The 288,358-nt window shown below is 41.0% G+C and overlaps 3 protein-coding genes and 2 long non-coding RNA genes across 5 annotated transcripts; 2 read left to right on the top strand and 3 right to left on the bottom strand.

The window, feature by feature from the left end:
* The first annotated feature begins 64,845 nt into the window (after window positions 1–64,845).
* On the top strand, window positions 64,846–69,191 carry LOC137156539 (cyclin-dependent kinase 4 inhibitor B-like). The gene is made up of 2 exons (XM_067553442.1): window positions 64,846–65,468; window positions 68,375–69,191. Exons 1-2 carry the CDS (start codon window positions 65,340–65,342, stop codon window positions 68,654–68,656), a joined length of 411 nt encoding a protein of 136 aa, XP_067409543.1. The 5' UTR covers window positions 64,846–65,339; the 3' UTR covers window positions 68,657–69,191.
* Window positions 69,192–85,664: 16,473 nt separating this feature from the next.
* Window positions 85,665–91,887, top strand: LOC137156387 (cyclin-dependent kinase 4 inhibitor B-like). Its single transcript, XM_067553153.1, has 2 exons — window positions 85,665–85,811; window positions 88,806–91,887. The coding sequence occupies exons 1-2, from the start codon at window positions 85,665–85,667 to the stop codon at window positions 89,085–89,087; spliced, it is 429 nt and encodes a 142-aa protein (XP_067409254.1). The 3' UTR covers window positions 89,088–91,887.
* Window positions 91,888–92,248: 361 nt separating this feature from the next.
* On the bottom strand, window positions 92,249–101,756 carry LOC137156388 (uncharacterized). The gene is made up of 2 exons (XR_010920750.1): window positions 101,564–101,756; window positions 92,249–92,496 (listed from the first exon to the last, which is right to left on the bottom strand). It is a non-coding gene; the product is annotated as an uncharacterized lncRNA (long non-coding RNA).
* A 13,243-nt stretch (window positions 101,757–114,999) lies between these two features.
* On the bottom strand, window positions 115,000–172,110 carry MTAP (methylthioadenosine phosphorylase). Its single transcript, XM_067553152.1, has 8 exons — window positions 171,630–172,110; window positions 162,324–162,410; window positions 152,487–152,545; window positions 147,173–147,340; window positions 131,247–131,349; window positions 122,707–122,946; window positions 120,030–120,152; window positions 115,000–116,368 (listed from the first exon to the last, which is right to left on the bottom strand). The coding sequence occupies exons 1-8, from the start codon at window positions 171,660–171,662 to the stop codon at window positions 116,330–116,332; spliced, it is 852 nt and encodes a 283-aa protein (XP_067409253.1). The 5' UTR covers window positions 171,663–172,110; the 3' UTR covers window positions 115,000–116,329.
* A 300-nt stretch (window positions 172,111–172,410) lies between these two features.
* Window positions 172,411–258,847, bottom strand: LOC137156385 (uncharacterized). The gene is made up of 5 exons (XR_010920749.1): window positions 258,755–258,847; window positions 246,501–246,601; window positions 182,298–182,392; window positions 175,407–175,540; window positions 172,411–172,744 (listed from the first exon to the last, which is right to left on the bottom strand). It is a non-coding gene; the product is annotated as an uncharacterized lncRNA (long non-coding RNA).
* Window positions 258,848–288,358: the final 29,511 nt, after the last annotated feature.

Below are 288,358 nucleotides of genomic sequence, written 5' to 3'. Positions count from 1 at the left end.
CTCACACTCCTTGCTTTACTGTGCCTTTTCTACGTGGATATTTATCCAATATTTCTCTCTCATTTGACCTATCTGTTAACACTCTGACTAGAAAGGAACATTTTTTGCAGTAACCTCTAATAAAATATTGTAAAACTGTCTCTAAATTTTGCATGGAAATTTGTTGTACCCAATCTGTATTTTAAGTGCTAGCTATTACACTGTAATAAACAACAGGATAGTCAGAGTAGACCAAAACCTGCAGCCATTACTTGACAACATGATTTTCCAAGTCTCTTTGAGCATCTGCATAATTTAAAAGCTCTGTAAAAGTGTAAAAGAGCTTTTAGATTTTAAAAAAATGCATCTAAAAAACAAATAGAAATATTCTAATGGGTATACTCCAGTCAGTACAATTGGAAACCTAACTAAAAATTACTCTGCTTATTCAAACTTCACTTGTTTTGTGTTTGACAAATACAATAGAGCAAAGTTTGATATTTCAGCTGTTTTTGGAGTCGTGTGTGTAAAATTTGTTAAAAGAACATATATATATATATATATATCTTTCACTCTCTTGCAATGCCAAATATGATTCAACTGATTTTGCTTTTTAAAAACTCTGCAAATAGCCTTTGGGAACTTAGAGAAATATATGAACTGGAAAAGGGAGTTTAGAAAGTGAACTGGAACTCAATCTTTGCCTGGTCATGATCCCTGTAATAATCACATATGATCATAGTCATAAAATATTAGGGTTGGAAGGGAGCTCAGGAGCTCATCTAGTCCAACCCCGTGCTCAAAGGAGGACCAACCCCAATTAAATCATCCCAGCCAGGGCTTTGTCAAGTCAGGAGTTAAAAACCTCTAAGGATGGAGATTCCACCACTTCGCTAAGTAACCCATGCTAGTGCTTCACCACCCTCCTAGTGAAAAAGCTTTTCCTAATGTCCAACTTAGACCTCCCCCACTACAACTTGAGACCATTGCTCCTTGTTCTGTCACCTGCCCTCACTGAGAACACTCTAGCTCCATCCTCTTGGGAAGCCCCCTGATCTTCCAACAACTTCTTGAGTGGAGTATTTACTATCTTGAGCAGTCTCACTGAAATCTCAGTAGTAAGCTCTATCCCCAGTAATATGTGCATTCACAAGATCAAACCCTTTGTGAGAAGCGTTCATCTTTAAGCTATATTTTTCTCTTTTATTTCCATTAAGTTCCTTTGAAACTGATATGGGTGGCTGGGTTATTTTGTTGAAAGGAAGCTTTTGTAGGACTAGGTTTTGATCTTAGGCACAGCCTTGAGCAAGTTGTGATGTATAAGCAGCTCCGCCCCAGGAGTAGCTGCAGAAGGCATTTTTGACACCCCTTTGAGGCACAATTCCATTTCTAACTGTTCTCCGCTCTCCAGGAGAGTAGTGACTTCCTGCTGTCCTACACCAGTAGTAAATTAATATCACATCACACACTGGCTTAGCTGCATTGGCCAGCAAGTGAAGGGAGATGGAGCAAAGGGCTGTGCCTAAAGCCGGAGTGGACACCCTCTCCAGGGAAGGAGTAAACAGGTGTACAGCCCCACTTATTCCTGCAAGCCTGGACCCATAGGAGTATAAAGGGTGTTCTTATTTCTGCATGCAGTCACTTCTTCTAAGTCTCAGTCTAGCTCTGAATGGAAGTTTCAAAAAATGCACCCGAGTTTTTTCAATACAATAAAATTAAAGTTCACAGATACGAACGAACTCCTCCCTGGATTCATTACATTATCAGTCTGAAATCAGCTGATAAATAAAGAGAAAGTAAATCTTGTGATTATTTTATTGAACCAGAAAAAATGTTGGGAAAAGGACTTATCAGTTGACATAACCTGCAGAGGTATTTTAATTCCAGTGCTTATCTTTATGACAGACAGCTGATTGCCTGCTATACATTTTTAATGGTTTAGCTGAGAAAAGGTCTTGCAGTTGTTTATTGCAAGGGACGTTGTTTTGTTTTAAACTGTACTCCTATGGAACACGACTTGTGAAGTAAGACAAACTACTCTTGAGTCATCCACATTGAGGGGGGTGTTTTTTAAATCAGCAGATTACTTAAACTTGAAACTAAACGTTGCCTTTGAAGCTTTTACTAATTGTGTGAGTTAATTTTCTCCTATTTTCTGTTTTTATCATTATTTGGGATGCAGTTTTTTATTTTATTATGGTAGCACTAAAGGCCCCAACTGAGAGAGGAGACCCGTTGTGCTAGGTGCTATACAAGCACACATCAAAAGACAGTGCTTACTCTGAAGACTTGATAGGATGGATACCTACTAAATGACTGACTTTATATAAAGACACCAGCAAGATGAACCTTGACTGATTATGCAGTATAATGTCATGAAACATGGGCTTCGCACATTGACAGCTTAGTGAAAAACTCTGACAAGTAGGTTTGGATGACTCAAGGAGTTAGAAGTGGGATGCAGAACCTTTCACTTCCAGGGATCTGTCTGACTCGATTCTAGGAGTCATTACCATCAGATGGCTGCTTGCAAAAATTGACGTAATGCTCCATCTCTTATTCCTAGTAGACAGACTAGCCACATAATAAGACAACCACCATCATAACTGGTACCTTTGTGCACAGAATCAGAACTTGAAGGGGCCTATTTCCACAGCTAGATTCAGGAGAGAAATCACTATGAAAAATACTATTACAGTATTTTCTGCTTGCCCACACCCTGACTCCAGGATCTCTCTCTTTCTCATCTCCAGCCAGTCACATATACAGCTCTTTCCAATACCCATTTTCCTTCCCCACACTACCTCCTGAGGGCCCAACAATTCCTACCCAAATTGTATCAACTATCTTAAGTGTGTAAGGATAATATTTATATGCTTATAAGCATTGCTGTCCCTTTTGAGAATATAGTTAGCTTATATTCAGGACCTGTTAGGAGGATAAATTGTGATACAAGTTAGGTGTATTCTTTGGTGTAATGCTGTTTATTTACAAAGAAAGTGCACAGAATCCTGTTTCCCTGCACACAGTAGAAACACACAAGAGGAGGCAGTTTCCTTCCTTGCAATTTCCAAGTCTACCTGCTTATTCAGTTCTGTGCCCAAGGAGCTCTGTCTCTCTGCTCCCTCTCAGAGCCACACTCATCACCGCTTCTCTCATTGTCTGCTGATTTTCTCTCACTAACATACAGAGCCCTTGAGTCTGCATCTAGTCCCAGAGTAACCCTTCAGACCACACCGCTTAAATCTGCTCAGATTTTGCCATGCGGCCAATTGTCTCCAGCTGTCTCTCTCTCCAAAAGGGCTTAATTTCTCCTTCCATTCAGCCTGAAAAAAAAAGAGTGGTTAGCACACTCATCAGCTTTACCAAGGTATGTGATGTCCATAGAGCAAAAACCCTCTTGATGGCATCCATTAACACCTTCCAGCACTATAAAACTAAGAGTTTATCATTGAGAAAGAAGGTGGAGGAAAGTTTTCTAGAAAGCTCACAAGTATTGCAAATGGTTAGACCTTGTTTCCCGCTTTCTCTCTGCTCTTAGTCACTTTTGTTTTCAAGTAGACCTGTGATAGTAACAGACTAGTTCAAGTTTAACATAACAGTACCATAAACAAACGAACAAAAATTCTCCCTTGACCTACCACTGCATTTTTCAGCTCTGAATCTATTCTCATTGTAAGAACAGACAGAATGACTCATCTTGTCAAGTAAAATCTGATGCATACCACAAAAAGCAGACTTCTCCCAGACCTGTAATGACTACATTTTGAAGAAAAAAAAATTATGGCTTAATTTCAATTCAGAACCACAGCCCCACACACATTTTAAATACTTTTATTCCTACCTCTATCCATCCCTACACAACGCAACATTTTTTCATGTCTCCAGGAGTCTGACTACAATGAACAAGAGAGCTGAACAAAATGGGGTAGGAGGAGAGAAAGAATCTCTTGTAGAATTACAGTTCCCTATTAATAGCACTGCATTTAAGTCCTCTGTTTCAGAAGGCTTTGATGCTCAAAAAGTAGCAACAGATGGATTTTTAAATAGATAATGAAGTTTCTGCCCATTTCAAGCCAAATTATAATGTTAAGTCCCTTATGCAAAGATTGTCCAGTAATAGATCATCTGAGTTTTCAAGATTAACACAGAACCCTAGCCATTCCCAGTAAATTCACAGTTTGCAACACCTGGGGAAGAAAGGGAGCAAAGATCGGACCTTAAAAAAATATTGTTGGCATACCTACTTTATTTGTGTTCCGTATTCTCGCCTATAACTTGTTTCTTGATTTTACTGGAGCAGCCAAGACAGCAGTTTTAGTACTAAAATAATAATGTGAAACAGGAGTAAGAATTGTCCTGGTACACCTGCCCAGTTCCAACACACTAGAGGAAGGGGAGGTCCTTAAATCAAGTTGGAGGCAATGGAGAATGATATAATATTTTAATCCCAACTACAGGTTTCCTCTATCTCAAGAGATCCCAACATAGATGTAGGCCTGCTCTATCATATAAAATGCCTTTCCTTCATCCTAGAAGATGGTTGTTCACTAGGACTCTAATAACTTGCTATCTATATTATGCTGAGGATTTCTTTGGTATTGTCCTCAAGCAAACACTCCTTTGGTCTGCTCAGAACAAAGGTGGGAGGAGCTATTGAAATCTGTTGGCCAAAATCTTGGCCTGGACTTTGCAATTATTCTGGGATGGCAGGAAAAAGCTGGCACATTTACTGGATCTTTCTCTGGTTTGTGCTTTATTCAATGTGGGTGCAAATTTGGTGAGATGTTAGCCATGTGTTTACATTAGCATAGTCACAGACTTCAAGCCATATCTCTCATCTCTCCCAAAGACATACCTTTTTGTAATTCTCTAATTAATGACCTACTGCTTCAGCTGTGATTAAAACATCTCTGCTTACTCAAGTGTAAGCAGTGAAATATAATAGGTCTGTCATCTCTCTCTTTTGGGTAACTTTTGGAGTCCACAGTGGATAGTTTCAAGGGGCCACGTTCATCCTTTTGAGAAGACCAATCTTATTTAAATGGGACCAATCTTATTTAACCTTTTTATTACTGATCTTGGCACAAAAAGTGGGAATGTACTAATAAAGTTTGCAATAAAGTATTGCCAATACACAGAAGGATAGGGATATCATATAGGAAGATCTGGATGACCTTGTAAACTGGAGTAATAGAAATATGGTGAAATTTAATAGTGGAAAGGGCAAGGTTGTATTGGTTGATCACAGGATGACTGAACTGCCAATGTGATGTGATGTGGCTGTGAAAAAAGCTAATGCAGTCCTTGGATTCATCAGGCGAGGTATTTCCAATAGAGATAGGGAGGTGTTAGTACCGTTCTACAAGGCACTGGTGAGACCTCATCTGGAATACTGTGTGCAATTCTGGTTCCCCATGTTTAAAAAAGATTAATTCAAACTGGAACAGGTGCAGAGGAGGGCTACTAGGATGATCCATGGAATGGAAAACCTGCCTTATGAGAGGAGACTTAAAGAGCTTGGCTTGTTTAGCCTAACCAATAGAAGGTTCGGGGGCGATATGATTGCTCTCTATAAATGCATCAGAGGGATAAATACCAGGAAGGGAGAGGAATTATTTAAGTTCAGTGCTCATGTGGACACAAGAATTAATGGATATAAACTGTCCATCAGGAAGTTTAGACTTGAAATTAGATGCAGGTTTCTAACCATCAGAGGAGTGAAGTTCTGGAACTGCCTTCCAAGGGGAGCAGTGGGGGCAAAAAACCTACCTGGCTTCAAAATTAAGCTTGATAAATTTATGGAGGGGATGGTATGATGGGACAGTCTAGTTTGACAATTGACTCATCTTTGACTACTGGTAGTAGATATGCCAATGGCCTGTGATGGGATGTTTGATGCAGTGGGTTCTGAATTATTACAGAGAATTCTTTCCTGGGTGTCTAGCTGGTGAGTCTTGCCCACATGCTCAGGGTTTAACTGATTGCCATATTTGGGGTCGGGAAGGAATTTTCCCCCAGGGCAGACTGGCAAAGGCTCTGGGAGTTTTTGTTGGTGGATTCTCTGTACCTTAAAGTCTTTAAACCACGAATTGAGGGCTTTAATAACTCAGTGATAGGCTAGAAGTTTATTACAGGAGTGGATGGGTGAGGTTTTTGTGGCCTGCGTTGTGCAGAAGGTCAAACTAGATGATCTTACTGGTCCCTTCTGACCTTAGAGTCTATAAAGGAGTTACACAGTTCCAAACCATTGAGCCAAACCTCTACAGCCACACAAAGTAAGCTTGGACTCTGCAGCTCCTGCACACTGTTGAGATGAGCTCACTGCCAGCTCCAAATAAGTCAACATCAAGGAACGTTCAACTGGATTTACATCCAAATAGGCTGGAAATCCCCATGGAAGGGCAACAGCTGCTACTCCAGCCCCTAAACTGGAATAGCAATCCTGGAAGGGCTGTGCTGGACCCCTGGAGCATTCATAACCCTGTTCATTCCATCCCCATCATTTCTTTGACCTTTGTATGGGTACAAGTAATTTTCATCCATACAGAAGGCTGTAAAGGTCATATTCATTTGCACAGTGACTGAAGTTAGTGTACTCTTCCCCATTTCATGGAGCAACTGACTAATTTTCAATATGGTTGTTTCACCTACTGAGCCAGTTGCCAGGCCACCTCTTCCCCAGTTTAGAGAGATGGACATAGTCTAATTAGCTGAACACAGGACCAGGAGTTGAGAATTCTTGGATACAAATTCTGATACTGATTCCTGCTGTAGCCTTAGACATGTCATTGACTTCTCTGCCTTGGCTTTCCCATCTGCAGAGGCATTGTAATAATAAACTAAATACATGTGGATAGCATTTCAGACACATTAGTCTTCATCACTTCTCTCTGAGATAGGCATGTCTCTCTAACTTAAGTGGTTATATGGCCCTGATTATTGAACTATCTGAGCACCTCACAATCTTCTCATGGATTTATCCTCACAACACCCTTGTGATTTAGGGTATGTCTACACTGACGACAGCAAAGTCACCGCCGTCAGATCGACCTATCTGGATCAATTGAGTGGTCAGTGAAGACCCGTTCAATTGATCCAGAAGTCAATGCTGGTAAACCACCCCCTCAAGTGGCGTAGCGCTGCGTCGACGGGAACACGGTTCCCGTCGATGCAGTGCAGTGAAGACGCCGCGCAGAAGGGAAACACAGCAGTCGACGGGAGTTACGCAAACTCCTCTGCATAGCTTGTGAAACTCCTGTCAACTGCCGCCAAATCACCAGGTAAGTGTGGACCAGGGCTTAGGGAAGTGCTATTATCCCCATTTACAGATGAGGAATGAGGCACAGATAAACTAAAGTGACTTGCCCAAAATCAGACAATAAGTCTATGGCAGAGCAGGGAACTCAGCTTGGGGTAAGGCCCAGTCTACTGCCATAACAACTAGACCATCCTTCCTCATCTTATTATCATCATTCAAATTCAAACACAGTGAGAGGTTAAGTGACACATGACCCAGCATTAATACTCAAGAGTTCCTGGCTCTCAGTCCCATGCTTTAACCACCATAAAGTGTTGTTTCTGTTATAAGGATTAATGAATGCTGTTAATTGCAATGTAAGTGATGTATAATATTAACATAGTAGCATTTCCCTGAGTTTTCAGGGAAGGCCATGGTCAGCTGGATGCCAATGTTATCTCCTGCTGTAAACAGGATTATATATTTAACCCTGGTGATTCTTGCTTATATTCACAGTGATGGTGAACTGTCATATCTGAAGTTAGGAAGGATTTTTCCTTCCTAGGCAATATGAGAAAGAGATCCCAGGGTTTCTTCCCTGGAACAATGAACAGGAATGATCTGTTAGGATCACAAAGGTGGTTGCCGCATGATCTATGTTTTATAATTACAGGGGTTGGGCACTGGTGGACCTTGATCATTCCTGTTTTCTGTTTGTTGTTTCCTTCATACTTTCACTCAAGTCTCCAGTGACCCCTGCAAAGTACCTGCTGTGCTGCTATTTTCATGTCGTAGCCCCAAAATGTCCAGATCTACTAAATTATTAATTATAGTTTTCTTTTTCTTAACAGAGGACTCTTGTCCCCCCCATTCTCAGGACTGTCCATAATGAACCCCAGGTCTCACAGACCTCTATAGATTCTGCATGTATCTCCATATATTTTAATATCTCACCCCCTCATTACCTTTATGGAGCATGAGTCCTGTATTTGTAGTGAATCAAACCACTGCATAATTTTCCTAGCATCTTTGCCAAAAGCCCAGAAGAATTTGGCATAGCTAAATGTATGTTGATGATCTAATTACCACAGTTTGTCTAGTTTCAGGGACTGTGAAGAACTCTACTCATGAATAATTTTGATGCACTAGAATATGGAACACAAATCCCTTGGGATGACATAACAGGCATTCTTCAAATTATTACTGTTACTAGCATTACACTCAAGAAAAATCAGATCTTTTATTGCATAAAAAACATATAAACACTGTTGAGGTTTCTGCCTGATTTCCATAGTTTCTCTGTATAGGACACGCAAAATGCTGGGTAATCTTCTCTAGGAGTATACCTACACACATCCTAAAATTCCACAATAGTGATGTTTGAGTTTACTTGACAGTAAGACCTACCATTTGTCTCGAAGATCAGTTTTTCAGCAGAAGGGGAAATTATTAGCAGGGGTGGGAGAGAAGCATCTTTTGTTAATGCAATTATCACCACCTATCCCCTTAACTTCCTGTTATGGGCATAAGCAACCAACTGATCAACCCACCTGTTGTGTATTTTGTGTCTTGCCTAATTGCCTAGGTTGCCATAGGAACAGAGCTTAGCTTGTTGCCATAGCAATAGAGTTGACTATTAGGGGATAGCTCATCCAATCCTAGCTGGTTATAGTGTTAGTTCAATAAAGCTGTTCTCTGTGTTGCATCTCTCTGTGATCCTGTGCTGATTTCTGTCTCTGAATACAAGCAATTAAAAGGAATTCAACATAACACCACCCATTGGCACCCCAGCCTTGCTACCTCAAGAAAAACCCAGAAGAGTCTCCTGGATGTCTGCAGTATCACAGTGCTCTCTTTGGGTCCTGAATGATTTGGAAACCCTCACTATGGCTGCTGCTTCCTCCTGCTAACACTACACCTCAGCACAGAGCTCCTGGGGCAGTGAGCAATCCCAGCAGAGATTATTTCTATTTATCCTGCCATTAGTGACAAAGAAATACTGACATTCAGTTCTTGTGCAATAGCTATACTTCCCAAATCGAAGTAGCTCACCAACCGTGTCCTCAGAAAGCCATGAAACAATGATTTACTTAGAAATAACAGACGCCCACTGTTTGTTAACTGACATCCAGAACTGTATTATGACTCTCTCTGAAGTGCCCTTTCCCCTATTAGATTAAAGGGTTAACCAAAAAAGAAACTCCCGGAAATTTCTCCACAACAGCCTGTCTTTCAATAGACTTACAGAAAGCTTTGGGATGAAGCCCACCACCCTTGCTCTAATATTGAACTGCCCAGTAGTGTTATTTGTGTTTCAGACGGAATCTTATTTTCATGTGATCTGTGAAAAATCTGGGCCATTCATTATAACTGAAGCAGGGTAGAATGGGTAGAATTTTCAAAAGTGCCAAAGTGGTTTAGGAGCCTGGGGCCAGATTTTTAAAGATATTTGGGTGCTCAAAAGTGCACATAGTGGGATTTCCAAAAGCACCTATCTCCCAATGAGATTTTGAAAATCCCACTAAACATCTACCTGCATTTTTAAGCACCTAAATACCTCTAAAACTGCCCATGTCATATTATGGCACTTAGATGCCTATGGGTAGATCCACTAATGAGGCACCTGCCTCATTAGATGCCTATGTCCAACATTTAGGCACCATTGGGATCTTCAAAAATCCCTATTCAGCTGTCAATGAACTCCCGCTGGCAGGCATGTGCAAAGCCACGCAAGTCCTGACACCACCAACCTGCGTGGCACCTAAGCCCCCAGTGTGATTCACAGATTAGGCATTCTTCTGCCTATTTTATCTGACCTTAAAAATCTGTGAACCTATCTGCCTTGTCTATCTTGATTCATATGTGTACTCATCTTCTGTAGTTTCTATCGCTCCTTATTGCCAGAAACCGACATTGACTGATTATATGACTGAAATATTTGAGACAAATATTGCAAACAGTAAAAGAATCCAGGAAATTTTCACCATGGTGGAAGGAAAAACCAGTGGGGTTTTGTCTCAGCTCCACAGTCTGAAAAAATGACTGGATAATGGGGTGCAATATGTGGGTGCTGTCTGTCCTGTTTCTGATCCCCAGCATTTGTGATACCATTTACTATGTGATATAAACATCAGAACACAAACAGTGTTGCATGTTGTGGTTTGGCAGATGGAGTTTGCCTGGCAGACTCTCACGTGGCCAGTTCAGGAAGGTTCTTTTACCACCAGTTGGTTGCCCAGCCCAGATTCCCCCTTTGCCTGACTGACTGGGGGACACATAAAATATATTATAACACTGAAAGAGGTTAACAAATGAGAAGCAAGAAAAAATACAGTGGGCCAAATCCTCAACTCATGCAAATTAGCTAAGTGCCATTGAAATCAATAGCGCTATACTGGTTTACTCCGATTATACGGGAGGGAGACGGGGGGGGGGGGATTCTAATGGCAATTTGGGGCAAGAAAGTAATAGCACAAAGGTGAAAACCTAACTCCACTGTAGTCACAAGGAGCTTTGCTATTGAATTCAGTGAGGCCACAATTTCATCCAAAGGGTCTAAGGTTCTTTTTCCCCTGACCAGAGTCTTGCCATACAGATGAAGGGAAGGAAAATTCAACTCATGTAAATGGATCATTGATGCAGAGGCAACCTGCAACTTCAATATGGTTTACCATCAACCTGAGAGGTAAAGTGTACATTTTGGGGAGATACCATAAGTCAAATATCAAAACAAAGACATCCAGGGACTTTTGTTAATACTTGGTTCAAAGAAGACGTTGAATTTTTATTCCCAGGTTGTATCTAATAAGGACACAGTTATTTTCTGGCCACCTTTCTGAATTTTCCACAACAGAAGTCAGATGCCTCGTTTTTAAAGTAAGATATTTGGCATTGTTAATGGACCCTGAGGGTGATGTTATAAATCCGACTAGAGTTATGTGCCATGTCCATTTTCATTTGGGTTTATACTTCTCTCTCATTTAGTGGCAGGCATATGAGACCACATGAAGGGAGATGCTTCTGAAATGAAACATTCCTCCCTCCAATCCTACCCTTGACGACTGAGGGACAGAGTTAGAAAGACTTGTTAGCTATTTGGGACTTACTGATTATGCAGCTATTTGGGACTTACTGATTATGCCTGTTGCGGAACATCCCAGGGTACTTGATGCAAACCAAACCCAGGGTGATGCTTCACTTACTCGATCCCATAATCACCAACAGTTAACACTGTGTGATATCTGAGATATTATAGCTATTTTCCACAATCATAAGGAACAGCAGAAGTAGCCAGGGAAAGAGCAACAGTGCTTCAAAGAATGTTGGTATCATCTCACAAGAGTTACAGCAGCAGTCAACAGGAAAGAGGTGAAGCATTATTCTGTGACAGAGAGCGGGGGGATCTGTGAATTCACTTATTCTGCAAAAAGTGCAGATGATGTAAAAATTGTTTGTTGCAGAGTGTAATATTCCTATGCTATTCTCTTCCTCTGTGAAGTTCTACATTGCACCTACCTGCAAAACATTCATGAACCTTATAGGGATTGCAGAGAAAATGTGTGCACAATAATGTTTCAATGTTTATCATTTGTATTGCAGTAGTGCCTTGGGGCCTCAGTAATTGGCCGGGACCCTATTGTGCTAGGTGCTGTACAAACAGTGAACAAAGGGGGCCCCTCTCCCAAAGAGTTCCAGTCAAAGTATACATGTAAAATCACACATTACACAATAGACACACAGAGCATATTGTGTGTGTGTGTGTGTGTGTGTGTGTGTGTGTGTGTGTGTACACTCCTCTCAAGCCTTCATTTGGCTGGCAGACTCAAACTGAAGAGTTTAAGGGGGAAACAATCAAAAAATATTTGGAGTGAAAAAATAAGTCCTTTGTTTCCCATTTATGGTGTTCTAGCCCTTGTGATCTTCATCTATATGAAGAAATTCAACTATAAAGTTACAGGATTTTTTTTGTTAACAGAACATGTTTTCCTGTGACCAGCTGATTGGATAACAGGACTCGTATGATTGCCTTTTGTCTGCTGACTCACCAGAGGGCAGCAGCCTTCCAGATATTATATCAGCGTATAAGAATGCAAGACATGCTTGTTCTTTGAAAAACAGGTCCCCAAACAAACAGTCTCCTGGCATGTTGTGTACTGATGTCAGCAGTACTTTTTTCTGTTTGATTGGCAGTCTGACTACTATAATATTTAGGAGGGCAATAAGCCAAGGGAAACTGTGTCCAACACGGGAGGGAGGGACCTCTTACAGCTAAATATTTACTATACTGCTACTGAAACTAACCTGTGCTGATACAGATGGTATAGTTTCAGTATCAGTAGAATGCATTATCACCAGCTCCCTCCCACACAGCCAATTTTCCATGTCCCACTTGAGAGAGGAGTTAAGCTGAAAAGATTTTAAGAAAGAAGTTCTCTTTTGCAGTTAGACCTTTTGACAGCAGGATTACTGGATTTAAATGGATGCATTTACTACCCATCAACTTTCCCTACTTAGAAACACTGGAGGGCAAATCTAAACCTCTGAGTTTGGGAGGGGAACATTCCCTTCTGCTGATAATAAAACAAATGGAGCTAACTCTCCATATAGGATAACAGGAGGAATGGCCTGAAAGATGGGAGACTGCTGTAGAGATCAGCAAACTGAATATATATTTCACTGGCTACTGTTATATTCAGCTTTCTGAAGTCAACCAAATACTCACTTCACACACCCTGACTGTGGCTAGCAGCAACAGCCCAGATCCAGCAGTGCGAATCAGCGCTCAAAGTTCTGTCCAGTCTCACCCAACCAACAGCACTTCCCATCCCCCCAACCACAACAGGAGAAAAGCAGAGAGAAAGCCGTCCTGAACCCCAAATTCCCTCTGCTGTCCTCTCCCTAAATCCATTTACTCTTCCCAGAGTTATCAGTATTTAATGTCTGAGAGTTAAAAATTTCCTCACTGCAGAGAAAGAAATTCCTGGCTCTGTCCCTGGCTTCCTGTGTGACTTTCAGTCAGTGCCTCAGATGGTGTAAAAAGATGGAGCTCCATTTAGGATCAGATCCTAAGGCCTTGTCTACACTAGCACTTATGTCAGCAAAAGTTTTGTTGCTCAGGGTGGTGAAAAACCACACCCCTGAGTGATATAAGTTTTGCCAGCATGTGTGTTCATGTAGTTGTGTTATGCTGATGAGAGAGAACTCTCCTGTCAACATAATAAAACCAGTTCAACAAGCAGTGGCAGCTATGTCAGCAGGAGAGCATCTCCCATCGACATAGCGCTGTGCACACAAGCGCTTGTGCCGACAAAACTTATGTCGCTTTGTGGTGTGGTTTTTTTCCCACACTCCTGAGTGACAAAACTTTTGCCAATGTAAGTGCTAGTGTAGACAAGGTCTCAATCTCTCTCTGACTCCATTCCCTATCTGTAAAATTGGGATAATACTTCCCTGCACTCCACAGCACTACTCACAGGGATGTTGTGAGGATACACACATTAAGATACTGTATAGGAGTCAGTCATGTTATGGTTATGGTTATGGATGCCATAAAAGATCACAGATAGATAGGAAAACTTCACTGTACTATTCTGCCTACTAGATTTTGGAGTGGTCTAGTGTAAATCCAAGTTAAAAAAATTTCAGCATAGATTTATGTAGCATTATTTGTTATTGAACCTGGAGATAATCTGAACATGGATTTAAGGTCTGATCCCATTTTCACTTTCAGCCAATGGAAATTTTGCCATTGTTTACTGATAGAAGAGGACTGGGCCTAGAGTTTATCTTCAACCTCGATTCTAAACAGTCAGTGAAGACAGGCACAAGGGACCTCATTGGAGAGATGAGACCATTCCTTCAGTGAACATTGTCAACACATCTATGCCTTTTATTCTTTTCTAATATATATTATACACACACACACTGCAGGATGTTTTAAAAATATTTGCCTATGTCATAGTTCTTGGGAAAGGGAAGGGAAATCATCAAGAATATGAGGGGAATGCAAGGCCTTAACAGAAACTATCATCAAGAGACTAGAAGAATTTTGTAAGCATTCAAGAAGTGTGGCATGCATGCGAGAGACCACAGGTCTACTTCATATGCAACTTCATATCAATGTTTTCAGAGTGCAAGAAGGCTTGCACTCACCAGCAGCCTTCCTCACACTTTAGATTAAAGGTCACATTCTTCTCTAATAACGTAAATGCTTGGTTTTCATTGTTCGATTTCTAAAGAAAAAATGTGATGCCTGCTTAGATATGTTTGTGTACACAAAGGGATATTTTTGCTTTTTGACTGTATATCAATGGTGGATTAATTATTTGGGTTGATTAATCTTCTTTCCATATTACAGTAACATCTAGAGGCCTCATCTGAAATCATGGCCCTATTGTGCTGGGCATTATATGCACACACACGAGACAGCCCATGTCCTAATGATCTTACAATCTAAGCCGACTAGGTAGACAAAGGATGGGAGGGAAATGGCACTGCGAGGTGAAGAGACTTACCCAAAGTCACACAACAGATCAGTGGCAGAGCTGGGAATAGAACCCACATCTTTAAAATCCCAGGCCAGCGCCCAATCCACTTATTCATGTTGCCTTGGGCATAAGGATCTTTGCTACTCTTTTTATTTACTTTATCCCTAGGGTTTTACCTATTTTGGCGTTGTCAACCTCATCATTTCTGGAAAGAGACCATCCCACTAAATGGCATTATTGAGCAAGAAATGCCAAATGAAGAAAGATGCAGCTTTGATGGCACACACAGATCAACACAGCATCTCTGAGAAAAAGTTCAAGGCTACAAAGTACATCAAAGTTGCAAGCATATTTACCCCCGAGACCAATGTCAGTGACCCAGTGCAGCTTATATAGCTACTTAGGGCCTCACAGTTTCACATCACATGCATACGCCCAACCCACTAGCTACAGCACCATGCCCAGACCATGATCCCAAGTGACTTCAGCACCAGTGCACTACAGAAGAGACCGTATAACTGTCATCCCAAGCTCCTCAAGTGGCGCACAAGCATGCAAGGTGTTCAGGGTGTAGCCTATAGGACTAGCCTATTTGCTTGTACATATATACCTTTCCTTATAGATTTAAGTATTGTTCTTTTATTATAATAGAGTCATAGATTCATGTTAAAGTATTATAGGTGTAGTGCAAGAGACCTACAGGTCACATCCTGTATGAAAAGCTAAGGCCACTAGCACACTTACGTTCAGGACCTTTGGCCCAGATAAGTAATTAAAGGATATATAGATAAAGACATATATGATTATAACCTTTATCCTAGATAAGTCAGGAGACATCCAGACAAGGGGGACTGCCTCAGTTTATGCCCCCAAGAAAACTTCACAGGTATGCCACTAAACCCACAGAAAGGACCAGGAATAACAAAGGTGAGATGAGCGAACCATCTGAAAGGGATATGGATATGTCATTAATATGCACGAACCTGCCAGCCTATAGAATAAGTGTACCCTAGTAATTTGGGGGTGAAGAAGCCAAGTATGGACTTCGGAGGAGGACCCATATTGTTCATCAGCTACTCCTTCTTGAAGCTTCTTTTAGTTAGTGTTTGTTAAAATCTTTGTTCTTCATTTATACTTAGTATTATTTGTAGTTTTAGTCTTAGCCTTATAGCTCTTAGCTCTCAAGCACTGCCTAGTTCTCCACCCCTCTACTCAAAAGTTGAGGAACCAGACATCTCTCTCAACCAGGTCATCAGGAAGGGTGTGAGTATATTAATCCAAAGCATACCGTATAAATATATATAAAATATATAAATATATAAAATATATATAAATATATATCACGTGTCTTTAAAGTAAGACTGTAATCCTATCCATTACCCATTTGATTATTCATTTTCTTTTAATCAGTCATTTGTCTATCTGTTTATGTTTTCTTAATAAAAGCTTATAAAATTATACAGATTCAGTTATCAGTGTGAGCATTCCTGTTGTGCATCCCGGGGGTCTCTGTAAAACTATTCTGGAGCCTAATTCTAGGACTAGAACCTCATTATCTTCTGATCAAATCAATTGGCGAGCCTATAACCCCATTCAAATTACTAAACACCCAGAAATCAGGCAACAAGGGCCTACATGACATTTTCTAACTGGAGAACACGCTTCTTTTTTTAAGAAGGCTGTCTCAACTCACAAAAGGCTTGGCTGATTAACTTCACTTCTGTGGGGTGGAAGAAGGAATCTCTCTCCACAGACAAGCCCCTTCGTTCAGGTCACATATGAAATCTAGTCCCACAAGAACAGAGGTAGAAATGTGTTTTTTTTCATGACTGCTTAGGTCTCTCATTTAGCACCCTGTTTTGTACCCATCAGGGATGACATGCCATTTTGAAGTGATCATCCAAAATGTTATTTTTTTAAGTGGAGGTACATCCACTTCGATCCCATTCACTAGCTATCAACCAAATGTGCCCATTAAATTAGGTTCTCTCTCTCCATGTTCAGCTACAAAGTGATGGTGGTGGCGGTGGTGGTGGCGGAAGGAGGGAGTTAGACATTTTGGACACCAATGAACATCTTTGGTTTTGATGTATTACAAGAGAACACCTTGTATAATTCATTTCAGATTTTATAGAAATATTCTTTTATCTCTGGCCTAAAATTTTAAGCTTATTAAAGATCTGGAAAGGGGAGTGAACAGCAAGGACACAAAATTTGCATTCAACACAAAATTATTGCAGTTAATCATAGACTACAAGGTCAGAAGGACCATTATGATCATCTAGTCTGACCTCCTGCACAACGCAGGCCACAAAACCTCACCCATCCACTCCTGTAATAGACCCCTAACCTAGGACTGAGTTATTGAAGTCCTCAAATAATGATTTAAAGACTTCAAGGTACAGAGAATCCATCAGCAAGTGACCCGTGCTCCATGCTATAGAGGAAGGGGAAAAACCCCCAGGGCCTATGCCAATCTGCCTGGGGGAAAATTCCTTCCCGACCCCAAATATGGTGATCAGTTAAACCCTGTGCATGTGGGCAAGACTCACCAGCCAGACACCCAAGAAAGAATTCTTTGTAGTAACTCAGAACCCACCACATCTTACATCCCTTCACAGGACATTGGGCATAAACGATGGAGAACTTCACGGAGACCTAACCAAAGGCCTATGTTGTGGCACCCTTGTTCCCTTTGAGTAGTACCTTACTACACTACACTACTGCCATGAGGGAGGGTGACACAATTGGACTCAAAGCTACACCTACAGGTAGCACAACAGCAGATGAAATTCAGGGTTAACAAATGCAAGGTAATGCACATTGGAAGGAATAATATGAACTGCCCATACATGTTGCTGGGTTCTAACTTAACTATAGCCACTAAGGAAAGAATTTTCCACTAGCGACATTACTGGACAACACTGTAGACAGCTCAGTGAAAACCTCTGCTCAATAGGCAGCAGCAGCCAAGAAAGCAAACACAATGCTAGCATGTATAAAGAAAAGGGAAGATAATAATACTGAAGTTATTAGAATTCCTTCCTCACTGGGAATACTGTGTTCAGATCTAGGACATCTATCTCAAAAAAAGAGATATAGCTAGTGACTCTGTAATAATTTTAACATCCATCAAATTAAGTTTGTGTTTAAATGGCTTTGTTCTAATGGCTTTGTTTTAGAAACTGGAAACACTGTGAAGTGCACTCCCTTGATCGCCATAATGATTGAGATAATTCTTCAGTGTTGATATCATCTAATTATTTCCAGAGGATGGCACTGTGTACTGAACATCAAGAACCTGCTGAACAAGTTAGGCTTTCTGAAAAACAAGCAGAGTCCTTGTTAATCAGGCCCCATCAGATCCAGATTGCCATAGATCATTCAAGAAAACCACCCTGTGTAACTTCATTGTAGGTCTCTAAAGCTATGCTAGCTTTGAACATTTTGCTAAATTTGTGATTTTAAACACAGCTAGGCAGTACCTGGTGATTTAGTTCTGTCTGATACAAATTTGGTACCAGTGAAACCTACAGAACTACGAGCTTAACTAAAAGTTCCTCATTCCTAACTCTTTTCCACATCAGCTTTCTGCTTGGTCATCTCCTTCCTCTCCACTCCTAATACACTAGCACCCAGCCTGCATTCAACTCTTGTTGGTTATGTCATATGTTTTTCATCAGATGTTTTATCTCCCCTGCCTTCCTTATCTTGGGCCAATCACAGCGCTGCTTCTGCTGCTTTCAAATTGCTGTAACGTGTAAGGTAAAGCACATTAGAAGTAGTACAGTCGGTCCAAAGAGTTCTACTTCAATAGCTCTTTGGCATCATTTTAGATCACTTTATTAGCAAAGCACATACTTCAGTGTCCCTGGCAGCTTAGTTTGTGTTATCATTTTGACACAAAAGTTTACTCTAAAATTCTTACGTAGAATGAACATCTTTCAAATGCACTTATCTTTCATTTTTAAGTATTGATTTTCAAAGCCACAATGGTTTCTTACAGTAAAAATCCAATTTATGATCAGTATGGCACACAGTGTAAGATTAATTTACAGCCAGTGATGAACTATATATATGGCATCAAATATTTACCTTCTGATACATAAACAATAGATCGTGTTGGAACCTTCTCTTTCATGTCTTGAATTTATCCCATAATACTACTGAAATCTTGAACAAACACATTACCGAAAATTAAACATTCTATAAACTGCGTATATTTACCCATCCTGTTCATCTTATACCACAAGTTAAAAATAGCCAGTCATCAACAGAACTTAATTTTATTTGGAACCTGCCCTATGATCTGGGTAGCAAAGATTCTTCACAAATATACGAGAGTTCTCATAGGTTACTACAGCTCACTTTCCTAGTAGTTCTAATCCTGTAAATGTTTCTGCTTTTTAAGAATGCCACTAAGCACTTTTATCATTTCTTCCATGCAAGGATCCATAGGCATTTTACCTCCATTCACTATTTAAGCATCATAAACACCCTCTGAGGAAGGCATAATTCTATTTATTTTGCCAAGTGGCTAAACCAAGGCACAGAGAGGCAGCTGATGTTGAAGCTCCATTGAAACTAATGACAATTTATACCAGCTGAAGATTTCTCCAATAACAAAGTAAATCAGTAACAGAAAACACAGGAGTTCTAGTTCCAATTCCCTGCTCTCACCAGTAACCTAAATTGTCTCCTTATGTTTTCCCCAGAGAAGACTGCAAAGCCTTTGGAAAAAGTTTGATATCCATGATATATTCAAAGAAAGGTTTCAAAAGAGGGTTTGTTTTTTTTTAAATAAATGAATATGATACCACATCGTCCTAAGTAATAGCTCCGGACATTCTTTATACATTCTCTTTAACTAAAATAATAATAAAAAGGTCTCACACTCCCAAAAATTAAGTAGAAAAAATGTTTATTTACAAAACTGCTGGCTCACTATACCCCCCACACTGAAATTCCTATGAGAATAATAATATAAACAGTAATCTGAATGCCTAGCCCAGATAGCTAAAGGAGAGGGATGAAATCATGGCTCCACTGAAGACAATGGCAAAAGTCCCACTGAGTTCAGTAGCGTCAGGAATTCATCTAAGTTATTTACTTGAATTCCCATAGGAATATAGCAAATTACATTCATTGTAAAACTGACAGTTTCTGTCCCTTTTATAGTTTGAAGATATCCAGCCACTTATTTAACTGATTTTCAGCTGTCTTTTTTAAGCCTGGTAAGGTTTTCACCCATGAATATTAAAATCCACTCAAGTGTACCAACCAATACTTTAATTGGATCTATAACTTTCTTGGTGCTGCATCCTACGAAAGCTGTTTATCAAATACTATTGTTAAAAAGATTCCACATTATATCAGGTACAATTCAATTCAAAAATCCCAGGGAAACCTAGTTAACATGAGCTGGACACTCCTTTGGTGATAACTTTGTATCTAAATTTCATAAAATATGCAACAACTAAAGAAACTAACAGCCACTGATAAATGAGCCAAATAGTTATAGCAACAAAGGGTTCCTTTCTGCCTGTTTCATTCAGCATTGCAGGAAAACTTATCTTTCTTGATAGCAAACAAAATTGTCTAAACTATCATAATCTAACAACATTTCTTCCTCCTTTAACAAGCTATGAATTCTGACCTAGTCCTGCAAACCATGACTAGACTTCACTGCAGTAGTCCCACTTAAGTCACTGGGGCTACTTATGAAGTTAAGGCTATCGTGATATGAACCTGCAGTGTGGAAACTGAATAGTCACTTCCAAGCTGACCTCTTATGGATCTCAGTTACATGGTTCTAGCTATTGTACTGCTGTGTTGTTTAAGATAGAAAACTTGCATTGCTGCTGCTTATACATGTAGATCAATTTAATACCCAGACAGAGTTTTACTGAAGAGGAATGCTGACTGGATTCCAGTCTTCAGAGTTATTTAGATCAGAAGCATTCTTGTTGTCATGGGTTATCTAAATTACTATTGTACATTTAAAGACTTGTATTTTAAGATAAATGTAAGTCATTCTTCATTGGCAGTTCAGTTTCCTGGGCTGACCTGTGCTCTCATTACTATGTGGGTGAAACCAGACAATCATTACGCTCTCAAATGAACTCACATAAGAAAAAACACCACGTAACCTGTGGGTGAAGCACTTTTCACAAAGCAGTCACTCTATGTCTGACCTCTCAGTCCTTGTCCTTAGAGAAAACCTGCACAACAGCTTCAAAAGATGAGCCTGGGAGCTTAAATTCATAACTTTGCTCGACACTGCAAATCACGGTCTTAATAAAGACACTGGGATTTATGGCTTGTTACAACCCACTAACCTCCCTTTTCAGTCCTATGCCTGCAAACATGTTCACAGGCCACCTCACCTCACATGGTCTCATACAGTATGTTAACTTCTTATGCTAAACAATCTGTTCCCCTTGTATTTAGCTGTGACACTGAGTACCATTCCCAGACCTGAAGAAGAGCTCTGTGTAGCTCAAAAGCTTGTCTCTTTCACCAAGAGAAGTTGGTCCAATAAAAGATAAAACCTCGCCCACCTTGTCTCTCATTACACTGCAAGTCCAACGCAACTGTATTTATTTCAAGGGAGTTACAATTTATCCCCAGTAATTTACTAGAGAAAAATCACACTGGTCTGACACTGGGACAGCCCACCTACACTGGGGATTTGCATCAATGTAGCTACAGTAGTACCAAAAAAAGGACACCCCTCACCCCCACAGGACTTAAACAAAATATTGACAATCCAAGAAATTAGGGAGGGTTGATGTTTCTCTCTTGAGCAAGCAGGTATTTTCTACTTCAGAATTGGTCCTGAGTCCACAAGATTTCAGACTGTTTGGTCAACCAACCTGTTTCCAGATCTTTTGTTTATCTTATCAGACAAACCAATGTTAGCTCCACCCTGGCTATGCAGCCTGTGGGCCAGCAGAGAGTGGGTGTATTTCATAGTATTTTAGAGTTTGCACAGCCTTTTTTCCTGGAAGATATTTGCTTTCCTTTTGAAAGTAAGGCCTCTGCACGGCCTGCAGATTTTCTTTATACAGAGATAGACTTTTATTCCTGAGGTTTCTTGGGAAGAGATAATGGGATATCCTTTATCTATACCATCCCTTCAGGTATACTGAGGTATGTACCTTTCACAATTGCAATTTATACCCACTGATTTAAAGTTATGCTTTTTTTAAAAAATCTTTAGAAAACCATTTAATATTGTAACAATAAATGAGGTCCATACTACAGCGACATTCCATTGCTACATCACAAATATTCCACTGTAATGTCCTAGCATGAACTGAGTCAGAAGCAGTGAAGCATGGGAAGAATGGCTATCACAGACCTAAAAGAAGGTATTAATTTAATAATGTGCTAAATGAACCTCTTGGCTCTGAGATCTAAAAATCTCTGGGAAAATCAGCTTTAAGATAATTTTTTTTTCTTTTATTTAAGTCATTTTAAAGGTGCCCTGCAAAGGAAAATTAGACCTGGTCAGAATTTTCCATCAAAATCTCTTTTCAGTGGAAAATTTCATTTCTGGAAAATTCCATGAGGAAAATTATGATTTTGTCTAATTTTTTTTTATTGGGAAAATAGAAGTTAATTTTTTTTCCAGTTTGATTCAACCCAAAGCAAAACATCTATGGTCAGTTCATCCTGAACTGAAATGTCAAACAAAATCAAAGTGTTTGATTCACCAGTTGAACATTAATCTACATCGTCCTAAGCTGCCACAGAACTTCATGGGAGTTCCATGACCACAGTGCATCATAAGAAATGTAGTCTGAGCAGGGAGCATGGGGGCATAGGACACCCAAACTACAACACCCATGAGTCACCATGGCAGCTCAGCGGACCCAGTTTAAAGACAAACTGACTCCAAATTAAATGTTTTCATTCAGTTCAACAAATAATCATGAAATATTTCAGTCTGAGAATGTTGAAAGGTTTAGACATTTCTGGAACTTTTAATTCTGAAAAAAAAAAAGTTTCAATATTCAGATTTTACATCCAGATTCAGGATGAAAAGATCAAAACATTGGAATTTATCATGAGATGGAAATTTGATTTTTTTTTTTAAATCAGCTCTTATGAAAGTCAAATCTCATTCACGTCATCAGCTCAGCATGCACTGAATAAGAGAACTCAGTACATAAACTGAATATAAAACAGATTAAGCTGAATCCTGACCTCAGGTCACACTGCTGTCAGTCTGAAATAACTCAGATGAAGTCAGTTGTATTTGTGCAGATTTTTACCAGTGTAACTCAGAACAGAAGCTAGGCTAGTTTTTGCCCAAAATCATGAAATAGCAAATAGGATAGGTGCTGCATCCATTTAAATAATTGTATATATCTAGTGGCATTAACCCTAAAAACCTTTATGGAAACCTGAAAAAGGCCAGGTAGATAGGGATTTTTTTTTTTTTTTTTTTTTGGTTAGTAGTAATGTATGACTCAGTTTTCAACATTTATTTCAAAATGCTAAATAATAGTAGTAATGATAATACTTCATGTACAGTATCTCTCAGGCCTGACTCTGATCTCACACTAATACATACCTGGAGTAACTCCACTAAAAAAAAAAAAAAAAAGATATTATACTGTGTTTGCACCAGCGTAAGTGAAATCAGAATCAGGTCTATCATCTGTCACACCCCTTGTACTAGCTCTATCCTTCAGCAGGATTTCTGGAGTTTAAATAGTTGGCAATGTATACCAGAGAAATAATTAAGGCTGAAGTTCTCCACACACAGAGGCCCAGCACAAGGCCCACGTACCACTTAAACCGTCTGAATAGGGCTCACATGGGATTTGCTGAGCTTCCGTACGGGGTGAATTTCTCCCTTTAGTCCTGAAGGAAACCTGCACCAAAAAAATTAAAATTCTGCATGTTATTTTAAAATTCCACACATTTTCTCAGTGAATCAATGTGGAGGCTCCAGCATTGCCGAGGGGCACACAGACTACTGGCTGCACAGAGGTGGAAGATCATCCTACAGCACATCCCCTCAGGACACAGATTTGTTGGGAAGGCTGCATCAGACCCCGACACAGTGCAAGGGCCAGGTCTGCCCCAAAAGCATCAGACACACCAAGTGTGGGCAGACAGGTTCAGCCCAGCAGGACCCAAGTGTGGAGGGGCATAGTGTGGGGGGATCCAGGTGTGGGGTGAGAGAGTGCCATGTGGGGCAATCTAGTGGGGGGCCTGGGTGCCAGGGGGCCTGGGTGCCAGGGGGCCTGGGTGCACAGGGGCTCACTGGGGGGTTCCAGGTGCAGGGACAATGAGACTCTGCAGGGGAGTCCAGATAAAAGTGTTTGGGGCTCAGCAGGGGGGTCTGCATGTGGTGATCTCAGTGGGGGGAGGTCTGGGTGCTGGGGTAGTGGGGCTTGGTGGGGTGGGGGTATGGATGCAGAAGGTTGAGGCTCAGTGCGGAGGGGGGTCCAAGTGCGGGGGATTCATTGGGGTGGTGCAAGTGCAGGGGTGGGAAGGGGGGTGGGGTCCAGATGTAATGGGGTTCTGGATGCAGGGGGTGAAGCTCAGCATGGCTAGGGGTCGGGTGTGGGAGGCTCGTGGAGGTTCTAGGTGTGCGGGGGGGGGGGGGGGTAAGGCTCAGCAAGGGGGATCTGGATAGGGGAGGATCTGGATGCATGGAGGTTAGATGAACAGCTCCCTGTACGGTGACCCTTCCCCCATGGTTGAGGAGCAATGTAGACAGGAAGCAGGGGGGTGCGGAGCTGCCTGCAGCTGGGGAAGGTTTCTGGGGTTGGGTTTGACCCAGCCCCAAATACTCCTTGAAGGGGAAGAGGAAGTTCTATCCTCCCCCAGCCTCGGCCCAGCTGGGACTAGCAGCTGAGCCCAGCGCAAGGTAGCAGCCTCTGGCCAGGGCGTCCTCAGTCCCACAATGCTTTACCTCTCTGCTGGCTGCTCCGGGTACCTGAAGTGACTCGCCCATGCTGCCAGGGAGGGGCACATGACCACCCTTACAGCTTCTCTTTGCTTCCCCATCAGAAAGTCATTTTTTGCAGGGAAGCAAAGAAATCTGCGGGAGATGTGAATTCTGCACACATGCAGTGGCACAAAACCCCCCCAGGAGTATTCTTTGTATGGTAGATAAGTCTCATATCTTCTCTTAAACAGCTACCAGGACTTTACTAGCAGCTGAGTAGGACTTACTCAACTATGCAGTTCTCAAGAGCAGGAATTCATATGGCAGCAAAAGTCAATACCAATAATTTTATCCGTTTTATTATTTTAAAAGTGTGTAGATTGAGGACTTCAGTTTTCTCAAAGAGTCATTTTGTCCCTAGCATCAGCAGAAGCTAAATCCCTTTTTGCACACATCTGATCTTTCAGAAGACGTCTTGTGAATGCCTGAATTTGGAGCATTCTGAGCGTACAGAGTTGTTCCTCTCTATCCGAAGGCCCTTCACCTTTTTGGCCTTAGAACAGGATATTTGGTATGTTTGCAGATTAATGCTGATCACACTTGGCAGGAGTGAAATCTGAGTTTGTGTCCTGACTAATGAACTTTGACTATCAAAGACTATTGAGAACTCCAGTTAAAGCTAGAATGATCTTTCTTCATCAGTCCCCTTCCACCTACATTTCTCCTTGGCTAGACAAAGGTCTCAAATACTCATGGAGTTTCTGCTGTGTGTTGTTCTGATGGACTGGGTTTGGTCTCTATCTATGGCCTGTACCACTTTACCAGAGTAAGATGCTACTGGGCTCAGAGCTCTGAAATGGAGGGAGTCCCAGCACAACGAGACAGGTTGAGGTAAGCCTAGCTCCTTTTTCTCCTCCTGCATGTAAAGACCATATTTTAATGTCCTGTATTTTGAGGGTGTGACATTCTCTACCTCAGAGTAGCACCCTGGAACTCCCATATTCATCACTATCATATAATCATATGTGTTGTACAAAGTATGCCTTGTGAGGTATCATTTTAAAAGTCTTGATCTGTTGAATATTAATAGGCTGTTGGAGTGTATGTGTGATCATTCTATGTGAAGTTATGAAGTATTGATATATTGCTGAAATATGTTGTGTGGTTGGAAACACCCACAACCAGCCTTTCGGGTACAACAATGGAGTAGCCAGACTGCTGTTAATGACTCATCAACATCCATCAAGGAAAGAATCCACTATCCAGCGACTATGTATAATGGAGACTGCTTAGCCAAGCGGGACTAACTACTCCCCATGCCACAGCAAAAGCTCTTTCCAGCAAACTGGAAGAAACTATAAAAGAAGGGGAGTGACATCATCATTTGGCCTTCTCCCCACCCCCACTCAACAGCTGGAAACATATCTGGAGGACAAAGACTTTGAACTGGGGAAGGGAGGTCCAAGGCTGGAAAAGAGTCTCAGCCTGTGTATTAAGGAACTCTGCCATCTGTCAGGGCGAGACACTGCTTGATTCAAATCTTTTTTAGTTTATAGAACTTAGACCACAACTTTATCACTCCACTTGCTGTTTAAAAATCTATCTTGCTATAGCTAGTAAATCTGTTTTATATTTTACCTAAAACAGTGTGTTTTGCTTGAAGTGCTTGGGAAATCTCAGCTCAGTTTATGAAGGCTAGTGTGTGTCCTCTCCACACTGAGGGAGGGGTGAACTGGCCAGGCTTCTGATCAATGCAAGACGGTACAGTTCTGGGGTGCAAGGCTGGGGGGAATTGACTGGAGCCTCCCTCAGGGTGGTTCATGAGTGGCTGGGAGAGCGTTCATGTGGATGGCCATGTAAGTGCAGTACCTGCCAGAGGTTTGTGGCTTGACATAGCATGAGAGGGTTACCCCAGGTTGGTGGGACAGAAGGCTCAGTGGTCCCACAGTCCAGGTTGCACCCAGAGACCTCATCACAGAGAGCTATGGTTGTTTGGATTAGCTCTTAAAGAGGATACTGCATTAGTTTATTAGTTCATTGTAATTAACTACTGCTTGAGTTGTCTTGCCTAGTGTTAGCTTTTATTCCCATCACTTCAGTATCTAAAGGGAAGACTAGATGGAATTCCCTTCAAAGCCCATCAGCCCTAAGATGATTTTTGTGATTGTGTGTTCCATCTACCAGGAGCTGCCACGACTGTGGTTCTGGCCCTTGTCTCTGCCAGTCCGGGGAGCAAGAAACCAGACCTAGGAACTGAACACTAGTCTCTGTTATAGCAGCACGCAGCACACATTTTGACCCTAAAAAACTTTTCCCACTGAAACATGGGTTCCATCAAAATTGAAGTGTGTTGGGAATAAAGGTAAACATTGGCCTATATTCTAGTTTTTGGACAGCAAAATTTCTAAATAAAACTTTTAATTTCAAATAGACATTTAAAATGTATTGAAACGTTTTGCTTCCATCAGAACAGAAACACTTGGTTTCAACCAAAAATGTCAAAACATTTTATTTCAGCTTTTCCGAATTGAAATTTTTCTGAACTTTTCTTCCCAAAAAGCGTTCCCTATTTTGACTTCTCATTTTTGGACAAAACACATATATTGAAAGATCAGAGGTTTCCATAGAATGGAAATTCCCTTTTCCAACCAGCTCTACCGAGCACGAACAAGAGGGCCACCAGACTGTCCCTTGTCTAAAATGTAGTTGGACTTCTGTCAACCTCATTCCGCAATGCACCCACCCCTCTTTCCAGCCACCCACCAGCCTCTGCATTGGATTGCCTTCCCCCAATTCTTTTTCTGTGTGTTCCCATTAGGAAATAACACCAGCAGCTTGTTCTGTTTCTCCACACTCCCAGATAATCCACTCCATGCCTGTCTACTCAGCTCCTCTCCATTTTTGAGCATTCTGTTTGCCAAACCCTCACTGCTCTGCACCTGCACCTTTTAAATACTGTACAAATATTTACCCTCACAACTCCCTAGTCTCTATCTCGCTATCTAACTACGTTTCTTGTTCAGTGACTGGTACAATGGAAACCAATCCTGATTGGGGACTCTAAATGCTAATAGAATGTTAATATTTTTCTGAAAAAGAAACATAAGTAGTATCCCCATTTTACATACGGAGAATCTGAAGCACAGGGAGGTTAAACGACTTGCCTGAAGTCACAAAGCAAGTCAGTGTCAGAGCTAAGATTAGGATGCTAATCCCCCACCCTCAGACCATTAGACTCTGCTGCAATAGAGACCTGCAAGGGACCTCTGCAAGAGTGAATACAAAGAATAAAGAAGCTTTCCTCTGAACTTTAGAATTTGTTTTATCTCCCAACTGTGTTTCTTACTCATTCAGATGGGAATATTTCCCCACATTTTACAAAGCAAATGACACCACTCACAGACACAGTTAAATATGGCCAAAATTCAAAAACAAAAGAGGCTGCAGTTAGTGCTGGCTAGAGAAACCTTGACAAAATCATATTCCTTCAGAATATGCAGTTCCATCAAAATGCAAATGTTTTGCAAAATCAAGTTGATTTCTCCAGAATTTCATTTTGGAAGAAAACAAAAGAAATGAGATGTTTAGACATTTTGCAATGAAATGGTTTGATTTTTCATTTAGATATGACTGTTTCAAAATTCTTTTTATTTTTATTATAATATATAGCATTGCATCACATCATATAATATAAAATAAAAAGTCAAAGTTGACCAAAATTAAACATTTCAAATAACCCAGGGAAAAAAACAAAAACAAAAAATATTCAGAATATTCTTTCCTCGAAATTTTCATTTTCTCCAATTGGAAATGAAGCCAAATTTCATAATCTCAAAATCCTTTGCAAAATATAACTTCTATCCTCTGCACAGGTTTGGCCACAATAGGAAGACTGCAAAAATCTTGCATTTGGATATTACATATACGGTTATCCAATTTACAGCAATTTAAAGCAAAGGAGCATCATATAGCAGCAATCCCACAAGACTTCCACTAAAATCAAAGTGAGTCACACACATTTAAAACCCCTTGCTCTGAACAGTTACACATCAGGATATTACAGAGTGTATCAGACAATGTCTAGCTTGCTTTTTGCACTCCATTTATGTAAACTACAAAACAGCTGAAACTGTGTTTATTTTTAAAAAGTTGCCCAATAGCTGAATGCTTCAATGCCAAGTTTCAGTCCGGAGCCAAGTGTGGAGACCAATTTATAAGCATGGGGGGTGGAGGGCAAGAAAGAGAACAACATTATGAAAGTAATAAACTAATGCTCTAATATTTATGGGGGAAAAGAACAAAAATCAAAACAGCACAAAATGGTGACTGAGGTTTACAGACATTAAGGAACAAATGTGTTATTTTTTCCACAAATAGTTCTTCCTAAGTTAATACCACTTCACACGAAGAAAATAAAAAGATACCTCTTATTATTAGTAATAAAATCACTATAAATGTCATCATTATACCACCATTGAAATGTAGCCATTTGAGCCATACAACATGACAACAGATTTTTAGGAAGGAGTTGAATAAATTACTCTTTAAAGGTCCAGTGCGGGATTTATATTAAATTATTCCAATTGGAATCTGTTAGCACCCTCAGATTTGACCTGCATAAGGTCTTTAATGAGCATGTGTAGTTAGGTCCTCACTTTTACATCTCCTTGCAGCAGTAACAGTCTCCCAAGCATTTCATGAGGTCACTGGTTCAGGAGAAAAAACAACCAGACAGTTTCCTTTAGCCCTTTGAATCAGACAAGGAAAGAAGGGAAATGGATGTTCAAAACAAAGTTTTATCTGCACTACACGTTACAAACATTAAAAAGTTCTAGAAGGAATTTGGTAATATTGATGTTTATAGAACTGAAGAGCCCCACAGGTTTAATTGAGGCACCACATTGCACAGTGATAGCTGTGCTTGTCAGTGATAATAGAAATGTTGTTATGGAGCCCTCCTCCTTAACTGATGGGCCCATTGATCAGATTCTGTACTGATTATACCCACACCATCTTTTTGACATCAGTGGGGTTATGCAGGGTACAAATCAGCACAAAATTTGGCCCTGTAACTTTAAGTAGCCATGAAGAAGCAATGGTCTGCTTAAGTCAAAAAAACAACTCTGAAGGAAAACTGAAGGCCAATCTCCTGTTATATTAGCCTATCATAAATGGAAATATTTCACCTACTTGTGCAGCGTTATCAGTGTCTGAAATCAGCTTTCAATAATGGTACTTGAACTGGTGCCCTTTGTATTTCTATGGCACCTTTCACTTTACAAACGTCATTGACTTAAAATGTATTCCAATCCAAATTCACATTTGTCATGCTTCTTTGCCTTGAGTCAAATCCTGAGGTCCTGAGCACCTGAATCTCCCACTGAAGTCAATGGGGTTTACAGGTTCTAGGCCAAATCCTGAGATTTGCCAATCTCATGCTGCAAATCTGCACTGTTGCTCACCCCATATATTTGAGTGACTAAAATATCATGCACACCCAACAGCTCAATATGATTAATAATGAGGAAGAAGGCACTGGAGACAAGTATATATTATTACCCCCATTTTACAGATGGGGAAAAAGAGACATTAAAGTTAAATGACTGGCCTAAGACTAGTTCATCTCTGGAGAACACCTGCAAGTCCGGACTTCTAGTCCCCGGATATAAGCAATGAACCAGTGCCTCTCATAGAGTACAAGGAAATGTAGCAGAAGCTCAGCTCAGAAGAGTTGATAACAAGGAAGGAATGGTAAAAGACGTGCAGAGGCTTTTTTAATTGATGAGCAAGTTCTGCCCCTAGGCTCTACTCTGTCTCATTCACAACCCTTCAGACTCACCCACTTTACACTTCTGGGCTCTGGCTCTTTTAGGAGGATTAAGGGCTTCTCTTTTCAGCTTCTACTATGAAATGTACCTTTGTTGCAACTTGAGGGGAAGCACTAGCTATGGGTTGCAGTATGGGACTGAGTCAAGAGTTATGGGTTCTCTTTCTGGCTGTGTCATGCAGCAAAGCCTGTGGCACTCTCTCTCCAGCCTATAAAGAGAGAGAGAGAATACCCACTCCCCAGGAACAATCTGAGGCTTAAATCAGTCACTTTTTTAAAATGCTTTCAGATTGGAATTGACATGACAAAAAAGCAAGGTATTATTAGTTGCTCAGGGGCAGGCTGACGTTCTACAGGAGGACATTGAAGGAAAAAGTGCAGCCCATGAACATGCCCTCAATTTAACATGCGTGTTAGCAGCTCTGTGAAAACCACACTGGCTTCTAAATCTATTTGGAAAGATATGTAAAAGGTGTGAAATCACCAGTTATCCAAGAATGTTTTCAAAGCTAAACCAAATACCTCCAGGTAGGAGAAACAAGTTACAAATGCAGCTTTTGGATGCCAAATTTCCAGCTCACAAAACTGTGGCTTTTTTATTCTATTTCCTTTGCTTTTGTTCAAATTTACTTGTAGTAAACAGTTTTTTCAAAAGTCTAACTAGTACGGGGAATTTAACCAGCTGCAGAATCGAAACGGCTTTATAAGATACTACTAAGAAGTACAGCAATTCCTGGAACTCATTCACAGTGTTACTGAAAAGTCATTTGCTATCTATTGCTTAGTAATACAGTATTTATTGAGGTTTCCGGTAAGAATATTTGGCTAAGTGCCAGAGCTTAAAAATCTAAAACAAGGTTTTGCAAGTTTTATAGATGTGAACTTACATTGGCTCAGTTTTCAGCAAGCGATGAATATTGGGCATGTTTGAAGGGGGATCTGAGAATGATGCTGCCCAAAAAAGGTTTGCATTATTCTTAATTTTTAAGAAGTTGTTGGAAACAGGTCAGAACTACCTCTGACAGTATGAACAAAGAAGTGTATGGAGAGCTGGACTCTACTATGCTTCATTCTCCTGTGATTTCAAATGGACTATGGACACCTAACATCAAAATTGTATATTGCTTCTTCCTTTTGTTGCTTTCAACCCCAAACGGCCTCTAGGCTGTTACTCCATGTAGGCCCCCTGAGCATCCCAGACTCTCTAACCATGGAGACGCCTTCTTATTCCCCCACCCTGTAGGGATCCAAGTGAAGCCCATATCTGACTTTACACAGTCATGTAAGTGTATCTCCTTTCCAGGGAAAGAGTACAACTCCATCCTTCCTGACTGCCAGAGAGGCAGGGTAATAGTTTCAAAAGTGCCTAAGTTACTTAGGAACCTAGAGTCCCACTGACTTTCAAACACTTTTTTTCCCCCCATTGGGAGTGGAAAGGAGTTTCAAACTCCTAAGTGACTTTTGGAAATAGGATTTAGACACTTTTGACTTTTTAACCCATAGTCATTACAGTGTCCATCTTTCCCCAGTTACCATTCAATGGTTCCTGAGATAATTACAATGGGAAATGCAGGGCATCAGGAAGTATGCTGCAATATCTGTGAATAAGTATCAACATTTTAACAGTATTGCAGTCAGACTCCAGGGGGAGACAATAATGGAGGCACTGAACAATTAGCTAGATATTTCACATAAGTGCATGGCCCCCAGAAAGGGGTTTGCTAAGATAGTGTCCCCTTCCATGCTCAATTAAAGAAGTGTTGGCAAGTAACATATGTTTAAAATTTAGCCTACATTACTAAGGTGTCAGAAACTATTGTATACTGTATACTTTTTCACACCTCCATTATTCACATATTCATAGATTCCAAGGCTAGAAGGGACCATTGTGATCATCTAGTCTGACCTCTCGGCCAACACAAGCTAGAGAACTTCCCCAAAATAATTCCTAAAGCCTGTCTTTTAGAAAAAAAACCCATCTAATCTTGATTTTAAAAAGTGCCTGTGATGGATAATTCACAACCCATTGGAACAAATTATGAAGGTTAATTAACCTGACTGGTATAAATGTATATCTTATTTCCAGTCTGAATATGTCTAGTTTCAAAATCCAGCCATTGGATCATGTTATATCTTTCTCTGATAAAGAACACCCATTATCAAATATTTGTTCCCCGTGAAACTATTTTTAAACAGTAATCAAATCACTCTTTAACGTTCTCTTTGTTAAGATAACTAGATTGAGCTCCTTGAGTCTATCACCATAAGCCAGGTTTTCTAATCCTTTAATCACACTCATGTGTTTTCTCTGAATCCTCTCCAATTTACTAACATCCTTCTTGAATTGTGGACACCAGAATTGAATAAAGTAAAGTAGTCACACCAGTGCCAAATACAGAGGTAAAAAACCTCAACTCCTACTTGAGATTCCCCTGCTTATGCATTCAAGAATCTCCTTAGCTCTTTTGGCCACAGTGTGCCACTAAGAACTCATGTTCATTTGATTATCTATCATGGCCCCCAAATCTTTTTCAGAGCTTTTGCTTCCCAGGATAGAGTCCTCCATCCTGTATGTATGGACTACATTCTTTGTTCTTAGATGTATACATTTACATTTAGCTGTATAAAAACCCATAGTTTGCTTGCCTCCACTTTACCAAACAATCAAGATCACTCTGTATTAATGACTTGTCTTCTTTGTTATTTTCCACTCCCACAATTTCTGTCACCTGCAAACTTTATCGGTAATGATTTTATGCTTTCTTCTAGGTCATTGATAAAAAGTATTAAATGGTGCAGGGCCAAGAATTGATCCCTGGACTCCGCTAGAAACGCACCTGCATTCCTGATTTACAAAATTACTGAATAGAGATCAGCCACTATTTTTGTAAAAACCTACACAGGAATGTTCTGGAGAGATCAGTGTTCCACATACTGCCACTAGAGTAGCATTTAATTTAATTGGTTTTCCATCAGAAAATGCAGTTTTGTCAAAAATCTAAACATTTTGCAGGAACATGTGGATTTTGACAAAATTTTCTAACAGAAAAGAGTAAACAAATCATCTCAACTTTGTCTCAGTTCATTTTGTTTTTACTTATAGTAAAATATTTATATATAACATTATACATAATCTTTTATTATATTAATGTGGCAACATTATCAAAATGAAACATTTCAATGGTACCGAATCTATAATTTCAGAATTTTCATTCGGCAGGAAATTTCAGCTTTTTGTTCTGATTCGAAACAAAAACAGATTCTGAAGTGTCAGAACTTCCCATGGAAAGGAAATTCTGTTTTCTGACCAGCTCCACTTCAAGGGCCACTCACGTAATTTTAGGCCCCAAATCTCTGGGGGGTTTTAGAAGGGTTCTGAAAATTAATGAGATGGGCCTGAATCGAAACTATGCATCTGAATATTCTTGTACATTGTAGGGTGAGGGAATGAAATCCAAACTCAGAAGCAAATTTTACAAGTGTCCTTTGTCTTCACAATGGGCCAAATCAAAGCCTTAAATTGGATCTGCACCACAGAGCACTATTCACTTCCTGGGATTTTCAATCTGCCCCACCTCCAGCTGCCAGAAAGATTCTTTGACACAGAGCCCCTTCACAGGCTGGCTCAAATGCCAGGAACCTGGCTGTTTTTCAAGGTTTTAAACAGCTGGAACTGCCAGTGTTTTAGGAGTTAACAAATAAATGCTGTTCCTAGTATGATGTATTTTGTCCATCCCCAGCTGCTAATGACTCCACTGATGATGCCAGTACACAAACCAGGAAGGAAGTGATTCAGAGCCATGGGACCCCAACGCTCCATTAGCGACTGAGGAGAAAGAGAAGTGTTGCCAAATGAGTAAGAGCAAGCCTTCGGGGGAGATGTAAGCGGGCAGATCCGGCCAGCAGGGTTGTCATGGCTCTTCCTCAGGCCCAGGCTCCGAGGAAGGCCACACCGCCATGCTACAAGGGGAAAATTAGCGGGTTTGGTCACATCCCAAGCCTGCGCCCAGTACCCCAGGAAAGGCAGGGCTGGCAAGGGGTAGCCCGGGCCCTCAGTCAGGCAGTCTCTGGCCCCAGGCTGTAGAAACCAATGTTTCGTGACCTTCATGACTGCCGGCTAAGAGGGGATCAGCACTCCAAAAGTGGCTAGGAAAGGGGGAGGGGGACACAGGCCTACCCAACTCCACTGCGTCCCAACTCAGGGTCCTTCCAGTGGCAAAGCGTTCTGCCACTGGGTCAATGGGGCTCCAGTCACAATGCACTGATGCTGGTTCCAGTGCACGCCCAGCCAGACCTAAGTCAGCTGCCCCTGGGCTACTTCCTCCCAGCCTGAACCTGGGTACCTGGAGCCAGGGGTTGTCCTCAGATTCCCCGGGATAGGTGGCTAGCGGGAGTCCCACCAGTCCCTCACTGTCGGTAGGTCTGGGAACTCTTTGGGGCTGTTAGCGGATGGCAGCTCTTCCAGGTCACAGAGCCCCAGTGGGGAGGGTCCTTCCCAGTCAACAGTCTCTGATAGCTCTTCCCAGTCTCTGGGGCCCAGTAGCCCTGGCAGGCCCTTGATACTCCAGCCACTGGAGGGCTTGCGCTGCCCTGCAGCGGGGCCTAGGTCATGCTCAGGTCGCAGCCCCAGGGAAGGAGTGTCCTTCTCCAGCAGCAGCTTCTCCAGGACTGAACTGCTAGGCTGGCCTTTTATACTTCCCCTCTGTAAGCTGGCCCCACCCTTCTGCTTCCGGGGTCTGAGCCCTGCAGTTCCTGGATCAGTCCGGCTGGGGTGTCGCGGCCCTTCCTTGGGCCCAGGCTCCGAGGAAGGCCACACTTCCTTGCTACAGGAGACAAATGCTATCTTCTAGCTTGTCACAATGGAGACTAAGAGTTTGTCTACACTTACAATGCTGCATCAATGCAGCTGCTCCACAGCAGTGCTTCAGTGAAGACGCTACTCTCATCGGCATAGGTACTGCCCTTCCCCAAGAGACGCCCTCTCATCGACATAGTTCAGTCGGTGTAACTGTGACGCGCCAGGGTGTGGATTTTCCACACCTTGGAGCTACGTAGTAATTCCGACATAAGTTTGTACTGTAGACCAGTGCTAAATCATTTCAAAACTATTCAAGTATTTGACAGAATCCCCACCTGGCCAAAGCTTAGAGGATAAGGTCAGCATAGAGGTCAATGAAGGTCTCTACTCCTCAGAAGCCACACGTGCTGTCGGTCTCAGAGCCAAAGCAGGATTCCCAACCCAAAGGGAAGAGATATGGGCAATACTCACATATTTTTACTGGAAAAAAACATTAATTTTCCCATGCAAAAATTACAGTGAACAAGATTCACTCTTGCTTCTCCAGGGAGGTGTACTTCATACTGTTGAAGCCACCTATGTATTCCTGCTGTTGTCTTTCACAAATATTCCATGGAGGGCTGCAGAATGTACATAATTTTGTTTGGCAGCATAGGCGATACCTGTGCTGTGCCCAGATGTACCTGCACTTCTGAGCAGTTATTGCTTACTAATATTTGCACATCTCCTTATAATCGTTTTTATGTCATGCTTGTTTTCTCTGAGCCCATTCCAGAAAGTAAATAAGAAAGGAAAGCACTTAAATTATTTTTAATCCAGATTTCTAGGGCTTCAGCATTGTATCCTGTGAAAAGTAATAATGTTAATGTGACTGTACAGTAAGGAAGTAAGATATTACAATGTGTTTTTAACATCTTTACTTACATACGTAATACCCACATAAGCATAAAGTGATAGATTGATTAGCTCCACAGAACCAAATCACAACTTTTAAGTGTTTGTTACAGCATAATTCTGTTCCCAGAAAACAAATCTATCCCAATGTGGATCCTCTAAAGATAGCAGAAGTAGGATAAGAAGGTAAGTGTTAATGTCATGAAGGATTATTATTAAGTCAGTCTTGGGTGCTAACACAAAATATGTTAGGGAATTTCCAAGCACAGAAGAAAGCAGTCCCTGCCACAAAGAGTGCAGCACAAATAGACACACACAAAAAGACTGGGAGGTGGAAGTGCTACAACAGACAAGCAAAGCGATCATGGTGCCAGTAGGCACATTGTTTGTCAGTTACATTTTGAGTGATAGTCTGAATTCCCCTACAATTCCCCAGTTTCAATTCCTAACACCCTTCCTTCCCAATGCTAGCCTTTTCCACCTGCACAAGTATACTTCACTCATGAGACTATATAAATGAAATAAAGGAGGGTTGGTCTGCTAGTATCATGTAAGGTCACAAAAGAAGTGGGGCTACAAGAAGGATTTAAATGAGGAGAAAGTAGTGTTTCTGTAGACTGGCTCAGGAAGGATGTTCTGAGTTTAGGGGGCATTACAGAAAGAGATGAACTGTTATCTGGGCACAGTTTGTGCAGTAAATAGAGCTATGCCAGTTTACATCAGCTGAGGATATTGCCTAATAAGACTACCAAGATAAACTACTAATATTCCCACTTTGTACCTCTGCATCAAGTGCCATACTGTGCAAACATACAGGCTCCTTTTATGTGCACCACTATGTAAGAAAAAGATGGAAATGTACTATATAGGTGCAGATACATAGATCAGTTTAATAGTTTTAAACATCTGTGTTTGTCAGTATAGCTGACCATCTGTGCAAAATCCCAGAGATAATAAATCATTCTCAGGTTCTGAAAAAGAACACACTGTAGGAGACATGCCCAGAAAGCAAACAAACTGAACAATTCCTCTGGTCTTGTTCTTGCAAAGAAAAGAAGGCAAACAAGAGCTCTACACCACATATTGTTTTCAGAGCTTGCCTGTCTTTAAGGGCAACATAGTCCAGTGCTCCAGGCATACAAATACAATACAAAACTTGGGCGTTCCTGTTAGCACCAGAAACCAGATGAGCTCTTCCTCTGTAGTCTTGGGCAAGTCTTTTTGGGCAAAAGTTTCAAAAGTGGCCACTGATTTTGGGGGTGCAAAGTTTTTGTGCACCTTATTTGAGACATCCTGGCTTGATTTTCAGGTTCTGAGCACCTACACATCCTAGTGACTTTGGCTGGAGCAGTCAACAGGTCTGAAAAAAAAAATAATCAGACTTTAGGTGTCTCAAAAATAACACACCAAAACTGGGTTAATTATAACCACCTACTTCGAAGGGATGCCTTAAGGATTAATGTTTTGAAAGTTCTTTGAAGATGTAAAATACTGTATAAGCAACAAGTATTAGTATGAAGACAGCTGTCTTTTGCTGCAGTGGCAGCTTTTTATGTCATTTGAGGATATTTCAAGAAAAATGTCCCAAATTACACAGAGAAAATGGCACAAAAGTATAAGGTAAGCTTTATCTTTATACCAAAAGCAATGCTACAGGAAGCAGACAAACAGCAGCTGCTTGTGCCAGAAAATAAGACCACAGCTTAAATTAAATATTAGTCTTTATTATTCAGCGTTTTGTGTTTACGTCAATGACCAAGGAAGAGCAAAGAATGAAACTAACCAGCATTTTACAGCCTCTGTATTTGTGATTTTCCCTGAGGAAACACAATGAATGACAACTCTTTTGCAGTGTAAGGTTTGTAATTAATGTCCATTGCGATATTTTCTTTCTTGAGGTAAGTGCTACAGATAATAGACTATTTTCCAAGTCCAGAACACCGTAAGGCTTATTAAATAAACAGTTTACACAACAATTTTCTGTCAAATTCCAGGCTCTATAAGGCAACAGGAGCAGAAATATTCGGAACAACATGTTCTTGTTTTTTCTTTTATATAAAACACAGCCAAGTAAAGGACCCAGCAGCAAAAATAATACAAGAATCGTTGGTGGAATGCAGTGATGGTGCAGGAATGACACAAAGAAGAAGAAGAATTCCTTTGCTGTGAGGAGGCCAGACTAGATGATCATAGGTTATCCCTTCCATACTTCACAGCTATGAATATGAAACCATGACTAGTTCACAGAGATGTAACACAGCCTGAAACCAAAGAAATTCACCCAAATTTTGGGTTTCATTACAAACCAGATACTCAGAACAGGTTTAATTGAAAGTTGCACCATATTTCAGCGAATCTGTCAGCATGTGAAGTTAAGATGCAAAACTTGGTCATTTCATATTGTTTCAAACCCAACGGCAAATTTTAACTGTTCCAGCTGACTTTCAGCACTTGTTCAAAGTGAAACTCAGGGAATAACAATGCACATAAACAGAAGGCAAGAAAAAGACTCATTTGAACATCTGCAAAACAAAACTGCTGAGTTAGTAGAATGGTACCAAACTTAGTATTTAATAGACACTAGTGTAGTAATGAGACAACGAGAATCATACCATAAATGACTTCATAAATGTGAAAGAACCAGTGTATGAATTATATAGAGATGTGCTCCAGCTGCAAACATTTAATTTAATTACTAGACTTCAACTCCCACCCTCCAAATTTTGGAAGGAGTGATCAGATCTACCATTTTGCTTCAGTCTATTACAGATAAAGAAGGATGGCTATTAAATTCTGGTCCCTTTCAGGTTTATATTCCAAGTTTGGCTCCAAAGTTTTGCTTCACATCCCCCTCTAGAGCTAACATTAGTGGAAGGGACTTTCAGGCACCGACGTGTGAGTATAAAGGGCAAACTTAAAGGGACAGATCCTCAGCTAGTGTCAATGGAGCTGCACTCATTAATTCCAGCTGAAGATCTTGCCCAAAACGATGCAGACCCTCAGAGATATAATAAAGAATTCTGAGCTGTGTGTATCCAGGTCTGAGGCGTGTTAGAAGTGTAGCTAGGAGAGGATTCCAAGGTTAGGGAGTAGAACTACGTGAATTTTTTGGGCAAATAATTTATCCACCAAAACAAACAAAAAAAACAAAAACAAAAACACAAAAAAAACCCACCTCCACAGTTTTGGATCAATCAAAACCAGTCATGAATTTGACATGAATATTCACCAATTAGATTGGAGGTTGGAATGGACCTACATTTACAAGGTGACTCAGACTCCATTCAAGAAACAACTAAGGGAGGAAGTGGTGGCACTCACCTGGGATGCAAGAGACCCAGGTTCAAATCCCCCCTCTGGAGCAGGGACTCACACCAAGGTCTCCAATACCCCCATTAAGTGCCCTAACCATTGTACTATGGGGTACGAAGGGGCCACCACCTCCTCTGCCTCCAGTTTTGCAGATCTAGTCCTTCATTCCTTTGCTTTTATTTTTTTTTAATCAATTTTTAAAAAGGGTAAAAAAAAATGCAGAGAAACAAAACATTTTGTTCCACCCAAAACTAAATTTGTTGACATTTTGGATTCACCACAAATTCTGAAAAATCTGGTTTTGGTTTGAGGTGAGCTGATTTTAGTAGTAGTATTTTCAGAACTGTCAGTGAACCAAAAAAGTCCGTTATTTGCCCCGCTCTATCAGGGAGCCCTCTGACTCACCCAGCACTGAACTGCTCATGTGCAGTCTTCAAGAACAGTAGAGGGGGTAAAAAAGCAAACAGAAAAAAGATTTTCTCTATTTTCTAAAACAAACTTAGCAATAGATCAGAGAGAGAAGGTGGAATACCAAGTGAGGGGGATGGAGGGGAAAGTATATTTATTTTAATACAATATATATTTTAATAAATACAAATAGTGGTGGGGCAGATATTACAACAGAGGGAAACTCAATTTGTTATTTAAGCTGATCTGTATTCATCAATACACCAAGTTGGCTGAGATCAAACATCTCATTTCATACAATTCTGGTGCACTACATCGGCTCTAATGCTGTTGATCCTGTCTCTCCAGCTGAGACAACAGAGGGGCAGGAAGAGCTCTCTGGTTATAGCACTGAGTGCGTTATTCATGAAGGAGGAGGTGCACACACACACACAGGGATCCTTGGCTCCTAGCACTTGGCTCCCAGAGAAGAGAAGAAGTAATGTACATGTGCAAAACACCAGGTAGTCCTGTGACCAGTCACTCCCTTAGCTTACCCTCCCTCTTCCTTCCTCCACTTTGTAGTATGGTTTAGATAGGACATCCCCCTGATAACCTGGCAATCTAATTATGGTATAAAACAGATGGCGCTACCTATTAAAATCAATACAATACAGGAAACTGCTCAGACACTGGGAAGTTGTTTATGCTGCATCTTTCAGTACAATTTGGGGACTTTCCAGAAGCTAACAGAACTGTGGCAGGTTGTGGTTTTCTTGTTGACCAATCAAGGCCTACTGAAATCCTTTGTCAGAAAGGGCTCATCTTATCCCTAGCAGAAAAGAGTTCTTTCTATGTAACATTTCATAACATGGATCAAAGTATTTTTAGAGTCACTAATTAATCCTCACAATATCTCCTGTGAAGTAGATAATTATCCTTATTCCCACGACTTGCACAAAGCCTCAGAACAAGTAACCTCCTGAACTACAATTAGAATACAATAATTCCTAGCTTTCAATCTTATACTCACACAATATCAAATTTTCCACATCTTCTGAACTAATCATCACATTTCAAGTTCAGAGAAAGTGGGTGGAAAGTTTATTACATAGGAACTGCTTGTGAAGTGTTATCTTTATTACCAAAATAGAGGAAATCCACAATATGCATCTCCCCAACCTCCTCCACAGTGCAGACAGATGCAGATAAATAATCTAACTTCTCTGCAAACACCTTATCCTCCTTAATTGTTCCCCATACTCCTTGGTAATCCAGCAGACCCATCAACTCTCTTTCTCTTTCATACACATTTCCTGCTTCTGATAAAGTATTTCCTGTTACCTGGTCTTATGACATTATGCACTTACTCTTCAGAATTCCCTGTAGCCCTCCTAATTTCCATTTTAAAATTTTATCCTCCTTACTTTCTGTTCCTTTCTATTGGCTTCATTGGGGCAGGATTTCCATTTTATAAACATATATTTTTGATTCAGATACTCCCTTGAGACTTGCCATTGAGCAACAGTGCTTTAGTTCTTCCTTTTCCATTGAGGGGTATACACACCTTCTGTGACTCTGTTAAGGTTACTTAAAATTCTTTAGACTCAGCATAGAGGCTAGTTATGTCCTCACATTTGACATCAGGATCCTATTTGTGCTCACCATCTCTCATTGTTTCATTTTATAAAATGCACCTAACCACAGCTTGAGATGGATAAGAGTCCTTAAAACATCTACAAATAATAGAACTTGCTCTAATGTCCACAGAAACACACTCGCCTCTCAAAAAAGCAAGCCTACCTTCTCTGACACCCCAACCTATCTGACGCAGCCTAGGTAAGTTGCTGTTCAGAGCCTTTTTCACTTTTGGTATTTCCAAGTGCCATCTGACTGATGTGAAACTTAGAAACGAAAAACACAGTGTAACTCCTGCTTTTGTCTTTATCACTGTCTCCTTTCCCTTAAATGGGTTATTTACCAAACCAATAGAAGCTTGCAAACCCATGTACCATAGTAAATGCCCTTGACACTGACCAAAATGCTCTATAGAAACAAAAGAACAATGATTAACAACACATATCTGTTTTCAACCAACTAGTCATTCATCTAAAGCCTAACATTTCTAAGACGCATGGAGGTTTTCATGAGTACTGGCCACTGGCCTTTTTATTGTTGCTGATGCTGCAAAACAAACAACATGACCTCCTGAGTAACAGTGAACCAAGCTCGGTGTCTGTCTTCACAAGTCACTTTTTCTCTGCTGTAGCTATGGAGATGAGCAGACTACACTCTGAAAATGAGCATTTTGATGAAGTTGTGCCACTGAGGTTTTTCAATTCATCCTTTAATATATAATACCGCCTTTATTTCGGGGTGCAAGGGCCAAGTCTTCAGCTGGTGTAAATCAGCATATCTCCTTTGACTTCACTGACGCTATGCTGATTTACACCAGCTGAGGATCTACCCCACTGTCTCCTGCACTTTCAGGGATATGGACTAAAACCTAGCAGCTCTTTTCCATCTCCAATTACAATTTATTTTCAAAATAAAGATAAGAATATCAAGACAGGCAGAAAAAGAAATCTATTCCCCTCCCAAAGCAGGAGAATTAGTAAGCTGCCAGACTTCTTCAATTCTCAGCCTTAACCAATCTGTAAGGCCAAATGTATCATCTTAGCCTAAATACAGTAATGGAGTCCAAATATTATCTTTAAAACTATTTAAATGGAAAACCTCCCCCTTCTCAAAAGGCTCATTATAAACAGCTACAATAATGAACTGCCAAAAAAAAAAAAAAAAAAGCAATACCCTTCAATCAGTTCCAATGCCACAGTTGCTTCAAATTCATTTTGAAATGTAAATTACAGTAGAACCTCAGAGTACAAACCCCAGAGTTACGAACTGACCAGTCAACCACATGCCTCATTTGGAACCGGAAGTGTGCAATCAAGCAGCAGCAGAGACCAAAAAAAAAAAAAAAAACCCACACAGATATACAATACAGTACTGTGTTAAATATAAACTACTAAAAAAAATTAAGGGAAAGCAGCATTTTTCTTCTGCATACTGAAATTACAAGGCTGTACTAAGTCAATGTTCAGTTGTAAACTTTTGAAAGAACAATCATAACGTTTGTTCAGTTACAAACGTTTCAGAGTTACAAACAACCTCCATCCCTGAGATGTTCGCAATTCTGAGGTTCTACTGTACAGAGGATTTAGTAGAGCCTTGTAAAATTTTTTCACCCACTCAGAGTAAGTAATTTCTCTCAACAGGCAAATACAGTATAGTCAGTCATTTGGGGCTGCACTGTCATTGTCATTTACTCAGCCATAGAGAGGAGTAAGTCATGCTCTGCTGAGATTCAGTTCCAGCTGTTGGAGGAGACAGCAGGGATCTGTGAAGGGACTTGGGTGTTGCAAGGTTGAGTGTCACGGAGCCTAACTTTTAAGTGTCTAGAAAATTGTAGGAAAAAAACACTGTGATCCACAAAGCCAAGTTTGGAGCCTCAGCTCCCTATACACTGCATGGGGAGCAATAAGCACCTTAGAACATGTTCCACAAAGCCAGCATGCTAGCCAAGGAGCTGCCTAAGCTAGTCAATGGGTGATGCTGATGAGAAGCATATGTGCTATGCCCCACCCCTCTCTCAAGGATAGGTACCTATGTCCAGGTGAAAGGGAGGTGCCTATCTCTTCTTAGCAATCCATGGGTACATCTTCACTGACGGAGGCAAATTCACCATTGTCAGATTAATTAATTTATCCAGATCGATTGAGCGGACTAACCTAGGACTCCCAACTTCCAGGGCGCGCTCTAGCCACTGAGCTATGGGATAGTCTGATGTGGATCTCTCTCAGTCTCTCCTGTTGAAGCCCTTCCACTGTGGATAAATAATGAAAGTGTGATTGGGGGAAGGGGCAGACCCAGAGTATTCCCAGGTACATGCCCTAATCACTGGACTACAGAATCACACTCTCTTTTTGGCAAATGACTATTTAAGTATTTCTCCATCATAAAACAGTCATTGGGCCTTAGAGAGAGAAGGATCACCTCCTCCTTCCGCTGGATTTTGAATGGGACCTCAATCCAGCAGGCATCCTCTGAGCATGCCTACCAGATCAGGGCCCATGCATCAGTTAGGTGGCCGAATACCTATCTTCCCCCAGTTCATGGATCGCTCTGTGACTTAGGCGGGACTCGAGAGACAGGTGTCAGGATGCCTAGAGAGAGACAGCAGTGGGCATGCCCAGCAGCAGCAACAACAACATAGGTCCCAAGGAACTTCTGCCCTGAAAATTTGGGTGCCGAGTGGGTTTAGGTGCCTACTGGATTCAGCAGGAGTTTGATGGATCACAAGGGAGCCAAAACTGGGATGTAGACACCTAAATCTGTGGCTTAGGTACCTGGATCTGGGCCTACATGCCTTATGCTTCCTTCTGTGAGCAAATGGATGGGAAGAAGGCAAAGAAGAGAGGGAGGAATCCCAACTCCACCCCTTTTGCTCAGAAGCCAAGATAGCTACCTATGGGAGAATAAGCAGCTACACAGTAAGGGGGTGAATTAATTTACTCCCCCCTCCAGAAAAACAGAGGGGTAGAGGAACCAGGGAAGAAATTGTGACTGTAGCACAATTCATTCTCTATCATGTTCCTGGGATGGGGCAGCTCCAAATTGCTCTTTACTCGAAACGGCTTGTAAAGTTGCAGTCTGGCCCTTCATTATCCCTAATGATCCTGGAAAAGGTAAACGAACGCATTTTGTGCCTGGGCTAGAAAATTCTCATGACAATCATGCAAGACGTCTTTCAGAGCATTCAGCCAAGACCTCTTGCCCACTGTCTACGATTTGATTATGTCCCTAGAGGACGGAAGGCTAAGTTGACCTACAATCCAATTTATGTTTTGTAAAGTGTCTTCCATACAAACTACATCCCAAAACGCTTTGCAGAATTAAGTGACAATAGTAGAGGGAGAGAGAAATTAAGGGGTCTAAGACTAGAGAAAAATGTAGGTTTTCAGAGAGATTGAACGAGCGAGACAGAGAACTGGAAAGGAAAATGAACCTGCTACAGCACTAGGGAGGGCGTGTTCTCTTGTGGTCAGAGCATGCAATGAGAGATTAAGTTTCCAGCATTCTCTGCTGAGTTCTTCCCTCGCTCCCTATGGGCCAGATTCTGTGGGGCTATCTGCAGAGTATGGTACCACTCAGGGTGAGGAAAAGTGGCAGACATTCACCCTGTTTGACTGTGAGCAAGTCTTTATGGACCCAAGTTTTCAGAAGCATCCACAGATCTTGGGTGCTTCCATTTTTCGGTGCCCAATTTGAGACCCATAAGGCCTAATTTTCAGGAATACTATGCAATTCCAACTCAGATTGTAAATCAGGAAATGAAGTAATGGTGTATCCACTTATAGAAAGGTGAACAACTGACTTTTCCCCCATGCTGAGAGATTATTTAACAAACGATAGCTCTTTAGTTCCAGGGTGGAACACGCCACCTATTTTTGCATTGTGTTTAGCCAATCTCAACATCTTGAATACATTTGTATGCATATTTCAACACATGCAGTGATAGATTCAGGCTGAACTTGATTATGTTCTTACTACTTGAACTCACTAAATCACATCACCTCTAGTGCCCTAAATTAAAAAGGTGTTTGTTACGGATTCCAACCTCCCTACAGTCAAATCCTTTGCTCCTCCTGCATCTGAACCCCACCAAGTGCTAAATCCTAGAACTACTATTGAATGAAGCTATTTTCTGAGCATACAAAGAGTATTTTGTTGAACCACTTACGACATATTTTACAATAAATCTTTTCATTATCAGAGGCATTTTAAAAATGTTTCCCCTTTAGTCACAGTTTGCAAATTCACTACGTACAGTATTGTTTGGTATTAGGTGCACAATACAGTCATTTTCTATATTTAACCATTTAAAAACTTGTTCTTCACTGCTGGAGAGGTCCAGTGAGACTATGTAAACATCATTACCCATAGCAGATCTTTTCATAGTTGAGTTTGTTTTAGTATGTAAAAGGTTCTCTCTCTCAGAAAGGAAAATCATGTGAACAAATATTACAGCATAAGTACAGCTTCATCATACAAGTGCTTCTCTGCACAGATTCCAAGATATTGAAAAAATTAAGGGGACAGCTCTTCAGCTGTGTAATTGTGAAGTCAATGGGGCTATGACAATTTACATCAACTGAGGAGGTGCCCTTGGGAGTTCATTCATCAGACACATGTGCAATGGCAGAACATACATTTAAGAAAACCACAGACCTACAGTAAAACTTACTTAAGGCCCTGATCCTGAAAACAGATAGCACAACACAGATTCTTACATCCACACAGTCCCATTAACTCTGCACAGACATGAGAGAGTTCAGCCAAATACATCTGTTTGAAGAACTGGAGTTTACAAACACTATGTGGAAGCATGTAGCATTCAATCCCTGCTCTGAAGAGAAAATACAAAATTAACATAGTCCCCACTTACCCCTTTGCTGGGCTTTACCTCTATTGTTATCTTAAGGAACAAAAACTTCAACCTGCACTTTCTCCCCAAATTTACCTGTTCCTAAGAGTTTCTCTGCACAACTTTCTCTAGTCTATCCCAGAGTTATTCCAACTCCCTCACAGCTTGATTAGAGTTAATAAGATCCACCTGCTAGTATGCCTCATCCAAAATCCCTCTCTCTCTCTCTCTCTCTCTAAACAGAGCTCAAGCATCAAGATAACAGAAGAGTCATGTATTGTCAGGCACAGTCTTGCAATACACCAGCTGGTGAAAATAATGAATGCTCTGTGGGGAACCTGAGCATTTATGGAAATCCATAAAAAAGGCTATTGGAATTTTACATTGGGCATTCAGCCTTCCTAAATTCCCCCTGCAGGTTGAATTAAAAACAGTACAGCCAGTGCAGAAGGCACAGGAGTGGTAGTAAGGATTCCTGTATTTTAACTTTGGCATTTCATTGCTGTAAAATGCTGAACAAGATTCTGAATTTCCCAAAGCCCCACTCTCCCCATGTTATGGATGGGGAAGCTATCTACCCACCTTTGGAAAGTACTGAGCTCGACAGATGGAAGAGCTCCATAAAAATGTTATTTATTATTCATCTTCACTTTCTGCCCTAGATGGTTCTCTGGTGCTGTTTTACATTGCTCAGTAGCTGCCAGCTTTCAGCCTGGCTATTATTCCATTTTCGTGTTGGGTGAAGGGATCCCTTCAGAGCATGAAAAATGTAACCAGACACCTACTCATGAAAGGACTAAACTTACTAGCCAGAGACTGATCCAAGATAAAACAGCATTGCACCAGCCACCTTCTTACCTCTCCCATTCAGAGGGAACTCCTCATTGCTGTGTTACTAGGACAGTGCCCCTGAATGCTACTTATCCTTTTTCCCCCTCATCTTTTGTATCAGAGTTGACTCATGGGTGCCTCAGATTTGACACTTCCCTCCTCCATCTCCAGTTGCTGTGAAGGAGGGGGAGTTTTGCAGTCTCCGGCTTCCCTTTCACTAACTCTTCTCTTCAGGGTTTCATAACTCTACTGCTTCAGAACAAAAGTGTCTCTTTTCTTCCCCTCTTACTGGGGATCCTCTATTTCTCTTGTCCCCAGTAATGGAAAGCCTAATTCTCTCTCATGCCTCACCTGCACTACCTAAGGCTTATGAGTTTCTCTGCTCCAGAACACTAGCAAACTCACATGCCTAGCTCTAGAGAAATGGCAAGAATGTCTTGGCTGCTGCTGAGTGTTTCAGAGCAGCTACTGCTACTTAGTGGAATATATCAGATTTTGATCATTTTCGTAGCTACTTAGAACATTACTGGCAAAAGCAGCAGCAGAGCTGATTTGTCTCACAAATTTCACTCTGTTAGCACTCGTGTACAAGTCAAAGTGTTTCCTACTTGCCAACTCATTTTTTTATTATTATTATTCCTTGCTTGTCCATCAGTTCATTACGTTTGTAAAGCACCTTGAGATCCTTTGGGATAAAACAGTTAACAGCCAGAGCATAACAGAGTCTACTCTAAAGTGTGGCTGATGTCACTAACCATTTTAAAAAGTGAAGTCAGTGAATAAAGCCAGGCCATTTATACTCTGATCATGGTTTAATCATCCTCTAAACTTAGTTAATAAGTAGAAGAATCATCAAAGATTCTGAGATTAGTAGCTCGTGTTTAAGGAGAACACTTCTCATCATTTTTATTCCAAACTGTTTCATGGGCAAAATGAGGGTGAGCTTTTAGGAAAATGTGTGCTTTTTATAGGTAACAATCATAGCTTTTATTTCGTAAACTGTAGCTGAGACTCATGAAACATTCTTTTAGTGCAACAAAATCAGGAGGAAGTTAGCAAATGTGACATTTTGGCTGAATTGCAAGGTTTGTAATATTTATTTTGAAGCAACAATAGTGGGGTATATTTCAACTGTGCTTTAGCTGTTTGGATGTAACATTTCTGCAGGGGCCAGATGGCTCAATAGCCACCTTCACCTCTAAACTGTTAGTTTGAATCCACCCCAGATGGTAGTGACCAAATGTTGCTCCCTATTGGGAACCTCAGAAGTGAATTCATGGTCTGTGGTTAGTAAATAGGAGTCAACAGCACTATGGTGAAACCAAGGACTGAAGGTCCAATCCTGCAAATTTTTCAGTGCCTCTTTCCTGCAAGGTGCTGAGTGCACCTGATTTCATTGGGAATGGAGGGCGTGCAGCTCCTCACAGAATCAGGCCCTGAATGCACATGTAGTATTGGATCTATTGTGTGGGTAACACCGTGCCTAGTGACTTTCTATTTAGATCCACCAGCATTAAGCCACTCCACTCAGCTTCACTTCTCCACCCATTCACTTTAAAGTAAACATTCCTTTTAGGTGACTCTCACCAGCTACTATGTCTCTCAGCATCATGACCAGGGGACAAATGACAAAAGGTGGACAAAGTGTCCAAAACTTATTACACCATTTTTTCAAATTCCAGAAAGTATAGCTGGTGAAGTAAAGCATTATCAATGCAAATGATAACTACTTCATGTTCAAAATAAATAGATGTATAATATTACCAGCCTCCAGGTTTTTTTAAATTTATTCTTCTTATTCTTTTCTTCTATCGATTTACATCAGTATATTTTTCCTAAAACCATTTTACCTTGTTTTCTTTTCTACCTCCATACTTCCCATCTTTAATATATTCTGACAGGCATCATCAGGTGGCACTGCTACAGAGTCTTCCATTTTCTTTTTCTTAACATGAGAAAGCAAATGTTCACTCTCAGAGAGGGTGTTTTGCAAGCATTAGGAGAATTTGCTCCCTATGTTGATCTCTGCTTGCAGTCAATTTTTGATGTAGAGTTGCTCTCTGAGAACCAGGCATTAGCGTATGGGCTGAGATTTCTGGTGGAAAAGACTGTCTGGATGTTTGTGACCACTCCTGGTCCAAGACTGGTTATGTGTGTAAACAAAACAAGATACACTAAGAATATACTTAGATGCCAGGTCACTGATTTCTGCTCTTCTGAGAAGCTGACCTGCAAGGCCTTGGACATCTGCCACTCAATGGAGAATTGACACTGGTATTAGAATGAGACAATGGTGTCAGAAGAAAGGGCAACGATATTTTCTCAAGTTAATTCCTTTTCTTTCACTTTCTTTTTCAGTGTCTTCCCTTTAGCTCTTCTAATTTGCATTTATTTTCCTATTTTTCCTATACTCTTATCCGTTTACATTACCAACTTTCTTCTTTTTTTAACTGTTCCTGTCCCTACTACATTGGCTTAAATTTCTCCAGCATCTTCAGAACCCCAGTGAGTGATTTTGACTGACATTCACCCAGAGAAGACAAGCATTGGTCTCCATGAGACTCTGCTCTCCCTCCAGGGGTACAGGCAGCTCATTGTGAATCTGAACAGCCATGAAAAGTCTTCACAGCAAGCCAAAGTTTGATTCTAGCTACCTGGAGGCAGCCCTGATTAACCAGGCCATGCACCATATGCAATATTACTATTGTGCAAGAGTCTGCAAATACTATATTGAAAGTGAAGAAATCTTTTTCTATCTCCTACAGTAGACAGTATAAACTTTAAAAACTCACAGGTGCTTCAGTGTGGATGCAAGGACTACTGTGATGGCCGCAGGGAGAACTTCTCTCATGATAGATCCAGAGGGGAGTGTCACTCAAAGAATCCAGATTTATTTTTAAAAAGTCCTTTATCTTTTGCTCTCTGTTCTATGTTGCCCTATTCATCATGAAAAGTCACCAGGGTTCCTAGAAGAATATGGTGGTCCCAGTTTCATCTTGAATGTGTGATCTTTTGGACCTGCTATAAATAGGTCTACATTTGGGTGTCAGCAAGCCCTGCCACATTGCTTAACTCATGCAAAATTTGAAAGAGTAAGCGTAAAAATAAATAAATAAATAAATAAATAAACCCCTAGTCAATAATAGTTAAAGGGAAGGGGGAAATCCATGTTTGCAAAGATGAATCTGTTTCTTTTCAAGCAACATAAACTAGACAACCCTGTTAAATGTCAGTACCATTAACACAGAGAAGGAACTATGCTGTAAGCAAACAGAGCAGTTATCTATGTTTTCAGATGAATACTAAAACAAAACACTTTGCACTTATAGTCCCTTTCCAAGCATATCCAAGCACTGCACAAAGCTTAATGAACTCAGCCTCACACCACAGAGGGGTTTAACAAGTGTTCCAAGGTCTCACAGCTTGTCAATAGACTCAAGGTCAGGATGTCTGGATTCTTTCTGTTGTAATCACCAGTTTTCAAATTTATTCAAAGTTTTTGGTGCCCTGGAAAGGATTCTTACATTCTTTGCATTCACCAGAAGGGACAGCAGGCACGAAGTAATTCGACAACTTCTCAGTGAGCCATTGTGCTATGTGTCAATTTTCACTAAATCAATCGCACCAAATGAAAGTATTTAACAGCCAGCAAAAACGTACCATTAATGAACTATGTTGTATGCAAACGGAGGAGTTATCTGTGTTATCAGATGAATAATAAAACAAAACACTTTACACTTATAGCCCCTTTCCAAGGACGTCCCAGCACTGTACAAACCTTAATGAACTCAGCCTTTCGTCACAGAGGGGTTTAACAAGTCTTCCAAGGTCTCCCAGCTGGTTAATAGACTGAAGGTCAGGATGTCTGGATTCTTTCTGTTGTAATCATCAGTCTTAAAATTTATTCAAAGTTTTTGGTGTCCTGGAAAGGATTCTTACATAATTGGTATTCACCAGAAAGGACAGCAAGCACTAAGTAATTCAACAACTTCTCAGGAGTCCGTTGTGCCAGATGTTAACTTTCACTAAACCAGTTCCACCAAATGGAAAGTATTTGTCAGCAAAAAAGTACCGTTATCTCCTCTAGGTGGTGCACTCACCCCTCTTAAAATTTAGAGGCCATCTAAAAGCCCCTGCAAGACTTCCGTTGCTGAGCTTACAATTTGCAGATTCTGTCCAGAGAATTTGCAATAGAAATAAAATGTGCAAAGAACTGATTTCAACAGATATATAGCTGTATTTGTTTGTTCTGTTGCCAGAATAGTGTGAGGAACACTGCCGGGCACTGTAGGACATTCTAGTTTTAGTCCCAGGTAAGGCCTTGTTAAAAGAGAGAAGATCATCAATCACCTATGCAGAACAAACTTTTAAAGACACATGAACTCTTCAGAAACCTACTTCAGGAAGTCAGGAAGTGAGTACGGTATGGTCTGACTTTTTAAAAAGAAATCTTGAAACGTAAGAGCAACAGTTGTGCTAGTTATGATAGCACAGCAACTCTTAACCCTGCCCCATCACCCTCTAGCAGAATCAGAGATCATATGTATCCACATATCAGCACTGAGACTACTAGTCACCTATTCTGCTATGCTGAGCATACTGGACATGGTAATTCATGCAAAATGTACCTATTACATCTCTGCAAGGTGCACAGTCACAGGGTAATTCAGCCCTTTTAATTCAACCTCTGTTCACAAGGCACTGGCATCTCAGCACTTGCACTTGTGATACTCAGCAAAGATTGAGTCATCACTAGAGCTGGGCAAAACTTTTCAGATGTATAGTTTATTTGAGGAAAAATGCAGTTTTGGTCAGCCCAAAACTATTCAGAAATTTGACACAAATAGTTTTGGCTGTTCACAAAACGGCCAGAGGCGGTGGAGGCAGTGGTGGTAGTTCTGCTGTACCACTACCTTCTTTTCCCATAACCTTTAGTTCAGTGGTTAGGGCTCTCTCCTAGGTTGTGAGAGAGCCAGCTTTGAATTCTGTCTCTGTAACAGACGACCCAAAATGGATTTGTTTCAATTCACCAAAAATTCAAAAAGATTCAATTTGACCAGAACCTAAATGCTTTTTCCAATTTTTCAGAACCACCACCAATCAAAAAATCATTTAGTAGCCCAGCTCTATTCATCATACGTCCCACCTTTCCAATACAGCTGTCTCACAGCAGCCATGTTAAACATTTTAATCTTTTCTTAGTCACCCTGTTCATTGCTGTGTATTTCTGGACTTCGTTTATAACTTTTATTCTTGTCATTAACGTGGAAGCTGTTATAGATGTGGAGAGGAGAGGGGAGTATAGGCAAACTGCCAAACTACATTTGGTGTAAGGGGTCCCTGTCTCCCTCGGTTATGGATTTGTACAGTACCTAGCACAAAGGGACCCAACCTGGATGTGGCCTTTAGGCACCACCACAATGTTAATATTAAATAGTAATACACAGGGTTCATAATATCCAGGAGCTGTGTTACAGTAATACTTGTCCAAGATGTATGCCTTACATGCAATGAACAGTGGGGATACAGGGGCAGGATTAAGGTTAGATGGGATAACTTTCTGTGGTCATCCATATATTCCAAGATTTCTTGTTTTAAAATTTCTGACCATAACTCACCATTTCCTGACCTTTCAAAGTTTGGTTTTTGAAAATTCAGTAGAATTGTGCTAGTTAGAAACATTGTCCATTCTTCCAAGTGCACAGAAAATGTTACAATCATCATAACAAGTGGAGGAAACCATGAACCGCTCTATTGTACCTTAGAAATCTGAAACCTCCCTTGGCCAACTATACCCAGTCTCCTGAAGGCCACAACACCAGTCAGCAGCAACATCCTGGAAGCAGCAATACGCACAATTTCCTGCCTATGAAATAGGTAGCTAGGTCTATGTAGGAGAGATGTTATGATTCTGTCGTCTTCCTGCCTGTCTGGTAGCAGCAGTGCTGGGAGTCAACGATTGGTACAAGATAAAAATATGCTGCACAGTGTGATGCAGGGGGAATTAAGAGCTATATTAGTCTTTAATATTGCTGGCACGTTACTGAAGATAAGAAGCTTTCTTGGGTGCAAGTGTACCAAACTCTGGCTACAGAAACACACACAGTCATTAATGGGGAACAAACCGGGGACCTTTGCCACTCACAACACAGCTCTGTCTCTGGAACTATAGGAGAGCTCCTTGGCTGTGAAATAGTAGGTTTTATAATTGTTGGGACCAGTCACTAGAGGGAGACATGATCAGACAGAAGCAGTAGGCAGTGTATTACACACAATAACTATATACAGTTTGGTAGTTGTACTGAACAATGCAGCAATTATCAACTTTTTAAATCCAAGCTTGATTTAAGGGACTTAACTTTTTAATTCATTTGGAATAATCATGATAATACTTTGCCTATCGATCCAGAGATTTCAAAGCATTTTATAATCATTAACATATTCAGTTTTGCGATAAGGAATAAAAAAAGATCTCTTTACCCACAAGTTAAATGAAGACTGCAGCCAACTGTGGGCTGGAACATGGGGAGTTTAACAGTGTGCTGCAACACTACAAAACAATTTATGACAGGAAATGATTACAAATATTGTATTCAATTGAACCTGAAGGGAAATTTAAAGACACATAATGTAACTAGCTGAGTTAGAATTTGGCCTGCTCACATAAAAAGTGACATGAGATTTCCAAAAGCCACAAGCAGTAAGACGCTTGTTTTATGTATCACTCAGTAAATAGCTCTTCCAGCATCACAGTACTTTTAACTTTTCCCAGTATCTTAGGAAACTGATTCTGTTCTGACTCAGAGAGGAAGAGTGTCATCTCTTGACTCACCAACACCTTTTCCTGCCACACTTACATGGTCCTCGGAGGTCTCCTACCCAAAAACTGGCCCATCCCAACCTGGGTTATCTTGCTGTAGATGATGGCATTACAGCACATGCTGATTTACCTCAGGCCATAACTGACAATCTGAAACAATTACCAGAATAAGCCTGGTGTCTCATCTTGTAATATTGTGTAGTTGACTAATTGTATTTGTGTTCTGTGTGGTTATTGTAATTTAATTGTGTTATTTTTATTGTGAAACTCATTTGTTTGTATTCCTTCTGACATTTATTAAGTTTCACATTGACACAAACTCGGAGAGTTAAAAATGTTTGCATATTAAACTACATTTTATTGCATAGTTAGGTTGGATTTATTTCAGGCTGCTCTAGCCTCTAGAAACAACCAGGTTCGGGGGACCTGCCTACAACACAATGGTCCCTTGACACCATTAAAACACACAACTGTCTTGCAATGACACTTGTTTAAACTGTGTCCCAGAACTGTGCTAAGGCCTTGGTCTTGGTCGTCAAGCAGGAGTCAGGGACACAACAAAAATAAATTAAAGTTCAGTCCCATCCAAACTAGGATTCAATTATGTTTTGAACATGTAAGTACTGCTGTACTGGGGCTGAGTCATCCAACACAGCTGTTCCTATAATGAAGATGGGCCCTTCGCAGTACTTTGCAGGTAACTATTCTAGTGAACAAGTTTACTAACTAGTAGGTTTTGTCAAAACAGTGCCTTTTAAGTGAATACTGCAGAATATTTGTGGAAAGCTAATTTCAAGCTCTAACTTTTGATTAATCTCACCAGAAACCTGATTCAAAGGCCTTGTCCACACACAAATCTTAACTGGTCTAACTGATTTAAAAGCACATACTTACTTAACAGGTGCAAGTTTGTTTGCAGACAAGGCCTTAGAGTTGCACTCATCCAATCGGGGAACAGAAACATGACATTGAACTGCAAACAACATATGTTTGCAGTTCAAAATGCCATTTTGAACTGCAAATATTGAATACTCAAAGCATAGACTATTGACTATACTAAGCAACACTCCCCATGAATTGTGGGAGCAATCCACAGGTTTTGTGTTGGCATAAAACACTTGAAAGATTTTGAACAAACAAAAACCCGTGGAAAACGTGAACTGTTCACAGACAATTCACAAACAGTAAAAATGGGCAACGGTTTTTTGTCTGTGGTGCCACAGTTGCAATTGTAATGGAATTGTAGTGCTCTTGGAAGGATGTGGATGTTGTGCATGTTTGGAGCACACCAAAGAAGGAACAAACCAGAGACAATTGTTCAAAGGGAAAGTTTGTTTTTCTGTCTCCATCAGTTAAATGTGGACAGCAGCACATACATTTTAAACAAGCAGTCCTTGAATAATCAGGATCAAAACTAGTGAGTGGTTCAGAGGTCAAACTCAGATACTCACTGGGCTCCAAGCAGAACTGAAACTAAAACTCCACACGCAGCAACACCTTCTCTTCTATAGCACAGAGTTCTACACATAGACCTGCCTATCCTCTGGCCTTTGGCTGAAGACTCAGGCCTCTGCCAAGTTCCTTCAGCCATACTCCTCTCTTATATCTGCCTTTCAGCTACACCAAAGAAGCTTTAAAGATGAAGAACAAATAGAAAAATATTGTGTTTGTGCCTATTTTTGCTTCTTCCTAATGTCTAAAAAGCAGCCTGAAGAGTGTTGTGTCTCAGCCTCTACCCCACAAAACAGTGCTTTAAAAAAGTTATAAATTCACGTCTTGTTTATCTAGAAAGGCTCTATGGCTAGGGTGGCCAAACTAACTGACCCCCAAAACCTCACTCCCCGCAGGGAAGAATCCTCTAGCCCACCTCCTTGCCAGAGGGCAGAAGCTCTGAGCTATTCACCCCAGTCTGGTAGGCAGAGAATGGGGGAGGGGGATATAGAGGGCTCTGTGAACCTCACTTTAACTGTAAAAGAGCTGCATGGGGCTCACGAGCCATGGTTTGGCACGCCCGCCCCCCTTCCCCTCCAGCTCTATGGTGTTTGGAAAACTAGTAAAATTATGTCTTGCCAGGAGGCAAAGAACATACGTTCAGCAATTGGCAGAGGAAGGGAGTTTTAGTCAGAGTGTTTGTAACTTCTGTTTTTTACTAGCATTTATTTAACTCCAAAGTCCAATGAATACATGGGAGAAAGGATGTCTTTGTTAAAGTTTAAACATTCCCCCCCACACACACACCCCACTCTCTCAGTTAATGGGTGAGAACTTGTGTTGCCAACTTTTGAAAAAAAAGTCTCACAATAACTGGTGTTTTCCTTAAAGCTCTTGATCCATCTGATTAGAATCTCAGCTTTCATTTTTAAAGTAGATTTCTAGACCTCCCAGTTACGGAGACCCTAAAGGCTACAAATATCAGAAGAGAAATTAAGGACTCCCAAAGTTATTGGTGGGGTTTAAAAAAAAAAAAGAGATGATTTAAGACAATCTCATGATTTTGAGGCCTAAATCATTATTTTTCAACACTTGGGTTTGACTATCCCTGAACTCACATGCTACATCTCCTAAAATCCTCCAGGAGCCCTCCAGCAAGCCGTGGAAAACCAGATTTTACATTCCTGATTATTGACTTCCAAAGTAATCAATAAGTGGGAAGGGGGAGGGATCTTTCTGGTGCTTTCCTCCTTCCCACAGATCATCATCAAGAAGCAGTAATGGGCACAAAACTAATCTAATCAAATCCTTTTCACAATAGCTAAAGTCTTGGCTTCCCCACTGACACTGGGGGTACTCAAAAATGTAGTGGGCTCCTAACTCCTCTCCTCAGCCAGTAGCTCAATGAGCTAAGGGCAAAAATCCAAGACACTCACTTCTTTGTGCAATGCTCTCTTTGTAGTCAATGAAAAATTTGCCTGAACAAGGACAGAAGAAGTGGACTCCATGTACTCAGCCCATGATAATGGTGGAATCACGGGCTAAACTTCCATTGAGTTCAGTGGGGCCAAGATTCCACTCCCAATGTTTTTGAAGTGTAGGGATATAGTTTTAAACTTTGTTCATTTTAGTCATAGGAGTAATTCTTACTCATGTGAACATGATTGGACCCAACACCTTTTTGAAAACCCTCTCTTTTTCCCCCCTACATAATTTTATTAATTATGAGAGTTAAACTGAAAGATAAAATGGGTCTAAAAATTCATAGTAGTTCTGTATACACATCTAACCTCTAGTTATAAAGTCAATAGCCTTTTAGAGTTTGGTTGAATACAACACAGCTGTGCAATTACACTATAACTTGTTTATCAGAAGTAGTGTAATCAGTCACCATATGGTTGAACACTCAATACAATCATAGAATCATAGGGTTAGAAGGGACCACAAGGATCATCTAGTCTAACCCCCTGCCAAGATGCAAGATTTGTTATCAGACTCTTAAGCTCTCCTTTACAGTAAGCAGAACTATAGCAGAAGGTTGATCTGGAATCAAATCTGTGTTTAATTTACATTCTATTTGGCCATACAGAATATCATGTAAAATAAATTTTTAAAATCAGAAGTGTCCTGATTACTTAAAAGGGATAACTTCAAACAGAAAAAAATTTTTAACTGTCCAAAGTAATTAAGATTCAGAATCAACTTGTAGTCTAATTTAGATAATGTTCCAAATCATGCGACACATTAATTACAATCTAAATGGAAGAGCATTGCAATGCTGTTACCAGCACACATATGTGTGTAGAATGAATTCTGCACTAACTAAAAGACCTGTTCTTAGGAGTAAGCCTTTTCTGATGAGAAAATATGAAGACTGTGACATATCTGGTGGCCATAGTTGACAAATATGCAGTGCCATTTGGCTACCCAGATTGAGTGCAATCTGGTTCATCCAACTAGTTTAGAAACTCAAAAGGTAAAGATCCAGTGGCCTAGAAATGCAAACTTGGAAATCACAAGCACAAAAATCCACATTTAGGTAGGACCATGCACAAAATACTTCCTAGATTAGCTAATTAGTCTTCCCCAATAGCTCTGTGAAATAGATGGGTAAGTATTAGCACTTTCCAGATGGAGAAAGTGAGGCAGAAAGACAAAGTGACTTACCCAATGCCACACGACAAGTCATTAGCAGGACCCAGGATTAGAATTTTAAAAGCTCATGACTCCCAACCTTGCATTTATTCTTCCAGACCACTCTGACACACAGATGTCACGAAAACAAACAGAGCATTAATTCAGAAAAGACACCAATGAGTCTTTTCAAATTGGAGAACTTCTTCTTCTTCCAAGTTCTGAATCCATCTCCTCTTCTGGAGTTAACTAAACCTTGGGATTTGAAGGCATCCAAAAAACTGCACCTGTCACTGAAAAGTGATTATACTACAAATTATATAGGTAGTTCCTTATACAGTGGTTCACCAAAATGTCCATCCTACAAATCACATGGAAGAGAAAGATCATCTTACTGGACCACCTGTGGTCCATGAAGACCTTCCTAGTGCTCAACACAACTAAATATTTTGAGATCCAAGAAGTAGCAAGTTAGCGTAGTTTAGGGGAAGGTGATCTGTTGTCCACAGTTGGAGAATCACTATCCTAATATGATTGCCTGTTTTATAACTATCTGACATATGAAAGGCACTGGTTACTTGTATGAATGCCCCTTTCTGAATGTTCCCTATATTTCCTGCTGTAGCCCACGCAGTGAGTATATTGCCATGTTAAACTCTTCTGGGAGAAGGTTTAGCTCAAAAATGTAAAGAAAATTAATTCAGCCTCTGACACAGCAACCATACTTGGGGCCAAATTTTCAGCAGGTCTCCTTAATTACACATTCATGTGCAAAATAGGTAATTGTGCCCACAGATAGTCCATTTACACCTGCAGCTTAGACAATGCCCATAAAGTTACTAGAGCTGCCTGTGCAAATGCAAGGTTTCTTATGTGCATGTAGTTAACAATGTCAGTTGAAAATTTAGCCTTTCATTTCCATAGTTATATAAAAACCATTTAACAATGGCCATGGCTAATGTAGCTGGAGTTTCTGCTTATATTTCCAGGCAAAAACAGGAAATTTATGGCCTTATCCTTATGCTCCTCAATTGACTGTTCATATATTTATTTTGGACCAGGATAAAGAAAGTTTACTCACCAGTAATCCAGTGTGTCATGTTCTTTCCTTCTCCCATATACTCCAACAGCCTTGACTATCAGTGGTATGGTACCAATCAGGAAACAGGAGTCAAAATTTGTCAATCAGCATTTAGACCCCAGTCTTTCCCCTTTCCTTTTTCCAGCGAAAGAGAGTAGAATAAGTAAAGAGAACAGACAACATACTCCAAGCAAAACCCACTCTGGGATTTAGGTTGGAAGAAGAGAGAGCTGTGACAAACAGGAATCACAGTGATTAATCTTCCCCGATGTACAGCTTTTCTACCTAGCAACAGCCTTGACTGTCAGTGCAAACAGCAAAAGCTCCAGGAGGATTGCCTTACAGTGGAGCTTAGAGGACTTCTTTTCCAAATTCAGAACCTGCTATAGATGTCAAGTCCAGCTGACACTGGCAGATGAATAAGAGGGGAGCACCAGGTGACTGCTTTACAAATAGAGGCAAACAGTGCAAGCCCCTAAGACTGGCATAATATAGGAAGAGTGACATGTAACAAATGCTGGAATGGCCAATAGCAGCATTGTGTTATTGTGATATTTGGCACTTTTCTTAAACTCCTGGAGTCATGTTATCACACAAGGATCTCAGCTTTCATTTTCCTAGCTCACCTTAATTAGTATTTGTTTTATGTCCAGAAGCATGAGGGTTTATATCCCTTCCCAAACTATTGATTTGTTTAATTCTTTCTATTGCAACTCTGGCTATTCTTGTTATCCCTATATAGATCCAACCTTTTTGAGGGAGATATCTTGTCCCTTCCAGTAGGAGCTGATGTTTGCTCTCTCAAAATAAAAAGAAATAGAGATCTATCTGACAATTTTAATTTTCATGCTCCTCATCATGAAATATATTAGGGGTTGATGTTTTATGCCTGCACTGTATCATCATCGTTATCATTTTCTGAAAGGGCTTGGGGTGTATTAATCTCTTTAATACATATTAACTGAATGTTAATATGGCATTGTGTTGTTTTCTACTTACTGTGAAATAGAAATCCTGTTATTGAGCATGGATTTCTTTGTCACACTCGTAAAAAGTGACATCTTGCTATTAGTATGATTCTGGTATGAATAATAAACTGCTTTTGAGTAATATTGCAGGTGCTAACAGTTATCTTCTTGAAACTCATCTTTTTTTTTCATTTGACTGTAGATGTTAAATTATTCAGACCTTACATTATGTCTGGCTGCTGTGGGATTGGTTTTTGTTACTGTTTCTCTCTATGATGTGTCTATTGATTGATGTGTCTGCCCTATATACTTGTGGTAGTCTGAGTGAAAGGAATAGCATAATCAGAAATTACTGTTTTTAGGTGGTAGTGATGCTGATAACTCACGCTCACATGATTAACTTTGAAACCGGAAGTAATTGCTTTGAACTGTGTGAGAACATTAAACATCAATGATTGGATATACCCTCTGTCATTCAAACCAACAGCATATTCTACGAGAAGAAAAACAGAGACTTAAACTCTGTGGCAGAATAGGTTTCAGCTGAAACAACACATTTTCGGCTATGGTTTCTTTTGTGGTTTTGTTCCATTCTAATAATAGATATGTGTGATTTTGTGTAGGTTGCATCTTTAAGTATTTTGTGCTGTTATTCTTTTATAGTTTGTTTGGTTTTTTTACTTTTTGAAAAATCAGAAAACACCTTTTATTTTTGAAGTTTGCTGAATGTCTGCAAATTGTTGCTTCTTGAAGCGTATGTCACATAGTAACCCTCTTTGGAAGCAGCAGAAAACAGACTGATATTTTAAGTGTCTGTATTAACTACATAGCCTAGAAGCAAGAGTCCTTGAACTAAACAAGTGAGTAAAAGAGCTCATCTCTTTACTATATAATCTCCAATTTGTCTTTTTATTGATTATAACTTTCTGTTGAAGCATCCAGTTTAAAAAGTGTAGATGGGCCCAACAGATATGGGGCCTGATTCTCATCTATATTAAGACATTTCTTTACAGAGCTCCAGCAGTGACAACCACTTGAAGGCCCCTTTACACTACCCGAATGGTGGAAAGGGACTTGAATGTAAATGAGAATCAGGCCCATGATGTACTATAGTAGTTTAGTTATTGTACCTTATGTCTAGCAGATTTATCCCATTATTATAATATTCACTCCTGATACTGTTAAAATTTACTTTGTAGTGTCTATAAGTATTAAAAGACAATGACTTTTCTTAATATTTTCCCCATTGAACTGAGGTCTATGTGACGAATTATTGTGTGACTTATTTCCCTTAAAAGAAGAAGGTGTTCTTTTTTCAATAGATAGTTCTGAAATATATGTAACTTGGTTATTTCTAAGGTGCCTATAGCTGTCACCATAAAAAGCAAAAGCTGAATGGCATACCAAGAGCATGAAAATGAACAACACAGTATGAAGCAATGGAATTATATAGATGTTCTGTTAGAATCAGAACCAATTGAAAAACTGTTCCCTAAAAGACCCAGTTCTGCACCTTTATGCACACTGAGTGGTATTTTATCCTGTAAGTTCTCCCAGTCATGTCAATGAGACTACTTGCAGAGTAAAATACTACTCAGATAAATAAGAGTAGCAGAATTGGTCCGTAGGCTATCTGAGTAACAAGAACGTGAAATCACTGCAGAACTATGCAAATAAAACCTCAAAAAAATTAATTCTTCACATTGACATTTCTGCCTTCAATTAGCCCTATCACACTGTAACTAGTAGAAATTGTTGGGAACATCTATTGACAATAATGTAGAACTTAAAATGGTGTCTGATAATGTGGATGTTCCTATACAAAGGGACAGGGAAAGAAAATAACTAAGTTATTATTCCACTGTTTTAATTGTTTCACGTTAAGATGTGTGTAAATAGGTGATTCCAGGATGTTTTGGACAAACTGCAGCTGGACAACATAACTGTCAAAGCACTGAACAAGATAGGGGTAGCATTCAAATTCCATGAAAGAATGATCTTAGAAAGGTATACATGTCCAAGTAGCGACGCACAGGTATCAGGGAGTTCCTACACCTAATACGTTCCTATAGAGGTGCACAGTTCAGGGCACAATCTGGTACAATGGGGCCCTAAGTATATCTCAGTAAATCTGTAATACAAATAAATCTTTTTACTTACTTACAGTAAGGCTTACAGTGTTAGCTCAGTGAAAACTAGAAGAATGATGAAGATTTGTGGTAGAGCAATATGTTGTTTTTGTAGGTTAAACAAGGAGTCTTGTATTTTTCCCCCTCAAAAACTAAAGTTTCTAAAGGGAAAAGTAACTGGGGTGAATGCCCAGGGCCATGGAAATTAGAGGCCGTAGGCCCAAATTGATATTTTCTCTTTTTCTAACATTTTACAGCCAATCTGATCTCTTAACCTCTCCCTCTGTCAGCATCCCTGCAACCCCACAACATGGTTGGTACAATGACATGAGTAAATGTAGCTTTCCCACTGTTACATAAATCTCATTTACTACTTGGAGTGGGAAATGAGGTTCACAGAGAATACTAGATGCATTGCATTTTCTCCAAGAACCATGAAAGGGAAAAGACAGACAAGACCAGCTTTAAGAGTGAGGAATCCAGCTCGAGTGACATGGTTTGGGGGTTCTGGCAGGCAGGTACCTTTTGGTGGCCCACCCAGCAGAGGGATTGGGTTGCACAACCACATTGAGCAGCTGCCAGCAAGAGAGCTGTCCTTGGTGCTAGTGGCTCCCCCCAAAGATCCCTGCCGCACTTCCCACCAAAGAATGCGTGCCTGGTTGCTAATCCCTGGGATGAAGCCTCTGATAGTCAGTGTTAAATTATAATCTCTTTCTCCCCCAACACTATCATTGCCACTTCCACTGCCTCCTCTTTCTCTCTCACCTTTCAGTATCTTTCTGCAGAAATAAACATGTTAAAATATTTGCTTTTATGGCCTTGTTTCCAAATACAAATATTTTTAATTAATCTACTAACATTTATATTTTTAAACATATACAGAAACATTCCCAGCTGCCACATGCCAGCCCATTTGTTTGCAAGTTGCTGAACTTTTGAAAATAAAACTCTTGAAGAAAAGAAAAAATCCTTCCTGTGACCAGTATTGTGGGATTCCAGAAAAGGAAGACTTTGGTCTCAAGACTTGTGCAGTTTTTTCATGACAACTCCCATCTACCTCATCATATTTCATTCTATTTATATGAATTATCTTTATCTTTACCACCCTCAGTTGATAAGCATGATGCTTTTGCCAAGGTACTATGTTTTATTGGCTAAGGCAAGGAAAACAAGAATTATACAAACATTTTGACACATGAAAGTGAAACTTGCATATTCTCCAACACCTACGTGGAAGGTACAAAGTCTTTAAGTCTGGTTTTTAAAAATGGATGATTTGGAAGAGGAGGTGGAGACATATTGTGTACTGTAGTTGTGCCTAGCGATCCCAACCAATACGGGAGCCCTTTTGTGTTAGGCACATTGTACAAACACATACTAAAAGACAAACTCTGCCTCATAAAGCTTGCCATCTAAATAGACAAGAGAGAGGTGACTGAAGAAAAGGGAGAAACACATATGACAGACGCTAGTCATGTTATTTGATATTATTTTATTATTAAGCAATGCGAATACCTTCCTCTTATATAGCAGTTTTTATCAGTAAACCTCAGAGTGCGTTACAAAGGCGATCAGCCTCATTAACAACATTTTAGAGATGGGGAAACTGAAGCACTAAGTGGTGAAATGACAGCTTCTGAAAGGTGCTCAAGTGACGAGGGCAGTATAAAAACCTGAATAGACTAAACATAAACTGAGAAGGCAAACTGAGGCACGGTTAGATAAAAAGACTTTCCCACGGTTACCCAACAGATCGGTGGTAGAGTTGGGAAGAGAATCTGAATCGCCACAGTCCCACTCTGGTGTTTTAGCCACTGGGCCTCCTAGATTGTCCTGGCTCCAGCATTAATAATTTTCTTTTGCGGGGAGGGGGGGACATATCTGCAGTACCTTTCATCTGAGGCTTCCAAAGCACGTTACAAATATCAGTGGCCTGAGTCTCACAACCCCTGTGAGGCTGGAGAATTACTGGCCCTACTTTATAGATGAGGCAAGTGAGACACAAACAGATGAGGTGACTCGTGTTCAATGTCACTCGGCCCCTCAGCAACAGCCTCGCTGTTCATTGGCCATTCCCAAGAGCCGCTGGTTTGAACAGCGACTGTCCAGGGGCTGGGTGTTGTTGTGGCGTTTCTCCTCCCCCCGCCCCCGGTTCAGCGATCGGGGCTGTCAAGCGAGATCAGGCCGCAGGCCAGGAAAGGAGCTGCCTGTGCTGAAGTCGGACGAGATCGCTGCAGAGTCCGTGCGAGCGCCGGGCAGCCCAACCCCCTCCGCAGCTCCCGGGCACTGGAAGCACCGCAGCCAGCAACGCCCCCAAGCTGACTCTGCAAAGCGGGAAGGGAAGGAATGGGGGCGGCGGGAAGGTTCCTTCCCCAGAACCTTCGGCTGCCAAGCCAACGTTCTATAGAACGCCAGTCGGGAGCCAAGAGCGCATGCGCCCCCCCCGGGACAGGCGCTCCTACCCCGCGCTCCCCAGCTGTTCCTTGTCTGGCCGCTGCTTGCCTGGGTGCGTGACATCAGCGGCTGGGCAAGTCAGAACAAGTACCGGGCGGCAGCGGAGGGAGGGGACAGGCGGGAGGGAGGGAGGAGGTGCACCAGCTGCAAGGAGCAAAAGAAAACAAGTCCCGGGCTTCTCTCCAGCTGAGGCGCAGAGGCGAGGTCGCTGCCGCCTGGCCGCACCTCTCGGGCCGGCCGGCGCTGCGGAGGTGCTGAACCTGGGCTGGGGCGGGGAGCAGACAGCAGGAGGCCGGAGGAGGGACAGAAAGACTGGAGCAAAGCAGGACTGGAGAGAGCAGGAAGGGGGCGAGAAGGCGACAGCCCCGGCCCGCCGCGGACCCGGCCAGCTGCTCAGACCCGCCTGCCCGAGGGTGGTCACCGCTGGAGCTGCCGCCACCCCAGGAAGCGCCGATGCCCCTCGGGGCTCAGCGGAGAGGCGAGGCGCTGAGCTGCCGGCCGTGCCTCGCCGCGCGCTGATGGGTTAGGAGACCTGTGCGGGCTGGACCTGTCCCAGGAGAGCGGGGGGCCGCGTCGGCTCCGAGACCTTGCACAAGAGGGACGCGAGACACGGGTGCTCCCGACGCTGGTGCTGTTTGATGTGAGATCCAGCAGCCGGGCGCAAAGAGGCATGGACCAGCCCGTGGTCAACCAGCTGGCCGACGCCGCTGCCCGAGGGGATTTGGAGATGACGAGGAGGCTGCTTGATCGGACCGTGGACCCCAATGCAGTGAATTCCTACGGCAGGACACCGATCCAGGTACAGGGACCAGCATGAGGCTTCACAGGGGGCAAGGCAGGAGCCTGAAGCCTCGGGGGGAGGTGGTGGTACAAAGGGGGGGGGAACCACAGAGACGCCAGGACTGCCGCAGAGAGGTGCTGAGCACGCTCTGGGCAGTGAACGCAGCGCCTCCGAGACTCGGGCCCTTTAAAAGCCCCACGGAGACAATCTGTAGCTTTCGTCACACACGGAGCAGCTCCAAAGTGCGTCCAAGGCGCGTCAGTTGGTACTTTTACCTCGGGCTGACTGCTCATAGTGTGGGGGTGGCTGGGTGCTAATTCTATAACTTCATCGCAAAGCGACACCTCAAGATGCTCATGCAGGATCTCAGCCCCTCCGATTCCCTGCTTGGTCTTGTCGCTAGTCAGTCACTAAAAGCTAAATCATTCTGCAGGCGATTAGAAATTCAACCTAGTTTTAGCTCTATTTTTCGCATTTGGTGCCTGCTTTTACCCAGGGCGTGTTGTTTCTGAGGTCTGTGCCAAAATCTGCGAGCGTAAAGTTGACACTGGAGATGTCGATGGTAGCCAATAAAATCAAAAGGCGAATCGGAATGGGACACAAGATTAACAAAATTCTGAAATGGAGAGAGACCGTCCCAGGGGCGGAAGAAATGTGTATCAGAAACACGTGTTTAAAGTCACACACCCTACAGTTCACTTTGCAGATAAACATCGGACATTATTCACATGCTAAAATGACTTGTGCTCCATTTGGCTACTTAGTGATACAGCTACAAATATTATCATTCGAACTAGAGCGAGAGAAATACAGGCTAAGATTTAATATTGATTTGGTATCTCCTGGTCGATTTCAGGGCCAGATCCTGCACTCCTCCCCTCTACAAAACCCTGATTGAGTTCTGCCTGAAGGGAGACAGTGAAGGTCTGTCCGAAGGAGTGGGCACCAAAGCCACAGTTATTAAAAGATCGAGGAAAATGAATTCATCTCACTGAACGAGGAAACCGAAAGTGTATTAAAAACCCGACAATCTCCCTTGAAAGCAGTTTTAGTTTTAATAACCTATTGTTTTTAGCTGTAATTGTAGCTGTGACATGATGACTCAAACCCACCAAGTGCTTTAAATTCTCGATTTTCAATAAAAGCTGTATCTATGCCTAAATATCATTTTAGGAAAGGGTGCCCTTTCATTTTACATCTACTACTGGAAGTAGTGATATAACATTTTCGTCCGAGACCAATTACATTAACTAAACGATATATGAGCAGCAAAACCAGATCAAGCAGAAAAAATCGGATATGCATGAGATATGAGTTATTTATGTCATATATAGTGACATATACAGACATTAAAATCTTGAATGCAGTGCAGGAGTCCTAGAAACTATTTAAAGTACATTCTCAATCTTGATTTCTACTTAGGTTCAGTTATTTATGTTTTTAGCAAATATTTATGTATATTTATATTTATTTATATTATATATATATATATATATATATATTTATATGTATATATATATTCTCTCATAAAACGAAACCTGAGGGTTTTGTATAGGGGAGGAGTGAAGGATCTGGCCCTGAAAACGCCCAGGAGATATAAATAAATATTAAATCTTGGCATATATTTCTATCGCTCTAATTAGAATATTAATATTTGTATCTGGATCAATAACCTAGCTATTTTGCAAGGAGACGCAATGACAGTTTTTATTACAACACCATTTTACTAAAAAGAAGGTTTTTATGCATTGGATAATATTCCTTCAGTGGAAATTGTGCTGCATCAGTTAATTTGCTGCACTTTTGTGCAGTATCTTTCAGTATTTAGGTTTTAACGTTAAAAAAAAATAAACTTTAAAAACAGCTAGCTTTCTAGGATGGTTATGAGCTCAATAGAGATTGCAATGCCTTCATGGCTATCGGACTATTGGCTACCGGCGGAAAGCATAGCCGCTCTATAAGTGCCAGTGAATGATCTACTATTTTTAAGCGCCATGGGGGGAGGTGCCATAAACCAAAGCAAAGTTAATTATATTTAAACTGAATTTCAATATTTTTATACAGAGGGAAGGAGATTTAAATCTATACCATTAAAAAAAAGCAGCTTCGGGGTAGTTATTGCTTTTTTTTAAATCATTGTGGGTGTTTATAAAGGAATTTCCTGTTTGAATTTTGTTTTTTTCACGATGAGCAGCTTCCTACTCGGGTGACACTTCTGTTTGCCTTCACGGCAGTTCTGCCAGATGAAAGGCTGCAGCCTCTGGCCCTTTGGGTGCGCCTAAGACCCCTCCGTTTTAGTACATTTTCAGACTTTCCTAAAATCGGGGTTCACGTCTGTGCAGAGAAATGGACGGGAGCACTTCTCTGTGCATGCGCTCGAAGCTAAATGCAATTTTGGTCTAGCGCGTTTTCCCCAAATGAATTGCGCGTGCAGCTCATTCCGAGGGGATTCTTTACGGTGCGCGCGCGCCTATCTGCACATTCATGTTGCATACACACGTGATGTAACGTACCACATTTACAGACCTGGGGAGGGGGGGAAAAAACAGCCATAAGGCTTGAATTTCCGGCCGTTTCAAACAGCTCACCGTTTCTCTCTCTTGGTCTTGCAGCCTTGTGGTATCCTACGCTTTTAGAGCCCAGGAGGCGATTGACTCTGATCAACCTTTTATCACTTCGGTATCTCTCAACTTCTTATCCAAACGCCCCGGGGTAGATGCGAGCTCGATCCGATTCCCACTGACTCGAATGAGAGTTGGTTCAGGCTCAGACTGAAATGCACATCCTTGGCGTTAGTTACAGCGAATCCAATCCTAGAGTTCGGGCCCTACCAGCCTTGGCCACCAGTGGGCGTCTTGCCCGTCTAAAGAGTTCGAGTCACAGTGGAGTCAGTGACTGATGGCGTCTCCCCCTTCCCCTCCTAGGTCATGAAGATGGGAAACACCCGGGTGGCGGAGCTGCTGCTGCGGAGAGGAGCGGATCCCAACCGCCCGGACCCACGCACCGGCTCCCTCCCAGTGCACGATGCGGCGCGAGAAGGTTTCCTGGACACTCTAGTGGCGCTACACCAAGGCGGGGCTCGTTTGGATCTGCGGGACAATTGGGGCCGCCTCCCCATAGACCTAGCTAGAGAGAGCGGGCAGCAGCAAGTGGTCAGCTACCTCCGAGCCCAGCCTGCGGGGAATGCCGCTCCGCCCCAGCCCTAGGGCACGGGTGGGTGGCCAGCTCCCTGCGGGGCTAACAGGGCTGCCCCGCTCAGACACTCAAAGCAATGAACTGCAGGCACCAGGTTTGCCTACAATAGCCGGGGACAGTCTGTAATCCTCACTCATCAGGCTGGAAATAAGAGAGGAGCAGCAGCGGCCATCTCTCATTAGGTTGCACCCAATTTTGTTCATCTTTAATCCAATGCTGTACCCTGCCCACATTTACAGAAGAGTCCAAATTAATTTGTGTTGTAATATTTCCTCCTAAAACATAATTTATTGCCCGTTTTTCTTAGATTTCTGCAGTATAATAAATAGGGATAATAATATTGTAAATATGCCACGTGAAAATGTTCTCTGACTGAAATGCACTAAAACCAAACACAGTTTTCATTTTTGTTTTAGATTTTTTACTTTGCACAAATATGTATATTAGTTTTTACTTGAAAAATTAAAAATAAACGTTCAAACACTACCACTGTAAAGGAAACAATAAAGGTAAATATGCCACTTAATTAATAAACTATTAACAGTATGACAGAAACCAAATCTTTATGTATTTCTTAGGTTGCAGTTTTCCCTCTAAGGTCTGGAATACAAACAGATGCTTCCTATTGCCTGGATTTTTCCAAAAGATGCCAACAGGAAATACATTAGACATCTTTTAAAAGGTAGAAACCAGAGATCTTTAGAATTTTGGATCTCTAAGGCCAGATCCAACTCACATTGATGTTAATAGTTGACTTTGATTTTAATAGAGGCTAGATGAGGGTCACAGTGCTAAAATAATTGTTTTCTTTTATTTAACAGCATGGTTTTTTGATAATTAGGGATACTCCTATCTAAATTTTAGGCACTTATTTTCACTTAGCACCTGAGGATGTAGACCATACCTTCAGGTAAAATCAAATAAGATATTAAAAGTTTCCAAATATAGTAATAAAATATTTACAATGTGTCCCACAAAGATTAAGATTGGCCTCAGACAAATGGTACATCTAGCCCAGTATCTTGTTTTCAGACAGTGGCAGGTCCTAGATGTTTCAGAGGGAATGAACTGAAAAGGGCAACTATTGAGTGATCCATCCCCTCTAGTCCCAGTTTCTGGCAGCCAGAGGTTTAGGGACATCCAGAAAATAGGGTTGCATCCTTGATCAGGCTGGCTAAAAGCCATTGGTGGACATAACCTCCATGAACTTATCTAATTGTTTTTTGAACCCAGTTATACTTTTGGCCTTAACATCCCCAGGCAATGAGTTCCACAAGTTGACTATGCCTTGTGTGAAGAAGTATTTCCTTTGTTTTAAACCTGTTGCCTATTAATTTCATTGGGTGGCCCTTGGTTCTTGCATTATGTGAAAGGGTAAATAACATTTCCCTATTCACTTTCTCCAATCATTCATGATTTCATAGACCTCTATAAGATCCTCCCTTAGTCTTGTCGCTTCTAAGATGAACAGTCCCAGTCTTTTTAAGCTCTCCTCATATGGAAGCTGTTCCATACCCCTAATCATTTTGTTGCCCTGCTCTGTACTTTTTCCATTCTAATATATCTTTTTTTTTTAAGATGGGGTGTTCAGAACTTCGTGTAGTAATGAAGGTGTGGGGATACCACAGATTTATATGATATTTACTGTCTTATTATCTATCCCTTTCCTAATGGTGCCTAACACTCTCTTAGCTTCTTTGACTGCTGCTGTACATTGAGCACATGTTTTCAGAGAACTATCCAGGATGACTCCAAGATCTGTTTGAGTTGTAACATCTAATTTAGACCAGTGGTTCTCAACCAGGGGTACACATACCCTTGGGAGTACACTATGCTTCCAGGGGGCACATCAACTCATTTAAATATTTGCCTTGTTTTACAACAGGCTACATAAAAAGCACAAGCAAAGTCAGTACAAACTAAAATTTCACAGAGACAAAATGAGAAAGTAAGCAATTTTTCAGTAATAGTATGCTGTGACACTTTTGTATTTGTTTAATTTTGCAAGCAAGTAGTTTTTAAGTGAGGTGAAACTTAGGGTCAGCAAGACAAATAAGACTCCTGAAAGGGGTATAGTAGTCTGGAAAGATGGGAACCACTGATTTAGACCCCATCATTTTGTATGTATAACTGGGATTATGTTTTCTAATGTACATTACTTTGCACTTAACAACACTGAATTTCATCATCTGTTATTTTGTTGCCCACTCACCCACTTTTGTGAGAGCCCTTTGTAAGTCTTCACATCAACTTTGGACTTAACTATCTTAAGTAATTTTGAATCATTTGCCACCTCACTGTTTGCCCCCTTTTCTGATTGCTTTACAAAGTGCAGGAGAAGGAAACTAAATGATACAGGGTTCTAAAAATCCTAAGCTGCCTGACATTGAAAATAGTTCTATCAATTTCAATATCCTGATGTTCCCTGCATCTTCATTTCCCTTTCAGTTTCTTAAAAAAAAAAAAAAAAAACTATCACAACAATAACAGAGAAATATTCAGGATCAACTGTGTATATATATATTCACAATCAATTTGGAAAAATCTCCCCCTAAAACTGAAAGAAGTCTCAAATGCATCCTATGGAGCAATTACACAGAAAAAAAAAACAAGTTAAGCTTCCAGAAAAGAATGAATACATTAATAAAGCACTATTCTTCTAAGCAATTTCAAGCCTGTGATAATGTACCCAAAGGCATAATTTCTCAGTAAGAAAACAAAAAGCTGTAAACAAGAATTCAAAAAATTAGAAAACACAATCCAGTAAATCAATACAAAATCCCAGGGGCGGGGGAGAGGGGAGAGACAGAGAGGGAGACTCTTATCTTTACAGAGTTGAAATTTTGGTAGAACTGGAACAGAGCTGGTAAAACTCTAAGAGGCAAAAAATTCACGATAAAAGTAATTTCTTTTTGTTCTCTGAGTTTGAATGACCTTGGTCACATCAGAAATGTGCATGATGATTTAAGTGTAATTGAAGGCCTCATGCAGCTCCTCTGCCAGGGGTAAATTTCAAACTATTTTCCACACAGATTTGCTCTCACCATTTTATTTATTCTTCTAACCAATCTGGAGCAAAACCTGCTCATTTTACTCATATGACTAACCCAACTCATCTCAATGGAATTAGCTGGGCAAGTTAGAAGGGCAGGATTTGGGCCCTTATTTGGGTTGTTGCTGTTCACATCGCTGCTATATCAAAAATAAATATCTCTTGTAAATACTAACTGGCTTTTCACCAACCAAAGGCCTAAAACAAATTATTCCCACCTCCCCCAGGGGAAAGATTAATTGAGATTTTTAAAACGATTATTTACTTTCATTTGAATTGTAGGGCGGAGAGGATCCCTGTCCCCAACCTTCCTAAGCAACCTCTGTAAAACCAGTATTGGCTAGCTGGACATTTTGCCGTTGACTTCCACGGGCGCATCATCAAGACATCGGTGCTGCTATAATCGCTTCTACCGATTTTAACTTCCCTCAGTGATACCAAGTTAAACCTAAATAGATCAAATTCACTTTTCACAGTAGGTAGGTGAAAATTAATGCTGTAAAGGCAGATTTACTTGTACTTATGTTCTGGCCACCCAGAGAGTAGATAGACCTGAGCTACTGGGATAGAGCACCCCCCTCCGATTACTCCCCAGATCACCAGGACCGTTGAGAAGCGTGCCAGGGGCAGTGGGAAGGGAAGGGAGTTAAGACTAAAAAGCAGACACCATGCCTCAAGGTCTAAACCACAGCTCAGTGAATGCATGAGTCCATTGAGAGCCTCCGGTGCCAACTCTATAGATGGGGGGGGGGGAGGTAATAGGAGTGGGATGAAGCCAGGGCGGTCTGCCTGGCTGTACAGCTGCAGATCTAGTCCAAAACTACAATTTGGCTACACGTTTCTAGAAAATAAAATTGAACAAAGTGCCCAGTAAGTAGCAAAACATCTTCCTGGCTCTTAGAAGTTGAATTCAATGAGAATTCCCCATGTCACCGTTAGGACCGCGGCGTGTTTTCTGAAGTAGCAGAGACATTCGGTTTACGGGAGGTGTTTGGTTCTTCCTGGTAACGGAGGTTATGCATAAGCACCGGCAGGAAAACAGCGGCCAGCCAGCCAGAAAGAAAAGAGCAAAGGCGGGTGGTTCTGTAGCTCCAGATCCATGGAGCGAAAACACCTGACCACCAAAGGTGTGAGAGCCGGCAGGCGTGTCATCTTGGAGCACAGTATCAGCTAGCGGATGGCAGTGTAATCCCAGCGGAGTCAGTCGAGAGCTGCAGGTTTACAGGGAGGATCAGAGCCACAGCAGCCCACAATGGCTAAATCGCATTTGATCCACAGGCAGGTATTGCCCATACATATGATGTTCACACTAGTTAGCCTTTGGGGATATATAGGGATAATTATGCTCTCTGATGCAAGTAGAAGCGTTGCCATTCATTTTATAGGAAAATTGTGGGGCTGTTCATGAAGTCACTAATGTATGTAACCTTACCTTCCTTTTCAATTCCCCCTACCCCACAGCATTCAGGCACAGTGTGCCTAACTTTAATCCAGTTTCTGCTCACTTCATTCGTTTAAAATTACCAGACAGCTGCTTTTCTTCCTTAATTAAATTAGAGCTGTTGCCTCAAACCTGCCACTGGTTCTCCACAAGCAGAAACATACCGGCAGCATCCCAGAATCTGGGACCTGATCCTGCAACTCTCATTCATGTGAGTCAGTCTTACTCATGGAAGCAGTTCTAATGGGCCCACTCGGGGGTAACCTTCACCCCCCCTCCCCGGTGCAGAGGAGAAACACAAAGCCAATGCAGCAACTCAGTTCCACTATTTTGAGGGCTCGAGTAGTGCATAGGGCTTGTGCTGGCTCTCAGCGCAGGGGTGAATTTTACCTCACACGAGAAAGGTGACCCACATCTGACCCTTTACATAGACTTGTGAACCTTCCAGGCAGAATCCGTATTACCCCAACGGCGGCATCATTGGGCAGGACAAGGATTTCCAGACACACTCTTTGCCTCGAATAGAATGGACGCTACTGCTTCTTTATTAAAAAACCAATGTGTGTCTGTGTTTGTGTGTACATATAATGTGTAGGAAACAATAATGCCATCTTAATTGTTCTCATAACTTATGTAACACCAGGGGATTATACACTTCGCCAGGGTAAGGGACACTTCCACCCTCATTCGTGAACTGGCATTCGCAGTAACTCTTGATAACGATTTAAAAAGTCACACACACACACCCCTTTTTTTTAAAAACCTATCTACACCGTATTGGGTCAAATTCTCCATGCTTTACTGCCAGCAGTAGCCCCAGTGAAATCAATAGGCCCACCAGCTTTGCTAAAGCAGCAGGATTTGGCCCCTTTTGTTGAATTACTTCATCCACCTTTTGTTGCTGTAAGAATTGGTTAGCCAAAAAAGCCACTTTTGTTATTAAATTCCTGTTTGCCCTCGTTCTTCTCCCAGAGGTGTTGGGTGACATTTTAAATGCTCGTTTTCAGGCTATTGCTGATTTTTTTTTTTTGAAAGCTAGAGGAGGTGTTCTCTGAAAAACATGTAATATTCCCTCTATCCATCTGAGCAGTCCCAGCTCCTCCGTCCCACGTTTACAGCACTAAAGACAAAAACAAACAAACTCAAGGGCGATGGGGTTTGCCGAATCTAAGCCCTCCTCCCCCTCCAATAAAAACAATTCAGAAATGTCCCAACAACCCTCTTTAGAAACTTCCTGCCCGAGAAGTGTTTCCTGCCTTCTTTGCCCATCCCAAACTCTCACTCAATTTCTCTGGGTGTCTGGAATGTGCCGAGGCTGCAGAACGGGGGGTCTTCTTAGAGCTGAGCTGTCTACACTAGGGAGACTCTCCTGGCGCAGCTCCATCGCCCACAACTGCCGGCCTAACCCCCAAGTCCAAGGCTGCGGCTCCTGCGCAGTGCCCCACTTCATGCACCTGGGCCAGGCTCCTGAGCCCATTTTGTGTCTCTGCAGAAATGGCGCTGTGAGGAGCCTGAGTTCTCGTTTCTGGCTGCTCAGCCGCGTAGGAAGGACGGGAAGAAAGTGTCTTCCCCATACATCCCCGAGCTCGGCTGTGTGCGCTTCCCACAGATCCCTAGGGGAGGGGAGGCGATTTCTGAGCCCGAGCCCCCCCAGCCCCCAGGAACGCCATTCGACCTGCTCTTCATGCCCACTGGGAAGGAGATGTAAACAAGCCCCAGGCAAACGCTGGGTTCTCAGGCATCGCCTTCATTTGTTTACCCAGAACAGGGGGATGAACACACTGACTCAAACCTAAACTTCCTTCAGAAACGCGGCATGCAATGTCTTTTTAATCACACTTCCTCCCCGCGCCCCCTCCCCACACACACTCACACACACACACACACACACACACACACACACACCCGCCCGCCCCTCACACTCGCAGCGCGCTCCCCATCCCCGGAGCTGGTTCTTTGACACTTCGGAGCCCGCCGCTTATGGCGCATTTGGGGTCAAAGCGAAAATAAAACATGCCCGGGCATCCGTACCGCTCCGGGGCCGGGAGATCATCCTCCGAGCCAGCCGAGCCGGCCACACCGCAGTCGCTCTTTTTTTTCTTTCTGAATCCCCCGCTCTAAAGTCACCCCGCGGGGGAAGGGCGGGATGGGGGAGAAAAAAGCCGCCGCCCGCTTTAGTTACCCGCGGCTGGAGCCAGGGAGTAAAACTGGGACCCGCTTTGCCTCCCCGGCACAGACAGCGACGGCTCCGCGTCTCTGTCAAGCAGCCATGTGACAAGGAAATAGGCTGCGGCGGCATCGGACGGGGGCTGTCGCGTTCAAGCGACACGGGCCGCTATTCGGGCTTGCCTCGGCGATTGGCTCGTGGCTCTGCGCCGCTTCCTACCTTCTCCAGGGAGCCCCTGGTGCAGGGCGCGCGGCACCGCCCCGCGGGCCCCAGGGGGGGCCCTGCCCGCCCGTCCGGCTGCTGGAGGCGGGGGAGGGGGAGGGGGGAACCGGAGCGTCTCCCAAAAGGGACCGATTTAAAAAAAAAAAAGAGTCAAACTGGAGAGGAAAACGAAGAATGTCGTAAGAGGCTTTATTTAAACAGCTGGCTGTGATTGGCTGGCTGTCCTCCGGCCTTCTTCTGCACTTGGTGGAGGAGCCGGCGGCGATGCTCGCTGGGGCGAGAAGAGCGGTGCACAGGCTGCACGCAGCCTGCTGCCAGCCCAGGGGGGGGGAAGGGGGCGGGCGGCCTCCCCTCCCCGCCCCAGCGGAACTACCCTCCTGCTAGGACCCAGCACCGGGGGGTAGGGGGAGAGGAAGAAGAGCAGAAGTGTCCGCAAATGAATGGAGCGCCCGGCTGACAGTGCAATGGCCGGGACCTGCCTATAGGGGTGCATTTCGAGCGGCAGGGGGGAAAGGGGGGTGGATTTCCCGCTCCTTGTGCCCCGCGGGGAGGATGTCGCAGAAGCACCCGTCCTTGCGGGGCAGTTCCTAACCCGAGCCCCGCAGTCCCCGCGCTGCAGAGCTCCGCGCGCCGGCGGGCGCGCGCCGGGCCACCATGGGCATTAAGATCAAATGCACCATCCGCTTCAAGCGCTCCAGGAACCTCCCACGCGTCAGGGCTGTTTTGCTCAAGATAATCCAAGGCTTGCTCAAGGCTTATCCACGCTCCAGGCCCCTTCGCCTTTCCCTCGTGGTGATTTTGAGGAAGCGCTGCAGGCCGGCTGGGCCTGGGCAACAACCCCCTGAGAACAGGTAGGAACCAACCCCTTCGACGGGTGGGAATGGAAGGTGCCACTCCGGAGCCCCCAGGGTGAAATGTTGGCCTCGGTGAGGTCCATGGCAAAACTGCCGTCCACGTTAGTGGAGCCAAGCAAAACCAGACTCTGGCTTCACACCAGTGTCCTCCTAGGTATTGCGTGCAGAGGCAGGTACTTTCACACTGATCGGCTTTGCTAACGAACAGCTCTGGTTCAAGAGTAGTAAAAGCCCTGGGTCATTTCTTACTATTCCGCTTGATTTCAGGGACATCTGCTTTCAGGCTGATGGCACGAGGTGCTCCCCTATTTACGGGGGCACTGCTTGGGCACCCTGTACTTTTCCTTAGTTAGAGCAGCAGATTTCAACAAAGATTATGAAGGTGCAATCAATAATCGTCTAGAGACTATTGCTGCATGATCATGGCACTTTGTTTGTTCTAGTGAGGCACAGCAGTAGATTTGATTTTGAGCAATGCAAATGCAGCTATCACCTTCAAGGATTACAACTGGAGACAAACGTTCTCCTGAGCAGGCAACAACAATATTATTTTAGAGAGAGAAAATGGCCGATTATATACACACCACGATTTTGTGAATAGCCAGACAGAAAAAAAAAAAAGTTTGCCTTTTCGTTGTGATATTTGTTAATAGGGCAATCTATTAGCCTGGCTTGGTATTTATTATTATTATTATATAAACATCCAAAACTAGGATAACTTTGATGATCCGTTTCTAGGGTTAATTATTAAAATACCTAGCTAAGGGATCCCGAGTGGTTCACTCAGACAAGATTCAGGCACTTCAGTGGGGGTTTTGCCTGAACTGGGATTTCAAGACTGGCCCTTACAAGGTCCATTTGGCCCTGTACAGTGCAGTTTAGGCCCTGTTTATTATGATTCATTAAATACAAAATAAACATAGGGCATCCGATCATTCTGCAGATTGTCTGGGGATTATTCTACAGAATGTGCAGCAGTGTTAAACGAAGAAAGTACCCGATTTCTGTAGTGTAATAGGAAGTGTCTAGATCGGTATTACCGGGCATAGAAACCTTTTTTTTTTTTAATCCAAACAAGAGGGCCCCCGGTTCGGAGATTTTAAAAAAAATCAGTGGTTGGCACAGTAAATAATTTTGTGCTGCTGATGGAATACTGAGCGCTGGTTAGGCTAGGGTATAGGGAAGGTTGTGATCAAAAGCAATTATGCAGTGTACACATCATTATCTTGAAATATCCATATTTAAACCAGATAATGGGCCTAGTTACTTAAGCGGCAGCGATAATAAGTGTTAACAAATATATCCTCATAAATATCACCTCTGTGATTAATCTGAAAAGCATAAATACCAGAATATGGGACTGATTCTGAAGATATTTACTGCCTTGAAGTAAACTTCACTGAGGTTAGGGTCATAAATCCTGCCCTGGGCAGCAGTGTTTTGTTCTATATTTCTGTGTCCAAAATAACTATTATTTTATGTATAATTTAATTAAAATAATACTGTTAAAATCAATTAGTGCTAAAAGTTCACTAAGGTATTCAAAACATGATCGTTTTTCTCTTGGAAGGCCAAATTATGTTGTGACTGAGGCGATAAAACTTGGAAATCCCCTTCCATCCCTATCATAACTGTTCAATAATACATTATCATTATGTTAAAATAATTAATCTGGGGAAAGATAAAAGTGAATCTCGAAAAGAAAAACAATTAAGGGCTAAGATCCTAGGCAGATGCATTCACAGCCCAGGCTGATGGTACTGGGAGCCGTGTGTGTGTGTTCTGAGGGCAGAATTGGACACAGTCATTTGAAAACATAGCAGTTTCACTGATCTTTGCCCTTTCCCCATCTGGATTAGAATGAACCTAAAAAATGACAATACTGATGCATATCTAATTTAGCTGTTTTATCATAAAGTGAAAAATCAGGGAGAGAAAACGTGATGAACCCACAGAAAAGAAATAATACAGGGCCCAACCCTTCAACTGTAACTCCCTGGAGCAGTGCCATGGAACTGCTCCTAAGAATGGGTGTTACCGAACCAGACAGACCCCGAAGTTTACAAAATGGCTGGTTACATTTTACAGCAAATCCTGCATATATGAATGTAAATGAAAATTAGGCAGGAAGTTACTTATTTTTGTATGCGCTCATGTAGGATTTGTGCTAAAATTTAGAAAAATATTTTCATTTGGCTCATACATAGTATTTGTTGTTTTCAAAGTACTAAAATTACTATAGAATTAGATTATGAAATCTTGCATGCTGATTAAGCAGCAGCCAGCGAGAGATTCTAGAATATCATCATGGGACAGAATTCCTCTGTCAAGTAAAATTACTGTATTGTTAAAGTAAACCTAAAAATATAAACACATAGTACAGTACATTGAAATATTAGTAAAATGCAGAAAACATTTTCTGGCACTGGTTAATGCATAGAATCAGGAGACTAGGAGTTTTTTCCTGGTTATGTCACCTACCTTTTATGCGACCCTGGACAAATCTCCCTTTGCCTCAGTTTCCTGCTTGTACATTTACATTCGAGGTTTACCGAATGTGATGAGGCTTAATTAATTATATGTTTGTAAAGTGCTCTGAGATTGTTGGAGGACGGATGCTGTGTACCTATTATCATTCATCTGCTTATATTTTATTCTCATTATTGCTGTGACAAAGTTCTCCATTTCATTTTTGTTTTGTTTTGTTTTTTTAAGATATATTAAAATTAGTCAACCTATTTCTATATAGGATACATCTATGCTTTCAGTTACCTATTCAGAGACGGAGGAAACCCTTGAGCACTACATTATCATAATACCATGACCCCCATTTTAAATCTGACTTAATATATTGCCATATTAGAAAACAGCAAAGAGAAAATATTTCAATTATCCATTATTAATGGGGACCCGCATTTTCCCCTTATTTCCATGTTCACCTATTACAGCAAAAGACAATAAATTTACATCACTTTGCTGGTAAGTGAAGACACTTTACATATATTAAAATGGATTGTTTTCTGCTACACCAAGTCCTTCAGTTAAAAGCTTAGGGTGTAACCAAAATAGTTGAACTTTGTATAATTGCAGCTTCCAACTAGGTCTGTTTTCAGCACTCTTCAGAATTATTTTTGCGGTGCAGCTTTAGAGAGAGGCATAAAAATAAAACCTTTAGGTATTTGGGGTTGCTAACTTGTTTCTACAGAAGGTAAGCTTTCATAATAAATATAATTCTCGTTTTACCCCTTCTGCTTGAAAAAATAATTTTCCAGCAGTAAACAGCTGCAGTACCAGGTTAATTAAATATAAGCCCGTGGCCAGCATCTAAAAGTCAGCATTTGTTCAGCAATATTGCTGTAATCTTAGATATTATTGTCTGGTACCCTGCTGGTAAATGCGAGCTGTTTGACTGAAACAGCACAAGGTGTTCTAGGATCTGGATTTCTGCCAGTGTGAGGTGGAGAGATGCATGGGGTGCAGACGGAAAGGGGGATAGTTTTGCAGTCATAAGTAGAAAAGATTAAAAATTGCTGATTTAATTAAAAAATCTTATTCATTAGCCGGGTTCTCGGAGCCTGTCTTCTGCCATCTTGTTTGATGCTGACCAGCAGTTTTGTGGCTTCTATCAGATCCCATAAAATAACGTTTTTCTCATATGATCGAGCCAAATCTATGCAGGGCACCCAAGTGCTGTCTCAGTTTCTGGGTTTATAAAGGCTTTTACGATTATTTACTTTATATTATCGTGATAACTCGATGCATTTTCCAGCATTTGTGCAGCTCACGCCGCACCCCAGTATGGATGAAAAATTTTGGACCTGTAACAAAAATGCCAGGCCCAGAAGGATCAAATGGAACTTGCATTTGCATAGTAAACGTTGCCAGACTTGGAGCTCTTCCCTCCTTGAGTGAGAAGCTGGGCTCAGATAAGGAGACTTTGCACGTTTGTGGACATCTATTCGCAAGATAACTTTTTGCCTCTCTTGGCCGTGTGCGTACAGCACCGTGCTCTATATACAAGAGTCTCTTCTAAATTCATCCCCTCGTAAATGTGTGTACTGCTAAATCGGATAACGGGGTAGCTCTCAAGTTTTTAGGGCTTCTTGGATTTGCTGCCACAGCAAGAAAAAATATTTTTAAAAATCTGCTCAGCTGCCTTTTGTAGATTTCTGTAGCAATCGCACCATTTTCTACTATAAACAGAAAAGATTAAGGAACTAAACCTCAGAATTTTACTTCCTTAATTTAATCTCTGCTCTACGTATGTATCCAGAATTTATCACCGTAGCATCTGGGCGCTGACTCCGAGAAGTTATAGTTTCATTTTTATTAGTGGCATTTTTTCCTTTATACAGATTAATTGCGTGGTTGCCCACTGGGCTCAGAAAGCTGTAAAATCGAAGATGAGCATCTGATTGTGCACATCCACTGGAGTTAGGGCCTGATTTATTTCATTCCCATTAGAGAAAATCCAAGGTAACTGCGCTGGCTTCAGTGGTGTTTCTCCACACTGGTAAAAATTCAGAGTAGCGCCAAGGAATTACCTTGAATTTTCGCTCATAGGAATGTGATCCGATTTCTGCCCATTGTCTCTGCAGATACCAGGAGTACAAATGAAGGCCACAACCCTGAAAATATCTTTTCACCACCTGAGTAATTGTATGCTCATGTGTAGTCCCATTAATTCAATGTGAGGACTAGCGTTTTTGCAGGTCCCAAGCCTAATTTTCCCCTGAGCAAACCAAACAGTTATTTTGACTCAATATCTGACTCAGGAAGCAGATACATTGTAAAAACAGGACCACCTTATTCAAAGTCACATTTAGGAGCATAACAACATTTTAGGTGGGTAGTTTTAAAATATTAAAATCAATCTCTGCTACAACTTCACACTCTGGCAACTTGTTCCTCAAATATTCTTGCTATGGCAAAATAATTGTTTTTAAGTACTTCTGAGCTGTGTGGTTTTGGCATTTAGTATTATTAATTTAGGCTGTGGTAAGATGGGACGTGGGGTGGGAGAGGAAGTTCAATTCTGTAACTTTGAAGCACTGCTTCTGTGGGAGAATAACATCACATTCAGGTCACTTTGTGCAGTAGCTCTCCTATCAGAAAGTGAAATTCGGCCCTATGCAGAGGAACTGCACTTAGCCTATGAACCACATGAAACAAGGCCTAAGTGGGGCTTCTGTGGTGCATAGGCCTCCTGGTGGCCTTCTTCACAGGAGTGAATTTCACCCAGGGGAATAAAGGTACTTTACAGTTTCCAGATACAGTGAAAAAACACATAGGCCTCACAAAAACAGATACATCCTCGGATACGCCGCCTTGCCAATAACTTGAACTACCTCTTGATTTTCAAACATTTGGCCTCTACCTCCTGCTGTTTTTCCCGTCTACTACAACTAATCCGTAAGAACTGGGTTTTATTATCATCATCAATATTGTCCTCAGCATGTGTCTGATGGTTTGACTCGGGCCCTACGTCTTCCTCCCTCCTCCAATAACAGCTACTAAGTGAAACACAAACTTCTTGCAGCACAAAATGCTTCCACCACATGCAGTTTGCAATGATAAAAGAGAAATACATGTCTCCTGAAGTCACAAAATACACAATCCTTGAGAACAGTTTCCAGCAAGTGTCAGAAGGAAACAAGTCGTGTATACGGTAGAATAAAGGGGGTTATGAGGAGGTTACCTGCTAAGCCAAAGAGGAACTAGTTCTACTGATACGGTGTGGGCCTGATCCAAAGTCCATTGAAGGCAATGGAAAAACTTCCATTGACTTCAGGGAACTTTAGCTAGGTCCTAAATGATTAAGATGTGGATAAATATTTCAGGTTTGGGGACAGACAAGAAGTTCTTATATAATTTGTGATTTCTTTTCCATACACACACACACACGATGTCCTGTGGAGAAAGAAATCACAAGATTTGGTTACAGCCTGGAGGTGGAGGATGACCGCATGGGAATAAATACTATTTAATAAGGATGCATTTATTTTATTTGACTCAGGACCACCAACTCAACTCCTACCCCCAGCCCCTCCCCCCCCAAAGTGAACTTAAATGTGACACTGGAATTTGTAGTGGACGGAATTAAAACCCTCAGAAAGGAGGTGTATAGGGGAGTGTGGGGTGGGAGAGTGGTAAACAATAAAATGTGTCCTATAATGGTTAAAAAGCTACAGTGTGGCTGCAAGATTGTCAGATCAAAACGGAATGGTCGGTGTTTTACATGAGGTTTTAGATATAGGTTTTACAACATTTTGGTACAATGAGGGGGTGCGTTGCCAGCAGGGATGCGTTACAGAATGTTTAAAGGGACACAGGAAACTAACCGACAATTAGGTGTACAACCTCGCCTCTTGTGGAAAGTGCAGAATTCAAGGATCGCAGAGGATTTCCTTGAGCCCAGGCCTATTCACACGAAGACCCTCTGCTCCCCACCTCTGTGGTAAAGCGGCCTGTCGCTACCCCTAGAAACCTCCTAAAGGGGCGCTCCATCCCATGGAGGGGCTAATACAAGTTAATACACACACTGCTGTCTAAACTTCTGCGGGTTTTCTCCATGGGTTTGTGACGGAAGAACACAGAGGAACCCAACTGGCTCACCTATCCTGACCTTCCCTGCCTTCTGCAGCTCCCCAGAGGGGCTTCTGTGGGGTTGAGGGACAGGCTATTTCTTTTCCTTCTGTCCTAGGCTGAGATCCAGGACTGCAGCTTGCTCGTGCAGGTGTGGAAGGAAGCACAAGACTCTAACCCGTCCGTGAGCGGATCCGATTGGGGTTCCCCACAAGGCCACCCCTACGTTATAAAATACTGGCAAGAATGTGGGAGTATCTATTTTCCCATGAAGTGATTCTTCAGTCACGCAGGGTTGCCATTAAGATCGAAGGGATCACACGGGGAAGAAGGCAACGGATGGGCACAATCCCCACCTATAGCTCTATAGCCAGGGCTTTGATCTGTGGATAAAAACAATAAAGGCATTTTTACATCACGTCTCTGGGCATTAGGGGTGAGCTATCATGCTTTCCATCTCCATGACGCTTCTTCAATTGGATCCCAGGACATAGTGTCAACAGTCCAACCACGCACTGTGCTCAGCAGCGAAATCCGCCTTTGCCTTGCGCATCTCTTCCCCTCCACGGGACCCAGCACGTTTGTCTGAACATCTAGTCTGCGTGATCTGTCGGCTTGCCTGCTGGTTTACTGCATGGCTTGTCTACATTAGAGTCGTATTGTTCCGTCTGTTCTACGAAGTACAGTGCAGGCGGGGACATCATTTATCTGCTTACAGTTGGCTCGTGCGCTTATTTTAACTGCAGTGTTAACCATTAGCATTTTCTGGACTGGAGTATTCCAACACGCCTTGACTGTGTTGTATAATTGTAATTAACGAGGGTACAGAGCTCCACGGGGCAGAATTTGGCAGGTACAGGGGAGGTGGATTTCACCTCCAATGAAGACAGGAAAATCTTCCTAGCTTCAGACGCTTCTATTGATCTTTTCTTTCATGGCGCTTGCTGGTTGGGATGTTGTTCATGGCAATTACTTGCTGCCATTGTTCTGTGTGTGTTAAGTGACATGAACATGGATGCTGCTGTGTTCATTTCACTGGGCTGAAGTGGCAGTATATCTTCACGTACGTCTATCTGCTTCTTTATTTGACGGTGACCGGGCTCGATTTGTGCACGCATTGGGGGTTATCCAAAAGAAAACCGCGCGAACTTTTTTCTACTGATGTCTCTGCTCACGGGAAACTTTTGCTGAGAAGTGAATAAAATCGGCTTTGTTCACACTTTCTGCTTTCCACTTTTGTGAGTATTTCTCCTCACATTAGTCAGGACCCGGAAACATGGCCCTGTAATGGGAAGTCCTTTGACAACACGCTCCCGCACAGGTGCTGTGTCTGTCTTGCGCTTGCCGGTCGCGGCTGGTGAAGAATCCAGGATTTTCCTGCGAATATGAGTATCCTGACAAGAAAAAACCCACTCACCTGGTGCCCTGCATGCAACATCCCCTGGGTAGCAGGCAACACAATAGTGACAGGGGAGTAGTGTAACGGAACCAGGCAAAGGAGCGAGCACCTTCTCCGCGTTGATTGACTTTAGCCGGTGAGACTGGGAGTGCAAGTGGTTATAGACGGAGGGGGGTAACCCCTGCTGCCAATTTGACTTGCAGGGCGCAGGTGAAGGGGATCCAGAGCAGGGGTTGCTGGCCAAGGGCGCACGGCGATTGCAGGAGATGGACGTGCGCCTGAGATCGCTGGGTGGATGGCTAAAAGGGAGTGAGACTGAATAGGTGGATGAGGGGTCATGTAACTGCATGAGCGAGGGGGACGGGAGGGGTCGGGAGGTGAGTGGGGGGCTGAGTGGGACGGATGGGGAGGGATAGCGGCCAAGTTCTTGTATCTTGCGCCTTCCTGGCTCTCCAGGAAACCTGGCCTCTCCCCCCCGCCCCGCTCCCGAGCGAAGGGAGCTGTCCGTCCCCTCCCATCCCAGCCACTTCTCCTGGGCTCCTTCCGCCACCTCCACTGTGGACTTTTAAAGCAGTTTCCTCCCGGGAGCTGGCGGAGGTCGCTTAGGGGGAGTTTGCCGGCTGAGGCCGCCTGGGGTCCGGAGTCGCTTTCAGGCGGAAAAGTCAGGGTGCAGGTGGAGGAGAATGCGCCCAGCTGATGCTTAGGCGAGCGAGGCGCCTCCTCTTGTAAATCACACCGAGGAGGAAGATGGGGAGGGCTCAGTGTGTGTGTGTGTACGTGTGTGTGTGTGTGTGTGTGTGTGTGTGTGTGTGTAGGGGGGGTCACGTGGGGGCGACTGTCTGAGCAACGCAGAAAGACCCGCCCCAGCGGGGAGCCCAGTGAAGCACAAGGGAGGAGGAAAGTTACTAGGGCTGCCAGAGCGCCGGTGCTGATCAGGGAGGGAGTGCGCTCACAGCCCCGGACAGGACAGGGCTTTCTCGCCGCCTCTCTCGGTGCAGGCAGCGGCTACAGGGCGCGTTCAGCAGGAAAAGCAGAGGACAACAGCCCAATGACTCCTGGAGTCACAACAGCCCAATGACTCCTGGAGCCGTTCGTTCCCGGGCTTGGAGGCTGCATGTCACCCCAGGCTGGCAGGAATGGGAGGAGGGGCTCTGCGTGCACGTGCGCCTGAAGGACCTGGGGATGGGGGGCGGCACGGAAGGCGTTGCAAAGCTCGCCTCGCGCTCGGCCCTGGCAGTTCCGCTCCCGGCGCGGCGGAGAGGGGGAGCGCGGGAGAGCCGCGGGTTGGCGCCCGGAGAGATGGAGGCGAGTTCTGGAGCTGCAGGCGCCGGCAGGGACCGGCTGGCTAACGCCGCGGCTCAGGGGGCCGTGGAGAGGGTGCGGATGCTGCTGGAATCTGGCGTGAACCCCGATACTGTCAATTCCTTCGGCAGGACCCCGCTTCAGGTACGGGGGCCACGGAGTCCATGTGGAAGGGGGCCCAGAGAGAGCGAGCACAGGGACCGTGCATTTTAAACCAGCTTGCGAGCCGTGCTGCCTAAAAGGGAGATTGCCCCATCGGGCGAGATCCTGCTTCAAAATATGTAAAAACAGGGATTTTTTTTAAAAAAAACCCTCTGGTTTCTGTACACCGCTTCTTTAAGGGGAGCGCCTGCGAATCACTGACTAGAGAAACGAATTCTGCTTCGGGCTAGTTAAGTAGAGATGTGAGGTTTAAATTTCATTTCCGATGGTTTAAAAGTATGATTTTTAATCGATATTATTGTAGTTCCCAGGAGCTAAAAATCGTATTTTCCATAACGCGAATCGAGACGGGGCGCGTCTAGTTATGTGGGACACGAACAGTAAAGCAAAGTGGACCGTCTTCTAGAAATAGTCATTTAAGACCATTTCTATCAGTCTTCAGACATTTTAAGAGATCGGACTATCCTGCTTTTTTTCCCCCCTCCCTCTAGAATTTTTTTAAGAGGTGGAAAAGTGTTTTGATAGAAGATTTACATTAAAAACAACATTTTAAATGCTTTAGCATCAACTTCATTCGTTTCTAACATGAATATTATTAAGCACCATTTTTAAAAAGTGATGTTTAAGAAATGGTACAGTACTTTGTTTCAATTACTTTTTCAATAATACCTGACCACGCTACATTTAATCAAGCATAACTGGAGTCAGAATGACGGCCATTTTGTTTTACTGATCATAGGGGAGAAGGAATTATACTTCCAAGGAGTAAACTTCATAGGGGAAGGAAACTATAGGCATGTGGATTTTGTTTTGTTTTGTTTTTTTGTTTAAAAAAAAAAAAGATTCAAGTCCTAGAGTAAAAATCTTCAGATTAATTAAGCACAGTCAACCAGAATTTAATTTCTGCAACCTGAATAGAAACGTTACACTGATTTCTATTATGAGCTTTTGTTCCTTTTCTTCTCTTTTAAAAGTACAGTTTTAATTCACTTTCAATTTCTCCTGGCCACAGAGATTATTGGTTAAAAGAAATTTAAATGTAGACACAATACAGTGTTACATTTCAAATATATTGTACTAATCATTTAAAGTAAATTACAGTTACTAACTGATACTATATCTTGTTTGATTGTGCATATGAAGCGGAATATACATTAACATATATTTTAAACACTTAATATTTAAGTATAGTGTAGTATTAATCAAACTATATTAAACTCAGGTCAAGGGTATATTTTAAATCTTAAAAGGAAGAGAACCATTTAAGATTAAATCACTTTAAAAAAAAAAACACCCCAAAAACCCTCCATTAGTCACCAAACAAACACGCACAAAAGAAGAAGAAGAATAGTGGTGCAAATTAATCCCAAATGATATTCAAGTATTTTCCATCATTTATTTTAAGTAAGACATTACCAAACACGTGGGTGTATTTTTTCTTTAAAGTTATTTGTCACTGGCCTAAAGAAAAAGCTTTGTTCCCTGCACTAAACTTTAACACTTTCCCAAGTCCAATGTCAATAAATCTGTAATACCAAAAAGAATATTCCTGTTTACAAGAGACAAGCTGCTTTGTTATAGTAAAATCTATGGAAATTACCCAGTGCAGTGGAACAGTTTCTAAACTATAGTAGGATATCTGTCAGATAGCTTCAGAGGCAGAATTATTATATAGCAAGAACAGGATTATTGTTTATGTAAAGAACATGTACATCAATGTCTCACTAAACAGTCGGTCTCCATTTCTTGGTCCCAAATCTGCCGTGTGAGTTCCAGAGGTACCAGACCTACATAAACAAGGAGTGCAGGGCTGGAACTCATTTTGCCAGTGGTGCAGATTCTCACACGGTGTAAACGGTCCTAGCTCCATTGATTTAGGACAATTTACACCGGCTGAGGATCTGCACCAGATAATGATTTCCCGGCAAAGGGATTACAACATCTGGTTTTAATTTACTCACCCTGACCTACAAATTAAAACGAGAGACAAGCAGCAGGGGTGGGTTCTTGATATTTCGCAATTTTTCAGCTGCAGATTTCCCTTCTTCCAAAACCATATACATTCACGAGTGGGTGTGGAAACAGACACTTCGGTTTGCAGACTAGTGCGCAAGGAAGCGATGACCGAACGGTATTTTAGATATTTTAGTACAGCTAAATTGATTTTTTTTCACTTTTATTTTGGCATTGCTTGTGGCACAAAGTCACAGACCGTGAGATCGCCCCCCCCCCCCCCTTCAGCCCCAGGCTTGCAACCCATGTGGTTTTAACGGGCCACCTTTCTTTGACGGATTTTATTCGACGCAATTCTTTTTATAAGGAGTCAGTTTTCTAGCACATCCTCCTACCTCACATCACTGATCTCTCTCAGTATCACATACAAATGAAGGTGGCGTCTAGATAAATTAACTAGATACAAGTAGTAGCGAGTTTTATTTTTTACCAAATATAAAGTTGAGTGCAGTCAAGAAAGCACTACTTCTGAGCAAGAGATCTTAAGGATGTTCAGTTGGTACATATGCACTGGTAAATTCTCATTCAACATTTTAAAAGGTAAAAATGTAAAGGTCCTGTTTTTACAGATACACGTCATGGTAATACATACTGATTTAAAGTAAGTATTTATGTAGTTCAGAACTATGCACAGTTTACAGGTAGCTAAATACACACAACCCTAGAAACCCTGCCCCCGGGAAGCTAATGGCAGTTTTGTCATTTACTTCCAGGGGCCAGGTAGCACCCTGAAGATTTACTTCCTTGGGACAGCGGTGTAATCTCAAATTCTAGCAACCGGATTCTCCACCACACCGGTATAAATCCAGAGCAACCCCAAGAGAGCGTAATGCAGCTCAGACTCTGTAGACCTTAATCCCGAGACAATTCCCATTGAACCGAACGAGACTCGTGCAAAGAGAGCAAAACTGAGCCCTAAGTCAATCAAGGCTGACTGATGGCGTCTCCCCCTTCCCCTCCTAGGTCATGAAGATGGGAAACACCCGGGTGGCGGAGCTGCTGCTGCGGAGAGGAGCGGATCCCAACCGCCCGGACCCACGCACCGGCTCCCTCCCAGTGCACGATGCGGCGCGAGAAGGTTTCCTGGACACTCTAGTGGCGCTGCACCAGGGCGGGGCTCGTTTGGATCTGCGGGACAATTGGGGCCGCCTCCCCATAGACCTAGCTAGAGAGAGCGGGCAGCAGCACGTGGTCAGCTACCTCCGAGCCCAGCCTGCGGGGCATGCCGCTCCGCCCCAGCCCTAGGGCACGGGTGGGTGGCCAGCTCCCTGCGGGGCTAACGGTGCTGTCCCGCTCAGACACAGACACCTGCTGAAATGCTTGCCCCGCTGAAGTCAACGGAAGTTTTGCTGTTAACTTCAGTGGTGCAAGGATTTCCCCCAGGTTTTTCCACGGCCTCCCGTGACTTATCCATCGGGACGGCCAGTCGCAGGCTCGTGGTTGTCTCACAGGGCAAGCGATGGACGGTTCCCAGTCCGTGGCAGCAGCTGACGGCTGCTCTGCTTGTTTCCAGTGTTATAGTGAGTAGGGAAAGATAACCCACTTCTGAACGAACAGATGTATACTTTGCTTGGAGATAGTCAGATTCCGTTTGTAGGGAGCTACTGAATAGCATTAGGGGCCTGTAGTGAGGGGCAAGGGCCAGGTTTTCGTTTATTATGTTACAACGCTTAGCGCGCAGATAGATGATCCTTCCCGTTATCTGGAAGTTGCTCTGAGATAGAAGATTTCCCTATGAAGGGGTTGCCCTGTGTGTGGAACACATCCTGTCTGATTAGCAGTCTGGGGGCATGCCTCTTTTTCCTCCATGGAGGGTGTTGTCTTGGAATTATCCAGCGATTACCCCTTATAACCAGCCCGTTGAGGCTACCTTTTCCAGGGAGCAGACAGGACCATGAGCCTGGTCTAATTCCCTATTAATATCAATGGAAAGAATCCCGTCGTCGGAGCTTGATTCTATTCCCATTAACCCCCTCTAGAAGGCAACAGTCCTGAGCTCCTATTTACATAAATTTCCCAAAACAAATATAGTGTATTTCTTAAAATGTCACACACACAAAGCACCAGTTGTAACTGTGGTCATTAGAGCGGGACCCAAAGCGGTTGAAGTGAATGAGCGTCTTCCACACCCACTTCACGCGGTTTTGAATTCAGACTCTGATTTACGTCTACTTTCACACGTGTATACGAGTCCGCCTAAAGATGCCAAGTACCGTGCATTACAGCTAGAAGACTGCCTCGCCTGTAGACCGGGATATCTTGCGGAGCCACCATCAGTATTTTTCTCCAGCTAAAATGTGCTATATAAGCAATAAAAACAAGTGCCTCGGAAGTTGTTATGTAGTGGGTACTGTTTAAAGATGCAATATGCTGAACGCCTTCAATTTTACTTAAAGGCCATTAATGAGTGAGACTTACATTTTACTCATCACAATAAGAAGATCTTGTTTAGTGGCAGTCTTTCCCTAGAGACCCGAGCTTCTGTTCTTGTTACACAGTCAGAAAACCTTTGCTGTTCCCCTAGCACGATTCACAGCATCATGGGCCTAATCTCACAGGTCCTGAAATTAATAGGCGGCTTTCCATTGATACCAATAGACATTGGATCAGGCCCTATAGGCGAACCAAATGAATTGAGGAATATCAAGCTTCTTAGGAAGCCAACAGCTTACTTTTGGAGCTCCATTATTTCCAGTTAAATCGAGAGGAGACAAATATATTAACAGTAGAGGGATGTTTCTGTACAGGGCTATTTTACATAAACGCCTCAACTGGCAGGATTCTGCCGTCTGGTTTTGAGATTAAAAAAACCTCAAAAATGATAAAAACACCAGAATATGGCCCTGAGGACCTTTACATTTCTTATTATCCCCGAATAATCTCCCTGGACAGATGAAGCAGCAAACGAGTATGTTGTATAATGTCACAGTGGGGGAAACGTTGTGTTCCCCATATCAAATTCTTAGGTAAACTAGTCTTATTTTTGTGAATGCTGCTAGACCTCCCTCTCATAACAGGATTCATAATACGCTAGTTGATTTACCGGTTTCTGTACTGATCTAAGTGATAAAGCAATGCTAAAAGTATTACTCTGTGATTTATTCATAATAGTACTGGAATAGACCGCTTTGCATTCTGATACTTTATTTAGAATATCTTAAAATAGATCCCTCACGCGGTAATGCTGAATGTGAGTAACTTTCCCCCTCTATTTTTACTTTCGAGGTATACACCCAAATTCATTATCTCATTCTAATTCCCACCACTAGGAAAACTGAGAATCCACTCAGATCCAGAAACCTTTACAAATTACGAATTTAGTACTAGCACTGTGTACGGGTATTTCTAGAAAATATTCCTCTTATGAAATCAATAGGCGATTGGCCATTCATTTCTATGGGACCACGATTGGGACCATTATTATGACGTTTTGTTTTTAACATTTGCAAGTAAACCATGGATACAGGCAGCAGGGACATCAAATACAACAAACATTCACACTCTCTTCTGCTATTATTGCCCTTTCTCAAATGGCCCCAGGAAATGAATGAAAGAACCGTTTATAAATGTTAATGTGATTATGTGTATTGCCTCTGCTTCCTATCCAATACTTATGCTGCTTGAGCGTGATTAAGTACCTGTTATTATTCCAGTGCAAAAGATTAAAGTGGGTTAATCTAATAATCTGAAGTGACGATTATTTTATTCTTTGCAGTGGTGTCTCAGCCGTGTTGGTCTCAGGACCTTAGAGAGACAAGGTAGGCGAGGAAATATCTTTTATTGGACTAACTTCTCTGTAAGATCCAAAACTGGTCTCTTCACCAAGAGACGTTGGCCCAAAAAAGATATTCCCTCATCCACCTACCTGGTCTCTCGGTTATTTTATTAAACATTCGAATATGCAATTAAATATTAGGTTACATAATGTTAGAAAGGTTGCCAGAAAGCTGTAATAAAATGTCAAATTGACCAAAATGTGTATTTCATCACTAGAATTAACATATCAGTAATTTATGAAGAATTGAGTTTGTCTGGCCATTTCCGAGGATAAACATTTGAGAAGCAAGAAAATTCTATCAGACTTGGTATCAGTGCAGTATTTTGTGGACTAAAAATGTTATGCATACATTTGTATATTAAAGATATCCGACCTATAGAACACACACGTAATACTTAAACATATATTAAAGATCTCTGCAGATTAATGCAATGATGCCAAACTCAGCAGAGCTTTCTTGCTTCTATTTTTTTTAAATGCAGCATCCACGCAGATTGCTGAAGTGAAACTAGTTCTCCATAACGGTAAATGCGCCTCTGTTTGAACTCTACGTTACAAATCCTTGGCAATATACACGGTGTTGGATCCATTTCGAAGCAACTATTTCAGGTTTTCCGACAATTTAAAAAAAATTAAAATAAAAATGAGAAAAATCCCCATTGGCCACTAGAGATCTGATGCTGCCATCGACAATCTACACAACTCCAGGCCAGGCAACGCTCGTGCAACTTCTGAAATTCTCTCTCTATCCATGATCATCCTTTGTTCCAAGTTCGCACACGAAGAAAATCCTGGAAGCATTTTGGATACTCAAGCGCTACTAGTGCACTCAGGTCCCTCGGTCCCCGCCCTCCAGCGGACGTTTCAAGGAAGAACCTGGTGGAGAAAAAACCAGGACTGGCGGTTACTTTAAAAAAGGCTCTGCCGGAATGCGCCGATTTCGCAGAGTGCTCGCCTCCTGGGATTCCCGTTACTCGCCAGGGGAGATGAGATCACCATTCGGGATCAGGCCATACAGAGTTATGTAATGGAGTTGGGTGCGCTCAGCAATTTGCAGGATTGGATTTTGCCCTCGTTTCCTCACATGCTGCAAAAACCCAAGACCACTATGAAGTGTGTAGGTGCAAGGGAACATAAAATGTAGTTCTGACACCGCCCAACCCCTCTCTCATAGGATACGGTCAGCATAAGCGTTTTTCTTGCTTATGAATGTGCTGTAGTCAGTGTAGTGTGAACAGTCCCTGTAGGTGTAATTGTCCCCAAAGGCTGTGAAAGCCCAATCGGGAGGAGACACCCATCTGAATCTCAAAGAGCTCTGGGTTGCGGTGCCTAGGAATGAATGCACACACTTTTGACAAAAGGAGAGTTTTGTGAATTATGGGTGCCTTTACTGAGAGGTAGGTCCCCACCCTTCTAAATTTTCCATCTTAAACGCACTGGATTCTCTGAATGGCGCAGAATGGGTCTCAAATGCGCCTCTACGCGCAGTTACAAGTGAAATCCTGGCTTCACTGGAAACAGTGGCAAAACTCCTTTTGACTTCAATGGGGCCAGGACTTCGCACGCGAGTTCTGGGGAAATTATACGCGGTTCTTCTGGGAGCACATTTGTCATCCTATCTATATTAAAGTTAGAGCTCTACGTAGATATATTTGCACACGACATAGGATTTCCTTCCCCTTCTCCCCGAATTCCGAATTAAGCAACTGGGGTAATCTTTGGGCTAGATCTGCCCTCACTGAAGCGAATGAAATGTTTCCAATTGACGTCAGTGGGGCAGGATTATCCCTTTGAAAAAGTAACGTGTAAGTAGCCAAGTTGTTTTGGGAGGGGGAAGAGAAGTACACGGGAGTGTGTCTAAATAGGGTTTCCTTTGATACGATTTTGCCTAGAATGTGTACTTGTAGACACTGACAACGAAAAGGGTCAAGGATATTATTGACTCAGATTTAGTGTGTATATCCCTGGAGGTCAACCGGGTCAAGATTATCCTGGAGGAGATGGGAGAGGTGTTATGCAGGTGACTTTGCCGTGTGTATCTAGATCACACTCCAGGCAGAGTCAGATCTGTCAAATCTGACTCCAGTCCCCTTTTTTTTTTTTTTTTTTTAATAAAACCTCTGATGAGCAATAAGAACACATCTGTTTGTCATTGCAATTCTCTGCCTGGAGAATTGACTCAAACATTGCAAGGGCCCCAGCCTAGCTCCCTTGCTCAGGTTCTTAGTGAAAGCATGGACCCTAAATAGCCTGTGTGCACGATATTTTAGAATAATCTGCAAATATATTTGTACCCATCTGGCACCTGTGGGTGAAATCCTGGCCTTATTGAAGTCAGGAGCAGTTTTGCCACTGACTTCAAAAGGCGGCGGGATTTCATCCACATGCTCTTCTTGCTTCCCCACCGAAACTGGAAAAACAGGCTCTGCATGGCCATGTGCCATCACCTTCAAAAACGTGCGCTAGTCGAGTCTGAAAACTCCCAGAGAAGAATCAACATTTAAACACAGCTGACTCATTTTAAAAACAAAAACACTGATCACAGCTATTCTAGAGCAAATTCGTCTCCCTGTTCCAGGATCACGTAGGCTTTGCTAACCCTGTTTACACCAACGTGCACGCTGCTGTTAATACAGATTCAAAGCTCTTGGCGTCTTTACTGCTCTCACGGCTCCCAACCTAGCAGTCTCACAGAAGAGAGACTCAATGGCGTTCACGCTGCTTCCTTCAAAACCCCTCTCTTCTCACGGGGCTAGTTTCCGCAGTCTGACGTTCAGTTTTAGCTTTGGATGTAGAAATCAGCAACGGTTCCTGCGTGGGGGAGGCGGAGAAAGAGCCAGAGCCGCCCAGACAAGAGGAGGCGGAGAAGGCAGCCCGGTTGGTTGATCCCCGCCTCCTTCCCCATCACGGGACAGTCGGAACATCCAGGGCCGTCCGTCGGATCCGGGGCAGTCCGAGGGCCGGGCCGGGGCGGGGCAGAAGAGGAGAGGAAGTAGACGCCATGTGTGCAGGAGGGGCGGGAGACTCGCACATTAGCCAGAGCAATGGGGTGGCGGGGAATAGAAAAAAGCAGAGCTGAAGCACTCGAGGGTCATGGGGAGGAGGAGGAGGAATCGATGCCCCAAAGCGCGGGCGGGGCCGATCCTTCAGCCCGGTGTGGCGCAGCTCTCCCTGAAGTCAGCGAGCTGCCGGTCCGACCGCGGACTGCTCGCTCCAGCCCCGCCTGGCCAGGTCTGCCTTCAGCGGCCGTAGGGGGAGCGTGCTCCGTCGCTCTGCGGGGCCCGGAGCCGGCCGCCAGCCAGGCCAGCAGGGGCTTTCCGACCCCCTCCTCCAAAGAGCGAGACATCCCCGCCCCAGCGCCGCTCGCGTTGAGTCTGTCTACAGCCGTCGAGAGAGGCCGCCGGGATCGCGCCTCTGGCTGAGCTAGCGGCCGACATTGCTGCATAATACAAGGGATCCGCCTCACTTTTCCCCCCCATCCCCACTTTTTCCTTTGTGCATTTTGACGTCGCCTTGGGACCAGGCAGCTTCACGGTCTCCCCCCGCCGCCCCCACATCTCCTGGGGGCGCAACCGGCATTTTCTGGAGGAGGGGCCGAGGGGCAGGACCGCTCTCCAGCGGGGGCGCCTGTCCCAGGGCCAGCGAGGCGTGCGGGGCAGGGTGGCCGGGGCGCAGCGGTCGGCTTGGCGCACGGCTGCCGGAGGGCGCTGCTGCCCGGCCGGGGGACTCGGGGAACGCCACCTCCCCGCGCTCGGACTCCGGCAGGGGGGGCTCCCCCTTTGCTCGGGGCTGCGGGAGCCCCCGCCCAGTCCCTCCCAGGCCGGGAAGCGGCGAGGTGTGCTGGAGGAGCCGGCCAGCCGAGGGGAAGGCTGCGCTGGTTCCTTCGGGGTAGCCGGTCCGCTCCCCGCCGTGCACAGGGTGAGATTTCCGACGCAGTGCCGGAGACGGGACCATGGCAAGCCCTGATCCCCCTCAGCTGTGAGCCAGACACAACAAAGGCGCGCGGCGGGGCTAGGACACGACGCGGGTGCTGATCTCATGGGTAACCCCGGAGGATCCACACCGACCGAGCGAAGCGGAGCGGAGCGGAGCTCCTGGAGGCGGCGCTCGGGTGGCGGGGCTGTAGCTAGTCTGCTCCAGGGCGGTCGCTGCCCGACGTCCCCAGCACTGGCGCGAGGAGGACGGGCACGGGAAGCCATTGAGGAGGAGGCTGGGAAAGGCGGCGAGGCTGAAAGGGGGGGAAGCGCCCCACTGCCCCGCGGCCGGAGAAGCGCGCCTGCCCTTCCTTGTACCGTGCCAGCGTCCCGCGCCCACAGCCCCGCGGACTCCTCAGGTAGAGGCGCCGATTTCAGGCCAGGATTTGTGCAACCCCCCAGTACCGGCTGTGACGCGCCCTCGCTCCGGCAGCCGGGCCGGTTTGCAGCGCACAGGCACCACCCGCTGCCGTGGGGCAGGGTCTCTCCAGCCCGTGGCCGGCGGGGGGGGCTTAGCGCCGCGGGGCCGGCGGACGGACACAGAGACACAGACACACGCCGTGTGAGCGCGCAGAGTTCGTGTTCGTTCTGCGCAGGCCTTCCTCCCTGGGGAGGCAGAGGGTTCAAGTCCTTCCTCCGCCTGGACTGGGGCAGGGACTCGAACCCTGGGTCTCCCCCAGCCCAGGCAATTGACCTAGCCCCTCCTGGCTATGGGGAGGGCCGGGGGTGCTCACTGGGGGGTTTTGACCAGAAACGCCATCCTGGGCGCTCCCTGACAACATCTGTCAAAGCAGCTACGTTTCCGCCAGCAAGGTCTGCTCTCCACCCAGGGGCATCTTCTGGCAAATGCCCCCCCCCCAAAAAAAAATCCCCACTTGCTCTCTAATTTAGAGCAGCAGAGCTGCTGCATAGGCCCCGGTCTGTGCTCTGCACCTGAACCAGCTGTCTCCTAGGTCTCCCAGGGCCTGCTGAGCCTCCCCCACCAGGGTGAACCTGGGGCCAGCAGCAGGGAGTTCACACTGGCGTTGGCTGGAGTCACTCCACACTGCGAATCAAGGCCCAGGTGCCAGTAGTTGCTGCTAACCTAAAATGGCTTCTCCAGCTCCCCCCCTCCCCCTGTTTATTTCAGTGTGCAGCAGGCACCTACTGGTTCTTTTCTTTCTTCCCCATTGTTTTCGCCTCTTGAAGGGGGGGGGGGGATGGGAAAATGTAATGCGCTAAGATACTTGAGACGTTGAGAATTTAAATTAATAGAAGCCAGGAAATTCAGCTGCGTCATGCATCAGCCCAGATTAATGCTTATCGGTGGGATCTGACGGCTGTGTGCGCCAAGCGGGTGAAATCCTGGTTTAATTTTGCTACCTAAAGTGTCACTGGTAAGCAGCTGAAGATCAGTTTGCTTTACCTAGAATAACCAATCCACTAAGCGATTTACCCCCAAACGATTGGAAAAGCATCTAGAGAGGCTGCTTTTAAAAACAAACAACCATCACACTATCCAACCTATGCCGAGCCAGAGGCTAAGCCAGCAGATGGAGCACAAGTGCCTGAACCAACCCTGCTGGCAGCCTGCAACTTTCCATCTGTCACAGCCAGGGTAGGATGCTAAGGTGGGGGGGGAATGAAGATGATCCTTCCCTCATCCTCCCTGGTCACAGCGCCCCTAATTAGGTCTCTGCTTTGATGCTGTGCAGATCATGGCTGAGACAGAACACCTCCTTCCAAAAGGCTCCAGGTGTCCTGACAATGGATTTAACTACAGCTAAACAGTATTGTTAAAGAAATTGGTTGTGGGTTATTTATTTTTTGCACTATTTGAGAGCAGGCCAGACTTTAAACAGTCTAGCAATGTTGCTTAGACATCACAGGAAATATTTGAAAGTAGGACAATACCTGGCTCACCAGGCAAGGGCAGCAGTTCCAGACCTTTCCAAACAGATACTTTAAATATATCCTGATACTGGGGGGAGGGGAGGAGGAGAGAGAGGGGTGTCAATCTGTCTGTCTCATTTGGCACACCCTTAACAGCTGATTTTTGCTTTTCTAATATGCAGACTTCTCAGGGATAATGGACATTTTTGTTGTCCCACCTAGATTAGGAATAGTCTCAAAACCCCTGCCTAAAAGAAGCATGAATTATAAACTAGCTGCCATTAGGAGGATTGTTATAATGGCTAGGCATTACAGTATAGAGCCCTCAAATTACTAGGGAGTCACTCTTTGTAGCTTCAGTGAATTGCGCTCACTGCACATGCATTCCTCATTCCCCCACCTGTTACCTGTGTACCACCCTCACATCTGTCTCTATTTCAGAGACTCTCTGCATCTCCCCAGAATCTCCCCCCAACCAGGGGTTCTGTTTGTGTCTCCCCATTTCCCCTGAATGGCAACATTTCAGTGTGCATTCCCACCTTCCCCATGCCCTTTACCCCCCCCCCAATGCAAGGGGCTCTGTGTGCCCCCTTTCCCAATTATATGGTCTCCAATCTCCACACCAGGGGTTGTCTGTGGCCCCATATCAGGGGTTCTGTCTGTGTCTCATTCCCACCTTCCTCTATACAAGCTCCCTTCATTCTCTCTTCTCATACCAGGAGAGGTGTGCACACCCCCATTCCCCTATTATTTGCCTTAGAGATCAGTCATTAGAGTATCAACATAGTAAATTCTATTGGGGGAAAGATGAGGGGGATTGTTATGGTGGAAATCATGAATGGGTTCCATCAACCAGTTACTTGATCTGCAGACAATTGCAGAGGTGCTTGAAGCTTTGACTATGCTAAACAAATGGAAAGGCCTCCATTTGCTTTCCCAACTGATCTGGAGGAAAATGGGTTCTGGCCATTGGTGCCTAGAATTTTTCCTGAAATTTTGGAATTGATTGGATGTGCTGTCCAGAAATTATTGCATTGCATACACAAGGGCTATCAAGTTAAGTGTGAAGCCTTCAAAAGCTAAGTAAATAAAGGACAAGTCTGCTTGAAAACATCAGTCCCCTGCCTACCTCCCATTGCAATGAAGATTGAAAGGGCTAGAAAGACACACCATATCACAAGACAATCTGGAGATTACATCTAAGTGCTCACAAATGTGGAATTCTCTTTCCCTCACTTTGCATCTGCTCCAGCTCTCACTGAAGTCCATGGGATTCTTTCTATTCATAGCAATGGGAGCTGGATTAGATCCTAGAGGCATGGGTGCACTTCAGCAAAACAATCAGCCATGCAGTTGGTGGTGTCAGAGGCATAGTGATGTCCTGCATCTACATCATATTGCTACTAGGTTTGTCTGTGTGAGGTATGGAGTTGTAGACAACGTGGTCCCTGGAAACAGAGCAAAATCAAGCTGGAACTTGAGTGATGTGGAAGCCTGTTTGTGGCTGTAGGTACACATGATTTTGTATAATAAATAGCTCATCATTACTGGGGGCATCCTTCAGGGCAGGACTTTTTGGATTTCTTTTTGTGTAGTGATTTTATATTTTGATTGACTATAATAACTTTGTTCCCAGCCCATATTTGTTCATACATGCACTCTGTTTATTGTAAGTTGTGTTCACAGTTTCCAAGCTAGGCATTAAAATCCATATTGATGGAAATCAAGAGGAAGGGGCTGCCCCTTAACTTGGGAGATCAGGCTATTTGTTGAGGTGCTTAGGCAACTGCACTTGAACTGTTAGCATATTATTTTTGTTAGCTTTTAAAAAAAAAAAGAGTGCACAGAGGCTCTTGGGAAGGGGCAGCAGTAAATTAGATTCTAGATATAACAGTTACTGAGCTATTATGATGCAGAAACAAGAGAGTAGCCAGAACCTAAGACAGGAAGAGCCAATGTGGTGGGGTGAAGGAAAAAAAAAACCCCTCACATTCTACACGCACACAGAAGAGGGGAGGAACAAAGTAGGAGAGAGGCATCTTTGGAAGAGAGCATGAATAGAACTACAGGCAGCATGGGGGAGAAGAGAAAAAAGGACCAGATACAGGATGGTGAGTAAAGTCTAATCCCATGAGATAAGAAATTTACATTTAAAACGAGTTCTATTTAGTGGTGGTGGAGTAGAGCCAATTCAGTCAGTCTCACAGACTGTGAAAGGAAAAAACCCAAACTTCTTGTTTTTCCTTAGGAGACCTGCTAATTTTAGTCTAAAGCAGCCAGCAAAATATGTAATTTCACAACATTTTTAAATATTAACCAGAGTCCATGGTTCAAAAAAACCAAACCAACCAAAGGTACATACATTCTTGAAAGAACTCTCACTGAATGGACATCTGTTTCACAGAACTTGCCTTTTTCCCCCTTCTAGCTGCCTTATATAGGGCTCTGCTAAGGGAATGGAACTTTTCACCTTGTGAGGATTCCTCAGGGTCCAAATTTCCCCAAATTCCAGCAGACGTTACTTCATTTTGATAGGGAAATTGTAGCAGGGGAGACCAAAATCATGGGGGTCTTTTTTTATGTCCCAAAGGGTATGTACCATCCAGCCCAGGTGCCATCCTCAATTATACCTGACTGCGTAGATGGGTCAAAGCTTGCACTCTCTTTTCTATAGCAGGTTAAAGCCAGAACTTTAAAGATTGTATTAATTCATTATTGCCCCATGTCCAGTGCTCTTTACATTACAAATTCCAAGATTTTCTGGAAGTTTGTTAAATCCTAACAAAGGTTGTTTTAATAACCATTTTCTCTTATAAAAACTGAATATTCACATTTGTAAATGAATTTACTTCACCTGTATTTGTACTCTTTTTATGTAAATATTCCAGCAATCACATGTTCTGGCAGGAACAGATACTGATGCAACAAATGTCAACAGAAACTCCCAACATATGCATCTGGCCTCTGCAGCCAGGCAGAATAGTTTAGATTTAAAATATTCCTAATAATGCCTATATCTTCTGACAGTTTGTTAGCAGGAATTATTTGCTGATTGGATGCAAGTAAAGAATACTTTCAAGATTACAATCTATTCCCAAACAATTTGCTATCAGAGAAAGGGAGTTATTTTTTACATCACCCAGTTTTGCTCTACTAATTAAAAAATTAAAAGTTCCAAGGGAGTCTGAATGTGGGGATCTTCACTAGAAAAATCTACCTAAGGAATCATTTGAAAGTTTTCTGGGTTGACAGCTACAGAGTCTAAGGGGTTGATTTTGCACTGCCCCATCTCTTGTGCCACTGTCATTTTCATCTGTGCAAAGTGAATGACAATATTATTAAATAAAAAATGTTAGTGCTTTAAATTCACTTTGCACAGGGACAAAGATGGACAGACAAAGTGCATGGCAATGGAGCATAAGGACCAAGGAGTCCGGTTTTTTTTGTGTTTGTTTGTTTGTTTTTTAAAACCCTTCTGGTCTCTCAACTTTTCTTTTTTCTTCCCAAGCTGGTTTTTTTCCTCCCACATTGACCCAGCCTCAGTGAGTTCAAAAAGGCCCAGATCTACAGAGGTATATAGATTCCTAACTTCCATTGAAATCAATAAAAGTTAGGAACCTAAATATCTTTGTGGATCTTGTTATCAGATGTCTAGATACTTTAGAATAACTAATTGTAAGTTAAGAATTAAGCCATTGCCCACTGACTTACTGTGCATTTGCAAAAAAGGTTTAACAGAGATCAGATCATCTAAGACATTTACCTGTTTTGTACCAGAAGTGCATTGCAAGCCAGAAAAAGGAATCCACCACCACAGAAGTATGTTTCTAGTCACAATATCATGGGTGCTCACACCCTGGTGTCACCACTGGTGTTGCCTCACACACAACCTGGTGACCTAGTGCAGAGCATCAAAAACATCCCTGCATCAGTTTCTCCAAGTGGGCTTTCATTTAGTTCAATGAGGCTGTTCTGTAGTGAACCATGCCCCTTCAGGGGTCTAGTTTATTTAACCAAAGGCCAAACAAACCTACAAGCAAGTCTTCACTCCCAGTGTCCTAGCTGCGAGAGCCCAAGTCAATATTAGTCTGTCCTACCTGAGTCCATCACCACTAAGATCTTCTCAAGCCAGCACCCTCTCCTGCCATCACCTGGGTAAGGGTTCCATCTCAGGCCTCTTGCAAAGGTCAAACTGCTGCAACTCTTCTCTGGAGCAGCATGTACTTCCCCAACAACCTTGACTTCTGGCTGCTGTCTGGTAAGTTCCATTCATAGGCCCCCTTTTTCTGGTAAGTGCTCAAACCAGCTTCTTTGAGAAGTCCCTCTCTTCAGGTGTTGGTGCTATCTGCCAAGCCCTTTATGAGGTCCAGATGTTCCTTAAGTAATTAACTGCCACCCAGCCAGCTAGGTAATTAACTACTCACAAGCAGATCTGAGTTGGCTCATTCTCCTTAGAGGAGCTATCACAGGAAGGTTAGTCTCCCCTGAAAGAGCCAGCCTTTGAGATGAACCACTTTTGGAGTTATTACTAAAGGCTCCTTGGTTCTGGGAAATGAATTTGGGGGGTCATAGTTCAGATTCTAATAGGCAAGTGCCTACTATAAATGAGCATCCTTGCTGGTAGCTCCAGGATGGAAAAGGGAGGGAGACTGAATGTCTCTCTTTTCCAAAGGGGGGGGTCCATCCAGAAGGGATTTGGAGGTTATTGATGTGATGAAGCCACTGTTACTGTTCTGCAGTTTTTCTGCCCTGTCATGACCGTTAATGCAGCACTGAGTCCAAACTCTCTTAAAATTCCTCTGAGAACAGTCTTGTTTAGTTTGCAGATTCTTTGACAGCGGATGATGAATTTCAACTTTGAATGAGCTGCATGGCTGCAGTTACAGAGTGCTGTCCAAAATGTATGCACAGAAATTAAAATCCCATTTTCAAACTTGCCTAACTTCATATGGTGTTTGCACCATAAGGCCTATTTCCTGCCGTGAGTAAATAATTATTTTTATAATAATCGGAATAGGTTGCTACACAGTAAACTGTATGGGTTGTGAAATGTTTTATCACATTGTGCTGCTTCAGTCATTACCATAATGATAGTGGGTGGGAGGAAGTAACCATTAGAACCGTTAGCCCAGAGTTTCTGTCTTAAGTCGTGATCCTGCCGGGTGCTGAGTGCTTCCTGAATGATGCAGATTGCTCCTAATACTAAAAAGCATGTGTCTGCTTTGGGTAGAAAAAATCCCTTTCCCACACTAGGACCTTCAGAATATAACAATTATCAAAGCTGTTATAAATATAAAAGATAATTTATCACTACATGAGTTTGAATGGCCATCTGTGCCTAGAATAACCCACCTGACAATGCCCAAGTCAGGGCAGGCTGTAAGAAGGAGAGCAGATTCTCCCAAACTGGTGGCTAACACTGAAGTCAGATTTCCCAACCAGTCACAAACTGTGCTTCTGATTCCTCACAATGATGATCAGGAAGCCCCCAAAAAGAAATACATAGCTCCCTTTATTGCATTTCAGTCTCTGGCTCCCAATCAGCAACTAGGTCCAGTAAAGAGATGTTACTTAAAATTCTAGTCCCTTTACTAAAATGCTCTCCTGATCCCTAAAAGTCAGCCACATTACTAGATCGATATAGGTTTGGTTCTTATCCAAAATACCACGCTGCCAGTCAATCCTTTAGTATCTAAAACTAAATGTTTATTATAAAAGGAAAGAAACAAACAAAAAGAGAGATGTTAAATGGTCACAGCAATCAGATATATACAAATGACTTCAAATCCATATATATCAGATTCACAGCAGTATTGGAGTTTGCAGGCTTGTACAGTTCCTCTCGTGTACATCCAGTACCTGGATGGGTCTAAGTCCTTTGTTTCACAGCTTCAAATGTAGAGTAGTTGATCCAGAGGTAGGAAGCAGGAATGAAGACAAGATGGAGATGGTGCAGGTGCATGTTATAATTTCTGCCATGAGGCTTGTACTTCCTTTGTCCCAAACACAGCCACACAGCACATGGCATGGAAGAGCCTCAGAGTCCCCTGTCCATAGATATGTTCTTACATGTCCTTATGACTCAAGGTGCAGCCCCTGAGTTCTTTCACTGTATTCCTTGTACATTTGAGTTCCCTTGATGGACCATTAAGCGGTCCTGGTGCTGCTGCCATCCTGTCTGGGGTGTCACCCAGAAACACAGCACTAGTTTGAAATATAAGTATACTATACATATTTAGATCTCATAATACAAAACTGATACATCCATATAAAAGTGCTTAGCAATCTTAGTAAAGCATGACTTTTCCATCAATACCTTGCAGGGCATATCCGATACAATATTTATTGCAATTCTGTTAATATTGGTATCAGTAATATTATAAATGGTCACCCCAATCTAGACAGCATCACAGTCTCCAATATGCATATGAAATTTATGTCAAATCTAAGCCATCAGGACAGATGCTGAGAAGGACCTGGCTGATAAAGCAGACAGAAAATTAGACATGCATTAGCAATATGATATAGCAGCAAGAAAGGCCAATTTTGGACTTCACAAGGAAAGGGGGGAAGGGGACAGGGTAATGATCCCGTCACTATGTGAGTGTGGTGCACCTGTATCTGCAATATTGTATTTGCTCCTGAGCATCAGATTACCAGGCAGATACTGACAGAGGGGAGGGTGCCCAGGGAAGAGCAACAAAAATTATCAGGAGACTGGAGGGAATTGATGTATATGGAAAAAGGAGCTAAATGTAGTTTGGCTAAGCAGTGACTAGGGGATGAAGGGGTGCGGGGTGGGACACACTAATAGTTTATAAATATCTGAAGGGTGTAAAGGAGCGAGCGGAATCGTTTTGAGTGATGCACAGGGCTATATGTAGGAGTACTGGGATGCAAATGAGACAAGGAAAGATCTAGGCTGAATGCTGATGAGTGAGATCTGTTAGGCTCTAGAAATATCTCCAAAGGTAAGTGGCAGAAGCCCCATCTCCTGAGACATTTAAATATAGGCTGGACAAAACAATAGAAAATGTTCTGTAGGGGATAATCCTGCAGGCACTTCTGTGAGTGGGAGTATTTTCTACCATTTTCACTTTATTACCTAATTGCATTTTAATTTTTTCCTTCTAGTGACTCTTCTGCTTGTGTACATCCAAAAAACTTGTTCAGCTTCAGTTAAAGCTGCAGGATTCTGTATTTTTCCTGGGTTCCACAAAGAATGCTGTATCCTAGAAAGAGTCAGTTTGCTTCTGAGTCTGTATTTTTAATCCCCCCCCCCCCACCCCAAATCATACCACATTCTTTCTGGTTGCTTTCTTTCATGCAGTGCTCCAAATGTAATAATTTCCCTTCATTTTCTCCTCAGGATCTGTCTGCGCTACCGCAGCACAGCTACAGAGCAGAAACTGTGCTGTAGTGCCATAGCATAGACACCTCCTACACTGATAGGGGTTTTCCCATCGCTGTAGTTAATCCATCTCTGTGAGAGGTGGAAGCTAGGTCAAAGGAAGAATTCTTCCATCAACCTACCTGCATCGACTCTGGGGGCTAGGTTTACTTACCCAAAACGTTTCACAGCCGTGAGCAACGTCGTTAGGTCTATCTAATTTTTAAGTATAGACTAGGTCTCGAAGCACACTGACAATGAAACAAGTTGGAACAGGACATTCAGTCTCATTCTCACACCAACTCCTAGCTGGGAACCCCAAAGTATGGGAACCACAGTATGGCCGGCCATGTCTACACTACCATCACAACAGTGGCACAGCTACGGTGCTGCAATGCACAGTTGTTGTGTAGATGTTTCCTGCAGCAATGGCAGGGGTTTTCCATTGACATAGTTAATCCACCTCTCCAAGTGGTAGGTAGGTTGATGGAAGAATTCTTCCGTTGACGTAGCAGCATCTATGCCAAGGGTTATGTCAGCCCAACTGTGGTGCCCAGGGTGCAAAATTTTTTACAGTCTAGAGCAACATGGCTAGATTGAGCTAATTTTTAAGGTTAGATCAGGCTTAAGTCTGACAGGCTGAACAGTTCCTGGGAAGCTCCAAAAGTGCACTTTCACCTCCAATACCACATCTCAGGCCATGCAGACTCACAAGCTGGGCTGGAGTAATTCCCTGTCTGAGAGAAACATGTTTGTAAGACATCAGCTTGGTTTATTTGGGCTAAGCCCCCATAAGCTACCACTTTACCTGGATTTCCAGTGTCAAAACAGGCTCCAAGAGACATCAGGTTTACTCATAAAGCTCCAATTTATATAATTTACATAGTCAGTCTATACTTCTCTTACCAGATACCACCTTCACCTTACAGTTCATGCCCTGAGATGCTAAGGCTTTAGTTGTTGGCTGTACAGCACAATATTCTTTATCTTTTATATATTAAACTCCATAAAGTTGTGTGTTAACAATAGGCTGGTTAACAGACTCCTACATTTAAGCTGCATTGGGGATCCCTTCTAGTTGACTGAGTTGGTGTGTGTGTCACAACTGGCAGATTTCATCCGCCTGTAATATTGTGGGGAGGGGATACAGCTCAGAAAGGTAAGTAAAGTAAGGTAGGTATGCCCCCTCTGTCCTGTGCTATTGGAGGCATTTAGCATATAAACCTTTATATGATCTCATTGTTAAACAAGATCTTTGCAAGTCACCTTTAAAGCTTAATACATAATGTAAAAAGTAAAGATGGGCTCAGAATGGAATCCAAGAACTGGACACCCCTGAACTTTGAGAAAGTTTGTGTATGAACTTCATGACTTGGACCCATCTCTATAAAACACTACAGTGATTACAGAGTAGCAAAATTATCACAAGAGTCCAAATTTGCAGTGGGTCATTCAGTAGTAATTTGAAGGTCTGTGTACAAAATCTTATGACACAAAATACGTACAACTCTGTAGTTTGCAAAGCACATTAGGATTCCTCCAGTGGAAAAGTCCAATATAAATGTGAAATATGATTAAACATCACAGTTATTCTGAATACAAATGTTGCTCATCTTTAACCCTTTAATTGCTGTTATGCCCTTGATTGTGGTACCATGCAGTTAAACGGGCATACCTCTGTGTCGAAAGCTTCCATTCTGTGAACATGGAACAGTTGAACAGTTGAACTTGGGGATCTGGGCAATGTGAGTTGGAAGGGAAGTGACTGTTTGTGAGTAGTATCACTAATTAAAAGTTCCAGAGCTACATGAAATCTGCTATTTTCAGTTTGTGGAGCTTTCCAAACCAAGTCCAGTTGTCTCAGTTTCCCAGGGTTCATACCCCAGGACATTTGTGAGGCACTCTCCAGCCCAGAGAGCTTACAATTTAAATAGGCAAGACAGACCAGGCAAGACAAGCAGACAGGAGAAAGGGAGTAGTGGCATTCCCATTTTACAGATGGGGAACAGAAGGAGAGATTAAATGACTTGCCCAAGGGTCACACAGTGAAAAAAGTTACTAACCTTTCTGTAACTGCTGTTCTTCGAGATGTGTTGCTCATGTTCATTCCAATTAGGTGTGCGCACACTGCATGCACAATCGCTGGAAGGCTTTCCCCCAATGGTATCTGTAGAGTTGGCTCTGGAGTCGCTTCTTCATGACACTCTATATATGTCCCTGCCAACGCTCCACCCCTTCAGTTCTCCTTTGCCAGTATTCTTCGACAGAGGGGTAGGTGGGTGTGTCTTGGAATGGACATGAGCAACACACCTCAAAGATCAACAGTTACAGAAAGGCTAGTAGCTGTTTTTACTTCTTCCAGTACTTGCTCATGTCAATTCCAATTAGGTGACTCCCCAGCATCTTCATCAGAGGAGGGGTTGGAGTTCAACAAGTACTGATTGTAGCACTGCTCTACCTACTGCTGCATCATCTCTAGCTTGTAGTGTGATGGCGGAGTGAACTGCAAATGTGCATATGGATGACCATGTCACTGCCCTACAGATATCCTTTATCGGGACCTGTGCTAAGAACACTGCTGAGGATGCCTGAGCCCTTTTGGAGTGTGCTGTGATTGAAGGGGCAGGCACCTTCGCTGGGTCATAACAGGTCTTGATGCAAGACGTTATCCAGGAAGAAATTCTCTGCGAAGAGACCAGAAGGTACTTCATCCTATCTGCTATTGCCACAAATAGTTGAGTTGTCTTCCTAATGAGCTTGATTCTTTGGATGTAGAATGCTAGCGCCCTTCTAACATCCAGTGAGTGAAGCATCTGTTCTCTCTTATTGGCATGCAGTTTAGGATAGAACGTTGAAAGAGGGATGTCCTGGTTTGCATAGAACTATGATATTACCTTTGGGAGGTAGGCCAGATGCGGGCACAATCAAACCTTATCTTTGAAAAAGGCAGTATAGGGGGGTTCCAATGTGAGGGTCTAAAGTTCTGACATTCTCCTAGCTGAGGTAATTGCCACCAGGAAGGCTACTTTCCAAGACAGGTATAGCAGGGAGCATGTAGCTAGTGGCTCGAATGGCAGCTTCATTAACGCTGATAGAACCAGGTTCAAGTCCGATTGGGGAACTGGTTGATGCATCTGAGGGAAAACCCTGTCCAATTCCTTGATGAACCGAGCTACGGTATGATTTGTGAAAATTGACCAGCCTGCTACCCATGGATGAAAAGTTGAAATTGCAGCCAGGTGTTCCTTGAATGATGATACTGCAAGCCCCTGGTGCTCAAGATGTAGCAGGTAGTCTAAAATAAGAGGGATAGAGGATGTCTCCGGAGAAGCTTTTCTGCATACACAAGATCGAGAACCTCTTCCATTTTGCTAGGTTGGTAGATCTAGTGGATGGTTTCAGACTACCTAAAAGGAGCTCCCTGACTTGTTCCGAACATTTCAGCTCCTGCGGGTTCAGCCATGGATTTTCTACACTGTGAGGTGAAGGAACTGCAGATTTGGATGACAAAGACGGCCATGATCCTGACTCATCAGATCTGGTACTAACAGGAGAACAAGAGGGGTCTCCACTGAAAGGTCGAAGAGCATGACATACCAGTGCTGGCATGGCCACGCTGGGGCTATCAAGATTAATGAGGATTTTTCTTTCCTGACCTTCAGGAGGACTTTGTGCACCAGCAGGATCGGAGGGACTGCGTAGAACAGGTGATCTGTCCACCAGATGAGAAAAGCATCCGTGACTGACCCAGGGCTGGAATGAGCAGAACCGTGCGCATTTCCTGTGGATTTGTGTTGCAAATAAGTCCATGTGGGGAATTCCCCACCTCTGGAAGATGTCTTTGACCAGATCTGGATGGAGGGACCACTTGTGGACTGATATTGATCTGCTGAGGTAGTCCACCAACTTGTTCTGGGATCTAGGGAAGTAAGTCGTAGGTGTATCGCATGGGCCATGCAAAAATGCCAAAGGTTGAGGGCTTCCCGGCACAGGAGAGAGGAGCAAGCGCCAGTCTGTCTGTTCATATAAAACATTGCTGTTGTGTTGTCTGTTCTTACCGACACACATTTGCCCTCCAGATGGGCTCTGAAGGTCTGACAGGCGAATCACACCGCTATCAGCTCCCTCACATTGATATGCATAGAGAGATCTTCCTGAGACCAGAGCCCTTGAGTCCTGAGTTGACCCAGATGGGTCCCCATTCAGCCCATGTCTGAAGCGTCGGTCACTAGGGTCAGAGTGGGAGAAGGTGGCATGAATAGGACCCCCGCACAGGCTAGCTGTGGGTCTAGCCACCAGTGCAGCGTCTCTAATGCTGATGGAGGAATTGACAGTACCTTATCTTTGCAATCGCTGGAAGGTCTGTATACAGAGGCCAGCCAAGCCTGAAGAGGCCTGAGACATAGTCTGGCGTGTTGAACTACGTATGTGTGCACCGCTAAATGGCCCAGCAGCTTCAGGCATTTTCTGGCTGTAGTCATAGGGTTCTGTTTCCAATCCTCTATGATGGTGCGTATGGCCTGGAAGCTGGTCTCCGGGAGATAGCTCCTGGCCTGCATGGAGTCGATAATTGCTCCTATGAACTCTATTATTCGTGTAGGATTCAGGACAGACTTCTGCATATTGATCAAAAGACCTAACTTGTTGAACGTAAGTCTTATGAACTCTATGTTCTACATGTTGTCTGGAGCGACCCCTGATTAGCCAATCGTCCAAGGAAGGGTAAACTTGTACCCCGCCGCTTCCTGAGAAACTCAGCTACTACTGACATGTCCTTTGTGAATACTCTGGGAGCTGCCGAGAGGCTGAATGGGAGTACCTTGAATTGGTAGTGCAACCAGTTGACTACAAAGCAGAGGAACTTTCTGTGTCTTGGAATAATGGACACATGAAAATATGCGTCTTTTAAGTCGAGGGCAGTGTACCAACTTCCTGGATCCAGAGAGGGAATGATACATGCCAAGCAGATCATCTGAAACTTCAACTTCCTTATATACTTGTTGAGGCTTCTCAAATCTAGGATGGGTCTGAGACTACCCTTGGCTTTGGAATCAGGAAGTATCGGGAGTAGAATTCCTTTCCCCTTAGTTCCCAAGGCACCTCCTCCACTGCTCCTGTTCTTAGGAGCTCCTGCACTTCTTGGATCAGAAGTTGCTCATGAGAGGGGTCCCTGAAGAGGGACAGGGAGGATGGAGGTCTGGAGGGAACTGAATTGGATAGAATATCCCAGTTCTACTGTGCGCAGTACTCATCTGTCTGATGTGATCTTGGCCCACTCACAGAAGAAGTGGGATAAGTGGTTTGAAAAAGGGAAAGATGGAGGATCCAGTTCCTGAGTTGGTGCGTGGTCCCGAGTGCCGCATCAAAAGTTATGCTTGGAGCTTGCTTTGACTGGCCTGCTCTGTGCCTGGGTGGATTCTGGGGTGATCTTCTCCTGTAGTTTCTGCCCCTCCATTGGCCAAATCCTGGCCTTTGTTGAGGCTGATAGAACCGGGGCAGTGGGTGGGGCTTAAAATGTCTCCGTTGAAGTGCTGGAGTGTGTAGGCCCAGGAACTTGAGGGTAATCCTTGAGATTATGCAACTTTGTCCATCTGGTCAGAGAACAAGAACTACCCCCCAAATGGCAGATCTTGTATCATTTGTTGCACCTCATGGGGGAGACCCGAGGCCTGCAACCACGGGCTACATTTCATTGCCACCCCCAAGGCCCTAGTGTGGGCTGCAGCGTTGGCCGCATCTAGTGTTCCTTGAAGGGGTGCCTTGGCAATGGCCTTGCCCTCCTTCATCAGGGCAACAAATTCTTTTTTGGAGTCAGGATGGATGGTGGCTGAGAACTTTGGCACAGACCCCCAGGTATTGATGGAGTATCTGCTGAGTACTGCCTCATGGCTTGCCACCCGGAGTTGGAGGTCGCCGGTGGAGACAAATAGTTCCATCTTTTTTTGCCTCGTTGGCTTTAGGTGTAGGCCCTTGGCTCCCACCTCTCCCTTTCCTTTGCCACTGCTACCACCAAAGACCCTGGAGGAGGGGGAGTGTATAGGTATTCATAGTTCTTTGCGGGACAAAGTATTTTTGTTCCACCTTCTTTGCTGTTGGAGGAATCAAAGCTGGTGTCTGCCACAATGACTTCATGGGCTGCTGGATCATCTTAATTAGGGGCAGGGCTACCCTGGCTGGGCCCGCTGGGGCTAGTATGTCCGTCATTGGGTCTGCCCCTCCTTTGGAGACCTTCTCAACCTGGAGCCCCAGGTTTTGGGCGACTCGATGAAAGAGATCCTGGTGGGCCCTGCTGTCTTCCACTGTTGGTGGCAGTGCGGTGCCAGCGACAGCCTCATCTTGAGAGGAGGATGGAGACTACCTTACTGGAATGGTCCCCTGTCCCTCTGCTCCCATTGGGTCTCATGATAATGGTTGCTCGAGCTTGGTGCCTTGATCCTCGGTGCCAGGCTCAGAGCTATATTTGGTGCCAAGAGCAGGGCCGATGTCGTAGTCAATGCCAATGTCTGATCATGCGGCCATCTCCGACCTGGGATGGTGCCTGCTTCCTGAGGCCACCGAGAAGGTGTGCCCGATTGAGGACTTTGTGCTTGATGGAAGGCCCACAGGGTGCAAAAAGGCCACTGAGCCGGAATCTGCCACTGTAGTGGCCATGGCATGGAGTAGGGGTGGGCGATCTCTTGGCTGTGTTACCTCCTCCTTTCGTGGTGCCTGCTCCTCTCTGATGTAAACAACTCTGCTTCAGAATTGGAGCCTGACTACTCACTCCTGGGCGAACAGGGTGGCGCAGTGTCCCTTGGAGCTGTTGATGAGTGCCTCGGCTATGGCTGTCATGCCATCATCGTGGGCTTCCCCTTGGATGGTACCATACGCCTTGGTACTGGGGCCTCCACCTCAGATGGCCTCTCTCAGGTCTGCTGAGGTGGCACTGTGATCTTAATAAGCTTCCTGGCCACCTTGAATGCATCTGGGGTGGAGAGAAGTTGGAGTTTCTCCTCGAACTTCCTTGCAGGGGAGCTTATGGGCACTGGACTCGACGCACCCCTGACCGGGGCCAGAATCGACGGTGTTGTAGCTGCCAAGGTGATGCCTGAGTGCCCGGCATGGGTCACACTCCAGTAAAGCTCTTACGCCCTGATGGTTTGGGTGATGGCAAGCGGCACCAGTCAATCATCTTCTGCTTTTTCCTCAGTACAGGGGAGCGTGAGGGGTGCTGTGCTCTCGAGATGTCCGTCGGTGCCGGAGACTTCTTACAGTGCCGAGGGTCTCTCAGGTGAGTTCTTCCTTGGCGCCGATTTCTGTACTGAGGCCGGTGCACTCCGTATTGAAGTCCACACTCTTGGCACCCGTTCCGATTGGCTCGGAGGAGGGCTACCTCCATGAGTAGAAATTTTACATGTTGATTTCTGTCCTTTTGAGTTTGAGGGCGAAAGTCTCTGCAAATTTTGCAGTGGTCCCTCAAGAGGGTTTCTCTGAGGCACTGGAGTCAAGTGGAGTGCAGGTCGCTCTTGGGCATGGGTTTCTTGCAAGCCCCACAAGGTTTGAATCCAGGGGACTGAGGCATACCCCGGCTCCTAGGAAGGGAAGAAATCCCTTAGAAGATCTAACACTACTCAACACTCACTTACTTAACTCTATTTACAAAACACAGGTTGCACAACCGCTGGGAAGAAGACTCTTGCGATACAAGCAGAAATAGATTCTAGCCAACCGTCACAGGCGGTAAGAAGGAACTGAAAGGGCGGAGGCTTGGTAGGGACATATATAGGTCACCATGAAGGCACAACTCCAGGGGCTCCAGAGCTGACCTTACGGATACCACTTGGGGGAAAAAAACCTTCCAGCAACTGTACACATGGGGCATGCACACCTAATTGGAATCACCATAAGCAAGCACTTGAAGAATACATGAGAGCTAGGAAGTGAACCCATGTCTCCCAAATGCTAGTCCTGTGCCTTAATAACATGACCAGCCTAATTTCATAAATTAATTTTGAGACAGCAAATTTCATCATCTCCCTTGCTCCCCACAGGCTGTATCAGCTTCCTAAGGTAGGGGTATGAGGCCTGGCTCAATGTTAAGAGTGTGAAGTGAATGAAATTACTACCACCAATCATAAGAACCCAGTCTCCTGGCTTCCAGTTTAGTGCACATCTACTTGTCCAAAGGGTATTTTGTTGGAATAGCAGAAGCAGCACATCTTCTCCTATACCAAAGCATGCTTGGGAGGATCCATGCTGTCTGCATCCCATCCAAGTCAGTTGTGTGTGGCTGCTTCAAAATAGTGCAGTAAGCTCAGTCAGTCTGGAGAGTATGTGTGGCATGGATGGAATGGTCAGAGGATTTAGGCGCAAGCCTCGCACACATTCTTTTGCACATGTGCAAATAGAAATTTTCTATGGTTTGTAACTCAGTCAAATCTAGACAGCCTTCTATGGGGACAGTAAAACTTTTTGACCCCTGGACTATCCCTCTATCAAATTTCAAGTTCTGGCTCCAAACGTCTGGGGTGTTAAGAGCTCTACAGAAAATGGTCAGAAAATATGTTGAACTGGTAAAACTGCCTGTTTGTCAGACGAGTTTCTCAGAAATGGCTGCACTGGTTTTTTGGGTTTTTTTTGAAGGTGGGGCTAATCCATCTAAGGCAGACACAAACATGGAAAATTTCAGTCCAAACACTTTATGATTTTCAAAGTTATATGCTTTTAAAAATGGGGGTGTAAAACAAAGTTTTAGGCAACTTTTGGCTAGAGTGCACAACCAGTACCGTTCTCCCTCCCCGTCCCCTGTCCCCTTTTTTTTTTTTTTTTTTTGGCTGAGGGAACTTAAACTTTGCAGCTGAGGCAAATTATTTTTAAAACAACAATATAATTTAGCAAAGCAATTTTCAATGTGTATTTTCGCTGCAGAACTGGAGTATTAAATTCACAACTCCAATAGCCATACTATATCAACCACTGGAGCATGTAACCCAGCATCATGGCTCCGGCAGCAGCTGTACAGAATGCAGCAGAAGAGATCTTAGAAATGAAGTCAAGGAATGGATTTAAGTGATGTAGGCCTATGGCAGGCTGTCCCTTTTTAGGTGCATTTCTGCATCTATGATTAAATCCATCTGGAATTCCTCTGCTTGGAATAGCTTTTATTAACACAAACAACTTTGTGTTATTGGCAAATTTCATTATTTGATGTCCACTTTCTTCTCCAAGGCCCTGAGTGTGATTGCATATGCACAGTTCCCAGACTAGGACCAGGGTCCAAATCAATAAGAAACACAACACTGGGGCTAGTTCCAAACTTCAGAGTTCTTCCCCCCCTATTCATTTCTTTCCACACCAACGCTCTACTCTTTATTACAATTATTCCCTAGTGCTTCACGCATTTTAAATTCATGCCAGGCCTTTATCCCACCAATCAGGATTATTTGTCTTAATATTTTATGGAGGACCATACTAAAAGGTTTTGGAAAATTTTAATAACTATGTCTACCTGGTAATCTTCATCTAATTATTAACTTTTTCAAAGAATTCTGCTGATAGTACTGACCGATGCAAAAAAGTTTAACTAAATTCTCATTTGACATTAAATTTTTCTCCTAGTCTTAAATCTTAGTGGCTTTGAGTATCTACAGTGAGCCACACATGTAGCCTACTTGCTTCTAATATAATTAGATTGTAAGCCACAATGGGCTCCTGGGCCCACACCTGGGATTCCTAGATGCTACTGTGATATAATAATAAAAATGAATAACAGTTCAAATATTTTAAAATACTTAATCTTTATTTTTTCTTCACATAGCGCCTCATTTTTACCTCAACAACTGGTGAGAGTTTACCCTTTTCATTTCCAATCTTCCCCTCACCTGGCTTGGTTTGTGTTCTCATCTGTGTTATTTGGGCAGGATTTCTATTTTCTGATACATGTCTTTAAGATCTAAACTCACGTACTCTTCTGCTTAACCATGCAAAGTTTTGCTTAGGTGTACACAAAAGTAGTGCAATACTCTCACTAATACAGTGTTTGTGAAGTACTGAATAAACTAATTCCATGCTTATCCAGTGTTTTTGTCATCCAAACAGCTACATTCAGTTATCTGAATAATGCCCAGAAATAAAACAAAGCCATTCCCACACAATTCAGAGAAGTTAGGAGGTTACATTTGGTTTATTTATTAGATAAGCAGCAGCAGATTGAAGGCAAATTGTATTGATTCTGAATATGCAGTAGTTTGTACAAGATGTAGAGTGCATGAATATATATACTGGAAACAATCAACCGTAGATACATTAAATCAGATTAAAACTAAAGAAAAATAACTCCGTAGACAAATGTAACAGAAAAATGCCACCCCTGGTGTGCAGAGCACCGATTGTGGTATCAGGCCACAATGTTGTGCTAAATTTGTCACTTCAGTTTTAGTCAATTAGGGCCTGACACAAGTCCAATGACAACAATGGAAGTCTTTCCAGTGACTGCAATGGGCTCTGGATCAGATCCTTAATCATTCCTTCCCAGACTTAAGCAGCAGAAGCTAAAATTGAGAAACTTAATTTTTTATAAAGTTTCAGAAGTCTAGTTTTTAAAAAAAGAGATTCAAATCCAGACTCCAATTTTGCAGGAATATTTATGTACCTGTAAATATTTGTGCCTGCAATTGATTGCAGACACAAATCTAGATGTTTGTCTCCTGACTTGCTCATGCAATCAAGCAAACACTTAAAATGGTGACATTTGTACTCACAATTATTGCTGCTGCAAAATAGCTAGCACTATTTATGTTGAAAGACTATGACAGCAAAAGTGGACACGCTTTTAAAATTTGGGCTTAAGATGTCCAACTCACAAACCCCACAGAAAGCAATTTTTTTCATAAAATAGTGAAAATCAATACAATATATAAAAAATTATAAAAATACTGCAGTATATTTTCTTATCTTAAGTAACCTATAGTCCTTCAATTACATTTCTGTGATAAAAGAAATAGTTTGCTCTCAGGAAAAAGAGAGAGCAAAGCAACTAACAGCTCTGAATTTTAGCTTTCTGAAGTTTTATTTTTTTTAAACAGACAAGTAACAGTATGCAAGCTAACCCCTCCTCTTCTCTTGCCTTCTTCTAGGCAATGAATGAACAGCTATTTTTGAGCAAAGGATGAATGAAGCACTTGTTTTTGTCATCTGAAGTTTGTAAACATGAACAGCAGCACTAAGATCTTAAATATGATAATCTGTTATGGAATACTTATCCCATTGTTCTATCAGTTCATGCAATCAATGCATTCCAAGGCTATTGGTAGGTAAGTTCTTCAACAGTCTTTGGTATGATACTTTACTAGCAGACAGGAAATAGAACAGTGCAAGGTATATTGTATTCTTTCATGCTAACATCGAAGTCCCAAAGATATTGTAACTGCTAGAAGTTCAGTACTGATCCTCTCCTTTCTTCTTAGCATCCAAACTTCAGAGTCCATCCATGCTTTCAATGTTTTGGTAACATGACTGAGCACTGCACAGTGCACTGAAATACAAATTCAAAACAGATGAATACACTTTATCCCAATACACACGCACAGACACACAACATTTTAAATTTTAAAGCATTCTCAATAGCAAACCACATTGATTGCATACAGATTAGACATAGGAGTGGAGTCTCTTGATTTGTGCAGGAGCCCTGAAAAAAAAACTAAAGGTGACCCAGGAAGAACAGACGCTTCAACCTCCAGCAATTGAAGAATTGTGAACCTAGCACCCTGTAATTACAATTTTCCATACGTACTAACTGGTGATTGTTGTTACAAATTAACAATCAACTCCACAAAGTACTAGATTAAAATGAATACTTAGATTTAAATACTAAAGTTAAGGAAGTTAAATATTTGGGTACTTTGTTTAAAAAGTAGCCAATTGGTCACACATTGGATTTATAGAAATCTGTATGTAAACTCAACCCTAAAACTCTGAAAATAACAAAAATGCTAAAAAAAGAAACTGAGTTTTTGCATGTTCCTTTAATGTACCTTAAAATACGGAGTGTCGGAAAACAAAGTAATGAGGAACTACTGATTTCCGTAAAGATAGTATCCAGTGAATGTGCTCACAACCCTGAGGGAGTGGCCTGGACTTAACTGAGTGTCAGAGTCTGAGAGATGCTGAGCGCTCACAACTTCCACTGAGTTTAGTGGGAGAAGCTCGGCCTTTTTGGATCCAACATCTTAATTCTGCAGTGAACCATGAGGGAATTCCCTTTCACATATGAATAATTTTAATCACATGAACTTCATTGAGGCTACTCCCATGAATATAGTTACTCATGTACATAAACTTTTGTTGGAATGGTATGTATTGTGTGTGTACAGTGAATACATGTGTCACTTAGGGTACAACTAAACTCAGATAAAAGGTTTGGTTTATTATTATTATTATTATTTATTATTATTTTTATTTAATAATTTTTATTATTTTAATAATAAATTTTAATAATTTTTATTTAATAATATTTATTATTTATTATTATTTTAAAGCCTAGCGTGGACAGGGACAAGTTATATTTTAGCATGTGTTAACTGGTTAAGGTAGCTCTCACTTAGTATCTACTTTGACCGGCCAACATGTCAATATACAATTTGCCCTGTCTACATCAGGCCTTTGAAATGTATTAGTTAAAATATTTAGGCAAATAAGTTTGAAAATAAATGTACCCAAAAGTCAGTGGGGTTCTGCGTGGGGGCAGGGGTCAGTCTGTGTTGCACTTTCTTCAGAATCAAGGCCATTGTGTGAACAGACTTCCCTCCACAAGCTCTAGAAGGCAGATCAGTCTTAACATGAAATTCCCTTGCTGTCCCAATACTGAGCCTCTCTCAAACCAAGGTTGCTGGTTGTGGCACATTGTGTTTAACCGTATTGTGGTTTTGTACTGGGCCTAAATGACGCCGTCATTGTCACGTAGCCCATGAGTTAAACTCTGGCCAGCAAAGAGACTGAGTTTTTCTCTTTCCAATGTTTTCCCTATTCAAATGACTAACAAAAGATAGAGGATATACTTGGAAGATGGAATAGCATAGTAACACACACACACACACTACCTCATGGGTATGCTAAATAAGGAGCAAGTCTAAACGTGTCAATCAAAGGGCTATTCATCAGAATCAGCTGAGCTTTCACTTGCTAAACATAACTTACTTAGCTTTGTTATTAAAGTATCATAAACATGAAGATCTGTTTCAGATCAAATGAGTCTCCCATCATGTATGCAATTGATTCTGTCTTTGGGGATACAAATTAGTTAATGCCTTTGGTATTTCCTTGTTGGTGGCACAAACACAATGACATTAACATGTCCTGTTCTGGAATCCTACGGGCATTCTATCCTGTCCATTCCTTAAAGGAGCAGCATTGGTACAACTGTTACGCCTTCAGAGAGGAAATTATTATTAATGATAATTTATAAAGGCTATAAAATACATTATGAGAGTCTGAAGCAGGGGTGACTCCTACTTTGACTCCATACAACTTTGGTAATATATAAAGCTGACCTGTAGATGAGCTGTATGCAGTGTTGTTGTAGCCGTGTTGGTCTCAGGATATTAGAGAGACAAGGTGGGTGAGGTAATATCTTTTATTGGCCTAATTTCTGTTGATGAGAAAGACAAGCTTTCAGAAGAGCTCTGTGTAAGCTCAAAAGCTTATCTCTCTCACCAACAGAAGCTGGTCCAATAAAAGATATTCCCTCACCCACCTTATCTCTCTGTAGATGAGCTGGCATTAAAAAAATAAATAACCACTGAGATGAAACCGTTAAAGCCCATTTTTAGATCTTTGACCTTCAACCCACAATTCACTTTCTCATTGAGGAGGGGATGTGAGAGGGTACTTGGAGATATATTTGAGAGCAAAAGACAGGAGAACAGCAAGAAATGGCAGGCAGGGTGAAAGATGCTATGCTGAAACCTTGTCACAGGAATAAGAATATTTCACTCAACATCTGTTTCAACACTGCAAAAATGTCTAATAGAAGAGGGTGGCCAGTGCAAACTCCAGCTGCCGCTGCAAGATAAGGGGAAAGGAGAAAGAGACAAATGACTCCCTCAGTAATTTTCCCCACCCACAGTAATGAACAAAGTGAAGGAGAGTGGGGGAAGGGAGAGGTGGTACCAGTAGAGATTGAGGGCAAGGCTCTGAACCCACTCTTTTCTCTAGCAGAGTTTCAGGGTTTCTCAGGCTTCCCAGAATTGCTGTCTATGGAAGCAGTCTGTTACAGTAACCCATCAGCACCCACCTCCAGCTGCTGAAGCATGGAAGTGGTGGTTGTTCTTTTACCTGTGTAGCAATATCCCAAAATACCATCTGGGATCCTGCTTGGGCTGACACCTTGTTTTGGTTCAAGCAGGAAGAGACGACAGGGTCAGAAAAACAAATTCAGTCACAAAATTAACTGCTGACTTTTATAAGGGTCAAACAAGAATTTATATAGAAGAAAGCTTCCCGTATCTTCAAAGTAGGGGAGGGGATTTTTTAAAAAATGTATGGTTTTATTATAACATCTACTCACTCCATCTCATAATTGCTTCTCTCCCTACCTACAAACAACAAAGCCCAATTCCAAATCTTATTTACCACCGCTCCTAGTCAGCAAAACCTAATGAAATGGCCAGTCTTCGACTGTCCTACCACTTTCCCAAAGTGGCCCTGGCCTGGCACAACTGGTCCATACTTCCCTGCCACAAAATCCTCTTAGCTTCCCTCCAGGACTCCAACCCAGCCACTTCCTTCTGCAAGCTCACAAGTGCATGGTGTATTCAGTTAGGTATAATCTTCTCCTTTTGGCTCACTATTTTTGAGCTCTCCTATGAATAAAGATAGGTCTGTAATTTGGAGACTCATGCAGATTTGTATTTTTCCTTGCTTTAATTACGCATACTGAAGGTGTCCCTTTGTCTTTTAGTTTTTGAAATACTTGTTGTAGAACTGAGGCTAGCTGTTTGTAATAAAGCTTGTAAAACTCTGTAATGCACCATTCTCCCAGTGACTTCCCTGCATGTTGCAACTTTGTTGAATCAAGGTTTTTTTTTAAATGGGATTTTGAATAGCAGTATCTTGGGACATACACGTACACAGCACACACTTCTCTCCTTTCCCTTCCCCCCACCCCCCAAAACCTGTTCCAATATTGTGCTTACTTTCATGTTGTACAGAGTTTCTGTCCAGTCCATGGAACCTATTTGAGGTATAGCAGTAAGAAGTATGCTTGTTGCCTTGTTAGCATTTTCTTTCAGAGTCTTTAAAACCTTATCCACTGAAACCTAGAAATACAATAAAAACTATTAATGACTTTCTCAAACTTGTTTGCAAAAGAGACAAAACTCAATTCCTAATTAAGCAACACCTTACGTATCCCCCATACAACTGTTTTAGCTCAGAACAGAACGCATGAATAAAAGCAAAAAATTATCTATGCATTTTTAATTGAGATGACAACATGCCACAGAGATCTTTTAAAAGAATCAATAGTTTCTTTTGTTTGTTTGTTCTCTTGTACAATTGGAGGAGTTCTGCAAACCCCATACTCAAGATACTTCAATGAAACTGTTCACCAGAGTAAGGATTGAAGGACTGGGGCATTGGTGTGGAAATGGTAACTTACGTTTACTCTAGCCATCTCATGGTTCATAACTATAATAATACTGAACTGACACATCCCAGTAAGTCAAGTGAGACCTTTTGCCATAGAGTTTTCAAAAATGTAAAAAATGACTTATACAAAGACAACTTTGGACAAGCTGAGGGAGCTGCTAATAAGTTTTAGCTGCAGGGAAAATTTCAGTGCTGTTCTTAGGGTGGCATCAGCAGCTTTAAATAAAATGCTGCAGTCTGGTGATTTTCATAGAATCAATAATAGCAATCAATGTTCTTTGTGAGGGTATAATGTAGATTTTACTGTGCCATCACTGGCTGAAATCTTCTTGTACAATAACAGACACTGTAGGCACATTAAATATATTATTTCAGTCTCCAAAAATTCAACTGAAGAATCTACAATATCCTGACTGTGTCTATCCCAGAACATGCATTTTATGGGACTATCACTTCAAAAAGCAAGTGAAGTTCTCAGGGATCCATATGCTCTCTGCTGTTAGCCTGCATCTTCGTGACAGATCAATACTGCAGAAAACTACTGTTTCAATTTTGCAGCTAACATGGTTCTTTCCAGACCAAAACTATGTTAAGATAGAATTAAGGTTGAGAAGGCATATAAGTAATGTGGGGTAAAATACATTACAGGGGTGCTGCCATTATCTCAAACACAAGCATTACAAACCCAGAAAATTCAAAGTTAAGGTTAAACTTGCAACAAATTCAACTATGTTAAAACAGATGGAAATATACAGTTAAGGAACCCAAACAACCTTAGTTCTGTCCTTTAATGACTCATCATGGAAAAAAATCAAATCCATCTTTAAAAATAAGTTGCATTTAATCTGGGACCCCATATACCATTTTGCATTTATCATAGCTGTATGGTTATCTCAGGGCATCACTACAGGACAGCAATCAAGATGTTTAGATACCTTACCTGTGTTGTAATTTTGTGACAACTATATTATATTCTTCATATATAGCAAAGGTATTGAATCCCAACTTCAAATGCAATAAAACAAAACAAAAACTTAACTATACTCAGCTCTGACCAGCACCTTCGTAAATGTACTAAGAGTAAAATTCTACTACTGAAACCCCACCCTTGACTTAAGTTGCAGCTGTGCAAACATATCCAATAGAAGAATCTGGCCCAAATGTTTAATTCTTTTAATACATTTAGAATCATAGGGGTAGAAGGGACCACAAGGGTCATCTAGTTTAACCCCCTGCCAAGATGCAGTATTTGTTGTGTCTAAACCATCCAAGACAGGTGTTTTAAGGCCAGAAGGGCTCATTGTGATCATCTAATTTGACATCCTGCCCAACAAAGGCCATAGAAGTTCATCTAGGTATTTTTGTACCAAGTCCAACAGCTAGTGATTGAACAGAATAGTCTCTTTTAAAAAGACATCAAATCTCAATGTAAAGACTTCAGGTGATGGAGATTCTACCACATCTCTTGACAAGGGATTCCAATGATTAATGACACTCGCTGTTTAAAAAAAAGTGCCACATTTCCAGTTTGAAATTGTCTAGTTTAAATGTTTTTTGTATATATTCTTTTTAAAGTACACTTGCTTTCTGGCCAAAACAAACAAAACCCCCAAAAATCCAAGAGTGAGGAAAGATGTCACATAAACATAAAAAATAGAGAACCAGCCATTTTACAGAATTGCTTTGGCCATGTATTAACTAATATATACCATCTCCATTTCTGCAGTTCCTACAGCTGGTGCTGCTGCTGCCGCCATTTAACTGGCAAGCAATGTAAGCATTCTGCTGGTTAGTGGGTGTTCTTGAGCATATTACATAAGAAAAAAGGCACAATAACTAAAAAGAAGGTTTTTTTGTGGAAAACAAGAGACTTAAGATAAGATCAGCTACAGGAAAATGATGTCACAGCTGGTTTTACACACACACCCTGATTCACACAATAAGAGGTGAATTGTTTTATTCATGAGAAGAGAACTTTATGAATGGAAAATGCAGGGATATTGGGCTGAGTTCTGCTCTCACTCGCACTTGGGTTATTTCAGAATAACTCCAATGACTTCAGTGGAGTGAATTAGGATATGACCTGGTGTAATTAAATGAAGAATTTGGTATAAAAGGCTCACTGTGATTTCTATCAAGAACTGATTAACTTTATGCACTAGCACTACATATACTTTGTCATAATGTAAAACAAGACCCAAACAAAACAGAGGCTTCACTTACGGCTTCTTCATGCTCCTTCCAGCAGTCATAATCTGTTGCCATAGCAATACTTGCATAGCAGATTCCAGCTTCTCTTGCAAGAACCACCTCAGGAACTGTGGTCATGTTGATAACATCAGCCCCCCAGTTGCGAAACATCAAGCTTTCTGCCCGAGAACTGAACCGTGGCCCCTCAATGGTGATCACTGTCCCCTTTGAGTGGCACTTGATCCCATGCTTCTTGGCAATCTCCATAAGAACCTTCAGAAACATTATCACAGAAATAGTTAATTATTAACAACCTCTGTGAAGCCAGCTATTTACTTCTACAAGTGAAGTAAGTAAAGAACAAATATCTTTATCTAGTGTGACACTTTTGCCTCTCATCTGAATAAATTTCACATAATAAAGCTGTGAATGTACTACACTATGAATGTAAACCTAATTTGACAAGTCTCAGACAAAGAAACCCACTCCGCCTTAAGCCTCCTCTCTCAGGGCTGAAAACGAATAGTCCTGCTGACGAGGACAGGATCAACTGTGTTTTGATATCCACTGTCAGAAAGAAGGCTAAATACCTGGATGCCTGGTCTGCTTTGCTGCAGTGGGTGTTGAACTCAGTTGATTCATCTTACAGGGATTGCTGTTTTCAGTGCCAGGTGAGAAAGCCAGGAAGGCATTGTGTTTGATACCCAGGCCTTGCTTACAGTGAGACTTCTGGTCAGAACAAGTCTAAACGATGTGGTAGTGAAAATGCTGGTGGCCAGTCTACACTAGTATTACTCTCGTTGCTCCCAAAGGTGGAGTTGAACTGGTGGTCGCAATGGTGGGAAATTTTAAGAAGAAAAGTCTAGTGCAGACAAAGTTCAAGCATGTGGGGGAAGCAGATAGAATGGAAATGTGGAGAGAAATCTATGAATTTGGAGATGTGAGGGTTTTACCTCTCTCTCAAATCCCACGCCAGTCGCTGAACTGTATGTTTTGATGTACGCTAGATGTTGGTCATTAGTCTGTATAATCCTGACCAAGAATGCTATCTGGGTTCACTATGACTATCTGTAAATTGTTTCCAGTGAGTCCCAATCTCTGAGTATCAATTGTCACAGCCGAACTTATTCCAAAACAGTTTCCTTTTATCATAACAGAGAAAAGGAAAATTCCTTTCTGATTCTGTATTTCAGGGCAACTTCTCTTAATTTAGTTTCTGGATTTACAGATCATAAAAATTCTGGAAAGCTTTTTTTTTCTCTGATATTTCTGGTAAATTTAGTTAAAAAAAAAATCTATGAATTACATGTGCTAGTGGTTCCATCTGGCCACAGCACATTAATAGTGCTGGATTTGTGTATGGTTTCAATTATTACAGTTGGGTTAGGTGAATTTTATTACTTTACATCTTTAGATGGGTTCTGATGACATGCTAAGCTCAAGAACATAGATCAAACATGATAAAATCAGAACTTGAAGAAAATTATCTGGATTGCAACAAAATTATCTATTGATTTAACTGCAAAGAGACCTAGATTGATGATTTATCTATTTTTTGTTTTGGAAACACTTATGTGGCTCCACCAGTTACAACTGTGTGTGTAGAACTGCCCTTTTGTTATTGCTGCTGTAGAAGCAGAGATCTACCCTGAGTCACTGAGAAATACTATTTTTGTTAATTATACAGAAACAATATCTACAGTGACGGAAAATGGTAATAAGAGCAAACAGCTTAGCACTGGTATTATAACATATTAAATGCTCCTACAAAGACAGAGTCACCTACTTAGTACTTTATTATTTTGTCTGCCTCAGAATGGTAACTGATATCATGATGACTAAGGCCTGGTCTACACTGGCGATGGAGGTTGACGTAACATCACTTACGTCGACCTCCGAAAGCCTGCGTCTACACTGGTATGGACGGCAGTTCCATCGACTTAAACCATGGCAAAAGTCGACGTAATAAAACCACCTCTGCAAGTGGCGTAGCACCTAATTTGAATTTATTGGGTCGATTTTGCGTCAGTGTACACAGAGTGTAATGTAATTTGATGTTAATGGCCTCCGGGAGGTATCCCACAATGCCCCATTGTGACCGCTCTGGACTTTCGCGCTCTGCTGTTACATGGTCATGCTACCCGGAAATGGCCCCACCCCTCATCCCCCAGGAAAATTTGAATTTTCATTTCCTGTGCAGCCAGCGTGGAGAAAGCTTTGTCACTGGACTCCTCATGGCTCCTGCAAGGCCCAAACGTGCTCCAGCCTGGAGTCGACCAGAGGTCTTAGATCTCATCGGTCTGTGGGGCGAGGAGTCCATCATGGCTCAGCTCAGAGCTAGCAGAAGGAATTTGGACATTTATGGGAATATATCCCAGGGCATGCTGGAGAAGGGAAACAAGTGCCGCGTGAAGATAAAGGAGCTGCGGCAGTCATATCAGAAAGCCAGGGAAGCTAACAGCCACTCTGGCTCCTCGCCAAAAACATGCTGCTTCTACGAGGAGCTGCATGCGATGCTCGGTGGTGACCCCACCACGGTGCCGCCCCGCAGCATCGACACTTCCGCTAGGTCACAGTCCATGGACAATGATGAGGACTCTGTGGATGAGGAGGAGGAGGCTGAGGATATTAGGGTGCAGGAGAGCAGGGTGTCCATTCTCCCAGACAGTCAGGACCTATTCCTGACCCCAGAGCAGTCCAGCAGCACACAGGACAGCACTAATGATCCCGGGGAAGGCACATCTTGTGAGGTTTTTTTTTCTTCTTAGCAGTTCCGTCCTTTTAAATGGGGGTGGGGGGCAGGAAGGGGATTTCAGGCGTTTAGCAGCCTTTACTGGGGGGTTACCTCCGGAACAGATTATTTATGTGATGAGATTATGTGCCAAGAATCATCAGTTGATATCTCACGGAAACGTTAATGTAGGTAATCTGTTATCCTTCGCACGAGGTTTTGGGGGAGGGTAGCCTTGTTCCTTCCTCCCCAGTAGGATACTTTGCCGCGCCACGCTGCAATCAAGGGAGCCGGCATCATGGCGGAACACAGCACAGCGGCATAAGGGCCAGGCTGGTACCCCACACGTGCAGCAAATCTTCCCTTTCCTCGTGCGTTACCCTCAGGAGACTGATATCGCTCATGGTCACCTAGGGAAGACGGCGCATGTTTAAAATACCCGAACTATACAGCAGATACCCTGTACCTCTGTATTCCCCACTGTAGTGTCCTACCAAGTCACCTTAATTATTTTGATTTGGTTTCAGAAGAGACTATAAATCCCCCCGCACTCTCTGCAGATCCCCTGTGGTCGCCTCGTGACAAAACGGTCATCCAAATTAAACCATGTTGCCCAGGCACCCCTCTAATACAGGACATTTAAAATAATTTTTTTAAAGATCATTAATCCTCTCTATAGCACAGTGAGGTGCCCCTGGCTTACCATCTCTGTAATGGCACAACAAGCCAACCCTTCTGGGATGTTCGGAATGGAATGAGGGTCTGGGTTTGCCTTGTGCACTGCAAGGGGAGTATTTTATACTTTGTTGCAGTTGTATCATTTTCTTCGGTCTGCTAACAATGGCACCCGTGTGAATTTCTTTTCATTCTGTAGACACCTCGGCCTTGGCCCAACCCTCTAGAAATGCTGCGGAAAGACTACTGCAGATTAGAAAGAAGAAAACAAAAATCAAGAGACGACATGTTTGGTAAGCTCATGAATGCCTTCGTGGCCGCAGAGACAGAGCTCAGAGCGTGACGGCTGACCTTGTCCCAGAATATGGACATGGACAGGGAGAGTCACAGAGAAATGCAGGAGCATGATCACAGTACCATGCAGGAGATGCTGCGAATCATGCACGACCAGGCAGACATGCACTGGCAGCTTGTGGAGCTTCAGGAGGAGCGGAGGCTGGACAGAGTCCTGCTGCAGCCCCTCCATAATGCTCCTCCGCCTATGGCTTTGCTGCCCTGCCCCTCCCATACCCCCAAGAGGTCTCGGCGAGCAGAAAGCAGCGGCGGCTCCAGTGACAGCTGGCTTGCAAGCAACCACATTACTCCTTGAGACTGAATGAACACTTCCTTCCCCTCCTCCCATGACTTGAATGTCCATAAATAAAAGTTTGCATCATTTCAACACGTTTCTTTATTCAATCATATCTTGTTTGGGAGGGATTTGGAGGGTACTGATATCGATGCTGGGGGGGATGTTGAGCAAAGGCAAATAACATACAGGAACAGAAATCAGTCCTGCATCTCATTGCAGAACCTGGTTTTCAAAGCTCTGTGGTTAGCTCTCAGCATATTGCTGGCATCGGGCTGCTCATAACTGGCAGCCTGTCTTTCTGCCTCCACCGCCCAACCCTGGGGGAACCTCTCCCCCTTCGCTTCACACACATTATGAAGAACACAGCAAGCAGATATCACTGACGGGAGGTTCTTTTCACTCATGTTCAGCCTTGTGAAGAGACTCCTCCATCTGGCCTTTAAACACCCAAATGCACATTCAACAACCATTCTGCAAGTGCTTAACCTGTTATTAAAACACTCCTTGTTGCTGTCATGGTGCCTGGTGTACGGCTTCATTAGCCAAGGGAGCAAGGGGTAAGCATGATCCCCCAGGATCACTATTGGCATTTCCACACCCCCGATGTGAATTTTTTGGTCAGGGAAGTAAGTGCCCGCCTGCATCTTAGAGAACAGTCCTGAATTCTGAAATATGCGCGCATCATGCACCTTCCCAGACCACCCCATATAGATGTCGGTGAAACGACCCCTGATCCACAAGGCCCTGCAGGACCATGGAAAAGTACCCCTTGCGGTTTATGTACTTGGTTTCTAGGTGGGCAGGCGCTAGGATAGGGATGTGCGTCCCATCGATGGGCCTCCGCAATTTGGGAAGCCCATCATGGCAAACTCGTCCACTATGTCCTGCACATTTCCCAAAGTCACTATCCTTCATACCAGAAGTCTATTGATGGCCCTGCACACTTGTATCACAGCAGCGCCCACTGTAGATTTATTTACCGACTCCGAATTGATTCCCAACCGAGTGGTAACAGTCGGGGGTTGCCAGCTTCCACAGAGCGATGGCAACTCTATTCTCCACCGTCAGAGCTTGTCTCAAGCGAGTATTCCCGCGCTTCAGGGACGGGGCCAGCTCCGAGCACAGTTCAAGGAAAGTAGCCTTTCGCATACGAAAGTTTTGCAGCCACTGGTCATCATCCCACAGCTGTATAATGATGCAGTCCCACCAGTCTGTGCTTGTTTCCCGGGACCAGAACCAGTGCTCCACAGACTGCAGATGATGCGTTACAGCCTGCAGCAATTGGGAATATTTCGCTCGATGGCTTGTAGCAGGGCAGCCTCGGTGGCATTGCAGTTGCCTGCACTTCGGCTTTTTGCTCTACTTCGAAAACATTCAATGATAAGCCGTGATGTATTTGTGATGCTCAAAATAATAGTGCAGAGTTGAACTGGCTCCATGTCTCCGCAGTAATGGCGAGCACGCAGTGTAAACAAACGGCATGAAAATCGGTTTCCTGTTTGTTTGGCGGAAGAAGGGAGGGGGAAGGAATGTTGAAACTCGTCCCAACAGCCACCGCGGCTAGTTGCACTGTGGGATAGCAACCCACAGTGCACTGCTTTGAATGTCGACACAAGCGTGGTGAGTGTGGATGCATGAGACCGGCACAAACAGCATGGTGTTTACACGCTCCAGCGACTTCTAAAAATCGGTGGGTGAAAGTCGACTTTAAGTAAGTCGACTTCACTCTGTAGTGTAGACATTCCCTAAGTGGACTGAAAGATTTTTAGAAGACTAATCTGACCATAAATGCTGTAAATGTGTCTGTGTTTTCTGTTTTTTGTAGCTTCTTGTAGCAGCATTCCTCAGTGATTCTTAACACATACTCCAATTTTGGGAGTGAAAACTGGCAACTGGGTGCTTCACCATCATGGCTGCCACCCCCACTGTCTCCTGGATCCCAGACCTCCTTCATCCTAATCCTGAGAAATGTCCTGACCGGACTGGGCCTGAGAGAGATGACATCACCAGCTCCGGTTGAATTCTGAACACCATCTAGGACGTGAGATTTTGTCACTACCACCCACCCCGTAAAATGCATTCTTTTTCCTTCCCTGCCTTATTTCTTCTCTATCCTATCTCCTTCCTGTTTCCTTCTGTCTAATAAGAGTCTGTCTTAGCTGGCAAAGACTGCATATTTTGTTATACTGCTGTAAGCCTGTGACTAGAAAAAGGCAGATAAAAGCAATCCCCTAAACAACCTGATGCTGGTATGAATTTTCCAGGTCTCAGAGTGGTTAATAAGAGAATGTATTGGGACTGTGATTTTCCAGCTGTGAGGTTGCAAGTGAAAGACAATACCAGAGACACAAACTGCATTTCTATCTTTGCTGTTTTTTGCTCTCTCCTTTTTGTGTGTTTGTCTTCTTAGGAACCGGGACTGTACTTTAACAAAAACATCAATAACAACAACTCCAGCCCATCTCAACTAACTTCTTTTTCCCCCAAAATGGACAATTATCACCATCTTTAATACAATCTAAAGACTGTCAAACAAGGGATTTTTCCCTTACAAAAACTCTCCAGCTAAAGGAAAAGGAAACAAGTAGTATTGTTAAAATGAAAGCCTTATTTAACTTCTTTACATTTCAAATGCTTTAAGTTTTTCCTTCTTATCTTTAATAAAAGGTTTAAAAAGATGTTGACTGGTGCATTTGCCATGGTACAAAGCAGGCTAAGGTCTCTGTATACCAACCGCTGAAGCGTGTTTAAAACTGTTTAATGATTGGATTATGTTAACATCTTTAATTCTGTGGGCCCATATATTCCATCAAAATTAATACAAGCCTTCATCCTGCTTTGCCACTCGCTTTGTATGGGTAAAACTGCTTAGACATTGCGTAAGGAAGCAAGTTTGACATTGGCACCTTCTGTGAATATTATGTTATTATTAATTATTTGTATTGCAGTAGTACTAGAAGCCCCAGTCATGGACCAGGACCCTGCTGTGCTAGTGTGGAACAAACAGTACAAAGACGATGCCTGCTCCAATTTTCTCTCCCTTGTTTGCTCACAATGTCATTTCAATGGCCTTTCAATGAGCCTTTCACCCCTGTGATGCTGTGTATAAGAAAGACAGCCATTTGTATCATTGTTGCTACCACTGTTATACAATTGCGACAAATCATGCACAAAGTATGTCATGTAAGGTGTCAATGGAAAAATTATGATTTGCTAAGTATGATTATCCTATTCCTATGCATGTATCATCTTTGTATCTGAAGTTATGAATATTGGCTATGCACTTACATCTCACACAGGTATTGTATTCTTGGTGACAACCCCCAAGTAGATTTACATCAAGGCTAGACAGCTATGTGTTGATGGCCCATTAAAAACACTTCTCTCTGGGCCATTGAAGAAACTCATCCCACCCAATAGATCTTCCTGAAGATGCCTCAGACTCCAAGAGGCCAATCGCCATCCCCGGTGATTCAGCAAAACATGTAAGGGCATGTGATATGCTTATGTGGCCCTGGACTCCATCTTGGGCCAGTAACTTTCCACACACAGGGCTGTAGACTTTGTTTGGGACAGTAAATTTCCATGCACATGGCAGAGGATGTAAAAGGGCACCTGAGACATCTCCATTTTGTCTTCATTTCTCTGGCCTGGATTTCTAACAAGGAAACTCTAAACAAGGACTGATGACCCTCAATCTCTTTGGGTAATTCCAGAGACTTCTGCAAGCTAGCAGTTTATTCCATCGCTGCTATGATCCTGATCCATGAACACTGAAAATCACTTGTATGTATATGATCTATTAACCATTTATAACTCCTTCTACCTTTCCTTTATTATTAAACCTTTAGTTTTTAGTTACTAAAGGACTGCGTCAGCATTATTATTGGGTAAGATCTAAAATTCATACTGGTCTGGGGATGTGTGTCTGATTCTCTGGGGTCAGTAAGAACCTGACTTATGGTGAAATAGGTTTTCAGTAACCCCTCACCATGTTAGACCTGTTTATCTGGATGGGAGCCAAGGACTGAAATGCCTAAGGGGGATGGAGTTTAGATTCTGGTTAACCAGTGGGGTACTGCAGAAGCTATTTTGTTACTGGCTTGGTGAATCTAATTATAGAGTAAACCACCAGTTTTGGGAGACTGTCTGCCCTTCTTGCAGTCTGCCCTAAGTGTGGCATTCTCAGTGAGGCCCGTTCCAGGAACCTGGTCACAGTCTCCATGAGAGTCCTAGGGGAAATCCAGGTTGCCAAACACTTTCTTAAGCTAATTACTAATCAATCTGCATTATTTTTCCCTGGAAGACAGAACTTTGTCTGACTTTTCCATCATTAAACTACAAAATCTTTTACTTCTCATGCCTAGTAAATTCTAAGTTTATTTTTAATTTGATCAAATGGTGAAGACACAGGACTAGAGAGGTGGAGACTGCATCTGTACTGTGGAACCACTTAGTTAGTCTATAGCATTATAAACCACAAGGGCTGCCCAAACAACTTTTAAATATTTGATTTTTCTTAGGAAATCCACTAACCTCTCTGGTTTTGGTGCAAAATGGTTCAGCCATTGGAATATGACATACTCCTGGAAGATTGGAATAGCACCCATCATAAAAAGTGTTATGTCTTTTGATAGTCCTGGAAAAACACAAGAGCATATTTAGAGATAGAAGCAGCAGGAAATGTACAGATGCTGAGTGATTAAATAGTCAACTGATGGGGAAAGGGCATGAAAATACCATGTTAATACACATCTCTAACACTATTCTTTACCTGTTTTGTCCTGACATATATCTTTTGAAATTGTGTTGGAAGGGAATAAAGCAATAGTTCTAGCAGTATATTATCAGTTCATTATAGAACATGAAGTTTAGTCAATATAAGTTACTTTTGTAAAAAAAAAAAAAGAGCCAGTCACCTTACACTGAAAGAATGGGCACTTCTGGGAACAAAACATGCACAAATTAAATTACAGCAATGTTGAAATTAAAAGTCATCCTCTTCTCAAAAGAATTATATCCATGTTCACTGTTTGAAACCAAAAAAAGACTTTTCCCATTTGAAAAGGTGATTTTCCCCCTTCCCCCAAATGGGAAACTTGCTTTCCTGCCCAAAAATAACCTAACAAGCATGCAGCTCATCACATCAGCAAGGATACGATTTAGTCACAGAGGTCACGGAAGTAATTGATTCTGTGACTTACCAGACCTCTGTGACGTCTGCGGCTTCAGCTGTCAGCGGTTGAAGCCAGGGCTGTGTGCCTCCCACCCATCGCCAGCTTCAGCTTGGACTCTGCACCCCCAACCTGTGGCTGGAGCTGGGGCTAGGTGCCCCCCTACCCCTGACGGTGGGGTTCGGACTATCATTCTCCCCATCCCCCACGGCGGGGCTCGGGCTGTCAGTCCCATCCCCTCCATGGGGTTCCAGCTGTCATTCCACCAATCCTCCCACCCCTCGGTTATTTTTAGTAAAAGGCACAGGCAGGTCACAGCTCCCGTGGATTTTTGTTTATTGCTCACGCCCTGTCTGACTTCTACTAAAAACAACCAGGGCAAAATCTTCACCGTAGTCATTACAAGCTGTGAGGCTGCACAGGAGCGTGGCTACGTGATGGCAAGAAACTGTTCGAGGACTAAATGTTCTGTATTCGTGAGACATGACATACACAACGATAGGGAGCTATTCGACCCTTCTACAGCAATGCACTGGCAAAGACATAGAACACACATGACTTGTGCCCTCTACTGGAGTTTAACAATACTTTGCAGGTCTACAGTTCCACCCATCTGAGGATCCCAAGGCGCTTCACAAATGTTACTGAATTTAAGCCTCGCAACCCTCCCGTGAGGTAGGGATTTATCTCCACTGAACAGATACGGAAATGGAGGCACAGGGAGGTAAAGTGACTGCCCCACATTCACACAGTGAGTCAATGGCAGAGGTAAGAATGGAACGCAGGCGCCACAACTCCCAGTCACATGTCTTACGTGCAAGACAATTTCTTCTTTAGTTTCTTTAATTCTCTGCCTTTTGAGGGACATGGTTGAGCTGTAGTCTTCCAAAACACGTGGGGAAGAGGGAGAGAGACAAAGGGAAGGGAAAAGAGGAAAGGAAACTTGCAATGGGATGTGTTTAAATCCCCTAACAAGCTTTGAAAATCTGACTTATAGTGCAGAAGGGTGTGATAGATGCTTAACATACATGCAAGATAGGCAGGCTCCTGCCCAAAGAACTCACAGATAGCACAAATTATAAATAAAGACAAATTATAGAGAAAAAGTGTGTGGGGGGAGGGGAAGGGCTCTAATATAAAAAGATAGTTTTTCATATTTAAATTTGATCTTCATACCTAACATTTAACTATTCACTGACCCTATGCTTGAATGTTTATAATCATTGCCTAGCATATTTTTATATTTTATATTTTTCCCTAGAAGACAGAAATCTGACTTCTTCATTATTAAACCACAAAATGTTTTTACTTTTCATGCTTAGTAAATCTAAGTTACGTCTTTAATTTGATCAAATGCTTGAGATCCAGGAGTAGAAAGTATCCTGAAAGCACTTAATTAGTCTACTGAATTATAAACTGAAGGGGCTGTCCAAACAAGTTTGATTTCTGTTATGAAATCCTCTATCCTACTCTTTTTTAAATAACAATGGCCCTGATCCTGCAAACACTTTAAGCCCATGCTGACGTGTTTGCAGGATCAAGGCAAAAGTGATCACAAGTAGAAACATTCTTGGAACTTCTGATGAAAGGAGAGTAGGTATCTCTCTTTGCTGGACCCAGTTCAAATTTAATAAAATGTCTTATTTTGAAGTTAATAGGAGTATTCCACACTGAAAAGTTACACATGTGTACATTTGCATGATTGGGGTCTTTGTGGGTTATGGGAGGGCTGTAATGTTTTGTTTTTGTGACATTTCCCCAATTTCTGGAAGTGAAAAGGCAGTGGGAAGAAAGCAAGAGAAAAGGGGCAATTTTTTTGACACGGCTATATTTGAAAAAATTAAATCTGTAAAGAAGGGCTCTTCCCTATCTAGGTTTTAAAGTCAGATTTAGGAAATAATCCCTACTCAGGAAGGTTGCTTGCTAACTGTGCTTAAATCCCACTGAAAGTGAATGGGATTTAAGCATATCCTGACAGCTGAGTGTGTGTCCTGAATAGGAATGGACTTATCCACATATTTTAATGCTTTCCTGAATCAGAGGAATAATTTTTGACCATATTGTACTAACTCCCCACTGCTTCACCAACCCTACTTTTAAAAAAATACTCTTATAGTTAACAATTTTTAAATGAAAGCACAACAAAAGCCATATTTGTGAACAATACAGGATCTGCAAGCAGAAGATTTTCTGCAAACACTTACACATACTTTATAAAGGCTAAAGATTGAATTGAGAATGATAGATTCATGCAAGATTTCTCCTCCCTCATAAATCTCTCTGTGCAGTACCTCCCCTTTTTCAGAGGCACATCCAGTGCTGTAAGTGTGTATTGTATTTACTATCTGTTTTGCATAGTTTGATGGCTTGGCTTTTTGTTCTAAAGGAAGGGATGGCTGGTAACTGTGAGAAATCACATATAAATGCTGCCCCCTATGCAGCAGGTAGAAGGCTAAATCTGAAGTCCTTCCTCAGTCCTTACTTGGGCAAAACTTCTTTTGCACAAACAAGGTTTAAAAAAATTAAGGGCTTCAAGACTTGGCTCATATTGCATGCTCAGCTATAATACAATGGACAACTGCTTCTTATCAGTTTTTTATTTATATTTATGGCACCATGATTTTACTCGGTGGTGGTATCACTTCAGTTTTGGTTTTGTTAAGAGGAGAAACCAATATTTGAATAGTTAAGTTTCTTGTTTTTCTACTTGTCCTTAAACACTTGCATGAACAATGATGTGTGCAGAAAACTTTGCGTTATTAACATTGTTTGTAAAAGTCTCTCCTCCAAGTTACCAGTAAATACTCCTCTACAAATATTTTAAATACTAAATTCCAGTTGCATGGTGTACATGAAAGAAGGCTTGAAGAAAACAAGTTTAAAAAGCAGTACTATTCTCTGAAATACGGAGCTACACAACAGCAAGACAAATTAAATGTATAAGCAAAACTGTATACATTTTATGAAATGCATCAAAATGCAGCAGGGCAGCAACTAGAATCCAACTGATTTAAGAACATCCACTAGTCTGTTATTTCCCTGTGTCAAGTGTCTGCTAATGAATTAGTCAGAATGGGAGAAAATGGAAAGAGACATAATCCACTTCCTGCTTGATACTAGTTCAGACATTATTAGCCAGTCACTTTCACTTGAAATGATCTTAAGCGAATCTGACTGCTGTTTCTTGCTTAGCATATATGAACTCTGTTTCTGTCCCTGATTGTGGCTCATATGCCAAAGGTTACAGAGAAACCTTACCACAGACTATGCAATATAGATATAAAGATGTGGGAGCTGCTACCCCAGGGACAGATCATGACTATATCTACTCTGAGCAAGGGGCGAGCATGTTTCGGCACTCAGTGTGTCACAATCTCCCTCCCAGTTTCCCTACTGTTCCAAGACAGGAATAAACTGTGCTGGGTTTAATGTCTGATTTGCCAGCCACACAGGATAGAGGAGAAGAGCCAAGCTTCTGCCCATCTTCTCTCACTTACTTGTGCAGAGGGCAGGGGTGCGGGGGGGAGATGTAGTATCTCTAGTGAACCTCCTTCCCCACTCACGCTGCTGCCCATGATGACATAGGCAGCTGGTGAAAGGGAGTGCCTGATGGCCTCCTACTACCTTGTGTGGTCCCGATACCCAAGCCACAATTTGGCTCTTATAGCATTATGGCTATGTATGATTAGTGGTCCCTTCACTTTTGCCTGTCATACAGCATTTAATTGTGTTCTCTTGTGGTGTCCCTCTCTTTCTGAAATACATAGAATTGTTTATTTTTCAGGCTGACTATTCACCTGTTCTAAGACTGAATCCTAATAACTGATATTTTCCTTGCTATGTGGATGCAGTCAGTCAGCAGAAACTGGTTGCTGAATTACATGAATTATCTGAGGGCTGGTCTACACTGCACAGTTAGGTTGATGTAAGGCAGCTTACATCAACCTAATTATGTCAGTGCCTACACTACCGCCTTCCTCCCGCCAATGTAAGTGCTCTACTACACTGACATCGTAACTCCACCACAAGAGGCCTAAGGTTTATGTCGGAGTAGTTAGGGTGAGGCAGTGTCTGTGTAGACACTGCATTACTTACATTGGCTGTTGGCTGTTTTGACAATTTCATGGCAGGAGCTGTGAAATTGACAAGAAAGCCAGGCCGCTATTGCCCAGCTGCCCCCTGCTCCTCTGGAGAGCTGGCCAGCTGGACCCTGCTCCTGGATGGAAGCCAGGGCAAGAGGCCTGGGCAGCTGAGCGGGCAGCCGTGAAATTGACAAGGCTGCCCAACTCCCAGCTGGGAATAGGTGGGAGAATCTGGGGGCAGCTGGACTGCACTCCTCCAGGGGCGAAAAGCCCTGGGCCGCCTCCCCACCCCCAGCTCCCAGTGAGGAACAGGGAAGCAAGAAGCCCTGGGCAGCTTCCCCCCTGCTCCCAGCAGGGAACTGGGAGGAGAGAAGCCCCAGGCAGCTTCTCCTGGCTCCGGAAGGGGAATGGGGGAGCCTGCCAGGAGCCTGTGGGGCAGCTGGGCCCTCAGCAAAGAGCTGAGAGACTGGACTCTTAACTCCCCACACTGCCCCTCGTAGGTCGGTGGAAGGGCTGCTGGCGAGGACGCACACTGCTGACCCAAGGAGGGTAGTTTGGCGTGCACCACCACAGTAATTACTGCGGTGGCTGTAAGTTGACCTAATACAGATGGAGTTACCTTTCTAGCGTAGCCAAGCCCTCGGTAATTGCTAGTCAGCATTACGATGAAGCATTGCCACCTTGTGACTGTTTCATAACTGTATGCTAATTAGATTATTTGGCATGCTTCTTTCTCCAGCTCAAGTGATTACTACAAGGTGCACTGACAGACTGGTGGGCACAACAGTATTTCAAGTTATGACTAGAAAGTTGTAACGGCTGCAGAAATTGCCAGACAGTCTGGAATTACCTGTAACCAAACAAATAGTTACAGGAAAAAGTCATTACGCAACAGTGGCACCAGATTACCCATGTTCTGCACCCTATTTCTTCCCTTCTCTCCAAAATCACATCTACCAATTAACTTTCTAATTTTTGTCCTGATTTTCCTGCAGAGCCAATGCAGCTATGGCAAGAGCAAGCTGGATTGTATTCTTGTTTCTACCCCATGATAAGACTGGCTAACTAGCGACATAGCTAATAACTACATTTCAGTTGTGAAATCTTTGAACATATGATGAAGCAAGACCCAGAAAGAACAAGGTTTGACTTTCAGACCTAGGTCAAATCTACAGTAAAAAGATTTACTTGCAAAAGAGTGAAATTCACTTCACATGTATATAATACCCAAGTAACTGAGCTTCATGGGGGTGAAACTTTGGAGGTGTACATGCTTGGGTGAAATCTATTTTCTCAAACTATCCCCAGGGAAGCAGACAGCAGTGTAAACTCCTCACAGCTGTTACTCCAGCCCTCTATACCACTTGCACGGAGTATGAAAGCTGCAGAATTCATGTAATCACTGATCCATTGCCTCCTTTCCTGACTTGCTTCAAGAGTATTATATGGGGCTGGTGCAGAGGCCCCACCCTTCCATGGACCAAGAGAGTATAGAAACCTGCCCTGTTTGGCCACTCTGTTTATGTCTCCCTTCACACAGCCCTACCATCCGTTGGCTTTAATGAAGCATGACGCCTTCTATAGGCTTAATGTGCTCTAATTGCACGAGTCTGACATGGAGTCATTGCGGCACAAGAATCACAGAGCCAGACAATATTATTTTTACAGCCACTCTTCAAAGTGAAACTGTAAATATGCAGACTGGTTGAGAGAAGCAGCCTTTGCTAAATGTTCTCATTTTGTATGGAAACTTACATTTTTCTTGTAGTGTTAAATTATTACTAGGCCCGCGCCAGTGGTCAAAATTTGACTAAATCTAAAACTACTTAACTGTGCACACCATCCCATATAGTCCACCCCACTTTCCCCTTTCTTCCTCCTCAAAGCATTATTAGTAACAAAGTGGCAAAACTAAAATTAATTATGAAAGCAAATCACAGCGCTCAGGGTTTTGTTTTTTTTCTTTTTTGTGGCATCTCAGTTCTGTCTTCAGGGGCATTAAGGAAAACCCCTCACACTTAGGAAGCTCCTGCCTTGTAACAGTCTCAGTAGTTAACTTCAATGGTACGTGTGATACAGAGAGCTCCAGGAACAAAACTGACGAATGTAGAAGCCTTTTAATGTGGTAACACCCCCTCTCAGAAGCTTGCTTTGCATACTTTCACCACTGAGCTTTCCAGTGCAAACAGACTACAGGTTGCACACTCATCTCATTTTCACCAGCAGCTCTCTGCAACAAGTGAGACAGAAACCTGCATGGCACCTCTGCGAGCAGTGCAGTAGGTCTTTACAAACTAGCAGCTTGTGGCATCATAAGAACTCTTGCAGACTTGCTTCTGCCATAAGCAATGTCTGTTGAAAGGGTGAGAGTGGCGGTCACTGCCTACAATGTGGTTCGTGGCTCAGCAGGGTTTTTCGGACAGAAGTAGAGAAAGTATCAGTGTAATTACATCACACTTCTAAACCAAAACATTAGTTTCTCCAATTGCACACACACTCAAATAATCAAAGGCAACAACGGTTTTAAAAGTACAGACCCTTAATATATAAAATTACATACAAAAAAAGTCCTTTAAAAAGAATGTTACTTACGCTGCAAAGTCAAGTGTAAGTTAGGAAAATGCTAAATTTATAGCTGCCCCTGCCACCTTAACTCGGCCCGCGTGCACATACCACCTGGGCACTGAATGAGACAGGGGTCCAGCAGGGACAATAGCGTGTGATCAAGTAATTAAAGACTGTAGCATAATGCATATGCACAAAGGGGCTGAATTAAGGTTGTGTAGACAACTCTCCATTTACCAATTCCTAGCTTTTGACGGTTTGATTTTTGTTGCATGCAGTCTTTTTGTACGTAATTTCATCGGGTTTGGGGTTTTTTTTCTTTAAATGAACAAAGATAAAAATAAAATTCTATTATGTAGAATGATTACAGCCTCCCTTCCCCTCACACAGAACCACTGAAGTTTGAATCCTGACTCTTCAGAATTGCAGCACAGACTGCTACCACTTGAGATCTAGGATGAACTATACTAACTGGCAGCAGAAAAAGTTTATTATCCAGAGTGAGGGGATGGGCTGCTGGAAACATGTGTGAGGTCCAGGGGCTGGTCAGACAGAGGTCAGTCTGGTATTCTCTCTTCCCTACCCTAGGAGGCGAGGGGGCCTGCCTCATGTCGTGCCCCCAGAGGATTGGGTGGGAGGAGGACGGCTGATGGGGCCAAGTTTAGAAAAGGCTTCTGCTCTCCTGAGATCCAAGTCATGATTGTACATAATTCTCTGCAATCGTGTCTCTGAGTAAAAGGTCTTTACTCACGTACTCACACTAGGACCCTGTAAAGAGGATCAATGCAAGAAGCCTAAGAGGGAATGAGAAAATCAGTGAGCTGTTCTTTGCACCAATAACTGAAAGCTAATTTATTATGTATTCAGTGCCTAAAGTGTGCTAGGCACTTTACAAAAAAAGACAGACACCGTTCCTACCATTAGGCGCTTACTGTCTCACTTTTAGGCATGACAGAGTAAGTGAGAGCAATGAATAAGAGGAGGAAAGGAGAAAGAGCAGATTACAACAATAAAATCACACGGTTACTTGGACTCACTAGGCGAACGCTTTGATAATATTCACTTTTTTTTTTTTTTTTTTGAGCAGGCATTCAAGAGAGAAGGAAGAGGGGAGGAATAAGATAAAAAAGACCTAGATAATGAGGATGTGGAGGTGCCCCATGGGTTAGGACTAATACATAGTCACCTGGGACTTAAGTGGAGGAAGATGGAGAGGTGACCGTGAGATAAAGATTTGCAAGAGAAAAAGAACAAGAAAGAAAGAAGGCAGGAGGACAGGAAAAGGTGGAGAACACAAGAGCAGGCGGGGCGTGGCAGAAAGGGTAAATGACAAAGGGGACAGACAAAATGCAGAGGTGAAGACAGAATGGAAGGAGAAGATAGGTAAGATCACCCTTTCGATTTCTTGGATCTTTACAAATTGCCTACCAGACATGGGCATCTCCGGTATCTAAATGAGTCTCTGTTCATAGCCCAGGTACAGCAACATAATGGGATTTACCAGAGCTGCCTCTTCACAGCGCTGCTTTGATTCTATAGGAGGAAAATCTAGTGGATCTAAACTTCCACCTACTGTCCAAACAGTCAAGATGGGTCAACACATGGCTTTATTGACATATATCTTTTATTAGCAAGTTCCAGTCAAAATATTTGTGTACTGCAATCCACTAACGGTATGTCCTTACTGCAGAGTTAACCCAGGATCCCAACCCATCCACGCACAAAACACTCTCACCTGAGTTTGGGATGGTTATTTTAAACTCAGGCTGGGTTGCTGACAGTCCTCTAATGCCTCCCCGCAATTTCACCCAAGTGCCCAAAAGGACAGAAGCTCCCCCACAATTCACTGGTAAATAACCAGAGCAGCTCAGCTTACTGCAGCACAAAGACCCATGGGATTTGCCCCCAGAAGTCCAAGTGCACATAGACAAGTGCAGCAACAGGAAGAACACAGTAATTCGAGTGTCGCTGGTCACACCCAGGGTAGGCTAACCTGAGGCCAATCACCCAAGTTAACTCTGCAGTGAATTATACTCTAGATGACTCCTGTCCTCCCTCCCTCCCTCTGTCTCTCACACACAAAGCATTGGATAGTTCCTGAAATCTGTTCTCCTTTGAAAAGGAACACATACCTAAAACTCCAGCCTGAGACCAGCTGATTAGTTCCTCTGAACCCCAGGGGCTGAAGCTGATATCCCCATCTAGTGGGAGAGGTAAAAATGGAGAAGGGAATAAAACCTCTTCTCCCTAGCAAGTGATCAGTTCTAAATCAGCAAAGGAAGGATGATCGCATGGTGAATTCATTGAACTGGGACCTCAGGAGATCTGGGTTCAATTCCTGGCTATGTCACAGACTGTGTGTGACCTTGGGTGAGTCACTTAGCCTCTCTGTACCATGCAGATAATATTACTGCCTGTATTCCAGTTGTTGTCTGTCATTTAGACTATAAGCTCATTGGGGCAGAGATTGTTTCTTATTATGCACATATCTAGCACCTAGCACAGTGAGGCTCCAACCTAGGTGCTACCAGAATAAAGAGAACTACTCATGTTTTAAGAACACAATTAACCTGTAACTTTTATCCCAAACTTTTTAGTATTTTTCACCAATGTTGAGCATAATATTGTTGCTCAAATTATGCATCTCCAGTCCCTACAGTAGGAACAGAGAAGAGCGTGGTTTATTTTAAAGGATCGAATTTATTTATTTTTAGAAACAAACCAACCTACCTTAAAGTAAATTATTTACATTTAAGAACAAACACTCGCTGTCAGGGCCATTGCTACATTCTCAGTATTGCCAACCCCCAGGAGCTGAAAAATCATGAGTCAGACCCCGTCCCCCAAAAATCTCCCCAAAATCATGAGACTGGCAGAAAAATAACGAGATTCTTTAAGATGGTTTTAGTCTGTCTTCTGCTTTCTGAATTCCCCCTGCCCAACCCCACTGTGAGTGTGATAAGCACAGTACTGCTAACTCTTGCATATGTACTGAAAGTAAGATGATTTTGGCAGAGGGGATGGGAGATGAAGGTGATGCTGGCAGTTGAGCCATCAGGGTTGCCAGGGGAACCAGTGTGCAGCCGCTGCAGAGGGGGAATATTGAAATGCCTCCCTGTAACAATATGCTGTCCCCCAGGGCAATGGGGGATGCAGGAGTCAAACTTACGCTTTAGGGCAGGGGGATGAGTTGGGAGAAGGCACAAGGACTCACCCTTACCTCTCCACTCCCGGAGGAGGAAAGGAATTGTCCCCTACGAGCAGCGGGGAGGGAGGCTGAAGAAGGCTAGTCCCTGGGGAAAGCCTTATCTCAGTGATGGGGGTTCCACCTGCCCACATATGGGCTATCCATTCCTAGTGCACTCCCAGCAAGGGAGCTGGGAACAGTGGGGGCTTGAGGCAGTGCAGAGGAGTGGGATGGGCAGAAGGTATCTGCCGGGGCCAGGGATTAGCAAGGGCTGAGACAGCAGGAGGGAGAGGAGCCCGGTCAGGGAAGCAGGTACTTGCAGAGGCCAGGGGAATGGCAGCTGTTGCAAATGGGAGTGAGGTGACTACAGCAACCTGTTCCCAAATCACGAGGGAAGGAGCAGGAGACAAAAATCACATGAGTTGTGATACATTGGTGAGAGTTGGCAACACTGCGGGCGTCTAAGAAAAATGCACATAAATGAGCTACAGCACGACCTGCAAATACAGGAAACTGTTGTTCAAAAAGGGCTCCTATCAGGGGTTCAGTCACTTAGACAGGCTCTATATTTAAAAACACACTGGTTTCAGTTTTCCAAGAAGCAGCACACTGAACAAACAAAGGCACTTGGTAAGAGGTTACAATTTAAAATTCATGACACTGCAGAAAACAAGCCTCGACATGCAAGCATTCAGGCTTAACTGGCAATGTAAAACTGCCAGAAGCTAGACTAAAAGAATGACGAATTCCCAGAGACTACTGAAGTCGCTGAGCATGAAATACACAAACAAGTTACACATGAAGTACTGTACATTTACAAAACACTGGCATTAAATTCACAGATTTGCAAAAAGGCATCATTACACTTTTTTCAATCCCTCATGTGCCAAAGCATTCTGTTGGTTTTTGTTATTTTTTTCCAGAAACTGGACTGGATAATCAAGGAAGTAGTCTGTAGTGAAGGGACTCTTTGGGAAGCAATGTACACACTACACCTTCATTTGGATTCTTGGGAAACCAAAGATGTTCTTAGCAGCTCTCCTTTTAAAACACTCCATGGATTTGTTCCACTCTCTCTCTCTGTACACTCCTGTATTCACACTCCACACATTACTGTAATAATCTTTGTACAAAATATGCCTTGTAAGATCTCACTTGAAAACTAATAACTCACTGGTCAATAATATCATGGTAAAATGTATGCAGCAACATTATATGCAAAGTTAGGAACATATACTGAAATTGGGACTGAAATGTGTTTGCTGACAGGCTGCTGGAGTCAAAGTTGCGGGAGCAGGGCTGGGGCTATAGTATAGAGAGAGACTCAGGGTGTGACCTACATGCTGTTAGGCTGTTTGTGAGTGGCCCAGATGGGAGCTGCAGCAACAAAGCACTGTAAGGAACCCCAGGTGGCACAGCCAGGGTGACACAGCCCCTCACTGGTCTGTACTGCATCCTGAACCACCATCAACTACTCACTTGCTGCTTTTAAAAAAATTCATCATAACTTCACAACCATTATCCACTGATAGAGTAAAATCAGCCTCTTTCAGCAAACTGAACTTTAACGGCTCCTAATCCCACCATGGAAGTGTTTTGGGTCAGCATCAAGAATAAAAATCCATCCACTCATCAGCACACCTCTATTGGTGTCTAATTATTTGAACAGTCCATGAGACCGTTTAGTTAGAGACAAAAAAAATAGATACGTGGTGAAAATATATTGCCCTTAACCCCTCAATCTTAAACATCCAACATTTATTTAAGCAAATGAGCTGCTTGTCAGAAAATAACATGCACATATACAAACTAAAAAAGAAAAAGAAAAGCCCAATTGGAATCAAGTGTAAAATACAGAAAAGTCAAAATTTGTGTGCGTGTCTCTCTCTCGCCTCCCCCGTCTCCCTCTCTCAACTCTTTGCTTGCAGAAAAAGCCAATGAAGAAACTTCAATTAACCTTGTACAGGAGGGTCACAGTAATTAAGGCACCTGGCTTTACAGATGGAGAGAGACAAAATATTCCTCAAAGATTCAAATCTCTATAAAACAGTTTCAAAATAATTTTCCTGTAGCATAAGTCATATACAGAATACAGGACTAAATAGTTTGAAATGACTAAAATGAATCATTCCTGGCCTCACTGGTTTTGAGAATTACACAAGCCAAAAGTCATCACACAGAATCTTAAAGCTGCTTGCTGAAGGAGGAGCTTATTGTACAACATGCAATACATCTGTTCCATTTTTGTGTGTTTTTCTTGGGGTGGGGTGGAGAAAATTGGGGGAAATGTGTGACAACCATATTTTCCTTTGTGACAGCCAACCAAAATGTATAGATCCAGATTGTCCCTGAACAAGATGTTAGCAAATCTGTAGCTTTGTCTCAACAGACCACTGTTCTGTCCCAACTGAAGCAGAATTTTGAGGCCTTATTCTTCAGCACTACCAATGCAGCTGCACAAAACTGGCAGTCTCCAGAGATGCCCGGCACTAAAAAAACACTTGCCAAATTTCTTTCCACTTTTAAAGAGTTTAGAATTCTATAGACAATTCAAATAGGCCTAGTTTCTGTCCCAATTTATAATTTAGCAAAGCTCCAACCTTTGTCAAGTTTCAAACAGTTTACAGAGAAGAAATTATTATAACTGCTTTTGTTTTTATTATTTTAAAGATAATAAAAGCAGAAGTCAACTCTACCACCCCAATAAATAATTCTAAAGACTTTTAAAAAGAACTTAGTACTAACTCTATCCTAGAGATAATATCCCTGGAAGTTCACATCCATATGCGTGCACAATTACTATGGACTCTTCTGTGGATTTGTGTGAATGACACCACAGAAGTCAACAAGAACCGTGGATGCTCAGTGCCTTTGAAAATCAGGCCTCTCTTATTTAGGTGCCTAAATATGATATGGGTGCCAAAATTAAGGCATCTGAATTTGAAATTGATGGCCTTGGTTGCTTACCTCAATACTTTTCTGCCTCAATAAGATCTGCTAACCTGGTTGTCACTATGTGATTTAACATACATGCACTCAGGACAGATGTAGATATATGAAGTGAACCTTGAATCCATTTATCTGTACACTTTGGGTTCAGAACTTTGTGATTTGGGCCCATCTCTAATATAGATATTGCTCTCCAAAATCAGGACTAGAGTTATAGAGACCGGGATTGGTAACCTGAGATTGGTTAACTTCAGCTGTTACAGTCTCTAATATTGCTACTTTTACACACAATAGAGCATCCAACATGAGACAAAAACCTACAAATGAGGTCCAAGAAAGAAACAAAGTTATAAAGAATGGCTGTATTAAAATACTGTCACATGATGATGTTTGCTTCAACATTCAGCATCTTGTTGCAAAGTTGGCTAGTTTTATTGGCGGGAGGAGGGAAGACCACTTTTTATTTTAGATAAAAGAAGACACTATTCCAAACACTGATTTATTTGCAAATTAGCTCTGTAGCTTATGCTTTGTACTCTTGTAATAGATACATTCAGCATTGAGTAGGCTGGCATTTGAGATGCCAACTGTGTAATTCTCCCATACATTTATAAAAAACACTTGGCACACAACTTGCCTATATTCACCCACAGTGATCAAAACACCACCCTGACCATTGTCTTGAAGATCCTCTATTATTTACAAAGGGTGTGACTGCAGCTCATGTAGACATGCCTGAGCTAGCTTTCATCTAACTCGTATGGCTAAAAATAGCAGTGAAGATGCAGCAGCATGGACTGCAGCACGTGCTAAACACTCAAGTAATTACCTAGGGTTCTGGGCTGGCTCGTACAGCCCGTGATGAAGTGTGTGATGCCACAGCTTCACCAATACTGGTAACCAAACTAGTTAGATCAAAGCTTTTTGGGGGTATGTCTACACAAGCTGCAATCACAGGGTGTGACTACAGTATAGACACTCTCAGGCAGGCAGCAGACTTTAGCTTTATATGACGCAATAGAGTACAAAGTTGGAGGCTTTAGGTTACGAAATGAAAATAAATAAAGGTTTCACAACAGTGCTTTTTAAGTAAGCCACAACTCATAACAGAGCAGAGGTTACCCTGGCAGCCCACAGTCCTGGTGCAGCTCTACCGTTTATTGTTGTAAATATCATGCTTCCTCCCCTTAAGTAAGATTGTGTTTTCCCTGATTTTGGGCAGATACTCTGAAAGCCAGTGTCACATAGTTGGGCACTGACAGGTTGAGAGCTGAAGGGTAAACGTTTAAAGTCTCCTTTCATACAACAGACATGTCTCATCTAGTAATTCATGAAACCAGTACAATAAACTAACGAAGTTTATGTCATTGGCTGCTTACGTGTTCATTTCCACAGGTCGAGTAGTTAAAAACTAAAAAGAGCCAGAAAAGAAAAAAAAGGCTATTGACAAACACAAGTTACTCATTAGTACGTTATGTTTGGGTTTATGCTTCTAAACACCCTGGAGAGGAAGAAGAATAGAGCTGTGGTTTCATTTGGTAGCAACAAGTGCCAGATTTCCATGTCAAATGTGTGCTTCACATTCCTATATAGCTACTGCTTCTGTATGCATGAACACAGTAGTTCGTGTTTACAAATGCATGTTGTTGCAACCCACGCATCTGATACGGGAAGTGAGCCTTCACAATGATTGCTAGTTATTTAGATCTTCACTGTTGATCAGTGCAGTGCAGTTCAGATTCAATAAACTTATTTTTTTCCTGTTTTCTACGGGGTCTTGTCCCTATCTAGATTTACACAGCCAAGAAAGCTTAGCTTCATGATTTCTTCTAGTGCACACAGTACAACCATCTAAGGCAAAACTTCACCAGCATTTGAAATAAAAGTATAGGTTGTTTAATGCCTTTAATAAAACTCTTCTTTTGCAAAGGCTGATATTTGAATACAATAATCCTAGTTACGTGCCCAATCCCCACTTGGTCAATTCACTTTGTATTTTTGTGCCTCAGTTCTCCATCTGTAAAATGGGCATAATAATCCTCTCTTGCTTCTAACCATTTCTCTCTCTTGTCTGTTACACAATAAGACTTTTGAGGCACGGACAGCCTCTACTATGTGCTTGTACAGCACCTAGCACAGTGGTTTTGTTGGGTCCTCTAAATGCTCCTATAATACAAATAATAAAATCATCAAGAGTACTTCCTTCATGAAATGAAGTCAAAAGCCTTTCCCCATCTCATAAGATTTTCCCTTTTTGGCTCCAGTACTGGAGACTGCCACTTCACTCCAAGGAGCCTTAAGTTTTTATTTTTATTATTAATATTATTATTTGTATTATCAGAGCACCAAGTAGCCCCAGTCATGGACCAGGACTCCACTGTGCCAGGAGCTGTACAAACACACCACAAAAAGACTATTCCTGCCCTAACAAACTTGCAATCTAAGCTAAGCAAAGCCATCCAATCACATTTGCTTTTTACAATACACATTATGTTGCTCCTTTACCTGTCAATGAACTGGTCGATCATAACAATATCTCCAGGCTGTATTTCTTCTCTTAATGATCCACAGGCGGTAGTTACTAAAACATGAGTACAACCCTCTTCCTTCAATGCCCAGATGTTGGCACGGAAGTTGACATTTGTTGGCATAATAGTATGATGTCTCCCGTGCCTGCAAAGATAGGAATGGGGAGTGAGATGAATACAATTAAATTAAACAAAGAAAACAACCACCCACCCACCCAACCAGGAGTTTTGGAAATTTAAGTTGCCTAGCAAAGCTCCAAATGGAACTGAGCTCTTCAATAACTTGCACTGTTGCCAAATCTGAGGATTTTATCAGAGTCTTGGGATATTTTGTGTATTTCTTAAAGTACCAGCTCCTGGAGTCATGAGAATATGTGAGAAGTACAGGTTTCACTTTTAAAAAAGAGTAAGTTTCTAGCTCTCATGAGCGTAGAGAAAAGCTTGAAAACATGACCTGATTGCACCCTAATGTTAAGAAATCCCAGAAGATAAATAAAAAATATCCAAAATGTATTATTTTTTAAAATCTTATGATTTCTGAATACTTGGGATTGACAATACTGAACTTCCCATGTACTATAATCCATTTATAGGATTTACTTGTGCACAAGGACCCACACAAAAATTCGGTCTGTAGGTTCCATTCACTTGCTTCCATTCCGTTGTTACTTTTAGCATGACATGCCAGTGCTATTATAACCAGAAGAGTGACTCTAACACTTGTATTCGCTCTTTCATCCCTCTCCAACACAAGATGTGCTTAATTTTATAAACATAAAGGTTATTTTTCTGTCACTGTGCTATGACTTCCATCTGGGATCTGAAAGTCAAGCTGGGTTCTTTCACCTCTTGCATCTTCACTATTATAAATAAAGATAAATAGTAAAGATAGGATTCTGTACTCAGAACAAAACCAGCAATGTCTGATGATAAAGTGGGCAGAAGAGTTTCTAGCTTGCCCTTCCATCCACAGCTCTCTCAGTGTCTGTAGAAGATAAAAAAGTTAAAGGGGTGAAAAAAAGATTTAACACCCTATCTGTGTCAAACGAAAAAAACACTAACATGGTATTTACTCCAACCCCATCTTTTCAAATCATGGTGGGGAAGATGTATGATTTTCAGTCTTTCCCTCTTTCTTTGGAAGAGGATGCAATATTGCCACTTGGGCTAGGTCTACACTAAATCTTACATTCAGGTTTGATAACCAGCATCAAATACGGCTTACCCAGCCGCTTCTGAATGGTAATTTTTAGACCACCACATGACGATCAAACACACTATGTTAAAAAGGATACTGAACACTGCTGTCTATGTCAGTCTGACAATCAAGTTCTGCATCAACTGAGGTATATGAGGGAGTCGTATTTCACACCCATTGTCTAACGAGGCAGAACAAAAAAAATATGTTGTATGCCCAATATCAGGATAAGGCTACTCAGTTTTTTTGTTTTGGTCCTTGGGAAACCTAGAGAGTAGTTACAAAGATGAACACAGAAGCATGATGAGACATACGAAAAGTTCCAGTTTGCATGACTGCATCTCAGAGTACAATTTTCTTGCTGGGTGAGGTGTAGCTCATGCGGCTACCCTACAAGCTTTCTGTATTATCTGATCTGTTTATTTTTTATTAGTTTGATTATATTATATTATTTGGTTTATATTTTTGTACTGAATAATTCCAGTACATATTACTTCATTATATGTGTCTGTAACGCAAGGAACCTACAGATCTGTATCCTGTATGACTAGCTGAAGTAAGTTAGCATAAGTGTTTGTAACTTTTGGCATAGAAAAATGGCCTACCAGTTACCCCTTTAACTTTGGTGAACTGAATGGAGACCTGAATGTGTTCACCCAGATTCTGGAACATACCAGTAAGCACAAAGTACACCACAAGGAACATGGAAGTAACAGTTCAGTCCAAATGTAACGGTTTCAAGGATCAGATAATCAATATTAATATGTATGGCTATCTTATTAATATGTAAGAGTATGTCAGCCAATAGAGAACGTGAACCCTAAGATTTATTTGGGTGAGGAAATAAGATTGGTGCATGGATGGTTGGGCAACGACATGAATATTCTGGATAGTACCAAGACCCCATAAGAGGGCAACCCTCCATGTGGAGGGAGTCTTTTTTTTTTTTTTTTAAAAAGCTTTTCCTGTTTAGCAACATAGCATAATTAGTCCACAATTGACCCTAATTTCTACCATCTTGGGGCTGAGGAACCTGGACTATCAAACCCATTTTGGCATGCCAGAGATGAGACTGGTCCTTTGTTTCCTACTATCAAGTCCCCTCGGAAGGGTGAGAGTATGCTGGATTAAGTAGCTTTTGTAAAGGGATGTTACCACAAAGTTCTATAGAATTGTATTACATCTCTGTGGTTTGCAGCTTTAATAATAAAGATCTCTAAAACCTGGCTTTGTCCTCAGTGTGAAAGTCCTTACCACACGCCCCAAGGGTCTGCACAAAGTACTGAACGATCAACATTCTCTAATTCTGTAGCCTGATTTTGGGACAAGAACCTAAGTATCTTCTGGTCAGATCATTGGCGAGCCTATAAGAAGTCAGCCCTATAAAAATCAGGTTAACAGAGGGAGGAGGAAAGGAGTATAACACATTAAGGCATAGATTACAGGGGAAAAAAAATAGTTACATGAACATGGGTGCAAAGAAAGGATCCAAGTATTCCCAAACTAGTAATACAAACAGGCCATCAGTTTGACAGTATTATATTTCAAAGTAACATATGGGTTCTAGGGGAGGTAGCCACATAAACCCAACTAATATTAACGGGACTTGAATGGCTAAATCCTTGGACATAATGCAGGATTTACCAGAGGTGGGCATATAACTTATTTTAATCAAAATAACCAAGCATATCAATAATCACATGAAGGCCCATGTTAATTAATATGCAAACCTCAAATGTCTTCAGCACTGAAAGAACTGCAGTGACTGCCCTCACCCAATTCACTGATTTGGGGTTTTTTTGTTTTGTTTTTATTTTGTTAATTCAAGTGTCTTTCTGTGTTCTATGTTTATGTAATAGGACCTTTTCTCTTTTTATTGGAAAATATTCCAAGACCTCATCTTTAATAAACTAGATATTTTAGGCTATGAAAAGAATCCAAAGGGAAAAAGACCAACGGAAACAGCAGAAGACAAAAAGCACCCAAAGAAATAAAGATGGGAGAGATCCAACCAGATGCAATAACCAATTCAGCAACTGCACACAGCTACAAAGTAGCTTGGAGAGAAGAAAATAAAATGGCAAACTAAGGCAAATGCAGAATTCACCCTTCATACTTAAACAGTGACATATTAACAGGTATCCTATATCCACCCTCAACAATTACAAAAACTCGATTCTGTATATAAAATGAAAGGGAGAAGACAAAAAAAAAAAAGTTTTTACTTAGCAGAGAGCTACATACTGCACTATGAGGATGGCAACCACTCCAAAATCCCACATTTTACTACTTAAACCCTATGAGAGGTGATAAGACCAGAGTAAGCCAAACAGCACCCAAACAATATCTGCCTCTGAGAGAGAAACTGTAAAATATATCAATAAAGTGCAAAAAAGGGGCATATTACTGCCCACATGGCAGTGACTTAAGTAGAGGAAAAGACCACAATAGAAAAGAAGATAGGAGCACAAGAAAATATAAGGGATTTCTTCCTTTTTAAAAAAACAAACAAAAAAAAACCCCTTAGCTGTATCTGGAATGCAAAAATCAAATTTTCTCTAGTTTTGCTAGAGGATCTCTTGGAGATCTCAAAAATATATACTGTGAGCTCTCACTCTATAACTCAAGTTTCAGCATCCCTGCCTATCACTTAATAAAGTCATCTTTTCAATCAAGCAGTCACTGGAGCTAAATAGGTGTTAACAATAAACATCCCCAAACAGAAGTTTTTTAATTGTCTGGCTAAAAATCCTTCGCTCTCGTAATTGCTTAACCTTCAGTTCCTTGTGATGTCAGAATTGCAACAGTTCTACAGCTGCCAGAGTGTCTTTCAGAGTAGACAATACCTAGATTTCTAACTTAAAAAGGAAACAGAAAAGAAGTTTGCCTAATTTTTTTTTTGGGGGGGGAGGAAGGAATATTAATAAAGGAACAAGCCCCTTCTTCCTCCCCCCCTCTCACAAGTCATCTTTAAGGCTAGGTATTCTTTATTCTTTTATTTTTTATGTGCAGGGATTACATGGGATGATTTTGCTGGTGTGTGGGATGAAACCACAATGATACATTTACATTTCCCTTCAAGCAAATTTCTCCAGCAGCTGCACCTTTCCTTGTCAGACAGGGCGGAACATGTGCAGTACCCCAAACATCCTCTGCACAACATCATACATTGCAGGGGGAAATGCTTCATGTAGTGCAGTTACAGGAACTCTTTAGATGCTCATTAACCATGCACAGAAGTGATTTTTCAATCCCTTCCAACATCGAAAAAACAACCACATGTCCCACAAAAAGTAGGAATAGCACAACTCCTTAAGAACCATTTACAAACAAAGTTTCAACCTTCACTCATATTTGTTGCCAACATAACTAGGTGTAGTTAGATTTTTTTTTTAAATTGGAAAGGTCCTTACTAAACTCAAACATGGCTGGATAAAATGTCCTCAAATTTCCACCCCCCCAAAATATTCACTGTTGGACCTCTCTCTAGCCATACAAAGGACCCCAAAAATGATTTGGAAAAAGCTACAAGTGTCTGAACACAGGGGTATAAAATTTTTGCTAAAGTGAAAGGCACAGGACATTTTTACTGTATTTTATCTCTTCTGGATAACACCTTAAAGCAGATTCTTCTTCTGCATCTGCTTTCATTTTATATCTGAATGAGCACAGTGCTTATAATTGTCACTGAAAGGTGGATTGGATCATTGTAGGATCAACGATGCCTGGAAGGACTAGTTGAATCAGGATTGCTGAACCTAATCCATAAACTCTCAGCAATAAAAGAACGTTCTGCTGAACTAGTGGAGACTGAAATGGAGCTAGGGTTTGTGAATGGACACAGAGCGTTTTACAAGTGTTCCAGGTGCCTGACCTGGTCTGTAAAGGTCAAAATTATGTCATATAGACCAGCTTCAAGCTCCTGATTCTTCCCCAGCTGAAGTCAATGGAAGTTTTGCCATTTGCAGGATCAGACCTAACTTTGTGTCATAACAAGCAGTTAGTCCATCTGACACAGACAGAAAAAGGAAACTGGTAAGGCAAATCTCTTTAAGACATGAGTAACACAAACATCCTTTGAAGAGCTCTTTACCTTGCTAGAAGCACACAGTCAACATTTTTTATCTTTCCCAATATCAAAGCATCTGACGGCTGCAAAAAAAAACACAAACAAACAAGGAACAGTCACAACATGCCAACAAGATCAGAAACATTTATCGATATTTATGTATGATCAACATAGCTATGAAAAGAAATAAAAGTTTAACGCTGCGACTTCTCATTTACTTCAATTCAGAAATAACTGCAATTTAATGTGACATTAGTAAAACAGTCTGGAACTGGAAGGACATGTTTTGCAATCAGATGGTTTCAATGTATTAATACCATCACTAACATTTGAAGTCCAACCACACATTTTGCACAGCTGTTCAAACATGTTACATAAGAACAGGTTAGACAAACATCTATAAGGGATGATCTAGGTATACTTAACCCTGAGACAGCACAGGGAGTTGGACTAGATGACTCCTTAAGGTCCTGTCCAGCCCTCCATTTCTATGATAAACATTAAAAAAAAAAAAAAATCACACTAAGGTTACCTTTAAAAAGAATTGCATCCATGCTAACTTTGTTTTTTCATAGCATTCTATGCAAAACAGGTGCCACATCTTAACTGAAAACTAATTATTTTGTTAACTGATTATTTGCATTTTAAAATGTATTAGCAGATGAGTTCACAGGAAACGTGTTAATTTGATAAATGGGTTAAAATATATGCACAAGTTATACAGGAAACATTACAAATAATATTTTCTTTTCTTACAGCACTATTAGAGTTTTCAGCAACTAAGCATTCATGCAGTGCTGAAATACTGTAGATCAGTGGCTCCCTCTGGTTCATGTACAACCTTCTTAAAAAAATTATATTTGAAGTATCACATGCAAATTTTTCCTTTTTGTACACATTTACTTTAGGTCTTAGTAGTCTTAAGTATTCACAGACTCATTGTAAAATAAGTTTTCAATTTGGCTGGTGGAGATCTGCCTGGGAAAAATAAGAAGAGAAGGAAGCTGGTGGGAAGGCAGCAGGACATAAGGTTTAGAGTTAGCCAGGAATTTTTCATTACAATAGTTTATTGTTGGAAAATGCTGATTGGTTGAAACCAAAATTTTGTGGGACCTTACTGGCTTTGATAAAACTTTGAATACTTGAATATTTTCATGAGAGGGAAAAGTCATTTCCTGCCCAGCTCTAGTCCTCAGTATAGTAGATGGAAAAGTCTCTCCTCTTGCCTCCCACCAATTCCCAAACTTACCTCACTGTGGTATTCTCTCCAACTCTGGGAAATACCATTACTTATAGATTAGTCATATACCCTACGAAGTATATGGTACTTCTACTACCTCACCTTGTTACCTTACTAAAAGGTACAGGGCCTGGTTTTCAGAATTATCTTCCAAGTGTTTTAATATGTCCATCCACTCAATTTTAGGAATGCTATGATGTCTAATACTTATCATAGAAATAGAAACACTATTTGTAGTTTAATGCTAAGTACAATATTTCAGTTGTCATTTGACTTTGTATCTGCTGTTTTATTCTCATTACGTGGTCTATTCAAGTGCCATATTTTATTGGACCATGTGTCATGTTTGAAATACTGCCAGATATGGAATCATAATGCTTTTAGAAAAAGGGAATTTTCCAGAAAATTTATTTTTAGAACAGTGTCATATCCTCATTTTTTTTTAAAAAGTCCCTATTTCATTTTAAACGACTGACATTTAAACTTTCCATGAGCTCCGCTGCTTCCCTTATCAAATGCTTACTCACTTTTCTGAGCCAGATGTGGCTCTGGGAGAACAAAGTTTCCTTAGACAAAGGGATAAAAATACCCAACATTTACCATCTAATTACCACAGCTATTTTTTTTTTTCAGTTTATGAAGTATTGCAGCAAATTTGCAACATATCTTAAAATCATCCATAACATAGCTGGGAGCTACTATTGCAGGAGAATAAAATAATGTGTGTGTTTAAAGCCAGAGAAAGAAAGATCTACTGAAACTGAATACCTCATGCCAGAAGAAAAATTAGAGAATGAAACAGTGGATTAATGTCTTAGCTCTTTCACATTGCAAAGTGAAGATTCAAGGGTATTTGGAGTTATAAATAAAATTATTTTGGGGGGCTCAATCTAGATGTTATTAAACATTTTTCCACACCACCATATTTTGATATAACTTATAGTCTATGGCTTGATGGGGGAAAAGCAGGGATCTCTGACACAGCATAGCAGCAGTGCAGTATTTCAGATTTCAAAGTTGCAAGGCCAATCAGTCCAACCCTCCATTTCCTTTTCTATGGCACAATTTGCTTCTACATGTTTGCAAGAAAGCTTCAAACTGCACATTTAATAATAATGACTGCTGTCACAGTGCAGGATTCTCTAGAACACATTTAGGCATTCTCAATGCCTGTTCTTCATTACATAATGGGAACAGTTGTCATGGGAACATGAGGAGGAAAAGGAAAACTGAAGAGAAAAAACTGGAACAATGAATGTTTTGTTGCTAACTACAAGCATTCTTAAACCATCACACGACATCTTAATATGAACAAGTTGCAGGATGAAGTATTGTAGGTGATATAAGGGTGATGTAAGGATAAATCGGTGTTTGTAAAGCACAAGGGAAGATAAAGATCTCAGCCTATTTCAGAAGATTTGAGCATTGCTAGCATCTTGCTCAATAAGGGCTTGTTTACACTTAGGCTTTGTCTACACTAGCACTTTTGTTAGTAAAACTTTTGTTGGTCAGGGTGTGAAAAAAACATCCCCCTGACCGACAAATTTCACAGACAAAAGAGCCAGTGTGGACAGCGCTATGTCGGCAAGAGATGCTCTCCTGCCAACATAGCTACCACCATTTGTTGGGGGTGGCTTAATTATGCTGGTGGGAGAGCACTCTCCCGTTGGCATTGAGTGGCTACATGGGAAATCTTACAGTGGCACAGCTGCAATGATACAGCCGTGGTGCTGTAAAGTCTGTAGTGTAGCTATGACTTTACAGTCCTGCAGTAGCACAGCTGCTACGGCTCTTAGTGAAGAGACTACCTATGCCGACAGGAGAGCTGCTCTGACTGGCATAAGTACTCCAACCCTCCAACGGAGGTAACTGTGTCAATGGGAGAAGCCCTCCCGTCAACACAGCGCTGGTTGGGTCAGTATAGATATGTCGTTCAGGAAAATCCACATCCCTGAGCAATGCAGTTATACTGACATCAGTTGGTAGTGTAGACCAAGCCTCAGTAACATTGCTATTTCAGTGTGCAATTATTCCAATGGGACAAGGAATTTAAAGTTGTAAAGAGTTAATAATAAAACTTTCTAAAGAAACAATTTGTAATTCAAGATCTAATAAAATATTTTTTAAGTGAAAGACCTAATGAAAACTTCTCAAGCATTAATGTATAAAATCATTTTAAAAATACCCGTAATGACAAAAAAAAATTAACTACAGATTCACATTATCTAATGTTCCAAAGCAGAGAAGAAACAAGGAAAAACCTAGCACATAGGTAACGTGAATCTATTATTAATAATCTTCTGTCATGACGGGTATTTTTAATATAATATTTAAATACAGCATACTCCTGTTTGTCCAAAACCCTATTATCCGAATCTCCCCATTATCCAATCTCATGTATCACGTGCTGGGGGACAAGAAAGGGAATCGGATAATGCAGCGGTACGGATAATAGAGCGGAGACCCCAGGCCAGAACTATGAGGATGAGGCCCTGGCTGCAGGGGAAGCCATCTTACAGCTCAATGGCTCCAGTGGCAGCCCTGATTACCTCCACACCACTGCTGTCACAAGAGTGAGGGCCATGACAGCAGAGCTGCAGAGAGTTCCCTGTGCTGCTGCAGGGCCAGTGACACCAGATCCATGCAGGCACAAAGTGAAAAGAAGACTGATACCCTGGCGGGGCAGAGCACAGACCCCCAGCCAGGACTGCGAAGAGGATGACAATGAGCCCTCAGCTACAGGGGAGGACACCCTGCTTCTGAATGGCTCCTGCCCTCTTAACTATCCAAACTTCCAGTTAGCCAAATAAAATCTATGTCCTCCATACTATTCAGTTAATCATGAGTATGCTGTATACGCTAATGGTTTAGAAGCTCCTTAATCACTCGCTTAATCAGTGAGTATTCTCACGGAAGTCAAAGGGAGTACTCACATGATTTAGTTTTTTCTTGCACAAATATGCGAGTACTTCCTTTGACTTCAATGAGAATATTCGCATGATTAGGTACTATTATACACCGGTTTGCAGGATTAGGCTTTTACATTGGAACATCTCCAGTGTCTACAAAGAAGGTATCAAATGGAAGAGAAAGTTCAAGAAAATGATGTTCACACTCCCATAGAGTGAAAAAACAAGCAGGTGAACACGTTAAAGGGACAATGTATGTATATTTTCCATTAATGCCCAAAAGTCCTCATGCCATGCTATCAGTAAGAAGTACCACCGTATATAGAAAATGTAAAAATCAGTGCAGAATCATCCAAAATAAAGAGCTTTTTGAAAGAACTGGACCATGATGCCTTTATTTAAATATTCTCCAAGTTCATTAATTAAATGCTGCATCAACTTCAGTGGAGGTGGAAGGAGAGGTTGATTCTCTCTCATATGACCTAATTTTCCTATAACAAATTCAGAAACCTGATCTGCAGTGTAAAAGAAAAGATGCCTTGCTTGTGAAGTAGTACCTATGCCAGCGTATTCGTGATTGACAAGAATAATTGGAGAGCATTAAATTTTGCTTGCTGTTGAAGATTTTACATTGATTTTGCAAAAGCAGTTTTAGAATTGAGTCATGTTCTTCAGGAAATAGAGTCTCACCAGAAAAGTACTCTGAACAAAGGAGGTTTTAATGTAATAGTAGTTTCAGAGTCCAGGGGTAAGGAGAAACGTTGGCTACTGCTAAGCAAGGGCTCAATCTCATGAATCCACAGTGCTCCCAACTCCTTGGTGCACCCAACACTCTGAGGACCAGATGCCAAAGGAGTTAAGGCAATGACAGGCCCTCAAAGAATATTTTCCACCCCCAATTTCAATCTCAATGAGAGGGGGTTTTATTTAAAACCAAGCACAATTAGATATTTCAAGTAATTTGTGGGATCATCACAGCACAATTAGAGAACTGAAAAACCGCTCATGTTTTGTTTAGTTAAATTTTCCAGGTTCCTTCTGAACCTCTTATTACCCCTAGGTATGAAGAAGGGTTTATTAAAGGAAGAAAGCTATCTATCAAATAGGCCAGTGTGGGGAGATAGGGATGGGGATGAGGATGGCACAGGTAACTTATTTTAACACACGCACTACAAAGCTGCTCCTTGTCACGCTCCCCACAGTAAAGGAACAGCAGTAAAAAGATACTTGTTCTGATGCTGCAGCCAAAAGGCAGGGCTTGCAAGGAACGTCGGAAGTTTCAGAGAGGTCTTCTGTTGTGGTAGTGCAGTATTAAGATGAGCTGCCAAGAAAAGTTTAAAACCTGGGATTGTGCTCTTTTTGTTTCTTTATGATCTGAAAAGCTGGAATACTTTTTTTTTTTAAGTTGTTTCTTTGCTTGTTCTTTACATTAGACGCACTAGGACTACTGAGTCTGACCTTCCCTGGTTTTGCCAAAAGGCTTGTTGGAGGACTCAGGTGTGTACTGGAAGCACTCTCACGCATTAATGAATAGGCATGGTGTTAAAGCTTTAATAAATATATCCTTTCGCCCAGATGCTTATTAGGGGATAGAACTAAACGAAAGGGTTAACAAATCCACAAAGATCTGAATGGACCAATTAGAAATCCCTTTACCCCTCAGTTGCTCAGACTGATATTCTACTATTTCACTATTTCTTCATAGCATTGCAGAGTAGACAAGCCTCGATTTGCTATTAAATAAACAAACACAAAAACCTTTTAAAACAAAATTATAAAATAAATTCAAAACTTCCAGGCTTTCTTTAACCATCTTCACAAACAAAGAAAACACAACGCAACAAACAAACCAATTTTCATCTTTGCAGTCAGCTTTAACCAATGACTGCAGGACCCACTATCTTGCTCCAATGGGCTTAAACTGAGATATATGAGCTGTGATAAACAATCCTCCCAACAAATCTAACAAGTCAAAGCGGCGGGGGGGAAGGATTGAGTCACCCACTAATGAAAATTAAATCATTTAGGGCCTGCTCCTACTTTGTTTGAAGTCAGTGGACTTCACCCAATGATTTCACTTTTCACCCTTCCATTTCATGGTTCCAGTCTTGCAACTGGCTGCATATAACGGGACTAAGATCTCAAATCTTACATTAAGGCACCAATCCTGCAAATTGTTCCATTTTGGTGGTTTATGGCATCCACATGGACCCCCACTGATGTCAATGGGACTCTTTGCCGGTGCAAAGGTCCACCCACATGGAACACCTTTCAGGATCAGGGCCTATATGAATACGCCACGCTAACACAGCTAGACTTAACACTAACTCACACTTTCAGATTTAGATGATAGCACGTTCCTTGCTTTCTAAAAAAAAAAACCAAACGAACAAACAAAACAGAGGACAAATGGGTTTTTATAAATTGTCCAATTCTAAGTTTAAAATCCACAAATTTCTTAGATATATCAGTTTCAACCTACAGGATTTTTCTCCCCACTTTAGTTTTTGATCTAACGTGTTTCCTTTTGTGTATGTTGCATTTTGTAATAAAAATGAAAATAACTTTCGTATTCTCTTTTTAAAATGTGACTGTGCTGTGTTACAACGCATATACAGTACTTATGGCTAATAAAATTATGACTAAAGAGTTTAGAGAAAAATTCAGCAGAATTGTTTCTCATCTCCTAATGCTTCAATTAAAAAATTAATTCACTGCTTATAGAAGGTGCAAAACTAACCAGCCTAAAGTCCTCCCCATTTACTCACACAGGATTGATCCCGCTAAGTGATACACAGAAGCCTACTGATTTCAATGAGATTGATCATAGGCATTAGGGGCTGCAGGATCTGAGCCATAATAATACAGTGACAGAATAAGTGTCCCCACATTGCTCTGCCAATGTACCCCAAACTGTGATCTGGAGAGACCCGTCAAAGGGCAAGAGGACAGTTTAATCTTCCATGTACATAAAGCCCCAGAATTATATGCTGAGACTACCATAAAAATGTTGTCAGTTGTAAACGTAATTTTCCGATATTACTCCTGGTGGAATTCTGCACCACTGTGCACATGCAGAATTCATGACCCCTGCAGATTTTTTTTTCTCTGCAGAAAATACATTCTGCTAGAGAGGCGTTGCAGTTATGTCTTTCACCCACAGGGACTGCTGTGGTGCCAGAACAGAGGACAGCCGCCTCATGGGCCAGAAAAGCCATCAGCGGATAGGGAGGAGGAGAACCTATGTTCCTCACAGAGCCTTGCCTGTGTGGCCAGCTGAGGGGGCACAGGATATTGGGAGGGGAGAAGGGAGGACAGACAGAGAGGAGCTGCTGGGGGGGTTACACAGACTGGGGTTCAGAAGGGCTAGTGGGGGAGACAGATTGGGTCGGAGGCTGAATGGGAGTGGAGGTGCAGGACACATAGGGACGGGGAGAGGGAGGAGCTGAGTGGGGGTTTAGAGACCCATGGGGATAGGGCAGATGTGCCTAACTGAAATGGAAGAGGCTAGGGATTAGTGAGAGTCTGCAAAGGGGAGGCACCCCAACTCCTTAACAATCCCTCTGTCTCTCCCCTCAAAAATACCCTGTTCCATATTTCACCCACCCACACCCAACAACCCTCCAGGTTCACCCCCAGGCTCCTTCCTAGCAATTACATCCCTCTCTGTCAGCTCCACCATTACCCTTGACTCTCCCAAGCTTTTTGCACTGCTTCTGAGGGGGGCGGGAAATACGTTTCTGTATTGTTTAAAAGAATTATTACTCAAAGTTCTGTATCAATATGCCTAGTAAGGAATCTATTTGTTTAAAATCATTTCCTGAATCTTTTTTGTTGTCTGTATTGTTACAGACACACTTGCCAATAGGTATTTTGAAATAAATTACCAAAATAATTGAAACTGACATGATTATATTGTGTTATTTTGACAAATAAAATATGCAGAATTTTAAAATATTGTATGGAGAATTTTAAATTTTTTGGCGCAGAATTCCCGCAGGAGTACAATATGCAGAATTTCCACTGAGAACTATACTAAACCCAGCAGTTAATCTTACATACAGGAAACGTCAGATGGCAAACATTTTGGTTTTGCTCTTCTAGCCTGGATTCAAGGCAGAGTCCTAGGCTATGTCTACACTGATGGTGGCAAATTAGCTGGTGTCAGATCGATTTATCCAGATCAATTGAGCACAAGTGGAGACCCACTCAATTGATCCAGAAATCGACACTACTAATTCACCTCTGTCAGGTGGAATAACACTGGGTCAACGGGAGTGCATTTCCTGTTGGCGCAGCGAACTGAAGACACCGTGGTAAGTAGAAGTTAGGAAGTCGACGGGAGATGCGCAAGCTACGTAGAGCAACTTGTGTATCTCCCATTGACTGCCGCCAACTTTGGCGGCAAGTGTAGACATCGTCTCAGATATAAAAGGATCTCTGTTCTATGTAGGATGCTTTAGTTTTGGAAGCAGGGTGGGGAAGATGGAGGGAAGCAGGTGAAGTCTGCTTCATTCCTTCCCCAGTACTCTTGCAGATTTTACAAGGTGGTCGGAAATTCAAGTATCGATCTCTAATTCAACTTTCTCCGTCCCTTATTATCTCCCCACCATGACCATTGTCCACACATACTCCATTACTCCACCTGTGTCCCTTATACTCAGAAAGTCTCCCTAACATGATATTAGTCGCAGGCAGAGTTCTCCTTCCAGATCTTGGACACTGCAGGGTAGTGCTGAACACCAGGGAAAAGATGTACAGATTCACATTTCCACAGAAGTTCCTCCCGATAAAATACATTTTGATGCCATGTATCATAGGGCTTATGAACTGTACTGCTATAAGCTGGTATACATATTGCAAAATATCACATGGATGGTTGTTCTGAACCATGCTCAGTCTCCTGTTCTGCAGATATTATGGAAGATTTGAGTTTAATGTCCAGTTTTGTTACACACTACCTACGTGAAGTCACTTAGTCTCTCTGCCTCAGTTCCCACACCTATAAAATGGGAATAACAACACTCCTTTTGTTCCATCCTTTGTCTGCCTGGTCTATTTAAATTGCAAGCTCTTGGGGGCAGGACTGTCTCTTACTATGTGCTAGGCACTGTATAGATACACAGCTGGTTAAACAAACAGAGGTACAGTGAGATCCTCACCCCAGCTCCAGCCCTTTTTGCTGAGCCCAGGTGGGGCTGACGGTTTAGTTGTCTTTTCCTTTGATACCATACCTTGTTCTTGGAGCTGTTGGGAGAAATGGAGGGACCAAGAGAGGGTAACACGGAGGAAATTCGAAGGTGCCAGACCCTAATTGGCTCTTATAGGGCCTGGGTTGGAGCCCGGTGGCATCGGAGGGCTCCCCTACCATAAGTCTCATTTCCCACCCCACTCCTCCTCTGGTAAGGAGAAGGCAAGCACACCGAAAACATAACACGATGCTAAGTACATACAGAGATGAGGAACTGGACTGAAAAGCCGTCCTATTGGGTGGGGGTGATGCTGACTGCACTATCCCCTAGACCACCTGACCTTCAATGGACTATTATGTTGACCAATGCTCAGTAATATATTGTGAGCAGTGTCTTCTTTGTACCTCCATTTACACAAAGGAGCCTATGCTGGAAAACTCGACAAAGCACACAAGTCAAAGTCTCTCTTTTTTCCTTTTAAAAAAAGTGCCCTAGTAAACAATAAGAAAAATATACAGACCTTGCCATAAGGAGTATCCACATATTTTTCTGTTCTTCCTTCCAAGATGTCAGGATCGTCCAGGCCAGTTCCACCAATAATTCCAATCTTACAAAAAACAAAAATAAGTATTAGAGCTCTAAAAATTACACTGCATTTTAAATCTAACAGTTACACTAACCTCGAATTTCTAGCTAGCTACACAATTTATTTTCTGACTCATAATCTGTTTGAGATGGGCCCAGAACCATGGATCCAAAAAGCACCAATCCCTATAGCCACAGTTCAAGTCTCCCATGAAGACTTGCAAACATAGTTGTACCATGTCACTTTAGGTCATATTTTATTTAATTTTCCCAAATACCAAGCTTGACTATGACTCCCCAGTTTAAACAGACACCAAATTTAAAATTAAAAGCTATCAAACAGCACAAATAAAGAGGCACTGATTAATCATTTATCCCAAACGTGAAAGTAAATATGGATGTTATCTGGAAAACTTGATAACTAATAGCAAAGAGATCAGCAGAAGATATGCTGTAATGGAGGCTGTACCACAAACAGTACATTCATAGGACATTGTTGTACATCTTTTCTGCAATGGGAAGAACAAGGACAAAGACTCAGTGACTTAGATCACCTGGGACACAATGATTCCCAGAAATGCAACACCTCAACTGTTTTATTAACAGCATAACCCTGATTGCCATTAAGGTGTGGCTCATAAGCTTCTTCCTCTCCCAGTAATAGTTGCTTCTAGATGCATGGGGAAGAGAAAAAACAAGTGTATTTTCAAATAGTTAGACTTGCCTGTCATGAAGCTATTAGCTGAGAAGATGCTGCTAACTTTCAGGCCATGTAGCTTCCTTAAAAAAAATTATTGCCTAGCTGACTAAAGTCCCAGTTCAGCAAAGAACTCAGTATTCCAAGCCTGTGCAGTGCCCCATATGACATTTTATCTGAGGCCGAACTGCATAAGTTGTTCAGGCTGAGTACAGACTTTTACCCAGGATGGAGGCTGTCAAAAGAAGCCTTCCTTGCTTGCTTGCAATATGTCCATTCAATTGCTCTTTGCTGGAGATGCAGGAGGTCCCAGCAACATCTGAAATTGTAATTAGGGATTTATTTGGAAAAACGATAATATGAACTACACTTCTGCACTAATCTGTGCTATTTTAAAGGTGATCTTCAGACATAGGAATATTTCATCCACTGCACCTTAATTAGGGGACAGAGAGAGACCATTAAATCTGAAAGACTGTTTTTCCACTGGAAAATGTCAATTGGCCAAAATGTTCCATGGGAGTGTGTAGGATAAAAATTTAATTGAGAAAAAAACTAAAACCAAGCATTCTGATAAGGTTGGAACATTCCATTTCAAACGTATCCAAATATTTTGGTTTTTTGTTTTGAAACAACTTTTTTTTTGTTTTGAAACTTTTTTTTTATTTTGTTTTTCATAAAATGGTTTAATATAAAATAATTATATTACCAATTACAAATGACTACTCGGAAATGAGCAAACCAGATACCAATTTCAAATTACCAATCACCATTTCATTTTTAAAATTCTTTAATCCCTAATAAAAAATATAAAAAGTATAAAATATTAAAAATAACTGAAACAAACATGGCCCAAAACATTTTCGGAAATTGTTTTGTGGGAAATTTTAATTCCAATTCAGAATGAAAATTTTTGAAATGCTGGAATTTCCCACAGAAAAGAAATTCTGAGTTTTGCCCAGCTCAAATTTGAGCCCACATGAATTATGCATTCTTCTAGGCTTAATGAGCTATAACCCACTGAACCTACAGAGACACTCTATTTCACAGGTTACTCAACCTTGCTTACCCAGCAGAATGCTGGAAAGGGACCCGAGAACACCCCACTATGCACAGAACCCCCTGTGGGATTTTGTAGCTGTGCCACTGGACCTACTTTTTGGGTTCAGAGTATTATTTTTTAGCCTTGTAACATTCAAAGAGTGGTGCTTAATAATACTTGAAATGTAATAATGTGGTTAAGCATAACTCTATACATGTGTTGTAAAAACCTAATTCCCATATGTGGAGTTTGCTTTCCAACAAAAGCTCACAACAAATCAGCAATTACTCTTACAGTACTACCACAACAGCAGCTCCACCTGCTGCTACCAAGCTAATTTACACATGTGCAAAGAGCCAAAACCAGAAATGTTTCTTCTACCATCAGCCTGAGAAGCTCCAGGCCTCTACACAAACTGCCCTATAGGGGGGGGTCAGTATTCAGTATACTGAATATAACAGTGGCATCTTCTGTTAGTGAAAGTCTGAAGAATGTAAATTGATATTCTGCTGGGAATAGGTTTTTTTTTTCTTTTTTGTAATAAATGCTTTGCATTCAGGTGCAGCCTGCAAAGAGTTAACAAGTTCCAGCACCCTAGCCAAGTTCTAGCAACAAATAGGGAATCTTCGGTTAGTTTTAGCAAACGCTAATTTCTTCAGTAAAGCTAACTGCATAGGAATAAAGATTTTGCACATGTCCACTTGTGTCAGTGAGAAAAGCAAAACAGTTAACCTGTCTGTGCCACATGTTCACAATGAATACCTTGGGTGAACTGACTGATTACTGCATGTGTCAACCAAACAAAGCTGTGCAGCCTTCACAATAAAATTAATAGTACAATGAAAAAGAAACACACACTTCCAAGTTATACCTTCCTTTGGCTCCCCAATGGAACCAGCCATCACTGTGTCTTGTAGGGGCTAATCCAACTCCCACTTAAATCAATAGGTTTTCCACTGACTCCAATGGGAATTGAATTAGGCTCTTCAGAGCAGTGCTTGTTTTTAACTGTGTGGTCTTTTACAATTCCAAGCACACTGTTGGCACTTAAAGAAATAATTTCACCCTCTGTTACACACAGCAAAAATATTGCTTTTTTAAATGGGCAATTCCTGTTGCAGTGTTTGTCTCTTTTAAGTGGAACAACTCAAATCATGTTGCACTTTTAAAAACAAACAAAAAACCATACACACAACTCTCCATTGTTGTCCCCCCAAACACTTTGTCAGTAATAAAAGTCTGTAATCTAAACTCGCAGAACGGTTTCTAGCTGCACAGCTAAGGATTTATATCGCTTAACAAAATAACAACAATAATAAAGCAACCAGTCTTGCAAGCCAAAATCCCAGTGACTTAAATCTCAGACAAAAAACTGCCTCTTGCTCTCAATTTCTACAACCCTATGTTTATAAAAACTCTACAGACCCCACTTATATTGCAATTAGCTCATCAGGCATCTCTTTCAACAAGCAAAGACTGTGTGGTCTTTGTTATGCACCAAAGACTCTTCTGTGTGAAAGCCTGGTTCCTGTCATTTGCTGTGCTGTAGTATATCAATAAGATTTTTTTCCTTTTGGCGCCACCTTGTGCTGTATGTAAGTTAGTGCAGGTAAACAACTAAAGCCTTAATATAAAGCAAGTAGAGCAGACTAGGGAAGAAAAATAAATCAATACTATTTGCTTATAATTTTTGTAGTAAGAATGGAGATTTTTGATCTAGTGTTATTCACAGATCATGAGTATTTGGACAAATTCTGGTTTGTTCATGTAAAGTTCTGAAAGCTACGATTATTTGCTTGAAAAACTGTACCAGAAGTGTGTTATGGAATATTCATTATCAAAGATTCTCCTGTCCCAAAGTTTCAGTCAATCTCATATGGAGTAAAAGCAATGCCTAAATAGCAATCAAAGGTGGGATTTGCAGGTCATGTAGACATACCCCTGCTAGCTTTAATCTAGAGACTACAGTAAAAATAGCAGAGATGACAGCGGCATTGTGCAGACTAGCAATGCGAATATGTATTCATCACCCTGTGTGGGTTTATAGAGCCTGCACTGAAGCCAGCACTGCTGCATCTTCAGTGCTATTTTTAGCTGTGCTGGCTATATTAAAGCTAGTGGAAATATGTCTTCTACACAACCTGCAATTGCATCTCTGACTGCAGTGTAGGCATAACCTTAGGGGACCAATCACAAGTGGAACAAAATTTAACCCCGGGTTGAAAACTGTTCACATACTTTTTAGTGTTTGCTGAATACTGTAATTCAGACAAATCAGGATAGAAATTGTGAAAGGTTTTTATTATTCTTTGATATTCTATAAAAAAATCGAACAACAAGGGTTGTGTAAATAATCACGTTGTTTTTAGTTGGGAACTACGCATGTACCAACATAACTGCAGCTCAGAATTTAAGACTGAGGATATTTCCATAAAGAATGCTTTTCAACCTGAATTGTTCTGTCCAGTAAAAATGGCAAACTTTGAAATTAAAAAGAACAATGCAAACCGGAGATCTGGGGTTATCTTGAAAATATGAAGCAATTAAGCCTCTCTAGTGCTACAAGACTTTTAAAAGTTCAATATAGGAGTATGCACAGATACAAGCTCCAGGATGCAAAAGATATTGGTTCCCACATTCCTTCTATCATTTTTGGTGTCATTTAAGGTTTTACATGACACAGTATTTCATTTTGAAGATTATTACTAGGGGCACTGTTCATGCTGAAAACTTTACTAATGCTTCAATCTTTCAATTGTATCTTGGACTTGCTGGTGGAGAATTATTCATTAGTTATAAAGATCATTAATAAAGGTGTTTAAAATCTTAGGGTCTGATCATTCAAAGACTTACCCTCGTGTTTATCTGAGTTCAGTGGGATTACTCAGGTGCTTAAAGTTATGAACATGCATAAATCTGCAGGATTGGGGCCTTCTTTTTTTCAAAACTATCACATACATGAGTACTTGTAGGCATTTTATCATGTGTAAATTTTGAAGTTTGAAAACATTTCCTTTTCTGAGATGGGCCCCCCAAAAGATGGACCCCATAGGACATTCTCCTCCCACCCCCCTAAAAATTAATTTGCTATTTCAAAAGTATTTGTTCTACCAACTCATAACTACAGGGAAAAAAATCTCTACTTATCTCCAAGAATAATATGAACATAAAATGTCAACTGGCTGAAGTCTCAATTGGTGTGCTTCAAACACAAAAACTGAGGGAGTCCAGTTAGATTGGGAAGCTATTCTAATTCCCAGAGCTGCTACCTCATCCCTGATCTTACTGAACTCCTAAAAAAATTATACACATAGAAAGAAATCAGCATAGAATCATAGATTAGGGTTGGAAGGGACCTCAGGAGGTCATCTAGTCCAACCCCTATTCAAAGCAGGACCAACCTGAACTAAATCATCCCAGGGCTTTGTCAAGCTGCACCTTAAAAACCTCTAAGGATGTAGATTCCACCACCTCCCTAGGTAATCCATCCCGGTGCTTCACCTCCCTCCTAAGGAAAAAGCTTTTCTAATAACCAATCTAGACCTCCCCCACTGCAGCTTGAGACCATTGCTCCTAGTTCTGTCATCTACCACCAATGAGAAAAGCTTAATTCCATCCTCCCCGGAACCTCTTTCAAGTAGTTAAATGCTGCTATCAAATCCCCCCTCATTCTTCTCTTCTGCAGACTAAGCAAACCTAGTTCCCTCAGCCTCTCCTGATAAGTCATGTGCGCCAGCCCCCTAATCATTTTTGTTGCCCTCCGCTGGACTCTTTCCAATCTGTCCACATCCTTTCTGTAGTTGAGGGCCCTAAACTGGACACAGCACTCCAAATGAGGCCTCACCAGTGCCGAATAAAGGGGAATAATCACTTCCCGCGATCTGCTGGCAATGCTCCTACTAATGCAGCCCAATATGTTATTAGCCTTCTTGGCAACCAGGGCACACTGTTGACTCATGTCCAGCTTCTTGTCCACTGTAACCCCCAGGTCCTTTTCTGCTGAACTGCTGCCTACCCAGTCACTCCCCAGTCTGTAGCAGTGCATGGGATTCTTCTGTCCTAAGTGTAGGACTCTGCACTTGTCTTTGTTGAACCTCTTCAGATTTCTTTCGGCCCAATCCTGTAATTTGTCTAGGTCACTCTGTATCCTGTCCCAGCCCTCCAGCGTATCTACCACTCCCCCAGTTAAGTGTCATCTGCAAACTTGCTGAGTGTGCAATCCACCCCATCCGCCAGATCATTAATGAAGATGTTGAACAAAACCAGACCCAGCACCAACCTCTGGGGCACTCCACTTGTTACCAGCTGCCAACTAAACTTCGAGCCGTTGATCACTATATCTGTTGAGCTCAATGATCTAGCTGGCTTTCTATCCATCTTAAGGTCCATTCATCCAATCCATACTTCTTTAACTTGCTGATAAGAATACTGTGGTAGACCATATCAAAAGCTTTGCTAAAGTCAAGGTATATCACATCCACCGCTTTCCCCACATCCACCGTCAGTCATCTCATCACAGAAGGCAATCAAGTTGGTCAGAATAGAAAATAGAAAAGGCAGACGGGGCAAGGCAGACATCAACCTGGGTACCCCGAAACAATCACCTTCCCTTTTCTCTCAAGACAGGGGAAACTGCTTGTCTACATGTTGACCTCAAGAACTGTGGGAGATGCAGGGAGCTTTTTCTAGTCTTCGCAGTTTCCGACTTTCACACAGCATGTCCTACAGAGGGGTGTGAAGGGCTAAGATATGGTGCCACAACTGTACCTCTGTAATTTACAATGTGTATTAAAGTAGTGCAGAGACTCCACCTTGCAGGTATAGTACAAGCATACTCCCTGCCCCCAAAGTGTTTACAATCTTAATACTAAATTAATGCTAAATCAGTATTAATAGAGTCAATATTATCACGAGCTCCAGGGTAGTGGACCTCGCAGCAGAGCTCCCAGGCCGGGAAGAAAGTGTTCAGTGGCATAGAGCCTCAAGGATGGCGGCCCTGGCCTCTTGTAGCTCTTATTCTGCAAGATCCATATGCAGGATCATTTACAATTTTCAGAGAGTTGGGTAAGCAAAGATGGGATTATAACAGAATTCTGCAGGGCCATGTAGCCTTAACCACAGCATCCAGCACCACCAATGCAGTTGGAGAGGGGTGGGAAAAGGGGAGGAAGCAAATCCCCAAATCAGCTGCCAGTTAACAAACCTAGAACTCTCTCCTGCAGCTAACACGATACTAACACTGTCCGCAATTATGCTTCTTCTACCCACTGCTGGACCAGGGTCCACCAACAGTTCTATGCACAGCTCCGGAGTCTGGACACAGGGCGCGTGTAACTGGCCGGCTGAAAGGCTGGAGTTTCAGACGCCTCCCCTCACCCCCCCTGCGGTGCTGTGCCACGCCACCCTGCTCAGCTGATTATTATTGCTACTGTTGTTTTGCTGACTGACTGACTGAGCCACTGAGTCTCTGCGGCCGGCCACTGTGTTGTGCCGTAAACTGTGGTCTGACAGATTTGGTGCCCTGTGTCTGTTTCTGGCATTTAAGATGCCAGATGACGAAACCTATGACCCCTGAAGTACTGCCACAGTTTCTGTCCTGTCTGTGTTTCTGTCACACAAGATGCCCGATGCCAAAACCAGACAAAACCTGTGATCCCCGCAGTACTGCCACAAAACTCTCCCTGCTTCTGATATACTTTTTAAATTTTTTCCTTTGTTCTCTTTTTAGTTTACCTATTCTTCAAAATCCTATTTCTCCTTCCCAACTATATTTTTACACATCACTTGCCACCATTTAAACTCCTTTCTATTTTCCTCAATAGGATTTCAGTTCATTCACCATTCACATATTTCACTTTCAGTAATCTACCTTTAATTTGGGGTTCAAGTTGCTGTTTTAATTCCCACATGGGTGTTTCATTTTATGATGCTCTGGCCACTATTACCAAGCAGTTCGTCTATAGTCACCTCTTGCACCACATCCGTGCTCCACTTACCACTAAAGCAAAGATTTCCTCTCCTCTTGTGTGTTCCAGGACTAGCTGCCAGAAGAAGCTTACATTTAAGGTTCCTGGAAATTTTATCTCTGCATCCCACCCTGAGATGACATATTCACTCAACATGGGGCTAGTTGAAATCCACCATTTTTATTCAGTTCTTTATTTTTATAGTCTCTGTAATCCGGCATACCATTTCATTGTCCCTATCACCATCCTGGACAGGTGGGTGGAAGTATAGCCCTACTGTTATATTGCTATTAATGAAGTGTGGAGTTACGATCTAGAGACATTCCATTTTGTATTTGGTTCATTTGCAAGTTTTCCTTCATTAGGTGATATGCTTTCTTTCATGTATAGCACCAGTCCCCCCAGCAGGCCAACTTATTGTGTTCTTACAATAATTTTGTTCCCTGGTATTACTTTATCCCATTCTTTAGCCTCATTCGTCCAAGTTTCAGTTTTGCCTACTATAGCAAGAAAGAGGTTTTCTTCTAATTTTCAAAACATTATTATTGAATACAAAAATACAATCAAGAACCAAGATTTATCAAACATGTCTTCAAAAACAACTATGTAAACATAGGATTCAGAGTTATGAACATCTTTTTTCCTCTAATGACTTGAACAGTAATATGAAACTTTCCTATTTTCCATTTATATGCCAGATATGTTACTCCAAGCAAACCCAAACATTTATCTAAATACAACAATTGTACAATTAAAACCTCTTAAGAACCATGGCAAGTACAATATTAAAAAGACAGATATCCTTCCTAAAAATAATACCACTTATTTACTGATGAATATTTAGGGTAAGTATCTGCAATTCAAATAACTAATCTATGGCACAGTGACATGCATCCACACAATGATGATCAAGGTAAACGAGGACGTGGTCAGACTAACAAAAACAACATCCTAAAAGGAGCACACTTCAAATGTGTGGCGCTTTCAGGGAATCCCTTCCCCTATAGCACCCCAGACTGTCAGAGCAGGAGCTGCTGTTTTTGGGGCATTGGGATGCCGGTGCCTTTAAGAACCCAGCCCTGGGAAGCCGGAGCTGAGTCTCCCTGAGACAGAGACGTGTGTGCGAGCAGACACAAAACAGCCCCGCACTGGGTGTGCACACAGGGCAGGCCACAGGCGGCTCATCCCAGCGGGGTCACTGCTGCCCGCTCTGCCCCTCCCTGCGCTGGGGTTTTGCCTCTGCCACGGGCTAACCCCGGCTCATTGCCCCCCATTTAGCGCGGCGGAGCCTCACCGCGGGGAAGAAGCGCCTCGGTCCCCCTGAGCCCGCGGGCCCTGCCCCTGCACCACCCGCCGCAGAGGCGCCGCCCCGCCTGTCGGAGCCCGCGGGCCGCCCGCCCGCCTGACCCCGCCGCCCCCGGCCGGCAGGCGCACTGAGGGCGGCGGGGGGAGGAGGAAGAAGAGGCTCTTCTGAGCGCGGGGAATCGCCTCTCCGCTGCTGCCGGGGCCCGGGCGGGAGCCCGCAGCGCCTCTTACCTTCACCGCCGCCCCGGCCGCGGCTGCAGCCATGTTCGCTGGAGGGAGGAGGAGGAGGAGGAGGGGGCGGTGCCGGCTGGCGTTGGCCCGCCCCGGCTAGCGCAGCGCCGCCGGCCGGGCTGGCTGCCGCGGGGAGAACTGCACGGCACGGCCGTCCCCCGCTGCGAGGAGGCAGCCGCAGCGCGTCCCGCCGCTAGCAGCTCGGCAGCGGCCACCCTTGGCCAGCGCAGCGCGCGGGGCCGCAGATCCTGGCACGCGCGCGGCTGCAGTGTCAGGGCCGGCTGTGGCTTGCCAGCCGTGCCACGTGCTGCTTCCTCCCAGCGGCACGCGGGAGGGGGGTCCGGGCGAGCCGCACACGCAGGGCAGCCCGCCCGCGTCATCCCAGAGCGGAGCGCTGGGAACAGCTGCCCTGGCAGCAGGCCGTGTGCAGGATCCCCACGCCCTGGTGTGCAAAAATGAGCCAGGCCTCCCCCATCCCAGGTTAAGGGTTTTTAAAAAAAATTTGCTTTCTGGTGTTGGGGTGTTTAGGGTTCACGTTTTCAAGCTTCTCTTCATCACTAGGAAGGCTAGAAACTTACTGTTAAAAAAAAAAAAAAAGGTGAGATTCTCACATAACAACCTAATTTCAGTACCCAGCGTTCACAAAAGCACTATCACAAGACCGGTGACTGTGATCGTTGACAACACTGCATATTTTCCAGGAGAGAAACAATATTGTCCTGAACAAATGTGTTCTAGTCAAAGGGGGGAAAGCATGAAACAGTTATCCGTTATTACCTGGGACGTGTTGTTCCTCTCCCTTTGGGGACACATGCTGAAGGATAGATTTTTCACAGCGTTACTATTAATGCTGCAGTACGCAGAACAAGCCAAGGAAATGCTGATGTTCACAAGAGAAAGTGGAATTAAGAAGAAAGAGCAGGGAAATCGATAAAGGATTGATTAACTGTAGTTTACAGGATACAAAGTAGCAGAAACTGCACACCAAACACAATCTGTTTATTAGGCAGGAAGATCTGTTCATAGAAGTTCATATCAAATATGAAAAAGTCAATGGGCGCCATCTAAAAACAAAAAATGATCCAGGTACCAAACTGCATCGAAAGCAGGGCTGCCTGTAAGCAAAAATAAAATAAATAGTGTTGAGGATAAGAGAAACATTAAGAATGAAATTCTGGCTCCATTGAAGTCAGTGGGAAAACTCCCATTTAATCTGGTGGAGAAAAACATTTTCACCAGGAAACATATCTCCATTTCAAAGTAACAAGAGTTTATGATATACAGTGAGAAAAATATTTTTAAAGTTAACTATTGCCAAACTGTAAATAGATGGCAATCACTATCCGGTAGGTGGCAGCATATTTCCATGCTATTGATATGAAAACACTGCATGAGTGACTGAGAGAAAGAGAAGGAAAGTACAGTTTACTATATCAGAACTTGGAAAGATCTAACCCTAGAAGTATACTTCAGTAATCAATATAAAAGTCAGTAGTTTCATATTAACTGTAGAGAATTCCTTGAGGAGGTTACTGTACCTTCCTCTGTATTTTGACAGCATCATGCACTACTATGGGACTCAGTAAATGAAGATGCACAGACATGATGCGGTTTACAGGAAAAGATTTCAGAATAAGGAATCAGTTTTTTAATTCCAAGTGCCATTTTCTTTTCTGAATAGAATGATCCCAGACATCATGGAACAAATTTTGTCCACAGATATGCTCATGGGTGACATTCACCCTGGTGTGGTGGCCAGGGTAAGTCCCTTTGCACTATGTAAGCCCGCAGTAGGTGCAGCACAGAGGATGAAGGTACTGGTGCCTATGCAACCCTATGTGTTGCAGAAAGCGTCTCCACGCTGGGATTCCATAGGCAAAAATAGAATGCCATAAAGCAGTTTGACCCAAGGGAGTGGTACCCACAGAATCCGTGTTTAGATCCAGGGGCCCCAGCACCCTGCTCAGCTGCCACCAAGGGTCTGTTTGCTATTCTTGTTGATAAATTGGAAGAGTAGATGTACAGCAGCCCCAATCCCTGGCTATGGTTTACAGGGTGGTCCTCACCTCCCTAACACTTCTGTGCACTATCACTCTAGATTTGATCACCTGGGATTTATAAGGGTAGAATGGATTTCATCCATACAGTAGAGCAACTCCTACTGAAATCAATAAAAGGTAAACATGAGAATCTAAAGGCAGAATTTGGTCCCAGGAGTGCAAATTTTTGTCTTAGTTGCATCCCTAAAATACAGCACCAGATAGAGAACATGCCTTAAACATTTGGGCTTCACCCAGACCAACATGTCATCTGACATACATGTATATTGTTTATTTGACAGATTTTACAGTATTAAAACCAAGACAAGGGTAAAATGCCATTGGAAACAGAATATCACTCTCCCTTCTGACACACACACAAAGATACCCCTAAGGCAGTGTTTCTAGATCACTGAATCATAGTGCTAATTGAGCTCACATATTGTAACTGGCCACAGTACTTATAAAAATCAGCAGAGGGCCTCTAAATCACTACGTATTACTAACCCTTCCCCTTTTACAGACATTGAAAAGTTTGGGTTGGATAAGCATATGGGTACTTAGACACATTTACAAAAAGAACAAAAGCTGGAATTATTTGGAGAATAAAATGCAGATCAGCTGTTGGAGTAATTTCCTGTTTTGTTATACATTTGGATCAGAACTCTTCACATGTATAACAGCTTTTTTATGAGAATTTTTGCTCACCCAAAGTGGGCAGTCAGACCAGAAATTCCTGAATATTTTTGTTGAGAATAGCAGCATTAGTGGCTGTGTCCTAATCTATATTTTGCTAACAGTGCCATTAGTAGAGCCCGGCAAATCTGCGGATGTCCTCTTTATATCCGCAGACCATTTTTGCAGATTGCGGATTGGATGCGGATACAAATTTTGTATCCGGGCAGGGCTCAGGCCATTAAAATAGCCTCAAACTGGCTGCACAATATTTTGAAAACATACAGAGTGGATTACCCTTGGGCAGACTGTGAAATAGTGTAACACATTTGGACCCCAAGTTAGCAAGCTACTTAAACATATAAGCATGAGAATAGTCCCACTGAAGTCAATGAGGGTACTCACGTTTAAGTATCTTGCTGAGTACCTGTCCATTCAGCCTATTGCTCCCTAGTGGGACCTCAGCCTAGTCCTTATGTCATTAATGAACTCTCCCTTTGAACCTCTGAGCTCCTGCTCTCTTTCCCTTTTTTCCATGAAGGTTGCCTTCCTGGTTGCTGTTACCTTTGCAAGGAGAGCTGGTGAACAGGGGGCCGTGATGGCAAACCTTCCTTTCACCCCATTCCAGAAGGACAAAATTTCACTGCGCCTGCATCCCAAATTTCTACCCAAAGTGGTTTCTTGCTTCCACCTCAACCAACCCATACATCTAATCTACCCACTCTCTTTCCTAAACTGCACACCTCAAATGAGGAATGGCAGCTCCACTCCTTCGATGTACGTAGGGCCCTGGCCTTTTACCTACAAGGATGAAGCCATTCCAGAAGTCTCCCAGGCTGTTTGTTGCCATAGTGAAGAGAATTAAAGGATAGGCCTTCTCCACCCAGAGAATCTTGAAGTGGGTCTCAGGGTGCATTATGCTCTGCTATCAATTGTCAGGATGGTCCCCACCTGGTGAGATATGGGCCCAATCCACGAGAGCGCAAGCATCAGCTACAGCTGCGCTCCACAACGTGCCCCTGGCGGACATATGTAAGGTGGCCATATGGAGTTTGGAACACACCTTTTCTTCTCATTATGCTTCGTGTGTGATTCTGCGATGGACGCCTCATTTGGCGCAGCGCTTCTCCACTCCACAGTTCCGTTACCCATTTCAGAACTATGCCACAGTTTCAATGAATAGTTTTCCACAGGTCTCTGGGTAAGATAATAAGGAGAAACAGTAAATTTGCTTCAATTTGTAAGTATCAACTAAAAATGCTAAATGCTTTACAGTGTAAAAGTGTCTATGTTTTTTAGACTGTTCAAGAAGTAACCCTCAATCTCTCATCAATCTCCTAACACATTCTTGGAGACATTCTGGTCTCAAGCTTGCCCTCCCTAAAAAATCCTTCACTTCCAGACATCATCCATCAAAAGGCTAGAGGTGGGGAGAGGGAGGGAAGAAGAGGTAACCTGCTAAAGAGAGTTGAGAAGTCTGAACCTGTTTAGATGATTCTGTGAAATGAAGATGAAAAGCAAAATATACTAAATGGTTAGACCCCTCCTCCCTCCCTCACCAGAGAGTGTCTCAATCTCAGATCAACTGAAAAGCCCACCAACACCCGCATCCCACAAAAAATGTATAAAAATACTCCATATCTCTAGGCTATAAGAGTCCATAATCTGATATTAGTTACTGGGGTTTAGTTGAAGAGATCTGTTATCAGGTAAAAGAGCAGTTGCTTTAGATCAGGGGTAGTCAGTTATTTTTTGTCAAGGTCCAAATTTCTTGGTCAGGATACAGCCAAGGTCCAGACTCCAGAGAAAATAATAATAATAAAAATGATGATAAATAAATAAAAAGATTTGGAATCCATTCAAAAGCATCGACTACCTCTACTTTAAATGATCAATGCAGTTTAAATAAAGGCTGGCCTTAGAATTACCAAGAAAAATCCTGAGAACAGGCTTCAGCACATTTTGACAACTTAAAAAAAAATCTGTGATTTTCCAAGTCCTTGTTTTCTTTATAATTAAAGAAATACATTGAATACTTCTCTCCAGGCTTAATACCACTTTCAGTGATTTGAATAAGGAAATGCTACCTGTTAATTGGTTATTGGTTGTAATTCTTTTTTTCCTTTCTTGTATTTTTTTTTTTTTATTTTCACAAACCTAAAAGTGTAGGCAGAAATTCTCAGTGTCACATCTCACACCTAGAGCCTAAAGAAATGGATATTCATCATTAACAGTGGTCCACATAAAAATAAATTAGTTTTCCCTACTCTTCCTATTGAAAAGACAGTGCTTTCTTGTTAATTCCTTCTGATCTTTGTCTATTATACACTGTTTATAGTATTTAGTTACTAAATAGTTACTATAGGAAAAATGTTTATTTAATAATTATTAGTCAGAACTAGTCATTTCTATTAACTGCTTTGGAAAATTTGGCAATTTTGTTAATTAAGTTATTTTATTGAAAAAGTAATTGTCTCTCTTGTACTTTTTTAACATAGTCATCTCATTTTGAGTGATATTTCATGCAGGTATAGTTTAATACAAAAACATCTAATTATTACATTAATTCATTCATTCATTCTCACCTATCCTAGATTACAGAATGCAGGCACCAACATTCCAGAGATGCAGTGCTCACAACTACCAGTTGGTGGCCAAACTATATAAAAGTACTAAATATAAGTTAATAAATAACAGTGAAGTGAACATGGCCACTTAGAAGAGTCCTCCATCCAGTTACTGGACTCACTATGTGTGTCCTGTACAGTACTACAGCTGAGAATTGGAGCCAGGCCCTTACAGTTCATATAGCAAGAACCCTTCCAAGCGTACATCTACACTGACAGCGGCAAAGTTGCTGCCGTCAGATCAACCTGAAGACCCTCTCAATTGATCCAGAAGTCGACGCTGTTAATCCACCCCCTCAAGTGGCCTAGCACTGCGTTGACGGGAACTGCAGTGAAGACGGCGCACAGAAGGGGAGCAAAGCAGTCGACGGGAGTTACGCAAACTACCCTGCGTAGCTTGCATAACTCCCATCGACTGCTGCTGAATTGCTGGGTAAGTGTAGACCAAGCCTAAAAGAAGGCAAAAAGGAACTTCCTTCTGACCAAGACAATAGTAGACTTGTTTCAGCTGGAAGTTGCTTTTTGTATGCTTTCCAGCACTGTATTTCCTTTTGTCTTCCATCTGTGTTACAGATTTTTGTTTAGAGCTAGTAAGTGCACAATAGATATTGCTGAACTTTTCATTTGAGTACAAACTGGATTGTATTTATGTAGTCTGGATTTTAGGTCACCTGAAATGAGTTAAAATGAAAAATAGTTGAGTCTAGTAAAGCTAAACTCTAGCTCTTTTTTCAATGCTGCAGTCACAATACTGCATTTGGTAAATGAAAGCAATGGGATTTTTCTCATTCACCAGTGACATCTGAATTCAAAGTGTGTGCTATAAAAGATAGTATTCAGATTTACCGTTATCCCTTATTGAATGGAATCTGGTTATAAATCATCTAGCAAAAATGCTTAGGGTAGAATTATCAGTGTTTAATTATTCACAGAAAAATATGTAGTTGTACTGCAGTATTCATTTTTAGATTGTGCACACACACACACTCTTTTTTCGTGAATGTGAACGCTTACCTTTTACTGTAATCTATTTTAGATATTTCAAACATACCTGTCACCGTGATGTCTAAGCAATGAATATACCAGTTAAGGTTCTCATCCTGCTCCCATTTCAAGTCAGTGGCAAAATTCCCACTGACTTAATCTGAACAAGATTATTTCCTTTGGTAACATTAATATTGTCCAAAGGGATATCGGCTTTCCTGCAGAGTGCAGCTCTGCATATTTCTTGTGTAAACCTGAGCATGTCATGATGATCGGAAAACTCTACACACAATGTTTCAGTAGTAAAAGATATTGTCTGTATTGGAGAAGGATTATAGGTAAAAAATACACCAGCTGAGAAGATGAGTTGTACACACCTCAAACAGTTAATTAATGCATCCATATGACAAAGTATCCCAGCATTGCTGAGCTACTCTTTTGATACATTCCAGAGAGTGGGTGGACACTCACAGCCAGAGCTACAAAAACCGCTGAAATACTGATCTTCATGAAAACTAATACCAAGCACTTTTAAATGTAAAACGGTGACTATATGTATGTTAGCAGTTTTATTGAACAGTTTTTAAGAGAAACTGTAATAATACCAAAATTTACATTTCTTTTTTGGTTCACATTACAGATCAACAAAATCTTTACTACAATTACAGTACTTTTATAAGACTGAGTTTGAATTACTGCTTTCTTGTTTAGTTGCACAGTCACTGATGCTGTATCAAATCTTGAAAATAATCCAATGAGAGTCAGGAAACTCCATAATTTTCAATTTGTAGTGTTTCCTTCATAGCACTGGTTGAGGCAGAGTATGCCTCCTCTCATTTTTGGATGATCCAAAATTTGTGAGGAAAGCACCTGAGTTTCTTTCACAGAGGAAATACATTCCCTAGACCTATGTCAGATTCTGTATTGAATGGTGTGATTAATGTGTGATTTGCTTGTTTGATGTATGATGATGTAAAACATAGACTGACACTTAAATGACATATGTATAATGTATGCAACACATTGTTCTATATTGGGGAGAAATAAATATATTACATTTGCTTTGACTGAGAGACAAGTATATTTTGCAAAATGAATGAAAAATAGTTACCCCATATGTTCTACAGAACTGATTCAGCTTTCAGTTGCATCAGTGTACATCCAACAATGGAGCAACTCTGGACTGACACCAAATGAATTCAGTGGAGTTACTGCAAATTTATACAAATATAATTGAGACCAGGATCTGGCTCATATTTTAAAAATCACTCAGAAAGTGAGATGGAGTTGAGATCCTGTTGTTTTGTATGGACCTTTCATTCATCTTTTCTTTCCATTAATTTAACTCAATTATTACATAGATTCAGATTCTCAGGTGGAGTAAATCAGCCTCAATTTATACCAGCTAAGAATCAGGCTCATAATATACAAATTTATGAGATTTCAGAGGACTCTTTTGTTTACTCAGCCATGAGTAACAATACTAATTTATGAATTAAATATTTTAAAATGTGCATCTACTGCATCTGTTTCTAGTAGGAAAATGTTTTTGGTAACTCTGCTTTAAATAGGTAAAAATTAAAATGCTGTCAGGAGTAGGAAATGGAATCTCATTCAATGACAGTTCATCAGCAGGTTGTAATCTTGAAGTTCTACACCTAACATTTATCTCTGTGGGCTGCTTCACCTGTCACACAGCTGTGTTTTGAAGATGTAGTCAGCTCTCTACAGCAGCCATGTTAAATTAGGAGCGGGCAGTTCAAAAATATGAAAGCAACATTTTTGTTTCAGGACAACCATATATTATCAAAAAACACCATTTATGGGATTACTAAAGAAGTTATAATTTCAGTTCAATGTTTTATTTATGACATCACAGAACCACTTGAAACAAAATTATACCCTTGCATTTTTCCCAGAGGGTGCTCTTTGTTCTTCATATTGTAACTGATGGAATGTAAATCAATTTATCTGAATAAGAATAAGGAAGAGTCTTCCAATGAAATCTCATGTCAGTTTTACAAAAGTGGAAGAAATACACAAGTGCTTTTTTCTCTATTTCTCCCCAATATTCAAGGGTGAGGAGGTGGGAAAGGTTTGGCAAATGACTAACATTTTCATTATTTAAATTGTAATTTTAGGATGCTAAGAACCTGATTTTCACTTACACTAAGGCTACTTTACATCTCTCTGGCAGTGCAAAGGGGCATTGAAGTGGGAGTAAATTATATTTACACCCATTTAAAAACCCTTTCCGTGGTTAAATCTAAAGTGTAAAAAGGCTTAGTGTAAATGAGAATCAAGAGCTTAGATCATTTTACAATGAATGTGTGTGTCCAGTACATACCCAATATGTTGCTCAGAACTCTGAAAATCAGGCCTTGTAAGGGGTCTCCAACTGGGGTCTCCAACACTGAGCCCTCCAAAATCACTAATCACTTCTGAAATCTTGCCCATGCACATCTGTGTGTGTGTGTGTGTTGGGGGGAAGCTACGCAGCTGTACAATGTATATGTAAAGAATATGTAAATAGCTATGGGAACAAAGATTAATCTCTGTTCACAAACAGGCTAATCCACCACATTGCAAAACCGGTTTCGAGGTGTGGTCTAATGGTCAGTGTGCACCCCTAGGAAGCAGGAACTCCAGAGTTCTAATGTCATTTTTGACACTGATTTCCTTTGTAGCCGTGGGCCACAGACGCTCTCCCTCAGTTTCTCCATGTGTTAAATGCTGATGATAACAACATTTACCTGTTTTAGATCGGTGTGCAGATTAGTCAGTAAATGTTTGTAAAATGCTTTGAAGATGAAAAGCACTAGTTCAGTGCTAAGTATTATTATTATGTATTTACCAAAAGATGCTGTAAAGATATAATTGTCCTGAGCACCACACCAGGACTTTGAATTGCTTATGCTATGGCTAGTTCAAAGCAAGCAGGTTCCTATCAAACAAAATATTTCAGAAAAGCCACAGTCAAGTCAAAATGACAACTCATGTAGATGTTGAGGTTAGGAGTCTCTCTACATTGGACTGTGTAAAAACTTTAGATATTCGTTCACCCCCTCCATACTCATGCAGAACTTACGTTAAGACTGATTGGACTTATATACACATGCCAAAGGGAGAACAGACTATGTATTCTTGTAGCACTGAGGACCAGAGAGCAAAAAGAAAATACACATGATTATTTTGTGTATTCTGCTATGAACAAAACCATGCATGTACCTTACTTATTAACTCATCTTTAGCTGTGCTTTAGAAATAACTGCTATTACTCAATCCCAAAAGATGCTGAGCATTCTTAACTTCCATTGACTGCAAACTCACAGAAAGTGGAGCTGAGATCCCATTGTTTTCTTGGACCATTTGATTGACTCAAATGGAAAGTAAGGGCACTCAGCACTGCACAGGATCAGGCACCTGGGTCAGATTTGAAATATCTTTTTCAGATCTGCTGGTATCATGGCAAATTCTCGGGGGGCGGGGGGGGGGGTGAGATAAGCAGCACACTCAAGAGCTTCATGTGTCCAGATGTAAAGTTGAGGAAAACTCACCCTCCCACTAAAGACAGAGCTACTAATGTTGAATATTACTAAATGTTATTAATTGCTCAATAACACTGCGGCCTGGAAGCTAGAAAGGAAACATATTAGAAAAGATCCTGTGCTTTACCAGTCCCGGATGAGTAAGGGGCGAACCAAAACACAACTAGATAATTGAGTTTTCTTGTGTTGGGCACAATAATAACTAAGTTTGATTAAGAACAAGTAAATAATATAGCACTTTTCACATAGAAGCCCTGTGACATTACCCAAGGTACAATCTGGACTGTTGAACAGCTCTGTCCCCTCAATTCTCCAGCCTGGGGTGCCTTTTACACTGCTCTCCTGTGAAAGCAACCACTCCTGGCTGCTCACACAGCCTCCAGCCTATAAACTGCTCTCGGCTACATGGTATTAGTGGTATGGCCAACCACTCTTAAATTACATTGCAGAGCAACACTAGCAAATTCCCAGTCGAAGACTTTCCCCAGAAATGTGTGTCTTGTACTGCTCAGCCCTTTCTTAGACAACACAAGCTCATATAAAGTCTGTCATTTTATTAATAGAAAATGGTATGCACAAATCCTGTTATCTCAAATGGAGTTTCTCAGACACTTCAATCTACGCACGCTGGTGTAGATAAAATAATAAAACAAGTTTTTTAACCACAGAAAGATTTTAAGTGATTACAAGTAATGAGTCATAAAAGTCAGACTTGGTTACAAGAAAACAAAAGTAAAATGCAAATAATGCCTAACTTAACAAGCTAAGTGGATTCAAAGCAAAAGTCTCTCTCACCACATGCTTCAACAGTCTTACTGGATGAATTCCTTTCAGACAGGATCTCTCCCTCAGTCCAAAGCTGTTCCTTTGTTCCTTGGGTGTTGTGGCTGCTGTGGGTAGAGAGAAAGGAAGGAACAATTTGGGGTGTCTGTTCCCCATTTTTATACCTTTTTCTTTTCTTTAAGAATCATCTCCAGCTGGGGTTCAGGAGACAGAAAGTCTGTGGGGACAGGAATCTCCAGTTGTTTCTTTGCCAAGATAAAAATTTCTCACTCATACCCTTTTTCCTGCCAAAGAATGGCCATTTAATCAAGTGACAACCCATTTGATTTTGTTGACACCTGGCTGAGGCATCAGTTTGCCTTTTGTCTCAGAGGAACTGGTTTGTGGCTGCTTCCCCAGATTTAGAATATATCTTAGTAACATCATACAACAGACTCTTATACCTTTACATACATTGTTGCCACACACATTTTACCAGGACAATAATGATAGGCAAATCGTGAGCTTTCACAGGATACCTTAAAAGGCATAGTTTGTACAAAATGTATCATTGTCTTGAAAAAGGGGATACAGACTGTCACTTTACAAACCATACCATCAATTTTGCATCAGAATGTGCTGGCACAGACCTTTTACCCAGGTGGAGACCCATTGACTTCAGTGGAATTCTGCATGTATGCAGGGGGCTGCATGAGCAAATTCCAATGCAAGATTGGGGGAGACCTGTCCAGACGTGGTACTAGGTGTAAACAGACTAAGCAATTGCTTAGGACCCAAGCAGTTTAAGGAGGCCCCAATTTAGTCTTACCCTCAAAATACCATTTGTCTTATCTTATTTACTGTGATTTTTTAAACGAGTGTATTAGTGTGTGCTGCACTGGTATAGTTTTTGGTTTATGGAAATAATGAAATTAATATTTTTAGTGGGTGGTGAGATAAAGGGGGACCGTAAAATATTCCTGATTAGTGCCCCCAGTGAGCTTGCACCATCTGTAGGTCTGTCTGTTCACATAAAGGAATCGCTTCTCCCACGGCTGAAGTGCGACCACCACTGGGGATCAATCCTGCAATGTCCTGAGTGCCTCCTGATGCCAATGACAGCTGAGGATACTCAGCCCCTGATAATCTTTGAATTTAAGGTTCCAGTACTAAGCTACTGGTGGCATCTGATGACTGTTTCTGAGAGTGGTGGTGGTCTTTTGGAGAGCGGACGTAGAGGACTTTTCTTATCCTGCCTAGCAGCATTCTTGAGTGTCTACAATAGAAACTTTTGCCAGACTAGGGTTGTCAGTTGGGGTGTTATTTATTTAATGACATTTCCATGCCCGCAAAAGCCGTCGTGTAGACACAGTTATATTGGCATATCATTGTGCCTGTATTGTTTATTCTGCTCAGGTAACTGTTATAAGCAATACCGACAAAAGCACTCTTCCTGGCAGGAGCACATCTATACTAGTAGGGTCTGCCAGTACAGCTAGATAAGTATAACTATACCAGGACACTTTTTCTAATGTAGACCTGGCCTGGGCTTTTCATCTCACTGCCTAACAGTGTGCAGAGGCAGGAACATATTTAAGATTGTATTTCAGATCAACATATAAGCCTGAGTCAGTCAAACCTCCACGGATAAATGTGCACAGAAAAATATATATTTAAATGTATTTTTGTTAACCATTAAGCTGTGTATATGAGGAGAGATTAATAAGACTGGGACTTTTCAGCTTGAAAAAGAAACGACTAAGGGGTGATATGATAGAGGTCTATAAAATCATGACTCGTGTGGAGAAAGTAAATAAGGAAGTGTTATTTACTCCTTCTCATAACACAAGAACGAGGGGTCACCAATTGAAATTAGTAAGCAGCAGGTTTAAAATGAACAAACACAGTCAACCTGTGGAACTCCTTGCTAGGGGATGTTGTGAAGGCCAAGACTATAACAGGGTTCAAAAGAGAACTAGTTAAGTTCATGGAGGATAGGTCCATCAATGGCTATTAACCAGGATGGGCAGGGATGCAAAACTATGCTCTGAAGTATCCCTAGCCTCTGTTTGTTAGAAGCTGGGAATGGGCGACAGGGGATGGATCACTTGATGATTACCTGTTCTGATCCTTCCCCTCAAGTACTTTGCATTGGCCACTGTCAGAAGACAGGATACTGGGCTAGATGGACCATTGGTCTGACCCCGGATGGCCATTCTTATCTGTCCTCCTACACAGAATATGTGGGATGGAAGGGACCTCTAATGAACCCAAATAGTCTCAGACTCCAAAACTGTAATAGGTGATTTCATTATTCCTAAATCACCCATACTATTCCTATTATGCACTTCTTTGGTATTAATCATCATAGTTTCTTGCACTACTACTTTCTCACGCATATTGAAGCAACAATTTAGGAAGCATCAAATTTCAGTTGTGGACAAGACCCTCATGATGGCCTTATTATACTAGATACAGAGAGGGAGGGCTTCTTGTTCCATGATGCTGCAGGTGTAGGGGCTATCTACCAACTAACAAATCGGTGGGCATGCAGCACGTGGAGTCATCACACCACCTGTTCATAGAAGTGCTTATAATATGTACTGGAGCCAGGTATAGTGTGGGCAGCCTTTCTACACAACTCTGCTAGTGCTTGCTCAGTCCTGACCTGCAACATCGGTGCTTCCAGGGGCTCGTTTTAACTTGTATGGCAGATTTAGTTTTACACGCATTACGCAACAATTAAAAGCGGAAGAGCTAGAGCGGTTAACATTGCTTTGCCACTGATTTGGTTTTAGTTATTCTTGTGATGGGGTTATTTGGACCCTGAGAGAAGTCAGTAGATTAGTAAAATACAGCAGTAATTTTACTATGTTCTGATTCCATTAGTCTTTTCCGTCTCTATTCAGAAAGAACTCCTGTATGAGTCCAGTGATTAATAGCTAGATTGAGACTTCAGACATAGCCCTGAGAAAGAGGTGATACATAAACCGAATCACTCCAGAAGTAGCCCTGAGCGGCACTGTGACTCAGACACAACTCTGAGTCACCTTGCTTCCCCTGCTTCCTTTTCGCTCTAGGGGGTAGTAACTGCCTGCTGGCCAATAGCACCTGACAATTACTGCACCCCCATGCCACCCTACCCCCACGCCCTGCTGCATGCTGACTCAGCTCTGCTGGCCAGCAAGTAGCGAGATTGGAACCAAGACTCCACCTATTCTCTGTCCCTGCCTGCTCCCTCCCTGCCCGCTTGCTCCAGAGGGGAGAGAAAGCAAGCACCCAGCCCCACTTTCTCCTGCGTGCCTACACCCATCTAGAGATTCTTACTCCCTTTTGTGGGGATGTAGTGCAAGTCACAATCTAGGTCTCACTAAAGATTTCACAATGGGGCCCAGACACTTCATCTGAAAGGTAAATTGCCTTCTTTACGCTGGTCTCTTCAGTATGAAAAACCAGATGTCTAGGACAGGAAAGTGAAAGCATGATAAGCAGCTAAACGACCATTTAGTTATTATTGCAAAATATTTTAAATGAGCTAAAGAGGCATTTAAAGGGTTACATCTAGAACTTTAGCTAAAGTTTTAACCCTTTTACAGTACTGACAGATGTTGGTTAACTAACTAGTGGAGAGCAGATTTATTTCTACCTTCATGAGACAAAAAAAAAAAAGAGAACACTAAGGCCTGGTCTACACTATAGTTAGGTCAACACAAGTCAGCTTACGCTGACCTAATTATGTCAGTGTACACACTACAGCCTTGGTCCTACTGATGTAAGACCCCACTAGACTGACATAATAACTCCACCTCCATCAGAGGCGTAGCCGTGTAGTCAGGGTAACCCAGCCTCTGTGTAGACACTGTGGGTTACTTATATTGGCTGTTGGCTGTCATTTTTGTCAATTTCACGGCTCCAGAAATTGACAGGAAAACCAGGGTAAGTGGGGCTCCAGCTAGAGCCAGGCTGTACCCTGGGTTCCCGGCTCCCCCCAGGAGCCCAGCTGCTTGGAAGCTCCTGGCTCCCCAGTCTCCTCGGGGAGTAAAAAAGCACTGTAGTCTCTCATACTTCTGACTCTCCTGCAATGACAGGTTGCACAGGTGAGCATATTTTTCTGAATCTAAATGTTTTATTTATACCAGGTAAAAATAGGAGCAACACATTCCTTTAGTTCTAAATAATGCGAAAAAGTGTGTTGCTAGGGCCAAAATTAGAAATGTGCTAAACAACAAAGCAATTCTATCAGCACTGTTAAAATACCTTATGCATTGTCTCTGGTACAGACTGCATCCTTCCACAAAAAAAGAAAAGTGAATTTTGGTAGCAGTTAGTCAAGGATTCTGTCATGTCTGCAAAGACAAGGAAGGAAAATTTACTTATCCTTTCCCAGGGGTTTCTTTTGAGATAGTCTGCACTGCATCCATGATGGAAAAGAGTGAGGTGGGCCCAATGCTCTCAGCCACACAGGCACCAGAAACTGATCATGGTCACTAGATCTTAGCAGACAATCTTTATTCAATACTCACGTGAAAGACAAGCCTTATGAAAGTCACTAGCATTATTATTCATGGGGGGAGGAGGATGATTCCTTCCTAATCCTCCATCTGGAGATGAATTTAACCATTTGAGTTTGAGAAGGAAACAATAATTAGAGAGACACTTTTAATTTAATAATCAAACTTCTCTCTGAAACTATTTGAGGCCAGATCTTCAGCCAATTTACACAATGAGCTGATGGCTTGGCCCTTCATCTGCTAGTGTTAGAAACCCCTAATGTAGACAGGCAAAGCTGCTATTATTATTTATATTAAGGTAGTGTCTACAGGCTCCCAACTAGATCAAGCCCCCTTGGGCTAGGTGCTGTATACACAAGTAAAGCCGCAAAGAGTTTATAATCTAAATAGACAAAACATGGGAGGCACAGAGCAAAGCAATTTATCTAAAGTTAGTGAAAGATATGGGAACATAACCTACATCTCCTGACTCCCAGTCCAGTGCCCAATCCACTGGACCACACTGCAATTTACACCTATGTAGTTTAATCTGGCTTCAAACTGAGATAAATTGCAGAGGTGCAAATCACAAGGACCACACTGCAATTTACACCTATGTAGTTTAATCTGGCTTCAAACTGAGATAAATTGCAGAGGTGCAAATCACAATTCACAGTGCTTTTACATGGGCTTTTCCTGATGCAACTAAACTAGCAGCTGAAACCCCCAGTGTAGAGTTCTTGTTAATTAACTTTGTTATATAACGTTTGTTAACTTTGACCTACAAAAGCATGTAAGCACGTTTACATTTTATTGACTTCAGAGAATTTTCAGACAATAGTTGGAACCAGAGAGAAAGTAGCATATACCTCTCACCTTCTCCAGATTTAACCAGTGGGTCTGTGACTGATTGTGTTTTATACCAGTAAAAACACAAATGGAAGTGAATTATTTAGCAAGTCTTTTAGCAAGTTCTACAGGTTAACACTGGGCAACCATTCCTCTCCAAAAATTATCACCTTCCGTTCTCTAGTTTAATGAGACTAGATTTGTTCATGAACATTCTTGATTGCGGCATGATCTGTTTAACTTTTTCTGTGGTTGTCAACCTTTTTTCATTTGTGGACCTCTAAAAAATTTTGAATGGAGGTGTAGATTCCTTTGGAAATTTTAGACATAGTCTGCAGACGCCCAGGGGTCCGTGGACCACTGGCTGAAAACCACGGTTTTATGGAATGATAACCTTTGGTGGACCCCTCAGACATAGTCTGTGAATCCCCAGGGCTCCATGAACCACAGGTTGAAGCGACTTTAGACTACCATATTTACAAGCATTTGATATAAATCAGAGGAGGGAATTCTGTACAACTGGTTTGTCTTGTTACTAGCATGCATAAGCAAAATCATTTGCAATTAACAAGCTATAGCTTTCTGTCAAAAGCTATTAGATGTGTAAAAAGCCTGCAGCCAGAAAGGAGCTTTGTATATTTTGTAGTCCCCGTCATAAAGAAAACCACTGAACTAAAGGAAACACCGTATTGTACATGCATGGTGTGAGTATCTCAGGTGTTGTCTCTGCATCAGGTTTATGGTTTGATTTTGAGAGAAGTACACATTAAGAGAAATACAGTCTGTGAGATTATGTCAGATAAATAGCATTTTTGGCCTGGATAGAACAAGATATACCATAGTTCATGGATTTAGCCAAGAACTGAAAGGCAAAATCACTGGGGGAAAAGATTAGGATAGCCTTAAGGAAAAAAAAATCCCTTATTTGCTAAAAGGAAAAGGACCCTGTGCTCTCGCCACTTCATTTAGAAAGTACTTACAAATCTTCCCTTTAGTGGGTTTTCCAAAAGGCCATTTTTCCACGGGTATTCAAGTGAGGTGCTCACACTGGCATAGGTTGAATGACCAATGACTCATCAGGATTGCTGGAAGGAAATTTGAGTGGGTGAATAAAAAGTGGCCGACTAACCTAAGAATTAAAAGTTGATGTGTGGGCAGATATGCAGGGCAGGATTTTGTGTCAGATGGGTGCACTGCACAAACTATGGACTTGGCTCTTTGTCTACTTTGTTTTAAAGTGGTAGGCAGAAGGGGAAGACTGGGACGAGGACACACAGATCTCTAAAAAAATTCAAGGGTGGAATTTCAAAAGCACTCAGCAAACGCCTACTGACTTCAATGGGAGTAGAGGAAGGCCAACCTTAAGCATTTCTGAGAATTTGACCGCAACTTAATGTTGGCATTTCCTCACTTTTAACTGTTTGTAAACGTAATGTTCTTTTATTTTTTATACATATATATGAAACATAGCTAGATGATAACTACTGGAAAAAAGACTAGACTGTCCAGCTACCACATACAGATTTATGCTTATTTATGTTTGATTGTCTAATGTGTTTTATTAGCTGCTCTCCTTCTAGCGGAAAATTTTATTTCCTTGCTGAAATTCAATAATAGGAAAATAAAAATACAAAATATCCCCAAACACCATCACAAAATGTTTTCCTGCTGTAGTAGTTCCAGTAGGCCACAGCATATCTGCTCTACTGCTCTGGGAGAAAATAAGAAAATTAGGAGACAAAACAAAAAGCGAGCTGGCTTGTGACCTGACATGGTCATGTATGATCACCCAGCATTCTATTATCCTTAATAAAATTCCCTAGGAAGTATCTAGGAAGAAGTAGAGTGTGTGTGTGTGTGTGTGTAAATTAAATAATAATTTACACTTAATGCTTCTTTAGGGTCTTTTAATCAGAGGATTATAAATAAGGAGTTGCTTATTCTCTACTGCCTTGCACCTTATTTAGGCTCTGATCAGCAAAGCACTTAAGCATGTATTTAACTTTAACCATGTGAGTAGTCCACCTGAAGTCAATGGGACTATTCATGTGCTTGAAGTTAAACATGCGCTTAAGTGTTTTGCTGGATCAGATTATCTTGTGTCAAGTCATCACAAAACACCCCCAATGATAATTCTCCACTCATTCCCCCCAGTGGAAGCATTTGACAGCTGCTTTGCACAGATGCAATTGGCTAGACAAGGTACAAGGCACTAATCAGGGCTAGGCTTTTAACCTTACCTCTCATTTCTTACATTTAATTGTTTTAAACCACAATCTAAATATGCAGTTCTAACCTTTGAACAGGAAAAAAAAATGTGACTTGAAAAAATCACGTGTATCTGGGCTTCAGAAGGGCACCCTCTCTCATTAGTCTCTCTTTACATATCTTATGTCTTTTCTTCCTCGTTTGCCTCATGCCTTTGCTCTTTTCCCGTTTTCCTTCTCACCCTCTCTTCCATTGTTTCTGCGTTGTTCCCTAGCCTCTGAGTCTCTTTCCCCATCCCTCGATCACTGCCTGAGTCGCTTTTCCTAACCCACCCGATTCACCTTTCATAAGGCTTTTGTTTCTGTAATGAACAAAGAAAAGGCAGGACATTCAGATTTAAAGCTGACTCTCATCTTGTATGTAACTTATGTCATTGTGCCTTTTCATGCTCACTCCATGGTGAGCTACGGATGAAGGGCCTAATTCAAGCAATCAGTGGATCTACACAGGGATAAAGTTGGGTTTGGAGTGTTAAGTTGAACTATGTATTTCCTGTCTTTTGTTGCAAGCTTCTCATTATTTAATTGGAAGTTTTGGTAACTTACTTTTCTCTATAAAACTGTGCAGACCAGTGTGATGAATGATCCAGGTGTACCCTGCATTTTACAAAAGCAGATCTCTATCTGGCAGATTTTCAACAAAGGAGCTTACCCAACAAGATTTGACCGGCCTTTCCACACCTGGTGAGCCGCTTTTTATTATATACACACACAGAGCTGTCTTTTCTCTCACTGAGCTTAAGAAATCAATCTGATACCCCACTTAAAAATGCTGTCCTGCAGTCATCTAAAAGCGACATTATACCAAATGGAACAAGTGGCTGCTATTTAGATTGCTAGGCAGCTGATCAATATTTACTGATAAAAGGCTGTAAAATTAACCAATTTAATTAATGGGAAATTAAGCATAACAATTTATTAATAAAAGTACAAGAAAATTACAAGTTTTTACTTGTTTCTAATTGCAAAGAGCATGTTAGAGAAAAATTCCAGTATTTCCTTAAAAGAACATTTGGATCAATTTGGCTCATAATTTACATTTTTTTTATTAACAAACTTTATTTAAGCCAAGACCAACAGAAATGCTTCCCTGACATTTTAAAAATTAATTCTAATGGAATGCAGATCCTTGTTCAATATCTAAGAAACAGCAACCTGTTTGGAGGCTCTCTCTAGTTAGATACTCATGATTGTCTAAGGAGTGTGAGGATACCAAAAAAAAAAAAAAAAGTGCTTAACTCTCTAACTCTTTATTACATGATCAGTAAAGACAAACAGGTTATTATTGCTATTTTAGAACAATTGTTCAACAAAAAGCATCATCTTAGACATGAAACTTTTTTTGCCAGTCAAGTTTTAAGATGCTGGTGAGGGCAAAAACTGCTGGTTATAGACAAGCATGAACCTAATCGTTCTAGGTATCTATTTCTAATGCAAGATCCGAGAGCGTAACAACTTTTTATCGCAGCTACAGTTTTAGTTTTATTTTGCATTTACAACCTTAACACTGCTCTTTCAACATAGGAAATTATAACAAAACTAGGTTTTAAAAAAAGCAAACTAAACACCCACATTCCATTAGATGGGATCATATTGACAACCATATGGTTCATCAGTGAAATCTTTAGATCCACTGCAAAGACCTCTGTCACCTGAACTAACAAAGTAACTGACAGCGGTAGTAGGTTGTCATTCTCGATGTGGTCCAGCACTAGAAGTGGATGAGAGACATTTTGCCAGTGGATTTCCCAGATATTTGCTGACAGCTGAGGAATGATTTGACTCAGGAATCATGGTTTCCTTTCCAGGCTCTGGAAGGGAGTTTTTCTCTAGTGGTCATAGATCCTTCTGTCAGTTCCCCCAAGGTTTGACCTTTTTCTCAATCCCTTTCATCCTGTCCTTGTCCCAGTTCTGTCTCTTTCCCTCCTGGCTCCTCATCCTCGTCCTAGTCCTAGTCCCAGTCTCCTTACCCAGTCATTTGCAGTTCTCCCCACACCTCGTGGCTCCTCATTAGCTCTGTCCCTGACCCCAGTGGTTTCCAGTTTCCCCTTGGCTTCTCATCCAATCTCAGTCTCCACCCCCACCCATTTCTCTCTCTCAGTCCCAGTTCAAGTTTCCCTCCCCCACACCAACCTCCAGTCCCAGTCTTTCCCTTGCACCCCCCCCCGGTTCCGTGTCCCAATCCACTTCCTTCTCCCCTCCCCCACAAGTTCAACTCTTGTCCCCTTTGCATTTGATTCAGGCAGCCACCTCCTCCATGCTGCCTGCCTATTAGCAGGGAGAGCACTGAGAGCAGAGGACTGACAGTCTCCCTGTTTGCGATTCCTTTGCCTGGAACTGCAGTTGTAGGGAAAGTCATACGCAGCAGTGCCCTGCAGCCCTGGGCTGGATCATGCTCAGTTCTGACAGACGCTTTGGGGGAATTTAGCTCCTAAGCTCTCTAGCAAGTCTCCACTGAGCATGTACCAACTGCGTTTTTTGAAAAGCTTATAATTTAGCCAAATTTGGTTTTCACAGGGATGGCAAAAGGCATATCCCTGCCACAAAAGGCCACCTGCTAAATTTCAAGTCCCCGCTCCAAAACAGGGAGCACGAGGGGGCTAAGAAATACCGGGGCGTGTGCGGTGCTGAAATGCCCTTGGAAATACTGTACTATTGAGTGATAAATTATGTACTGCTGGGCTTCACAAAGCGAGCCCATCACAGCCTTCAGGCTCTACCCAATTCAAGGACACACACAAAGGCAGTAAGCAGTTAAATCTTCTAGTTGACATTGACTCAGTCCCCCTCAACTCTCAAACGGCCACCTCAGGGCAGAGCCTCTGTAACTATACAGGCCCTGCAGCACATCCTGAAGGGCAGTAGACTCAGGCTCCTTCACACCAGCATGGGGAGCAAATTCCCGAGTCAAAAGGCATCTCAATAAGAAGGTTCTGCCACCAGCCCCAAGATAGTTAAAATCTAAGGGCTTCTACCTCAAGAACCCCAGATCCCAACTGTTGAGGCAGAACACGAGTAGAAAGCTAAGCGAAGGTAACTGAAGCAAGACCGCTTGATAGAACAACATTTGAATTTCACCAGAAACATAATGGAACTAGTACATGCTAGAAAGCACAGGTATACTGTGCTCCAGACAAGAAAGACCACTAAATGCACAGACATACTTCATCTGTAGCCCTCGGGAAGAGTACTGCAGTAATTAAGGCCTTGTCTACACTAGCAATTATGCCGGCAAAACTTCTGTCACTCAGGGGTGTGAAAAAAATGCACCACTCAGTGATGTAAGTTTTGCCGGCATAAGCGCTTGTGTGCATGGTTCTATGTCAGCAACATAGCTACTGCCGTTCGTTTAGGTGGTTTTATTATGATGGTAGGAGAGCTCTCTCCTGTCGACATGACACGGATACACAGCGCTCTTACAGCAGCACAGCTCCACCGAAACAGCTGTGCCACTGTAAGTTTTAAGCATAGACTAGCCCTTATTCACATTTACTACTTCTTTCAAAGAAGTCACTATTATAGCATAGAACACCACTGGCTATGATTTTAAGCTCTATGCTTTGATGTGCAATCTACATACTTTACACCTACATTATTCTCATCATGCATGTACATTGTACACAGGTAAACTGACACCTAAGCGGTTTCCTAGCTATTTTTTTTGTTACTGTGTTTTGGTTTTATCATGAAGTATATAGATTATATGCATCTGCTGCAAATCTTTACTGGAAAATAAATTATTACAATTAGAGATGGCTTTCATCTGAAAGACCTGAGCCAGGCCCTCCCTCCCCAAACTTTGAGGATGCTTGATCTCAATTTTAGGTTTTATCTTGGCCTGGTCTTAAGTAAGGGGAGAAAGGGAGAGCAACCCCTTGTGCGGCTGCATAGGAACCTCCCAGATGGTGGCTCTGACTGTGGAGAGGCATACAGGGACTGGAAGTCTGACACCCTCACCAAGAGCAAATGGGTGCATAGCCTTAATCTTTAGACATAGATTACTGACATCAGAGACCATAATGGATCTTTTAGAAGTGTAAGCATCTGTGACATCAGTAGAGCTACTATATACAGTATGAATGTAAGGCACTAAAGGGTTGCAACATTTCTTTTTACAGATCTGTGTTGATAAGCCAGCTGGATATGCAGTTGGTTGTAAAATGTATTTTGAACAGAACTTGGTTTATACATTTTACTAGGGATCTCAGAGCGTGTTACAAAGAACGAGATACCAGTAGTGCAATGGGTGCAGACAAATGGAGCTGATATCACGAGTTGAGCCTAGGGTATGCACGCTGATCTGTTCAGAGAAGAAATACTTGGCAGTGCATAGCGGGTTATCCCTATCATTTCAAAGAGTGCAATGAGAACTATCATTTCAGTTTGAACAGCCATTGCATAAGGGATAGTCATTTTTAATTTTATCTGAAGTACTGCACCTTCATAGTATCACCTTCTATTTCAAAGTGTAAGGGTGCATCTACATTAGGAAAATACATCATGGTTAACTTGGGCCAGGTCTACATATAAACTTACATCAGTATAATTATGTCGCTCAGGGGTGTGGATATAGCTACCACCACTTGTAGAGGTGGATTACCTCCCCTGTCAGTGTAGTAGCATCTTTACTGAAGCACTACAGCGGCACGGCTGTGCCGTTGCAGTGCTTTAAGTGTAAACCTGCCCTTGGCGTACACTGCAATCCTTTTCCTAGCAAAGACACAAATTACCATCTTCTGCCAAGATGTAGCTGGATGAGGACTATGTCATCAGGCTCTATGATGACATTTATTTAAAAATATGTCTAAGAATAGTAAAGATATTGTTTCCAATTCAGGATACCTGTAGAGCATTCCAATATTTCAGAAGGGATGAATGTGAATTGTAGAAATGTTTTGGCAAAATAACTACAAGAGACTTTCCCATTTCATCCTTTAGGGTTTGCAGAGAACAGTCTTCCTGAGATTAAATACAAGAGTGAATTGAAAGAAAATAGGTTTGTGCAAAACGTTGGTCTACTTCCACCAACTGCAGTAGGAGCAGGACTGGGCCCTTAACCTTTTGATCAAGAGTTCAGGTGCCAATCCTTCAAATCACGCAGGTGGTTAAATTTAAACTTTTGAATAGCTCCATGTCCAGACTTCCAAACCAGTACAAACTTGAACCAAGAGAACATTTATAGCACAAGCAAGTTAGTTTTGCCAGTAAAATGTTTTATTCTCCTAACTGAGCTTTTAGAGACTTTTGTTTGAATAAGATGTTTAATGCTCATAGCCTGTCCCTCTTGATCGAGAAGAAAGACTGTGATGTGGGGGCTAGGACTCAAGAGGTTTGGGCTATCTTCCACCATGTGTGATTTTAAGCAAGTCTTTTCATTTCTGTGCCTCAGTTTTCCCTTCAGCAAAATGAAGATTAATATTAATATTTACCCATCTTTGCAAAACACTGAGACCTAGGGATGGAAAGCATTACATAAACACTAATCCTTATTATTATGAGTCTCCCATTGAGTCAGCAGTTCTAGAACCAGGCCCATTGTCCTGTGTTTAATATAACACAGCGTGTGTGCAATGGAAATGACTGTGACTTCATAAACAGGATTATGACTTCACTGCAGGATAATGCAGGAAGAAAAGAAGAGCTATGGGGAAAGCAAATCCTTATTAAAACAAATATTTTTGATAACTGGCCACAGAAAACTAGTGAAATCATGGCACGTGAGCAGCTAGATATGTGCATGTGTATATACCTAAGTTATTTCCATATGGACCTGCTCCTTCAGAACTTAAATACTCAGTAGCAAACAGTGACTTGCCTTTTGAATAATTGCATCAGCGTTTCCACTCCCCCACCCTCCTGCACATGCTCCTGTACAGTATGTGTCCACCTCCATAATGCCATGGTATTATGTAATTATTAACAATTACATTAAATCCATTCAAGTGGATGCAGAAGCTGAAGTCAGCACAAAAAAAAATCAAATGACGACAGAAACGGCATGATATGCTGAAAGGGGTTGGTTATTATATCACGTTTAGATGTATAGGCTCAGTTCATAACTAAATACCTAGATTTTAACAGCTGTTATGAGTCAGCCGGATAGAGGATTAGTTTTTTAAAAAATGTGTGGCAGTGAAAAAATGCTTTAATCTTGAGCTACAATAGAAGAACAAGTTAGGTCAGGTAACATCTAGTAATTTTGGTTCTCCAATACTACTTAAAAGCATCTCATTGTTCACACAGAAGGTGAAGTGGTTTGACATAGTTCATCATACAGTAATCACATTAACCCATTAGGTCTTGAAAATAGTGGAGAGAGGCTTTTCAGTGATTGTACTATGATTAAGCATTATGGGATAAAACAACAAGAGTCCTGTAGCACCTTAAAGACTAACAAATTTCTGTGGGCATAAGCTTTCGTGACCTGCAATCCACTTCGTCAGATGCATTATGGGATAAAATCTCAGTGAATTGATATCAATCAAAATGCTTTATAGTATGTAATCCTTCACTCACCATTCTCTCTTTTATCTATCGATGTTGTTGTGTTCCCCATCATGATACTATCTAAAGACCTCACAACAATCAATTAATTTATCTTCACATCACCTCTGTGATGTAAAGGGACTTGAGATACAGAGATTATGGGCCCAAATATTGGTCTTAGTGTCCCTTTGCGTGGCTTCAAAAGCATAAAGTGGCTGAAAAGCTGGCGGTTCTGGCCATAAGGGACTATCCCCAATGTTATCAGTTTCCTTGGGGATCATATAACCCGCATAATGGCTTTGCATAACACGCCTCTTCACAGCTTGGGCATAGGAGGTCTCTCCGAAGTGTGACTGTTAATAGGGGACGTGGCTGAGATGCCCCTCAGGGTTTTGGGCAGCCGAGTATACCTTAGAGCGGTCCTGAGGCTGTTTTATACAACCAAGTTTGAAAATTTTGACCTTAAACTCTGTCCACATTCATGAAATGAGGTTAATAATGTAGACCTACCTCAGAGAGAGACTGTAACAAGTAAATATTTAACGTTGGCAAACTGCTTCAAGGCCTAAAGCTCACCAGAACCACACACAACCCTCCAGGCGACCCTCAGATCTCCCCCATATTCAAATACCATCTCCTGCAAAACTTTTCAAAATGTTGACCGACATGCACAAGCCTCAGCGTAAGTAGTTGAGCTCCATGCTCCACAACTATCTCAATAGGAGGCTGGGGCAGGACTGAAAGATCCCCCTCTAACACCCGTTTACGTAAATTAGTAGTAGTAGTAGTAGTTGAGAAGATGAAGCAGGGGGACTTGGGCAAAATGTTTTGCAGGTCTGGCAAAAGTTTAAGGCCAGCCCTAGAATCTACTTATAGGCTAACATCTACACTTGGAGCTGGGGGTGTGATCCCCAGCTCACACAGACATATCCACGCTAGCGCTCATCAAGGTAGCCCATTACAAATGGTAGTATAACCATGGTAGCATGAGCAGCGGTGAGCACATACCCACAGGGTCCAGCCAGGTTTGTAGTTGGGGCAGCTAGCCTGTTCTGCCACTCACTGCTCCCTGTGCTACTGGGGCTACACTACTATTTTTAGCTCTCATCAAGCGAGCATGCTAACATGAGTGTGTCTACTAGAACTGGCGATCCCATCGCCAGCTCCAAGCATAGAGATAATTTGGTGAAAATTTTCAAAATTTGCAATTTTCATGGGAGCGTTCATTTAAAAAGAATAGGTAAAAATTTTCTAAGAAAATGCTTGCAAAAATGATGTCCTTCTTTTGATCAACTCTGATTCCAAACCAGTGTTCAGATGCAGCTCAAGAAGTACGACCGAGGGGAAATTAAGTAACAATAGGCCATTTTAGGCTCAACACTTGTAAACAAAGTGTGTCACACTCAATCCTTGTAGGGAAGGCACCCTTTCCTACAGTAGGGAATTTTCTGAAAAAAAAAAAATTCACTGTTTCTGAGAACACTTTAGCAATGGTGGGGAATTAAAAAAAAAATCCTAATGTGAACAAGCCTACCATAGACAGACAGGATGTGTTGATGAGACATCAAGGCAAGAAGCCCTGAGGCAACACAAGAGCTATGCTGGGTACTTTGTACGTCTTGTTTTTATTTTTTTGAATTTACTTCTTGGAAGGAAAGCAGCTACCATCACCAAATTGACGTCCATTTGGCTTAACCAAATCCCCCCTGCAATAAAACAGAACCTGGGGAGATGGCGATGGGGAGGATGTTCAAACCAGATCTACCAATGAACTTCTCTTTCCTGTCATTCGATTCCTGGTCCTGTGTCAAACAGCAAATAGGATTTTTTAGAATCGATGATTTTATATAATGCTACTAATGCAAAAAAAAAAAAAAAAATTGGAAAATGTGCTAAATTGTACACAGTGATGCAGACTCATGGTGAATTAAAAATTGGAAGTTAATATTGTTTAACACAAGGAATGTGATTCTGTTTTAACTAATTTGGGCAGCTTGAGGAAATGCTATAAAGACTGTTCTAAAAATAGGATTGTGTAAAATTTAAAAAAGGTGATTTTATGAGAATGTATTTATCTCATTTATCATATTTTTTATTATTAATAATTATACATCGCACTCAGAGGACTTGATCCTGTAGCCCTGACTGACTTCAGTCAGAGTTCTGATATAGACCATGCTCCAACAAGCGGCTCTGTATGAGCAGACCCTTCTGCCTGCATGGAGTTACATCCCATGCAAAATCAAGTTGTTAGTGGGAACTGCAGCATTATGCCCATGTAGATCTTTTCAAGATCTCAAATGGCTTTAACAACACTAACACACAGTGGACCTAGTTTAACATTTCTCCATAAATTACTCCTAATTTTGCAACTAAAAAGGTGTATTTAATATTTTCAAATATTTAAAAGAACTGCTAAGTTATCTGAATTACAGCCAAGCAACAAGAACAAGGGTTCTCAAATTCTTTCCATAGCAGGGTCACATCTTAATTTAAATTGTTTTGTGATTGCCTCCCTTCCTATTCACCATCAGTGGGCCACCTCTTCCCTGCTGCAGCCACATCTCATTGCTATGGCAACTGTAGAAATTGTTTATACGGAAAAGTAAAATTAAGAAATTATGGGCTATGTTTTAGCTGTCTTTTAATGTAACGTAGCAGCTGGAAATAAGCAGAGCCAAAACTAAGGATCCAATTTTAGCAAAGGGTGGAAGCATGTACTTCCCTTTAAGTGTGTGCTTAAGTGCTTTGCTTATTTGGAACCCAAACAACCAGTTTCAGACCCTCTCATCTATTGTATACTCCTAGTTTTAATGCACCATCTTCTGATTTATTCTAGTCTTTGTTAAGACTCAAAAAAATAAAATAAAAAAATAAATTTGGAGATGCTATCTGTAATTGTACTAATTAAAAAAAAAGAAAGTAAAAAATAGGGGGCACACCTCAAGTTCTCCTGGAAATTTCCATGGTTTCTTGGAAAAGACAGTGAGATCAAGCAATAGATAAGTGTGGAGATGTTGATTCAGATCTCCTGTTTTAATTAACAGATGAATTACACCTGAGGACAACTTTTCACAGAATCATTAAAAAATAAATCAGGTTTTTAATTAGTCATTCTGAGTTCACACTATATCAGATTTATATGTCAGTATACCCTCTGAGTTAGTTTAATTATGAGATAAGAGTCATTTTATCACACTCATGTAGATTTATGAATCTTTGAAACTGGGCTAGATCAATGCACCTTAAACTGTTAATCCGTGTTAACAGGGTTCACACATGGACAGTTAGTCCATGACAGACTAATGTGCAGTAGATTCATACCCCAGCTTGCTGCAAACTAATTGTTCATGTAGACAAGTCCCTAGGAAAAACAAAATTAGCTCAATTTATATCATGTAACTTAACCATTTTAAATGGTTAACTTCTTCTAACCTTGTAAAAAAAATCATTATATGGCTGGGTTTCTGTTCTGTCTTTCTATAGCTTGGCATAGAATAGGAATAGGCAATGGGATGGATCACTTGATAATTATCTGTTCTGTCCTTTCCCCCTGAAGCACCTGGGATTGGCCACTGTCCGAAGACCATTTGTCTGACCCAGTATGGCCATTCTTATGTACCTCGTGACTAAGAATTCATCACTGGAGTAAGGGTTTGCAGGATTTGCTTCTACACACAGTTTTTGTATTGGTATAACTATTTTAGTTAGGGATGTGATTTTTTTTTAAACTGAAATAGTTATTGTAGAACAATCCTTAGGATTAAACCAGTATAAAGGTAATTTATACCAGCATAGTTTATACTCCTTCCCATGTGAAAATAGCTGTTCCAGTATAAGGCACCTTTATATAGATATAAATGGGTTCACATTAGGAGGCTTATACCACTTTAACAATACTGGTATAGCTAAAGCAGAAAAAATTGTGTGTGTAGACAAAGCCATAGTTGGAAAACACCCCATAAAGTCAATGAGAATTTGCACTGTAGAAAATGCAAGATCAGTCCCAAAGTGTTGAAAACACAGTGATCTATTTCACACAGAGAATCAGAGATCTGATGTATTCACAATAAAGGTAAAAACCCTAAAAGATCTGACTACTTTTGCAATATAAAATTGGTTCTCAATTCACTATAGACCTGACTTCCACCCTTACTCATGCTGAATAATACCTTACTGCATGAGTAGTCACACTGCTTTCAGTGGACTTGTCTACGTGGCGCCACAGTGCAGTCTATGGCGGTCGTGAATTGCAGAGCGCTCTAACATGTTTGTGCTCTAACTTGGACTACTTGCATAGTAAGGTACCTACTCAGTATATAGTAAAAGGAGGAGGCCATGGCTACACTTATTGAAAACATATATAATTATTACTTACCTTTCTTGGAAAGATTGTTAATCTAGCTGAAGGTGGGCTCCTTCCCTATTATTCCCTGAATGCAACTGACATTTAGAATGCAAGTTAGATTATGAAATCAGTTACATGAATAACTTCAGTTACTCCAGTATTACATCAGTGTAAATGACGTGAATATGTCCCATTGAGAATTGCAAGGCAATCCTTTATTTAAATAAAATAAAATAAAATAAAATAAAATAAAAAGGCTACAGAATGCAAAAAACCTGATCCTTAGTTCGTACCAAGATCTATATGTAAACTAGAATAATTTTGTGTTTTTTGTTTCTTTAGTTTAAAAAGAATACGCCTGCACTTAAAATTAAAAACAATTCTCTCCCTAAACAGGGCGTATTCAAATGATTTTTAATCAAATTTGCTTTTGGTACATAAAACTAAATTGAATAGGTTTGTTCATAATGGGAAAAAATGGCCAGTGTCAGCTTCTACCAGAGCAATACCCCAAATTCTCCATCAAGTTTGGTCCTGTAAGGATAATTAGGGTTGTACTCTTTTTCTAACTTGCCTTTGAGTCACTATGCCATGACTCTCATGTAACATATTTAAAGGCACATACAACAGTTCAAAGCACATTTACAATAGAATATCTAATATGTTATGAACTACAGGTATATTAACATTCATGCTCCCTGCTCACATTTTACTGGGAGTAAGTTACTCCGAGTAACATGGTTTTGCTCTCCTGCACACTGTATAATGTGCAGGAGCAACTTACCAGATACATTTAGTATTCCAAAATAATCATATTTAGTACTATATATTTTCTAAATGAGGTCCATAAGATCAGATAGAACCCATATGAACATGTCCTTTGATTACACTTAGTTCAAAGTGGTTTAAGGGACACGTAGTCTACTAAATTTTCTGCTCTCACAACTTTCAAAGGTCTTAGCATGTAATGGTTTAGAGGAAGAAATTTGACAGATATGTATGGTTTCAGAGTTTTTGGGATCCGTTCAGAAAAGCATCCAAAAGTTTGGATACTTATCTGAACCTCTTGAGCCTTCAAATTGGGGGGTAGAACTCTGACAAAAACAGGCTTTTTAATAAAGTTACCAGAGTTTCTGTTCTGATCATGGCCAAATATATCATAAAAACCAGTACTTTTTGTGCATTCAGCATTATCTGTTGTGGTCCAAAAAACAGAGTTGCCATGAAAAAATTCTAATTAAAAAAAATCTGAATGGCTCAGATAAAAAATTGGTTTCAATTTACATTTAGTTCTAAACAGAGCTAAATGTAGATTTCATAATGAATAATTTATTCTTTGAGTTTTGTCTTTTTTTCTATTTTTTTGAAGTGTCCATGAGGGGGTTGTGATATTCTTACATTTGTTATTTGAAATTGTGCAGATTTCGTCACAATATTTCTCCCTACATAAATAGCTTGCCACAGTTCATTGTGAATGTATGATAGGTAAGCGCTGAAATTTAGTGTTAGTTAGCTCCTCAGGCAAGCGCCATTGTTTTGTGCCTTGTCTAGATGACTTAGTAATTATGATTTGTATTACAGTAGCATTTAGAATCTTTGACAGAAAGTAGGGCCCCATTGTTCTAGGTGGTGTATGAATACGTACCAACAGACAGCCCCTGCCTTGAGAATCTAAATAAAATAGGAACCTGTTTTGTCTACAGTTGGGAAACTAAGGCACACAGAAACTCAGTGAATTGCCCAAGGTCACACAGTGAGTCTGTGGCACAATAAAGAACTGAACACAGATCTCACAAGTGCTTGTACAGTGTCTTCACCACAAGATCATCCTTTCCTTGTGCAACTAAACAACAGCAGCTAACTTTACTCATGCGTGTACCTGTTTGGTGCATTGGACCCCAAAAATTCCAAACAGTCTGAAACTCTTTCTATCAATCTGAGGTTTAAAATGTACCTGTAATAACTCCAAAAATTTCAGCTCAGGCTTGTAATGGAAACTGTCTTACAACCTTAACTAGGGCATCATTAGTAAGCTCTGTAATACGTAAGTGACCTAGAAGCAAGTTAGTGCTGTCCTAGGACAAGTCTAAGTTATACAATGGCATTTTCCCTGAGTAGGTGTATTTAGCTCATTTAATCAAGGCTTTGATTGATTGCACCCCTCTTTTTGGCTAGCACGTTTGTCAGGGATATAAAGGTTTGATAGTGTATTAGTCATTTGCCTAGAGGAGAAAGCTTTCATAATGTACTGAAAACCTGAAAATTGTGTTTGTGTTTTTTTAAACTTTCCTTTTCTTGTACTAATTAAATTTATGCAAACACCACACAAACTAATGAGACTGAAAGATGTTGTGGGATGCAATAAGGTGAGGTGTTAATTTATTACATGTAATCTTTACAAAAAATCAAAATTTTTGCTTGCATGTTACTCTGAAATTATCCATGCCAGGTAAATTAATAGCACTTGGGAGAAAGAAAGCAGTACAAACTTGTCTCTTCTATATTATTTGTGTGTCCTCCAAGTAATGGACAATCTGAATATGATAGCCCCAGGGAGCTGTACACAATAAACATTGATCTCTTCATCTTATTTTAAAAAAAATCATGCAATCTGAGGGTGGGGGGAGAGGACATGATGACTCAGAGAACTGGCAATGAAATAAAGAATACATTTCAAATGCGTTTGGCATAGAGGCTTAAGAATGAGTGATCTTGGAATCTGAACTACTCTCCCTTCACCTTTAGAACAGTGGTCTTGATCCAAAGCCCATTGAAATCAATAGAATACTCCCATTGACTTCAATGGGTTTTGGATTAGACTATGAATGAGGCATACAGGATAGGGTGCAAGCTGTATTGTGGCTGCCTATTCTGTATGTTTCTGTGGATAATTGAAAACTTCAGCTTTCACAGATGTCAAAGTAACATTTTGTGAGCGCTAGACTCCTGATTTTCTACTGCTTTGTACCTTGTGTAGTTGTTTACACCAGTATGCAATGGGCCCAATTCTCCACTCATGCTTGTGTAAATTGGAAGTATTGTAACTCCATTGACTTTAATAATAATTGTGTAATTGTATAAAACTGACCTAAGTGAGCCCAAGGAGTACAATGTGGGTGTAAAATGCTACCAAAATTTGAATTCTCTATTCCTTCATGCCAATGGCAGCATTTAACCCTACTTTGTACAGGTATACGTTGCTACACAAAGTGAAAGAAGTGGTGGAGAATCAAGCCTTAAAGGATTAATACTACATTTGAGTCATAAGAATAATTGATTTTTCGGTTTACTGGCCTAATGAAAACCACGACCACGACTACTATTTTTTTTTTCTCCAATTTTAGAGGCGTCAACCAGAAATGAAAAATGTTCAGCTTTTTCCATGAAATAAAAAAGTTGTTTGGATTGACTGAAACAATTCATTTGACCTAAAAACAAAACATTTAATTTCATTTTCAGGTTTTTAAAACTTTTTATTAAATTAAGGCAAATTTCAAAACAAATTGTCCTTCTGAAACCAAAAATTAAAACCCTTCATTTTGAAAATGTTGTAATGAAACATTTCAATGTTTTCTGTTTTTTTTCCCCCTTCAGATGAAACTATTCACCAAGTTTGAAAATAGTTTCAGTTGACTCAAAACTACATTTTTGGGGCAAATAAAAAGCTCATCTGAAAAGTTTCACCCGCCTTAACTCCCGATTCAGTCACCTTGATGGATGTCAGTATGCTGCCTTGTGGCTCTAGTGCTCCTCCTGCATGTACAGATTTGTGGGAACTGCAGGCTGTCCACTTCTGTGAATAGGCATCATAAGGCTGCCCTGGGGAGCATGCTGAAACCTGAAGATGTCCACTAATTTGCTTGGCCTCTAGTTAAAGGTGTATGGTTCACACTTGAGAGATGGGCTCCCATAATGCCTCTCATGGCTTTGAGCCATCAGTGGGCAGAAAAAATAGTCTTCCACTCTTGGCTAAAATCTTTTAAAAGCTTATTGCGCAAAGCCTTGGGCACCAGACACTAAATTGCTGTCTTTAGATTTTATTTGTCTGGATTTATACTGAACAGTTTTTAAATAGGATTTTTATCAGTAGGTTTATTGTTGCCTAGACCTCAGTGAATAAGAGACCACCTCAAACTAAAATAATCATTGCTTCCCTTTTAACCATATCTCAGATGAATCTTTTCTGGTTGGGAGTGTACAAACTTGAACCCAGGGACCATCACGGATAAGTAACGCATCAATACATATAGGTTTACACTGCACATTATTTTGAGAAAGCAGCAGTAAATCCATGACTCAGAAAAACACTTATGCACTTGGCTGACTTCAGTTGAACTCCTGATATGTTTAAGATTAGAACTTGTTTAAATGCTTTGCTGTACTGGGGGGGGTCTAAATTATCGGTCAGATAACAACTCTATTCAAATACTGATGTCTTAAACACAGAACCATCCAGCCTCCTGAAAATCTGTCAGATGTAAACAAGAAATAGCATTTGTAAGTAATTCTGGAGTGCCTTCTCACACTAAAAAGAACAACAAAAATAGCAGCCTAGAATACATATTTTGCCAGAACCATTTTTTTTTTTAAATCTAGAAACCGCAATTTTCAATTCGTTCTGAATTTGGCAAAACAAGATGTCTCATCTCTAATATTTCCCTAGATTCCATGATACTCTCAAAAATTAAGAAATCATTGAATTGTAGGACTGGAAGGGACATCAAGAGGTCATCAAGTCCAGACCTCTGCCGTCATGGAAGGACTAAGTATTATCTAGACCATCCCGGACAGGCGTTTGTCTAACCAATGACGGGGATTTCACAATCTCCCTAGGCAATTTATTCAAGTGCTTAACTACCCTGATAGTTAGGAACCTTTTTCTAAAATCCATCCTAAACCTTCCTTGCTGCAACTTAAACGCACTGCTTCTTGTCCTATCCTCAGAGGTTAATGAGAGCAATTTACTTTCCTCCTCCTTGTAACAACCTTTTACGTACTTGAAAACTGTTATGTCCCCCCTCAGTCTTCTCTTCTCTAGGCTAAATAAACATAATTCATAATAAAAAGCTTAGATTTGCACATATTCAGTTTTTAATGACTTACAGACTGATACTGCAAGTGCTGAAACTCTAAGGACTCCAAAATTTTCCTGTCAGTATCAGGCAGGTAATATATGAACAGAGTTAAATATATATCTATCCTTGGTTTGACATGAGTTCTCTGGCTGAATATGTGCTCTGAGAATAGTATGCCTTAAATTAGTCTTTCCTCCTTTCAGACAGCAAAGTGGCAAATGTGTAATGCTGTAAGGCGATATTATTTCTGTTTCATTTTAGAATGATTCTTCTGTAAATGCAGCCCAACTATTGTTGTTTAAGGATAAGCATGTACAGTATATTTGATATAAACACACAAATAGTTTTGTATTTTGATGTGTTATTGATGAAATATTGCAATAGGCTCACAGAAAGCTCACTGGAGCATTGAAGAAACTGAGTCGCAAATAGATAAAGAATAACGGGCTTGATTCTGTTATGTATCGAAGTCGGTGACAAATATCCCATTGACTTCAAATTGGGCTGGAGTAAGAGGCAAATATTAAATATTATTTACTAGTAAAACAATAGTCATAAGCTATATGCACTACTTTTAGTAATGTAAAAAACATATTTTATACCACTGTTTTTTAAGACCTTCCTGCTGAAATCAATAGTCAACTTTGCTTGCAAACTGATGGCCCAATAAGGTCCAAGGTATTTAAGAGGTACAACAAACTGTCAGCCTATCAAAGTTTTCATTTAGGAAATAAATAATTTATTTTGGAGGCTGTTTAAAAATTATAAAGTAACTCCTGGAATGATATCTTGCATGTCAAAACTCAGCTTTCAATAAATGTTGATAGCTAATTTATGGTTTTATGACGATACACAGAAAACAGAGTTTTATCATAAAATCACGACACATACTATTTGGGATGGAGGGGGTCATAATTTTTTACAAAACCTTGCAATTGTTTAATTTGTATTAATTTTTCTGTTTCTCCTAACTCCAAAATAGGCAATGATCACTCTTCTTAAAATATACTGTTATGCTTAATACTTTTTTATATAACATCAAAATGTTCTATTGTTCACTTTTTAACTGTATCAATTTTAGAAAAAAATACCAACAATATGGGAAAAAAAGTAGTATAACAATCTTCAAAAACAACCCTATAATAACAAACAACAGCATGCATGTGTGATAAAGCTAATTTCATCAAGGAAATAAATTTCAGTTTCAAGATTCCAAGAGGTTATTTTAAAGAATGAAATAAAACAACATATACATAGTGAAAATTATAAAAGTATCATGAATTTGCAGAAGTTAGACATGAAGAAGACCTAAGCGAGTCATCTAATCCAGATGCAGGATTGTTCCCTTCACTATACACTACGACTATCAATTTTTAATATTTAACATTGTGTGTCCTGTTAATGTTGTTAAAATTTATGTTCATTTAAAAGTCAGTTCAAAACATTAGTAAACTATGGGCCAGAACATGTAACTTTTCTTCTCATGAGTCATTCTGACTCATCCAAGTAGTTTTATTGGGCCTCATTCTGCTCTCAGCTATACCTGCATAAACCTGAGTATCTCCAGTAATATTAGATTTACTCCAGATTTGACCTGATGCAACTGAGAGCAGAATTTGGTCTACTGACTTCAGTTGGATTACTCATGTAAGGTTTATTCACAAATGAAAGGGTCACAGAATTGGGTCCTCTAATTTTACCTGTTTTGATAATCCTATATTTATGTAGATAAAGTGGCTAGGTTAATTTGCTTAATTTGCACCTACTCGCCAGATGAGGGATTAAGCTTTATAATGTCATATCTACATCGGATATATGTAGTAGTATACTTTTAAACTATTATAGTGTTGTATGTTCTCATTGAGAGATACATACAATGGCTAAGGAAGTGTTAAGATGGGTGGTGTTATAACAGTTTTTGTTTTTTGGGTGCTTGTCCACATTTTTTACTATGGTGTCTATTTCTGCATAATTATTAGCAGTTATCAGCAATAAAGAAAAACTAATAAATGCTGGATCCTGTAGCTGAAGTTAGAAAAATTATTATATAGCTAGTCCCATCTCACTTTTAGTTTCCTGAGCTACTACAGGTGTGTCATTCAATGTGAGGGTTTGTCTACACTTAAAACACTATAGCAGCAGAGCTGTGCTGCTGTAGTGCACTCGTGTAGACATTACCCATGGTGACAGGAGGGGTTTTCCCATTGGTGTAGGTAATCCACCTTCCTGAGAGGCAATAGCTAGATTGATGGAAGACATGTATCACTGTCTAGACTGGGACTTAGGTTGACTTAACATCACCACTCAAGGGCAAGCTAGTAACTGAAAACAAAGAAGAGCCAATTAATGTATTTGTTTTTGTCAGACTGAAACAGGCTCTTCAGCATTAAATCACCACACAGGTGATTCTGAGGTATTTTTTCTGAGAGGGTACTGAACAGTATTTGGAATTCACCCCTGGGTAGAGGGCTGGAAGCAGACCTATTCAACACTTAAATTTCTATTTTGATGACATAGGTGGCTCTTAAGTGAGCGCAGGTTTCTGTAGACCCACTTCTGCATGGGGTGAATCTCAGTAATTATACAAAATAAATATCCCTATGAATTATTTTTGTTATTGCACATATGCAACAGCCATTTTTCAACATTAAATAGATTGGCCAGTTCACATTCCCCTATTTCCTTTCCAACACACAAAATATCCAGTAATACCAGTTTTCAATGTGGACATTTGGATCCACTTTTCTTCCCATTGCGGTCAATGTGAGTTTTACCAATGAGCTTAAAGTGAGTAAAGCAGAGTACACAGATGACAAAATATAATACATTTTTACATCAAAACCTGACATTAAAAACCAGCTTCTATTTTGTTCTACTCTGATCATTTAAAAACATTGTAATGGACTGTTTCAAATTATATTAAAAACAGCTATTGCTCCTCAGCTGATTCCTTGCATGCCAGTGTTTATGGAGAAGTTTTAACCCTTTCCAAAATAAATTTATGCCACAATGTAAATGCTAGAATTAAAAGTGACTGCACATACTGCATAGTTCATAAATATTATAAATGCTAATATTTACTGTGCAATTACATACAGCATCTACATGGGTTAATATTTGCAGAATAAATTCGTGCACATAGGGAGAGAGGTCAGCACCTCTTCTTTATTTTATCACATTTTATTTTCCATGAGTTATGCAGACAGAAATGGCTTAGGAGCAGCAAAGGAAAAGGAGACATATGGGACAACAGGAACCAATAATCCCATAAGAATTAAAACAAACTGGTATTTTATTGCAATAAATCTTTTCTCTCCTTCTACCCCCACCATTTTATTTATTTTTATTAATATTTGAGTGGACTTTATTCCTTTGAAAGGTGCCAGACTGATGACCCTGGAGACTGAAGTCCTCTATCCACAGAACACGTCCATTACAGACAATATCATAAACAGTATAAATCTTCCCACATTACCCTACCAATGTAACTAACCCTTGATGTGGACAAAGGGTGTGAAGGGATGGCAGGATATTCAGTCTCTTTGTTCATTCAGTCCTGGGCCCTTCCACTGAGACTGCCAACATGGGTATCAATTGATTTTTAATTTTACACTTTTCTGGACAGCTTGGTTAGTATTTTTTTTAAATAAGTACTTTTTTTTTTGGGTGACAGGGTAAATAGCAATTTTTTAATGTTAAATATTTTGGCATCCCAAATGTATGAGAAACTATATATGTGTATATAAAAACCTGCTGCTGAGAGGGTGGCATACAGCTTTTGATTGCTGTGAATTTCGGTTATGGGAGGACAATTTGTGAAATGCTATTCCTGTATGTGCTATAAGCGTAAAGGAATAAATCTTGTTCCTATTTGTGTATCCAAAGTCTGCAGAGCAACAGCTACCACACAGTTTGACTGAACTTACCTTGAGAGAGAAGATATAGGCAAGGAAGACCATTTACGCCTCCAATATGCCTTATGTTTTTTGTCACGAGTGTGAAGGGGAGGTTGGGCTTGGAGGAGGCATACCCAATAGGCTGCTAACTACATGGTTTCATGAGCCAAAAGTGGTAGCGACAGCGATCACTACTACAGCCCATCTACTGAGTAGCACTTAAGCCTTGACCATTTGGGTGCCTCATCTTGGGGTGAAGAATTCCATTCCCCTGATTCTCATGGAGATTTAATATGTAAAGAGCTCTTGCTTGGACTTTGCACAATGGTCAATTGACAGCCATTATATATACATGCACAGAGGGCCTGTGCAGCTGCACCAGGCACAAATTTGCTGTCCTAGGCATAATTTACTGTACTGTACTTCATCAAATGCAAGCCCACCCATGTTTTCAAGAGCCTGATCCAAAGCCCATTGAAGTCAATGGGAATCTTTCCATTGCCTTCAATGAGTTTTGGATCAGGCTCCAAATTAATTGAAATGGCATGTCTGTGGATTTGCTTACAACAGCCTTGTATCTAACTTAGAGAAATTTTTCATGTTCCCTAGCTCAGTTTTAGGGAGTATAGAATCATAGAATATTAGAGTTGGAAGGGACAAGGTCAACAATTCTGCTATATCATCCCAACCAGGGCTTTGTCAAGCCGCAGCTTAAAAACCTCTAAGGATGGAGATTCCAACCTCCCTAGGTAACCCATTCCAGTGCTTCACCACCCTCCTAGTAAAAAACTTTTTCCTAATGTCCAACCTACATTGGGACAACATACAACAACAATTCAATCTGAGGAAAAGGGAGGAAAAACATTTTACATTCTTCTTTTACTCTAGATTAAAGAACTTAAACATAAATGTTGCTTGGGATCCAAACAGAACCATATGATCATTTCTTAATAAAGATGCATATGCTCTTAATAATAAATATAAACCTGATCCTGCAGTCCTTAAGTAACCCTCTGAATGAAGCAATGAGAATTTTACCCAACCAAGGACTGCAGGATCAGGCCCTTCATTTTGTTAACAGGGAATCATTCATGTAGCTCCTTCAGTAAAATAGTAGAATGAAACAGATGTAAGCAATTAGTGGCCCATCCCACAGCCCCTTATACTGATGAGTAGTCCTTAGTCATCCAAAGAGTCACCGATTTGAGTGGGACTTGGTGTGAGTAAGGATTCCCCTAAGTAAAGATTTGCAAGGATCAGATTCCAAAATAATAAACAAACACATCCTGGAATAGAACGTAAAGCCAGAGTGATGAATTTTAACCTGGTTTATACCGCAGACAATTTTGCTGCAGTCAATGTTCTTACTCAGTTTGTAAAAGCATAATTTGGATCAATATATTGACATGTATAGGAAGTTTACATTTTAATATGTTTGTATACAATCCGTTTTAAAACATTACTAATAATTAGTAATGTCTATTTTGCCTAAAATATATATAATGAATGACTGAAATATAATTATACATGTGTATTTGGGGGTTTAGTTTATTATCTGGTAAAAAGAAAATGCCAGGGTAGTTTCTGCATTATTTGCACATTTCACCTAATGGTTTATCCCTAAACAACATATTATTTTCTTGCCCTCACCAGATCAGTTCTGGCAAGAAATTTCAGCTGGTATTGTGTTACTGCTGGAATCATGCAGACTAAATTATCAGCAATGAAAAATCATTCCAAACAATGACACAAGATGAACTGAAATTGCTTGATTTTTTAATAATATCTCTGGGAAGAAGGGAACACATGCCCTTGCTAAAATAGCAAAGGAAGATATTGGTCTATCTGTGCTATAAATACGTACACACAGTAAATATTTCATTTAATACATATTACAAATTTTAATTGGTAATGGATATTTAAAAAGTGACTTGAATGAGCAGTTAAAAGATATACACTGAGATTTTCAAAGCAGTCTAGAGAATTTAGAGATGTGACTGCATTATTTGTAAACTTTTCCATTAATTTTAATAGAAGAAATGTGTCTTAATCCCTTAGATTGCTTTGAAAATCACAAACAGATGTACTCCACATTACCAAGTGGGTTTGAAAATGTTCTGACTGACAATATTATTAGCTATTTTCTCAGTCAGGATTCAGACCTCAGTGCATCCAAGCACTTAAGCACATGCACAGTCCACAGTCCTCAAGTGCTTAAAGTTACATATTGCTTTGGTGTTTTGCTGGATCAGGTCATATATAAGAGATTAAAAGAGTGGAAATTCAATAGTGACTCAGATATTTTCAGAAGGGCAGAAAACTCGAAGCAGCAGCATCTCCCCTCTGTGTGGCCCTGATCCTGTGCCATTAAAATCAATGGCAGCTTTGCCACTGACTTCAGTGAGCATAGGCTCAAGCCCTAGGCTTGTAGAAATCCCTCCATGGAAACACTGCACAATTGGATCTCCTTAAGAAAATCACCTCTTCCTTCCCATTGTCACTACGCTCACCACTCTCTCCCCCCACCAGTCTAGTTCATTGTATCCTGGTGTTTAAAGTGTCATTTTAAATCAGCAACATTTCTTTATTGGCTGCAAATTCCAACATTATAAGTCACACATTTGAATAGAAGAAAGAAGCATTTCAAATTAATCACACATTCGAACAAAGTCCTGACAGAAAACTGACACAGATCAGTTGCCCGTTATGATGAGAAGTCTATAGTTATCGCTCTTCAGGAACTTCATAGAGTTTCAAGACTCTAAGAGTTTTAAGGCCAAAAGCAACCACCAAATCATCCTGTCTGATCTCCTTCATCCTCACTTCAAACCCTGCACACTTCCTGGCAAACACAGACCATGCACCCAATCTCACAAACCCTGCTTTACTCTGGTAAAACCCCCATCCCCAATCAACATCAATGGAAGTTTTGCCTGAATAAGAAGCACACAACTCAGCCCTTTGACTCACTGTAGCGCATATACTGGAATGAGTTACCTAGGGAGGTGGTGGAATCTCCATCCTTAGAGGTTTTTAAGGCCCGGCTTGACAAAGCCCTGGCTGGCATGATTTAGTTGGGGTTGGTCCTGTTTTGAGCAGTGGGTTGGACTAAATAACCTCCTGAGGTCTCTTCCAACTCTAATATTCTATGATTCTATGATATAGGGGAAATTGCTATTGTAAAGCCTATATCTATTCTCTACTCTGTACCTGAAAACAGCTACATGATGGACTATCTGGCCATGGGGGCAGGGGAGATGTATAGTCCTTCTGCACCTGGTGCCTTATGTATCGGTCATCAGCCCCACACCTGAGGCTGGGGTACACCTACAGAAGTTTTGCCTACATGTCACATAATGACCAGTCCCACTCACTTCGCAAGGAAGTCATCTTCCTCCACTACAATCTAATGGGGGTCCCATGAAGATGGAAAATACCTTCACATCCCATGAGGGATAGCAGTGCAAAGGCAGAGCTGGCAAATCCAGCCTAAAAGTGGTCAAAGTGGGCTGGGGAGAGGGTGGGGTGGAGAAAGTTTATCTGTGTTGGGTTTTTATATAGTACGCATTACCTGAGTGCTCGTTCAGCACCTCCTTGCAGAGCCTCCACCTGCGGGACTTCTACCAAGTTCCAGCCAGAATTAAAAAGTTAATTTTCCCTGTGAAGCTCCCTGGGAAGGCCAGCCAAGTGCTGGGATTAATTTTCCACTCTGATGCCCTTGTGGGTGTAGGGCTACGTGGTGCCAGATGCAAACCTCTTGTACTTGTTGGGGTGAATGAAGCCCGACGTGTGATAAACTATTCATATTTATCTTAAACTGAACACACACAAAGATTTTTTATATTTTGCCCTGTTCAGGCTTGACCATGTGGCCCAGTGCTTTGGCTATTGTTTCCAGCTGCCATTACATAAAGGGTCATTTAATTGGTCCTTTCTTTTAGCCTGAAAAAAGGATGTCTATCACACACATCAGCTTTAGGTCTGTGATTGTTTACAGAGCAAAATGGCTGCCATCAAGCAGGTCTAACATCTTTCAGCATAATAATACCATCTCTACAACTGGTCTTTCTTCCCTTGAATCTGGCAAAACATCCCTTAGGTCTAAATCCTGAAAACATAGACTTTCAAAACAGGTTTGGGCGGCTACATTTTATAGACTGACGTGAAACGAAAAACAGACATAGGTATGATATAATTACAGGGTAATAAAACACTATCAATACATTAATTTTATAGTTGGCTTTTTCATGCTTGGTGTACCAGTCTACAAATGTCCTCTGGCTTTCGTTTTGTACGGAACAGAAGATTTGTTGACTATTAAAAGACTTTTTTATCCATAAAACAAACTGAGACAGGTATACAAGAAAAATTATGATGCAGGAAACTCATTTTTAAGATGCATAAGTGAAGTATATCACCATAGATAAAAGTGCCAGCATGATCTACAAAGGTGGCATCAACCTAGGTGTGAAAAAGCTCTGGAGAAAGAGAAATGTTGATATTAAACTAGGGATAGCCAAACTGGTTCCAGTAACATATGAGTCATTCTCCAGTTCCTAACCCATTGCCTGAGTTTAAAACAGGTGCTTTGCTTAAATGTTGAGATAGATGGGGGTTTGGTTTATTGTTTTTTGTTGGGTTTTTTTCCCCCAATGTACAGTTTCTGATCAGGACCAGAGGGGTCAACATATCAAGAAAGAGGCTCTTCTCACAGTATATCCAGTCTTGGCTACAAGCCATTTGCCCCAGAATCAGGGTCACCTAGCAAGTTAGGGGAAGTGATCCTTCCTGTCATTCCCCTGAAGGCTTCGAAGGGTAAGCAGTATAGATAGGCATGCCACAAACGGGGCTGTGAGCAGTGATTTGCCGTCTGGCTGCTTACAGAGAGGATCATATTCAGGCACAGAAAGTTGGCTGTAGATTCTCCCCAAAGACCTGCAGTCAAGTACGGGGAGCTGCGGCCCATTGGATGGGAGTTGTGGACTAGGAAAGGTGGGGCCTAAGGACTCTGTTGGAGGAGGGGGCTCCATGGACAGACTGTTGCACACTGTGTGGGGTGAGAGGGAGGAGATAACTTGAATAAGCTTTAGCTAAGCCTCCAAATGCTTGTCCAAACTTATCACAAACTCTGAACCTTTGGAAATTGGTTTATCACTGATTTAAACAAGCTTGGCCATCCCTCGCATAACTCCACTCAAGTCAGATTCATCCCTGATGTGAATCTACTGTCTCACTTCTTTTTTTATGCTCAATTTACAATACATACCCCAAGAAAGGGCATATAGAACTCCTCCATCCATATCTGGATATATAATAGCATTATAATCTTTCATATGATAGTACTGAATATTAATTATAAGTAATTTGGTACAAGGAAAAGCATTTTTTTTTTTTTGTGAAGAGGAAAAAAACTACAGCATTTCAACTTGCAAACTTGGGTTTCAAGCAGAAAATTCATGTGTCTTTTTTTGCTATAACAAATGCAAAGCTGCCACAAACCACTACCTTTTATTTAAAATGATAGCTCTTGAATATGAAAACCAAAAACGACTCATGCTAGCTACAGAAGAGCTACATGTTTCAAGTAGATTACACATCACTGAGCAATAGTAGTAAGCTTGCAATTAATCCACTGCTACACTGAATTCTGTGCATTAGAAGTGCATTGCAGTTTTGCAGAAGATACCTCTCATGCATCATGCCATTTCACTTTTTTTCCAATGTACAGTTTGCAAAATTACATTTGCCAAATTAGAAATAAGTGTTGAATTACTGAAGCTAGTAGAGAAGCTTTTGAATGATGGCAAAAGGCAAAATTCCCTAAATAATATAACCAATGTTCAGAGCATAAAATTTTAGGAATTACATAATCAGACATTTAATTTCATTCCATCTGGGAAAGCAAATCAGTAGAGCAGCAGGTCTAGAGACGATCTGACAGTGTATAGTTGCTCTTCTGCATAAACGTTAGATTTGTACAAATCCACAGCACCACATTCAGTACATGAATAAAACTTCCAATAGTTTAAATTGCCTGTTTCTTGAACACATCTCCCAGAAAACTAACCTTCTGTGAAAATTTCAGATCACCAGCTGGAGTCATGACAATCTAGGATCTGCTCCCAGATATCCTTTATCCTCAAATCAGTTTTGAGTTGCAGTCAGCATGGTCTTCTTTTTCTTACAGTGCTTCAGGACAATATTATGCCACTTAGTAGCAATATATGAAAAGGTGTAGCTAAATATGCTGTTAAACTCTCTCTCTCTCTCTCTCTCTCTCTCACACACACATCCTAAACTACAAGTATCACAAAATGTCACCAAAAGCACGACTGTAATATTCCTGTTTAAAATTAGTCTATTTGATAATGAATTCTACAAATGAATTGTACAAATTACAGTTCTTTTCTATCATCCACATTCACAACAATTACATTTCACTAGCATTAAAACAAAACCTAGAGCATAATGAGAATTATTGTCCATTTTCATAAGAGGTAAGTGCAAAAAATAATCCTCAATCTTACCTACAGTGAAAATCCTAGGGCCACCTAAGAATGGGAATGAGAAGCTTTTACTCATATTGAGAATTGTTCTCGTAAGAAAAGTAGTTGGAGTCTAGAAGATACTTCCTACTCGAAAACCACCATGGTGAGGAAAGCTGTAGCTTACTGTATGAATCAGCCAAACATCTGATCTCTAAGGATAGCTGACTGCCTGTAAATAAATGCATCTGGAATCAATTCTGTGAAATAGAAAGTTGAAAAATAATGCTCAGGAGTACTTAAAAGAGTAGATATAGAAATGATTTGTTAAAAGCAGCAACTAACAAACATTAGATAAATAAAATATAATATTTTAATCAGAACAAAATGAAGTGCTAGGAACAGCAAACACCACCACCATTTTGTATGGAAGAAAAGGACAAGGAAATTGCAGAATTGTGTATTCATCAGATTCTTGAAAACAATATTTGCACAAAAACAATTGTATATTGTACCTACTTTCACATAACATTTGTGGTCAACTAGAATGCTCATCTCATATTACATTTGAATAGTGTTAATATTTAAAAACAGTCTGAGAAGGACCTGGAAACTGAAATCAAGGCTGGAACTCCATGATTTATCACATCAAAATAAAAGCCCAGTTGAGCTCCTCCATTCACAGATTTATTCTCAATGTAATACACCTTGCAGATTATGAAGTGGCTGCTTTTCAGTCTGCCTCAGCCATTCAAAAAGCTTTTAAAATAAAAACCAATTAGCGCTTGCATTGGCCATACTTATATTTTTCTTTAAACATTTTAAATATCAAATCTCTTAGAAGTTATTTATTAAAATACGAGAGCGTGTGAGAAGCCAATAAACTGTAAATAAGGTTTTATATATTTCTATGACAAAAAAAATCAAAATTAAGATAAATGCACACCTGCTGAGAATTTGTATGTTGCATTTTGGGGCCGAAGCTAAGAGGAAGGAATGTCAGAACAAGTATAAAGCACTGGAAAAACCCACATAGAGGAGGTGAAACTCCCCAAATGGAAACTCGTTGTCATGGTTCTCAGGACTGTCACCTTGTTATCCCCTGCTTTCAGGGAGAAGGAGTCTTTCTTGAGATAGCTGGATGTCAGTTCCCTTACACTACCAGCTCTTCAGCCACTCAAGCTCTCTCTTCTGGGTTTATGTTACCCTTCTTTCACCAGGCAGGTTAATAAAAGGTGCACCCCAGATCTTGAGCCCCTTTGAAGTGTCTCCCTGCAGAGTTCAGCCCCGTGCCCACAAAACACTCCTAGTAGTATCAGGTACAGTATACGCGCCAGTTGGTTTGAGTCTACTCAGGATCAGCTCCTGTATCACATCACAGCACAGTATTTCCAGTAAAAACAATCATAAGCTGCTACCAAAGATAAAGATTTAAGATCTAGTGAGTAAGTATAATGGAAACGGAAAGGTTATGTATAAAACAAAATCATATTACGATTCCTAGAGACTAAGCTTAACTTTAGCCATATGGTTAGCCTGCTAAAGTTTGTTCTCACCCCAGTGTTCTTTGCAGGGTTTCCAACCAAGGCATGGCTGGGATCTTATTTTCATGAATATAAAATGGGCTGTCTTTTACTGTAGGGTAAGGATAAGGAGATGCCTTCTTTGCCTCCAATAAATACTTCTCAAAGTTCAATAGTCTTTGCACGCAGTCAGGCTAACCCCCTATGGCTTGTTTTTTCCTCTGGACTTCTTTCCTGTTGACTCCATATGTAAATGGGGCTTCCACTGTGTTGCTCCCTGTGTTTAATCTACATGCTGACAGAGAGACAGGTGATTCAATGTCCTTTGTCTCACCAAAACCTGTGTGTTAGCTCTGCCTTGGACACAGACTTTAAAACATATTTTCAGTACATATACATAACTCCTTAAATAGCATTTGCACATACATCTCACACTGATGATGAGGATGAGTAGGACATAAGCTTTTATTAGCGATCTCACATGACCTCATTTATGGATGCCATGAAAGCTATAGTATGAGTTTGTCAGGCCCATTATAGAACAATGAACTCCCCTTTGCCAGCTGGCACTCACAAAGTTTCCTTCAAATTGTACTGTAGTGGCTCAGATTTGCCCCTCACCTTCACCCCTTTGGAACTGGCACTGGGTTCAACTCTCACAATCACAGATGACCTTAGGCCCTAGACCTCTGAACAGTTCCCCAGACAACACAGCTTTCTCAGGAGCCACATGGTCCTTGCCTCAGCTGTAAGAAACCACACACCAGAGAGTGGGGAGGATGCAGCTGCAGAAGCAGCATTACTGCTGCTTCAACAGGCACTCACTTCTGGGAAGTGACTGAAATCTTCCTGGAGCCAAGGAAAGCATGTCACACAGAACAGGTTGCGCCTCAGCTTTGCCTGCTCACCAAGTTTGACCCTGGAGCTGCACAGCCCCTGTCAGGAGGAGATGGAGCTGCCATTGTGTCTGGGATAGCTTGAATGGATAGCTGCTGTTCTGTCTCTCCCCCCTCCACTGGGCTGGATTTTACCAATCTGCTGAATTTTCCCACCCTCTGCATCCTATAGGATATGGCAGCATGGGACTCAGTGATGAGAAAGGAAAAGTGATTTTAACAGGAACTAAAGAGAGGGAATGCAAGAGTGTCACAGAGCCGTTCGAAAAGCATTATGCACCAAAAATAAGCTTCCTAGCTCAAAGTTACAAGTTTCATCTAAGAAAGTGAACATAAAGAGAAAATGTCTCTGAGTTCCCAGCCAATTTAAAAGTGGTTTTCACTCCTTGTGGGACTATTACTTTCTCCCCTGCACAAGTTGGTGACGTCTGACTTTACCTTACATAAGAGTAGTCACACTTCCTTCCTTAGGTGCATCCTGGGGTTGAAGTGCCACCTTTTGCACACAGCACAATCTAACCCTTAAAGAGTGCATTTTTCATAAATTAAAGAGTTTCATAAATTAAAGGAATTTCTTTACATAGAGACAACGTCTTTTCTTTTCTTCTAATTCAGTTTATCACTCAGGTTCAGTTATCTATTGATGACTATGACATGATGATTACTAATCTGTTAGCAACATCTAGCCCAAGGCAGCTAAGGATTAAACTGCGGAAAAAGAACTTTTTTGGTCAATGGTCTCCAGTTGCAGGCCATCACTCTGAACGTGCATTCACCCGGAAGCAAATGAACACTGAACATAATATATAAATATTAACATTACAGTTCTCCAGTGAGACTCCTCCATCAGGTAGAATTAATTCATAAGAGATGGGAGAGCAGTCAAAGAAATATGTTTCCCCACATCTAATAGCTAAAGTCAGGTGGGCAGTTATCAGATATTAAGTGAGGACTCAAACACCTACCAGCCAGTATGTAGATCTATTTTCCACTGAGTCATTTCCACTCCCTTTCCTAGGCTAGAGTCCAAAAATTTATCATTTTTAAAAAGCCATGTACCATTGCCAAGTAAAGAATTAAAGCAGTCCATCAGCAATGTGGATAGTCCAAAGTCTAGCAACTGCATTAATTTGGTCACTTGACAACTGGAGGTTTTCCAGGCACTAATAAGGGATGGTCACTTCCACTGAAATGTACAAAGGGAAAAACTTTGGCTACTATGAAATACCTTTAACCTCTCAAAATCCAGAATACTAGTTCTGTCTGGCACACATAAAATTATGTTGATTTTCTGCATCCGAAAGAGTCATTCCATTCACTTTTTCCTCCAGTTCAAAAGAGTTATTTGATCAAAGTGGGGTATTTTCTTAACCATGATCCAGAGGTTATACTGCAAAACACTGGGCAGAGTCTTACTTTTCTTCTGCTTTAGTTTGATAAAATCTTTCATAGCTCAGAATGCACTCACCAGAAAACTGTCACTTATCAGTATTCAGGACTCCTTCAAGTTGGCTGAAATCCTGGTGCTGTATTGCCAGACAGATGTTGCTTGTGTAGACAAAATTCCTCGTAGTTGTGGTAAGTGTGTTTGTTTCATGAAAGCAGGCTGTCAACCCGGCTTGGTTGAAAATTCTGGAGAGAACTTTGGGTGAGATAAGCTTCTTCTTTAGACAGAAGGGTAACTGGTTAGTCAAATTTAGTCTCTAAAAAGTATGTTATAGTTTTGTTTTATAGGTAACTGTTTGTTTCCGGTTTTCTTACTATCACTTGAATCTCTGTTCTTTGATAATAAGCTTGTTCTTGTTTTCACTATAGAGCTATGTGTTAAGCTAAGTGTTGGGTGTGATCTGAACCTTTGAAGCTGGTGTGTTCTGTTCCTTTGGGAACAGCAGGTCTGGTAATTCAGTAAGGTGGATAAGGAGTCAGAGACTATGGGGAACACTCAGAGGACTCAGGGGTTGATATGTGCCTATCACACACATCCTGTACAGAGATAGCGCTGAGGCCCAGAAGGCAGTGCTTGTGTTGCCAGGGAGCTGACCCACAGCAGGCCCAGACAAGACTTCCTCATGCTAAGGATAGGTGATAGTGAGGTGCCTCACAACCTGGGGTACCCCTGGGGATCATCACAACCATGAGACCACCCTGTAGAACATAGCCCGTCCTGATACCAGGCCAGAAGTCGTCCTGCCAAATCTGCTCTGTAAAGTGCAAGACATGCCAGATCTATCCCTCTTTAAAGATATGTTTAATCCACTGAGCCACCATCTCAGGTCAAGGCATACTACTTGAACAATTCCTCCAAGGAGCCTTGATATCACCTCCAGGCACAAACAAGCTTCAAACATAGCTGATGCCTGGCTTGTGACAGATCCAACAGTCCAACCCACTGGTTTTGACCTTCCATGCCATCTTTGGGTAAAGCTCAATGGCTTCTGAATGATCAAATGTGCTGCTAATGACTATAAGCGGGGTCTTTGGGGCTCCCCGCTTTGCCACTGTGAGCAGTTAGAATATGCAAGCCACATACTTGCAAGCTACATCCATTGGCAAAGGCTGCCAGGTTCTCTTATGGATTTGCACAATGCCCTTTCTTGGGCTATTAAATGATCAAGACGCTTAGACTAATGCACTTGACTAAGTCATCTATGTAGATGTGATTGCAATATATAAAGCACCCTATCGATAGCCCTCAGTTCCTCCTTATCTGTGATGATTTCTTCTCTCTGGAAAGTTACCTTTAGAGGGGGAGGCCTTGCAGAATTCCACTGCACTTCTGCTGGCAGCAGAACCAAGAAACTTGTCAGGATCAGGGCTTACAGCAGTTAGGTTCCAGGCAGCCTCATCAGTATAGTTGGCCTGCAATGGGCTGCCTGATTAATCACGCCACCTGACTGGCTGCAGAGGCACCAGGCTGGCTCTTAAGCCAGAAGCAGTAACAGCTGCTTGTTGGCTTCTCAATTCTCATACCCACCACTCTGCCTGTTCTGGCATTACTTTGTTCCTGCTGCTCCTGCCTTGCACCCAGCTTTGCCTCTGTACTGCCCTGTCTTAAACCCCTCCTTGCCAGATATCCTGTTTGCTCCAGTTCCTGTCCTCCAGTGTGACCCTGGAAGATCCTGACCCTCAGGCAGCAGAACCACCAAGGACCCCAGTAGCCCCTATGGCACCACCTTGCCATGGCCATCATCCCTCCACAAATACCATGACTTCACTAATGTTTTTGACAAGGTGAAAGCGGACATCCTTCCCCCACATCAGACTTACGATTGCCCAATTGATCTCCAGCCTGAAGTCAAGATTTCATTCAGCTGGATAACTGCCCTCTCCGAATTCAAATTTTGGGCTCTCTATCTGTACTTGCAGGAGACCCTTCAGAAGGGTTTAAACTTCCCATCCATGACCCTGGCAGGCGCACCAGTCCTTTCTGTCAAGGGAAAAGATGGCTCTCTGAGGCAGTGTATTGAATAATGGACCCAAAACAAGGTGACTATATGAAACCGCTACCTGCTGTCCCTCATCAGAGAGCTCTTAGGCTATGCTTGGCCTGTATTTTCACAAAGTTAGATCTGTGCCGGGGCTACAACCTGGTGAGAGAGACAAATGGACCCCTATGAATATACAGTCATGCCATTCGACCTATGTGATGCCTCAGCAACCTTTCAACACATTATGAATGCTATTACAAGAAATGTTGGACCACTTTGTCATTATCTACCTCAATGACATTCTGATTTTCTGTGAAGACCCATCTCTTTATAACCAGCATGTGCATAACATTCTTGAAAAACTATGCCAGAATCATTTATATGAATGATTAGATGAATTTAACCAGGACACCCTTGAATTTCTTAGTTATATCATCTCACCCCAGGGGCTAGAAATGGACTCTCACAAGGAGGCAGCTATCACAGATTGGGGGGCACCAAAGGATGTTGGTGGAATCGAATGCTTCTTGGATTTAGCTAATTTTTATAGACAATTTATCCCGGGATTCTCTGTTTTGACCAGTCCTCTTACAGCCTTACTGAGAAAGGGAATCCAGTTTTCATGGTCCCCAGAAGCACAGGCTGCCTTTGATAATTTGAAACAAATTCATCACAGCTCCCAGGTTGATCCAACCAGACCCCACCAGACCATTTATGGTGGAGGTGGACACTTCAAACTTTGCAGTAGGGGCAGACCTTTCCCAACCCAATGATCAACTTCACCCAAGTTTCATTATTCATAAACAGTTATTCCCAAGGAGATACACTATGACATACTGGACAAGGCCCATGGTCATCAAAGCAGTCTTTGAAAAATGGCACCATCTTCTGGACGGTGCTAGGTTTCTGATCCAAGTCCTGACAGACCATAAGAATTTACGATACCTAAAAATGGCCAGGCACCTTTTCCTCTTCATCCCATGATTTGATTTTGTGGTCAACTACCAACCAGGGACAGGGAACAGGAAGGCAGCTACACTGTCATGAAAAGATGAGTATTACAAACTTAATGAGGGACTACATCCATGATTCTCAAGTCCTCAAGCTCCATTTCTGGCACCATAGCCTCTGACTAGTTATCCTCCAACCACTCTTAGTTACCTAGTGATCCCTTTGCCATCCAAACCCATCAAGCCTCAGACTGGGACCAGTCCTCCACAGGCTTCACACCTCTTAAAGATGCAGCATAGAATTTCACCTCAGGTATGAAAATTTGCATCCAAAATTTGTTTGACAAGTTATGAGCAACTGAAAAAAAGGATGACTCTAATGAAAGCTGCACTTCAATCTTAACCACCTTAGCTTTTGCTGTTAATACACTGATACTATTCAATGATTACATTAGGTAGTGAATTTTGTCTTTTTTCACTTAATAATGAAGTAAATTAAGCTTTGCAATACTATGTATCAGATACGTTATTTAACATATATTGGCAATGCTCATTGAGCCATTTATGCAACACTGTTTTTGTGGTATTTGACCAGCTCTGATAATGAAATGAGCTTAAATATCAATGCAGTTTAAACAAAGAAATTGGGGGGGGAGAAGAAAGAGGAATTTATGTAGTAGAAATACCACGCTGAAGCACACTAGGTTTGAAAAGAAGCTGGCACAAATGATAGATTCATACAGACTAGGTGAAAGCTGGTTGTCAAATAATGCAAACCAAGCAAAGAATGATAAATACTGTCTTAAATGCTTTGAGCTTAAGTTGCTTGTTTGGACTTGCAAGAGAATTCTGAAAACTGGGATGCAAAGTCAGTATGAAGTAACACTCAGACTAAGTGCTTTACCTCCTCCTCCAGCACATTTCATCATTTTCTGTTAATTGTAATTTTTAACAACCTAATGACAGGCAATCTTCAAAGAGATACAGGAAGAGCTTTGAGAAATAGATTGGATACAAGGAATAGGTTGGATACAGTCATGGATGCAAGGGGTGGATTAAGGCAGGATCTTTGAATTTGTGGGATCAGGGCCTGGCCATGTGAGGAGGCTGAACACAGCAGTGAGTCAGTGAGAAACAAAAAGATTTTATCCTGGGGGGCTGGGAGAGAAAGATCAAGGACTCCAATGTGGGGAGGCACATGGGAAGGAAGAGTTCATTTTGTTGTCAAGGGAAGGAAGATTAAGAAACGGATGTGCAAAGTTATTGATGTGGGGGCTCAAGTTTTGATTATCTGGATCCTGCTTAGCTTTAAGCAATGGAACACAGTGTATTTGAAAAGAAATGGGTGAGATTTAAAATGTTAAAGATGTAAGATAAATGCAAACATTAATGAGTAAAACACTCTCTAAAAAGTTGGTCAGAATCATCTGAAAAAATGCAGTAAAAGGAAAAAAGATCCTGAACAATGAACATAGTGACTATCACTTTAACATAAGACATTAAAGTGAAGTGACACCCTAAAAATAAAAATACTTTGCACTTCTACAGAGATTTCCATCTGAGGATGTCAGAGCACATTACAAACATTAACAGACATTTTTTCTTTGCAGCTCTCATTCACTAGTACAATGCAGGAAATGTTTATACCCAACTAAAATTTGTTTGCAGTGGAATTTTGTAAAAATCATAGAAATATTTCTTTTACAAAACCTAAATTCAGTCCCTAAATTAATCCAACTATGTCCCTTTAATCAAAAGCTGTTGGAGGCTCTTATTTGTACACCAGAGATTTATTTGTGTATGTGTGGCAGGGTAGGAGAAATGGAGGCAAAAAGCTGAGCTAAAAGCCTGCTTGCTTCCTAAAAACACACATATGTGTACATACTTTTTTGCCTCATAAGTGAACTGCTGAGTGTTTGGTGGCTGCAAGTCTAGGGTGAAATTCACCTTTGTTCCAGCATAAGGCCTATGTAGAGAGGTGAAAATCACCCACAACATGTATCATTATCAAAGCCTGAAAGTTTCCAGTGGATCGACATGTAAAATACATGTAGGATTAATAGAAAAAGTCTCCTGAACATGGTCAGTAAAAGATAGCCTAAGCATGTCCGTTTCTGTATTAAAAAGCAAATGTAGTAACATTTTTCCCTTTAAAAAGGAAAAGCCCATATATTTTACGGGCTTATAGAATTCATCTGTGCTGACTGGATTGTTCTGTCCGAGGTTCAATGAATATATGAAGAGGAGGAAGAATTATTAACTCTGAAGATTATTAATCCACAATCAATGAAGATTATTGTAAAAACCCAAGAGCTAAGAACCATTGCTATACGGTGTACATCGATGGATTATTTGGAAAGGAACAGAGTCACACGGGGCTTTATTAAGGGATTAATTGTACTCAGCCCTACACAGGTGCACAAGGTTGGGCGAGGGGCCAAGGAATCTCTTCAACTCCTGAACATGCATCGACGATCTGCGACTGCCATTGTGCCCAAGAACAGACAGTACCAATGCTGACACCAGAGAGGGGAATGGCCACAGTCCTGACCTTCCACTGCATCAGCCAATGAAGCTGGCTTGTGATGGGGAGACACGTCTGCCATGCTTCCCCTCTCCCCCCCCTCCACTCCTGGCATACTGACCTGCGTGAGGCACAATACCTATGAGAGCTCTTACTTTGCACTACCTCCTGCCACAGCCTGTCTCATAACACCACAGCTAAGCTCTCAACACATCTGAGAAAAACAGATGGACCAAAACCAGAACTATTTTTCCAATCTCTTCCTACAACCTGGGATTCCCATCTAATGGCACCAAGACCAGAACCATCCCTGGTCTTGGTTTAGATTATCCAAAATCAAACATTAAAAACCTGAACAAGGAAGTGTCATGGTTGAACTCCACTGGCCGAATATTATTCATCTACTATACTGATGAATATCACAGTTAACTAATTTATTAAAATATTATTTGATGAATAAATGGTGATGATTCATGGCAATCTTCATCAAATAATTTATTCAGTGTTGATCTCTTCTGCTGTGGACTGGCTCTTGTTTTGTACCCTCTACTCAGACAGCCTTTCAGTTGTGTGGAAAGTGTAATATGTGTTCAGGGAGTTACAGATTTGGTCTTCAGGATAGAAGATGGAGAATACTTTTAGTGGTTCTGACTCATTTTATTTCAAATAATTCAGGGTCTGATGCTGCAAGTTCTCCATAAGCAAAACTCTCCTTGACTTCTGTGGGAATGCTATACATGTCCTCATCTCTTTTCCCGCAATGTTCTCATCCCTTTTCCCCCGGAAAGCAGAACAGAGGACAATTATTGTCCCTGCTTTGGTCTAAGTAAGGACTGCAGGATTGGGCCCCCACTGTTACTAAGGCAGTTAAAATTAATTTATGATAATCTGAGATATCAAGGGCAATCGGTAAAGTCAAATCCCCTTAATTGACACATCCCAGTGGACACAGAAACATGCCAATTAAGCAAGGGTCAGGATTATCAGAGGCTCATAATACATTGTACTTGCATGAATTACTGTAAAAATAAGCAGAGTGCAATCCATTTGATTTCTTGAGTAATAGACACATGACAAAGAAATTGTGGTTTAACAACTCTGGATGCTTTTTCACATTCTGATTTAAAATTGGCTTAGGTTTATGAAGTTAAAATAGACCAAGCCCTTTAAAGTATAATAAAATAGCAAGGCTGGAGGTTGAGAAAGCTGAAATCACACACATTGTTCCTGAGCAGATTAGCAGGGTTTTGGGAACATGGATCCATACCACAATTATAAATGTTATTGACACACATTAGCAGAGCGGAAGAACATGCCATAATAGCTCTTAAGAACCTTTTATCAGTTCACAAAAGGTCAGTTTTATACAAAGGAAAAATATGCTAAAGAAAGAAAGGAACTGAAACTAGAGCTGAGTGAAAAATGAAAATTTTTCATTGAGTATTCATTTGAAGCCAATAAATTAATTTATTTCTGATTGTTTTCACCACCCTTTTCATATTTGCTTTCTATGAACATTTGCGCAGTCCTGTTTTACTGGCACTAGTAAGAAAAGCATATATTAAGCTCCAGTGTTTGAATATTCACTATGGGTGAAATTCAATCCTGTGCAGAAGTCCAGCAAAAGATTCACCCATTACTTATGCCCCACATACGCCCTCAAAATACGGCTAACTCCATAAATAGACCTGTGCTGCATAGGGATGAATATTGCCCTCAAAGAACATTTTCAATTATATATTCTATTTTGCTATTCAAAATTTGCAATTTGTGCTTTAGTGGTTTGTCACTCAAGTCATTAGGCAGAAGTAACACCATGAGACCTGTGCTGCTGACCATCATGGCCAGTTTTGAAGCTGAGAGACCACAACCACAATGTGTTGCTTGTGAGCTATTCATGTAGAAGAACAGTTGTTTGCAAAGACATTTGTGACTAATTGTATGAAATGAATAAACTGAAGTGCTCTCATCAACAGAATGATGCCAAAGTCAACTAGTACATTCATTCTAAGTCCCAGATCTAGCTGAGCCTTATAGTAGCATCTTAAACATTACAGAACTGAAAGTAAATTACTTTAAATGACAGTTGACCTGACTGTGTTTACTGTCTTGCCAAATGACTATTTTTATGGCGACAGAATTGACCACAAGATGGATTTATTGTCATCCAACTATTCTCAGTGTTAGTCTGGGTTGGGGAGTATTAAAAAGCTAAACAAACTATTTCTGGAAAGCTGCTTGTATAGTGATAGATTTAGGCTCCAATCCTGCAAAGACTTATAAACGTTTTAAACTTTAAAGCATGTGAGTAGTTCCATTTGTTTTACTCGACTACATTACTCCCAATTGGACTCGGTGCTTGGAGTTAAGTGTGTGCATAAGTGTTTAGGTCCTTAGTGCCCATCCAGTAGTCTCTCACTCTAGTGAGTGATTCTTACCCTGGCAAGCAGCCATGCTGACTTCAGTTAAAGCTCAGTTCAGACTTCAGGGGCAAATCCTTGATCTTCTATATATGATAGGTGAAATCCTGGCCACTCTGAAGCCAACTGAAGTTTTGCCATTGACTTTTACGAGGCCAGGATTTCACCCTACAATTTCAATTCTAGGATACAACTCTTCAAGATGCTAGTTTGACCGTATCTGTAGTTTATATCAACCACTTTACTAAATTCAAGTGACTCACCATTTTAATACATATATGTGATTCATTTCAGCTATTGGGATTTCCCCTTTCTAGTCCCCATTTCATTGCTTTACATTTTTTTGTTTTTTTGAGGACTGCAAAGAAAATGTAATATACTTAATTTCTGTAATCCTTTGAAATGACTGAAATTTTGCCTAAAACTGAAAATTTTGTAAAAACTTGCTTTTCACAAAACCCATGATTAATAGAAATCTTCTCATGACTGCTTTAAAAATGAATTCCAATGGAGACGGTTTTCTAAAAAAAAAAAGCAAGGATCCTCTTGCAGAGTTTACAATCCAAATATTGCAGCATTGTGCTTGTCAAATGTGTGAAACATAAAAGTAAAAAATATTAAACTAACTAAAAACTACATATAAAAGTGAAACTAACCAGTTTCATTGCAAAAAGCAAAGAATTCATACGCAAAAAGCAAAGAAACAGCTTAAATGATTAAAAGTACCTCATTTAAAAAAAATTCTTTCCATTTTGGTAATCAGAAGGGGTATTTTTTAAAACAGATAAAGAAGTTATATGATTTTTCAGGTGACCATGTCCCTTCAATGTATAGCATAGGAAGCGATGTAAACCTGAAGATTGATCATAAAAAAGAGCAATGACTTTTAACTGTTACAGCATGCATATGTACTTAGGGAGTAATAACAGATTTCAGTATTAATTTTAAATTCTATAATTTAATGGATAACTTGTGTAGGAATATTTCCCCAATATTAAATAACATAATATTTATCAGAAATAGGGAAGTACACAAACTACCATCTAGAAAAGAGCAATAACTTATATATTAATATCTAAGGTGCAAAATTCATGCCTACAATTGGCCTTATTTAATCTAATCAAAGCAGAACTATTTATTGTACACAGCCTAATCAGGACTGGTAGATAAAGAACTGAAAATTATTCCAGAAGTAGGCCCTGATCCAGCAAAGCACTTAAACACGTGCATAATTTTAAAGATGCGGGCAGTCTGATTGACTTCAGTGGAATTACTCACCTGTTTAAGGTTATAGAAGTGCTTATATGGTTTGCAGGGTTTGTGTCATAGGGAGGATTTATCTGAGCCAAACAGGATTGTTGAATCGGGGAGTGAGCTGCAATTTACATGCATTCAAAACTCTCACTGACATTCCATGTTTAAGATCAGGTCCACAAGCACAGAATGTACATATTCCTCAAGAATATCCAAAGCTTCTGAACGAAAGCAGCAAATTAGTTTAGAAGAGAGAATGGAGGATATAGCTTAATCTTTCAGTTGTTATCTTTGTCATGCCAGGGGAAGGGACCATGTGTCCATTTTCCCGAGTCCTTCATTAGGAGGCATGCCATATGTTATATCCCTCGGGACTTTCAAATAGCCATGTACTGAGGATCCAAAGCCTGCAACATTGAAGTCAGTGAGAGTTTGGTCATTAACATCACTGGAGCCTGAGTGTATCACCCAGGTTTCTCTAGGCAACAAGTGTTTGCTCTAATCTTTTAAAGAAAAAATATTTTTAAAGTTTTAATGTAAACAGGCCTTCATTAATTTACATTGGTTTGCAAAATTTGTTTTGGTGTCTGGAGACTCATTTTAGTCATTGACTGTAAAATTTGTATCTAAATATATGTAGCATGTACTATAATATTTCTTTAAATTGATTTAATATGCACTTAAATATGAGTTAGACACTAGTTATTCAGGTTTAACAAAAGCTATGATTGAAAAAGGGTCAGCAGACAGCAAAGGTCTCTTCCAAAAAGCTAATTCATCATACCTCAAAAGGCGTTAGGGTAAGAGCTTTCTCCTTTCTCCAAAACAAAGATGTGGCTAAGGCCTGATCTTGAAAATCCTGACTTTGTTAAGTCAGTGGTCTACAACAAGGCCCTGATTCTGCACTACTGCAGTCAGTGGGGACAGGAGCAAGCCCCTGCTCTAAAGGGACTACCTTCCAGAGAGATGGAAATTGAATCTTTGTGCTCATCAGGCTTGGATCTCCCTGCTGCAACTGCCAAGGAAGATACCGATTAGTGCCAATTATGATGTTGCACTTGTCCATTAGACTGGAGGAGGGTCCATCAGTTTTTCATTCAGAACAGGCTTCAGCTGTTAACTATTTTCAGTCACTATCAACCTGGGTAAAATTCACACCAATGACCTAGGTCTGACAGATTCTATATCCCATTAAGATTCCCCAAGCTGTCATGATCCTGCCTTCTTCCTAAAATATGTAGGTAGGGCACAAGTGTTAATAAAAGTAAAATTTCAGATTAAGGTTTTTTTTAAATGTCATTAAGTAATGGAGTATTTTTCTTTTCTTGCTTATCAACAAATAGCTGCAACTAAAAATTTAAATGGGACTTGGTCAGAATAAAAATCATGTATATTTAAAAAAAAATTCTTCAGCTGTTTTACCAAGATTAATAAATACCTTAATTATGAAAAATTAGTGTCAGAAATCTATTTGACTTTTAATTCATTTATTATGTTTGTTTATTTTTTGCACTTCATTTACCTTACACAATGAAAATATACTAGTCAGTTTCACTTTGGTTCATGATGAGTTTAACTTTCTGGTTCTCCAGCATTACATCAACACCTCAGTGTTCAGTTTTCAAAACACTGAACAGAAATTTTTAAATCCAAAACCATCTATTTTCATTTACATGGTCTTTAAAAAAAAAAAAAAAAAAAAAAAAAAAAAAAGTTCTATGAATACTGCGTTTCATAAAACCTCTTTTTCTCCCATCAACAAATCCCAATTTTGCATACTTTACCCATGTAAACAATTCCCGGTTACACAAATGGCTCCAGAGCAATCAGAGAAACTGTTTTCATCACTAGAGATTGCTCATAGGAGGTTGCAAGTCCCAGATAAGGAAGGCAGAAGGTAAGAAAAACAATCTCTCTACAAAACTGAAATGCAGCACTAGTGACTTTTTAAAAAAGGTTAGAAGTTTAATGACTGGTTTTATATTGTATATAAAACTGCATTAAAACATAATGAAGCAAAATATTATGTAAATGTAATGGATTCCACAGGTTTTATGTTTTAGGGCCTGACTCTGCAAATCCTTACTTATTGGAGTGATTCTACAGCCCTTGTTCACATACCTGCTGTTTACTCACGCAAGCAGTTTCATTAACTCAGTGGGACTACTTACATCAAGGTTACTTATTGTGAGTATGGATTGCATATATATCCATATACTATCTATATATCTATGTCCATATACTGCATCTATCTATCTATCATCTATATATATATACACACATACTAGATATAGATAATTAAAAGGATGTACAGGATCAGGCTGTAAGATAAAGTATAAACTTCATCCTTTTTACATTATATTTTGCTTCATTATGCTTTTATGACAGTTTTATGTAGGAAATAAAAATCAGCCACCAAACCTCTACCGATTACAGAGAGAGAAAATTTCAGTTTAGGCGAGAGATTAAAAAAAAAAAAAAAAAATTAGGAGGCAGTTTTTCTTACCTGCTTCTTCTTCATCTTCTACTTCATTGGTATGGCCCAATGCCCACATTTAACAGATCAGAGACCAGGACAAAGAGAAGTTAATTACTGTATGTAAACCTAGTTTTTTCTATGACTCATTTGTTCCTGGTGAGGTCTCCTGCATGCCAACTGTTGGCATGTACAGTCATTAAATTTTTTGACAAGTAATGCAAATTCTCCAGCTTTGCTGTCTTCATAAATGGCAACACCCATCAGTGTTAAAACTTGCATTTTTTCCAGTTATCAAAAGATATATTTATATTAGATTTGGGTCTTCATCTTGCACTCTCTACTCAGATGAAATTCTGTTTGATTCCATTGAGGGTTTTGTCTGAAGTAGGTCCTTTGGAGTCAAAATTGTTGCAAAGTAATCCCTTTTTTCATCATGAATCAGAGCAAGAGAAAGGATGGTACAGTGGTTAGGGCATTAGCACCAGACTCAGGAGACCTGCATTCAGTTCCTTGCTCTGCTACAGACTGCCTGTGACATATTGGGCAAAACACTTATTTTCACTGTGCCTCAGTTCCCCAGTTGTAAAAGGGGATAATGGCACTTCCCTGTCTTATAGGGGTATTGTGAACATGAATGCATTGAAGACCGAAAGGCATTCAGGAACTCCAGCAATGAGAGCCATGTGCGTACCACAGCTAGAGGTTTCCCAGTAATAGTTTACAGTACGTTTCACTTACAAATCTTCCCCCCACCCCAATAGATCTCAAACCGTTTCACAAAGATGGATGAGTATTATCTCCATTTTACAAATAGGAGTAACAGAGTCAAAGAGAGGAAGTCACTTGCCCAGCATCACAAAGTAAGTCTGAGGACGACCTCACATTAGTAGCCATATTATTTAAAAACCTTCAAAGAAATTAAATATCTGAATAGGACAGAGGGCTGAGTCTTCCTTGCCTGCACTCACTTTCAAGTGGCTACTGAAGAAAGGACTGGAGGATTCGGCACAAAGTAAATACGTTCCAGTACATTGATCACACAAAATATTTCTACCGATCTGAACATTTCTACCAGTTCCAGAGAGGTTTCCTATATGTACAATGGAGAATTACTCTAGAACCAAAAAATCTCAACCTGAGAAATGTTTTAAGTGCAACCACTGGAAATATAATCCTAAATTTGGTACTTTGATACGGATCAGCAACACTGTCATACCTACACCAATAAAACAAAATGGGAAATGTTTCTGATTATCCATCTTCCTTTAAAAAAGCCAAAGGACTTGTTTCTTCATTCTCTGTGGTACCAAAACTCCCACTGAATTCACTGAAAATTTGGGGTGTGCAAGGAATGCAGAACCAGGCCCAAAAATGATCAAGAGATACTTAATTTATTCAAGGTTTCCTGGAAATTCTATTGCTCAAATGTGGCTTCACACTTCTTTCACCATCCAAGTCTTTTCCTTAAATACTTATATGCTCCTTGATTAGTACCTTACTGATCACATCTGAACTTTTTTTCTTGCATGGTCAGTACATAACCAGGCTGACAAAGGATCTTCTCTGTTAAATCAGTGTTTTCCCATCTCAGCATTACAGAATCACAGTCTGAAGATTCTTATATCTTAAAAACACTGATTCTGTGGTAAGACATGAGACAGATTACAGATCGAGAGAACTTCCCTCTTCGTTCCACTGAGGGTGTTGGAAGTGGGGTTCCCCCTCCCTGGAAAAGGCTGATCACCAAATCCAGCAGATTGTGCGTGTGTGTGAGACCAGGGTCAACCTTTCAGAGGCCTTGTTCCTCCACAATGGCCCTGAATCTCAACATGCAACTCCCTGCCCAATCAGGGCTTCCACCTTGCTACAGCTGCATGCAAGAAAGAGGAGAGGCTCAGACCAAAGGGGTTAATAGAGTCACAGACTCTTATTGAGGCTGATGCAGGTGTAATATTAGCTGAGCTGGTTGAATACTGCCAAAAAGAATTTTCAAATTATTTTTTTTAATGAAAGACAGCAAAATGTATTGAAACAATAATATTAAACCAGCTCGACTAATATTGGAAATCATGCAAAAAATCCTGAATATGTGTGTGATTTCCAATGTGATTTCCAGAAGATCAGGTATGATTTGAATGGAAATCCCAAAACTTAGGAGGTTCACATTCTCTAATAATTTCCAAAACATCATGATTTGTACTTAGAGAGTAAATGACCATCAGCATTTTGACAGGAGTGTGTGCACACTATTTCATGGCTTACTGCCTAGATTTTGAAGGGCTGGACTCCTTTTTTACACTGGCAAGTGCAATGTAAAAATATCTAATACCTGCACAAATGCTTTAAATAGTTTAAAACCTGAGTGTGGGATTTGCACATGCAAAGCCAAGGGTTTGTGCTTACCAATTCTAACACCTGTATACCTGTCGGGGTCAGACAATTTAAATAGTTTGTGCAGGTAGGAATTGTCTTTCCACACAACTGTCCAGACCTGTAAAGTATGTGTCTAAGTATCTGTGCACACACATAGTGGGTGCATAAAAGCCTAAATGAAAGCTTACTCATAAATAATTTGATGGTAATTACCATTAGAAATCATTTTAATTTCAAATAAGTGCTAATGTACAAGTTGTCTGTGCCTTGACACAACATCAAATACAGAAGGAATGCATTTATCTAATTGTTGTTTTAAATTTTTAATCTGAATTTAGTGCTAATGAAAGGTGGCAGATTGCTAGCCTTAGAGGTTGAAGTCCTATGGAGACTGAAGTCCTGTCTAAGGAACAGATACAATACGTGCAGCAGCAGTGCAAGCCTCCACACATGGTTTCACCAAGATGCCTTAACTCTGATTAGAAAGGATCTCTCTCCTGGAACTGTCAACAAGGGGACCAAATAGGTGCAGTTATGGTGGTACTTTTCATGATGGTGATAACTATCAAGTGCAAACTAGACTGAGACCATTTCACCTAGGCCACTGAACAGGCATCGGAGAGTAAAAACTTCTGTTGAATACTGAGCTAGGCTTTGAATTTGAATCAGTGAGCATGTGTGTGTGTGTAGACATAAAAAACTATGTTAAAAGAATACTATTAAGATTGCAACGTAACTTCTCAACAGTTAGGAAATGCCAGAATTAAGGTTGTCTGTGTAACCTTAGTTCAGCCCCCTCATCTGTATGTATTATGATACAATCTTTAAATTAAATGATCATATACTGTTTTTCCCCCATTCAGCCTCTACCTGCCTTCATATTCACTTTCCCCATCTCCACTGGCTTCCTATCCTAGGCCTAGTCTACACTTAGCCAGAAATTTGGAAGCAGTCGAAGGGAGCTATGCAAGCTACCCACTGGTTTTTCATCCAATCTCAGTCTCCTCTCACCTGCCCATCCTCCATTATCCAGGGTAAACGCCTTACCCAATCCTAGTCTTAGCCCACAGCAGCCCAGAACTGCAATTGTAGGGAAAGTCCCATTCAGCCCCAAGCTGGAGCATGCCTAGTGTAGACAGAATCTTCAGGGAAATTAGTTGCAAAATTCTAGCATGTCTACTGAGCTTGTGAGAACTGTGATTTCTAGAAGGATTATCAGCTTGATCAATCGGTCCTTGAGCCCTTGTATAGGCATTTTGGCTGAAATTTACCCCCTAAATTTTAGACATTCAGCACGGGAAATTTTAGCCAAATGGTTAAAGTTTGGTGAAGAGACTTAAAACAGACTCTCATAACAGGAAATGGCATGAAATCTAAATAATAGGCAGTGCTACTAGCCCAGTGTGTAAAATAATACATACACTTCATCAAGGTAATTAATCATAATATATGTAATTGATAAAAAGCTATTTCTTAATCAGAACTAAATATTTTAATGTTTTTCCCTAAATTAACATACTACATTCTAAAAAAACCACTTCACTAATCAACCTTCTTTAAAAAAAAATCTCATTTATAGCTTGCAACATAAGGACCTTAAAAGGTTATAAAATTATGAAAGGGCACAAAACTCTGCAGAATGGAAAATACCTTCTTGTATTCACTATAATACATCTGCAGCATGCTCAGATCCTGTGGATATGGCTTCAGTAATAGAACCTAGAAACACCAAAGAGCAATCAGACCTTGAAAACTAAATGCTCTCTTTGAAAAAGGCAGAAGCAATGGTTTTATCTATACCACTTGAATTGCGAGCGGAGCTTGTGAGAATTTCCAATGTTTTTTAATTTGACCCATTTACACATTAACATGAAACATCTCCGTTTTCTCAGTCATCTACTGTTTGGGAACCTGTCATATAATTTGTCATTCTTAATGAGACTGCATTTAACTGTGGGTGAAAAAACACAAAGACGAGGTGTGCCCGGCGAACCCAGGATATGAGTCACGTCAGCTGACATTTTGCATTATATCCTTCCTACGTAGTAATTAAATGATGCAGAAAGGAAAAAAGAGAAGGGGTAACAGAGAAGGGAGGAAATGGATTCCCTTAGGGTTGGGCTTTCCCACCTGTCCATAACAACTATGTTTCCCTCATTTTTTAATTTAGAAGAATCATGAAAGGGATTAGTAAAAAAGATAACAGTAAATTAATCACCAGGAAGGCGGGTGACGACAATGACATAGGTTGAATAAAAACTGCGTATCTCAAAGGGACATGCCTAAAAGGTTTTCCTTTAAGGATGGAAGAACTCAGTTTGTTAAATTTCAACCTACTTGAATAATATGGTATTTGAATGGAATTAGCTGAGGTTCATGTTTTGTGTGCGTGTATGTAAGGTAGTTACCCAGAAAGATACTCAGAATCCAGACAATTAAAAAGGTAAGAGCAAAGTTTAAATGAATTTTTTAAATGTTCAGATTGGTGTGGGCCCTGCTCTAAAGCACAGATTTGAAATATTGCTACCAGTTGTGAATATGCTTATATGTATTTTTGAAATGTTAGTGTTTTTGTGCACGTTTATGCTAGTGCAAAGGTCCTGGGAAGTTCCATTGATCAGTTAGAGACTGTACAAAAGTTAGGGCAAAGTACTTTTTACTGGTGTAAAATCTATAACATGTATCAGTGCAAAAGAGACATGTTCTTTAAAAGCTGGTATTTCCTTGAAACCTTTTTATAGTTAGAACGTCATACAAGGAGACAACACAAATTTGTTTATTTGCCATTTATATATTATAAACAATGATAATTTGCTATGAAATAAAACTTCCATCTAGCTATCCACTTGTCCATCCACCCATTCAAGTTCATACCCCCACAGAATCAAAGCACTTTTAGATTTCCTTCTGTTGTAAATACACTGGGCTATTAGGCCCTTATAGACTTTAAATAGGACAAGTGAAATGGAGAGATATTTTTAATCTTGTTTTTAGGAATCACTTGAGTAGTTAACAAATACTCCTGTTCCTGTATAATTTAAAAAATAAACCCATCAACAAAACCCCTCTGCCATCCCGTAATCCCTGCCATCAGATCATCTCTCCTGTATTTCTCAAACCAGATTTGCCAATACTGACAGACCAACACCAGGGTACTTCCTGAATCAATCAGTTCTTGATTGTTACTCACAATTAAAGTTATTCACAATTAAAGGAATTAACTGTATCCTGAACCACTTAATTATTTGCATTACGATTGTGCTGTAAAATCTACATTAGGAAAATATCTTGTGAGGACAAATAGCAGCAACATACTACATTTAATGGTATAGTTCAAGGAATCTTATTAATAAATCCTTCTATAATTTCAGACAAGTCATAGCTGAGAGCATTTTAGTCTTAAGCTCTGCATTTAGCAAATTCTCTTCCGGGATCATCTTATACATGTTTTTGACATATTGGTGCTGATTTTGTGGAAATTAAGATGTGTATTTCATAGGACTAGTACTAATACTGACCTCAGTACTGTGAGAACACGTGAATTGTCTTACCAAAGTCAATGGAACTGCTCAAATTACTCACATACATAAATGCACTATCAGGGCCTGTGTGTATGCCATGATGTGTACATTGATAGCACTGATCCTGGCCTGTGCATGATCTGTTTACTTTCACATCATTGGTGATGATGACTTTGTAAATATAGCAGTATGGATTTTTATACTTTTGCTGCTAGCTCTATGAATGCTCTGGTGTTTAATATTAAATGTTAGTGCTAGTTTTGACATTATGAACATTTCATTGGGACCCAATGGAATGTTAATAATGCCACAACTAGTGGTATGGGAGTAGCCTCCCTAACTTCCGTGGGAGAGGTATTCATGGGCATAAAATTAAGCATTTGCTAGGTCTTTGATGGTCAGGGTCTTGATTTGCATAGCATAAGCTTCCATTTAGTCAGAAAAAATGGTGTAATTTTAAAATGAAAATAGGGCTAATAGTACAGGAAAAAATATTTTGCAAAACTAGGGGGAAAAAATTGCAAAACCCAGAACTCCACCAGTTTTTCTCATCCCTAGTTTATGTATCTGTTCATCTGACTTCTTTAGGCAGTGTATTACACTTTGAGATGTTCAGTGTGACAGGTAATTGTGTTCATCCTGGAAAAAATATGAAGGGGGAAAGAAAATGCATACAAATGTTGTTCTACTCTATTCATGCTCTGTTCTGTTGGCTTTCATATTTAAACTTAGCAGAACTGTTTTATAATAATTAGTTTCCATTACATGTTAATTTGTTTTGTCAGCAGTAAAGAGAAGCACAAACTGTACCATCTCCGAGGACTCCAGGGAAATTAATTACACCCTAGTTATTAATCAAAAATAACAACCCTCTTAGGAAAGTGGGTGCTTATAAATGGATATGGAGGAAATGTTTGCCTTTGCTATAAAATAAAAGGGTAAAGTTTGCTATGTAAACTCTAGCGCTCTGCTATTTTCCCTTCTCTACAGTTGTAGTTCTAGATAAACATTTCATTTGAGCTAAGTTACAACTTCATCCATCAAATACTATATGTGGCTGTTGAAAAACAGTCTCATTCACCATTTTAGTTGTAAGTAACCTAATTATAGTATGTTGAACTACAGTAGATCTGTGTTTTTCCTTGAATTTCAGGATACTATCACATTTCTCTCTTAAACCTGAACTTATACAATTGCTCATACAGTGTCTGCACAAAAGACTTTGCAGTACAATACAAGCTTGTCTTTACTTTTTGTGGTGGACCCATAAAAGATAGAAACCTGATCTTTTCTTTCAGCTTTTACTGATGAAATGGTGGATTGACAGGGTCACCATCATACTGCTCTGAATAGAAATAGAGTCAGAAAACCTATAAAGATATAATAAGGTGTCAGTTTTGCTAAATCTGTATGTCCTAATTTCACCTAAAATATAAAAGGAAGATTTTTTAAAAAAAAAACAAATGACAGGTGGGTACCTAATTTCCAATGAAAGTCAATGTAATACATTTAAAGTCAATGGGAGTTGGGTGCCTAGTTTTGTCTTCGAAAACACCACCCAAATACTTTGTTTTCACCTTAATGAATTTAGTGCCAGACAAGGTTCATGTATTGAATGCAGGAGCTCTTGGTGCAATGATTAATCCAACAATGGAGGGCGAAACAGCGACAAGTATTCGTACTTGAAAGGTACTTCAAGCAGCTAGTTAAAATATAACTATAAAAGGAAATTGTGTGGTACATAGTAGCTTTAGGATCCAGATTCTTTTTATTATTGTTATTTAAAAATCACACATTTTGCTTCTATCAGCAAAAACTGTATTAGGATAGATCATTTCCTAGCAATGCCAGAGCTCATCCCTAGGGAATCTTACTGTAGGAATTGCTGCACCATCAGCATGTGTATCAATTATTTTGCAGCTGGTATTAGGAGTAAAAGCCCCTCCTTTCTTCCAATTCCACACAGAATATGGTGCTTTCCAAGTTTCCTTCTATGAGAGGTAGAATTTTACCTTGAGGACAGTCTCCCCTAATGTGCTACTGTGGCAATGGGGAGACTGGAGAAGCAGCACTGCAGGAAAGACTATTGCCTATTTAGCATGAAAAAAAATGTGTCAAAGGTAAATTCATAAACCAGAAAATAAAATAAAGCAGAAGAAGCAACATATAGTTTGCTGTAATACAGCTAAAATAGATGGGACTTTTATCACAGGGGACGAAGTGGAGATGCACTTTTTGGTAAACGAGTGAAGAGGGCATGCTACACTACTTTAAAACAAAACTTTATTGCTCAGCTAATAAATCAGGGAAATATTGTCTCGATTATCAGTAGGCAAGAAAGACCCTAATCCAACCTCAGCTATTAAAGGAGGAGAGATTGGGGACATTTCAAATAATACAGCTGATCTAGCTAGAGGGTTTTATAAAATACATTTTATTAATACCTATATTCATCAGAATTTCTTGATTAATTAAAGCTCCCTACTCTTTAGCAAAATCAGGAATAGGCTCTGGGTCAACCTATGACCAGAGTGGAATTCTTAGAAGTAATCGGGCCCTATTCAGAAAGGCACTTAAGGCACTTAAAATTAAGAATGTGCTTAAGTGCTTTGCTGAAGAAAAAGGAAATTACTCATGTTCTAAGTTTAACAAATTTTTCAATGATTAATTTTAGCAGTGTTCCACCAGTAATACCAGCTGGTAAAATGCTATTTGTTAAATTGTTGGTTACATGATGACAACAAATACTTCATCTAGCATTCATTCAGCTCCAGAATTAAATTTAGACCTCAAAAACATTAACAAGTTATGGCCAATAGCAATTTAAAAAAAAATTCTAAACTTGAGAGTCACAAAGCGCTGACAAGCTTTATAGTGGACTAGGTTTTTTAAGCTAATATAGGATAGTTTTGAGATGGGCTTGCAGGCATAGGCCCAATCAACCAGGATGTTTGGATAGTATTCCTACATGAAGAAAATGCTTTTGACAATGTGGAGTGGGCCTATGTAAGGGAGGTGCTTAAAGACCATACGTTGTTTTGGGTGCTCAATTTGAGACACATTAAAGGGGACCGGTTTTCAGACAGTGCTGAATCCCCACTCTCAGAAAAATCAGTCCCTTTTTAAGGTGTCTCACATACAATTTGAGGCACTCATAATTACTAGTGACTTTGGAAAATCTTGGTTGGTTAGAAAGCCATTCTTGAAATGGCTAACATACATTCTGCGGATAGATAAATGTGTAGTGACTTGTCTCAAAAATAATTTATCTTCAGAAGGATTTCAATGAGGGTCACCTATTATTCCCCATGATTTTTTTTTTTTGGGGGGGGGGGGGGAGGAGGGGGAGATGGAAGTCCTTGCTATGAGATTGAAGTTGGCATACATATAAATAAAATTTGCCTAACTGCACTGAGCAAAGCAATCCTACATTGGCATCACCCAAGTCCCCCACAACATTAGGTGGAAATTAAACAAGTCCAGGCATTGCAGCTTCAACTAAAATACAGGCTCTTCCTAAACAATCAGATCTGACCAACTATTTACTAGGCAACCAGTTCACAAAACATCCTCAAAATATTAGGAAAAGGTTATATAAGATACTAAAATGTAATGATCTGCCTTCAATCTCTTAGTTACAGGGATATATATAGCCCATCAAAAACTTTGCGGGCCTTACTCTCATTTACACTAAGGTCACTATGCATCATTCTGGCACTGCAAAAGTGCTTTCAAGCAAGCATAAATTATATTTACACTCACTTTAAGGCCCTTTTATACTTTCAGAGTGGTGCAAAGCAGCCTTAATGTAAATAAGAATCAAACCACAGTTGAATCAAATAAATGGTTAAAAAAAGTTTTATTCCAAGTGATTAATCAAAATAAAAAAGATAAAATATCAGGTTGAGAGTTGCAAAGCAGTTTAGAGGATTAGGACATATCTTCCAACACACACTTCTGGACATTCCTCCACGCCCTTAAGAGTGCATGTCCCACAGTTTGGGGACCAGTGGATCTCATTTGGAAATACTGGCAAAGTGGCAGATTTTCCGGTCCGTATTTATTTCTAGACTGTTAGATTGATTTAAAAATTTCAACCTAATTATTTCATTTAATTAATTCTAAAGAAAGATGTGTGTCTAGTCCCCATAGACTGCTTCCAAAATTCTCAATTTACTATTTTAAGAACAGTCTAGAAAATAACAAAATGAATGTAGACGAGAAAGCTCACTATATTGCCAATATTGCCAAATGAGACGGTATAATCACAGGATGTTGCTAATGTAAATAAAGAGAATATTTCAAAATTCCCAGGGCCAGGTGGGAAGGGGCCTCGGGTGGAAGGGGCAGGGGCAAGCCACAAGGCAGGGGGCTAGCCTCCGTGTAGCTGTACAGTAAAGTAAAGTACAGCAGTAAAAGCCGTACAACTATAGATTATGTTAACCTCTGATTCCAAGTGTGCTGCAGGTAAAAACATATAAAAAGGCACAGCATTGATCTTGTACAATTAATAGCCAAGAAAAAGTCCTGCCAAATGTCTAACATCATGTAAAGCAAACACTGCGCTACCTTGCAATGCAATGCCACATTGTATGGGAAAAAACCATCTTGCACAACCTCTCTGATCCAGATCAGATAGTACAGTGACTTGTACCTGGGTTTTTCATATCCCAGGTGAGTGCCCTAATCACAGGTTATTGGTTAGTCTGGGCACTCGTTACCTCTTATTTTAACTAGCACCAGATGAAATTTTTGTTGAAACGGATACATTTCTGCAAAAAAAAAGTTTCAGTTTTGATGAATCAGCATTTTTCAATTACCAAAAAAAAAAAAAAAAGCACATAAAAAATGTCTGCCCAGCTCTCTCTCTAACCTGTGACAGTACTCCCCTTTCTCATGCTGGAAGAATTATGGAGCCCTTTACTGGCTGGATGTTGTACAGGGTGGTCAACATAGTGCCCAGTAAGGAACCAGGAAGTGGTTACAACACTGTATATTCAGAGACTGATTTCTCTTGGCTGCTAGTGGAAACAGAGACAAGGTGGGAGAGGTCATATCTTTTATCAGACTAGGGTGACCAACCGTCCCGCAAATTGCGTGACAGTCCTGCAATTGGATCCTTTGTCCCGCAACGCTTACACAATGTCCTGCAAAATATGGAGTTGAGGGGTGGCTGCCCAGCCGGGCTCTTGGCTTAGAGGGGCACAGAAGGGGTGGGGGACCAGCCACAAAGCAGGGGGCTAGCCTCCGGGTAGCACCATTACTAGCTGGCTAATTGTTGTATGTGTGTTTACCTTGCTAGTGAGCTAGCTAGATCGATAGCTAGCAGCTAGCTACTGAATGCAGAATTTAGTTAAATGTGTTGTTTTAATGGTCTACAGCTTCCCGGAACGGGCTGTTTTGCTACAGGGTGAAATTAGTGCTCTTGGTTACGTTAAAGGGATTTATTTATCTTAATTTTGCTGTGTCCCACGATGTCCTGCAAATGAGATCATGCTGTCCTGAAATTGGACTCATCAGTTGGTCACACTATATTGGCCCAACTTCTGTTAGTGAAAGAGATGAGCTTTCAGGCTTGCACAGTAGAAATAAGAGTCACATTGGTTGGGTGTAAACACAGTTATGAGTGAACTGAAACATGTTTACAATAAAGGGAGAAACCAGTTATTTTGTTTTAAAGCATACAATGAAACTACATTTAAAAAGTCATCCAGCCAGAAGTAGGACTTTGTTTTGTTGCCTCTGTGTGGCAAGCATTTGCTTCCAGTAAGGTACAAAGAGACACTGGCATTTATACACTGCTGTGTGTTTACATTTCAAAACAAAATCTCTCTCTCCAAGACCCACAGACATTTTGCACAAGAATATCTTCAGACACTGTAACCACAGCTCCAATTTTTGTCAGCCTCTAAAGGAAGTGAAATGGATTTGCAAGAGACCTCATTAATAGATGGTTTGTTTTTAAAGCTTAGATTTTCTTGTGAACATTTTAGGTCTAACTCTGTGAAGTAATAAGCACCTTGTGTAGGTCTGGAGCATGCTTGTGACCCACATAAGTCATTAGGAGTCGACAGGGCTCAGCATCAGGCTACCGACCCATTGTCTTGCAAGACCAGACCCTTAACTTCATCTGCAAATTCTACAAAAAAAGAAAGACACCCAAATAAAATCTGGGGGAGAAATCTGTGAGACCAGGTCTCTCCAGAGGAGTTGAATTTCATTTTAACTGTTGTTGGAGGCTATTGCTCTCCAAAATTGACCCACAAGTGAAATCAGTGGGAGTTAGGCCTAGATCTTTGAAGATATTTAGGTGCCTGAAAGAGTTGTCTAAGCAACACAGAGCCAAAAATCACTCACTCACTCCTAGAAACGTTCACTCCAGATCAGGGTTGAGGCAGATTCCTGAGGCAGCATGGGGGAAACTCGTACTCACAGTGCCCGTTCCATGAAGTTCTGTGTATGGTTAGAGACTTTCATGTTCTAGGGGTGTTAGTATGACACTTTTCACAACATTAATTTTAAAAATTCTAATAATTTACTACAAGTGTTGCTGGGGTTTAGGGCTATGCTCAAATTTTACTTTTTACAAAAAGGTAAAAGATTCTTGTTTTAAAACAGGATGTGATGATTTAACTATTAAAGACAAGGGCTTGGAGAACTTTCTCAAGCTCCTGCTCATGCGATGCACTAATTTTAATGATGCCCAAACAGGGGAACAAAAGTGGCTGGGTGAGGAGTACACAGACTTTCCACCTCCAATCCCAGACAAAATGAAAATATCTTACTCTGGAGAATAATTCTTGAGCCTCAAAACATGCCCACTTGTAACAATATTGGAGAGTTACTTTGTTTCACTGTTGAACTTAATCGTGGTTATTAAGTGGCTGCCGGACGGAACAGAGGTTCTGACTAGAATAAATACTGCAGTGCAGGAGATATTCCTTCAACAGGGTATATTACAACAGATGCCATCTCTAACACTGCCAAATCTGTCCTCCACTTCAAGTGTCACTTTTTGCCAATAAAAGACTCTTGGGAGACAACAAAGGGCCTCCCTCTATAGCACTTCCCATGCCAAAATTAAAATTATTTACTGCTCTGAAAGTTATTCAAATCCACCATTACAAAAAATAGTTACTGTTAGAAAAGAGCAAGAAATACCACAATGCTTTATGAATCTTTTAAAACGTGAGTGTTGAAAAATATCCTGTACTCCATCACAGCAACCTTAATACAATACAGGAGGGAAACAGGAGAACCCAGATTTCAATGGAGGGTAAGATTTGCCACCCGATTTGATTGGAGTGGGGAAATCAAATATAGAAAGAGAAATCTTGAAGGAGTGATATTTAAGAATTTTGTAATAATATACCTGAAAATTGTACAAGAAAGTTTACCTCTATGGAAACTTTGAAGAGATTGGTTTGCATGGTTAGCTGTGTTTGGCACTTTCATAATAATACAAGTAAAAACAGTTAAAACATTTTTGTTAGTAAGCAGATTATGGCTACGTTGTATGCAGTGTTGTTGTAACTGTGTTGGTCCCAACAATTTTAGAGAGACACGATGGGTGAAGTAATATATGTTATTAGATCAACTTCTGGTGGCGAGAGAGACAAGTCATAGGGTGGTGGAGAGATTAGTGTGTTATAGATTTGTTGTAATAAGACAAATCCAGGGTCTCTATTCAGTCCATGACTTTTAGTATCTAGCAATGTTATGAATGTATAGCTTATTACAACCATCCATAATCCACTTAACCACCCCCTACCAGCTTCCCCTTAGAACTGGAGAGGTGTTAACTAGCTACTTCACCTTGAATGGTCCCTTGAAATATGTGCTACTACTTATGTTAAATACTCTGTTCCACCTTGGATTCAGCTGTGACACTGAGTACATTTCCCAGACCTAAAGAAGAGTTCTGTATAAACTCAAAAGCTTGTCTCTCTCTCACCAACAGAAGTTGGTCCAATAAAAGATATTACCTCCCCCATCATGACTGACTATGCACAGGAAAGCGGTTCTGAAGGTAAAAGTTGCTGTTTTTACATAGTCATGTCAGAGAAGAACCACACTTTAAGAGCATGAATTACGTACATCACCACAAAAGTCACCCTTAAGGATATGGCCAGGCATGCTGTTTTGAAATGCTGCTAATGCTACAATTTTTTAGGGAAGGAGAACAATGATGAATACCCAGTTAACCGCCCTCTAATATGCAAATATACCAATAGCTAACTCTTACACTCTTGTTTTATCCAAGTACTTCCTTTTTTGACTCAGGTTTTTAGAATTTATTCAAACCTTGTTTTTGTATATTTGTTACTATATTCAGATAGCAGGAAATTCCTTTTGTCCCGAGGAAGCTGGCTTTTCCCTTTGGAGAGGTTTGTGAGCAGGTATAAGGTATAATGTAGAAAACAGAGGCTGATTGAAATAAGACATTCAAGTTGTGGACATAGAGGACCATGCTTATTGAACACTGTTGGTGTGTAAATGTTAGTTACACTTTTATTATTTTTATTGTGGTAGTCCCAAGGAACTCCAGTCATGGACCAGCACCTCATTGTGCTGCACACTGCACAACCACAGTACAAAGACTGTTCCTGCCTCAAAGAGCTTGGAACCTAGATAATCTCATTTTACTTGTTAGACTTGCTGCCTAAGATATTTCAAGATAGGAAATACATAAAATATTTTCAAATGTGCAAAATTGAAGTTTACGAATTATTATAATCTCTGATCATATTATCAAGGGTCAATTGTCACTTGACAACTGCTGCTTTTTTTTTTTTTTTTTCTTCTACTACTAACACCAGACCCAATCCCACAAACACTTACTGGAATTTAGAGGTGCATTGTTTTAATTTCATACTCAACTCCTTCACCCATCAGTCTGTTATTGGTACTTACTCATGTTTGTAATTTCACTCACATGAATAATCCCATTGAAGATTGGGGCTATTACCCACCTGTTTACTTTATATGCTGCAACATCTCTAGGGTCCGGTCTTGTTCCTACTGAAATCACTGGGAGTTTTGTCATTGCCGTCAATGGAAGCTCGAGCAGTTCCTAAGTAGACAAACAAAATAGGTTGTCACAATGTGAGTGGTGTTTCTCTTTTAATAAGATTAACAGCTAGAATGGGAAGTAACAACTCAAACTGGAGAAAAAACAAAAAGCAACCGAACGAGAAAGAAGTGACTCTCTCTAATTCCCCTTGACTGCTGTTCTAGAAGTTTCAGGGGTTGTCCTTTTTCTAGCAAGCACACAAAAAATGCTACTTGAGCAACTTTGAAAACAGACTGCCAATTTTACTGCTAACTCTGCCAACAGCACGCATGGGCACACACACCCACGCACACCATTACTGAGTAATCTAGACACTTTTACCCAGAAGGGTAATATCTACTCCAAAGGATATTACAGTGGACAGTGCTGGAGCTGATCACAAAGTATGCTCTACATAAAAACAAACTCACCACCATCCAAAAAGTCAGATGATATTCTAGAATACTTTAACGTATACACAATCCTTACAATGATGGTGGTGTGATGGAATGAAAATCTATAGTCCAGAGACAGACTAAAGGATGAAATTGTGGACATATCAAGGTAGCATATAATTTAGAAGTTCAGCTAGGGTTCAAATTAACAAGGAGAGGTCAGTTGAAGGAAGATATAGTGAGGGATAGTTATTTGCTCAGAACTCAAGTGAGATCAGGCAAGTATTTGGAGACTGTGGATTCAAAGTGAATTCCTGGAATGAGGAATGAAGTTTTAGTATCAGAAGACCTTCTCCTGAAATGTAAGAAGGGCAAAAAGTAGATGAATCAGATTACCTGGAGACACTCTTAACATAGTGCATGTAAAGAAGTGAGGCATGAGTTACTAAGACCATATTTGGGGTCGGGAAGGAACTTTTTCCCATGTCAGATTGACAGAGACCCTGAGGGGTTTTCACCTTCCTCTGCAACATGGGGCAATTGCAGATTAAACTAGTGTAAATTGTGGTTTCTCTGTACCTTGAAGTCTTTAATAATGATTTGAGGACTTCACTAACTCAGCCAGAGTTTAGGGGTCTATTACAGGAGTGGATGGGTGAGGTTCTATGGCCTGCAATGTGAAGGAGGACAGATTAGATGATCATGATGGTCTCAAAGACTTTAAGGTCAGAGGGGACTATGTTAAGTGCATTTTTATGTTTAATATTAGCTTCATGTTATCCTGTATATATTATTCCCTGTTTTCTTGTAAACCTAGTTTCTCTTCCTCAAAATCTTTTCCCAGGTTCTTTAAGCTTTTGTTACCAACTAAATGCATCTGTTGTTTTACCCTGTCTGTGTGACTGGTTGCACATTTCTTTCCTAGCAAATATAAAAGGACCTTAGCTTATTTCTGAAGGCAGATCAAAGTTATGTTTAAACAATGCATATGAAGGATCAGCATGTTTCTACCGTGCCACGAATCGTTACAAAAGTGGAGAATGACAGACAAACCTATTACAATAACTTCTTAAGAAAAGCCTTGTTACTGATGGCTTCTGTTATCTGGCAGACATCTGAGAAACGTTAGCAACAGTGAGAACTACGGTGATCTTGTTAATCCGTGCTATTGTCTAAAGACCTTGCAACTTAAAACTGCTGAGAAGCAACCAATACATATTGGGTAAAATCCTGGCCCCCATTGAAGTTGATGGGCGTTTTGCCATAGATTTTAATGGTGCTAGAGTTTTACTTATTAGGCCTGTTTCTCTACTCACACTGGTATAATCAAGAGTAACTTCATTGAAGTAATTGGAGTTACCTGGTACACAAAGCTAGTGCAAGAGAGGGGAGACAGGCCCATTATGCACTCAAACTTTGCAAGATTTCAAGAAGTCTTAAGTTAAGGGCATGTATTTGTTACTATTGCTTTGCACTTATATAGCACCTTTCAGCTGAAGATTTCAAAGTGTATTACAAACAACAACAAATAAACCCTCACAATAGCCATGTAATATAGATAGGGCTGTTTTGTATATTAATTCTTTTCGGATACCTAGATGTTGTGATAGGCAATTTTTATAAACAAAAACAAGACATCTTGCTTATTTTGAGCCAGTTTCTTCATTTTATTTTTTAGACTTCATCCATCCTTGCATCATGCCTGGCACACTTCTTGAAATATGCCTCAGTGAGTGGGCTAGATTGTGCAGCCTTTACTCACCTTAGCAAGTCCTACACAAGGAGCGTCATTGACGTCTAACCTCATATATAGGAGAATGTGACCTAGGCCTGCTCTACACTTACCACGAAATTTGGCGGCAGTCAATGGGAGATACACAGGCTACTCTACATAGTTTGCATATTTCCCATCCTTCCTAAATCCTCACTACGCTGCACCTGCAGGAAATGCCTTTCTGTCAACACAGTGGTACTCTTTTTCTGGGGATGGATTTATAAAGTCGATTTCCGAATCGATTGAGCAGGTCTCCACTTCCGCTCAATTGATCCTGGGAAGAATAAGAAAAAAAAATAATAATAATCAATCTGACGGCAGAAAGACATACCCTTAGAGGACTCCACAATGGAGACTTTTTCTCTCCTTTCCATACTATAATTGAAAATCCTAAGTTACACACGGTGCATAGAACAAAGCCTCCAAAGATGTAACAGTTAGAAATGTATCTGAGAATCAAATTACACCTACAATATCAGATGTAAAATAGGTTTAACTTTTCTTCAAGCTTTCTACAGAGCTTGGATACATTTTACCTCAGGCAGCAATGATTGAGTGGCACTCGGACGCTGACAACTAATTGTGCTGTATTTATACCTATACACAGCCAAAAAAGGCCTGCATATAGAGGAAGATAACAACTGCCACTTACTCCAGTCTTGGGCGTGGCTACAGTCCTAAAGCTATAATCACTGAATACAGTGATATAAGTTCTCCAAGTATTTATTTTGGCTTTTACCCGTGGAAGCTGCCTTAACAGTGAAAACAAAATTACTTGTTCATATGATGGGTGTGGACATCATGAGCTCAGTAGATGCCTGGTATAAGAAGCTGGTAAATAGCAGTGTCGGCTTCCCCTCTCTTCCCTCTCCTGAAGGGCTTCGAGTCACGTCCAGAAACAATAGGAACTTGTTGGAATTTTGGCAAATTCCTCTGTAAATTCTGCAAAATTTCTCTGAAATTTTTCTTTGTTTTGTATTATTGAAATACAACAACATGTTACTGGTAACACACAAGGGAGAGGCATTTACAAATATTTATTAAAGGGAAGATTCTCAAAAATGCCTAAGAGATTTAGGAGCAAGAGACTTGTGCTCCAAAGTCACTTAGCCACTTTTGAAAATCCCACCCTACCTTGCTAAACTAACTGGCAACTAAAGTGGAACAATATCACGGTTTATTAAAGTAAAATGCTGGAAACTGCTATTGATAATTCTGCAAACATCTGCTTACTTCCAGATGGCACAGAATACTCTCTCAGTTGGCAGAACAGTGACACATACTGTTTTATAAACTGACAAAAAAAAACAAACCTCCAAAAGTTACAACGCAATGGAAATCAGAATATCCGCCTTTGTATGCAACTGTAAAATATCTCCCACTAAGAAAAAACAAACATTTTATTACTTTGAAAGGCAAATAAAAGATTTTCATAGATTCTGATCCTGAAAATACTTATGCACATGTGTAATTCTACAAAAGTAAGTAGCCTAATTTAAATCAATATGTGAATTCAGACAGCTCAATTTTAAATACAAGCTACTTAATAGGATGTCCTTGGATCTGCTGAGTTGACACATAATGCTTGTTTTAGTTGCTTTGACCATCCAGATGTAGGAAATTAAGAAATCCATGTTTAAAAAATAATCCTAGAGTTATATAAAATATGTAGCTACTTTCCACTGTATTTTATTAATTGCTGTATATTACACCACATTGCCTTCTGTTCTGTGATCATATAATTAAAGATCTTATCATAACATATACTCACAAGAAGGTGGAGGTCAAGTTCTTAAGAAAACCTTAACTTTGAATAGCCTGACTTTTGTGCACTAAAACCTCACATATAAACCACCACAGTATATTAGGATTTGAACTTCAAATTTTAAAATGCAGAGGACTAAATCCTGTAGTCTTAAGGTCCACATAGTAAAGACAACCTTTATGCATGCAAGGCCTCCTCTCATGGGAGAAGTGTGCTCAAGTAAGTAAGGTTACTTGCACGAGGAAAGCTCTGCTAGGTCACATACTGAGAGAAAGTAGATTTCAGGACATGACACACAAGTGTATACGGGCAAAGCAGGGAGGTTGTACGTTACTTCAGCAAATGAGAAATTTTGTAAAAATAAAGGAGGAAGCATTTTTTTAAAAAGTAAAAAAAAAGACTTTTAAAAACATTTGAAATGAAGAAAAGCACAATTTAAAAATAAGAAAAAATTAGAGAGAGAGCCATATAGAAACCCTATACCCATCTTTATAGAACCCACAGAGTTAAAAGTTTATGTGTCTTGATGCCAGTGCTCAGCCTCCATGTCTAGCAAAAGCAGCTTTTAAAAAAGTTCTTTGTGCTGCCCACACAAGTTTTTAAAACATTATGAATAAGTTACAAATAAATAAATATAAGCTAATGAATTAGGGTGAAGTTCATCTCTACAGAAAACAGTGTAGTTATACTGGGATGAATGTAGCACAATCCTGCAATTCATTGTGTATCTGCTGCATCCATGCAACAAATTGCAGCATCAGAATCACAGTGCATCCTGGGCAAAAATACCCCAAAATTACAAAGTACAAAATTACATAGCAAGCTAAGCTCATTGCACCAATCTGCACTGTGGGGTTTTTCAGTTAGTTGTGCTCCAGAGATGGTCTCTGACAGAAGACCTTAGAGCTACATATCTAACATGACGCTTAGCTTCCAGTCAGTGCACCCTGGAATGCAAGTCAGTCAAGAAATAGTAAAGAACAGTCATTAGGACCAAATAAGAAAAGACCTCCAACACCTGTTGAACTCCCATCTGAAGGTGGGGAGAAGAAGTTACAGCTGAAATGAACTTGGGCATTGCAGCAAGTGGGGGAATAAGTGAACATTTTCAAGACTTTGTGAATGGTTCAGGTTTAGTTCATGGGATGGACCTAACCTATCCCTTGGACGCATGGCTTTCTCCTCCTTTTATATTAAAGGGGAAAACATTAAAATAGTACTCAAAAGTCAATGGTGCAAATTCAAGTCTAGTATAAAAGGATGCAAGTCCCATTTAAACCAATGACATTCAAACCTGCTTACACAAAGATTGGGTTAAATTCAACGTTGCTAGGGACAATAAATGATAAAAAGAATGCAAGAGAAGGTTAAAATAGAAAATCAGGGAAAGAGAAATACAAAAGGTGTGGGGGGAGGTGGGAAGAAAAGGAAGTGAAATATTAACTAAAACATGTGATCTTAATCATGTTATATTTTCCTTTTAGTATCAATTAGCTGGCCTCCCAGAGCAACTAAGATGAAAATATAAGAGGTCAAAGACACCTTAAATGAGATGAGCCTGAGTTAAGGTGACCAGATGTCTCAATTTTATAAGGACAATCCTGATATTTGGGGCTTTTTCTGATAAAGGTGCCTATTACTTCCCACCCATCCGAATTTTACACACTTGTTAGCTGGTCACCCTAGTCTGAGTTCTCAATCAACATTACCTGACTGGACAGAAAGTTTCTCCATTATTTTAAAGCTTTGCTTTCATGATCCTTTGCAATTTAGCTAAGCATGTACATTCTAAAAAATTAATAATCATGGAAAATAATCAAGTTCATTCCAGGAACTTTAAGACTTTGGAGCTTAATGACACAAAAAAGATAGTTGTTTTAAGTGTTAATGCATGTGTCTTGCTCTCTCATCCATATTTTAGCCATTCTTACACCAAAGATATTTGATCAGCGTGAAATAAATGGCATGCTCTTAACCAAATGACCTTTTCCTCCCTTTTGTATTTATTCATCGATCAAAAAGTCTTAAAATAAAAAACTTACTTTTTAAATAGGAATTACTCTGGTTTTCAAAAAGAAAAGTGTCCAGATAACACTTCTGAGAGATGCCTGCTTCTGAATTTACATCCAATTGGTTGAATAATTAAATTACTGTTGATAAAATGTCTGGAAACTCACCGAGGTGTTATATTTTTTTCAATTGGAACCTAAAGAAGAGGCTACATTCAGAAAGTTGGGACTGACTCATTCCCTTCTTCTGAAAAATTCACAAGAAGGGATAAAGTTGAAATTGTCTGGTGAGAAGCTGGGTATTGCATCTGAAGGGCCTGATCCAAAACTGAAGCTTTCCACTGACTTTCTTGACAATGGATCAAGCTGAAAAAAAGCAGTGCCAAGCAGGACACTCTTTCTTTTCCATTTCCTCCCTGGCTGCAGATACAGTATTTTAATAGTCCCTGTAGCATGTTAATTTTCTTCCCAGTTAGTTCTGGGTAGAAAATGTATACATTAGTCTGCTCTAAGATCTGAGAGCAGCATCAAATAAAGTTACCCCTACAGAACTGAATTTTCAGAAGTAGCCACATAAATTTAATGTGTATATCCCACATGTATTTACATACAAACAAATATATGAACTTGTAAGAGGGACTAGTTATCCTAGTTCCCATTTGCATACAAAATAGGGAATTTGTTTATGCAGTTTCAGTAGACAGCTTTTAAAATGTTGCCCTATACATAAATTAGCTTCAATTTCTTATAGAAAATATATTTCTAAATATATTTTCATTGAATGCATGCTCCTTTCATGGCTTATCCTTGATACTATGAAACACTTCTATTTGACTCCAGTAATGGCTTATTTCTGATCAGAGCAAGAAAATTTTCATCAAAAGGTGAAAGTTAACTGATGTCTAGTGTGTGGAAAATAGTCCCCAAGAAATAGATTAAGCAGAAAATCAATTTGGTAGAAGGGTACAAGACATTCAAGCTGAAAGCTCAGGAGTACAAAACTCAGCATTCTACATCACCAGAAATAACTATAAGGGAAAATCCACCTACACCTCATTAGCTTTTATACCTTTCATTTAAGCTGGCCATATTTCCCATTGCAGACTAGAAAATGAGAAGTGCCAAAATGCCCAACTGTTCAGAGTCATGCAAAGAGGCAAAGCAAAAATAGCTATCATTTAGTTATCCAGCAATCCTGGGCAGATCTTTCCTTGATGCAGTGAAGCCCATAGAATGGGTGGTAAAGGGGCAGGAAAACTCTACAAGGCATCTCTCATGGAGTTTCCTGTTCATAGATCCCTCAAGGCAGGATAGAATCAGTGGTTGTACGGATTGGAGTGGTGAGGTCTCCCACTCTCGGGAATCTACAGAGAAGGGCACAAGGACGGCATATGACTCCATGTTGCCATTCTGACCCATCCTTCCTGCCGCAGTATAGCTCCAATATGAATCATACTGCCATTGACTGGGTCCCTCTGTAGTTACTCAGTAATGACTGCGGAGTCCCCTTCTCCTCCTCACCCCAAAACTGCATGAAGTGGCTTCTACATAAAGCCCTTTAGAGCGCTATCCATAGAATGCAATGAAAGGAGGACGGCTTTTGGTCTATCAAGTATCCATTCAATGGGAGGGAAAGACTACAGACTCTGAAATATTCTGACAGACGAGAGAGAGTACTGACACTATACTCAGATATTCTGGACTTGACAAAGCTTAATACAAGTGGAGGTGGTAATTTTGCTCTGTGATTCAGTTTTGGTTGATGAACCAGGAGACCCTGCTAAGCCTGTGACAGAGGAAGCAACAGGAGTGGCCATGGACAAATTTACTTCTGGATGTTTGTTTTGTTTTCATTAGTTTTGTCATTTTAGAGACCAATCTATGTTACAGATGGTATTTGCCTGTGGCAGTGGGCTGGACAGATTAAAGTTTACTAAAATAACAAATCAAATACAAAAATGGTAAATTCTATAGTTGTACAGGCTACTTATTTGTGGTAAGTTTTGATTAAAACTAAATAAAACTTCAGTTCCACTAAGTAGATTTCAAAGCCAAAATAGATCTGAATACTTTGGCAAAATTCTCAAAATTTAGAACTGAGTTTGCCTACTTTGGTGGAATTTCCAAAATATATTCCCTATTAACCAGTTTACCCACCTGGATAAGAAAACCATGCTACTACAAATCTCTCAAGTCTATGCCTAGTTCACTTGACCATACTGCCACCTGGGCAATCCAGAGCTTCTCTGAAATCTCAATTTCCCCATCTGTACATTAAAATACAAACAACACTTAATTACCTACAGGCCAAATCATGATGGACCGACTTAGTTTTCATTGGACTTCAACTAGAATTGTGAATGCTCAGCAACTATAGAAATCAGGCCATTCATTCAGATACTTAACTTTAGACATATATGTTCAAAACTTTTGTCCTAAATGACTTGTTTGGGAAGCACTGAGACTTAGTAAATTTGGCACAGGACTTGGAGTCAGAAGACCTGGGATCTAAACTTGTTTCTGACACTGATTTGCAGTGTTACTTGTTCAGGTCAGTTGCATCCTCTGAACTGCAGTTCCCTGATCTGTAAAATGAGATAATGATACCTACCTTCTACATAACATTTGTAAAGTGCTATATAACTACAAAGCATTCAGGTCAATTCGTGGTAGAGATGGGAATGGAACTCCAGAATCCCTGTCTTCTAATTCTATACTCAAGGCACCAATCCATGCAGCAGATTCTTTTTCAAAATTCACAACGGTGTATTTTTGTGGGAAGCTGATGATAGTTTTTGTAAGTGCCTAGATAATTAAAAATAACTTTCACACAATTGTGTCTAAATTTGTTTAAATGAAATCAATGGATGTAGGTAAGGTCTCCAGGATCAAAGGGGCTATAGCGTGACTGGATCTATCCTATCATATTTTAAGAGACAGCTTGTTCAGTGCAAGAATAATATCCACCATCATTTCTGAAAAGGCCATTACATTCTAAACTGTACAAGTTGCTAACAATTTTATAGTGAAGCCACTGGGATTTTGCCTCTGAGGAATATATATGGCCCATGCAGAGATTTGTTACAGAGGAAATATTCTCATTTTAACAGCTCTACTCTTTTATCCACTCAGTTTTCTATTTCTTGCGACCTTTTGGTCCACCTGAAATTTATTCCATTAGAGCTATCCATTTAAAAAAGGCTTCACTGCATTTTTGTAAGTTTCCTTTGCCATACAGAATTTAGCAGTCAGAAATAGATTCTTGACATAGCAAAGATCTCTTGACAGAGAACTGTTTTAATCATATTTAAAAAGAGAAAAATCCCTGGAAGAAAAATGAAGTGATCTTCTCTAGGTTTAAATAAAATAGGTTCAAGTTTAGTTGTATTTTACATCAAAAAGCAGCATTTATTCTGAACTCACAGCAAACAATAAAAGTGCCTTTTGAAATGATATACACAACATAATGAACTGCTTGCATATTAAAGGCACACTGTTTAAGAAGCTTGACCACAGTTCAATTATCTGTTCCTCAAACACCTACTGAACACATAGCTGCTTCAGTTTTATTGTTATTTTTAAAATCATTTGCCACTCTGCAGGTTGACAGCAGGTTAATTCCAAACCAAAATGTTTGTTTTAAAAATTCCTTTTATGGTAGTTAGCAAATGGGAGTATCAGCCATTCAGAGATGGCTGGTGTGTGGTCTTGATATCCTTATTTTATGGGCAATTTAATAAATTAACCTGCATACACTACATTTCACCAAAAACCTGTCCGTTGTCTAGCACAAGGGGTCATTCTGGCAATGTAACACGATTAATGCATATAAGAAAGACAAAACAGAATATCAAAAAGGTACACAAGAAGAATTTTTTCTACAGAACCTCTGCAGCTCATAAAAGTAAAAGTAATGGCCCACAATTCCTCTTCCAATCTCAGTATAGAAAGGATTCCCCTAGTAAGGCAGGGGAAGCTTATCTACTGTATTTCTAATTTTATCACCTTCCCTTATTGAACCCATATGGAATCTCTGCAGTCTGTGGTGTGTTGGATTCAGGGAGTGGAGACTGGGTGGGCAAGGGGAACAAGACAGGTGGGTTGGTTGTGGGGATGTGCACTGTCTGTCTACTCTCCCCCTCCCCCCTACAAGAATTTCTGAAGGAGATAATGCAGTATCCAGTTGTATTATTGCCACAGAGCTTGGGGTTTCTGGGTTGAGAAGCAGCAGCTCTGCCCTAGACAATCCCTGTAGCAAGCCTGCAATCAAAGCTAGCACAGTTGGGGGGTGGGCTGTCACATACATTTAAAAAAAAAATAACAGGACCATGAAATTGGGAAATAGGAGATCCTCATCCCCCAATCCAGCAGTCGGTAGTTCTGGCTAAAGGAGGATTCCCCCAACACAGTCATTGACACAGTCAATCAAGTCTTGGTGTAGAGGGCATATTGGGTGTCTAGCCGGGAGCAGGAAGGGTGTGCTAGGGGTCTGGACATGTTGCAGAGATTTTGGGCAGCTCTGAGGCCCGTATGTCAGACAAATGAGATTGTTGTAACTTAGGCTCCCAGGGTTGTCTAAATTAGATCTCTCCAGGCCTTGGAGCAGTTCAGCATCCTAAGGGTATCAAGGTGGCTTGATGCCACCTTGGTTTCTTCCCTCCAGCTGTGGTTCCGTGCTGCTCCTCTTAGAGTTATGGCAGAGGATCTCACCCTCTGAGTTAGTTTTCCAGCTGTCTCATTGATTCACTGCGTGACCCTGGCCAATTCACTTAGTGCTTGTCTACGCACTACCTATGCCAATGGGAGAGATTCTCCCATCAATGTAGGTTATCCTTCAGAGACAGTAGCTAGACCAACGAAAGAATTCTTCCATTAATCCAGCACTGTCTACACTGGGGTTAGGTCAGCTTAACTATCTCATTCATAGGTGTGGATTTTTCACAACCCTGAGTTACATAACTAAGATAACTTAATTTTCTAGTGCATACGAGGCCTTAACCATTGTCTCAGTTTCTCCATCTGAGAAACAGCGATAATAGTTCTCCCGGACACAGTTTACACATCTTAGGAAGGCAGCAAGCGGGTCCCTGGTATCAAAAAGGTTGAGAAACACTGATCTAGACCACAGGAGAGCAGTGAGGTTTAATTAATTTATGTCTTTAAAATACTTTGAGATCCTTGGATGAAGAATGCTACAGAAAATGCAAAGCAATACTATTAATATGCACTCACAGTTGGAAATTACAATTTGTTTTCTTTATAGGGGAAGTATTGATCACAAAAGTAGGGCTATTCCCTAGATCTTTTAGAAAAGTCCCTTGAAGTCTTTAACTTTCAGTAGATATAGGCAGAGGAGACATCAGTTTAATATTTCATCTAAACTGGCTTATGTAACAAAATAAAGTCCCAAGATTTTCAGATATTGTTACTAATATAGTGTTCTAGATGATCAAAGTGCTGAACAAACATCAATCAGGAGATACTAAAATGAGTGCCACATAACAGAGATGGTATAAATGTTGCAATCGCATGAATCAAATGCCAATTTTAGGCAAGAAAATGCAAGTTCCTTTTAAACATAAAGAAAAATTGCCAAAGGGTTGCATTGGTTGCTAAATCAGGAAGAAAATTCAATGTAACTTCATCTTATTTTCAAATTTCATGTATCTAAAAATGTTTCTTTCAAATACAGCATATTTAAAATATTCATGTTCAATGCACTTAGCAATAATCTCAAAAGCAGAAATATAAAACCATTTAGAAGGACCATAGATCTGTCCATCTTCCTGGCGTTTTTGAAGAGTAAGGGATACAAGTACACTAATGTCCAATAGAAAAAAAAATCAATACCTATTTTAAAAAATACTTTAAAAAAATATTTAGCATTTATCGTCAAGGCATTTTATAATCATTACAGGGTAGGCAAGTATTATCCCAATTTTACAAACACGATGAGACATACAAATGCTCTGTTGCATTGAAAGGGCTAAAAAATTCTGCAATCATAGACTTAAAATTACTAATAAATCCTAATATCACTGACCAAAAAAGAAAACATGATAGAGGATAAAATCATTTTGATATACGCCAATTTCTGACCATATGTTGCTATCATTGTTTGTCATCCTATTGATACCTAAAAAGTAAGGTTTGCAGCTTGATTCTGCAATTAGGTGAGCATATTCATCACCCTATCTAAGGGTTTCCCTTAAGGTGTTAAGACTGCCGCACCTGTGTTCAATGGAACAATTGGGCACAGAACACTTGTTAGCAGTCCCTCTCAAGATGACGGGTCACAGTACCACCTATCCTTGCTTCCAGCTGTTTCTCCAGATGTCCAGGATCTTAATTATAAAGAAGCTGGAAAAAGGCAGATAGTGTGATAAACTATTTTTCAAAAATGACTACATACTCTCTAATATAACTATATACTCTCTAATATAACTTTTCCATGTCAGCAATTGTTGTGGTTACCACAGGGATGTGTAATGCACCCATGAAGAGGAGGTGTGGAAGCCCACAAAACACATATTAAGAAACACTATGGAAACATTTTGAGAACGCATCTATTATAACCTATGTAGCTTGGATTTGTGGAAAGTTGTTAGTAGTGCTTTGGGGACAGATCATGCCTGGCCCTAATGGAGCTAGGCAGGTGATTAAGAACCCCACCTGCTGGGTGACCTACCCACTTCTTCACTTGAGCTGGAGGTGGGAGAGAAGAGACTGCATGCTCAATATTCCTCCTGCCACCTCCAAGCAAGTGGGTGGCTGGCACTAGACTGAAATTATGCTACATCCACGAAGAAAAGCTATAGCCACTTAGTCCTCTCTAGGAGTTCGGGGGGGAATCAGGGGAGGCATTGTGACAGCTCTTCCCTGGGACGATGCAGCTACTTCATATTTAGGACACTGAGCAATGGTTCAGTGTATAGTACAGCTGAAATTCCTCTCACAGAAACAGCAGAAGATTTTACCTAATTTTCCTACCTTGTCTATCTGTCGTGACTATCAACTGCTCTGCTGAAAGGATAAATTTAACACATGCCATCTCTCTGGAAAATAACAGACAACATTCTCTGTATTACTCTACCAATCTTTTTAAGTTGGAATGCCAAAGAATTTTATGAAAAGCAAAACAAAGTAGGTTTCAAACTAAAAGTCTTCTATTAACATGCCAGTCACAAGCAAGGTAAAACAAGTGACTGGGGCACAAAGAGGGAGAGATGTGAAGAAGAATCACTGGTTAAAGAGATTTCTCAAGTTAAAACTGTACACTTTCCTTCATTATAATAATTGGGTTAGAAAGAATGAAAATATTTAGAAAAGTAAAGTACCAAAATCACATCTAAATGTATTTTAAAGGGACATTGTCAGCTTAAGGTCTAGTGAATTTAAAAAATTAAGCAAAAAGCTGTATTAGTGCTATATCTACCAGTTTTTGTGCGTTTACACTTACATTTTCTTAATTTAAAAGTAAACATTTTCCTTTGTTGCTGTGTGAAAGACAGATGCAAACTAAAGAGGAAGCTAAGGAAATAATGAAAATGACTGAAGTGCTGACAATTGCGCAGTGTAAATAAACTGATATTTGTCTATTTATAATAGTATGTGTTGTAATAATAGTAGGTAAAACTTTTTCTTCAGAAATTAGTGTGTTTTTTCATTTGACTGTGTCCTTTTAATTTTTTTATTTCGTTTTGCATGTTGGACTAATGCTTATAGAGCTGACTGTCTCTAACAGAAGTACTACTCTCTTGAAAAGTCAGACATTTTTAAAATAAGCTTCTGCATACTTTACAATTTCAAACCTGAACTTCAGAAAAATCAGACTGTGATTAAAATGCAGATAAAAAAATCACAATAGCTCCATATTCATAGTTATCAGAAAACAAAAACATCTTTTGAATTTAAAAAAATGAATTTTTTAGATAGACTGTTGAAAAAAACCATATGTGGTTGCCATTACTATTATGAAACTAATGGAAGGAACGAAGACGTAAGATATGATACTTGCCTGATAGTAGTCTACAGATTTATTCCAAGACACAAGCCATTGAATGCTAGCATACTGCATGACAGTCACTACACAGGATACTATACCACATACACACATGCACATATTATTATTTTTTTGTTTCTCCCTGTCCCCCAAACACCAACTGCTGTTACTACTCATCTAATTTAGAACTCCTACTGAAATAAAAACTTGCATTTATATAGCACTTTCATCCCAAAATCCTCTTACAAACCAAGGGTATAGATCACTTCTCCCAAACATGAAATATACATCCCACTACAGTTCAGAAAAGGAAGAACATTGGATCCAGTTGAAACTGAGGGAACCAGAAGGTGTGCATGCCCCAAGTTAGCATTACCCAACATACTGTAGAAACATGAATTCTTTCAAAAGAAGCTTCCATGTGATTTCCCCTCTCCCTAAACTTTTCCACCGTTGCAGCTTCGGGGGTGGTGGTAACACCTGCTTGTCCACACATAGAATGATTCCTGATTAGCTCCAACAAGGAGTCACCCTTATTCCAGCGTCCACACTTGGAGCTAGAGTCAATGGCGAGTGTGACCTGTGGTGTTTTAAACACTTTCTTACATTGCCCTGGGCAGAGCAAGTTTTAATCATTAAGATCAGTGGGGGCCAAGCATTCAGCGGCGGCTAGTTGCTACCAGCCTTGCTCTGCTAGGGCAGCACGAGTGGGGAGCAGCAGGATCATCGTGGTGCGGCCAGAGCCGGCCGAGCGCCGAAGCGTGCGGACAGATGTGGAGCAAAGCACCAAGGGGCCGAAACCCCCGCCCCTCCCCCGAGCGCCTGTCACCGCTGCCGCCGCCTCTCGGGCACAGCTGCTGCTGCTGCTCGGCGCGGCGAGGTGTCTGCCGCGAACGGGAGGGAAGGAAGGGTTCGCAGAGCAGGTGGCTCGCGCTCCGCACGCAGCGGGCAGCCGCGGAAAAGGCCCCTGGGGCGGCGGCGGCGTGTTTCTGCTGACTCGGCGGGATGACCCTGCGGCACCCCGCCTTTCCCCGGAGAGCCCCCCCGCCGCAGGACCGAACCAGGGAGCAGACAGCCCGGATACACAGCCACGCGCCCCCTCCCCTCCCCCGCTGCCAACAGCACCTTCCCTGGGCAAAGTCCCCCGCCTCGCCACGTTAGCGCCCTGCCAGCTGCCCCGGCTCGCATTGGGCGCCTAGCGCCCGCCCGCTCGCCCGCGCAAATCTAGGCGTGGCGGGCCCTGGGGGTGGCAGGATCGGTGCAGTCGCAGCGCTGCGCTGCGCCGCGCTTTGTCTGGCTCCGGAGCGCGCCCGCCCGCCCGCCCGGCCTCAGTCCCCGCGCGGCAGCAGCGGCTGCAGCAGGTGTGGAGGATGCAGACCGGGAGGGGGCCGCGCGGGCCCGCGTGAATGGCTGCAATGGGCCCGCGGCAGCTTTACCTGAGCCACGTTTTCACCTCGCGCGCTCTAGCGACGGCACCAGCGGAGGTTTCTCTCTCCCCCCCCGGCGCGGCGCCTGCACCAGCCGCAGCCTCTCGTGCTCCCCCCCCCCCCCCCCCCCCCCCCCCCCCCCCCGCTGCTGCAGCTGCTGGGTGCAACCCGCTGCACATGACCGGCATCTCGCAGCCGGCGGAGCTCGGGGGCTGACCCGCTGCCGCAGAGCCTCGGCCCAGGGAGAAGCGGAGCGGGAGGGAGAGAGGAGCCGAGCCTTGATTTCCTCCTGCCGCGTTACTTTCCCTCCCAGCCCTGCCTGGACTCTTGCCGGAGCCCGACCTCACCCGTCATGCCAGCAGGGACGCGGAGGCTACACCAGGTAAGGGCGGGGCGCAGAGCCTGTGACCCCCCCCCCCCCCGGGAGAGGGAGCGATGCCCCCAGAGCTTCCCAACGTCAGCCCCGCCGGGGAGCTGCCTGGCAGCCCCCGCCCCAGGGACGGAGCCGAGAAGTCTGCCGCGACGGACTAGGCTCCAGGGAGTTCTAGCCCAGCCTCCAGTGCTGCCACTGCGGCTTCGTCTCGGGCTGTCCCGCGCCCGCTGGAGCGATCAGGAGTTTTGCCCTCGAGGGGGATCCACCATATTTGGCCCCAAATAACTCGCCGCCCTTTGCCCAGTTGTCTTGCCTCCGGTTTAAGGAGATCGGAGTAGCACGCCCGAGTGTAAACTAAAGCTCCTAGGAGTTGGCTGTGCAGTTGTCGTCTCTTGGTTTCCCTATCCATTTAGGGAGGACGGGACTCTGGTGTGTGTTTTAGTGTTGTGTCACTGAGTACAGAAAGGGGCTGCTGTTTATTTGCTAGCTTATTTTTATTCCTAAAGAGAGAGTTCTCCTTTCTGTCCCCAGCGTGGAGTTCAGATTTCCTGAGGATCTTATTGAGATAAAGGCAGGGGATCTAATCCCTCAGGAGGAATAAAGAGCAATGCCAATGGACTAAAAGAAACAGGGCTTGCTGACTATTTGTATATCAGGCGCGCCTTCACCGAGTGGTGCACGAACTATAACTTCCTTAAATCGGGTACCCCTCTGTGGTCATTACATTTCTTTCAAAATAAGTGTCTGGGTGTATACAAAGAGAGAATGGTGATTGCACCAGCTGCTGCTGTTTGTGTGTTTTTGGTGTTCCCAACATAAACTGTCTTCTAGGGTTTGTAACTTTCAGAGATTAAAAAACTCTTCTTAGACAAAAGTGGAATACAAGTTCTTAGTGAAGAAACCTTTTTGTTTAAAGTAAACTTAGCTTAAAGTCATTAAGTTTAGACTAGGGGACTTTAAAATGTAGCATCATCAAAAAAAAGTTTAGATGCTGTCTTTGCAATTCATAACTCGAAATCGGTTTTGGATTTAAAGAACTCAGCTTCACACACTGTTCTTTGTTAGTTTATGCTATAAACGGAGCTCCTTTGAATATCCGATCTTATCAATGTGAAATCTTGATTGAGGAGACTGTGTATGAGGTTCCTGACAAAGCCATTGGTTACATATCAGTGGCCCATGAATATTGATTGGGTGGTGGGGGGGGAGGAGATTGAAAAACCAATTTAGTTCTTGTCCTCCTGCTTTCACAATGAACTGAGTTATGCCAAAACTTAGTGTATATACCTGGAAACACCCCGGGGCAGTTTCTCAATGGACGACCCATAATGATTCCACTGAAATGGTATTGCATCTCAAAAACTGAGGGTGAGATCTGGGCCTCACTGACATGGATTGGAGTTTTTCCATGAGGCCAGGATTTCATCCTCTATGCCTGCTTCATTGGCAAACTACTACTACTTTTTTTTTTTTTTTTTTAAATGAGAAATTAAATTTGCAAAACTCGTAATTTTAAGACTGACGATTTGAAGATTCTTAAGAGTAAGAATCTTAGATGCTGGAAGGGGAGGTTTAATTTTTAACCTCTTGGCTTCTGTGGATTTAAATCTGACCTTTATTACTAATTTAACATTCTATATGCTTAATCCCTATTTACTGTATATTGGATTGCAGGTGACAGGACAAAGGGTTCAAAGAGCTTTAGAAAAATAGAAACAAGGTACCCAATTCTGCTCCCACTGAAATCAGGGACAGAATCATCTGACTTTAAGAAGATAACCCTATTTGGTTATATTGCTACTGAAAAAGCATTCATTAAAACATTCAAAATATAGCTTCAAGTGTCAAATTGTTTAATTTAAGTCAATGTTAATGTACTTTTAGTCAATTTTTTAAACACCTACCTGAAGTAAGATGATTAGTTCCTATGCAGCTCTATAGTTTCTCTACTCTGAAGTTGTTTTAAAAAGATGCAGATCTTGTGAGCTCTTGCTTGCACGGTCAAATTATAAATTGTCTTTCAATTTAATAAGCAAAGTTACGCCTGTTGGTAGTTGAGTTATTAAATTATGCAGAAAATGAAACTTTTTTCTAATTCCTCTTTTAATAAAAGTAATATTCCAAACTTTAAGAAAGTATTTGATTGAAACATGCGTTTTAATGATTCTTAATGTTGTTTAATATCTTTTGAGCCTATAATGGTAAAGTACATTTACGCGCACACAACCTGATCCTGAAGTCGTTTTTTTCTCTTTAATTTTAAAAGGGCCTGCTTGTGAGTAAGGATTTGCATTATCATCTGTATGCAGATGTTTACCAAAGGCAATTAGCTCGATAGAGTGCTTATATTAAACGTTTCAGAGACATAAATTATGGACCTGATCCTGTAAATACTTGTTGTTGAACATAGTGATCCTTACTACCATAAGGCGTTCCACTGACTTCAATGGAATCTTCATCAAATTCAATTGACTCCCTCATGCTTATAACCAGTATAATAAACATTTCTGGGATATGTGCTTAGTAAGCAAAAATCTAAAACTTGTTAAGGTTCCAAAGGCTTCACTGCAGTTAATTTGTTTCTAATTTGGGAATCAACTTTTTTCCAAAGTGCATATTTTCAAATTATTATTCCTTTTGTACAAACATGTCTGAGCTTATTTGAGATGCTTCAGAATACTGACTGTTCACTACATCTTCCATCAGACTATTTCTAATTCAAAATAACAATGCTGGAGACTAGGTGTCTGCAGTCTTGCAGTTTATAGTGTAATGATGTCTTCAATCTTCAATTTATATTAAAGAGGGACTGTCAGGCTGTTGGTTCCAACCTAACTTGACCTACTTTCTCTCCACTTATTTGCTAATATGCAGTGTTGTCACCAGGTTGGTCCCAGGATAGTAGGGGGACGAGGTAGGTGAGGTAATATCTCTTATTAGATCAACTTCTCTTGGTGAGAAAGACAAGCTGTCCAGCTTTCACAAAGTTCTTCTTCAGGTTGTGTAAGCTCTGCGTAGCTCAAAAGCTTGTCTTTTTCATCAACAGAAGTTGATCGAATAAAAGATATTACCTCATCCACCTTGTCTCCCTACATTTGCTATGGCTAATTGTCTTTTCCTTTTTTTTTCAGAACACTTATTACAATTAAAACAATAACTACCCTACTTATTTACGAGCAACCTTTATGTATCTGATATGCAGGTACACTAAAGGAAACATACTTGTAAGAGAGAGGATTTAACTTCAAAAAGGTTATACGCATGCTAAAGTTATGGAATATCTTGACAATATTTTCTAAAGAGAAAGAGCCCAGTTCTGAAACCCACAATGCTGAGTAGCCCCTTACTCCACAAATAGTTCCATTGACACTGTTTGTAGAGTAAGGGGATTTCCTTGAGCATCTTCAATATCAGAATCTGCCTCAAAGCATGTACTGGATTAACCCTTCAATAATTTGACACAGAATCCTAGAAATGTAGAACTGGAAGGGCCCTCAATAGGTCATCTAGTTCAGTCCTCTGCACTAAGCATTAGGCCTGGATTAATACTTGTCATAACTATTACTTGACAAATGAATAACATGGACACTCATACTTCTGAGTAATAAGTATGAATTTTCTTCAGTGATGACTTTTCTTTTTAAATTGGGGTCACAATTGTTTAACTATACTAATGCTTATTTAAAAATTAATCTACTGTTAAACAGAATTATGCTGTGCAGTTGTTCCCAGGCAACTGACCAGAATTTGGCCATACAACTCTACAGTTGGTTGGTTGTTCCATTAGTGTTATCCCTAAAACAGTAATCTAGTATCTACCATGGCTGCCTAGAACACAGCATAATACTCTGTAAGAATTCACAAGATTTTAAGGCATCTATTCAGTTTTTCAAGAATGAACGCAACTCCATGGTTAAAGGGTAGTACACTGAAGAGAGAGAGATTAGACTTCAGAGATTTGGGACTCTTATGCAAAGTAACTAATTATCTTGAACTGAGAAATGACATGCAGTTTGCTTACCTGTTCTCAGCACACTGTACAATTATTTATACAGAAGATGCTGGTTTGAGAACAAATTCAGAATTTTTGCTTTCTCGGGTGGTATGAATCGTGGTGAAACACTGGGTCAGCAGGGACAATGAAAGAGCCATCCCACTCCTGCGTTACCACCTTGCATTGCCATCACTATTTAGTTTTCAGCCCTAGTCATTCCTTCCTTGAAAGCCTCTCTGATTTCTAACTTAGTCTAAGGTAATGCCAAGAAATAAACTAAGGTTTCCTCCTCTTAGATTTATTTTGGAACTTTGAAATCATTTTTCATTAATTTTGTTGTTGGAGTCAGCAGTCTGAAATAGCTCCTAATGTGTTGTCTCTTTTCCTGATGCTGCCCACTTTCACTTCTAATTGATGTTGCCCACCTGGTAGCTGAACAGAATGGATGCGAGACTTTTGTATTTGAGAGGGCGTGGCAGGAGGAATGTTTGCAGCTGAAAGCCATTGATGTTTGTCCGTGGCACATGTGAATTAGTTATGGTGGTTTTGTTTGTGCATTTCTTGTTTTTTTTAAAAAAAAAAACAATGATAGGCAATGGAACAGCTCTTCTGTCCCGCAGCAAAGTCAATGAATCTTCATCACCTGGTGCTGTGGACTTCAGCCTAAATATGTTCTGCTGTCCATTCCCCATATTAGCAAATATATATGAAACAATTAAAAATCAAAATGTTGTTCTCCATTATTGTAAATATCTAAAAAAACAAAACAAAAACTCAATATTGCAAATAACTTTAAAAAAAAAAAGTCCAGAAAGCTACATTAAAAGAACATTAAGATTGCAAAATCAAACACTCAAATTAAGAAACACCAGAAATAAAGATGCTTGTGCAACATTAATTTGGGCCCCTTATGCATGTGCACTGATGCAATGTAATTCCGATTACATGATCACATACTATGGTTTTCCACAAGATCTCTTCGTCATTCAATGAATGGGTAGTTAGTGATATTTCTTTTTATCCTCCACCCGCTGTGTCACCCAGGCCTTATTTCATAGACCCCATCCAAACCCTGCACTGAATTTAAAATTACTAATTTCTTCCTGTGCATTTCTATGCGTTCTTCACAGACTCATTTGTTTTCACAATACCCCTGTGAGATTAAGCAGTATTATCCTCATTTACAGACCGAGAATGAGGCATAGACAGAGGTCAAAATTTGTTCAGTGTCCACTAACTTTGGACCTGAGACACCTTGGGCCTGGTTATTTCAGACTGCTTAGCATCTATATGGCATTTCCTAAGTTCAAAGCCCAGCTTCCATTGACTCCAGTTGAAGTCGAGTGCTTTAGTACTTCTGCAAATCTGGTTCCCGATGTCTCTCTCTGGGCATCCAGGAAACAAGGCATGCACAGTTGGTGGCCACCTGTGACAATTGTGCATTAAGTGACATGCCCTGCATCACGTAGGAATGCTGTGGCAGAGTCAGGGATAAAGGCCAATTCTCCAGGCTAGCATTTGCATACACCTAAACCATAAGACCTTCCTTTCTCTTCCTACAGTTTCCTGCCTCGTTCATGCACACCTTTCTAATGTTTGCAACAAATGCAGCAGGGGTCCTCCAGACAACCACCTCCTTCACTGCACAATCCTGATTTATTCTGAGAAGACCACTTATCCATTCAGTGCACTGAATGAAGCACAAGTCCTGTGGACCAATGACTCCCATAGACATTAGTGTAAAATGAGAGCTCTCAACACCTTGTGGAATTGAGCCAATAACAATATTAAAATACAAGAAGCAGTTCCTCTTTTAAATATAGTAGTTGTAAATTTCAAAGATAACGAAACTAAAACATTAGGGGACAATTCATACTTAAATGTCAGATATATATTTTAAATGGAGCAAGTCACAAACAATGCACTTTTTTAGAAAGACAGACAGATTTCATAGTTTCAGGATAGAAAGTGTGATATCTAAAATATTTTTACTAAACTGTAGCCTCATTTTAATTTTTAATTTGGGGACATGGTGCAGTGGGGCTAGCGTCTCACAGCTGAAACATTGTGAGGGCTGATCTGTTTCCACCCCTGTGCATTGTCCCACCATTCTGGGAACTGATGTTCTCTGTAAACTGTGCAAGTGTGGGGTGTGCAGGGTTGCCAGCCTTGCATTTTAGTTTTTACTGACCTGAAGATCTGAAGGCTTTTTTGGGGGGAGGGGGGTGTTACTGACATGGTACATTTTTTACTGACATCACTAAAAATACCATAAACAATACAATAATGTCACAAAAGTATACTCACTCACGATATTCTATACACAGTAATTCGGAATTACGCAATTGTTTTAGCTGCAGTTAATTGATCAATTGGGTTATTTGGACATGTGCAATAATAGAAAACAGGAATTGATAAAGTCATGGACAGTGTAGTTTTATGATACAAGAAGTGATTCTGAACAATGACAATCAATGTCAAAATACAGTGTTTTATTTCTACCCACTTTCACGGACATTTTCATTTGTTTATGGACAGTGTTAAAATTGTACATTGTTTTTAATGACTGTCCATAAATTTATGGCCGGTTGGCATCCCTGGGGTGTGGAGGTGGCAGAAGTGAATGACGAGGCTGGAGCAGCTTCCACAGTAGTTGGGATCGGACTGGGACCAGGAACAGGTACCCCCAATGGCCAGTGGGAGGAGACAAACTACTGGGACCCCTATTCCAGGCCTTGAGCTGGGTCTCTCCTTCTCTTCCCCCCAGAGTTTCAGTAGTTCTCCCTCCCCCCAACTTCCTATGCAAAGCAGTCTGCCCGCTCCCCTCCTATCCCTCTACCCTCTCCACCCATTCAAAGCAAGCTGCCATCGCCACTGCTTTTAATTAATTAAATTTTTAAGGCCCGATTCTGACAAATTATGCTGACTTCAAAGGATGAAGGTATAGACATTACACTTTAATACTCTAACTTGCACTTTTTGTTTTTGAAAAACGTAAATGCATTATTGTAACAAATGGAAAGGCCAAAGGTAACTTGACGATGTCTACCACAGAATTTTAGCCATTCCAATTTAAAAAATAGGTGGTTTCACTATGTATGTGTAAATTGCCCAGCTCACTTCATTGTAAAGCAAATTCCCTTAGGAAACCTCAAGTCTTGTTCATCTTAAAAAAATGAAATACCTTCCTGAAATGACCTTGTTTCACAGGCTTCACCCCTCTGAGTTTTTACACTTCAATGCATATTTTTGGACTATGCATATTAAGGATACTAACCCCTTTAAAAATCCTATAGAACAGTTTTTTATAGCAGTTACTTTTAAAAAAACAAAACAAAACAAAAATAACCTCTTTAGCTGGAATGAAATTCTCTATTATAGAATTCTATACATTGGCCTTATGAATAGGTTATTCTCTACTAACCCTGCTATACGACTTCTTCAAAAGGGTATTTTTGGGGGTGAATGTATTTTCTGCTAGTGCATTTATAGCTTGATCATATAATGTATCTGTAAGTAAATCACCATTTACTAACTACACACATTGTAAACTAAAACACTAATATTTCAGAAATGAGTATGGCCTGATTAGCATTGCTCAAATAGCTGGAAAAAGGTTACTGGGGCAAATTATTAAGTACATCTTCACACATAAGACTGTCAGAACTCTTCTGTAATTCTCTTCAGGTCGCTGCATTGGCTTTGACAGCCCGCTGGGAAGCACAGCTTCATTGGGGCTGCCCTGGAACCATCAGAAGAAGACGCAATATTGCCTGGGGCTGTATTTATTATCTTCTCCAGGAACGGAGGAAGGGGACTATCAGCATATTCCCCAACCTCAGTCCTGGCCTGCCTGTCCCCTATTCTACTTGGGTATTGCCAAATTGCTATACCAATCCTGGTTCCTGCCATAATCCAGATTAAATAAACTGTAAAGGAAATGAACTGCTTCTGCATCAGTCACACTACATATGTCCCTAGTACAGTATTACTGATTTACAGCCAGAATTTTCACTGGCCTGCCTTCTCTTCACCCTCGCCTTCAGTAAGGACCTCTGACCGTTACAGAGAGGCCTCCGAGGGAGAGAGAGAGAAACAGAAGGGGGAAGGAGGAGAGTGGGTGGCAGCAGTGCTGTACCAGTGATTGAGCCCCTTTCAATACAGGAAGGGCAAGACTTGAGCCAAAAACTGAAGTAATGGAAGCTCCCATGGACATTACTAGAGCAGGATCAAGCCTCATGTCCATACTGAAAATCCTGATTTAATCCAAGTTAATTTCTTGAAACCAAACATTCCTGACAGACTAGCTAATGTGGCTTTTTTTTTTTAATTCTTAAACTTTCTACACACGGAAAATAGCTTCACAAAGGTTTTAATGTGTAAGAACTCATTTGTAAGGCACCTAACCCTGTGAAAAGCTGTACAGAATTAATTCATCAACACCTTTCTTTAATGTGTAATGGAAAATTTAGATATGTGGGGTCAGATGCACTAAAAACAGCAGGGAACACAGATTAAATTAAGAATGAACTAAAAAAATTCACGTACCAGTAAGCATTAATAGGACCGGGTAATTTTGTGGTAAGAGACACCACCGACACCTGACCATGAGTGCTCAAGGTCATAAACTTCTTGTCTCATATAGTGCACAACACTATGAAGCCAATGCTCTATATGCACATTTCCTTATAATGGTGCAAGAATCCCGGAGGTCACCACTTAACGTAAAAAATGTTGCCACTTAGCATAAGGTACACAGCTACCATTTGTGTGGCAGATAACCAAAGTTACACTGTAAGACTGCATGGAACAGTTAATAGTTTCAGAAATACACTATGAACAATAGCTCATACTGCAAATGTAAATCCTGATCCATACTGAGGAGTGGAGCTGACTAAATTATTCACTATGGCTGTTTTCTGACAACTTCAGGGCTTTTTTTTCCTGTTTGAATCAATCCTCGTTACGGCATATATTCGCAGAATCAAACATTTCTGGAATAGTTTGTATGAACAATTGTCAGCCTATGGTTTGTTTGTTTGAACTGTCTGCTATTCCTTCTTTCTGATGTGAATGGTCACCTGGTATTGTTTCTATTTCCAGATTGGGTGGCTGAAATTTTAAATTTATGATTATCAGCCAAAACTCCTGTTCATGCATGAATCTTTTGTGTGGTGCTTCTACAAAAGATCAGCAATTATAGGCAAGCAAATCTCCATGCGCCAACAGGGAATAAAAAAGGAAGGAGAAGGTCCCCTCTCCAGTCCTTTGATTTTATAAGTCTCTTGCTGAATGTTAATAGTGGAATACAGGTTCTACACCTAGATCTGTTCTGGGGCTGTAATCATTCAGGAAAACTTTTTTTTTTTTTTTAAAGTCTTAAGTGATATTCTGAAACAGTTGCCAATCTTTCTCGTTGAAACAGTTGCCAGAAGTATCATGTGACCAGTCAGAACATGCACCCCTCATTTTCCTACACTAGCATGCATAGTGTAATCAACCCCTTTTAGAGTAACAGAAATGGCAGTTCACCAGATTTTCAGAGTTTTTTGTAATTCCATGGACGTCAATGTTGTTACACCAGTGATTAATTTATCCCACAGTCAATGGGCAATTACGTCATGTTAACAATTAAGCCAAACTACATGAAAGCCCTTCCCTACTAGCAAAGACTGTTTGTAAGCTAATAATGCGTAAGGTATTTAGTATGCATATTGTCCCACAAAATAGCATGCGTCCTTATTCCCTCACTTTAAAATGTCTATCAGTTCATGATTGAGCAACACCCCTTTTGCATGCAAGTAATAAAGACATTGAATAGATAGACAATCCATTCACGTGGTCTCTTGCATTGGCAAAACTCACCAGAAACAATGTAGCTATGCGATTTACACTGTATTTTCTGTTGGATTTCACAGGAAATTAAAATAAATTCAGGTCCAATGATAGATACATTACTACATCAAAGAATAGGACCATAAAATTTCACATTCCTAGTTATCTTAAAAATGCTCTTGTTCTTGCATCTGTGTATGCGTAACTGAATTGATTGATTTATCTAGTTCTCAAGGGGGAGGAAGAAACTTTTGGAGTCGGTTCCTTTTCTTGATAATTCAAGCTCCCCTATAGCTAAACAGCCCCTCTCTCTTGCATGTTATGCACTAGTTCCATGCAAACTGTGCTGTAAGGCACACTGGATTTACACTGAGGATAAGCTTCATATGGAATCCAGTTTCCAAACACAGGCATGGCCTCTATAAGGTGTCTGGAGTTGACACATCAAAAATTGACACCCAAAATCACATTTCTGAAAATCTTGCCTAAGTTGCTTGATTTTTTTTTTCTGCCCCAGTACCCAAAAAAAGTCACAACATTGACAAAGATCCACACCTTGTCTGCACCAGAGCTCTTGTTTTTACTCCAACAGGTGGAACTGAACCAGTAGTAGTGAGGTTGTGGAAATTTTAGAGGAAAAAATGCTAACCTTGTAGGGGGAAAAATCATCTTAAAGGGCTCTGATGCAATCGTACATGGAATAGTGTCCAGTAGTGGGCACCACAATACTAGAAAGATTGACAAACTGCAAGAAGTTCAAAAGAGAGCAATAACAAAAATCAGAGCTGGACATATTGATTTATGAGGAAAGTTAAATATGTACAGTTTGGCTAAGGAATGAGTAAGTGGGGGGCTTAATAGCCCACAAATATTTGCAGGATGTAAATGCCAAGGAGGGAGAGAAATTATTTTGTTAATCCATGGCGATGTAACTAGGAGTGATGGGATGAAACTAAGAAATGAACGTTTAAACTGAATGGGCCTGAACCAAAGCCCCTTGAAATCAAGGGTAGTCTTTTCATTGACGTCAGTGGGCTTTGCAGCTGGCATAACATCTGAAAAAACACTGACAGTGATATATACTGGGGTCTAGAATAGTCTCTTAAGGAAAGTGGAAGCCCCATCTGTTGAGACTTCAAAAACTAGACAGGAGATTTTTTTTTTTTTTTTAAATTGTACAGGCAAGAAGATGGGTTGGATGAGCTAATGGGTCTATAGTAGGACTGACTAAATGAGAGGGGGGAGGGAATGTTAAAATAATTTGATGCTTGATTATGGAAAAAGTTGTTGGATAAACTATTCATGGAACACATTCTGCCCATCTCTGTAGATGGTCAAATAATGGGGGGAAATGTTTGTGAATAACTTTTCTGAATTTCTTTTGATAAGTTATTCTCAATGAATATTTCATCTAGTTCTAGGCTTTTCTATCTCTAGTCTCTCTCAGACTTTTATATTTTTATGGGTTACTAACTGGGAAAATATAATCTTGCACATGAAGTCTGGTTGTATTTAGGATCTCCTAGAAAGCGGCCCCTATTTTTAAAGCTAAAGCCCATCTGTTCAAAGGTTTCACATACCTTCAGAGATCTTCCAACAAACATGGTTCTACTGCACATGTTCCATAGCAGGGCTGCAACAAAGCTCCTTGCAAAGCCTGTCTGGAGAGTTTCCCAATAATGCCCCAACCCTCTAGGAATACAAGCGTGGCCCCTCAGCACTTATGTATGTTCATATGTTATAATGTATAATATTACTCTTTTTCAAAGGAAGGATGGAGAGTATGTTTTACTCTTAAAATGTACTGCATTTAGTTAAATATTTAAGTTCCATTTACAACATTTGGTACTGAACTAATACAATTAATAAGTTAATTTACGACTGTCTTATCTTTAGAAATGTCAGGCTGTTAGTCCTAGGAAATTAGGCACAGTTTCTCTCTAATTAGAGGAAAACATATTGAAATGGATAATGCCTGTCACAAGCTGCCAAAATACTTGTTTTTAAAATGGGAGTCCTCCAGGGAATATCCCAAACTCATAGTTAGTGCCGAGTGCCAAAATCTGTGGTCAGATCCATACGTTAGTGGACTTGTATAGTTATAGGTATATAGCCATCTCCTAAGACTGTGTCTACACCAGGCTTTTTTTCTGATTTCCTCCACCTCCCCACCCCATTGCTCAGATCAGTTTGGCTCCATTACTGGTACTGATGGTGGGAGCCCTAGCACGAATGAAGCTTCAGGGATGCACCAGCAGTTTAAGCATTGGATCATCTAGAGCTGCTCAGAGCAGGTCAATACAGTGTATTGGAAAAAATGCCACAGCCTCCCCTTCTCTACACTAGGGTTCCCAGTTGAGCTGAATGGGTGTTAACCATGGGGAATTTTTTTCCCAAAAAGAAAAGCCCAGGCTGAGTGATTCGTTTTGTGAATAGGACACTTGCGGAGGTAATCCACCCAAAACTGTGCTTCTGAAATTGCCTTCAGTTCGGCACTCACCTGTATTCAGGTTTCAGTTCCTGAGAAGTGCTAAGAAAAAATGGTTGCTAACCTGTTCTGTAACTGTTGTTGCTTGATGTGTGTTGCACAAGTCCATTCTGTTCTTGGTGTCTGTGCACCCCTCAATGGTACCGATTGGGCAGCTCAAGCTCACCCTGTTGCCACTCGCCACTGCGTGCAGGTATGAAAGGCAGAGCTGCCCCAACTCTCACTCAGCGCCCCCCACTCAGTTCCTTCTTGCTGTAACTCTGATGAAGAAGATTAGGAAGGTGGGTCGTGGAATACAACACGTCTCAAAGAACAGTAATTACGGAACAGGGTGGTAACTGTTTTTTCTTTAGCTTGTTGATGTGGAAAGAGGAAACCACCTTTAGGAGGAACTTCAGATGAGGTCACGGGTAGACCTGGTCCTTTTAAAAAAAAAAAAAAAAAATCATATATGGGGAGGTCCTGACATTAATGCTTGCAGCTCCCCATCCCTTGTGGCTGAGGTAATCGCCACCAAAAATGCCACCTTCATTGATGGATGCAGCAGCAAGCAGGTAGCCAGAAGTTCAAAATGGGGACCCATAAATCTTGACAATTCTAAATTTAAATCCTACAGGGGAACAGGGTCTTGTACTTGAGGGTATAATTTGACTAGCCCTTTGAAAACCTTGTGGCTGTGCCGTTGGAGAAAAGAGAGTGATTGTCCATGTCAGGATGGAATGCTGAATAGCAGCCGGATGTACTTTGATGGAACTAACTGCCTAACCCTGGAGTTTCAGTTATAATTAGTAGTCTGGAATATGTTGAACTGAAGAACTGGTCAGGGATACCCCATACTGGCAAGACCGGAGGGAGAAACACCTCCATTTAGCAAGATTAATAGCTCTTGTAGAAGGCTTTTTACTATTTAGCTGACCTCTTGAATGTCTTCCAAGCAAGCCTGCTCTCGTGTCTAGCCATGGAGCATACATATAGTTAACTGAAGGGATTGTAGGCTCGGGTGGGATAGGCAACCGTGATCCTGGGAGATCAGGTCTGAGTGTAGTGGAAGTGAAATTGGAGATGTCACTGACAGCACCAGGAAAGTGCAGAACAGTACTGAAGGGCGCATGTTGGAACTATAAGTATGACTCTGGCCTGTTTTATCTGTAGCAATACCTTGTGAATGGGTGGAATTAGTGGAAAAGCATCAAGGAGCTTGCCAGGCCATGTCAGTAAAAAGATATCTTCTGGAATCTGGGCTGTGGCTCTGTAGGTAGCAGAACTGCTGACGCTTTCTGTTGGACTTAGTTGCAGATAAGTCCACTTGGGGAAACCCCAATTGCTGGAAGAAGTACCTGGGCAAAGAGACACCTCATGGTAACTCAAATATTCTTCTCCAATCGTCTGCTAGGTCATTTTGTACACCCAACAGGTAAGATGCTTCTAGATCTATTGAGCTGGCAATACAGAGCGCCCAGAGTAGTTGCTTCTTGACAAAGTGGAGAAGAGAGAACTCCTCTCTGCTAGTTGAGGTAACGTTGTTGTGTTGTCTGAGAGGACTAAGAGGCTGCTTCCCCTGATCCGCAAGAGAAATACATGGGATGCCAGTCTGACACCTTTCAGTTCTCTGACATGATATGTAAAGATAAATCCTCTGAGGACCATGGACCCTGCATTTGTAGAGAATCCAGGTGGGGTCCCCATCCCAGAACCAAAACATCTGTCACTAGTGAGAGCTGGTTGTGGGCAGGCAAATGGAATGCCTGCACGTATATTGGCTGAATTTGTCCACCCATCTAGACAGGTGAGGCCATCTAACTGATGGCAGTTTGGCTAGTAGACTGATGCCAGCCAGCCCTGTGGAGTGCTGAGATACAGTCTGGCATATTCAACCATGTAGGTACAAGAGGCCATGTGATCTAGAAGCTTCAAATGGTTTTTGTTTTGTGACCAAGCGAACCTTCAAATCTATAACAATAGACTACAGACAATTTGATCAAGAGTGTAGAAGAAAGGCCCTGGCTTGATACGATTCCAGTACAACCCCTATAAAAACTCTATCCTCTGGATCAGGGAGAGGAGGTTTTTTGTCTTTGTTTTCCCTCTGGTTTTCATGAACAGTCCCAGAACACTGAACGTTGACTGGAACAGAGAAACAATGTTCTGCACTTGCATTGTGGACAGGCCTTTGACAAGCCAGTCATCGAGGGAGAGATAAACCTGAACTCCCAATCTTCAGAGGAAATGCAGCTAGTATTGCCATGACTTTCGTAAATATCCTGAGCGCGGTTGACATGCTGCAAGGTCGTACAGTGAACTGGTAATGATTTTGACTTACCAGAATTAGGAGGCTCTTCCTGTGAGCTTGATTGATTTGCCACATGGAAATAGACATCTCTTAAGTGAAGGGCAGCATGCCGTTCCCCAGGACTGTCAGGTTTAAAAGCAATAGTCAACTTTTAGATTATGCTCTGTTTGTGTTTGAGGTTTTATTTCTTTTTCTTTCCCCCCTTCCAGCTGGTCTTTCCACAATCCAGAGTAGCTGGATGTTGTTACTAATCACATTAGAGAAATAGTGAACATGAGAGTCAACTGAGTCAATCTGCAATTTTCTCCTACTATTTTATAGTTATAATAGTAGGAAAACTGTTCTGTCCTTTCACTTTGTTTATTTTGTGTATTTGACAACACTTTGTATATTGTCAGAGTTAATCAGTTTCCCCTGTTAATGTGGGGTCTTTCAAAGAGCAACAGAGGAAAAGGAAAGCCATTAAAATGTGACAATTTCTCAGCCTTTGGCTAAGATCAAGTGTAAAAATGTGACTGTCACATTTCTAGCAGTCTGCTTTGCACACTCACAGGGATCTTTATCAGTCTGGAATGAGCTATGGCAGCCATGGTACTTTATCTATAGAAACATCAGTACTGTTCTGCCCTGCAGTCTGAGATCACTCATAGTTCTTGAAATCACAATACTCTGCTTTCAATTATATGATGGACTCAAATGGCATGTGAACTTCAAAAGGCAATCTTTACTGCTCAGAAGTACTTGCCAATAATTTGAACCGATTCATAGATGCTATGCTGCTAGTCTTCAGATTAGGGGCACAGATAGGTTTACGTTAATGCTGAAGATCATATGTGGTCACATATAAAGATCTAGCTGTGGTTCTGTACACTGCCTTTAGCACAGACATTGTCTGCTAGGGAAAAGGTAATTGTATGAGACAACAAGATCACTAGTGTCAATGCGCTCTGATTATAGTTACAGATTCAGCCACCAAAAAAACCAAAACCAAAATAACCTCAAAAAACCTGTAGGCGGTGAAGTATGTAATTTTTGGAAGAACTCATATGCAGATAAAAGTTGTGCCCTGCTTAAACTTCTTTGGTGGTTGTTCCTATGTATGCATATAAAAATTAAGTGGCTTGAATTTGAGCAAGTGCCTGTTTATTGTTGTTTCAAGATATACTATTTAAACTAACCATTCAGCAGTATGACGTAAACATAATGTTATGTGTTGCCTTAATCTCAGAAACCAAGAAAAAGAAAGAGTTAAAATTCTCATAATAACATTTACTTGTCCACATTGAACATGCATATATATTTATTTAGGTATCCATTTCACAGCTTAACTAGCAACTGAAAATTAGCTAAGATATTTAAAAAATGGGTGTCTAAAAGAGGATTTAACTCCACGTGTTTTTTTGTTTTAAATTGTGCCCACTCTATGCCATGTGGGTAAAGCTACACACGCAAATGTGCTGGAGGCTCAGACCCCAGGATGGGACTTTCAGTCTCAAGGAGAACTCTTCTGAAACCTATAAGCATGTGAAAAGAGGGATATCACAAGAGTCTTGACATAACCATAAGTAACAGTAACCATAAAATCTCTTAAATTTTCACAATGGTTGTGCAATTATTAGTTTCCCTATCAATACATTTAAATACAAAGGAAAAGCAGGCTTGCCACCCAGGAAAGAGCAAACTTATTCTGTGTACTGAATTTTTTACAAGTAATGCAATGATATGACACCTTGAATTCTACATTTATAAGTAGAGGGATAAGAGAGACACTGGGGAGGGTAAAACAAGAACCATTTTTTCTGGAATATGCTAACCTTTATGGATAGGGCCTATAGAATTCAATGATATTCTTTCCACAGAATGTTAGAATCTGCAAAATACCATATTGCAGGAATGCAATTCTCTAAATTATATAGGTAGTTTAAATGCCATTGAAAAGAGATTCTGTATTAAACTTGAAGGATTTTGAGAAGTTTTGGAATGTTTTCTAACTTTCACCTCTTAATTTATATTTTCTTCCACAGGAAGAATAATTGGAAAATCCTGAGTTATGCAAGAAAGTGAGAGTTGGACCACTGCCCATGTTGGTAACATTATTTTTGAACTATTCTGAACAGGAAAATAAGATGATTAAAAAAAACCTTTCCTGATTGCTGTTAAACTCAGCAATGTGTGCTGTTTGGAGATGCCCAAATGCCACTGTGATAAGCAAGGTTTAAGAACTTAAATAGACTAGAATGATGACGTGTCAGAATTACATAATGAAGATAAGATTCTCTTTCTGCATTTCTGTACAACATTTGTCTTGTATCTGATAACATTTTTAATGAATCTATAATTTGTAACCCAGTAGTGCTTAGGGGCCCCAAACAAGATTGTGACCACATTGTGCTAAGTACACAGGTTTACAAACAACCCCCCAAACTTATTTCTATCATAAGTACGTGTCCCAGGATATGGTATTCACAGTTTGTGTGTGTGTGGCCTTTGATTAAAGTGTATGTAATGTTTAAATAAAACACAAAAAAACTGAAAGCAACATTAAGGATGTAAATTTGAATGCAAATTTGGAAGTAATTTAAGAGAACCTTTATCAGCTATTCAATATTGTCAGCGTGTGCTGCTTTGGATTACTGCTGAAAGTCAATGTACTCTGTATACTTCAACCAAACATTTGGTATTATTTCTCTTGCCTGAGTGGCTGCTCCTCCATGATGTGATATACTGTTTTGTTTTAATTATTGCTGTCTTATCTACTGTACAGCACCCAGATACTTGGTGATAGATTTATATCTAATTTTCTTTAAGCAGGAAAAAATATTGCCCCAGTTCCTGCTCAGATAACTTGAACAGCTGAGAGGATATTTGCAATCACTCCCAGTTTTCCCCAAACATTTTGCTTTTTGGTTGAGGTAAATAGAAAGCTTTTGCCCAAAGCTTTCAGTCTCACAAAACCTCTAAAATGGATTGAGATGGTTGCAATGCAACATCTAACTATAGCGTTTGCTGCCATGGTATATCTTTATAGCTGTGTGTGTGTCTTTAAATCTTCTTTTAGCATTACTCTTTGGTTAGGTGAATGTAGAACAATGAGGCAGGCCAAATAAAAAAAAATCAGAGTACTTAAAATGAAGTTACTGGTTTATAGATAATGTAAGCATGATATAGCTCAGGGCTGATTTACTATCAGCTTCTGTTGGACTTTGACAAAATTGTCAGAGTATTTACATGTTTTTACTTTGCAAAAATTGGTGAACCAGTATTGAGCCTACTGTGCATCTGCTCCATGCACAGAACTATCACTGAAATCAGAATTTGGCCCATTGTCAGGTCCATTTACATCTCACCGCTATATTGGAATTGCCATATACTGTGGACTATTGGGGTTTGTCACTAATATCTGTTTTACAAAAAAAGCAGGTTCAATTTATGTATTTGTTTTTCTTTCAGGTCAAACATGTTATGAGAGGATAAAAATACTGCTGAAGTCTTAACAAGAAGTTCTTACTCAGACCTTGAGGGGAGGCAAGATGTTGGCATAGCTGTTGACCTAAAAACCTGCTATGCCAACATATTGTCATCTTTCTTGTCTATTTGCAGCAACACCCAACTTTCTGATTTAAGTGATAGGTTACATACCACAGTTAGTAGTTCTGCAATTTCATATTTGAGTTCCTTCAGAATTCTTTGCGTGGGCACCATCTGGTCCTGGTGACTCATTACTATTTAATTTATCGATTTGTCCCAAAACCTTCTCTAATGATACATCAATCTGGGACAGTTCCTCAGATTTGCCACCTAAAAAGAACAGCTCAGGTTTAGGAATCTCCCTCAAATCCTCAGCTGTGAAGACCAATGCAAAGAATTCATTTAGTTTCTCCACGATAGCCTTATCTTCCTTCAGTGCTCCATTAGCATCTCAATCGTCCAGTGGCCCCACTGGTTGTTTAGCAGGCTTCTTGCTTCTGATGTACTTACATTTTTTTGCTATTGTTTTTTGTGTCTTTGGCCAGCTGTTCTTCAAATTATTTTTTGGCCTTCCTAACTATACTTTGACATTTCTTGCCAGACTTTATGCTCCTTTCTATTTTCCTCAATAGAATTTAACTTCCACTTTTTAAAGGATGCCTTTTTGCCTCTAACTGCTTCTTTTACTTTTACGGTGGCACTCTTTTGGTCCTCTTACTATATCTTCTAATTTGGGGTATACATTTAAATTGAGCCTCTATTATGGTGTCTTTAAAAAGTTTCCATGAAGCTTACAGGGATTTCACTTTTGGCACTGCACCTTTTTCATTTCTGTTTAACTAACTTCCTCATTTTTGTGTAGTTCCCCTTTCTGAAATGAAATGGTGCTGTGTTGGGCTTCTTTGGTGGTACTCTGACAACGTACAGCACTCTATAGAAGCACGTATAATTTTCCAAGCAACAACTGTTTAATGTGGTCTACAGAAGTCAATGGTGTAGAGATAACTGTGGTGGGGTAGTGGATGAAATGATTTTCCCCTTCAAAAACTTGGCGAATGGGGGGGGAATCTTGCACTGCCTGAGCTATTGCTGTTAAAGAGAAAATTTCAGTGTTGTAAACTGTCAATCTGGCAGCCTTCATAAGTACTTAAACTCCTTTTACATAGACTTTTGCCTTAATTCTTGATTACATGACACTTTAAGATATACAGTTTAATGTTAAATGTTTATACTTTCTGCCAATACTCTGATTCTGGACACTTTGTGATCAGTGTGGATACCAGTGAGACACGGTACGCCCGATTTGCAGATCAATAAGAAAACCTTGCACATTAAACCTATAAATATACTAGTTAGATACAAAGCCTAAAATTAACTACAATATATCATACTCACTAAGCCTGGAGAGCTAAGTAGTTACTCAGAAGGCTGTATGCAGGAACGGCTTTCTTCAGGGGCCCCGCCAGGGAGTCAGTGGATCCTCTGGTCCAACCAGCAGCACCTCCCGTAGAGTCAGGTGTTGATGGAGCACCCCCCTTTGTCTAAGTGGTGACTACTTATACCCTTCCATAAACAACCTTCACCTAATTATCTTTCTCTCATTATCATATATGCTAATTACCTACATTGGATTTCCACCCTTAACTACATTCCATTCTCACCATGATAATTGGGGTCGTCAATACAACATCTGGTGATAGGAGGGGTGGTAAAAGTATGCCCCTTGGCAATAAAACTGTGTGCCCCTAGACGTTCAAGGATAACTTGTTATTCCCATCTCCATTATCTATGTGCAGCTGCAAGCATACAGTATCTGTATTTTGTCTTATTATGTGCCGTGGTATGCAGAAACCGAGACATCTATCAGGTTATTCAGTCTCTGCCAGCTGGAAGATGTCATGCTACAGGGGTCAGAATAGCCAAGCAAGCAACTGAAGCTATGCTAGGCCTGTAGGACAGTGGTCAAGCAACTCAAATTGTACTGGGCCTCCAACATACTCCACCAGATAAATATCTTTGTTTTGTACTTAACTCAATATATTAAACACTAACTGTACACTCATTCAAGAAATGCTGCAGTTGCATGTTAGAGCTGTTTCCAGTCATACTATGTATGAAAGCAGGACAAAATGATACTAAAAAATAAGCTCAGACCCTGAAACAGAACATGAAATGAACAATGACATGGCTACATACCTGTTGTACATAAACATCTTAATGCATAATTAAAATTCTGCTTAGAGAAGCTAATCTGAGAGTCTTTCAATGACATACTAGACATTTAAGTGTTTGTATTTCTCCAATGGGAATAAATAGCGCTGTGGAAGTTCTCTTGCACCTACAACTCGTTGGATCTTCAACCCACAATAATCCTTCCACTTTTTTTTTTTTTTTTTTTTTTTTTTTAGTGGTTTGAAATATATTTCAAAAAATAATTACTCCTAAGACTGGCTTGTATGGTTGCCAGCACCATCTGCTTGCTACATAGGATCCTATAGTTAATCCATTAGTATTAAGAAAACAATTGTCAAAATAGCATCCAAGTTTTTAGTCTGGGAATTACATTGCATTCAGTATAATAATGAGATTACAGGTGATGTTTTTTTTTTTAAATCAGCCTCAATTGACTGTATTGCATTTTATTCAAAATAAATGGTCTCTAGAATACTGAATGCAAGAATGCTGGGGCATATAAATGCAGTTAGAAGCGATACAAATTCACTAGTTGCAATTAATTTAACAGTCAGAAGCATTCAAGATCACAAACATGTAGATCTAGCACCCCATGACTACAGTGGAGAGTCACATGTGGTGGTTATAGTAAGCATGTGGAATTTTTCATCCCTGATTGTCTGAAGCTAGTTTGGGATATAAATAGCCTGTGTGGAGAGTCAAAACTGTTATTGTTTGTTTGGTATTTTGCTTTAGCAAGATGCAGATATGAGGACATGTGCTTTTCAGAAGCCTCTAGTATCCTTTCAAAGCAGCTGGGTTTTTTCCCCCCAGCATGGTAGCGTCTAGCTCTGACAATATGCCCTCATTTGGGTGCGAAGCATTCTGTTAAATGTTTCTGAGATCAGAATCATTGTTGAATCTATCACACTTTGAGTATGGAATACGAAAAAATAGTAGGTAAACTTTTACTGGAATAATTAAAAGAGCAGAGGGGATGTTTTTGAAGGGGAAAATCATTTCATGCTCAGTGACTGCAACCCACACACTGTTTCGTTAGTAGTCTATACTATACATCAGCAGTAATGAAGTGTGTGTGTGTAGTGATATACAAACTATGGTATTTGCAAACAGCATTTCCATAGCTTTTTACACATTGACAATATTTTGCAAACATTTATGAAAAGCAACAAACTCCTGTTTCCCAAGCTATGCTATAAAACTCAAACCTCTATATAAAGTGATTTTTATATTGCACTTCAGTTAGAGTTTAAGATCCATATACAGTATCAATGTTCATAGTTTGCATGGTAACTAATCTGCTTCAAAGAGCAAAATAGCGCTTAACTTTTTTTTAAAAAGCACAGACTGAACCTTAGAGTATGTAGAATTAAAGCAAATCGCAACACTAATATGCTGTAATTTCTTCTACCATTCATCCCATATTTCTACCTCCTTCACTCACATGCAATATGGTTGTCTCAAATGCGTGCCAATAAAAATGTAGTGTTCCATACTTACTGGTATGTCTATCGGCTATCACAGTACTATAGCTGTTAGTTCACTTTCTTTTCTTTAAAAAAAAAAAAAAAAAGTATTTAAATATATCTTGACCAAGAAGATTTAAATGTCTCTATCCCACATCTGAAAAAGGATCAGTAAGAATATAATTGACCAAACAATTGTGCAATAATCTCTTTTCATTTGTACTTCACTTTTCTGCAAATGCCAAGTCTAGAGCTTGAATCCAACGTTTTATTACTCCTTCTAAGAAGCAGCATTGCTAATCTCCTTTGTATTTTTTTTAATAGTAGCAAAATTAAGGGTTTCAGATTTTTAAATAGAGTGTAAATGTTATTGGTAAGCATGTGCAACAAATGTTTTCACATTGACAACACCTGTACTCTGCCCTTTCACTGTCACCTCCACACAGAGTGAGAGGCAGGCTAATTAAACACAATAGCTGACTCAGCTTACCTTCTCAGGATGGTCTCAAAGTCAATGTACATCTATCTTCTAGACTTCATGACTGTGGGAAATATACTTATCCATATATATATATATATATGGATAACTATTGTGTGCGTCTTATCCGCAAACCTATGAAGGGATGCTACTATTAACCAGTGAATTATTCACAGCCCTGAGTAATGTATCTAAGTTGACCTACGTTTTAGGTGTAGACCCAGCTTTCCTGATAAAAATCTAATCCTTTGAAGCCTGATTGTAATAAAATAAGAAAACCAATGTTTCAACATTAAAATGAGTCAAAATTATTTTTAAGAGTTCTTTGCTATCATATTTCATCAAAATTGACATGTTCCCATGAAATGCTTTGACTCTGACAACTGCATTTTTTTTTAAATGGAAAATTGTTCCATTGACATTATTTCATCTACATATAAATGGTTCATGAACTGGTTGTTGTGAATATTTGAAATTTATGCTCTATTGGGCTCCCAGGTGTTTGGAGACATAAAGTCACAAAGTATTATTTCATGTCTTATATAACTTCAACATTGTACCTTGAATTTAGAATATTAGTCAAACAAACCACTTTCAATGAATATTTGAGGATAATGTAGATGGGGAAACATCCATAAAGAAGCTGTATCTTTCCTAAAGTTATGCAACAAGTCAATAGCAGACCCAGGATTTCAGGCTAGATCTCCTGACTCTGTTCAATCCAGCGAGCCACAGCTGGCTCTTGAACTGCTTTTAGATAGATCAGAGGCTCGAATAAAAATAATTTTTTAATTTCAATTTATTTGTGAAAACATTTTCCCTGAACTCAGCTCTTAAACCAGTATCCCATCCCTAATATCAGTTATTCACCAACTTTTTCTGTACCATAGGCCACTTCCATTTCTGAGGCCACATTTACATTACAAAGTTTTGCCCACAAAAGTTATGTAGTCATACTGCCACTGCAGTTAGTATGTGGCTTGTGTGGGTGCATACTGGGGTCCTCGCATCTGAGCAGTGTGTACTCACCAGGTGTACTCAGCTTGATGCACTGCGCAGTGCACCAAGGATAGGTATCCCAGCATGCAACCTGCCACCATTCAGCCCACTGTCTTTTGGGTGCATGTCGCTTGCATCTTTAAGAACACAGGACTGTTCAGAAAGCTACAAGTAGGGACCTTGTTTCCCAACCGGCAAGTTACCACTGGAGATGTTGAAATGCCAATAGTGATCCTGTGTGACCCAGCCTACAGCTTACTCCCCTAGCTCATGAAGCCATACACTGGCCCCCTTGACAGCAGCAAGGAAAGATTCAACTACAGGTTCAGCAAGCACAGAATGACAGTTGAATGTTTTTTCAGTAGATTGAAAAGGCGTTGGGCTTTCAGAGGCAACTCACCAGATTGGCTCTCAGTGCAAATAATATCCCAACAGTTATAGCTGCCTGTTGTGTCCTGGCACTGATCCTCAGTGGTGTGAATGTACAAAGAGCACGACTGGCCAGCAGGCATCACACATCGTGTTTTGTAAACTAATAAAGATGAATAACTTTCCAAACAAACTAGTATTAATCCCTAACAAAAACACCTCCAAAAATAATCTGAAGAATTTAAAAGTAAATGCATTTTAACTTTAAAAAATTTCAGAACCTTAATAAAACAGAGGGTTGATTTTGCCAAGTGTTTTGATTTCAATTTAACTGTAAAGTCGGATGGAAGGTAGCTCCAGTGAAGTTTCTCTGACCAGCTCTAGCTGTTAAAGAAGAGATGGTAAGAGTACAATCAGTTTCCATGATCTTACCCTACTTGGCAATCCTTCTCCAAATCAAGCACCAATCTGCCATGGGGGGAGGACTGAACAAGATTTTTCTCTGAAATCTAACTAATCAAGTACATGGAGTTGGTTTTGAAAGGCAGCTACACGTTCCTTCTAGGCAAAAAAAGAAAACTGGACCAAGATCTGAGCCTGCTTGTACTGCATGGCAGCATTCCTCTGGGCAACTGGCAACCTTCACTTTTAAACACCATTTAGTATCAGTTGGCCAGTTCAATTTATCTGTGCACTTCCTGTAAAGAATGTTCTGAAATTAGCAGAGGTTATCAGGATCTGAAAGAAAAACACATCTCAAGCAGTTTATAAAATGAATGACAAAACAGTGAGACTTTATTACTCCAGCAAACCCATTAATCTCTGGCCTGAGTCTGGCACTAGGATTGTTATCTGATTTCAGGTGACTACATAATGGAATTTAGTATTGATTAAACTCAACTTTGTCACTTGTTGATTGCTACCAGGATTGAAAAATGTAAGGAGCCGCCGAAGGGTAAGGAGCCGCCGAAGGGTAAGGAGCCGCCAAAGGGCAAGGAGCAAAGTTTTCTGTGCTTTAATATTTTGTAGTTTTGGCAAACAGAAAAGTAAATTTTCTGTTTACCAAAACTACAAAATATTAAAAGTAAATTTTCTGTTTAGGGTTATTGATGCTTCTGAACAGCTGTTGTCAAAAATCCTTCCAGAAAGCTCTGGGCCTGCTCCTGCTTCCATCAAAGTCAATGGCAAAATGGAATTGCGGGGCCCAGAGGTAATGAGCAAATGCAACTCCTACTAAAGCAATTGAGAGTTCTAGGTGATCAGCATTTCTTGGGAGGTGGCCCTAAAACAGTCGTCTTCAAGCGGTTTTTCAATCCTTACACCATTTACTTTTGCCTTATAAAACTTTTTCTGTAAATAAATGTTAAGGATTTTTCTGTGTTGCTACAATAAATTTAATTTTAAATATGAAAAAATTCTCTCAAGTGCAACTTCAATTTATTGAACCAAAGTTGAAACCAGCTAGCTAGTTTGTTTATTCATAGTTTCTTAAAATAATAGCTCTTCTAGGCTGATCATAACTTCTCAGGCCATTCTCTAGAAGAGACATGAATCAATCTCCACTTACTTGAAGAATAATAAGTTCCATTAAAATTACCATTGCATGAGTTTCTGAACACAAGCATTTCATATGCATTTAAGAGCATATTCAGTCACGATTTCTCTTATACACACGTCTCATCTCAAATTTTCTTTAAACGAATGACAAACTGCACTGATTGTTAAAACTAATAGCAAACTACTCTTTGAATATTCTCTACTGCACAAGTGATCTCTCAGAGCAGGCAGACAGGACTTTAAGTGCTGAAATGAATGACTAATTTGAGGGCAAGGATAAGAAAAACAGATATGCTGCGAGGGAGTTAAAAAGACTCTGGCCACTTGTTCCAGTTCAAGGAGGAGAAAACCAGAACATTTTATGAAAGACAGGACAAGGTCAGAAAGGAGAATAAGGAATTTGTGCTGAGCTATTTCAAGATCAAGAAGAAATTGAGACTCAAGGACTGACAGCTCCAGAGACGAGTCCATTCCAAACATCCCTACCCATCAACTAAGAAAAAAGCTGGAATTCCTCATCTATCCCTGCAGTATATATTCCTTATTGATTGCCCTTGTGGTTAAATCTGTTATCACCGTGCATGTACAATGAAACTGATTCTGAAATCATTGTGTAAACAGTACCTCAATCATGGTTAATATCAATATAACAACAAATCACTCCTCCATAAACTCCCCCACCTTAGTGATACCAATCATTCATAAAGCACAAGAATAAAGAGCATATGAACAGCAAAAATATAAGCTCATCAGTGGTACAGCACAAAAGGTATTTTATAGCTGCAATTACAGTTTATTCAATACACACACAATTCCCTTTCCCATGAATGTCCTCCCCACCATACAAATTAATTCAGTGGATTAATCAAAGATCCTATAATATATAAGGAGAAGAC

The sequence above is a fragment of the Emydura macquarii genome, unplaced genomic scaffold (assembly GCF_026122565.2).
Source record: "Emydura macquarii macquarii isolate MOO-44397 ecotype Brisbane River unplaced genomic scaffold, CSIRO-AGI_Emac_v2 contig_1451, whole genome shotgun sequence".
Taxonomy (NCBI): domain Eukaryota; kingdom Metazoa; phylum Chordata; order Testudines; family Chelidae; genus Emydura; species Emydura macquarii.
The sequence above is the reverse complement of the archived record's forward strand: the minus strand, read 5'-3'. Positions and strand labels throughout refer to the sequence as shown.

What these genes read in the sequence shown, in the direction of transcription:
- LOC137156539 (XM_067553442.1), top strand. Translation starts at nt 65,340, where the DNA reads ATGGACCAGCCCGTGGTCAACCAGCTGGCCGACGCCGCTGCCCGAGGG. An exon ending in ACGGCAGGACACCGATCCAG is followed by an intron (nt 65,469 to 68,374) that starts GTACAGGGACCA and finishes TTCCCCTCCTAG; the next exon opens with GTCATGAAGATGGGAAACAC.
- MTAP (XM_067553152.1), bottom strand. Translation starts at nt 171,662, where the DNA reads ATGGCTGCAGCCGCGGCCGGGGCGGCGGTGAAG. An exon ending in ATCGACCAGTTCATTGACAG is followed by an intron (nt 131,350 to 147,172) that starts GTAAAGGAGCAA and finishes GTGTTTTTCCAG; the next exon opens with GACTATCAAAAGACATAACA. An exon ending in TTTGCACCAAAACCAGAGAG is followed by an intron (nt 122,947 to 131,246) that starts GTTAGTGGATTT and finishes ATGTTTCTGAAG; the next exon opens with GTTCTTATGGAGATTGCCAA.
- LOC137156387 (XM_067553153.1), top strand. Translation starts at nt 85,665, where the DNA reads ATGGAGGCGAGTTCTGGAGCTGCAGGCGCCGGCAGGGACCGGCTGGCT. An exon ending in TCGGCAGGACCCCGCTTCAG is followed by an intron (nt 85,812 to 88,805) that starts GTACGGGGGCCA and finishes TTCCCCTCCTAG; the next exon opens with GTCATGAAGATGGGAAACAC.